Source organism: Thunnus albacares, chromosome 2 (genome assembly GCF_914725855.1).
Source record: "Thunnus albacares chromosome 2, fThuAlb1.1, whole genome shotgun sequence".
Classification (NCBI taxonomy): Eukaryota; Metazoa; Chordata; class Actinopteri; order Scombriformes; family Scombridae; genus Thunnus; species Thunnus albacares.
The window spans coordinates 10,842,396-11,051,499 of NC_058107.1; the positions used below are offsets into that span (position 1 = coordinate 10,842,396).

General features: G+C 40.7%; 11 protein-coding genes across 19 annotated transcripts; 6 read left to right on the forward strand and 5 right to left on the reverse strand.

The window, feature by feature from the left end:
* The first annotated feature begins 762 nt into the window (after positions 1-762).
* On the forward strand, positions 763-4,173 carry lrrtm4l2 (leucine rich repeat transmembrane neuronal 4 like 2). Its single transcript, XM_044335692.1, has 2 exons — positions 763-818; positions 1,572-4,173. Exons 1-2 carry the CDS (start codon positions 763-765, stop codon positions 3,217-3,219), a joined length of 1,704 nt encoding a protein of 567 aa, XP_044191627.1. The 3' UTR covers positions 3,220-4,173.
* Positions 4,174-18,736: 14,563 nt separating this feature from the next.
* On the forward strand, positions 18,737-23,422 carry vsig8b (V-set and immunoglobulin domain containing 8b). The gene is made up of 8 exons (XM_044336350.1): positions 18,737-18,847; positions 19,240-19,319; positions 21,045-21,214; positions 21,414-21,615; positions 21,893-22,045; positions 22,146-22,268; positions 22,465-22,603; positions 22,694-23,422. The coding sequence occupies exons 2-8, from the start codon at positions 19,247-19,249 to the stop codon at positions 22,935-22,937; spliced, it is 1,104 nt and encodes a 367-aa protein (XP_044192285.1). The 5' UTR covers positions 18,737-18,847; positions 19,240-19,246; the 3' UTR covers positions 22,938-23,422.
* A 2,355-nt stretch (positions 23,423-25,777) lies between these two features.
* On the forward strand, positions 25,778-26,758 carry LOC122969741. The gene has a single exon (XM_044335703.1). The coding sequence runs from the start codon at positions 25,778-25,780 to the stop codon at positions 26,756-26,758; it is 981 nt and encodes a 326-aa protein (XP_044191638.1).
* Positions 26,759-28,785: 2,027 nt separating this feature from the next.
* On the reverse strand, positions 28,786-58,428 carry dock5 (dedicator of cytokinesis 5). 3 transcript variants are annotated; one of them, XM_044365891.1, is made up of 51 exons: positions 58,214-58,428; positions 52,605-52,688; positions 52,318-52,358; positions 52,134-52,189; positions 51,763-51,859; positions 51,433-51,581; positions 51,156-51,291; positions 50,897-51,054; positions 48,170-48,251; positions 47,450-47,579; positions 46,670-46,742; positions 44,319-44,461; positions 44,036-44,161; positions 43,775-43,899; positions 42,838-42,936; positions 42,539-42,611; positions 42,339-42,442; positions 41,912-42,092; positions 41,472-41,569; positions 40,831-40,920; positions 40,584-40,684; positions 40,306-40,440; positions 40,108-40,219; positions 39,689-39,759; positions 39,348-39,454; positions 39,042-39,178; positions 38,039-38,134; positions 37,683-37,781; positions 37,224-37,394; positions 37,000-37,100; positions 36,850-36,908; positions 36,443-36,597; positions 36,224-36,309; positions 35,683-35,839; positions 35,532-35,572; positions 35,360-35,450; positions 35,121-35,240; positions 34,714-34,803; positions 34,128-34,232; positions 33,680-33,821; positions 33,463-33,544; positions 33,268-33,352; positions 32,985-33,071; positions 32,718-32,894; positions 32,246-32,329; positions 32,021-32,158; positions 31,617-31,789; positions 31,235-31,358; positions 30,847-31,006; positions 30,484-30,602; positions 28,786-30,373 (listed from the first exon to the last, which is right to left on the reverse strand). In XM_044365891.1, exons 1-51 carry the CDS (start codon positions 58,254-58,256, stop codon positions 30,272-30,274), a joined length of 5,595 nt encoding a protein of 1,864 aa, XP_044221826.1. In that variant the 5' UTR covers positions 58,257-58,428; the 3' UTR covers positions 28,786-30,271. The 3 variants fall into 3 exon arrangements, with proteins under 3 accessions (XP_044221826.1, XP_044221817.1, XP_044221835.1); XM_044365882.1 differs by having other exon boundaries at positions 31,235-31,379; XM_044365900.1 differs by lacking the exons at positions 52,318-52,358; positions 52,605-52,688; positions 58,214-58,428 and having other exon boundaries at positions 31,235-31,379; positions 51,763-51,855.
* A 6,076-nt stretch (positions 58,429-64,504) lies between these two features.
* Positions 64,505-67,229, reverse strand: neflb (neurofilament light chain b). Its single transcript, XM_044336361.1, has 4 exons — positions 66,141-67,229; positions 65,784-65,908; positions 65,215-65,666; positions 64,505-65,108 (listed from the first exon to the last, which is right to left on the reverse strand). Exons 1-4 carry the CDS (start codon positions 67,212-67,214, stop codon positions 64,936-64,938), a joined length of 1,824 nt encoding a protein of 607 aa, XP_044192296.1. The 5' UTR covers positions 67,215-67,229; the 3' UTR covers positions 64,505-64,935.
* A 1,218-nt stretch (positions 67,230-68,447) lies between these two features.
* cabin1 (calcineurin binding protein 1) lies at positions 68,448-107,578 on the forward strand. Of its 4 annotated transcripts, none has more exons than XM_044365912.1 (39): positions 68,448-68,642; positions 69,212-69,270; positions 69,448-69,540; positions 69,648-69,761; positions 70,290-70,424; positions 70,568-70,748; positions 70,858-70,987; positions 71,116-71,265; positions 71,509-71,816; positions 71,941-72,118; positions 72,207-72,340; positions 72,430-72,647; positions 73,077-73,149; positions 73,395-73,582; positions 73,802-73,939; positions 74,182-74,370; positions 74,501-74,743; positions 74,865-75,018; positions 75,116-75,231; positions 75,490-75,651; positions 76,548-76,754; positions 76,960-77,105; positions 77,312-77,573; positions 77,833-78,003; positions 78,697-78,786; positions 78,938-79,098; positions 79,182-79,393; positions 81,789-81,854; positions 82,615-82,794; positions 82,975-83,369; positions 84,712-84,825; positions 93,787-93,950; positions 94,062-94,158; positions 94,273-94,956; positions 97,857-97,931; positions 101,903-102,161; positions 105,277-105,435; positions 105,551-105,753; positions 105,862-107,578. In XM_044365912.1, the coding sequence occupies exons 2-39, from the start codon at positions 69,268-69,270 to the stop codon at positions 106,003-106,005; spliced, it is 6,696 nt and encodes a 2,231-aa protein (XP_044221847.1). In that variant the 5' UTR covers positions 68,448-68,642; positions 69,212-69,267; the 3' UTR covers positions 106,006-107,578. The 4 variants fall into 4 exon arrangements, with proteins under 4 accessions (XP_044221847.1, XP_044221867.1, XP_044221858.1 ...); XM_044365932.1 differs by having other exon boundaries at positions 79,182-79,279; XM_044365923.1 differs by lacking the exon at positions 81,789-81,854.
* A 3,615-nt stretch (positions 107,579-111,193) lies between these two features.
* tbx16 (T-box transcription factor 16) lies at positions 111,194-115,771 on the forward strand. Its single transcript, XM_044336373.1, has 10 exons — positions 111,194-111,752; positions 112,187-112,689; positions 112,844-113,000; positions 113,113-113,215; positions 113,627-113,791; positions 113,995-114,141; positions 114,231-114,301; positions 114,439-114,527; positions 114,615-114,828; positions 114,925-115,771. The coding sequence occupies exons 2-10, from the start codon at positions 112,674-112,676 to the stop codon at positions 115,361-115,363; spliced, it is 1,401 nt and encodes a 466-aa protein (XP_044192308.1). The 5' UTR covers positions 111,194-111,752; positions 112,187-112,673; the 3' UTR covers positions 115,364-115,771.
* Positions 115,772-118,440: 2,669 nt separating this feature from the next.
* On the reverse strand, positions 118,441-124,952 carry klhl22 (kelch-like family member 22). 2 transcript variants are annotated; one of them, XM_044365963.1, is made up of 7 exons: positions 124,156-124,952; positions 122,966-123,131; positions 122,568-122,879; positions 122,011-122,414; positions 121,017-121,209; positions 120,616-120,849; positions 118,441-120,078 (listed from the first exon to the last, which is right to left on the reverse strand). In XM_044365963.1, the coding sequence occupies exons 1-7, from the start codon at positions 124,389-124,391 to the stop codon at positions 119,737-119,739; spliced, it is 1,887 nt and encodes a 628-aa protein (XP_044221898.1). In that variant the 5' UTR covers positions 124,392-124,952; the 3' UTR covers positions 118,441-119,736. The 2 variants fall into 2 exon arrangements, with proteins under 2 accessions (XP_044221898.1, XP_044221889.1); XM_044365954.1 differs by having other exon boundaries at positions 122,556-122,879.
* A 12,490-nt stretch (positions 124,953-137,442) lies between these two features.
* On the forward strand, positions 137,443-144,426 carry npy8br (neuropeptide Y receptor Y8b). The gene is made up of 3 exons (XM_044365974.1): positions 137,443-137,640; positions 138,041-138,193; positions 139,867-144,426. The coding sequence occupies exon 3, from the start codon at positions 140,027-140,029 to the stop codon at positions 141,128-141,130; it is 1,104 nt and encodes a 367-aa protein (XP_044221909.1). The 5' UTR covers positions 137,443-137,640; positions 138,041-138,193; positions 139,867-140,026; the 3' UTR covers positions 141,131-144,426.
* Positions 144,427-167,539: 23,113 nt separating this feature from the next.
* Positions 167,540-171,310, reverse strand: LOC122992243. Of its 3 annotated transcripts, none has more exons than XM_044365989.1 (5): positions 171,158-171,310; positions 170,269-170,379; positions 169,126-169,275; positions 168,903-168,995; positions 167,540-168,612 (listed from the first exon to the last, which is right to left on the reverse strand). In XM_044365989.1, exons 2-5 carry the CDS (start codon positions 170,359-170,361, stop codon positions 168,307-168,309), a joined length of 642 nt encoding a protein of 213 aa, XP_044221924.1. In that variant the 5' UTR covers positions 170,362-170,379; positions 171,158-171,310; the 3' UTR covers positions 167,540-168,306. The 3 variants fall into 3 exon arrangements, with proteins under 3 accessions (XP_044221924.1, XP_044221935.1, XP_044221914.1); XM_044366000.1 differs by lacking the exon at positions 170,269-170,379 and adding an exon at positions 169,596-169,649 and having other exon boundaries at positions 171,158-171,308; XM_044365979.1 differs by lacking the exons at positions 170,269-170,379; positions 171,158-171,310 and adding an exon at positions 169,596-169,788.
* Positions 171,311-176,802: 5,492 nt separating this feature from the next.
* On the reverse strand, positions 176,803-180,345 carry LOC122992255. The gene is made up of 2 exons (XM_044366011.1): positions 177,048-180,345; positions 176,803-176,882 (listed from the first exon to the last, which is right to left on the reverse strand). The coding sequence occupies exon 1, from the start codon at positions 180,312-180,314 to the stop codon at positions 177,423-177,425; it is 2,892 nt and encodes a 963-aa protein (XP_044221946.1). The 5' UTR covers positions 180,315-180,345; the 3' UTR covers positions 176,803-176,882; positions 177,048-177,422.
* Between the last annotated feature and the right edge of the window lie 28,759 nt (positions 180,346-209,104).

Consider the following 209,104-nt stretch of genomic DNA (forward strand, 5'->3'; position numbering starts at 1 on the left):
AGTTTCTCCCTCTTGAGGCTTTTGAGTCGAAACGACAGCTATGATCATTTTTTACTGACATATGTTCATTATTTTATTGTATTTCTTACACCTACATAACTGATATTTATAATAATAATAATAATAATAATAATAATAATAATAATAATAATAATAATAACCACAACTTAATTTGTATAGCACTTTTCAAAACAATAGTTACAAACAGCAAACACAGATCATTGGAACACTTAAAGCTTATATAAAATGTAGAATTTAAAAAAAGCAAAACAAACAAATAAACAAAACCACTCAAAATGCAAGCACAATCAATATAAGCAATAAGCTAACAGCAGACTATGGATTGAGAACAGGAAAAAGTCTGTACAAATGTGTTTTAAGAAGGAACCTGAAGGGTTGAAACTGAGGTGGTGAGTCTTAGGTCCTCTGGTCAGACGTTCCTTGACAGCCAAGGCTCTGTCACCTGTAGTCACCAACCTTGATCAAGGAACAGCCAAGAGATCCTTGTCAGTAGGACCTCAGACTGTGATTCAGTTCATAAGGGATGAAGAGTTCAGAGATGTTTTTTAGAGCAAGACCCTGTTTAGCCTTGAACGTGATTAGTAAACATTTTCAAAATTATTCTAAAATTAACAGGTAGCCAGTGAAGAGAGGCCAGGGTAGGGGTCATGTGATCACATTTCCTTGAATTAGTTAAAATACTCGCTGCTGCATTCACCAGCTGCGGACAGGAAAGAGAACTATGGCTCAAGCAAGAGTAACATGGAATTACAGTGGTCCAACTGTGACAAGATAAACACGTGGATGACTTTCTCCAGGTCAGAAAAGGATGAAAAAGATAGTATTTTTCTGATATTTCTTAAATGAAGAAAGCAGGACTGTAGGCCTACTGTTTTCTTGGCTTGGGCATGAAAGCTAGGGTCAGAGTTAAAAAGCACACCAAGGTTTCCAGTAATAGTTTAACATGTATTGACAGACTGCCAAGTTTATGTGAATCAACTGAATAGTTTGGTGAGCCAAATACAAATCTCCGATTTGCTCTTTTTTTGGCATCTAGCAGAACGGACTTGGCAGAAATGGAATATAATATTCATAAATATGTTTTAATTACTGTATAATCACCTGAAAATAAGAATTGTTATGTCTTCATTATGAATGAGCCCTTTATATCTACATAGGGAGCATGGAGCCTGTCATGTTGCACCGCCATGTTTCTACAGTAGCCCAGAATAGACAAACCAAACACTGAGAGGGCACAGACACTAGAGAGGGCCTTTCATGTTTAACAAGTTTTGCAGCCACCGTAGATTCTCCTACACACTTGGAAGGGGAGGGTGAGGAGTATTCAGTTGGTTGCAATCTGCAACCTCACCGCTAGATGCCACTAAATCTTACAAACTGCACCTTTAAAAGTAGCTTCCATCAGACTCTGTTATCAATTCTTCATGAGGCAGGTCTGGTGTCTCACTCATCAGATAAGCTGCTCCTCACTACATGATCTAGTGTTTGAAAAATGAAGTTCTCACCTTTACTTATTTAAACTATCTTTGAACACACATCTCTACAACCAGTCATCCTTTTGATTGCCTCTGCCCCACTCTACCCCCAACAGGTTCTGTGATGTTGGACTGGAGGTTATCATGTCTTCTTCTGCAGGCAGCTGTTTTGCTGCTGCTCAGCAAGGGGGAGAGGATGTGCCCTGCAAGTTGTCGCTGTGAAGGAAAGATTGTTTATTGCGAATCTGGCATCTTCCATGACATCCCAGAAAACATCACCACAGGATGCCAAGGTCTGTCTCTGCGTTATAATAACCTATTGGTTTTGTTGCCATACCAGTTTGCTCATCTCAATCAGCTTATCTGGCTTTATTTGGACCACAACTCCATCACTGCTATAGATGCTCTAGCCTTCCATGGTGTGCGCAGGCTCAAAGAACTGATCCTCAGCTCCAACAAAATAACCCATCTGCACAATAACACATTCAGCGCCATCCCAAACCTGCGAAATCTGGACTTATCCTATAATCAGCTGCAGTCTCTGCAGCCGGGACATTTTTATGGTCTGCGTAAGCTACAAAACCTCCACCTTCGATCTAATGGACTCAAACAGATCCTTGTTCGTACCTTTCTGGAATGCCGCAGCCTGGAGTTTCTAGACTTGGGTTATAATCGCTTGCGGAGCCTCACCCGCACAACATTCTTAGGGCTGTTCAAGTTGAAAGAGCTTCATTTAGAGCACAATCAATTTTCAAGGATTAATTTCTTCATTTTCCCACGCCTTACCAACCTCCAGGCTCTTTATTTGCAATGGAACCGCATACGATCCATCAATCAAGGGGTGCCCTGGACCTGGCACAAACTACAGAGATTGGACCTTTCAGGGAATGAAATCCAAATGTTGGACCCAGCTGTTTTCCAGTGTATGCCAAATTTACAAATACTCAACCTTGAATCGAACAAACTCAGTAGTGTGCCTGTGGAAGCTGTGGCAGCCTGGACATCACTGACAACCATCAGCCTGGCTGGTAACGCCTGGGACTGCAGCCCCAGCATCTGCCCACTCATGGGATGGCTCCAAACCATCAGAGACTCCAAAGACATCAGCATGATATGCAGCAGTCCCAAGTCTGTGCAGGGCGAAAGGGTTGTGGACATAGTGAGGAACCAATCAACGTGTGTGTTCTCAACCATTGCTCCCATTATTCTGACTACAACCCCAGTTGTGAACATCACAACTCACCCCTCTCCCCCTGGTGTTACAGAGCTGGCTCGCACTGAGTCACCTGTACAGAGATTAACTGCCTCACCTGTTCGCCCCAGTGGGATGGACAGAAAGACAACAGAGTTCACAACCCCAAGCTCCACATCACCCATCTCCCTTGAACCCCCTACATCGTTTATCCCCGAGCTACCGTTTGAACATATGGCTTTCCATAAAATCATTGCAGGCAGTGTAGCCCTGTTTCTGTCAGTGTCATTGATCCTCCTCGTTATTTATGTCTCCTGGAGACGTTACCCCAACACCATGAGGCAGCTGCAGCAGCACTCAGTCAACCATAAGCGCAGGAAAAAAGCCCGGAAGCAGGAGCAGGACTTAAACTCTCAATTGCAAGAATACTATCTGAGCTACCACTCGAACTCAGAGACAATGGACTCTCTGGTGAATGAGACAAGGCCGTGCACATGCACCATATCAGGGTCCATAGAATGTGAGGTCTGAGTTGCCCACTCCACCTTAAGAGTAAAGTGTTATTGCTAAGCAGAAGTAAACGTTTTTTCCACGAGATTAAATGGTTTTATCTCTAATATGAGATGATAGATTCTGCAGCACTGCAGGAAATACTTGGGGGCATAGTACAATATAATTATGTGCACAGAAAAGAAGACTGGAATGGAGAGATATATTTGGAGAGACCTAATTATCACACTGACTGACATGAGAACGGTGGCAGGGTCAGCCAGGTTAGTTGTGTATGATCCAACGAAATGAGTGGACCTCTGCTACAGTAGTGCTCTTCAGAGAGAGAGTGACCTTATTCTTAGTTAAACTATATTGATCTGATAAGACATATGAACCAACCAAGCCACTTTTTATTTGCTAGTTTTGATTTTTTTTTTTTTATTATGTAGCTTGTAAAGCATTTAGGGTGTATGTGAGCATTGTTGAGCATATGCTTGTGTACATATATGTATGAATGTGTGTGTGTGTCATATGTGTGAGTTGATCATTTCATTTACTGGCTTCTGGTTGGAAGAGTTACAGTGTTGCACCTTATTCCCACAGATGCTATTTGTGCAGTTATACTACTAGTGCAGCAATTAGAGGTAGCACTTCCACAGAAAATGGGGGGAATAATCATATAGAGAGCATCCTGTTCTGAGATATTTTGCATGATTTCATTTTCCTTACTTATGATGCTTCTCTCTTTTATCAAATTATCAGTTCTAATTGACGATTAAGTTGCATTTCAGTTCGCTGTGGCTCAAGCTGCACCAGCTAACGATATTTAAAACTCACAGTTCCAATCTCAGGACTGATATTTTTTGAGCTGTAAAAAACGGTCAGGTCCGATGGAGGCTTTGATGTGTCGAAGTAACCATGTTGATTTTCATAACGAATTTTGTATTGATTATTCCTATCATTATGATTATGCGTTGTTTGTGTAAAGACATAACAATATGGGTACTAGGCATTCTATGTGATAATGACTGTATAATTAAAAGAAACACTGACAGTTGATGAAAAATTGTGTGCTGATCAGAGTTTCGATGTGTTATCTGGCACAACGTGGAGAAACAAAATCTCCTCTCAAAATCCATGCATTCAGTGTGCAGTCTTATACATTTCAATAGATCTGCTGCTGTACGCGAAGGGAACTGACATACTTTCCATCATGTGTCTTATTTTCTGGCTGTCTTCTATCCTCTCATGACGCTATGGTATTAACAACTGTATTAATTGTATCTGGGTTACATACCTCAAACTCAGGGTGGGGTCTATGTCAGTCCCTGGGACATTACTGAGCCAGAAATGAACTGTTCTGTACTCTCAGTTTATCTCATAAACAGGTTTGCTTTTAGTCTAAGTGGAGCCCAAGTAGGCAATTCCATTCTTTGCTCGTCTGTGAGACAAAAAGACATTCCAATCCCTCAAACCAAAAACAGATTAAGAATCTTTGGTTTATGTAACCACCTTTGTCAGTTTGGAAATATTGCTGCTGCTGTGTGCTGCGAAAGGAAAGCAAGAATAGAGGCAGGCTACTGAGGGACAGTGGGTGTTACGGGTCAAGGCAGTTATTCTATTAAGACGATATCACCCATCTTGGTCTGTCTTCTTCACATCCTCTCGTTCCTCCCCTCCCTTCCTCCATCATTTTTTTTCTCTTTTTTTTCCATCTGCTTGCTCACTCTTAGGAGAGAAAATTAACCTGCACCAGAGGACATACAGTATGTGCATGTGTTAACCCAGGCAGGATTAGGTAGCGCTGGTGCTAGCATGTAAGAGGTGTCTTTTCCTGTGTGAGACTCGACTGAAAACAATAATCCGCTGCTTACTACAATACAGTCCCTCCCCCACCAGACCTTTATATCACAGCTGTTAGTTGTTTTATCAGGCCTGTTGTAAATAGACATTTGATTCCTTTTCCAGTTAACAGTCATTAGCATGTTCACACATCGCATATGTAAAGTATGTATAAAGTTTCTGACTGGTCAAAGGTTGTTTTGATAAGGATTTATGATTCTCCATAATTCACTTTCTAAACATGACTCAGGGTTTCTTTAGCCTCCAGGCAGGCATGGAAGCACGCTGCCATCAGAATTTATATCCATGTATTTAGTTTCCAGCACTTGCATACATGATGAATTTCTTTCAAGGGCCGATGGGAAAATCAGCGAGGCCATACAAAAAAAATGTAATATGAACAGGAGAAATGATTTGTTGATCTAATTTTGGCAGATATTGTAATTAGTGTTTGATTTGTCATATTGTGACTGATGAAAAGCTATTCCCCGTGTTTTCAAATCTTTTGGTGTTGTGTAGCTAATAAAAATACTGATTAGAGAGCTGTGGTCTGCATCTTGCAGATCATTATCGGGGATATTTGTTTGGATGAAAAATTGTGGGCGAGCATAGTATTGACTTATAACAATGCACACACAAATAGAAGCATATTCCACCAGAAAAATATGAAGGAAAAAAAACATACACAGCCTATACACTCAAAGACTGCTGAAATGAAAACTATCTTATTGAGTTAATCGAGGTACCTTGCACCAGAAGGTTCTCCAAGCAGATGAGCGAGGTCAAAAATAGAATTGCTAAAATCATGCCTGGAAATATCCAGAAATATGGTATTTTTCTCTGTGCTTCCTGTAAACACTGACTGTGAAGGGTAACTTGCTCAACCCTCACTGGCAGGCATGAAATTTTGAATTACAACTCTCATTGGGGATCTTTTCAAATTTAACATGTGTGCAACATTCTGCTCATCCTTGCCAAAGGTTATACCAGTGATTTTTAAAGGTAAGCACATTAAACCCAAACAGCAGTCTTCATATTTCATCACTACTGCTTTGGGTTTTATTGTCAATACATCAAATGTGTGTTTTCTTTTTATCTGGCGGCCTGATTTCCACTTATGAGCTAAAAAAAACAGTAGTTTGACATTTAGGGAAGTACACTTATCTGCTTTCTTGCTGAGCGTTAGATGACGAGATCGATGCCGCTTCAATGTTTGTATGGTAAATATAAGGCCACAGCCAGTAGCTAGTTAGCTTAGCTTAGCATAAAGACTGGACAACAAGGCAAACAGCTAGCCTGACTCTGTCCTAAGGTAACATCCACCCACCACCTCTAAAGCTCACTAATTAAAACATTATATGATTTGTTTAATCTGTACAGAAATATGTTCAATAGTGTAAAAAGATAAGTTGCAGTTTTGTGGGAGGTTATGTGTCAAACTATTTCTCAGTAAATGCTCACTGCTTTCTTGAGCATACTTCATCATTGCACCCCCTATTGCTCTTGTACTTACCAGCCTACCATCCACTGGAAGGGATTTCTTCAAGGATGATTGAGCCAGAGAAGTCCTAAATTGGACAAAATGAGCTCACTAGACAGAAAAGAGTCCCCATTTCTTACTCTCTTTCTCTCTTTCTTTCTTTCTTTCTTTCGTTCTTTCTTTTTTTTGTCCTTTCTTTCATTTGTTCTTTCTTTCTTTCTTTCTTTCTTTCTTTCTTTCTTTCTTTCATCTAGTGGCACCACATTGACTCTTATGTGAATTTAAGGATTCGAACATGTACTACCTTTAAGCTACCTAGTCAAAATAATGAGTTCCAGAGTGCTAAATTCAAATGATTAATGTCAGCTGAAAATAGAGTCAGTGAAGTATGAAAGTATTCAAAGACAGTGTTGTCACAGTTTGGGAGAAAAAGTTTTCCTGTCTCCTGTGCTCCAAAACAGTTTTTCTTTGTTACTCCATCTTTTGTGCACCGTATGTCACCTGTAAAATTCATTTGAATACTAATGCTTTACAGCTTTTGTTGTATGTCCCAGTTGACCCTCAGAGGAGGAAAGGTTTTGCTAATTTCTTCCTTATTGTTCGTGTCAAAGTGGTGTCGGTCAGAGAGACTTTTCAGCAAATGCCATTGTTCTAAGAGGATGACATTAGAGTGTCACCACAAAGAATGTTGAAAGAAGATGATTTTGTGCCATAAAATATTCTCTCACTTTCATCTTTCCAATTCATTACTCACTTGAAACTAAAACAGTATGCTTAATGAGAAAGCAAGAATTGACATTTTCTCTGCAAGAAGTGGGAGGTAGACATTGCTGTCAGCAAACAAATATATTCATTGTGTCTGGTCAGTCTGTGTATCATCTTTATGTCAGTGATTTGAGTTCCTGTAATGATTCCAGTATTTGTTAAGTTTGTCACAATAAAATATCCGTCTGTTAAGACCCTTTCTGTAATGCTGTATGACATTATAAGAACCAGAGCTGGAAGGCTGTTTCAAACATCCAGTATAACACACTGTATTCCATTTTATGAGTTACTTCCTCATCCATGATAAGTGATCCCGGAGCAGCTTGGGTTTACTTAACATCAGGAAATCATTGGCAGCAAAAACCCAGTTAACAGCTTGACCTTTAGAGCTGACATTGTATTTCCTTGTGACAAAGTGTCTGTTGTGCATTTAGAGCTTTAAGTAACATTTCATATCTTGTAGCCACAGTTCGATTTAGTTTACTTGTATCAAACACATGCTGTACATGCAGACTACATGATGTAATCGTAATACAGTGCTTTCTTTTGAGAGGTTACCTCATTGTTTCATTCTTTCTTTGATTTATTTCCCCTGATTCTTCAACGGCTCTGCTTCCTACACCTGGGAAATCAACCAAAAGCCAACAACAATTAAATGTATAAGATTTATAAGCAGTGCACCTAGTCATATTGTTGTTTCCCAAGTAATAAAACATCACTATGGTACCTATAATAAAGACAACGTGGCAGTGTCCACAGAGGATCCACTTTAGAGGTAAAAAAGGAAAATCATTCAGTTGTGCGAAAAAGAAATTTCCTCTCTGCGGTAACCTCGCACACATACACAGTACCCAGAACCCAAACTCTGCTTCAAAAGACAATCTTGAGGTTTGACAGCTGTCTGTGTGACCGGCAGATAAGCTGACTTGACAAAACTGGAGCAAAAACATAACAATCATAAATAAAATATGTCGAAAAGGTACACATCCTGTCCAGATCCTTTCCTATTGCCATTGCTGTAAAACACGCAATCCAAATGTTTTTATTCCGACATACTGCATGTAACAACAGAACCACAGACACTGCCATTGTAAATGACTGTAAAATATTGCTCTTATTAAGTTTTTTTCTGCGTAGGGACTCCTTTTGACAGAAGTCCCTCAGGCTCATTGCTGTGAGTGTCTCTTCTACTGCATGAATGATGGCGGCATTAGAGCAGCAGAGGACTACAGGGCCATGGTGCTACGAAACATCCTAATAAAGATAAAAGTACCAAACCCATGGTTATTACTACAGAGACTCCGCAGTGAAGGTTGTTAAAGGGCAGGAAAAAAAACAAATTACACAGGAATGAATGGGTGGGGGATTGCTGTTGGATTACTCAGGTTTGACTGCCTTTAACAACTTGAACCTTATGGCAGCTGGGATTTCCCCTACAGGCCTCCCTCTGATTCCTGTGCAGCAGATTCTTCTTCAGTTGTTTATTAAGTGGTGTTAAGTAATCTGTGACAGCCATCGACTTCTGTTGGCAACCACAGAACTGTGACAATATGAGCATCAGTCAGGCACAGCCGGCATTGTGGCATAAGTAATAAAACCACATTTTCAGCAGAGCTTGTTTGCTAATTAGAGCAAATATCCATCACAATGAAAGGTAAAGTCATTGTAATGCTGTCTTATCATTTGACATATTGTTGGCTTGAGAATGAAACCTGTTTTTTTAAGTATACAAAATTGCACCTAATTTAAGTATACTTAGTATACTTTCATGTGTATTACTGCACTCAAAGTGTGCTGCTGTCTACTAACAATATACTTAATGCATTCATGATGTATAATTAGTGCAATTAAAAATATACTGAAATAACCTAATGTGCACTTGACTGTTATGTTGAGACAAGTTGTTATGAAGTATGCTTACATCTTTTTGTTCTGATGCTGCCTGTACTGTGTATAGACTTAGAATACATTTTCTTCCACTTTTAGGATGACTACAAATACACATTTAATATATAATAAATATATAATAAATATATTTGTACTGTACTATAATTCAGTTATGTAGAAAATACATAGAAATGTAACCTGAGCAACTTAAAAAAATAGATTGAAATGGATTTCAAGTGCATCTACATTAAGTACCAAAAGGTGTATTTAAATATACTTAATTATGATTTAATGCTGTCTCAAAATAGCACTTAAGTGTAGTGCAGTATATTAAATTGCACTGATCACATTTTGTTAATACATTAAGTACAATGTTATAGTCAAAAATAGCACAAAGTAAGTACAGAAATCGTACTACTCTTTTTGATAACAATCTTTTATACATACTTAGGATATTTTAATAGCACAACTGAAAATGTTTTTTGAGTAGATTTAAGTTTTATTTCCAGTATGTGTAAAGTAAGTACGACAAATTTAAAAACAAAACCTTAAGTAGTTTTAAATACATAGCATTAATAAACTAAGCAATGGCACATTTTAAGTATAAAAATCACAACATATTTTTGAATACAAACAGTTCAATTGGCCACTTCTCACAGACTTCACTCAAAGAAGATACTGGAGCACGTGATTCACTTAAGCAATTTATTAAGGTGCAAACGACAAGTGACGCAGTGTGCTTCGAAATGTTAGTTGTTAATCCATTGAACTGTTTGTTACAATTTGTCTCTTTCTGTGAGCACTGTCCACTGCCTGTGGAGTGGCTGAAGCACAAGAGATTCCTTCAACTTTATTTTTCAATACAATCTGGTTGTATTGTATGTAATCTCTTTTGGTATGATTAGACTATGTCAATAAAATATTTGAAAATGTAATTTATGTTAATTCAAAGTATATTTCAAGTATGTCTAAAGTGAAACAAAGTGTTTTTTCATACATTTACATAACTTTGTTTCAATTATTAAATCATAGGACGAAACAAAATACTTCTATCGACATGAAATAACATTCACAGTTGTATTATTCTTAAGTCTAACATGTGTGATTGAATGTGGAGCAGTGTCAGTGTGTCTGTCTAATAAACTACATACACTCATTATCCTTCCACTTCACTTGCAATCAAAGTAATTCTCTAACAGTCTATGAGCTTTAACCAAACAAGTGACCCTATTAATGTCCATGAGAACTTTCTGACTCCTTGAATACTTTATTCCACTGAGATAGTCTATGCAAGCTTTTTGGTGCATCTCTAATCTCATGAAGAGCAAAGTGCTCCTTCTGTAAGTACCACAGAAACACCAGGGACAAACTCCTGGGGCAGCACCTCTCAGTCTCTTCCTATCAGTGATAATGTGTAAGCCAACATCTGCTATATTAAGAACTTCCTCCTCAGCTCAACTCAGTAAAGTATTCAGTTAATGTGTACACTAATCATTGAACAGACTTTAATCACTCCACAACAAACTGATAAATACTGTAACATGCCATTGGCTGAGTTCTAGTACAACTTAGTAATGTGCTTTTGGTGTTTCTTTCTTTCTTTCTTCCTCTCTTTGTGTATCGCACCAATGAATAAATCAATCTGCAATAAGCATTCCTATAAAGCTGGATTGCTTTAGCAGTCAGAACTCCATCCTCGACTGCTGAAGAGATGAAATAAGAATTACAGGGTGATGGAAGCTTTTGCTCCAGTACAGACAACAGATGCCTTTAGTGGTACTGATCAAATGTATTGCACATTTTAGGCTATGGGATAGTAAAAATCTCACTTGTTGACAAATCATTTGAGTTGACAAACAGTGCAATCTCATATTTATACGATTGAAGTCCTTTAGGTGTGACGGTCCACAGACTTCCAATCATCATTAATCACAACAATTGTTGTTACAGACCCGCCTCCCCACAGCTGAAATAAATTGCCAGTTCTTGTTGTTTTTAGGCTTTCTCTGTAGGAGTGGGACGTGCTTCAAATATCTATCTTTTTAAAAGCTACATATGAAGATGGGCATTTTATTGAGAGTGTCTGCTGTGGTTTGATAACAGTGATTATTTTCTGTATGTTTCAAAACATCAAGCCACAAAGAAGAATGCTGCTCATACTATATGTCATCCACAGATTATTTTCCCCACAATTCAAGGCTTTATTCTCATCCGATTCAGTAACACACTAATCAGTTGGAGTAACGATTGCTCTGTATTTCCACAGTCTAATCTATAACTCACATTCATTTATGAATAAGGGCTTGACTATAAAATGCGTTTGGTATTGTGCTTCCCCAACACAGAAGTAAGCTTCTGCAGATCATCATGAGTGCAGTGATTACTGCGGCTAGAAATAGTGAATTAATTAATTAGCGGCTAGCTGATGAGAATTTCTTTTTGTTGGCTTCAGTGCTCTGATTGCTCTTGAAATAATACCATTCATTACAGTTAGATATCTATTTAATAATTTTATTTGGGTACAATTAGCATGACTTCTATTTTAATATCTTATGCAACATGTAAATATTTCTATTAAAATACACAGTAATATTCATGCACTCTATCCTTAATGTGGTCATCTCTATAATATGATAATTCATGAAGTCATGTGCAATGAATGTTGTCATAGCATATTGCTTTTCCTGTTTGGACAAAATGAAAAAGACATTTTAATATTTTAAACAGATTTTATTTATTTATTGGTGCTTCTCTCTGTTTGTAAGTTTTAATCTATGAATGCGTGCATCAAAAATGCAAGCGTGCATGCCAGCCTGAAACACTAATGCAACACCAGTAAAAGATTTTTATTTGGGCCTTGTGGTCCTGGATGAAATGTGCATGTTTGACATGTCTGTGGCAGTAAAGTCTGTAGGACAATTTTGTTGTTGCCGGGAGTTGTAGAAAATTTCACAGTAACTTGTTAACATGCTGTTATCTGCACGTGACATCTAGGATGTGCGTTTGAATTGCAAAACCAGCATACAAGAAAATAAAACATGCTCAAGTGATACATTCATATATTAGCAACTGCACTGATTTACATATTTATAGCAGTATAAAATCCCCGTTGGTTATAAGGCATAAGCAATTCCCACAAAAAGACCAAATCCACAAATGCATTAGGCCGTCTCTTAATTTTTTCGACTTCCCTACCGAGATGTATATTTAATAAAAAAGTCACAAATACTTTCCTTTTTAATAAAAGCAAAATCATTTTCTAAAACAGCACTACAGTTTTCATGAAACATTTCTTTAACAAGAGTACAGAGTGCTGGGAACTATTTTCCACTGCAGATTTGTTGCTCTAGTGAGTATTTCTGGCTGCTAGACGGTCTTATTGACTCAAAATAATCAAAGTAAATGAAGGAACCCATTGCAACAGTATGACTCATTGATATGTTTTTGGACTATGAACAATAGAGGTCAATGGCACACAGGAATAATCTGTATCAAGATTTGATTACACAGACAATACTTATAAGTAGGATGTTGACAATAAAAAACAGAGAACATCAACACTTTTCCTTTAAACCTTTTTATACCTTGAATTTATGCAAAGCTCAATATTTATATAAAAAATAAAGCTTGACTGAAACATCAGTTTTCATACTTAATGATTTAAATATGGAAAATGGCACAAAATGAATTATTTCCACAAATTCTGAAATTGTGCTTAACAGACTGTTTACTGCATCATAATATATCCATATTAGTAGAGCCCAAGCAAAGATTTATCATTAAGATAGTCCATGTAATACTATGCACATTCAAACAATTCAACTAGACAACTCTGTACATCTATAACCTTATCAAATCCTCTCTGCTTGTTTGCACGGTGAGTCATTAAAACACTCATTAAACATCTTGATGAAGACTGACCTGTGGAACTGCTCAAGCATACAATACCTTATCACACTTCCACCCTCTGGATATTGAACTTCTTTACAGCAACATTTCACCTGGAACATAACAAATGAGACCATATGTTCTCCTCTATTCATCTTGACTCATGACCAAATCTAAGATACACAAAGCATTTTAAAATAACATGTCTGGCCACGAGAGTATTAGTCTGAAGTGGCCTGATGGTGACAACTGAGATATGGAGCAGTAAAAAATCTATGAGAAGTGGACTTCCTGAAATATATTTTCTATTTTCAGGTTTTCATGTAACAAGAAGACGTAGATGTATAAATGCATGCGCTATTTTGGGAAAGACGGCTGTTTTCCCTTTGCTGTGTTTCATGAGAGTTTTTCTGCGACTGCAGTTCATCTTTAGATATCATGGTGCTATTTTGTTGATGGTATGAGGAGTTTAGAGAACACACATTGAGCATTCATTTGCAAACTAACACACAGTTATGTTGTTTGTGTCATCTATTTTCAAAGCCTGCACTGTTGTTCCTGACAATTTTTCTGAAAAATGGAGAAAAACTGCACAGACTGTCTGGTCTTGCCCACCTAATCCTTATTGAACTGTGTGATTTCCGGACATCTGTGTGTCTTAAGTGGAGTAAAGGATGAGCCTCTGTAGCTAGAGTTCACAGTTCAGTAAAATCACAAATGAAAAGCATAGAGTATTTCTGTCAAAACTCTTTTTTCTTTCAAGTTCAAATGGGCAGCTCAATTCAGAGCGAGCAATCTGCCCACACCACACATTCATCTGAATAGATGTGTGGGTGTGTGTGAGGGGTGGGGGAAGACGACAACAGGGAGAGAGAGAGAGAGAGAGAGGGAGAGAGAGAGTTTTAGTCCTTCAGAGTATTATGTGAGGTCATTCTCTAATGTCTTCTGGCCTGTCCTTGCTTCCTAATGGGCTAGTTTATGGTTTGTACTTTGATTTAAAGTTAAAGTCAAAATTAGGTTTAGTTTAAGGTTTAGGTTAATAACAAGTTAAAGCTGCTCTAATCAAAATGTTAATATCAACAATGGATCAAATGACTGTGTGTAATGTGAAAGGTGTTGCTCATAATGAGAAACCCACAGAGAGTTATTATCTAACACTGCAGTCTTTCTGCTGTCAATGTTTTGGTTTTACAGCCGGCAATTTTACAGTTCTGTTTCACCGCTCACTGCTCTCATCATGCTACGCCACCTGCCCAGCATCAAACAGCTTACAGACAAAGTTATGGGGACTGCCCATTGGTCTGAAGGCCCATTATTCCAAAACCCCAATAGTTTGAAAAATGTCCCGTTGGACCAAAAGCCCATTAGTCCGACGGCCCGTTATCCTGGAAACAAACGCCCATTGCTCTGAAGGCCCATTGCTCTGAAAATACACACTCTGGAGTTGTTGGAGTTCAGTGACTGCCGGCCCTGTCCATGCATTATTTATGGTTAGGCGTTCTGATTAGGCTACCTCATTCGTCTTTTGTGTTAGGGTTAGGGTTAGTATGCACTAAATGCAGTAAAAAGCAAGCATTTTGTAAACAATATCTTCATCTTTGCACATCAGAATACACTAAGATATTAAATGTAAAAAAAACTCCAGTGTGTATTTTGGCCTTCAAAACAGTGGGCTTTTGTTTTTGGGATAACGGGCCATCAGACTAATGGGCTTTCATTCTGACGACAAATTTTTCAAACTATTGGGATTTTGAAATAATAGGCCATTGGACCAATTGCATGTCACCAAAGTTAGCGGCTAGCTGGTGAACCAAGCAAAGGATTTAGCCAGTAAAGAGCCAGATATCTTCCAAGAGTTGGTGGTGACCAAAACAGGGCTAAAGGGAGAGGGGATGTTGGACTTAGATTTGCCAGGAGGACACAAACATAACTTCAGGTGAATGATAATGTTGTTCCGTGTCTGCAGATTTAAGCTTATGTTGGAAGGAATATTTTAACATTTTGGGAAGTATATTTATGAGAGTTAGATGAAAAGGTCAATGCCACTCTCATGTCTGTATAATTTGCTAGACTAAAGCCAGCGGCCAGTTAGTCTAGCTTAGCATAAAGGCTAGAAACAGAGTGAAATAGCTAGCCTGGCTCTGACTAAAGGAAACAAAATCCACCTACCAGCACTGCTGAAGCTCACTAATTAACACATTATATCTTGTTTGTGTAATCCATACAAAAAAACTAAATGTAAAAATGACAAGTTGTGGTTTTACGAGAAGTTGTGTGTCAGACTATTTATTGGTTGGGCACAGTAACTTCCTGGAGTCACATTATCACCATGAGGTTTCCATCTGAGACTCTAGCAGGCCAGTGCACCTGGTCAAGAAAAAATCCCACACATAACCCTCCATAAAACCACAAATGATCATTTTTATACTTTGAAAGAGAATAAGCATCTCTCCCAAAATGTAGAACTATTTCTTTAGGGCCCAGGTTTACATTTTAAAGTTATAGCTATGATTAGTTTTACCTCAGGGCTAAGTTTCAACACGTGTTAAAGATGGTTAAGTTGGAGATCAGCAGTCAGGGAATGACAAAAGTGGATGGCGTGTTCTCACAAAGTGCCTGTGTAATTGCTTTTTGAGAGTGTCATGCTTTTTATTACTGCTCTGCATTGACCAAGCTCACCAATTTGCAGTTCTGACAGAGACAAATAGCATCAAAAGAATGCAAATTCTTCTCTACAAACTGTTGGTGTCTTGATGAAAATTGCCGTTACTCTGTGAATTATTATGTTGCTTTCAAGCATAGCCAAGCATGTATGAGAACCCATTCAACTGAGTATCAATTCTGCAGAAATAATTTCCTTTCCAAATGAATATTTGCTTCTTTTCATTGACTGAGGATACAACAGACAATAAAGCATAACATCATGCTCATTTTCATCACCAGTCTTTTGCCATAACACATCAGGCTGTTTTTCCAAGAATATTTCTATTAATTTGTAATTCTAAAAAAAAGAGAAGTCGGAATTAAATTACATCATTATATCACAATTCCCCAATGAGTGTGGGAAATATCAGCTATCGTAGCAGAGAGGGGGAGAGAGATCTGAAGTTCTTTATCAGAGAATACAGTTTCCATCCCACTCCTGCAAGCGAGGCTTAGGGGACCGTACTGCATGGACTCTCTGTGTGTGCCAGACTTCACTGGGTTTAGCACAAGAAGCACAACTTATTGGATTATGGGGTCCAGCGTCTATGCTCATATTGCTGGAGGCTGTGTGTGTGTGTATGAGTAGGGATATGTGTGGGTTTTGTCCTGCTGTGTCCAGCATCATTCAAGCATACTTTCATGGTAGATGGGCCCTTTCCTTAGTGGGTTACTTACTGAGATAAAGAATCGCAGAGGCTGGTAGGAATCCCTGCACTTGCCTCTTTATTATTTATTCTGCAGCACGGCACATGGAAAGCGTGCAGGGCAGGAGCTGCTCAAAATGTGCTCTGCTTGGAGACAGGGAATAATCCTACCGGTTTCACAAGACAAGACAACAGAATTCAAAGACGACTGGCAACACTTACAATGATGCTATTTCTGTACTCATTATTGCACGCTCTAACTAACACCACCCAGGCAGTAGAGTACATCATTATGATGGGCAGGACATCTGTGAATAATGACTGATTGTTGTAAAGGAGACAAAAAAATCAATTTCACTGTCAGAGTGGGCATTTAATTGCAGAGATCCAGGGGTTCATGAATAAACTGTGTGGTCCAGAGTGTGCTGCCTGTATTCCACTCACGTTGCTCTTTGAGGGTCTGAGTGACTGCCTCCCTCCGCCAGAAGCGTCATCCTTGTCCCAGTGGCGTTCCACCTTAAAAAGACGAATATATGTGCCTAACTGGCTGCCTGACATTGACACACCGTGACTCACGCTGTTGTGCTATTTCAGTATGGCTTCTGGCAAGCCCAGCCATGCTGTAGCCTCTCCCCTCCTTGCTTTGGTCATTTGTTTGCCTCCCCTGCTAGGCTGTTTACTTGTAATTTGGACATCTGTCAAGGTGGTTTGTTTGCTACCCTGTGGTGTGATTAGGCTACCTTTGCCAAATCTGGGAGGATAGATGGGGGATAGCACAAGTCTACAGCCAAGACAAAACAAAGCTGGAGTTTGGCCACCTCTCATCTACAAAGTTTAGTGAGATAATTAGGGAATCATTGGGTGAAATAAAGGGCGTGTGCAACAAGTTCAGCATATTCAGTTCAGTGATTACAAATGTGTTCATCATGCTTGTTCACACTCTCTTTCCTGCAGCGGTGGTCTTGTGCAGTGTCCCAGTACTGTCTGTTTGATCCCGCCTTGTCCTGTCACACAGTCTGTTCGGCACAGCGCTCTGGTGCCAGAACCTCCTCTTACACCAGGGGGAGGGAGCCGGGCAATTAACCACCTGCTGGTAAGGCAGCCGTACCCACAGCCTGACATACGCCCTGACATTTGCAGGATCACTCCTGAACACACTCACATACAGATTTATTGATGCGGTGTCACTCATGCACCCTGCATAAAGCTCAGGTACACGGCTTGCAAACCCACAGCATGAAACAAAAGAGAAGGGGGTTGTTCTGGTTCCAAATTTGCTTTCTGATCATGTTTCATACTGAGCGTTACTAATTTGCTCATCTCCTTAATGAACATTAATGGCAGGATCGCATTAACCCAGCACTTAAGTTTCCTAATGGCTAACTTCATGCTCTGCGCTCACATCACATTCTGTACGTTCTTACACAATCAATACTGAATAATTTCACCACCCCATCCAACTACATTGAAAATGTCTTTCTTTTCATTTTTGAATCATCAGCCACAGTGAGCTTTGGTACTTTAAAACAGATTATAGAAACCACAACAACCACTCATCTGGAGCTGTTGATCTGCAAATCAAAATTCTCCATTTTTGGTATATCATTCATAGCTGACAGGGATTTATGACATTGTAGGCCGGTTCAAATGATTCAAACAATTAGAGATTCCAGTGATAAGTTTAATCATCTTATGAAAGCTTTATTTATAGCCTGAGCAGCTTTGTCATTCTTGGCACTGAGGCACAAATCAACATATTTCTGACTGTGCGCTGTCTGTCTGTGACCAACAACAACATTGATGGGTGTGTCAGTAGGGTGTGTCAGGGAAGGATTGGGTGAAATTTAACAGACCAAAGTTACAGCATTGTTTAAGTGCCCTGAAGAAGTACTACATATAAAATGTTCAGTATTTTGAAAAAGTAATTTATCTACAACTACGGTCCAGCAAACAGAAAAACATTATTTTAGCACAGTTCAACACAGGAGGTAATAATTTACATTACTATGAAATAAATAAACCTGGCTGCTGATAGATATGTTGACCAGCATATGAACCAGTGCAGCAACATTGTTGTTGAACTCCTCAACATTGGCAGGTAATCATTAATCTCTAACCCCTGTCATCAGCCACTGTACACAAGCCTGTGATTAGACAACAAATACTGAGAGTAAGACTGACAAATCTTCTTTTTCTGATTTCCGATTCTTACAATGAAACACATGTCCAACCTCCAAAAATGTTTTTCCAAAAATCAAACTTTTTATCTGATATTTAACGTTCCCAAGTTTACAGTAGGAGTGGCCAACAGATGTACTATGAACAGAGAGGGTGTGGCCACAGTTACTGCAGCTGAGTTTCACCTGAGAACAAAATAAGCAAGCTTGACCAGTACTGACACATTGCCAGGCCTTAAAGGACATACTTTTACTTTGGATTATTTCTTCACTTTCAGGTATGTTAGAGCTTTTATTTTTTCCCTTTATGCCTTTCAGTAGAACTCCATTGGATTTTCTTAGTGGTGTGTACTTAAGAAAGAAACAGTTTGTCTTGCTTCTGGTTGTTTTCCATTGATATTCACATTCAGTCTAGGCCTTAGCTGTTGTTAACAGAGGTAAAAACTTAAGAACAGACCAGGTAGTAAGAATAATTCTTCCAATACAAGGCACATGTTTTGTTGATTTAAGACAGCTTTATCATTAACGAGGCAGCTGACAGCCATAAAGCAGAGATGTTTTCACTTCCGTGAAATTAAATAAGTGAGACAAAATACAAGCTTTCAAATATGCAAGAATGTCAGTGAAAACACATCCTCAGAGTAATTTCTTCACTTTCTGTTGCTTTCAGGGTTATAATGGAGCCTGTATTCATGAGCGTGAGGCTAAAGGTGGTTGTGCTGTTTCTGGTAACATTTCAGCTGAAGACAGGTGAGTCTCATGGTCTCTCTTTTAAACTCCAGACAGTATTTAAGTTTTCTTTTATACAACACTTCCAGTTAGGCATTAATATTATGAGCATGGATGGAAAGTACAGAGTATATATCCACAAACATAACAGGTGTTGATTTTTACCAGTATAAAGGAGTTGTTGATTCTATTTTCTGAGTTGTACCTGTCTGATCTTTGATTCATGTATAAATACTGGCCAGTCTGACATGCACTTAGCAGATGATCTGACAGACACCACTGGGTGAATTGCATTGCAGATGTTCAATGAACCATGTGCCTCCTGCATAATGTGGGTGTCTTATAGGTACCCTGCATTCATACCTCTTTTAATACCTACTGCTGGTGCTAAGGGTCAAACTGTTGTTTGCATTTGTAAAGTAAGACTCTAAGAGACTTTATAGTCCCAGTGGAGAAATTAGTCTCAGGCCTCCATCCAAGTTGTCTATTTTAATATATGAACAACATAAAAACAGGGGTGAAATTAAATTAAATCAAATGCGCGCAGGCAGCCAAGCGGAAGTAAACAGCATACATACAGAACACGTGCAAAACTCTTATCACGTTCCACAAAAACCCCTGAGACTTTAAATCTTCATGTTGTACCACCTCATTAGACCGGTAGTTTATTGCTTGGTGTTAAGATGTTTGATTCTTTAAGTTCCAGATCCCCAGTGGTAAACTGAGAGGAAAGTGTTATCTGAGCATATGGTCTAGCCAATGAGTAGGTGCACAGGATTGGAATATTTGCAGCTTTTTGTAACAAGCTTAGTGACTGTGCTCACTGGCAAGTTAGCCGCCTCTCCACATGGAAAACACGACTTCCTTAGATCACAGCATTTTGCCCAAGGGAGCTTTCACAGTGTAAACATTTGACTGACTAATTTGAGCTTTTTTCAGACTCCCTTTATCACATCTGCCATTAACACGCTTTTATAAATACCTCTGACATACTTCATTTGGTTGCGGCAGCACTGAAGTGCTTTCAGAGTGATATAGTGAATTTAATGGTGAGTGGTATCAAAAATGAGGCTGATTTGATTTATCAACATGGTCCATTAAGATATTTAGTGAAGGTTAACTATCTAGATGGGAAAACTGTGAAAAGAAACTTGCCCTGAGAAGCGGAATGAAGATGATGATAAATAACTTGGACCTGTTGAAATGCACTGCCACACAATGATGATCAACATCGAGTTCCTTCTATAAACGTCAAGCTATCAGCAATAATTAAAATACATGGCCATAAACAGTGAGTCAGCAGGGTTTAATTGTGAGTGTGAACACAACTCAGACGCAGCTTTTAAATGCCACTTGTCAAGTTCACTCATTCATTGCGCATTCAGTTTTGATCATTTACCAAAATGTTTCTGACAGTTAATGAGCTGAGAGAGTTTTAAATTAATATGTTATTCATTTTCACCAAAAATACTGTTTTTAATTTTATTACAGCTCCAAACCCTCAAATCCTCAGTTAGACTTAAGAGGCCAGTTAGTTTCAGATCAGCACTCTTACTCCTCTCTGTTCAGGAGCACAGGCCCAGAGCTTGAATACCATTAAGTGGGGAAAATATTAATGCATTTGAGAGAGAAATTCATCTTTTTCTGTCTTTTTTTTGTTTGTCCTTTGGCAACGGTAGATGATTATGAAAACTGGGGGGAGGAAGAACTGTATTTTATGAGACTAAAATTTCTCTGACCAATCAGATGTGACAGAGGCGATGCAGGTGACATCCTCGGGGCCACAGACCATTCAGAAGGCCCAGGGCGAAACAGTCACTCTGGGATGCACCTACAGCCCCGGCCTCCAAGACACTGGAGAACTGGACATTGAATGGTCCAACGTCAGCCCGGACATGACACAGAAAGACAAACTGGTGGGTTTACGTTTACATCTACAGAGGGGGATGTAGTAGAAATAAACACTCTGGGAGGCTGGAGAAAAGACTTAAACATGCATTAATGAGCATTTGAGACATGCTACACAGTCTTGGTTATCTTTTACCTTTAGGCTCAGTCAGTGGAAAAACCTGCTTTGAAGAGGTGTCATCACTCAATGCAATGTTTGCATCTCAGATCTTATCTTATACAGGGGGCCAGACAATCCACTACGGTGACCCCAGCCTCTCCAAAAGGCTTAACTTCATAGCAGACCCCAAGCAGGGAGACGCTTCCATCTCTCTCTCTGATGTGAGGCTCTCAGACACAGCCACCTACCAGTGCAAAGTCAAGAAGGCGCCGGGTGTCGATATGCGAAAAGTCACGCTGGTGGTGATGGGTGAGGATGAATTCCTTTTAACCGGTTTTACCTGTTCATTTCCTTCTCTGTCTTATTCTTCTTTTAAATGTTGTTCTCACTCACTTGGAATGTTTAAGGCCCTTTTCTGGTTTCTCTCCCTCTCAGTCGGTGATCACGCCTTTCTGTTTATCCATACCTCAGATTGTTCTCCTCTTTCACACCTTTAACCCTCCCATGATAAACCATAGCACTGATGCATTACTCTGAAAAAATTTTTCATGCTATGTGTTTATTTATGTTTATATTCTTTTATCAGTTCCCCCATCAGTGCCAAAGTGTTGGGTTGAAGGCGGAGAGGAGAGAGGGGGCACAGTCTCACTCCGCTGCAAATCCTCTCAGGGATCCACTCCTCTCAGTTATATGTGGAGTAGAGAAAGCGGAGGTTCAATGCCATCCACTGCAACCCAAGGTAAGGCAGACAAAAGGGCCTTTCTATAAGCAGACATAGACAGTGAGGATGCTGTATTATCACAATGTACTCATTCTGAATGTTCTCTTCTTTCTTTAAGACCCACAGACTGGGGAGCTTTTGATCAGGAACCATACAGATAGCAATGTTGGAAGTTACGCGTGTGTGGTGAAAAATGCTGTCGGCAACGCGCAGTGTAAATATGCACTGTATGCATATAACCGTAAGTCCATGATATCATTATTTCTAATTTTACTCTTAAGTACTTAACACTTCTCCTGTGTATCCTGAAGGAGCATTTTTCTGCTACAATCTGTAATGCAAAAATCATGTGTAAGCCTCTTGTTACAGCTATTCAGATCTGTAAAGAAGAAGAGCTGTACTTGTTTGATCTCTAAGCACCATGTCCTCTCTTCCAGCTACCAATAAAGTGGGTGTCATAGTTGGGGCGGTGATAGGTGCTCTGCTGCTGCTGCTCCTCCTCCTGCTCCTCATCTGGCTCTTGATCTGCTGCTGCCATAAGCGCCGCTATGAGAAGGAGGTTGCAAATGAAATAAGGTACTGTATCAGAACTGGGAAGCATTCCAAACATCCATGAAATAATCTAAGGATTAACTGACTTGAGACCTGTGTGACCTGTTTCCTCAGGGAGGATGCCCAGGCCCCAGAGAGCCAACCCTCCAGCAGAAACACCAGCTTCCGCTCGGTGATGGGCTACCGCACTCACCCCGGGGTGAACTACAGCTCAGTTAGGAACCAACTGCCTAGCATCAGTGAATCTGGCCGCAGAGTCATCTACACAGGCGGGAATAATGGGACAACACAGCCAACCACTGCAGAGGAAAAACCTCCTCCACTCCAATATGACCATCGATACGGATACCCTGTGTAACTATGACTCATACTCCTGATAGACTTTTTACTTCAAGCACGAAACTCTAAAGAAAAGACTTTTTACTTTCAGTATAAAACATCTTATAAAGAATATTCTACACAATATCTATGTGACAAATTGTGCAATATAGTGCAATGTAATATTTTTAACTGGAGAATAATGGCTTGTTAATAGCAGACTGCTGGTATACAACTACTGGGGACTCATAAAATCTTACCTCAGCCCTTCAACAAACATAAAATGTACAGCTGGCTGATTTTCATGATGCACTGTAACATAGTGTTCATCACTATGTATTGAAAAACAATGGTTCTCATAATCCAAGTCATCAGTGCACCAATTTAACTAATACTGTATGTAAATAGCAGATGGCTTGTATTTTTATTTTTGGTGCTTTCTTTTCTATGATGCATAAGTAGCTCAATCAGTTTATCACTTTTTTAAAACATGTACAATAAAATGTTTTTTAACTGGGAAGTCAATTTATGGTTTATAATCATTCACATTTTCGTGTCAGGGCTCCATATTTTATTGCATGACAATATCTGGTTTGATAAAACTAAAGAGGATAACATTTGAAACAGAGGATGCAGAATGTAACAACTGTTATCTTTACTGGAAAAGATCAAATTTAGTTTAATTTTTGAATCATCATAATGAACTCAGACATTGCGTTTTGACATGCCGAATCAGCTACAATAAAAACCCAGATAGACGGAGTAAAACTACTGTATCTTTACAGTCAGATATTCAAATGCAATTAATTTAGAGAGGCTGATTATGTTTAAGGGTTTGGAGTGTGCATTAAAAATGAAGATGGTGCAAAACAAGTCACTCTGCTGTAGCTTAATCAAAATCTAAAATTCTGATGGAAGTGCATAAACATGGTCAGACAAACTGTCTCTGATCCTCTTCTGTGCATTTGCCTTCTGGCAAATTTCATTTGCAAAACAAAGCGGTGCAAAATTGTCTTGTCTGTTTCTCCAGTTTTTGCAGAGCAACCAGTAAACTAGTTATTAGTGTAATGGCTAATAGTTGAGGCACTAACCCACAGCTGCCACTTTCAGTAGGCAGTCAGCACTGTGCCTGCGGCCCCACCTCTCTTCAAAAGGTCCTTTATTAGCCTGAACCCGTATTTGAGCAGTATATGTTGAATTAATAAGAGCTGTAGGAAGTAGTGAGCGTTGGTGGGCCCTCAGCAATAAATTCTGCCCAGGACCCCCTCAAGGCAAGATGCCGTGCTGCACTAATTTGTAAAGGCTTGGCATTTCTAGAAACAGTGTTTCAAATAATCAAAAAAAAAAAAAAGCCTCCAAATTAGACTTTCAATTTTTGACATGCTTCCCTTTTAGCTTTTCTTGAAAATGTAGCCAGCAGATCCCCTCCCCCCACCCTCCTTACACACACATCACAAAAACATGTTTACTATTTGCCTCTGCTGTGTTTGATTTTGTGACTTTGTGACTCCCACTGCAGGGTGTGCTTTCACGTCAAGATTCAACAAGATTTTGCATAAAAAGAGCATTTTTATTTTACTGTGCAAAACGGCAGAATCTGCCAATTTTTGGATTGTTTGGTATGAGATTAGCCATTCAATTATGTAATAGTTTTAACTAAGCTAAAAATTCATGTGGAAAAAATGTGGATGAGGATAATAATTGCATATGTATTAGGATCTAGCTTCTTTTGACTCAGTGTAAAACAAGCAAACAATACATCTAAATAAAATATAGACTGAAATATAATTTCACTCAACATCTTGTTAAAAGTCACTCTACAAAGTCAGTGCCCCCCCCCCCCCCCCCCCCCACAGCAGAAACTTCAGTGATAAGATATTGCATTAACAAGGCTGCTCCTGAAGGTGACTCAAAGGTTATTTGCTTTTCTTATCAGGTAAATAGGTGTGTGTGTATGTGTGTGTGTGTGTGTGTGTGTGCGTGTGTGTGTATGGTTTGGTGTTTGTAAATATGTGGCTAAGCTGCAGGAATAACCATTTGCATGCAGGGTCCGGTAAAGTGTGGTCTACGGATTTGGCTGATCTGCCATGGTGCACTGATTAACACACAGTAAAGTCAATGGCTATTCATAATGAGCGCATATCCTGCCCCACCCCCATATGTCAATGCAAATACACCGCCACCACCACCTGTGGTCATAACTGATGCAAATCATATCTAATGCCTATATATTATCCCAGACATGGAACACTTAAATCCAAGGACTTCACCTTGCTGTGTGCATCCTGCAGACAACTCCAGGCAAGGATTAATGCTTGAATAAACAAAACAAAACAAAGAATTCTTCAGCTGCAGACAAAAGTATTGAGCCAGACAACGTATTGTGACTACCTGCAAGCGGGATTCAGAGTGATACAAATTCTCATTCAACCCAAGGAACCTTTGTCTGAGGTAAAAATAGGGATTTTTTTTTTTTTTTTACCCTAATTGCTCTAACACTCTTATCTCAGCTGCACTTTACTTCTTTGCACATATGACCAACTTAAATGCAGATTTCACATATATTTTTAACCATTATAGAAGATTTTAATTGAGCTTATTTGAATCCATTTTATGTATTTCAAAAGCTAAATGTGTGAGTCTTTTCCCCAGGCCCAGCGACAAACTGTGACTGATTCCATTCTGTGGAAGAAATGAAGTTTCGTCTGGCTTGGAGTGTGTGTGCATAATTCTTGCCAACTTGTCATCTCTTTGAACACAGCAAAAACAAAACACTTAAGAACCGCACACAGACTGCTGAGTGGTACACAGAGGTATAAAGATTAAGTTATTCTCATAAAGGTTTACACTGCAGATGTGTTCGGGCTAAAGATTATCATTATGTTAGGGGCAAATAAAGTGGCCATCTGGGTAGTGACAGGTCTGTTGTCTGTCACGGCTGTCTTCTTCAACCTCTACATCTTCTTGATGAGTCTGCGGAACTACAGGCAGAAAAAGCAGTGGAACCCCTGTGAAATCATCATCGTGGCTCTGTCGGTGGTAACCTTGGTTCACCATCTGATCTGTTACTTCTGGATGACCATGGATGAGGTGGACAATAGCTGTCGCATTGACCAGATGCCATACACTGTCATGCTACTGTTGGTCTTCAGCCTCAAGTTCACCATCGTGTGGGACACCAGTTTTCTCACATTCTACTACAGCACCAAGCTGGTGAGCACACCCAATCATTGCTACACAGAGATCCAAGCCGCCATCCTCAGACATGTGACCTTAGCTGTTTTTGTCATCCCTCTGTGTGGCCTGAGCACCTGTATGCCAATGCTTGTGGTGTTTAAACCAGACAACTACACCCAAGTGAACAAAGACTGTGGGATTATAACACCCAACACTCAATCTGGCCAGATTTATGAAGTCATCTATCTACTCCTCGCTGATGTACTGCCGGGGGTGCTCATGATAAAATGCTGCATCTCCATCTCAATCCACCTGGCCATCCATCTCCGCCACATGAAAGCCAGTACCAACGGCGCCCACGGCCCAAAGCTGGGCACTCAGATGAGGGTGATCCGGATGGCTCTGTCTCTGGTGGTCATCTTCCTGCTCTTCCTCATAGTCGACCTGTACGTTAATTATCAGATAATAGTGAACCACGACAACGTTATTGTGCTCACATTCTTGTTCACAGCCATCTACACGACTGTGACCGCCATAGTGCTGATCTATGGGAAAAAGAGCCTCTGGAAAACTCTGCTCCATGACTTTAATGTCTGCCTGGATGAATATCCGTGTTTGTCTTATCTGAAGGTGCCTGAACAAAAGTCCAAACACAGCAGTGCTCCTGCAAAATTTAAAAACTGAAAAGCCAATTTGCTTTGCGCTGTGGGTCTTTGTGCTAAAATCAATTGGTGATTGTCTGAACTCATTAAATAAACTTTGAATTAGCTCAATCTTTTATCTTTTGCACTGGCAGTTTCAGTAATGACTATTGTCCCGCTGTATCACAATGTCATTACATTTTCTTGCATCAATAAGGTATTTCAAATGTATAAGCCGGTCAAACCAGGGAGGGTAGAGTTGCACAGTGCTGCACAGATCAGAGGGGCTAGGTAACAAGCTCACCTTCTGAATCAAAACCTCATCAGACTCTACCTATGAATATTAATATTTCATTAGCGCAAATAATAGTTGGGCCTGTAAAATAGATCCACAAGTATCATGATGTAAGTCCGTACCCATCTAAAATGCTGAATGCTGAAATGCTGAAATACATGTGACTGTGGTGAGAGTACAGAGCTTATTAATAAAACAAGAAAGTACACACAACCTGAATTCTGTTTTTTTTTTTCTTTCTTTTTTTTATCACAGAGGTTTTAAGAGTTTTTCCTTACTCAGGTTGCAGATGGTATCAGTAACTGGAAGACTGCCAGTTCAAACTCCCTGCACCATTTGGGGAACAAGAAATAAACTTGATGGGGCCGGGGGGGTGGTGGGGAGTGAGGAAGCACACCTAATCGCCACCTTCTCTTGTGCAGCTGTTTGTTGGTCCTCAGCAGGAGTGTCTGCCTGCACTTGACTGCTCCCAGGTGTGACTGTGTGTAACTGTGTGTGGGCGTGAAACTGGGCGTTCCTGAAAAGTGCACTCATGCCCTGCAAACCTACCCTGAGTAAATAGAGGGGAAAAAAAAGGTTTAAAAAAATGTAGCAGACCTCTTTGCAATGCTCCATTAGATCACACCCTCTGGCACCACCTAGTGAGGTTCAAAGCAGAGATACAATAGTGCAGCTAATCCCACTCCACACAGACACCCGGGATCCCTCCAGCAGCTAAATGGACAAAGTAAAAAAGGGCATACTTGCCTTTGATGCAGGGGAGTTAAGTCATACCAAGGCCCTGGCAGCCATCCCTCCTGTCTTTCTGACTCTCTCTATTAGAGGGAGTTGAGTTTAGCGTGACAGAGGAAAAACAGCTCAATATGATCAAACATTGGCCAGTATGGAGGCAATACTCAGAAAATGGAAGATTATTCTCTATTTTTCCAAAGGTCTTTGATTAGGATTTAAATTTAAGAGTTTGAGACCATCTGTGTAGTTTTCTTCCAGCTGTTTTCCATCGATGTCTCAAAGGTAATGTGTGTGTGTGTGTGTTCCCTCAGACTCTGTATAACGACTAAGAGTTCGGCAAAAATGTATCATTGGCTCATTGTCGGCTGAGAGGAAGCTGGAAAGACATTTGCAATGTAAATAAAAGGAAAGAGACTCTTGATGTCCTCGGATTCTTTACAGCAAAACTTGTAAACATGTCTATAGTATGGAGATTGTTTCCATGGCAACGCTCCTGAGCATCCAGCTAAACCTGGCGGTTGCAACGCTGCTCTCCTTGCATGGGTGAACATCACTTCAGATAGTTATTACTCAGGAGACTTGCAGGGAGAGTGATATCCTGTACTCTACTATCTGACAGGAAGGAACAGGCCATTAGCAATCCAGATTAGCAAGACCAGCACCCATCACACAACCCCTATAAACATCTCATAAACTCCTCCCTGCAGACGGCCCCCCCACATAATGTCGCTTTAACTCATGCCACAGAGATAGGTCTGGCTAAGTGAGACTAGCGTGAGCTAACGAAGCTGTTTTCCTACACTCACCCTAATTGTATTTGAACTACATAAATCACCAGTTTCATGCGAGTTTGTTAGATGCTTTAAGCTTGAACTGGTGATTTTTCACGCTATTGGCAGCATCCAAATGACTGTGTGTGCCAGTGCAAAGTTTCCAGTGAGGGCACAGAGATCTGTGGCTATCCAGCATGTTGACAGGATCACAGTAAAGAGATAGAGAAGATGCCTTTCTAAATGAATCAATGTCACCAAAAAAACTGGGAGTTTGTTGGTGTTTCGAGAAGTCTTTATTTTTGTTCAGTCAACAGTTTGTTCATAAAAAAATCATATATCTCTCAAGGCAATGTTTGTATAAAATTTCTTTGATACTTGTTAGGAAATGTGTAAAGTAGAAAAAGTTCATCCCTTGTAAAACAATCTAAAAATAAAACTAAAATACTGACAATTTAATTCAATTTGATCATTGTAAAAAGAGCTATAGAGCTTGCATGCATAGATTTCGCACTCTGAAGGCACACACTTTTAAACAGTGCACAATAATAAGGCACAATGCTGAAATTAGACTCCATTTATGCTGCATAAAAATAAACCATCTCTGTACACACTGGGTGTGCAAAACAGTGGAAATATTAAAATTCAATGAATAGCAATAATTTAAATTTCAATCATGAACTGATGAAAAGAAAATCTACCAACACCTGAAATATAAAACTTATGTGAACTTCAAAGGCATTTATGCTTGTACCATACAGCGTTTAGGGTTCTTTAAAGGAATAGTTTGACATGTTTGAATACACTTAGATGACTTAGATTGATACCACTCTGAAACGTCAGAAGTCATCGATCTTGTCATCGAACTCTTGCCTACGAAGAAAATAAGCATATGTCGAACTATTCCTTTCAGCAAAAACTTCCACTAAACACCAACATCAACATGATGCTGTTTGGAAGCATCACTTACAGTATTCAGATCATCATAAACATCAAAACAAATGCAAAATCTGCATCACATTCATTTATGCCATCCAGTGTTTCGGAAACATTGTGGTTTAGAAAAATTGGGTTTGATCATAGTGTTAATGAACACCACCATCGGACACAAAATAACTACATATAAAAAAAATATATCAGTTACAGTACATTCTGTACATTGTATTCCCTGCTCTTGATCAATGTGAAGTTTGACAAGTATCTAATGCAGCTTTTTCCTGTTCAAATATGGAATGCCGATGAACAGCTTAGGGGGAAAATCAGTCATCCAGTGTCACTCCAACACATAAAAACAAAATATTACATTGCAGCATTGGTCATTCCTTTTCCCTGCGAGTGATAAAGAAATTTCACTGTACACCATAGTGACTTTTCTTCAAGAAAAAAAGCATCTAATCACTATTTCATTAAAAAAAAAAAACACACACACATAGCATCTGAATCAAAGGCTGTGGTGACTTTATGTACCCCAAATCATATTTCCATTTTTGTACCATAATATCCTCTTATAACAGTAACATCACACATATCCTTCCTCGAGGCTTAAAAACAAAACAACAGCCGCAACTGTACAACAAAGGACTGCTTGGAATTATTTGTGACTTGCATCAGACAGACATTTTTAACCGCTTAATATCCTGCATACATCCCACGTAGATGGTCCTGCATCTGTTCCACAATGCCACAAATGATACTGCGCTTTCATCACAGCCAAATCAGAGAATTAGTGAAACTTTAAGGCCCGCATGTGGGTGTAGCCTTACTGGGGGCCGTGCTCGTACGAGGGGAACATCGACTTCCGTGTTTTCGGAGGCGGCGGAGGAGGCTTGCTCTCAATTTTCATTGGTAGCGGGGGAGTGAACTGTGGGGGAAAGAGAGAGAGGGGCTTCAACTGGAAATAAAAACAGAATATTTTAACATTTACATGCCATTAAATATGCAGGGGCTGCTATTTTCTCTGAACAGCTGTACCTCTGAAGAGAACCCCAGATTGTCAGTCTCGTGCGGGTGTTTCTTCGGAGGCATGGGTGGGGGTGTCCCTGGGGTGTCAATGGTACTGGCATCATTGTCACTGAGAAGCGATGAATAACCTACCACAGAAAAGAAAGAAAAGCTTTTTTAGACCGCATGCATCTGTGAATATGTGTGGTGTGTGTGTGTGTGTGTGTGTGTGTGTGTGTGTGTGTTTGTGTGTGTGAGAGAGACCTGATTTGGGCTTTAGACCACAATGTGCTTACACAAGGTTAGTAGGCATGATATTCCCCCTTTTCTGTGTGCAGGGCATATTTTTAAGAGGAAATAAATTGATGACATGCAGTTGGTTTTGCTACATACTGGAGCTGCGTGGTGTGTGAGGTGTGTGCGGAGAGGCAGGTAGCGGGCTAAGAGGGTTAGACTGGCTGAGCTGGGATGAAACACCCTGGTACAGGGAGAGGGTAAGCCGTCGATCTCCTAATTGTAAACTCTTGGGCCTCTGCTGCTTCTCTGGAGGAGTCTAGAATGAAACCAGAAAACAAAAGATATGGGCATCCATGTAAAAGAGAGAAGCAAAATGGAGCTATTCCCAATTCACAACTGAATAACAAAAATTTAATATCAGGATGATATGGTCTCCAAGACCTGTAAACAGCTTATACAATCACCCGAGTCGAAGTATGTTGGGCATGGAAATGAAAATAGCAGACCATATATATAAAAATAGCTCCTGAAGATAAAGCCTCACCTCATCTGCATCTGACTGCCTCTCCAGTAGGACCTGGGATTTGCTAACACTCCACTCCTTCCTGTTCTTTCTAGCAATCCTGTTGTCCTCCTCAGAGCGGGACAAAACCGAGGCCCTGCGATCACTGGGACGGGACAACAAGGAACTGCTTGTGAATATGGGGGGATGGTAGAGAAAGAGATGCAGAAAGATGTACAATCAGACCAAAAAAAACAAAAACAAAAACAACCCAACAAACAGTGCTTTTGATTTAAGCTAAAACAAAATCTGTGTTTGAAGAAAGCAGTTATTGTAGTGATGGCAATGCAGGAACACAAACTCAAAACCAGAGAGGGGGGTGTAAGGTAGACAAAGAAAGCAGGGAGAGGATGCGGGGACTGACTCTTGGGAGGAAATGCAGGAGGGTCCATCTGAGGACGCGGAGCCACTGGAGAGGCCTGAGGAGGCGTTGGAGAGGGTTGAGACAGTGGACATGCGACGCAGGGTGGAGGACAGGATGTAGGGCATCACCACCGAGCCCACGCGACTCTTCTTCCTCTCAGTGAGAGAGCAGGGCTGGGACACACAAATGGGATTAAGCATCATCAGGGAATCTTGGCAGGGGAGGAGCACAATGACAGGCAAAACACAGGTCGCAATGGACTGGCTAAAGGAAGATTTATGGTCCCGCACTAATATAATGTACACTCTGCTTTGAATGAGAAGCGTTTGATAGGAAGGCAAGTGGGCCAATAGCTTAAGTTGGCACCCTCTTACATTAAATTGAGTTTGTGGTTGGCAACGCACCAAGGTTATGACGCCATAATGCTTCTCCACTTTCTCCCGAAGGTCTTGGAAGCAAGTAACCAGACGGTTGTGTAAGGGCTTCAGCTGCTCCGTCGTCTTCTCCCCGTGGATACGTATCCCATCTGCCAAGAGAGGGATCTGGAGGGGAAGACAGTCACTCGAGCGTTACAAAACATATTCTGCTTTGAGGCCAGAGTCAATGACAATGATGGTAGAAGGATTTACCTGCAGGGCGATGAGGTGTTTAAGAACCTCAATGCGCTCGTGGTCCTCCGGGTGCTCTTGGCTGTAGGTGTCTGTAAAGAAGGCCTGCAGAGGATGAAAACAGGATGAAAATTGGGCAACATTTTAAAATATAGCTTCAAGCCACAAGGAACAGGCTTCCACAGCATGACAAAGAGGCCACAGTGGCTCCCTTATGAATAGAACCTTGTAGCTCATAACAGGCTTCAGGCCAGCCAGAACTCATGTTAATGAAAAAAGTATTTCCAAATTTATATGAATGTTTGAAGTTGTGTGATTTCTTATTACTGTAGATTGGCAATTTGTCATACTAGAAATTATTTTCCAAATCAATTATTTTACAGCCAACAGTGCACAAACCCTCAACCTGATTTAGCAAATAGCGAACATCTAACAAACACGATAAGTAGAGGGACAATGACACAAATTCTCATATTAAAGGAAAGAGTCAAACCTTCTCATAGTTGGAGAAGCCGCCCATGACAGCAGGGTCAACAATGCCGCTTAGCATCATGGACAACGGGTTGATGGACAGTGAGCGATCACAGGCTTGCTGCTGCACAAGGTTACTCAGCTTTTCATTGGCCATCTCCATGGTTTCTATGGCGTTCTCCAAAGGACTGATCTCCTCCTGCACATCAGGAGCATTACATGAAAAGTAACATGAATTAGAGGAATATTTAAAGTGGAGGAAATTATGTCTGTCAAAACTGCTTCTTACCACTGAGACAGATTTGACTTCAAACCATTTCAGAATCCCCGGGAAGCGATAGGCAGTAATGTACGTTGTTCTCTCGATCCACATGGTCTGCAGGGCGGCATTCATAGTGATTAAATATTAAAACATATTTGAAATATTTAAATGTGACATTTTAACGTCTATTAGTCTTCAGAGTGATGTATATGCAAACACAGGCTTGTTTATACATTTTTGGAGAGTATGTGTGTGCGTGTGATCACACATATGAGCTCAGTGCTTTAAAGTAAAATGAAAAAGTGCTCACTGCAAATTCATTGTCTGGGTCCTTTGCACCCTTCCTGAAGGGCCTGGAATACTGGAACTGGTCCACTTCATTGGTTCTGTAATAGCTGCAAGAGAACAGGGAAGGACAGTGGTGAGTTAGTGATATGACCAGATAATTATAAATCCAGGTCATTCAAGACCAAATAAATCAGCCATTAAGTATTCTGTTACTCACTTTAATATCTGTTCTGGAACCCCCTTGTCTTTAAACTGGTGCGGTACAGTGAGAACTGGCTTGACAGTAAAGCATTGGATGTCTATGAAGTTCAGCTAAGGATAAGACTAAGAAGAGGAAGAGCAGACAAAGACAAGCTGTATTCAGTCAGAATTTCTTTTTATCTATAATTATCATCAAAAAAAAAAAAAATCAACAAGCTATCATGTAAGGATACACTGTCCAGGGGAGTTACTGATGTTGTCTCCAGGGGGGGCTGTGCTGGTCATCCGGACTGCATTTGGGAACTGAGAAAGCAGCTTTAAGCTGAAGTCTTCAAGCCATTCGTACTCTTTGCCTCGGTAGATGAACATCTTGTTCTGCGGCAGAAAATTTCAGTGAGTAACAGAACAAATGAAACCCAATTAAAAAAAAAAAGCTGATGTTTGAATTACAATCAAGCTTATTTTCCATAATACATGAAAGGTGTTCTTGTGCAACACCCTGACAGGACTGCCTTCATTCTGACATTCTCTTGTGTTATCAAAAAGCCAATAACCTTTATTGGTACTATTGCATGTTGCCCCGAGAAATGTCTCAAAAAGCCAGCTCATTGCATAAGCACGGACGCATGTGGGTTTCTCTAAGTCTCTAAGATATATTGAAATAGGTAATCATTTTCTTACCCTGAGGAAAGAAGGGAATCCAAGGCCATAATATCCTACAGCAAAGTACTCCGGCTGTGGCCGCATCGCATGCATTATATTTTCATAGAACTCGGCTTGTTTTTTCTGAAACGGAGGACAGTGGAAGATGGTGAGGATGCAGCAGATACTGTACTGTACAGTGTGTCAGCTGTTAGTTGTTGCAAAATAAAAATAATTCATAATGAATTAACACCATTAACATTTTCAAAATGGAGAATGTGCTTACTCTCGCTTTCTTTTATGTAACTATGAGAAATGATTACTGGAGTACAAACTTACTAAACTACTAACACTATAAAGTCATAATACATTCAAACTGCTCAGCATCATCAGACAATACCTGGTAAACACACACTTATTTCTTTCAGTTTTTTCAATTAGTTGCATTCAGCCTTGGAGAAACAAGCAGACTGTTCATAATACACATGTGAAGAGTATCAATGAGGCACTAACAATGAAACATTCTACATTTAAGTTGTTTTCATCAGTTCATAAAGTTGCCTTTTTCAGAGGTATTTAAATCTGTTCTAGGCCTGACTGAATCACAATGTACACAACCTCTTACCAGCAGCTGGCTTAGCTCCATGAAGTCAAACATGTGGCTCTCGTGCATCTTGGCCAGCTGCTTGCCCAGCTCGATGGCCTTCTCCCACATCTGAGAAGACGTGCATCACTCAGTTAAAAGGGGGACATAAAACATCAAGATAAAAACACAGGAGCACAAGCTAGACTTTGCCATCTGGCTCCCACGGCTGTCCTTGCTGAAACTCCACCTCACAGTAGCAGCCAGTGAGAGATCTGAATACTGACACAACAAAAGAAACCTGCGGCTAGAGTGCGAGCTTAAGTAACTTCCTCAGTTTTGAAATGATTACTCAGATGGCAGGTTTCAAACATACTTCTGCGTAATTAATGCATAATGCAAAAACAAAACAAGTATATCAGCTCACATGCAGAGCAGTTAGAACTCACCTTGCCCTTATCCAAATAACATATGATCTCCTGGATGAGCCTCTCTTTCAGCTCCTGTTGGGTCCACACATGCACTCCATCTCGAGGAATAAGATGAGGTGCACAGGGTTTGTCAGACCACTGGGGAAGCAAAGTATCATATATCAACATTTAGAGGCATGGTGATATTAGCAAAGCTCAAAAATATCTTTTTAAAATCTTGTTTAAACTGCAAAAAAAAGGATTTGTGTGTCTGAGACCTCCAGTAATTCAGCATGTAGCAGCAGTGTGTAGGACGCCTCTGTGTAGTTCTCACAGTCCAGGTGCAAATCTCGCAGCTTGTACAAGTACCTGGTTATAAAAGCACATCAGTTAGATGCAATAAACACTCTGGTCCGTGGTTCAGATGCTCTATGTCTTAATGTGTCTCACCGGATGTAAATGTCTTCCCTCTTCTTTTCTTTGTAGAAATTCTACAATAAAAAAAGTCTTAAATGTTTAATCCTGAAAACATTGTGTCTCAAGCCTTATGTACACTCACAAACAGTGTTAACCCTTTAGTAAACAAAAGCACAGGGCGTACCAGCACGTTGACGGTGCAGCTCATGCGGTGCTCGGGACTTTCGTCATGTGTGATGGTGCGGTACGCCAGTAGATTCTCCAGCAGGCTGCTCAGCAGCAGAGCCAGCTCCTCTCCTGACTGAGACAGGTATCTGTGGCGTCTGCAGTGCTCCAGTAACCTGCATATACAAGCAAATAATCTTTCACAGACGACTCTTCAGCTGTAAATCTCTACTTCTGGTCTCTTTGCCAAAATCTGCCTTTCCTTTTGACAACACATTCAAATGAGTTTTTGAAACTGTTTGGGATTGTACATTATGGCCCTGAAGGGTTTCTATTGATTAGAGGTTGCTTATAATTCTAACAGACCGTCTTGTCCTTCTGGCTCATTGAGGATTTTTTCAAAAACACAATATGAAAGGCCTTTGTTTATCTTAGAACCAATCCTGTGTGAATTCACTATTACACAGAATTGAAGGATTTTTGATTGGTGTGTTAGTCTACTAAAACAATTCTCAGAATAAAAAAAAATAGTTTCAATTTGATCTGCTCCTCTCCCTTACGTTTTCTCCAGCAGGACTTTGTACTGCTCATCCCCACGGCCGCCTTCTACCTCTTGATCCAATTTTGTTATCAGTTCATTCTCAAACTGCAAAGATAAGAAGGGAATTAAAAAACACACCATCATACACATCACAAATGTCATATTTAGCCAGAAGGGACTTCAGACAAATTTAAACAAAGAACACAAAAAGTGCTGAACTTCTGAGATAGCTTTTTACTGTTTGAAACGTGCGTCCGGGGCTGAAGTTGTGTTCACACTGCATCATATCAAAGAAGATAGGGATAGTAGCTTTCCTCAGCTCGGGCTCTGGCACCAGCGTGACCTCCAGAATGGGCCCCACCATGGCCGGGATGAACTTCATTTTGTGGGGGCCTGAGGGACAACAAAACATTATCACACAGAAATATTACAGTGATTTGAGAAGGCAATAAGCTGCATCTTCATCTCTCAACAAACAGAGGACAAATCTAATAATGTGGCAAACAAAACAACAACACACTGTGAAACTGGACAATAAAAAATATTGTCTTGTTATTCCCCTTGCATTACTGGCAGGCACTGAATAAACAATTCTACAAAACTCTATGATAATAGCAGCATTATCAGATCGTGCAAAATACTCACCAAGATTGTACCACATATCTCTGATCTTAAAGCCAATAGACTTCCTCATATCCCCATATCTGTGGCAAATTTAAATCAAAGTTAAGTTAAATTAAGTTTTCATTATTAAGTAATCGTTTTGATGAATGCAAACACTTGTTTCATACTTACTTGTTCAGTATCTTATTTCGTTTCTCTTGAGAGAAGGATTCCAGCTGCAGTGTCTTGTGTGTGAGGAACGCCACGGTCAAATGAAAGTAGTTATTCCACAGCTGCGAGGGGAACAGGGTTTTCAAATATTAATACCATAATTACCTTCTCATAACACTCGCTTTTGATTTTCTGTTGAATAAAAAATGTAACTTCTACCAAGGCAGGGGGAGGACAAGACGCACCTGTAGTTCAAAATGTGTCTGGTCTAAGAAAAACTTGTTGAGGACGTCTGAGTACTGGTTGATGGCCCTCAGGAAGACCTGCATCTGTACCAGGTTCATGATCATCCAGTCGGCAGGGAAAACATTCCCCATAAGGTCCTTAAACATGATGAACGTCTCCATGAGGAAGTCCTGAGTCGGTTTAGAAAAACACAATAAGTCGCATCCAAAAGACACACGCTTAAACCAAGCTACGCGATTCTACAGCAGTGCTGCTACATGTCAGGCACACATTATTCTCTCACTGCTTAATGGATGCCTGCTGACATCCTCATCATGTCAGTCCAATCCATTGCATGAAATGTCTATAATCAATATTCTCTTAAGGAGCAGTAAGTGGCCTGGGTAGTTTAATGCCTGTTATTGATGAGATGTTTCAGGACAAGATGTAGCCAACAGGGGAGGAACCGGGACACTTACAATGATATCCTGTCTCGTCTTGAAGGTGTTGATGTAGTGGGTGTAATGCATGTCATCCATTTGCTTCAGGATGGCTGTCATGCAGGCTAGATAGTGGCCCTGCCGCAGAGAAGTCCACTATTACTTACATGATTTCACAGTTAAGTATCTCTCCACAAAAAACTGTAGTCACAGCACATATTGTTTGTTGAATGTTGGAAAATGTAGAGATACAGTAGGCGTTCTGTTTATATTGTTCCCTTGCAGCTCTTAAAAGATTGCTATACTACTATATTTAGCTATAGTTGATGTCAGTGAATGCTGAGCGTGTAGTTGTCAAGGACATATTTCAGCTGTAACATCATGCTGTGTCTTACAATGAGAGGGGAGGATCTGTCCATGCTGATGACAGTGCGATTAACCCTGCGAAGCAGCCGTTCCATTATCAGCTGAACGTGCCCTCTGGTTGGACCCTGCACAGACAGAACAGCCTCAGGTACAAGTACCAGCTGAAACACAGACATGCTACAGACTAGAGTGCGGTCAGTATTAAAGGTTTGGTTCACCCAAATTACATAAGCCCTATTTTCTCACTTTTTTAGCGGTATTTAGCCATGCAGGAGCTTTATTTCCTCAGGTTTTGAAATATTTATTTATCTCTCCTAATACATAATCCACTTTGTCAAAGGTTTTCTTTGGGACTATTTCTTTGGTAGAAAGTACTATAATTCAAATTAAAACAGCTCACAGTGAGTTCTGTGTATTATCCAGAGTAACTAGGAGACTGTTTCAGGTTATTTTTCAATTCGGTGAGCACCACAAACAAAGTTTCCAGTACACCTCCATTATATTAAGAATCCCAAAGGAAATATTGGTGTGGTGACAGAAATCTCAGATACATATATCTCAAAACCAGGGCAAATAAAACCTGAACTATATGCATGACTAGATGTTCCATCCATCCATCAATTTGAAATTCAGCTCATCCAAGTCCAGGTTGCTGTGACAGCAGGCTGTGGCGCAGACGTTTCTATCCCTAGCTACATACTACAGCTCCTCCAGGAAAAAAAGAGATGCGCCCACACCAGATGGGACATGTACAGTAATCCCTCCAGCATGCTCTGGGTCCGCCCCAGGGCTTCCTCCCAGTTGGAGGCGCCTGTTAAACCTCCAAAGAGAGGCGTCCTTATCAGATACCCTAACCACCTCAACTGGCTCTTTTCAGTATGAAGGAGCAGTGGTTCCACTCTTTAGGGGCGAGTCCAACCACCCTGTAACAGAAACTCATTTTGTCCTTTTGTATCTGCAATCTCATTCTGACCGACCCTTTAAACTTCTAATCTCAGTCTGTGTGTCTAAAGATGAATTCTGACTCCTCACCACGTCCTTGCGGTCCAGGTTGTCCAACACAGTGCTGAGTAGTTGGACACAGGCCTCATGGTCAGGTTTACTGGAGTGGTCATCCAGCTGCCCACTCAGCTGGTCGGTGACAAGTGGCAGAAGCACATCTCGACAATCTGTAGCAACAGAGCAGAGAAAAACTGTGCTCATTGGATCACACATTACATTTCCTGTTAGTGGTGCTGACCTGACAAAGTTGTATGTAGGTGTAAGGCAGAGTTTTTTTTTTTCGTTTCATCTTGTGTGAAATGTCATTACGTGGTTTTGAGCCTCAAGGACTCCTACCTGGCTGTCTGAAAAGGTCACTCTCCACCATTTTACACATGCAGCCGAGCTTCTGACGCACAAGCTGAGAGTCAGGAATGCTCTCAATGAACTTCGTTAGGAGAACGCTAGAAAACAAAAGAAAAAGAGCCAAAGGAGCAGCTGTGACAATTTTAATGCTATTCTCATTTCACACCTAGTAATTATTGGCACGGAGGACTAATGAGCAGCGAACATGACAGGTTGATTTTACAGCAGCAAGAATTGAGAATAACACCTCCTTTACCCAGAAGTAAATATGATCATTTGCACTGAGACAGGCAATTATCATTTCCTGCTGTGCAAACCCCCTGGAGAGTTACCTGAGCTCCACGGGATCAAACACAGTCTGGATGTCATTAATGATGCTGGGGAGGTATTTCAATATTGCCCCCTGAAAAAGCAAAGAGTGAAGTGTCATCAAGCTGAAGCATGGGGATGTTGTTTGTTAAGCATATTATGTAGTAAAACAAGCTGTTTACTGGAGCTTTTCCTCACCTGACTGCCAACAGAGAATCAACACTGATTTTGCAGTTTATTTTCTAAAATTTTCATTTAATTCATATGCAACATTAAAAAAAAGCTAAGACCAAAAATGAAAGCAACATCTTTATAGTCTGACTGGCTGCATTATTATTATTATACTATGAGTCAAAACTGAATGTATTTTCTTATGGTCACAGAAATTTTCAAGACTGTAGGAACACTGTCCCAGGCTCCTGTGAACCAGCATCCACCATACCTTTATCTTCACTCCCTCATCCAGCGGTCTGTCCATCAGAGTGTTGAAAGAGAGGAAAAGGGTGCGAATGGAGTTGAAGAAGGAATCTCCATCTTCGCTGTTTCCATAGAACCTGAGAATAAAGGCCAAGTGCTGCTTTACAACAAGCTTTCCTTATAATATGACAAGTGGATTCTTGTGTGGCATTGCCTTCAATACCTTAGATAGAGGACCCGGGACTGTACAATAAATCTGAACAGGTACTTGAGAGCTTTGAGTGCTGCGTACAGCTTCTCGGCCGGCTTGGGCTCCTCTGCCTTGCCCACGTAGGTGTTCAGCACCTTGGTTAACTTCCTGAGAAAGTGAATGAGTCAGGCATCAAGGTTTGCTGGTAATTGGGGTGAAGGTGGAGACGAGGAACAGAAGAAGCGCTAAGAATAAACAGGGTGAAGGAGTGTAAGCAATAAAAGGTGGGAAATAAAGAAAGAGAGACTCACATGTAAGCCAAAGTGGCGCTGAAGTGCTTGTTGATGTAGGTTTCCAGGACTGGGTTAAAGTGCTGGAATTTGATGTCACCAATAAGCGTGATTATAAATACCTGGTTATAAATGAGAGGAGGAAACAAAATCAGAGCCTTGTGAAAGCTGAAATTCTTCAAATATACTGTGTGAAATGAAATCCTGACATAGACACTGTATGGTAAAAGTTATCGCCCGTTGACACTATGACTTCACAAAAACTAACCAAGGCATCGAACACCAGGGAGTCATAGGTGTCCTCTTCTGAGGTCTCCATCATGATGTTGAACAGGGCATCAAGAGTGTCCTGGAGAAACTGTGCATGAAACAGAAACCTATTATAAAAGTGTCATTAAAGGACCAGTGTGTAAGATTTAGTCGCATCTAGCGGTGAGGTTGCAGACTGTAACTAACTGAACATTCCTCCTTGTCCCCTTCCAAGTGTGTAGGAGAACCTACGGTGGCTGCAAAACTCGCAAAAAACGTAAAAACCGCAAAAACCGCAAAAACCACAAAAACCACAAAAACCACAAAAACCACAAAAGGCCCTCTCTAGAGCCAGTGTTTGGTTTGTCTGTTCTAGGCTACTGTAGGAACATGGCGGTGCAACATGGTGGCCTGCATGGAAGAGGACCTACTCCATAGATATAAAGGGCTCATTCTAAGGTAGCGAAAACACAACAATTCTGATTTTTGGTGACTATACAGTAATTAAAACATACTTATGAATATTATATTTCATTTCTGCAAACCTAGAGGCCACTAAATTCACCACACTGGACCTTTAAAATGGAAATTATACATCATCTGTAAAATACAGCAGCACATAGCATATTGAGTCCAGCATTTGTGACACAGAGGACTCACTTTGACAATCTCCCCTCCTTCGACCTCCATCAGCCTCTGCAGGATCTGGTGCAGATCCTCAGGGTTAGACCTCCAGTTCAACAGGCCAAGTAGATCGACTGGAAAAAACATCAACACGTCAGAATACATGCCGTAGTAGCAACACCTCCTCCGTTACAACTTCAGTTAAGGTAATTGTGTTAAAAGCATGAAATTTCAATATAAACTTAATTAGATCTGCATCAATCAACATCAACACATCAGCGAAATATTAGCGACACAGATCAGCTTAATTAATTTCAAGGCAATCTGGGAGAGGAGAGGATGATGGCACTGCACCACCAGAGTGGATTGGACCCTGTTTAATTTCGTAAAGATGACTTATGACAAGACATCTTTTAATTATCATGGAGTAGGAGATTGGAAGATTGGGGAAAACATAAAATAGTGCCCTGCGGTACCGTTCTGAGTGAGCTTAGTGGAGCAGGTGAGTGTGGCGATCTGGAAGCTGTCTTTAGTCACAGGAATCACTCCTGAGTGGTGGAACGGCTTCCCTATTTGCTTCTCCTTCTCCTCCACTTCAGCCCAGGTTGCTGGCAAGGTGAGATAAACCTTTGCATCCTCAGCCTTCTTCACGTCAACCTAAGAAATTCATAAGATGGGGAATGAATCATGAAGCATATTGATCGATGGAGATCTAATTTCATATTTATTGATTGGGGAGAGATTCATGCATAATCCATCTACCCACCGTCAGCTATTCAAGACACCGATTTTTGTGTAATTAGATAAAAGCAATAAATAATCTCGTCCTTATTTTAAGGATAAACTCAGTGAATTACATTTCATACAAAATAAAAATAGAAAAACATAATTCTATAAGATTACCTTATAGACGATAAGTTCATGCCTGCCATCTTTCAGTGTGGTCCCATCTCCTCTCATGAGCCGGACGAAAGCCATGCCGAAGGGCTTCTCCGATTTGTCCCTGGCTGAAAGATACACAGAAGCGTAAGACTCTTGCTGCATTTACTATGGTGGCAGAATAATGTGGGTGTTTGTCATAAAAATAAGGCACAGTTACTCACAGTCCTGGGAGGATCTGTGTCGAAACATCACCCTCAGGTGACAGCGGCACACGTCTTCAATGGGAATTGTCACCTTGAAAGGAGGAGAGAAAACTCAGGGGAATTAAGGACAGTGTGAATACGGGATTATACATATGGAGGAGATGTTATGCGGTGGGAGATTTGTATGAGCAGCACATTCTGAGCTGATATCTTCCCCAGAAGATTATTTAATTATATTGAGCTACAGTAAAACCAACTAATTAGAGAACACAAGATATCATGTTCGAGGCACATGTGGGTCCTTGACATGAGCTTACCTTCACTGTTTCATTCCAACAAGGCTGCTTCACCTGGTAGTAAATGACAGACTTGTACTCTGTGATGCCATCATAACCAGCCCCAGGAAAGACTGCTTTCTATAAGACATAGAAGAAAGAGTATTAGTCGACAAGATAGGAAAAATATAAATCTTCTTTGATGCATTTAATCAGCTTTGACCAAACAAGACTAAGAGCAAACAAGACGAAGGGCATTAAGTGTTCAACATCTTAGTTTAGCATATTAGCATGCACACATCCAATATTAGCTAGAAAAGTAAAGAAGTTAAAGCTAGTTTGAAGTCACTAGATGACGCAATTACATAATTATATACATTTTAAAAATTAAAAGCAGACAAAATGAAGTCAAACTAAATTGACTCCAACTAGTTATATCATTTGCTTTTTTTCAACCCATCTCATCTATATGTATCTAAATCTAACTCTGCGGTATGTGAGTACTGAGAAATATTGGCAACTCTCTTAAAGGGAGAGGAGTACTAAAGGTCTGCCCAAAAAGTCTCTTATAAAAGTCGCCAAATCTAGCAAGACAGTCGCTAAGTTGGCAACACTGGTTGAGATATTTCACTTAAAACTACAAATGTCAACCTAATGGTGGCGCTAGAGGAAATGTCAGAGAACCGCCAAAGTCAATAGGATTCATCCTCTTGGGACCATGACTGTCTGTACAAAAGTCCATGGATCTCCATCCACTGTTGTTGGTTATTTCAGTCTGGGTCTGTGAGTGGTGGACCAAAGTGGTGGACCGACCAATATTACGATCCATAGAGCCATGCAGCTAGCATGGCTAAAAAGTATTAAATATTTACAGCAGAACTACAAGAATTATTACAAGAAGATGCTAATACAGTCATGTAAAGCTTAATTAGAAATATTAAAAAGTAAAGAATTTGTTAAATTCACTGGTCTGTTTTACCTCCATAGGATTGCCTTCATCGTCGTGCACACTCAGTATGACCTCTACATTTTTGGGGGTCTTCTTTTTACCACGATCAAATTCTCCCTGCAGCAAGGTTACGTAAATATCATTCCTCACGTTTCCTAGAGAACAGAGAACAGATGATCAGGTGCATATGCCAAGAATTTATGTACCCTGTTCACAGTTTTGTAGGCAATTAAAACGAACATGACCATGGAGTATGTAGAGCAGTGCCCAGCAACAAAGTCTTTTAGTCACCTGGGAGGATGATTTCTGGAAAGCCCATTTTCCTGACGATGGCTGTGCTGCGGTCCACAAAGTGGGAGTAGTCCTTCCTGACCTGGGCAAGATCCCCTGGGAGGAGCTTCAGGGTCACAAACAGCCCTGCCAGCAAACATATAGAGAAATTCAATGAGGCAGACACTGAAAGGATACACCCTGTAGACTCCTCACACATCATTTATTTCCCTCAAAACAAAAAGGTCAATTTAGAACAACCCTCTGAAATCACAAGGGACACACTGTGAGCACTTCATTTTACCCTGGCCTTTGTGATTGACCTCCCGTGTGGCAATGACTTTGTTGAAGACAGCAGTGAGCGGCTCATTCTCTCCTATGACTCGAGATGGGATGAGTGGAGACATGATGAGCTGCCTCTGACGAATGTAGGTTTCCATAGCTATCCTGGGAGAGACGCATTGGGATGAGAATAAGAAAAAAAAAAATCAGAGGCCAAGATCTTTGACAGGTGACAAAGAAATTAACAGAAGTGCTGCAAAGGCAAAGTGAGGCTCTTGAAAAGATGCACCATTATCTCGTCCCACACCCCACTTACCTTAAGTGACTACTGTGGAGCAATGCAACAGACTGCTAGCACTGAACTGCTCTTTATAAAATATAAGACTATGTATGTGTGTATTTTAAAATATATAAAATACTAAAATAATTTAGTCTGCAGCTAAAACCGATCAAAAAGTCATGTTATTACTGTTTTTCTAAGTTGATTTGGCTAAAAAGTTGAAGAAAATCATGATTCTCAAAACAATTTGTGAAATTCCCAAATCCATATTTCATGTCCTCATTTCTCAACCGTATATGCATGTATTTTTGCTTTCATACAGATTCATATGTCCAAGTACAACAAATCTTAACTTCATGTTTCCAGTAAATTAGTATTGGCATAAAAATTATTAAAAGATGAATCTTTAAGTTCAATTGGTGACATGTTCATTCTCAAATTTCTTGTGCAACTTATTACATGCTGTCAAATTTAGTTTACAGGTGCAACTCATGTATTATTTCAAAACACATTTACACTACCAAGGGGTGAAACTGAGTTTCCTGCATCACAGTTATTGAATATGGACAAGACAAACATCAGAAAGGCACAAAAGGCTGTTCGTACAAAAGGGAAAAGGTCTGAGCATGTGCTGTGGTTTGGTCAGAAGGAGAAGTGAACACAGAGGAAGAGACAGAGTTCATGTAGAGGAGGGAAGAATTTTGTGTATTGCATGAGAAAATATCAGATATGAGGTAGATGAAATGCTGTGGCCAGACAAAAGCATTTCTACAATAGCTCCTCATTTGCATGAATCTGTTTTATTGAAATATTTTTCTTTGTTGTACTTTTTTTGTATTTTACGTTAATGTTACACTAAGGCAGTTTCTGTCTCTAGGGGTACTAGGTGAAGACTTACTGCGAGAAACCTATGAGTGCAGACCATTTGTTGAAACTGGCATTTGATTTGAGTCTTGATGGATACAAACCAGCAGGCTGTACAGGATATTTGTCTTCACTATTGGCTTCCTGTTTGTGACTCTAAATGAAAAATAAATTGACTTTTGACTCAGGAGTTTTGAGTGAATGACAGCCTTTTGCAGGACAAATGAAGTGTTGTGCTGCTCAGCGTACAGTAAATTGACATGGTGATTGCACTTCATGTTTTGAGCACCGCAACATTGTTTTGGAAGATGTGTTTAACTATAAAAGAAAATATTGGCATTCCGTTGTTATTTCAATCTTACAAATATCTTTTCTTTCTCTATTTTTCATTGGAAAATTCATTTTCTATGACCTTATTTGCAATTATCCAGTTCATGATTACCAGTGGAACATAAGTCACTCAGTGTTAGTGCTCAAATATAAATGCATTTGGCAAGACATGGAAGCTTATCAAATTAATCTGTGTTACAGCCCGTCTGTTTAAAGACACTCTGACCACTGGTATTTGAGAAGAGCAGAAAACTGCATGTCCAGGAAACCTTTACTCATGTTACTTGGGAGACACATTTGTGCAAACAGAAACAATGCTTAAGTCTGGATAAGAATATATCCCTGCAGATTGCAGATACATTTCATGATGGAAAAATGTTATAAAAATCTACATTTCATAATTAAAACAATCATTCAGACATTCTAAGAATGCATCAAAATATTCTTTCCTACAGAAATATGTTTTTTTTGTCTGTAATTCCTCAGTGAACTGTTACACTGTGAGAGGAAACAAATAGAGGTTAAATCTTGCTAAAAAAAAAATTTGATTTGGATGTCAAGAATCAGTCAAGATATTTTTGGGGCTCTTGCATCTAGGATCCCTGTGAATGTATTATCATCCATATCCACCCACTGCGTAGGAACTGTGAAGACACGGCCTTGAAGTCTGTCTTTGAGAGGAGGTAACACTCAGGATTGTGAAGTTTGTTATATTTGTCCTTGAAATGCAACAGGAAAAGTTGAATTGCATTCCTTGAAAAAAAAGAAACACAGTAAGCAAATATAGCTCGAAACCTATTCCAATTCTTTTCCATTATTCATACTCGATTGTATTACACTGCAAAACAAGGTTGAGCCTGTTACCAATATAAGAGGTGTGACAACATCAAAAGACTCACTGCTGAAAAGGAATGAAATGCTGTTTGTCTTCATCATCTGTTTTGCCATGGGCGATGTCTGTTATGTCCATCACTGCAATGACAAAGATATTGAGAGCATCACAGTAAGAAAGCAGACTGTCAAGAATGAGCTAATTCCCCAGATGCAATGCAGTTTTTAAGTTACTGCCAAAACAACAACAAAATAGGAATTTCCTTGATTTAATAGCACAGATTCAATTTACTCACTATAACTCTGGAAACTGTATTTTCTACTTCTGAAAACAGAAGTTGGGCCAGATGTTGTTGGATCTCATTCACCTGTTGCCTGGTACTGCAGACAGTCAGGGGAGTAAGACAGATTGAGGGTTCTTGCTCTTCTGCTTGCAAATGGGTGATGTTTCTGAATTGTGAATTCCATCCAGCTCTTTTCCTAAAGTGTGTTTTTTTTTTCCTGGCTAAGAATAATGTGACTTCTGAGTTAAACGTTCTTTCTGACTCTGGTTTCAGTCCATTTGCTGGAACACTATTTCTCATCAAATCCACCAATCATCTGGCCAAAAAAAAAAAAAAAAAAAACGACGGTTGCTAAACCAATTTCCACCGACTCCTTTGCCAAGGCAGAGCGGAGGCATTTTCTAGGTCAGGAAGCAGGTGTTCCCATTTCATTCAGCACATGGATCCTTCATTTTTACACCTCAGCCGAACTATTCATGCAACTACAGCATCAGAGAGGAGTGCCATTTTTCGTTGACTTTGTGTTATGTAAACAAATATTGGAACATTTGAAAAGGTGCTCACCGGCCACACCAAACGGTCTCCTCAGTCCGCCTGTGTGTTTCTTGCCCTCTTTGAGCTCCATGCTGCCAACTCTGATGATCTGACAAACCAGGAAGAGTCGCTGCCTCATCAAATCACTGCTGCTCAGGTCCTGGATGCAAAGGACGATCAAGATGATTTATTATGGCATTTTAAGTGATGAAGTGCGATGCATACAAAAGGCAGAGGGCTGTACGTGTCATTGCCTGTCATTATGTGCATTTTGATAGTCGGAGCTACAGACAAATATTACAGGATGAATGCATGCAGTAAAAACCTCGAACATATCACCTTTCCGATATCTGTATGTGTTTATTTTTCTGGATGCTTTTTAAGTCAAAGGAGTCTTGACTTGTGTGCTTTGAGCAAGTACGTTTGACTACAGTTTCTCAGTGCTTTACCTTGATGAATGTGGTTTTATCACATTCTGAACTACCACTTCCTAGTGGCACATACGCAGGTTGACACAATGGCTTGTTTGCGGGGAAGTGCTGACTGTATCATTAACATAAACAGCAGCGATATAATAATGTATTCAAATTCTCAAAGATGTGCCATGAAAGTGGCCCATTCAGTGAAACTTTCAGTAAATTAGAAGCTATCCAGGAGCAAATTGTCTTCTTTGTCACAGATTTCAGGCAGAGCTGGATTGTTTAAATCCGAAGCAGAGGGAATACATTCATTGGGTTGGGATTCAGTTACCGTGAATAGCGCTGGCAGGTTGTTGAGTTTTTCAATTTCTTTAGGCATCCCCATACTGTTCCATCGCACCAAGAAGTTCTCGCTGCATGAATTTCAATAAGAATCACAGTTAGGTATCACATAATCTAAGGCACCGGGAGAAATGCAAAAATATAAAAACAACTAATGCAAAAACTCTTCATTATTTCATCTGGCCAATTGGATTAGATCTGAAGTGTCATGGAAATGTTAATATGCTTTCATATTTTCATACTAATGATGTGACAATAAGTTTATTGATCCCTACAGACCTCTATTACAGCAGACATTTTGACTTGCCAAACACAGGTGATGGTTACATTGCATTTAGATGTGCAGTGCCAGAAAGGGCTGACTGGCACACCTTAATGGAACATGACCTGCTATAAAAGATGTTTCAATATCAAAGTGAGAAGTGTGTTTCCCCCAAAGAGACACCAAAGGTCTGATCAGCTGAAGAACAGCCAGTGTTATCACATAGTTTTTTTTTACATTAATCACATTGATAATAATGTACTTGATTCGACTCTATTAGATTTTCTTATATTTTAGAGGTTGTTTCAATCACTTTTATTATTTATGCTGGCCCCATTTTTGCCAAGCTCAGAATAGAGACATTACTTTTCTACTCCAGCAGGCAGAAGCAGCAACCGCATAATGCTTGAAAGGAGTAGCCTTCCAGCTTTGAGTTTTAATTTAAGACAGTGTTGAAGCTGCTACATCAGAGCTGTGCAGAGTTATGTGACAATAATGCACAACCTCCAGCCATAATTATTATTCTCAATGGCTATGGTATAACTTGTTATGATTAATTCTTCACTTTACAACTTTTGTTATAAGTGGTTTTTACATATTATTACTAGTAGTAGTGGTTACGGAAGCCGAGAACAGCCATGTTTGCATTTTTTTTTTTTTTATGCCATTTTCTCGAGATAATGAGATAATTTATCACAAGATTTATCTGGGTGGAGTTCATTCTCATTTGTTCATTCCTGTCTTCTCCTCTCCATGTCTTCCTCACATGGATAACTCAGCTACTTAGATCAAGCACAAGACGCCTTCAGGTGGTTCTTAAGGACGTGGGTTCACATCTGTCATATATTGGTTCTTATTCCTTCTCTCCACCCCACTTTCCTTTCTCTCATTAAGTCTAATAGAAAGAAAATTCTTGAAAGATATTGTTTGGTACTTCTCCTACATGAAACATCCCATCATTTTACGACCATGTTAATCAACCTGCCATTTGGCCGTGACACAGATGTCACTTATAAAAAGGTACTGTTAATGATAACGGGTACTCCTTGATCTGACATTTTCGGCTTATATCAGTTGCTACAGTTGTCAAGGTGCCATCTATGTATGCCAGCATGGCACTCCCGATCTCTGATAAACATTATAAGTAATAAGATGAAACAAACTTTTCATGATAACAGGTTGATTATCTTGTTATCTTGAGATAACATAGTTCACTTTCTTGAGATAACGAAATAACTAAAGCTGTAATATGTAAATATTCCACATTAAAATGTCTAAAAATGACTAGACCTATGTTTTTATATATTATTTATATATATCTTATATTTTGTTGAGTTGTGTACTTACATTATCCCAAATGTTTCCAACAATTTTCAAACCCAGAGAAATCCACAATTTTAATCAAGGTTACAGTCCGTTTCATTTGGTCACCTGTCAATGGCGTTATACCCCCTCTACCAAAGAGTATTCGCGCATGCCTCTGATTGTGGTTGTCCACCACAACGGCATCTACCAAAGAGTATACGCATACAAGATAATACGTTGGCATTGTGGTTGTCTGCCAGAAACTGTCGTTATACATTTTATTCAGTTTTAAGGCTCAGTTTTATGATAAACTTTTGAAATCTTGGTCATTTTTAAGTATATTGTTAAATCAGATTTTAGTCATTGGACATCTGGATCTTAAGCTGTCAGAGAAACAAGCTGAGCAAACGTTAGCGGCAGCTCGGCTCGCAGCCCCTCCAGACGTCATGTGTCCACCAAACAGCATCAGAGAAACACTGATTTTTAACATGAAACTGCTTTATTCACTGTTTTTACTGGTTTTAATCATCGGGTCTGTTTGTTTTGGAGAGGAGGAGACCTCTGTGGATAATTCGTCTCCCGGTAAAAACCTCCTGAACAATGAACACTGAAGGAATCCTAACCGGGAGAAGCTGGTTGTTTAATAATGAAAACAACTCCCATGATCCCACGCTACTTCACACTGTCAACAAACTCTGTCTTTTGTTATTGTTTTAAATGGAAGAAATTACATATTGTGCGTTTAACCAATTGTAATATCTAATAATCTTCCTTATTAACAGCATTAAAAAAAAATGCAAGCACAGCCATCCTTGGCTTCCGTAAGTAGCAGTAATGGTAGTAGTAGTTCTAAATAAGTCATCTTTGGGCCTATTTATGAGCTGTGATCAATGTCATATTAAGATGGATTTTGATGTGGGGAATAATTTTTTTCATCTATCATGGTGACACAAATGCTTCTCTGTGCCACATAACAGAATGTAAAGACTCAAACCAAAACACACCAACAGAACAATGCTACAAAACCTACAATGACAATGACTTACACTACCTGCTGGACGAGAATAATCCAACAAAACTTAATGAATCAGAATGACCAATTAACTTTGGCTTGTTGCTTAGTCAAGAGGTAAAAAGTGAGGAGCAAACCTGATGAATTCTGACTGGTCAGGGTCATAGAGAGACATTAGCAGCTCAGCATCTTCTCCAATGTTGCATACAAAGTTTTTCAGGTTCATGAGTAGACTGTAGGTGTGCACTGTGCTGAACAGGGTCTGACGCCTCATTTCCAGGTTTTGTAGTCGTGTCTACAAAAAACCAAGGCCGCAGGCAGTGCACAGACACAGATTAATTAAGACAAATATTATGGAGTAAAGCTACTGACAGTGCCAACAAATCAGAAACATGCCTTCTCCTCTTGTATCCTGTCATCAACACTGCGTGACGCGGTCTCGTGTGCCCGGAACAGACTGACCGTGCTGGTCCGATCAGGATCCAGTGTGTTTCCTGCTTCATCACGTACCACCAGGTCCAACCCCAGAATCCTGAGCAGCACAGAGGATCAAACAGCATCAGATGGGTTTACACAGACAATCCTAGGGCCATGACTCAAGCATATAAAACTTTACAGTGGCGTATATGTCAAGGCGTTTCATTGCAGTACAATAAGGAAGCAGGATTCATACCGGTTTCCATAATCAATCTTCGCTGTGACTTTCTTTTTGAGCTCTACAAGGTCATCCTTAGGCAGCGTTCCTGACACTATCTGAGATCGATATTCGATGAGGCTGTAGGCCATCTGCTGAACACTCCTGAACTGGGTAGTCTTGTTCGCCTGTCAAATAAACAGGTATACACTTATACTTACACTTGTAAGAAGATAGTCTTCAGAGGAATGAAAAGTAACACTATGTTTTTAACAGAAAAAAGTAGTGAGAAGCTGAGTGGTATACAGGACTGTGTGTGTGTGTACTAGAAACAGAGAGGTTGATAAGAGAGAGGCAATCTACACTTACCACAAAGAGCTTGTGCCATATCTGTGCCCATTCCCTCAGAGTAGCCCCGAGCTCCTGCACCAGCGGTAGATCTGCTGGAATAATTATTTCCTGCTGGCTACCAGCCACAAGAAGAGAATAATAAGATATTGGAAAAGTGGCTCATCACTCACAGATCACGTCATATAATTTGGACAGACACAAGTGCATTTCTATACATGATAAATAGTTGGATGGTTTTCCTACACCGCCAGGAAAAGCATTACTGAATCCTCACTTATGATAATTACAAGTGCACTGCTATGTTATTGGCAAATGACAAGGCGGGGCGGCAAAGCAAAAGCAAAGTGGATTATCATCAAGATGATATGTTTACTGATATGTGATCTCACCCTATTCCCTCAACCGTAGCCTCCTTTAAGTGGATGTAGGAAGATGGGAAAATGCCCTGGGGAAACAACGAGTTAATATCAGTATATATATATATATATAAATATATATAAATATATATATATGTATATACCCACAGATCACAGAATTGGATATAGGATAAAGAAGTGCTAATGATGCCCATACCTTGTGTGATTTCTCGCGCAGCGTGTAGCCCCTATACCAGCCTGAGGAGATATAAATTAATAGAGAAACATGTTACACTGAGGGAGAGGCAGTGGATGAGATAGCAGCGATGACAGTCCAGGCTGTCGAGAGAACAATGTGGTGGTGGACTGCAAACTCATTTACATTATTAAGCATAGCATATTGAGAGCCAGTTAGTTCAGCGTCTCTTAAATTCTTGTGTCAGCTTGTTCAGGGAAGGAAAAGAGGGATGTGTCAGGGCCTGTCGTGTGTTCAGGCTTACTCACCTTCCAATTTCTCAAGTATGTGCACCGTGTCCCCCACCTGTAGACACAGCTCCTGCTCACCACGGGGATCATAATTGTAGATTGCTGAAGGACAGAAAAGGACTGTCTCATTATGTGAAACACACAAAACATTCAGTAACTGCTGTTAACAAAGAAGGTTTTGATCGACAGTTTGACTGACGAGTTTTGTTCCTCCTCAAGGTCCAGTGGATTAAGAAAACCCCCAAATCCCTTTTCAATAACTCACTTCACAGAGGAGCAAAGACTTTTTAAAAAAGTTTTGGATCAGAGGTTTGTAGTTTCTCCCTGGAAAAGGAAACCAATTCAGCCTCCTTGTCACAGAGCTAGGACTTGCAGGCATTAAGGATCCTAATCTTTGATTTATTCTTCATCTCATTGCTCTTTCTAACAGCAGGCTGTTTGTGCAGCAGGCTTGTGTGACTCAAATCTCCAAAGCATTTTGACGATTCTTAATTGAAATGAATGCCCTGAAGCTGTGTTTAACGTTCCAGTACCGTAAATGGACTGTGCTGAAGCAGGTGGCTTCCAGGTCTGATGCAGTGTCAACAGTGAGGCGCAGAGCTCAAACGGCGATAGCATCACATCCCCTATATTTCTGATATCATCATAACATTCTGGCCTTTGGTCATTAGTTACACTCTGCAGGTTCTGTTTCAGCCAAGAGGCTCACCTGTGAGCCCCGCCCTTCTCTACATTCAGTTCATAAACCACAGCTTTCCTGGAGGCGAGTCCTGTCTTTCCTTTTTAACTCTCTATCCCGGGCACATATGGGAGGGATCACACAAGAATATGACTGCAAACACTAAAACACACTCACACACATACACACACACATGCGCACACACACACACACACACACATAAAAACCAGACAGACATTGCAAAAGAGAAACCTTGGCAAACAATACTGTAGCAAAGGTCTTTGTCATGACTTGAGGGAGCTCTAATAGTGCGCAGCCACTCATTCTCATAGTGAGATAGAGAAACTATGAGCAGAGCTCTGTCCTGACTTGCATGGTGATAATGCTTGTTACTGGAGGCTAGATTTCACTGCACGCTTCAACTGGCTCGGCTTATCACACCTCAGTCTGAATACCAAAACTTGACAAAACACTGAATGTGACTACCCTTCTTCCTCCATGACTTCCTCGTCAGTGATAGATTTTTCTGGCTTCCCTTAACACACATTTGCACAGACAGAGATCTCCAAGCATAATCAGTTTTTAGTCTAAGACTGTGTTTGTGTAGGCAGCCCATGGGCTCTTAAAATATTGGGTTAGACCCATGCCTGCTGCGTTGTTAGGATATCACTTGCACAGGTTCACGCCTCACTGCGAGATCCCTCATCCGGTCATCAGAAAGGAGAACAAACACTGAAACCTTGAAGGGATCAGAAGCACTGCAATACCAATGACGTTGGTACGGTTTTGTTTTTCCTAAATCAAAATTTGAATTTCTTCACATGAGCGTGGTGGTATCTACCAAACCAAACCACAATACCATGAACAGAAAGTTCTGGCCTTTAGAACTAACATACTGACACATTGTTTTCATTTTAAGAGAAGTTACTGACATACTCTGACTCCTCTTTCAAAAGAGGAGTGTTTGTTTTCACCAGGAAACTATTTGTGCAGTCAGAACAATACCGAATGAAACGTGCACTGAAGAAATTACATTTGCCTCTGGCCATGCCGAGAGTGACAATGGTCCATTCACCAACTTGACACAGTGTCCAGGCCTGGCAACAGCATGGCAGCACGCCAATGGCAGGAACCCAGTTGAGCGTGTTGTGATGCCACAGTGTCTAAACTAAAGGCAACAGTCTGGGCCTTGGCAGCACAGCTCATCTGTACAACTCTGAGACACACTGTCTTCCTCTTCAACTTGAAATACTGAGCCTGCGGACGCTGCTGTAAAATCCAGTAAAGCCACTATCTGCGCAGATTCAAGTTAACGTGCATACTACTGTTAAATCAAAGTCAGCCTGATTTACTCTAAATGATTTATCATAGAAATGGATTAGCCAACAATTAAAGAACACCACGGCCGAACAGTTTGAGCAGCTGCTGGCTGCTTGTCAAAGTTAACACAATTCAATGAGATTCTATTGTTTTCATCACTGACTGGATGCCAAACAAAACAAAATTCGTATTCCAAGTTATGGCAAAAACAAAACAAAAAAAAAAGAAAAAAGACTGGCAAAAGAAACCAACACACAAAATAATGTGAGATACAAGAATCTAGCAACCAATCCTTGAACATCAAAACCCATGCTAAAAACATAAAAATTCTCACAATGAAAAAGGGTAGTATTTTATTTCAAACCAAATGAACACAGATATTACATAAAAACTGATTTATGTTATGAATTAGAAAAGGTTTCAATAAGCTACCATTCAGTGATGTACCACGTATGCCCTGAACTTCAAGCAGAACCATTTCTACCAAAATAGGGAGAGGTGCAGTATCTCTACAAAAAGTCATTAGGTAAAAAGCAAGTCTATTAAAGTTTGTTTTTGAGCCAGTTCTCCTCAGACAGGATGTTTCAAAACATAATAAGGCCTCGGTAGGAAAAAGCCTTTTGCCTCCCATCTAATGTCTAGACAGCCAGGAACGATCTCTAGCTCTTAAAACTGTGCTCCAGCTAATAATTCCTGATAGGTTATCCGTAAATCAGAGATTTAATTCTGAAGTTCAAAACTAATAGTGCAAAAAGGAAAAGAACGAGATCAGTGTGGGCTCACCTCTTTATGCTGGTTGAAAACCCAATTGCAACAATTCACAGAAAGAAAATTACAATTGGCTTATCTAAATGCCTTTCTCCAAGTTGCTAAAGAATTAAAAGAATCACTGTGAAACAATGTGCAAGTTGTAAAAGTCATTACTGACCAAGCATCTGGTCAGTCCATCAAAACTGACATGAAGGTCAACACTTATCTCTAAATCACTGGCTGCAATCAAGTTTGACATTGCAAGATGACAAACAGGGATGTAATGATAGTGATCTTTTTAGCCTGCAAATCTCAACATCTTTAGATTTGTTTTGCTAATAAGACGCCCGCGCAGCATGGAACGTCTGCAGAGGAAACTACTTTAAGCTGTTCATCATTTAAACAAAACTTATTTGCTATCAATTGCATAATGTCACAAAAGAAACTTTTGGCTGAGTACTACAGCAGAAACACTGGTCACACGACTGAAGCGAGTACAAGCATGCGCAAGTCTTTGTGACTTCAATAGCTTGAGTGGTAGTTCCCTGAAGAGAACTCAAGGTAATTATAGAAGGTGCTTGCTAGTGCTGCTTGTAAGCAACCGAGGGGTATTATAATCATTATGAGAACATTATTATACAGTATATATCAGGCCACGCAATATGTTAACTCCAGGGGTTTGCTGCTAGGTATCAAATGTATTAATCATAACAATTTTACAGTACATTAAAGTCCTTGTCCACTCAAAAAGGTGTTTTGCTTATTTTTACTTCACTTGGATGTTTGGCCTTGGCTGTGCAGGGTTTGACTCTAGACGGCTGTTTTCACATTCATCTGCTGAAGGAGGAAAGTTTCTCTCTGCTCTCTTTAAATCTTAGTTTAAGCTGTTTACATATACGCATGATTTGTGAAATCACAACTTGGTTTGGAAGCATATAATAGTGGAAGAAAATGTTTCAGACACAAATCACTCAAAAAAAAAAAGTGTTTTTATATATCTCCAAACATTTTTAGATGTTTAAACTTAACTTTAACTTTCTTCACCCTCTCTGTCAATACTTCACTTCACTGGGCCATAACTGTGTAATTTTGTTCACATAAGCTCATAATAAAAATGGCCAGCTTTATCTTGGTTTTGTTCAAATTCATGTAAGCATTTATATGACCACTTGCCAAGGAGACCTTGCCCTGAAATCTAATAGAGCCATGGGATGCCATTACGGATACGAATAATGTAAACAGAGATGCAGTAAATTAAACTAACCAGGGCGTGTCTGTGTTCTTCACCTGCTGATTCAGTTTTTACTGCAGTGCTTGTTTTTACGATGTGAAAATTAGGAAGCTGTCCTATTATGACGGTGTTACAAATTCACCATTAAAGATTGTGATATCTTAATCCCCATATTATCCACATTTCCCTGTTAGCTAGCACGATATAACTGATATTATCAGAAACCTTGCAGTCTCTTCTTTCATCCAAAATGTAGTTGCCTGTATTTGGGCACCGCCTGGGGTTGACTAATCGGATTAAAAACATAAAACCTTGTAAAGGGTCCGATGGCATTTTTAGGATTAAGTACAGTGTTGGTGACTTCTGCCCTGTTTCTGAGGTGAATGGCAGGAGAATGGCGCAGTCTACAGCAACAGTTTTGAATGTCATACTGGGATCTAAAAGGATTAACACAAAAAAAATTCCTCAACATCAGCTGCTAAAACAAGGTCATACATGACCAAGTGGGGGAGTGTTTGTACTGCAGAGCACTCTAAATCCACATTAATTTGAGGTTTAAAATGTTTTTTAGCTACAACAGCTGCAAAGCACATAACACTTTCTTTAAAACCTAAGATAAAGTCAGTGAGAGGATCCAGGTTAGAGGAGTCAAGCTATTTCAGTGCTGGGCTCTGATTCACTCTTACTCCTGAAGGACTATGGACTCTGGCATATTCTCTACATGCAGGGTTTTCTTCAAGTGTAAGACATCTGCTGCATACCCGGAAACACTGTCTGTAAAAGAGTCTGTAGCTTTAAGCACAGATTTAGCGGTGAGTCAGTACAGTAACCAATGACCAGCCAACCTGTGCTGACTGTCATTACAGGAAACCAGAAAGGGATTTTTCAGAGAGACAACAGTTGTGCACATTTGCCTTGAGGGTGTGGAGGACTACCTGATAGCATGGACACACACACACACACACACACACACACACGCACACAGGTGACTAGGCCACACCTTTTTTCTTTTTTTTAACGATTGCAGACCATATACAAAAATGCAAAACTATAAAGTGGTAAGCACCACACCAATAGTAATGAAAGCTACAATTATTACATTGCTACAGTAAAGCAATATGTTATATTTACACTGACAAACTAATACTTATGCAAATTGTATTCTCTTATCTCTCACATGCATACAGTATTCACAGTGGCTCCCATGTGGGGCCCTGCAGGAGTCCTTGAGGGGGCTTCAAGGGATCTTCCAGCAAATTGAGGATTAATTTAAGTTCAACAACAAGTCAGCTCGGTGAGATTAAGCACAAGAAGAATGACTGGTATGCTCATTGAACTCTTGGCTCCTTTCCCTTATTCCTCGCCATATAAAACGGACAGTTATAAAAGTTATTTCTTTCTACGACCTACGCTCCCTTAGACAACAAGGGAAAGTAACAGCTCAGCTGTGTCCTTGGAATAAAAAAATAAATAAAAAAAAGTTTATGAAACTCAGCCGGGCTACTATTCGCCGTGTATCAACAACAACAGAGTCGCCGATAACTTCTGTTTCCCAGTTTCTCAGAGACCACTTTCCTCTGAAGTTAGTTGAGTTGGGAGTTTACTCGGCAGTTGCAAAACACACGCAGCTGATTTTTGAAAACTTACCGACTCCGTACTTCTCTTTTTTCGTGGGTATCCAACGGGTCATGGCGGGGGGGCGGGAAATGTAAAGTTGTCTGAATAAATAAATAACTATATACAACAGCCAAAAGAGGACGGGCGGTGCACTCCTGCTCGTCCCGAAGTCTACAGTTCCGCCATCATGACTTGTAAACGGGGAGGGGAGAGGAGAGCAGGGGATAGGCGTGAACCAAGAGCCTTCCCAAACTACCCCCACAATAACAACACAGATCCACATTACACCACTGACCCTCCCCGACAACCCTGTGCGAGAGGCTAAACGTCATTCAATAAATAAATAAATAAATCCTCACGTGAGCTAAAATTGAATTCGATGACTGAACTTTTCCTAGTTTTGCTTCAAGGTCTCCTGATGGTGTCGGTAGTTTCAGAAGTACAGGCGCACTATTTGACAATCTAGAGGAGAATAATTAATTGAAACCCGAGATATAAATCACTGATCTGTCATAAATAAATTATCACCAGGTTATTGTTTTTAATTTAGAATGAAATTGACTTGCACACCCCATGCTGCTCACATTGACTGATTTAATGCTGATCTATTCTGAGTGAGCCTGAATATGTCCTAGACCTACTTGGACATATTTATACACTCACATAACCTAAGATGAGCTTATATTTTAAGTGACATGGCAGACTGTTTCATTGCAACACAATTGATTGTTCAAAATAGGGAATTATGGCCAAAACAATGTTAAACTTGTCCATCAATGAGGCTATTGGCTGTAATTTTAATGTCATTTCAACATGGTCAGTATATCAGAAATAACACTCAGCCTCCTTCCCTGAGCAGTGAAGTAATTTACAGCTGTTGGCTGAGATCTGGTGGCCCACTTAGCCTTTTGTTTGCCTATCATGTGTGTGTGTGTTTTTTTTTCTGCTGCCATTGGCCAGCCAAATGGTGCTGTCAATAATGTTCAGCCATCCAATGCTTTTGTTGTTCCCTTTGACAGGGCCATATCATTTTCCCCCCCTATCTATTGTGATGTGGCTGCTGTAGAACACAGCTAGTGGAGGAATTAGTCAACACACAAAGCACATACTGATTGAAAGCTATTATTGAATCTTTTTTTCTTTTCTTTTTTTAACAAAGAACAGAGCTATTAAATATACGGAAGTTACGAAATAGCATGGGAGGAGGGTGTTTACTGGCTATGGCTATAATCAAGAAAACAGACACTTTTAAAAATGAAAAATTAAAAAATTATACCTTTAGATAATAACATTTTTGAATTGTTGCCTTTTCTGCATAATACTAAAGTGAAGTTACCCTGAAGCATAAATATGTGAATTTAGTTCCAGTCCATGAAGTACTTTCTGCTTCATGTTTAATAACTCTACCAACCTTCTTAAATATCATCCTGAAAATCAGGTCCCACAGATATATTTTGCTGCTACATGTTTAATTTCAAAGGTTATGACTTGAGCTGTTCCAAATGTTTATTGTGACCTATTTTTGGTTGCAGCTGTAGGTGCTTGCTGAGTGTGTGAATTCATTGTAAGGGGGCTTTAAATCTGCTCATGCACTTTTCCCGCTCTGAGTCTCCCCAGTCCTTTGGTGATGTTCCTTACACTACATATCAAATGTGAAAAGTTGCTATTGGGCCATCAAAAGTTCAAAACAATCAAATCTACAAAAAGGAATACAATATTGCCATCACCTGACTGCTTTGTGCTATTGCATACAGTAGACCGTTAGTCCCTGACAAAACCTTAACATTGCGACACATTGTGTTTGTTGTGATATGGTGTTCTAAATATCTGCTATGTAACTCTTGCTTAACTCTTCTGCCTGCAGAATTGTTGGAGAGAGATGATAACATACAGGCGGTGGTGTGGGGTTACGCATGCATGTCTTGCATTAGTGTGTGTGACAGTTTTACAAGTAGAGTTCAACTCCAGAGTTCATCTGGAGTTGAATTTTCCATAAGCAATAGGAGTAGACAGGCTGGGTCTTAAGAGGAAATCCCCACTCCCTTGATCTTATCATTTACATCATGTTATGTTATGTCACAGACAGCACTCTAATAAAATACTCTGACTAGGTGCAGGGTTTTAGTAATTATGGTTTGAAGAAAAGAAAAGAAAAATCCACTGTGTAACCATGAGCAGACGCGTGACGTAAATGGAAACAGGTGTAACATAAACTGATTTGTCTCACTTTTGCTGAGAGTGTGCTGTATTATTGTAGATAAAAACAGATGAAGGTTTGTCCTGAAACAAGGGTATCCTGTCAGTTTATTTTGCCTAAGGGCTTCTCCGTGTGTTGCCAGGCACACTACAAATAAACATTTAGCATGACAGACAGTTCAAATAACAATAAATATGCTCCCTATCTACCATCCACCTCCCTATACTCTAGAGCATTTGATTAGTGTTTGTGTGTGTACATGCTTGAGTGCATGTACACACACGCGTGTGTGTGTGTGTGTTTGTTTTTATGGGATGCACAAAGATGAAGCACATTGAGCATCCATATGTATGAAATGTACCATATAAATAAAGCTTGACCTGACCTGACTCCACCGTTATTCAATGGCTGACATTACTAAACTCGGTGAACTGTGGTTCCCATGATGCGATACAATGCTTCAGAGACTTCTGAATGGTGGGGCTCTAAACACTGGTCATAGCCCCCACTGAGGTGTTCAATTCCTGAGACAAAAGCAGACAAAGGGCCTAATGGATTTATGGGTCCACTGCCAGGACCATGTGATGCCAGAAGCAAATTGGACCTCAGCACCTGGCTGTCTGGCAGCAGAATCAGGTAATAGCCTGGTCCTGCAATGCTGTGCAGATAGGTCAATGCACTATCTGTGACCAGGGACTCAACAACCTGGGGCAGAAGTTGATTGCAGTTGACATTTGGTGGAGGTATACCTAAACTTTTAAACTAAAATATATCGGTCTTGCTTTTTTGTGCATGCATGAAATTGTGCGTGCATTTCACCATGGTCACTGTGCAATGATGCAAGCTGTCAATGTTTTTATGCAATAATAATGGCAGACTTGCCAAATACAGACAGTGTTTCACATTTTCTGAAGAAATACAGACAGGACAGTATGGACTGTCAATGCATGTGATCACAGAATTTTCTGCAGGTAAGTTAAGGTTAGCACATGTATATCCACAAGTCTAACATCTCATTTCCAGGTTGTTATGCATGAGAAAGGATATGCCCTGCAGGCTTCCCCATTTGTCTCCATCAGACTCAGTGAAGCATCCTTTGTGCCCTGGTGGGTACACAAGGCCATCTGAAAACTGCTATGTGTATGCCAGAAAAAGTACGGGTTTATTTATTTATTTATTTTTTAGAGAAAGTGCCACATCTTTAAATGAAATACTCTCTGTCTGCTGTCCTGCAGGCCAATGCAAAGGCTCGTTTGTCAGAGCCTTTTAATTAGGTGACACTCTGAGATCAGCAGAGGGAGCCACAACTCTTATCTAAAACTTCCTTTTCTTTGTGGAAGCAAAGCATGGCTGTGTGAAAACCAAAAAGGCAGACTGCTGCGTGACCACCCTCGCTGTCTGGACTCAGGCTGGAGCAGTGTGTCTCTGTGCTGATTGGATCCACCCACCAACAATTCAAAAAATACAATCAAGAGGGTGTTTCTCTCAAGGTGAAAACATATTTTTTTGGAAGACATGGGAGGATTAACTCTGTTTTTCTAATTCTATTCTCACAATATTAATTAAAAGATTGAATGTAATTGTATTTTTCCTATCCCATGTACAGTACTTTTGGGTGCACTGGAGTGCAATGCTTTGATCACACTTGGCATTTCACCTCAGTATCAACCTGGTTAAAAATTCAAAGGTTATCATGAGGGACCAAGAACAAAACCAAATAACAGCCGCTGTAGATGGTACACGTGTTTCAGATTCAGTTCCAATCATCGAGTCCAAAGCAATGTATTACTGTATTCTGCATCCTCTTGAAATGTAATATCCATTTGTTGCAATGGAAAGCTGATATTATTTTCCTTGTGTAGACAATGTTTCATAGTTCTGGGATCAAGCCAGACCTTACACAAAGTGCTTAAAAAATCTAGGGATAGCTGAAAGTCAAGTTTTTTAAAAAATCTGACAATATTACAAACAGATGTAAAATCATTGTCATATTCAGGTGTGGTCATTTATTTTATGGAGCCATGAAATACAATGATACAATTTGTTATGCTCACCCTAAATGTAACATTCAAACACAAACTTTTCAGCTGAACACAATCACATTCGTTGTATCTAATTTAGAGATAACTGTGCTACACTGATGTTTGTTTGTTTTACCTTTTTACAGGAAATTACAATGTCTCCTGCAGCACCTTTAGCCCTTTTTGTTTTTCATCAAAGATTTATACGTTTGTGAGGTCTCTGTGCCTCGGTGTTGGGCCTCCCTCTGACATAGCATATGCCCGCAAGAGGGAGAGAGACTTATAAGATTTATATACCAGTCTGTTCACAGCCCAAATGTGACAGATGAAATAGGGGATGAAACTCAATATCTGAAAGATGAAATGTGATAAAAATAATACAACCTTTGATATGCTATGTTTATAGGGAATCTGTGTCCCACAGTGCCCCGAGACACACCAACACACGTATACACCTACACATACACACAGCCCTGCAAGCCTATACAACACAAGTGATACATATGAGCACCTGAGGGAGTATCTGTATATTCTACTGCTGGTTTACTGTATTTATTGCGAAGAGCTCCATAATTACCTCAGCATTTTGTCTCCAGGGTGGTTTCTGTATTAAAACCCTGCCAATAATATGTCATCAGTGTATTTTAGCATTTTAATCAATAAGACAACATTTACCATATTGCTGTCACTTTGAGTGGTGGAAGGTGTGTGTAAGCGGAGCCAAATTAATTGCAAAGTAGTATTTCTAATAATTAAATTGAGTGCTCTGTTGGACTGGCTCAAGCCTTACTGTAGCAACTGAGAGCAACAGAAGGAGGGGGATAATGTAGTCTAGCTCAAGGCGGGGTAAACCGAGGACAAGGAGGATGGAGAGGAGCGGCATGTAGTTCGAGGCATTGCCTTGATACCTGCAGGATGCAGTTATATGCTGTATGTGCACATGTTACAGTTATAAGATGATGCAATATTTCAAAGTGTACAGCAAACACATCAAACAGAAGCTCCCACTTCACATCCGCCCATCTGTCTGAATCTGTGTGCAAGAAGAGAAGATGGAGAGAGAGAGAGTGTGTGTGTGTGTGGGGGGGGGGGGTTATTTGTCTGATAGGGATTGCATCTCTGCAGATGCGTAAAGGAAGCCCCTGGTCCCTCCACCTCTTTGCTGGGTAAAAAACAGTCTGTCCTCTGTCAAGGTTTAGTGCAGTGAGGTAATTCTCCGCGTCTCCCCTTCTCTCTCCCCAATTACTTCTCAATCTTTCTCTCTCCCTCTTCCTAATGAAATAATGAAATTGCTCTCCCTCTCTTGCTGTCCAGCGAGAGTTGACACTTGGCCAGATTCTTTGGTGCAGCAGACTAGCTGAGTCATAAAGGTTTCAATGCGCCCCGATTTATGGACAGTGATGTGGATGAGGGTGAGGCAGCAGGAAAAACACTGGTGTCAGCTCACTGATCACACAGAGACTGTAGGCATATCAGGGCAGAGGCGACCTGCTGACTCCAGATAAAGACAAAAACGCAGCTGTAACTCATCTCTTTTACAGGAGAATTTGGTTTAGCCACATTAAGAGAAATCCAAAAAAGCTTTACTGGCAGTTCATGTTGAAAAAGTGATCTGATTTACTCATTTTAATAACAAGTTGTTCTTGCAGACTACTAATAAGAATAAAATGATGCATTTTCATCTCAAAGACTGGCTTGGTATCATTTTCTTAAAGAACATAAAACAATCCAAACTTGCTGACTTGGCTGGTCTGCTGCAGCTCTCCCTTCCAGGCCATTGTGGCATGATTTGTCAAAATGGAGAGAACCAATGGCTCTTCGGCTGTCATCTGTGTACTTTTTTCCTTTAACCTTCATTAACATTGTGGTGAGAAAGGAACGTTTTGTTTTAAACCCTGAATGAAAAAGAGCCCCAGCCTAATTAGCAAGTAAAATGTTTATCCTTGCTTGTGAACATGAGTCACAGAGCTTAGACATTGAATATCATTTTCTGCTAACATTTTTGCAAAATGTTATTTGATATGACGCTTTTGCAATTGCAACTGTTTGTGTTTATGAGTAGAAATGAAAATCCTTGAGCTAGTTCTAGATTTACAAGGCTTCAAGGCTTTATTTGAGTTCAATGCAGCATATCATGGAAAGCACTCAGTGAGAACTCGAGGTAAGGCATTTCAGACTGGATATTGCACATTCAGACAGTCTTACAGGCATGTTTTGGTGACAGTAAAGCACACAGGTGTTTGCAGACAAATCTCCACAAAGCAGAATATCTACTCCTGATACTCGTCACAATCTGTCTCGATCAATTACATGATTAGCTTTGATATTGTTTAGTTTCTTTGCTGGTACAGCGTGCGTACATGCTGTGAGTCGCTCAAGTTAATCATACAGAGGATTTTTGTTTACCATATTGTCTTCTGATTTCAAGAGATTTTCCTTTAGTTTGAATTAGAGTAGTATCTGTATATATAGAGCACCACAGGAATTTACATCCTTCAGCTACAGGCTAGCAGGTATTTTTAAAGCATGTACATTTAAACAGTTGTTTTTCCATTTTTCTCATCAGCATCTGCTTCTGCTTCCTTTTCAGTTTCTTCTTTCTCCTTCTCACCATCTGCATCAGCCTCTTCCTCTTTCTGCTCAGCATCGTCCTCCTCTTGAGGTTGGCTCTCCTCTCCTCCTTCCTCCTCATCTTCCTTTGCTCCATCTGCTGCTTCACCTTCTTCATTTCCATAGTCATGAGAGAAAAGTTAGAATTCATTTACTAATACACATGTGCACATACCAATTAAAGAAACATTAAACACACAAACCTTCTCCATCTGCTTCTTCCACTCCCTCTTGTTTTTCCTCCTCCTCCTCCACCTTTTCTTCCGCCTCCTCCTCCTCGGCCTCTTCTCCCTGCTCTTCCTCTGCTTCCTCCTCCTCTTTCTCGTCTCCCTGCTCCTCTTCTACTTCCTCCTTCTCTTCCTCTTCCGCCTGCTCCTCCTTCTCTTCCTCTTCCACCTGCTCCTCCTTCTCTTCCTCTTCCGCCTGCTCTTCCTCCTCTTCTTGAGGAGGGCTAGCCTCTGCCTGCTGTGCTTGGCTTGCGGATATCGTCTCCTCTGTGGAGAGTGATGAACTATACAAGCGAGAGCTCAGTAGGTACGGAGCTGCAGAGCTCAGCTGAGGCTGCATGGAGACAAATGATCTTCCATAAGATGGAACAGCGTACATGGCTGCTCCAGCCACATTTAGACGGTTCTCCTCTCCTTCAAGCAGCTTCCTAAGATATACAACAGGAAAATGAGATGTTTAATTATCGGTTTTAAAAGCATTCATTTAAATCACAAAATTATGACTCAAAATACAGAAAAGACAAAACTGTGTGTAAGACACCGACCTGTAGGCTGCAATTTCAATATCCAAGGCCATCTTCACATTCAGGAGATCCTGATAATCTTTCAAATAGCGAGCCATGTCATTCTTGTTTGCCCTCAACTCATCCTCCAGTTGACCTATTGTATCCTGCAGAGAAAAGATAAAGTGACATGTTAGTGTCATTATGGTACTGGATGCAGAATGTATCATTAGAATGATAATAAACTGCTACATTAGTAATTTGACTCATCTCAGTTGCTAAAAGGTGTAGAATTCATTTTCATAACATTTTATAGTGATTTTTAAATTAGTTTTTATCATAGAAATGACACAAAGATATTTGCAGCCGTGTTCCTTTATTTCAGTGTCAGTTCCTCACCTGCAGTGCAGAGATCTCAGCACTCTGTTTCTCCTCCACGTCCTGTAGTTGGTTTTCCAGAGCTTGGTTCATCTGACGACAGGCATCAATCTCCAGGGTCCTTTCTTTGAGCAGTCGGCGATATTCTCCAGCCTCGTCTTTGGCATGACGTGCACTCTCTGTGTTGCGAGCAGTGCCTACTGTCATCACATTCATCTTGTTGCAGAACCATTCTTCAGCTGATTGAAGGTTGCGTTGTGCCAGCTTCTCATACTGGACTCGAATGTCGCGGAGAGCAGCGGATAGGTCAGGTTTAGCTACCTCCATCTCCACTGACACATCTACGCTGTACTGGATTTGGGCCTGTAGTTCTGTAATCTCACTCTCACAGAGGCGCTTCAGGAAGGCCAGCTCATCCAACAGGGTACCAACTCTTTTCTCAAGCTCAGCCTGAGCCAGTGCAGCCTCATCTGCCCCCTTCCTGGTATCCATGAGCCTGCCCTCTGCTTCTGCCCTGCAAAGCACTTCATCCTCGAAGCGCTTTTGTAGGTTTCTAAGCACGTCTTCCATCTCATCCCTGTGGTCCTGGGCAGCTTGTTTCTCATGGCGGGCCTCCTCTATAGCAGCATGAAGTTGGCGGATCTCATGCTCATACAGGGCCCGAAGGTTGGATGGCTCCGTCTGCCTCTGCCTGAGCAGCAGGAGTTCAGTCTCCAGCAACTTGTTCTGCTGCTCCAGTTCATGGACCCTCTCAATGAAGCTCGCAAAGCGGTCATTCAGGTCTTGCAGCTCGGCCTTCTCCTGGGTCCGCACCGCTTTGAACTCAGCACTGACCTGGGCTGCTTGGTCAAGGCGTAGCTCAGTGGCAGCTGCAGACACTGGAGCAGAAAAAAACACGGAGGTGAAGCTGGAAGTAGCTCGGCTCTGTGTTGGATAACTTCTGCGTGAAGATGCATAGGAAGTTATTGGGGCAGAGTGGCTGGAGTAGGCAGACCTAGATCCTATTCCTCCACCAGCACCATATCCTGCACTGCGCACAACCACTCTCCTCTTGTAAATGGGAGGGAAATAAGGGTCAAAGCCGGTGGAAGCCATGACTCAAGTGGAGCCTGCTCTATGTCTAGGAATGTAGCTGGCTTGACTGCACAGTGAATCTGCATTACCCTGGCTTTTATAGAGCCTGTAATGACTGTGACGTAAGCTATTTTTTGCAGGCATGCTGACAGAAGGAATTGATAATGGTGCCAGCCAGCCAGTCTCAGCCAAGGGGAGAGATGGGGTGTGGTGAGGATGAGTGTGGGGGGTGGAGGAGGCAGGCATAAGCAGTAGAGCAACAAGGGACTGCAACAGAGGGTCACTGAGGACAAAACAGTATACTGTTACTCCTAAAAACTGCATAAGTTGTTGCAATTTGCCAACATAAATCCTGACAGAGACATAATGTGTCATGCAACTGTACAAACTCTTGAAATGCTGTGTCATAGAGGAGAAGAAAAACACCTTTAGTTAAAGAAGACACTGCTTTGCACCATTTTGCATCATCTGTCTCCTGCATCATTAAAACTATTAGAAATTATATTAATGACAATACTGTCATGATCTAAGTGTCTTAATTCAGTGTCACAGTAAGCCAATGTAAAGCAAATCCACAGAAGATCAAACACTTGAATTCTAGTGATAGAATAAAGACCACCTTAAGCTCAAAGAAATCATTTTAAATTTTAATAAAAGTTTGCCCTCTAGTGGTTGTCTATTTACCATGCAGGTTGGTTACCCTGCATAAAAGTGCACACAAATACACATTACACATGCTGATCACAAATGAATCAAACAGATTTCACTGGTGTAGAAAAAAACATTTACTTGTAGTCACCTGTTTGCATATTTAGCAAAACCATGAGATTGGTTAGGGTTGCAGAAAATAGCAGTTTTGAACACTGAATAATAATTCTTCTTCTCCTTATTTCCTATATTGGCTACAAGTTGCTAATTTTATCATCTTTGTACTCTTATAACCTTAGCATGAGGTGGTGTTTTGGATAATTTAAATGTATATACTCAAGGCTTAGGCAATAACAGCTTCTATTAAAACTGTTTTAATACAATGCTGACAGGTTTGAAAACTTCAGAGTGTACATTTTTGCCTACATAATTCCATGAATTAGTTTGGTGTATTTTTATTGCAATTAATGAATGAGGAGCGCCTACCTATGTGTTAAATGACATATCAGTACGTAGTGCGTGGATAGTATGGTTTTACCAACATCCTAATATGTGATTGGTCACATGAATACACCCACAGTGAATTGGCCAATGAGAGACGACTTTACTAATTGGCGGGTAGCAACTGTCATGCGGTGACGCAAACACTCCTAACGTTATTAACAACAAAGGATGATGAATATTTGAAGTTTCAAACTTACTTTGCGCTTCATTTTCACACACTACTGCAGTGTTTTCCGATTTTCCTGCCTTGGTATCGTCATAGCAACGTTACAAATGCAGTTAAAACGGGAATGAACGGTGAGTCGTTCAGCTTTGTGTCTGCTAATATGAGCTAACTTAGCTTGGGGTGATAATTTGAGCTGTTAGCCAGTTGAATTTGCTGGCCCGTCATGAAAATGTATTACTGTACCGGAGTTCAGGTTGTGTTATTCACCAGTGAAGCGTTTCATTTGCTTTGGAGAACTGCCCGCAGCACAACACCGCAGAGCTAAGCTAACAAGGCTGAGTTTTGAATGACATTTAGAGTAAGGTTAGCTAGTCGGTTCTAAGCCCTGTGGAAGGTGATAATAGTTAACCACAGCCGGTTGTTTTGCTCTTCCCATCGTCTTTTTTATATGATTGTCTAGTTAATTTAGCCAGAGAAGCTCTCACATACTCCTGTCATCACACGAACTGAAAGAGTAGAAGAGAGGCAGTTGACCTGCATTAGTAAATAAGATACTCTGCAGCCACCATGTCTAGTCGTAGGTGATTGTTTAGTTATGGGACATACAACACGGTGTACTATGTGTAACATTACAGTTCTCTCGTTGAATTGTTATCTTTACTGCTTTCTCTCTCTCTCTCTTTACTCCATCCATCAATAGAGCCAGTCAAAAGCTGCTAAACGCGAAGGTGGAAGGTCTGCCTTCTTGGTATTAAAATGGTGAGGATTTCCATATTATTATAACTGTTGCATCCTCTATATCTGTTTTATCAGTGTATCCGGGGACATTGCAGACCATTCTGTTGTAGGTAATTTCCATTATTAGCTCCATGATCCTGAGTTATACATCAGTTTATCAATAGATGTTGTCCTCTTTTTGTGTTTGTTCTCTTTTAGATTCGCATTGCAGCATTGAATGCTGCTTCAACAGCTGCAGATGAGTCTCAAGATCCCTTGAGAAGTAACAAAAGTCAGACGAAAGAGGCTCAGGTACAGACTGTCTGCAGATAAATTAGCAATATTAGGCATGTCTTCTGTTGCTGACATTTTCCTTTGTGAATTTAAATACATTTTCTGTTTTTCTCTTCTCTCTGTAGGAAGCAGAGGCGTTCGCTTTATATCACAAAGCCTTAGATCTGCAAAAACATGACAAGTTTGAGGAGTCTGCCAAGGCTTATCATGAGCTTCTCAAAACTCCTCTGCTCAAGGAGGTAAAATATCACACAGCATACTGTATGGTCCTGTCAAGGTTGTCAAAAAATCTTTGCTGATATGATTGCACAGGACATTCTAAATACTGTGTATCTGGGACGTCATTTAGACCAATTTAATACTCTCACAAAATCACAGCAATACATTTAGTCAGCGAAGAGAATCGATTGTTTAGGTGCAGACCTACTTCTGTGTGAAAGCCAGACATGGGCTGGGTTACTGATATGAGATAAGTGAATTTACATTCACAAAATTGTTTTCTGTTTCAGGCCATAAAGGATTTTAAGTTGCAAATTGATAAAGAGCTGACTAGCTGTAGAAAAAATACTTACTGTCATGTCTGTTTTTAGAATTTACAATTAAGATATTAGAAACACATTGCAACAAAGCTTTGGTTTGAAGATCTTCATGTATAAATTCGGGCACTGATGCTGCAATAGTCTTCATGTGTGAAGTTGCTGGTTTGATTCTTGTTGAGACTGTCAGAGGTTTTCATTCATCAACTTGTTGTATCTCTATTATTTTAGGCCCTGCCCTCAGAGGATCAGAGAGTGGGTCTCAAGCATCCCGGGCTGATGTTGAAGTATTCTACTTTCAAAAACTTGGCCAGTATGGCTGCATCACGAGATGACCTGGAGATGGCTATGGAGTTTTACTTGGAGGTAAAACAATAAATCTGTGCCAATAGTTTAGTATAATTCTTAGCATTGGACTATTTTATGCAGCTAAATTAGTCTTTTTAATGCACATGAATAACACTATGGTAAGTGTTCATATACTATTTTCCTCTCCGTTCTTTTCTTAGGCAGTCATGTTGGATTCCACTGATGTGAACATGTGGTACAAAATTGGTCAGGTGGCTGTGCGACTTGTGCGCATTCCTCTGGCTCGACATGCCTTTGAGGAGGGATTGCACTGTAACCCGGACCACTGGCCCTGCCTGGACAACCTCATAACCATTCTCTACACACTCAGTGACTACTCCTGTATGTCTTACATCATCATGAGCTCTTTGCTCTGAATTCTCTCACATTACTAGTTTGAAAGTTTAAGTATGGAAAGGAAAGTAATTGTCATCTGTGTAAATGTCTCCAGGCTGTTTGTACTTCATCAGCAAAGCCCTAGAGAAGGATCATTGTTACACTAAAGGCCTGGTGTTGAAGGAGAAAATCTTTGAGGAGCAGCCCTGTCTGAAGAGGGACACAATGCAGATGTTCATGAAATGGTGACACCAACTTTCTGTGCATTCCTAATCTGTATCTGTTCAGAATGAGCTCTAGCTACAGCCCTACGTTTTTATATTACTTACAAATCTCGTCACTCACAAACCTTTGTGCTGTGGTTTATTTGCAGCGATATGTCTATTCACTATGTGGAAGTGGAAGAAGAGGAACGCAAATGCATTGTGGAAGAGGCACTGGATTTACGGAAACGCAGACAGGCTCTCTCTTACCGTGAACCAAAACCTGACCTTGTCCTGACTCAGCCCATTCGCTGCCTCTCGTAAGTGCCTTGCTGCTCTGTTTCTATGAATTTTTGTTTTTCCTGTCTGGGTGTTATTTTAGTTGTCTTTTGGAGGATAAGACCAATGAATACAATTAATAATTGCAAATGCAGAAACATGATATACTGTACTGAAATTCATGGTTCAGCTCCTCTGGCTAAACAATTGTTTCCTGGACTTTTCTGGGTTTTGTGGACATTTGTTTTACCTTTTTAACGTTTTGCGATTGTTTTTAATCTCAGGTGGAAGCATGTGGGCGAAAGTCTTATTGCGATGTACAAACATCAGACCACATGTGAGCCACCACGGCCAAGCCTTGGCCACAGGATTGACTTGTCAGAGTACTCCGACCCCAACTTCCCTCAAAACTTGCCCCAACCCAGCAGCCCCGTCAGTACAGTCCAGACTACTGTGCTGAGCAGCAGCCCCAGCTCATCCCTGCCACCAACTGCCCTTACTGAGCCAACAGTGCTGCCCCAACCCAGCACACAACCTCAGATTACCACCAGCCAGGCCACTGTGGAGGTCACCACCTCTGCTCACCCTGTTGGTTAGTGTTATAAAAAGAAATTTCTCCTTTGCCTACTTTTTTTATATGATTGTAAATGATCACCTACTTTTTGAACAACTACTATGCCGTAAGATTTTATGTCTTTATACCTATCTATTCACAGCTACAGCTATGGAAGTTTCACTGACAGACAAAGTGAAGAAAGCTCCAAAAAGGAAACGTGCAATTGAAGATAGTGGGGAGACAGCCAAGCGACGCTCGGCTCGTGTTCGAAACACTAAGTGCAAGAAGGAGGAGAAGATTGATTTTCAGGAACTGCTTTTTAAATATCTACCTTCCAGGTAGCTACCATCACTGTCACCAAACCTCCAATGAAAAACAGCTCGTTATAGTTCTGTTTGTAACAAGTATTTTTCTGGTTTGTCATAGGCTAAAGAAGTTTGATCCTGATAATGATGATGAGAGTCTGAGTAATCTTGAATCGCAGTGTAATGGGAAGGAGGACATTCAGCCTCTACATGGGAGTTGTTTACCTGTTGACGCGGTTGAATACATGGAATCTGGTATGTAGTACGCCATAGATGTGTATGTATAATTAACTGTTGTGCTATGTTGACACTTATCTTAACAGATTATGTATTCCCTTCTGTAGAACAACAGGATGTTCACAACTTCCTGCTCAATAATATGAGCAATGGTGGTATACTGGACCTGATGATGCGCTATCTGAAGGCAGTGGGTCAGAAGTTCATGGAGGACTGGCCTCGTGGGCTCACAGCTGTGGTACTGGAGCTCTATCAGCACTGGAGGAAGCACAGCAGTGGTCTTCCTAACCCTTTGCTTCGGGACTGCAGCAACCAACACATACGGGTAAATGGCAAGAAAACTGCAATAATATTCAAGTTATGAAGAAAAAAAACAAATAATCGTCGTTAAAGCTAAGCCTCCAATGGACAGGAAATATGTGCCACAACAGAAAATTTGGGGGCTCTAGTGTACAGTCCAAATCAAAAGCTAAACTTATTGGTATACCGTTTTTTTGCTTATAGTTTGGTACATGTGCCCCTCAACATGTAGACTGCAACATGTAGTTAACTACACTACTACTTTGATATGTTCACTTGTCATATAAAACGGTATTCTTTGTTGTGCATGCATCTTATATGTTTGTAGTGAAATTATAATTAAAACATTGGTGTAGTGCCAAATACTCTAGACTCCATTATTCTCCACTATTGGGCCACATATTTTGCATCTACAACGACTTCTAATAAGGAGTTATATCTGCCATATGTACAGGACATGTTGGCAATGAGCTTGGCGTGTATGGAGTTGCAGTTGGAGCAGTGGTTGCACAACAAAGGGAAGACCGGTGAGTACTAACTCTGACTTGAGCTTGCAAAATTTTGAATTAAATAAGGGCCTTATTACTATAGATTTGGATATCGCTGTTGCATTTTATTGTTTTCAGAATTGCACTGTTTGGTCCAAATGGACCTCTGCAATTACAGTTCCAAACATGATGACATACAGGATTTTTGAAATTATGGAAAGTCATTTGTGGGGAACAACATGTTTACAACTGGTGTGTTTCAGATATTTTTTTCCATTTTCTAGTGTCTCCACGAAGAAGCAGCATTTGTCCTGCCAGTGACACAGCTGAGTCAGAATTCCCCGGGCAGTATTTTCAGAGTGATTTGTTACTCCTGGCCTTAGGCTCATCCCAAAAAGACCTGTTTGAGGATGACTGGCTGGATGTTATGGTGCGTGTCTACTGGCTCAAGGCACGATTCTTGGCCCTGCAGGTATGGTTAATATTTTATTTTTTGTTTATGCTTGACCTAATTCGAGTCCTTACTACTCAGCTCAGCCAGATGTGACATGTCTTGTCACATCTGACGGAGACTCTCTCCTTCAGGGACAGAAGGAGAGAAATGATTACAGAAAGTAGTAACTCTTGAAATTTACATGTGAGTAATGTTTTGACTTGAAAACATGTAAATCTATCCTTTGTATCTTGACAGGGAGACATGGAGTTGGCCCTGGAGAGCTATGATGTCTGTACAGGCCTGTTGCAGAGCAGGCCAAAGTCACCCGAAGGGAAACATTACACCATTAATCTGCCTAACCTGCGTGTAGATTCAGCAATCTCTTTAGAGGAGGTCAGTTTTTCCTCTATCAACCTCACTCTCATTTCCAACATATCATTATAACTACTGTAATTTCACAAAATGTCATTTCACTTAACATTTTTATTAGTTATGCAAAGAAAATACTGCCATTTCTTACTTTTTAGAGCATAATGGTTAATGGTTTAAAAAACAACAATTAGCTAATCCCTCAAAAAGCGTCTAGCCATTTTGGTTGTTGGTTTCATTTTGGTTTTCTCTATCCCCGTGAACAGGTTGACAAAAGGCTGAAGTCTCTGGAGCGTTGTCAGTCTTTGGAAGAGATCCAGCGTCTCTTTGAGTCAGCAGACTTTGAGTCTGTTGTGCGCTTGTTGCAGCCCACTCTTAATTACGGCAGCAGGAGTAAACCTCTGGAGTTCGTGAGCTCAGCACCAGAGCGGCCTGCTCAGCTGATGCTACTGCAGGTTAGATACAGTACACTATAAGTCGTTGATCAGTATCATCGATTTAATGTCTTACCTCAGGAAATAGGTGATAATGAAATGTTTGATGGTTGACACGTCTCATTCTCTGTCTTTTCACACTGTGGCAAAGAATTCACTGTTGAAGCTACAGGACTACCAGCAGTGTCTGGAGTACAGCGAGCTGGCTCTAAATGAAGCCTTGCAGCAGCTCAACTCTGCTCCAACCAGCTCTCCCCCTGCTAAGGAAGAGTGGGTCAGTACCATTGGAAAACTGCTGGATGGCATCGAGGTCTGCTTCACCAAAGACTTAGAGCTTCTAAGCAATGTCCCCCACTTCTCTAGTATGGCTCGACTGGCTAACAACCTAATTCAGGTCAGTGAAGAGCTAAAGGCAGCACTATTTTTCCTAAATAAACAGTAAACAGATACTATATTTAGAAGAATTAGTCTGTCTGGGATGTAAATTTATGGTCTGGTTGCTGTTTTGTTTTCAGCTGATTGATCTTAGTATGACCGTTTCCGACGATCCCAAGGAGCCTTATTTCTTCTCAGTGCTGCCTTGGATTATCCTGTATCGCATTATCAAGCACGAAGAGGCTGCTTTTAACTGCATGCTTCGACAGCATATCTCCGTAGGGGATGATGAAGGTTTGTTGAATCATTGTTTTCATGCCTTCAGTTTTCTGTTGGTGTTCATGCTATGGTAGTTGTTACACTGAGGGACCTTGTCAATTCCCATTTTCAGATGACTCAGAAACTCCTATGCTGCCCTCCTCCCTGATGCTTCTCAACACAGCCCACGAGTATCTTGGCCGTCGCTCCTTGTGCTGCAATTCAGACGGCGCACTCCTGAAGTTCTATGTAAATTTGTTTATAGACTTCTGTCTGCAAATGAGATATTTTGACCTAAGTGATATGTGAATGTACAGCTTACATATATGCATTTAATTTTAAAACAAAATGGAAAGATTTTACGACTTACTGTATCTGATATGCATTCATGCACTTAAATATTTACATACAGTAAATGTAGATTTAACATGCATTATGTTTATTTGTATTAATGTGATTAATTTAGTTTGTATGGCTTTACTCGGAGCTTTACTCTTATGTTTGTAGGTTCGAGTTTTGGAAAAAGAGCTTGCAGCCTCTTCCAACACTGAGTCTCACCCCTACAAAGAGGAGTTGGAGATGGCCTTGGAACAGTGCCTTTTCTGCTTATATGCCTACCCCAGTAAGAAGAGCAAGGCCCGCTTCCTTGAGGACCACTCATCTCCACAGGTCAAACACTCACATTCTAATAAAAGTCACTGTAGTTGTGCTTTCAATTTAGTTTATTATATTTTTTTTGAAACTTTTTAAGGGAAAACTATTTAATGGAAGCTGTAAAAGTGAAGAGGTGGTGCAAATGGCTCAATGCTTTGACTAATTGGTATGATTTCTCACCTGTATTTGCAAACTTGCATAAATAGGGTGTTTGAACAAGAGCAGCCTGCTGCTGATGCAAACATATGTGACCTTATTGACTCTCACAACACAGACAAAGTCTGTTTTATCCATTAATGTTGTTTTCTTGGCTTGCAAGGTACACACATTTGGTGTTAATGAAATAAATTGAGGCCTTTAAATGGCATTAATGGCATAATGTCCTTAATTCACTGAATGAGAAATGTGAACATATTTAGATCTGACCTGCAGCATTTTATTCACTTGCTGTGTTTTAGCAGTTGGTGCACTTATCTTTCTCACTTTTTTGAGACATTTTTTCTCCTCTGCTAACTTTTTTTTTGTTCACCTTAGGAGCTATCTTGAGTGAGTTTTTGGTGGATAGCTACATTTGATCTAAATTTTAGAAATATAACTCTTATCAATAACAATGACATTACTTAACAATATTGTGAAAATGTAACCACTAGGGTGACTCATAGTACCTGGAAGCTATTTTGGCCTGTAGTCTTTTGTATTTTTGTAATGCATGTGTCTAGCCACCAGGTGGGTATCATTCCCACAGTCAGTGCACCTAGATGACTGGCATTCTGACTAAAATTATGCAGTGCCATCATGCAAGAGAGGAGTCCCCAGGAGACCCTGTTACCACCGATTTTGCTCCGGCGTTGTGTGTTACTCTCTAATGCAATAGACACTAATGCTGCTACGGATTAATCTATGTTTTGCAGGTGGCACTGCTGTGGAGTGATGCCCTTTTCATGTTTCAGTATTTCAAACCAAAGTCGTTGCCTGAGTTTGACAGTTATAAGACAAGCACAGTTTCTGCGGACTTGGCCAATCTGCTGAGGAGGTTTGCTGGCATCGCCCCCTCGAGTGACACTCCCACTCTCACCATGGATGAAGTGGCAGCCTACATCGAGGGCATGACAGAAAAGGTCAGTCAGTGGGCCCACACTGAATGTGAAGAGCGCCAATGAGTCAGAAATGCTAAACAGTATCATTGTATTTCCATGGTTTTATTTTTTTTATAGTTTTGCCCTGCTTATATATCCACTTTTAACATCTTTTGCAGTGCAGTTTAAACCTCTATTTGTCACACAGAATCATAATCATTGAAGATATCTTGAATTTCTCCTTAAGGCCCCGTGCCTTCCTGAAGGTAGTGCTCCTGCACCTCCAATCATTAATGAGATCTACTACCTGCTGGCTGATTACCATTTCAAGAACAAGGAGCAGTCCAAAGCCATCAAGTTTTATATGCATGACATCTGTGTGTGTCCCAACAGGTAGTTCATTCCTCTACTCTAGTGTCAATGCTTATGCAGATTAATTAACAAAATGTAATTTTCTAGAATTTTTGAAGGAATTAATTCTATTTATGTAGTGAATATAGGTAAATAAATGTGCTTGTGTGGGGTTGTTTTTTTATTGTAAATGTACTGGAAATATTTTTGTCGGCATCGATACAGAGACGATATGTGTCTTTCCTCAGGTTTGACTCCTGGGCGGGAATGGCTTTAGCTAGGGCCAGCCGTATCCAGGAGAAGCTCAACTCCAACGAGCTGAAAAGTGATGTACCCATATGGAAGCACTCCCAGGCAGTGCTTAACTGCTTCAAGAGGGCCCTGGAGATAGATAGCTCTAACCTGTCTCTGTGGATCGAGTACGGTACCATATCATATGCACTCCACTCGTTTGCTTCACGGCAGCTAAAGCAGTGGCGCCATGAACTCCCCCCAGAGGTGGTTAAACAGGTGAGGCACATGTTAACATGTTGACATCAGTGGAGTTCTCTTGTTGCTCATCTGTATCTCCTGTCGTTTTAAGTGTCCTATTTTATGTCACATTTTCCGTGTCTGAGCTAAACAGATGTCACATCCTGTCACTTTTGTTTGTTCCACATGTGAAATCCTTGCAGAGTAAATTGATCTGGCGCCTCAAGGTAAATTACTCATGAAGGCCCTGCTGTGTGTGTGTGTGTGTGTGTGTGACTGTGTGTATGTGTTGTTTCAGATGGAAGAAAGGAGAGACTCCATGTTGGAGACAGCATCCCAGTGTTTCCAGGGTGCTTCCCGTTGTGAGGGTGACAGTGATGAAGAAGAGTGGCTCATTCACTATATGTTGGGGAAAATAGCAGAGAAACGCAAACAGTCTCCAGCGGAATATCTGCAGCTTTACAAAAAGGTAAACAACTGTAGAGACTTCAGGCTACACATCTGAGTACACTCACCTGAGCCCTTGGTGAGTGTGCTGCACACACAGGAGAGACAGTGAAGCAGGTGAAGTACTTGAGTTGACGACAACTACACTTGTTATGTTACTGTAAGTGTAATAAAAGCCTCAGGAGTAAAAAGCCAATTATATATTCATTGAGTTAAAATGTGTTATATCAGGATAGGTATAGTATAGGACAGGATATGAAATGACCTATATTGGGATATGAGATTTTGGTCACCCAGCCCTAATTGTCATAATGACAATATCGTATAATCCTCCGATACAAAGTTGATTGCAGCTGATTTTCTTGTTCTCCCTGAGAGTTGTTTCATAATCCTCCTACAGACACAAAGATCACTGTCCTTCCACCCTCGCAAGATATTTTTTTTTCCCAAGGGAGAACGATGTTTGGAGTTAGTCATAGCTCTCTTCTTCTGATTAGATCAGTGGAAGCAGATGAACCTGTATGAGATACAGTGTGATGGAGGTCAGCACAGGATGAGAGGGGTAGTGTGAACGCAGTGAACCCTGATGTCACCAAACATAACTGTTTTCTATTCCTCACTGTACTTCTTCCCTCCATTTTACCTGTTTAAGAGTTTGTTTATGTTGCCGGACGAGTGTGCAGACTTGTTGACTCTCTTCTCTTTGTGTTTATAGGCAGCACACTATCTGCATGAAGAAGCTGCCAGGTATCCCCGGAAAATCCATTATCATAATCCCCCTGACCTGGCTATGGAAGCCCTGGAGGTAAACTGTCTGTGGGTGGTAGCTCAAATAGTTGCTAGTTGTGTCACAATGATGCCATGTTATGTAAGATAACTATCTGAAAGCATTCACATTTAAAATATTATTTATATTCCTGCAAACCGTCTGACTTCCCTTAACTTCTCTCTTCTAGTTGCATTTCCGTCTCAGTGCCACCATCCTAAAACTGCTAGAGGCTAATGTGCCTGATCTGGAGCATGAGCTCTTGTTCAATTTGCTAGTTGAGGCTGCTACAGGGCCATTTGCCAGAGGGGAAGAGAAGAGTATGCCAAGCATTCCCAGGTCTCATGAAAAGTAAGCTACATGTGACATCAGGAAAAAGCATTTGACCTTTTGGTCAAACTTTCATTCTCAACCTTGTTCTTGATTCATTGCAGGGAGAAACCCACCTCCATGATGGATGAAGACTTTAATTGCTCGTCAGTTTGCATAGGGAACGTCCACAGCTCCTCCCTTCCATCAGTTGCCACCCCAGGTCTGGCATCACCTCCTTATGTGGCCACGCCGTTTGACCACGATTACGCCAAACGCAAAACACTCCGACGGCAGCAGTGGCAGCAGCAGCGGCATGAGGAGCAGCAGGCTGATGGTACAGTCCCAGTCCTAGACACTGTCTCTGGGGTTGGGCCCTTTGCCCTTTCTGCACTGGGACAGGAAGCCCACTGGGGAGTGCTCAGATTGCTAATCACCATGCTTAATGGCTTTGGTTTCAGTTACAATGATCCCCGTGCACTGGGTGATTGGGATGTGGTGAAATGGGCAATATGGCTACTGATTATTTGACTAATTTGCTATGCCTGAGCAGCAGTGCTGAATTGAATGGATATGAAGATTGAGTTTTGCAGAGAGCATTAAGGCCTGTGTGTGCATGTGTGTGCGTATGTGTATGTGTGTGTGCTGGTGTATTAGTCGCTTTATTGCTGGTCCTATTTTCTTTCTTTACCAATCATCTTTCCTCTCCTAATGTTTTACAGTTGTTGTTTTGTTGTAACTTCCTTAAGCCTTCAAGATCACAGATCAAGTGCATCATTCTAGAAAAGCATTGCCATGCAGTATTGCAGGCAGGTGTGATGGGTTTTTTTTCCTGTTGTTTGTTCGGGGTTTTTTTTAGCTTCAATCTGCAGCTGCCGATTAGTGCCACACCTTGAGTTTAGCTCACTGGGTTAAAACAAGTGTCTTTGTGACATTGGTTACACATCATCAACCAATACCTCAATTATAGACAGAGGAGTTTGTCATAGAGTAACAACATTTGTTGGGGGTTTTATTTCACAGATAAGGATACTAGTTTCATGTGTTCAGAGCAGTTGAGGTACTCTACATGACAGTTCTGATAAGCAGGAATGTTTCCAGTGTTATACAACCCTCAAAGAAATGTTTTATATTTCTTATAAAGCTGGATGTGAAAATAGAAAATGAATGCTTCAGACTTGACAGTTGCACGCAATAATGTACTAGATGTACATAGCTGATTCCAATAATGTACATCCAGTACAGTGTGTGCATTGAATATCCACTTGCAGTGTTGCAATCATAACTGTCTTTGTTTGAATTACATACAAGACATTTTAAGTATGTCTGTGAAAGTGGTATTTCATTGTGTCACCAAGACATCAGAATTTACAGAACACAGTTTCTTCATACTTGTACATTAAGTAAATGTCAGAATTAAAGCAGCCTGGATTTCAATTTCAGGGGTTGGAGTCAACATTTGCATTACTTTTAAGTCTGTGCAAGGATATTATGAAACAGAGCCTGAAATGCTGTTTGGAGGAAAACAGCCCCGGCCATGTTTCCCATGTAACAAAAACGGTGACATCCTTCCACCCACTCCATGTGTCGTGTTAAGCTTGAATGTGCAAATAATGCAGCCATATTGCCCATGTTGCCAGTTTTGTCTCCCTTTCCAGATTCCTTCCTACCTACCTACCTACCTGCCTGCTACCTCTTTTGCCTGCTTGCTTTTACCACCTGCTTTGCCATTTATATGCATGTAGTTCTAATGGGGTGAATGTCTTCACTACTGGACAGTCCTTTTATCACAATTCACTAAAATGTCTGGTGTTTCATGTGGTCACATTTTATTTGAGTTTGGTGTGGGCTTAATTTGACAGAAAGTCCAACTCCCTGGAGATATTTCAAAATCTTGCGTGAATCATGTGTTGGCATTTTCACACTAATTGGACATAATTAGAAATTATGTCCAATTATTGGAAAATAGCAAAGCCAGAAAGACTGTGGCTTGCCTATTAACGGCACACAACTGAGACTGAAGTCAGAAAAGATGCCACTATACACATGTTTGCCTGTAGGTGTCCAATCTGTTTGGCTTGATTCCTGCTTAAAGCATATCAGGGTGACAAGAGTGTAGGACCTGATTCAGACACGCATTTCTTATATCGTTATCAGGCTAAATGCTCTTTTGCGATCTCCTGTTCATTTTTTACAATTTTGATTTTGTTCTTTCTGGATTTCTACCCTGATCTAGGACTCTCTAGACAAAACAGAGCCAGGATTTGATTTATCCTGCTGCTCTATTGACAGTAAACTAGGAGATCATTTGTAGGGCACAGTAACAGTAGCCTGGGTGACTTTGCAGGGGTATGACACAGCTTTAAAGTGTCTTTGTCATATTGCTGAATAAGCAGCTCTTGCTTTTATCCATTGATTCTACTGATCCACATCTTACATTATGGCCTTACTGTTTCAGGCTTCAAAGGGATAAGGTGGTCTTCAGAAATACTGTGCTAATGCTGTGCTGGAGCATCAGGATAATATCATAATGCACATTTTGTGTGTTCTCAGAAAGAAATTTGTGTCTGAATCGGGTTCTACATTTCTAAGGGGAGTGGCATTTAAACTGTACTCAGTTGTGATATATGATTTTATGAAGGAAAATGTGCTAATTGCATTTTTAAAAGTAAATTCAGCAGTACAGTTTTTCTTGATTATATTGTAAAACCAGCTCCCCGTATCTTCAACAGCCTCACCAGAGTTTGACCATGATTACTGCCTGCCCAGGTCTCCAATGTGGCTGGCTTCCCTGAATGGTACTGCTCTCCAAACCCACCAAACTCTTTAAGAGGCTATGTTTTCAGTCAGAAAACAGTTCTTTAAGACTAATGCAGTTCATTCTTGCAGGAAGCACTCATTACACAGTTGTCAGTTTACACAAATTTACAGTGCCATAGTAACTTTGCTGTTAACTAATGATTGTGAATCTTTTTGAAATGTCCCTTGTGTGCATTATTCTCTGAAATAGCAAGCTTGTTGATTCTGTTATTTACAGTTCCCTGCCAAGATTTTTTTTTTTTTTTTTCGCTGAGGCTGCATAACATGGCAATTAAGAGGAATGCTGGCATTTTGGTTTTGAACCACTTACAAAAACAAACCATCCCTCTTTATAACAACTGAGTGTGTCATTATTGATGCACTAATAAGGATTTGTAGCACATGACCTATTTTTGTTTCATAATTATATTTTTTCTAGGAATGTTTGGCATGTAAAAACAAGTCACGAACAGCTCGAAAAAAGGCTTACACAGCATGCTGCCAAAGTATGCAATTGCACATCTTGGATAATTTGAAATACACACGATACAGTAATTTTTATTCAACACCACTATATATATATATATATATATACTGAAAGATCAAGTCTCCTAACTGAAATAAAAGTAAAATAAATTTTAAAAAGAACAGACAGAAGCAACTTCACATGTATGTACATTTTCATAATATCCCGAAGACTGATTTGTCTTGATCTGCAGCCATTCAACTACCGTGTTGTTGTTTTTTTTGTTTTGGCAGAGCGCAGTCAGGACAGTGAGGTGGTGATGCTCTCTGACTCCAACTCCACCCAGGATGCCTTCACAGATCCCGCCAGCTCACAAGACAGCAGCCACAAACCTGCCTCTGGGAAAGCCAGTTCATCGTCATCAGAAAGCACAACACCTGTGAAGGAAGGGCAGCCCGCATCTGAGGACACAGGTATACCAAGACTGCAATAATAGAAATTTCCTGAAGTTATTTGTACCATTTTTTTTTTTTTTTTTTTTTTTTTTTTTTTTGTAGTTGCCTCTACCCCCTTGATTATTTTGATAGGTAATATTTGCATCAGTTTTTGTCCTTTTCCAAGTCCTGAAGTCTTTGGTTTGAATCCTATTTTAGCATCACACGGAGAACATACTGGCATCCAGACAGAAGAGAAAGTTGTCCAGGAAGTAGTAGACACTGTGGTGGTGACACTCCCTGAGGCCTCAGCCCCCAAAGTCTCTGCAGATCCCTGTCCTCATCCTCTGCCTGTTCCAGCCACCCCTCCGAAGCAAGCCTCCTCTCAACACGCCACTCCTCAAACCCCAGTCACTGAGGGTAAGAGGAAGCCAGAGCCCCCCCCTGAGGTGATTGAGGTGCCCAAAGCCCTGCCTGCAGAACACGCTGACCAGAGGCGAATGCTGGTGGAAATGTGTGTCAGCGCTCTCTTCCTCTGCCTCGGCCGTTTCCCTCAGCACTACAAGAGTCTTTACCGCCTGGCCTTCTTCTACACTAACAGCAAGACTCATCAGGTCAGTCCACACCTGGTAACTGATGTCACCGGTCCATTCTCATCGTGTTTCACAGGCTAAGTCATCCATTAAACCTAAGCCATACACCTATAATCAGTGTCCCCTACCATTAACGGTGGCATTTACAGGAAATGAGTCTTAAGAATTCCTATAATTTGCTCAAATGTCACATGGACCTTTTGCATTGATTGTTTCAGAGACAGTATATTAGAGCTGCAAGGGCTATTTGATTTATTTTTTGTCTTGGTTTTCCCTGTGGGCCTGTGAGTTCTGCAGTGATACACGAGTTGCTGAAACAGTCTGTGTTGGCTATAAGGCTCTGTAGGCAGAGGTGTGTGTGGGTGGTAGCGCAGTGCTCTCTCAGCCAGTTTGGCACAGGGAAGTTGTGTTGAGCCTTACTGTGGTGGCATCCTTCTGTCAGTGCACGGTTTGTCAAACCATTTTAATCTAATCCTTGTCCCTACTCAATAAGGCTGAATTATGAAGGGAAAGGTTCTAGTTCTTTTATATTTTATATTTTGTAATATGTTTATCTGACCTCTGAGTACTCTGTGTGCAGTGTCATAGGCTTCATGGCTCCAAGCTGTAGTGTCTTCCTAATTTGCGAAAAGACAAATAAATCTTTTTTTCTCTGTTCTTGTAGTGACAGTCAGGAGCACAAAAAATAATAAGTTAAATAAAGATAATTTCCTTGTGGCTCCATTAAATATAGAATAACATTTGATTGAGGCTTACACAGCTGGTGAGGTTTCCCTCGATTTTTGCCTCCAGTAGAGTTTTTGGCAGCCTGGATGAAAGCAGATGCACTCTGGCCGTGACTTGATGACACAGCCGCTTGATGTGAAGCTGTTGACACAGGTTGCTTAGCCCCCCTCACAAGCTGACACTTCCAGTGTTGAAAGCCTCTGTGACCCTTTTGTTCTGAGGAAAACTGCCCCACTCTCATTGATTGGCCAGCTTTATCCTGACTCCAAAGATGGAAGGAGAGGGAGCCTGTAATTTCATGCGATAGGCTACTGGGTTTGTGAAAGATAACATAAAGTTGCACTAGCTTGCTATCTTCTCAAACAGGGCACTGGTATAGACACTGATTTGTGAGTCACTATGCTGTGAAAAGAGGTGCGCATTTTCCTGATTGCAAATTAGCATAATTTCCTTCCTTTTTTAGCAGATTTTGAATTTTTAAATACAGCACGCTAAGATACATCTGTTTATCACTTGTGTCAATCTATTCTCATGAAGGAGGGCTATCCTCACGGTTTTCTTATGTGTTATATATGTTCAAATGTACATAGAAATGTATGCGGGTTTTTCCATTTTATTTATTTATTTCCCACCACAGAACCTACAGTGGGCCCGAGATGTGTTGCTAGGAAGCAGTGTCCCATGGCAACAGCTGAAGCACATGCCAGCACAAGGACTTTTCTGCGAAAGAAACAAGACAAACCTGTTCAATGTAAGTCAGAGTTCACCATGCCTGCATGTTTTTCTTTCTCCTCTCCATGTGTCATTATGTCACCATACATTGCTTATTATATTTTAGAGACACCTGTCATCACCGGGTGTATTGGCATTCCATTATCGTAACACTTGCAATTGTTAAAATCTCAATAACCATTAAAAAAAAAAAAGGCAGAAGTAATAGAAAACATTTCATTTTATTGACTTGTGGCATAAACAAAGTTGATGTTTCTCAAAGTGACTTCCAAGGCCAGCGTTGTGTGAAAGAGGTGGCATGGTGGTGATGCAGGCATTCCTGAATGATTGTAGTGGATATCTTACAAAGTCCTACTTGTTATCAAAGACACAAGTAGGAAAGCCTTTTATGTTTTTTACACTTCAGATTGTAATGATGATCTCCGGGTCAATGTTATTTCAGACTTTGCGTTGGTATTTCTGTACTGCAGTTTGTTGTGTAGTATCAGCTGAGATATACATCCATACCAATATATCTGCAATAAGCCAATAAGTTCTTTTCTTTTTGCTGCCTATGAATGCACAGATGTGAAATCCTTTTTCGCAAAGAGGATTTGGTAGTAATGTAACATCAATGTAACTTTTTCCTTTTGCAAACATACAAAATATCACTTTCACATGCACACAGGAAGCACTGTTGTCAAAATAATGTCCCTGACTATAAAATACTGATATATGTGTGTTGTCTTGAACCGGTTAAATTCCACAACTCCTCTCAGCTAGAGGCTGTAGAGGCTCAGTTTTAAAGCTAGAGTGAAGATTCTGGTATCGTATGAAACTAAATGACGTAAGGCATCCATTGGTACAATGTAATGCGCTTTCTGTTCAAGGCTAAATAATGCTCCAAAGTTAGGCTAAATTTTGGCATGGGAGAAACTTGTATTTTCAAAGGGACCTCCGTTGACCTCTCACCTCAAGATATCTGAATTAAAATAGGTTCAATGGGTGCCCATGAGGCTCCCCTTTACAGACATGCCCACTTTATTCTAATCCCATGCAGTTTCTTGCATGCAGTATAAATGTGTTATTTTGGCCTATTCTAAAAATGGTGTATTTGAATATTTCTGCATACTGTGGTCCATAAACAGTCTTGGAATTGCATAAATTTACTGCAAAGCCGAGACTCTTGTGGTTTCATTGAGCCCAGTTGTATTCATGTGTGATGATGTTAGTCCCCTTAGTAGCCATTTCACTGTAATGAGACCATTTTTTTGAAACTTGACCTCATTGTATAAAATGACCTATTGTGACCCTTTCCTTACAACCACAAACTAGAGGCAGAGGACATTCATAGGATGTGTGGCTTTTCGAGGTATATGGACAATAAGGGGGTTTCTGAGCAATTGCCAGAGTGCTTGCCACACAATCACTGAAAAATGCAATTCTTACAAAAATTTCCAAATGTCAAAAGTTTTTGATACCAAATCACAGCATGAATTTTTCTATGGTGCCCCGCAAGGTCTTGTTGTCTTAATGTGGTATTTTGGAGGAATTTTTGACCATTATTATCAATTCTTGAGAGGTCAAAAATGGTTCAATTTTGCACCCAATCTGTGTAACAAATGGTATCAACTCAAAAATTGCGTTAACAACTCATGACAACAGCAACATTATTGAGCATGGGAATGGCCATCATATACTTCCATCATAATGTTGGAAGCCCTTATACACTCTAAACTTTCAAAATTTGAATAAGCACCTAACCAAAACAGTGTTTATTACAGATTTATGACTAGAAAAACTTGACACACAGTGCTGAGCTGTGTCTCAAACTGTGTCCCAGCTTTCAGATGATGTATACCACTTTTATGTGACCCGCTATCTCCACCTAAAGATCCCCTGCCCCCCCCCCCCCCACCCACCCACCCCCCTAAAAAAGACAAAAATGGGTCTATGGTAGGGAGGAGGGGAGTTATATATCATCATCATTATACATAAGTGCGTGGTTGCAGTACCTGTAGAACACTGAGGTGTGTCATCACATTTGTGACTAATGATCTGCCTGCGTGTTTGCTGTGAGTGAATGACTGGCATACTACAGTTAGGTTTACCCTTTTCACATGTATTACTCACATAATTCAATTCGATGCACAAAAAGCAGCCCTAAATATGGATCACTAGATACAAGTGCTGCTATGAATGGAATCATATAGTGGTAGATTGTTGAATTATCTCCCTCTTGAAATTACTCTGTTGAGTTCCTGTGGAGGAGATTACTGTCTTGATGTGACATCTGTTCTGCATGTCAGTTTATTTACCTCTTTTTACTCAAGGTGGTTATTACTGTATGTCTTTTCGGTGTGTGGAGAAATTGGCTTCCTTTTTGATTGGTTTCTTGTGTGATTCGTCAAAGCCTAAATGTTCTCACTTTTCTCACAGAGCAGATAATACAAGCAGAATATCACTTTAAGTCAGCATGTCATTTCATTCAGTGGTCAGGGCATGTTTTGGCAGTGCACATTATTTTGGACATAGTTGTGTAGGCTGACTCCAGAAGGCTTCTGGTAACAGACTGTAGAAGCGATGTGGGCCAGGTCTGAGCTGAGGGAGAGCTCTGCCGCGCTCTGGCTCCCACTGGGTTCTCACTGAGCCCCTTCTGGAAGCAAACCTGCCACTCTGGCATACCAACTGTTGGAGCTTTACTGTTCCCTTCAAACCAAACCCCTTTTCTCTAGTGGAGGACAATGCAAACCTTTCTAAATATTAATCAAACACGCCTGTTTGCCTTGAGTCTATGAGTTCATGGCAGTTATTACATTAACAATTAAGTTGCTCTAACACTTTGTATAGTCTACATTTTCAACCTTTCATTTTGTCAACTTCTTGAGACCAACAGGGGATACCATCTTTTTAAAAGTAGTTGTTGATGGATTAAAAAAGCATTAATTGTTCAGAACAGTTTTTGCCAGGCAGAAGTGGCTTTGAACCAAAACTCTGGAGAAACTAGCTTATCTAACCTTTATTCTTTAGGTAAGTCAATCTCAACTGACAGCCGACCTCTGCATTTGAACCTGATTAATCACTCACTGCCAGTGTTTGATAAATATATTGTATGTGTTCGAGTCATCTATTCAGTGACACAAAGACCAAGTGAGTGCATGAGAACTGTCTCAAATTCACACACTGTGATCATATCAAACATATGATCTCCTTGATCTCAAGGAGACTTGACTGTCCACTGAGCACGCACCACATTGAGCCCGTGGGTGCATACGGAGTTCCCTAATGTAGGTCATGATGCCCCACTTTCTCCTTGCCTTGGCTGGGTTACATTAACTGAGCCTGCATAAAGTAACCCATATACTGCCATTTAGAAATGATCCAGATAAGGTTGTTGCATAATTTATCGTTGTAGTTGTCAACACTAGTGACTTTAGGAAGGCCAGTACACTCTTAAACCAGTAATAAAGTAATCGTAAAATCATAATGACTGAGTAAGTCTAGGTTCATATTTCCTGAGTCACAAGGGTGGGGTGAATCATTTATACCACATTACATCATGGTACAATCTATGATACATTATTGATACACTGGCATCAATATTGTGATATTGAGGGAGTTTCCTTCTTTTACTGCAGACATTTGAACTCTGAACTCTTCTGCTTTGCCACTTTATGACCATTTGTTTTAATTATGGTGTGTGTGTGTTCATGTTCCGGTGTGCATGTTAAGATGGCTCAGACTCTCCCTACTCTACTTACTGCTTCATCTCAGCTGCTTGTATTGAAGCTCTCCATGATGCCTTTGATAAATCTGGTATATATCTGTTTTTTCAGGGGTATATCTTCCTCTTAAAGGTGTAATATGTAGCTTTCCCACATTAAAATGGCTAAAAACAACTAACACATATGTTATATATTTTGTTGAGTTGTGTACTTACATTATCCCAATTGTTTCCAACAATTTTCAAACCCAGAGAAATCCGTAATTTTAATTAAGGTAACAGTCCGTTTCATTTGGTCACCTCTCAGTGGTGTCGTATCCTCTTTACTCCCTCTACCAAAGAGTTTAGGCACACAAGATGATGGTGATCTTGTGCACATGTGTTGGTGTTGTGGTTGACCACCAGAATTGACTTTTTATCCAGTTTTAAGTGACATTTTTACAATAAACTTTTTAGATGTTGGTTGTTTCTGATCTTTTAACCAGATGTATATACACAGAAACTAATAATAAGGAACTTTGAAGGCAGTGTTGATTAGCTGAGCATCTGTTCTGAGGTTTAGAGGTTCCTGGTGGCTGTAGGAGATTTTAGCATCACCTAAACTTGTAAATAAAAACTAGCATAATAAAAACAAAATAATAAAGAAAACATAGCATTGTGCTGGGAGCTGCAAGAGAAGCTGCGGAGGCTGACTGAGAGAAACTGTACAGCAATGATGGATTGTTTAACAATTCCCATGATCCCACGCTACTTCACGACATCATCCTTGAATGAGAGATCCCTAGTGGCAGAAAATTACACATTGCGAGTCTAAGTTACACAGATATTGCGATGTGTCATAGTCTTGTAAACTCTTGCAAATTCCAGAATCATCTTGTGTTGTTATCATTGTGTCATCGTCGCAGGCAAATTTTTGTAACGGCGTTAGTGTCATACAGTTATTCCCAGCCCTTGTAACAGAATATAAAGGCTGAATCTCTAATGATATTGGTCATAATGCTGCTGTAATGCCAGGCCCTCTCTCTGCTCAGTAATCGTGAGGAGTCCCGGTGTGTTCTCTCAGGCACGGTGTTACCTCTACCCTCCTCCTCCCCGCCCAACACACCACACACTTGCTTACATATTCTTCCACCCACTCACACACTCACTCTCTACAAAGCTCCAGAGAAAATGAATGTCCTCGTTGCTACATTTCAGACAAACGTAAATCCATCCTTGTTTTGAACTGATATAGTCTCTTTAGAACGAGCTGTCCTGTTAGATTTGACTGCTTGAATGGAACTTTGCTCATAGGTAGGCCTTGGTGTCTCGTTATATTAGGTTAGGACAGTCTTCTAGGGAGGAGTTACACTTGTATTACGTGCCTCGGTTTGATGTATGACTCAAACATTTGTGTGTTCAGCTGTGCAATGTGCTGTAGGTGGAGCTCCACTCAGGAGAACCTTTTTTTTTTTGTTGTGTTTTTTTTTTTTTTTTTTCTGAGGGGAGGAGTGTTGGCCCAATGAATACATTTGTAGAAGTTGATATTTTGATTTGCATGTTGGAGGGTTAACTCTGGCTGCCAGTATGTTTTCCATTGCCTTCCTCAGCCCTGTGGTCGGTTGAGCTTTCCTTTTTTCAACATTTTTTTTTTTTTCCCTCACTCACACAACAGGAATCAGGAAAAGCAAGGTGTGTTTGCTTAGTATGTTTATGGTGACCAGCAGGAGAGACACGACCAGAGTTGAAAGAGAGGAAAGGAAGAAGGTGAGGGCTGTTGCGCTCAGTGTGCACGCAGCACAATCTTGCCTTTTCAGGCAACACTGTTCTTCAGCCTGTGTTTTCTGTGGTTGATGGGGGCTTTACTTAATACAAGCCTGTTCTTTTTTTCTTCAAGTTTTTTTGTGTTATTCTTCTCTGTTGGTGTGCCATCGTCTTGATGCAACCCACTACATTGATGTGGTAGCACTCAGTTCATTTTTTCAGCCAGTTTATGTTCTCTTGTTCTTTTCCTGTTGCTCTGTCTTCAGGGTGATCACACTCTACCCCTCCCCCTGGCTCTTATTCGCTCTACTCATCTCCTCTCTCTGTTGCACTCGTTCTGTTTCCTCATTACTCTCTCTCTCTCTCTCACTCCTCTGTTTGTGTGTTTATTGTGTGGGTGTGCATTAATGGGCGGGAGTTTCTCTGCTTGCCTGTGATTGGCTGGTAAAGACCTACAAGGATTGGCTGTACGCTGTGTATAGTGCGAGTGAAAGGAAGGGAGGGGGTTTGGGGGTTGGGGGGGGGAACTCTAGCGGGCTGAGGTCAGGGGAGAGCGGAGATAGAGTGCGTGGGTGTTTTTGTTTTGAGATGGCAGGGTTTGAAAGCAGGAGAGGAACGAGTCAGCTTGTCTGTCAGTGGCATACTGAGCTTATAGGCCCTGACTCCAGCGCTGTTTCTCCTCTTACCAAGGCAGCTGCCATTCTCTCTTTCTTCTTCTATTCCTGTTCTGCTGTGTGCAGCTGTGCTTCCCTCTGTTCCTCTTCTGCAGCTCACGCTGCCCTAGCACCCAAATGCAGCCCACCCCTTGCTCTCTGAGCGTGAGCCTCTTTCAGGGTGGAGGCGCTGCCAGGGCTGCTGGTGCTGCTACCGCCAGCAGGAAACTGTCCAAAAGAATACTAACACAGGCACCGTGGAGTAGCTTTCTTTGGTGATGGTGAGTCGCTTCTCTCTTTCCCTCCAGACTTTTATAAAATCGAGCACAAGTTCTTCTTACTGTTTATAGAAGCAGAGTTCTCGTGTCATTTTGTGATAGTTGGTGCTATACTTAGAGTGAAGTCTGTTTTAATCAGGGGTACTCCTCTGGATTGGTACAGAACTGCAAGAGAAACTGCTTTTTAAATAGTCATCCTAAGGGTTCTTTAGTTCTGATTTCTGCATATCACATAGACTAATGTAGAAAGATATTAAATGACACCACCCACCTGCCAAATGCTCGTAGCAGTGGCAGGTAACCAGCCATCTTGGATTTTTTAAAAAGCTTTCATTCTAAAGTTGCACTTTGTCATAAATGTGATATTGTAGTTACTGGTAAACTGCAATAATGACTGCCGGTTGCTACAAGACACGTTAATGCTCACTTTGTTCAACTTTCCTGCACTTAGTAAGTTTTACCATGGATGATATTTTGGGCCTGAGCCCTTCCTGTCATTGATGGCATGTAGAGACATGTAGATGAAGTAGATAAGACAACAGGTATGGGGCTTCCCGCTAAAATGTTGTAATGTAACAGTCAGCATTTTGTTTTAGCTCAGGCTTTTACACAAGGATGTAGAGGCGCAATCATGTTGTAGTCACTGCTCTTCATCCTCTATTTTTGTCACGCTGCAACAATTAACCCTTTAAGTTGCTGTTTTGTAATACTTTTATGATGTTACGTCCACCGTCTAATTGCCCTCTTCATCCTCAAACAAAACAATCCATTTGAACCTGAAAACGGAAGAAAGGGGCAGATTCCATTTGTACCAAAGAAGCCTCTTGTCACATATTTATCCCTCGTTCATCCCTCGTTTGCTGTGCATCGTAATCTCTGTCAGATTCTCGCGTGATGTATTGGCCACATCTGTGCCAAAGCTGTTGCTCCAGATATCAAGCAGCGGTCATATTTTCTCTCAGAAAAAAAAAAAAAAGATGTTTAAATCATTTCAGTTAAAGTCTTACCAATCTGCTTTAGCTGTTGTGCTACAGCATAATCTGTGTAAAGCCATGGCTCTGCTTTCCCTAAACAGATTTGCCGTGGTTGGATGGGTCTCTGATGAAGAACAACTCTCTTCCATTAGAGATGTTTTTCTAAGTGAACGGAGCCCACCCCCTCATCATACTTGTCCCACTCCTGTTGGAGGCTTTTGGTAATCTGTGCATCGAAAGGTTAAAACCTTCCCAAGCCCTTGATTGCGTCATATAATAATAAATCTTCTCATTTTCACACAGGCGTCGGAGCCATATGCTTGTTCTTTAAAATGTTTTATTGACCACTGCCTCTAAATTTGGGTTATTACACCCATTGGAGTTAGACTCTGTAACATCATCATTAAATTGTTTAATAAATATTGTGAGCATCAGAGATTTAGTCCTAAATTATTGTCAAGAAATGTGATGAGGAACATGGGATGAATAAATTAAAGACATACTTGATGGAGGGGGGGGGCTATGAGTTACAGATGAGGTGTGGGTTTTCTGGGTTGAGTGCATGTCTTATTTTTGTTGGCACTTTATCAGTAGGCTGGAAGTCCGTCTTCAGGGATGTAATATATTTGATGGGTTTACTTTGCCTTTCTTTCCCCCTGCTTTGTTCCTCTCCAGAGGCTTGGAAAATGTCATCTGACAGTCTGTAGCAGTCTATTAGGAGCATCAGTCTCCCCAGTGCCTTCAGTAGCTGATAAAGCCATCTCATTTGTTTTGTTCCATCATGATATTGTCATCTTTGTTTTGTCTCACACACATTTTCGGGGGGCCAGAAGCAGCGCTCTGTGCCATGTGCTTTCTGACTGTACACAGCCTAGGCCACCATCTGCACTCGCATTGATAGCTTCAGAGTGCAGAACCTCGCGTGCTTCACCTGCGGAGAGGACATGTGCTCACTGAAAAGGTGGACTCGTCCATCAAAAAACACCTCATCACGACTTCTGCAAAGGAAGCCTGGGTTTGTTGGCAGCCAGTCTGCTGGTCTGTTGCATTGCGTGGACAAAACTGAGCACTAATGAGGCTTCCTATCATGTGTGCCCAGAGAGAAAGCTCCCCATCCCTCCCTCCCCTGCTCCTACATGGCCAGCCAGTCTGCAAAAAACTCTCCTGCAGCCTTTCCATCCCCTCATTAGGGCTTTCTTCTTTGAATGCCATGTTTTTAACTCACATTAATTTCCCTTGCTTTCTCCTCTGCTTTCTTTCCTGTTGAGTTTTTCCATGTCTCCTTGTTAATTGTTTCTGTGTGCCATACGCTCCACAAGCGTTTGAAAACCGGGAGTCGCAGCTGAGAGCAGCTTATAAAAATATAAACTTTCAGAAATCGAAAAATTAGTTGGTTTGTTGATGTCCATTAACACAACCAGTGACATGTAGGCATTTCCTCATAGACACCATTCAGCCTCCTTGCTGAGTTTTGAATAATGTTTTGAAATCCTGCTAAACTAAAAGTCCAGGCCACACCAACAGTGTCCATGCTATTTTGAAAACAATAATATTTTGTTTATTATTTGTAGCACAGTCATGCTTAACTGCTGATTCTGCTTCTTTTTTTATTCTCCTCTCCACCTCCAGGGCATCTGGCGTATTCCAGTAGATGAGATTGATCGCCCAGGAAGTTTTGCATCTCATATGAACCGATCCATTGTCCTCTTGCTGGAGGTGCTGTCTCAGCTTAAGGATCACGATACTCTGCTGAAAGTCTCTTTCATGCTGCAGAGAACCCCTGACCAGGGAAAGTAAGGACCAACTTCCTGTTGAACTGCTGTTTTTGTTATGGTTTATGTATTTGCTCCTTGACATCTCTCCTCCCTCTCTTTCTCCTTCTCTCTCTCTCTTCCTCCATCTAGGAAGTATTTACGGGATGTTGATCGCCAGGTTTTGGCCAAGAGAGCATTTTTCCTAAATGTAAAAGTCCTGGAGGACAATCTGAACAGTCTCACAGGGGTAAGGAAGCACAACTCACTGTACACACACACACTGAGAGCTGAGAGCCACTCAGAGTTTTAGACGTCTGGCATGCACCCACTTCATGTTTTGACAGGTTCTGTTCTCTTTCAGGTGTCTGAGCAGCTTCCCAAAGCGCCTGCGCCCTCCATGGGGGAGATGACCACAACAGACGCATCCAACAGGCCCGATTCAGAGGACAGCAAACATGCGCTTCCTAAGAAACCTGAGCTCACAGAGGGAGCGTGTGCAACTGACTCAGGGCCCAGGGAGGCCTCACAGGCTCAACTCACCCAGACCCCACCATCTACAGATAAAGGAAGTAAAGTTCTAGAGAGCTACCCTGGGAAGGTGGAGGCTGCTGGGAGCGAGGGGCACAGAACAGGGCCAGAGGAACCCATGGAGCTGGACACTAGCCACTGGAGGAGGCCCTCTACGACCACAGATTCTCAGGGCAACCAAACAGAAACTGAGACCTCCCTGAGTGTTGGGGAGCCCCAGCAGAAAGTGACTGACAGTTGCCGGACACCAGAGCTGTCTCTGGAAGAGCTAAGTATTAGTTCCAGGCAGCAGCAACTCCAAGCCTCAGCAACCAAGGTAGCTGTGGCAACCAGTGGGACTGATCAGGGGTTACTACGAAGGCCCAACAGAAAAAGAAAGCTTCTAGAGGATGTGGAGTCTGGAAAAACCCTTCTGCTTGATGCATACAGAGTGTGGCAGCAAGGCCAGAAAGTCATGACCTATGACCTGGGTCGCATTGAGAAGATCATGTCAGAGACGTATATGCTCATAAAACAGGTAAACCTCTTCACAATGTACCAAGCAAGATGTCTCTGCTGTGTACACACAGGCTCTGTTTGAATTTTTCATATTCTGCAAAGTCATACACGCTTTATATGAGCCCTCCCAAAATAAATTAGGCTTGGGAAACCCCTCGTCTAACTGAATTAGTAACAAAAACACCCACTGTAGAATAGGGACTTTCCCCTTTTTCTGTTTTCAAACAACGACAAATCCGGCTCATAAAGTGCGGTGTGCTTACCCAAATTCAACCCCTGTGACTTTGGTCTTGTTGCTGTTATTCTTCCTGAAACAGGTTGCTGATTCTAAATGTAGCCCTGTTGGGTATTTTTAAGAAGAAATTTGGATTTTTTTTTTTTAACATTACGTCAAGAGGATGAGGGGAACTGCTGTAGCTCACTCTTTGCAGCTAGTTTTTTAATTTGTTAAAATGCTGCATCTCATCACTGCATTCCTGCAATTTTAAAAGTGGCTAAAAGTGGCTCAGAGGTTGCATTTTTCAGGCGAGTGCTAAATCTAGTGTCCAAGTCAGCCAGCATACAAATCCTATTGAATGGTGAAACACTAATGTAATGGCTGTGGAACTGATGCCAAAAAAAATGAAAATTCACTGTGGCATAGTGCTGTCACTGAAGTAAAAGTCCAACTGAATCCTATTAAGATTATTGAAAAAATTTCAGGACTTTGGTCTGTTAAGTGTGTATATTTTGAGAATATGTAGTAATTTATGACTACTCATATTTCATATTAGAAGCTGGTAAGGTCCTGCTATCATATTATGTTAAATTCTTCAATGATTTTTAAGATTCTCTTCTAAGGATGTGTAAAAGTAGAAAGATGTGTCTCTCTTTCTCCACAGCAAAAGTGTTTGAGAGTTAGTCTAACTTAGTGCTTTCTCAGGCTTTAATGGTGTCATCGCAGAGCAGCCCACATCAGCTTATATAGCCATATTGAGCTGCAGATCAATGTTGGCACCAAAAGAAGTTGCCATGTCATTGGCTGTGTAATGCCAGAGAGCAGTAGCTGGAGTGGGAGGGCAGTAGAGGAGGAGAAAGAAGAAATCTGAGGCGATAAGCCAACTTCAGCAGCTTTTGTTCTTTTTTTAGGCACTAGGTTACAGCTAAGATTTTTTGCCTGTGTTCTTTAAGAGATGGCAAAGAGAGGGTTTTCTCAGACACACCCATAAGAGAGAGTAGCCAGAACCAGCAGTGACATGTTTCCTGTCACCAAATGAGTTATGTAATTAATATGTTTGGACGTTTTCCAGAAGCATCTTCTGATTGTGCACCTACTTGCACAAACTGCAGATGCTTTGTGGTTTTATGGTCTGCTGCATTGCACGGCTGCACATCGTCGTACATTAAACCTCTACCTTTTTCATTCGGCTTTATATTTTGTCAGTACGTCTGCATATTTCAGTCATTTATTTTGGCTCTCCTAAGGCGGTAAAAGTCAAAGACCCACTAAATTGTGTGTTCTAAACAGAAGGAGCATTTCCTATCATCAAAATATTTTCAACTTGACAAGTAATGCATAAAGGCTGCTCAGTTTTGCCAATAAAGAGCCTCAGCTATGCATTATCATGCTAGCAGCCCTTTCACATTTCACAGCCCTGAGCATCGCCTCAGAATGTGTTCAAATGACAGCTCTCGAACGCTATCAAACACTGTCTGGTAATGACAGTGTAGCTTTTCCTCCATCTCTGAAAAGCCATGTTGGTCCTCCAAACCCTCCCCAAGGCTTTTCCATCTGAGGCCTGATACAGCCAGCACCACTTATTCTCATGATAGAGAAAATCAAATGACGTTAAAAGGTTATTTAAATCCAAAATACAAAGATACAATTCAATATGCAGTGTCACATTGAGTAAATTGTTTCATTATAGAGAAATGTCAAATAGTAATCATGATGTGATACTCTTATGGCTGCATATCGGTACTCGATATCTTTTAAGGGATCAACGGAAATAACCCAATACAAAGTAGTATTGAAACTTCTCCAGTCAAATGATACCCGCATTTGATCCTTTTTGTACCCAGATCTAGAAGAAAATGAACATTTATATGGTTTTGCTCACAGCTATTGGTATCAGTATCATTTTTAGGGTACTGGTATTTGTACTGGTATTATTTTTATAATTATTTAAATACTTTATAATATAATTTTTTAAATGATACCCAGCCTTAGATACTGTGATACTCATCACTGACAGGCGTTTATGGTTTGACAAGGAAGGTTTGCAGCCAAGCTAGACGTGTTAGACAATTGAAAGTGGAGGGCTGTCCTCTGTGATACACCGGAGCTTGACTCAGTCCATTTTAAAAGTTGACACAAATTGAAAACTAGAATGAGGCTGCTATAAAAATCCCTCCCTCTGGGGGTCTCTGAACCACTGCGTACAACAGGCTGCTGGAGGGAACATAACAGCTGTGTGAACAAGATTACCGCTAAGTGTACGATGTTGTGCTGTAGCTAAGCTTGCCAACTCCCACACACCACACACACACCACACATCCACTAGCAGTTCTGGGCCTTAATGTGAGCCTCTCTTTACTGGCGCTATGATCAGTCAGCCATTTAGAGGATCTCGCAAGAAACCCTACTGGCTCTAATACAGAATCCGAAATTCTAATAATTTGTTTATTTTTTTTGTTTGTGCTATGTGCACACCTGGAGCACTCAAACTGTGCAAATGAATATTACAGACCTCAGAAATACTGTATATGTAAAACACTGAGCATCTATTTGCATTCAAGGATGAATTTACAGTAGTGCAAGTTGTAATAAATAGAAGAGAAAGAGAAAGTTACAACACTGTGGAATATGAACTGCAGCATGTGTAGATACAACGCGTTGCTCTGCCCTAATGTCCTTGTTCTCCTTGTTCTCTTGCTCAGGTTGATGAGGATGTAGCTCTGGACCAAGCTGTGAAGTTCTGCCAGATACAGTTGGCCACTTCTGCCCAAAGACAGGTAAAACAACTCTGCATGCTCATCTGCCATCTGACTGCTGCCTCTACAATTCTCCTCCCCTGTGTAGTCAAGCTCATAGTGAATTCATACAGACAGCTAAATGCACATCATGTCTATTCCAGTTTTGCTCACGTTCATGCCAAAAACTTCTTATCTACCCTGAAATGACTGCAGTGGTTTTGGATAGTAATGCTTCCATAATTTAAGGCTTTACTCAAAGGATGTTAATCACAGAGCAACCTTTTTTTTCCCACTAAACACTTCTCTTAAACAAATATGCAAAAAATATAGACATGTATTCAGTCATGAAATTAGCATACCAACATTATGTTTTTGATTGCCGTAGGTAAAGGTTTAACCAGACAATTTCTGATCATCTGCAACCATCTCAGCACTAAATTGACCCCCTCAGGATTAAAGTCTGGTCTCTTACATGGCAATTTACTAGCCAAGCTAAAATTATCCATCTGAAAGGTCCTGATGTAGTACACCCCACCCATCTGCCAATCCAAGTAGGTTAAATGCACATTCATTTGTCAGATATTAAGCTCAAAATATCCTTAAACAACAGATATTCTGTTATTGTATATGTGGAGAATTATCATACAGCATCTGTAGTCAAATATGCTAAACTATTGAGTAACTTGGTAATTCCCAGACTTATTCAAGTCTATCCTGCTCCAGCCTGCCAGTACTAAATATAGCCCAGAGTGTGGTGTGAACGCTTCATGTCGTCCCTTCAGCCTCACTTAGCAGTTGCCAAACTTGTCACCGGTTTCATTTGAGCGTCGGTATGCGTGTTGCTTATTTGCACATGCATGCTGTAAATGTGTGTGTGATTTTAACGGGAAATTACAGATACTGAATTCATTAAACAAGTATGTATAGTTGCATGAATAAAAAACTAAATGTTCTAAACTAAATGTTCATTTATAGTTTATTGAAGGAGCTAGTGCTCAACCAGCGATCACCACAGAGATCAGCAGCTTTGTCTTTACTACTCATATTCCTCATCCAATCATTAGTCGCTCTGCCTCATCCTGTGCCTGTGACTCCCCTTTCCTCTCATCCCTCCTCCTGCCCACACAGTCATCAAGGGTCTCTCTGCCCACATCCTGTTGTCACGGTGATATTCTCCGAACCTCAGGCTCATGAAAAGTAGCTGTGGGCAAAATGAATCTGTTTTTCTAGTTCAGTCATCATATCATGTTATTCTAATGCACGAGTCTTTTGTTATCTTTGTTCGTTTTGTGCGTTTATTCGTTTGTCTAATTTTCACACATAAACACACGACATAGAGATGAAGCACAAGAATGCATTTATACAGAGCTACAAGCCACTTTTCTCAAATGTGTGAAATCCTGGATTGAAACATGGAAGGAACTGGAACATTATTTTACTGAGCCAGCTATGTGGGCACTGTTGCTCATTTTCCAATCCCTGTGTACTTATATGTACATAGGTAAATATTTAAATGCACTTTCTAACTGTACTGTGATTTTACCCGCTGGTTTTTAAATTGGTGTATGATATATTAAATTGCATTTAATTTACATGCAATTATAATTTACCTTAAAATTAAATAAGCTTCAAGCAGATTTTCTTATGCTTCAGGAACTCCATACCAAAACAGATTCAAGAAGAAACTGCTTTACTGTTGACAAAACAATCCAAACAAATAATCTGCAGTGAAATTACATTTTTTTTAAAAAGTCTTGAGGGTGAAAATTGTCCACAAAAAGAAATTAAAATCAAATAAGCTGCAGTTGCAAAATGGCAACTTCAAACTCCTCAAAATAAAAACCTATTTAGATTTGAATAATTAAGATCATTTGTTTAATTTGTTTCTTAATTGGTGGCTAATAGATCTTTAAACATCACATATTTGGAGCTGACTAGTGTATATATTCACAGGGTATACACGGCATAATTGCTGACTCGTGAGATATTATGATAATTAGCTTGCATGCGGTGACTCTGTGTGTTCCCGTAAGCTCATGATACTAATAAGATAGTGTACTACTGCACACAGGCTTGTTCTGCAGTCTAACCTAACAGCTGGTCATGTGTAATTATTGTGCCACTTGCTCATGTCGTGGTTTGCGTTTGGTTGCACTCGTATGTAGTGTGAGTCAGAAATGTGAGTGGGCACCTCGGAGTTCTCAGCTCAGAGATATGAGAAATTCTTGCCTGTTTCTTATAGACTCGCATTCTTTCAAGCCCCCACAAGTGCAGTGTGAGATCTGCCCCTTTAGTGCTCAGCCGGAAAATCGGTTGTGTTGAGCTCTGGGTGTTGTTTCTTCCCTCAGTTTTATGCCTTATCAGGAAAGCATGTCACGGTTGGATGACATTTTCTCCTTATTGCTGTCACGTAATCAATGTCTGATATATGTAAATAATTTTCCTGGTTTTTGCTTCTCTCCTTGGGTAGATGGTGTAGCTTTTCAATGAGACTTTATGTTATCACTCCAGTGCCACTCCTTGTTTATCAGCAGGCTTTGAAGAATATTGAGGCTTCACTTATCAAAGAATATGGACATCTGCTTCATAAAGGAGCTCCAGTGACTGTCGGTCCCATTTGGGCAGGCAATTAAATTAAAATGTTTGGTTTGCCGGCCTTTCAATTGTGTTGGAAAGATGACCAAACCTGTACGCAACATCTAATCTGATTTAAAGCCCAATCTCGATAATTGCAAAGAACCATCTTTCAGTTCAGACTGTCAGACCTCAGTTTGGCTGCCAGCAGCCCACTTGCATCCCACACCGAACACCCGAGGAATCTGCGGGCTGGCTGCATGTTGTGTGCTGCAATTTTTTTCTCAGGTACTGTGTTTCTCTAATGCGCAGGGTTCAGCTGACTCGTTGGTGTCATTGTTGGCGATGTTTAATTCATGAGATATGAATCATCAGAGCTAGCCTCGGAGCTGGTGCGTGCTTGAGGCTGCTCTGTTGCTCTGTGTTGGGCTGAAGGATCTGTTGCTGTCTAAGGTTTTTGGAAGGCTACTCTGTTTGTTTGATTTTCCTGCACTCTGCAGTGTGAATCCCGTAGGGAGCTTGATCATACACAGCTCTGATTCAGAGCACAATTTGACTTCGACTCCCAGCAGAGAGCCTGAGAAAATAGTATGAGAGCTCTGTCATAGCCAAATTATCTTGTGCTAACATAATGTATCTGTCAGAGCCCTCTTGTCATGACAGTAGAGGCTCTCAATATTTCCTCAAGGCTTTGAAAGCTTAAAAAAGAAAAAATTACATTTAATAATCAAATGTGCCTCTGACATAGAAGCGCTCTGTGTGGCAAATATGAAGCCAAATCTACTTTTTTTGTGTATATAATGAATGCAGTACAATTCTGTGCAGACTTTCACCGGATATTAAATTCATTATTTCTTTGTACATATAACTGAAGAAGTGCACATCCAGGCTTAGAAAGGCTGTTTTTCTTCCAACTTTCCATCCATTTTAAAATGAAAACTAGAGAAGGTGTATTCATTTCTTTTAACTGCTCCTCTGTGTTGCCATGACAGCGGCTGTGGGAGCAGGGCGGCTGTTGTAACAGGTTGTTTGTGCAGCTCTTGTGTTTGTAAGTGGTCCTCTAAAGGACAACCAGGAAAGTGGCACAGAGGGATGGAGTGTGGTGTAGAGCTGTGCTCCTCGCCCGGCACTCAACACAGAGTCCAGCACACAAGTAAGTCTCTAAACCTGAGGGGACGCCATCGCAACTCTGTAAAGGATATTACTTCTTATGTGGAAGAGCCGAGACTAATAATGCAGATGTGTGTTGTTTTTAAAAGTGCAGTGGTATCGTCCGAGGCTCGTTCTGTTTGTTCAGCACAGAGTTTTTTCTCCAGGGAAGAGGAGGTACGGGGTCTCAGCAGTCCCCTTGAGCAAAGGAGTGTTAGCGCTGCAGATGGATCTCCAAGGTCAGTGACCCCTCCTCACCACTTCTGCTCTCCCTTTGTCTCCTACAGTCTGCCGGTGATGCTCCGACCACACCTAAGTACACCAAGGATCACCGAGACATCTTCTTCCCCGCCTCCCTGCCAACTCCGGTCTTGCTCAGCCACACCGCCTGCCACCCGCTGTCCACCCAGGACAGCCAAGCCAAAGTGGTGTACGAGCCCCTGAGCAAGTTGTCCAGACCTCAAACCTCAAGCTTCCACGATCAGCCACAGCACAGAAGAGCAGCTAACCACCCTGCTGCAGTTATGCCCTTCCTACCACACACAGGTACAGTGGCCTCCACCCAAACACATCTGACCACTAGATGGCTGTTTAGTGTTTTCCACAATGTAACGAACTTACATGTAAATAACAGTTATTGCACGCTCTGATGCCGGAAAGATTTTAGAAGTAAGATGTTCTGTTTGTTGAAATCGAGTTGTAAAAACTTTAGTCCACTTGACCAGCAGGGGTCGCCTGTGGGCTTCCACAGATCTGTTACATAACAGCAGACACTGGCCTGGTTATATTTTTGCCTTTTGGGTTTTGTCAGTCCCCCAAACAAGAGTTTTAGGAATCAGTGTCCTCCAGAATGTGACTTTATTTTCTGCCTGCATGAGCTTCTGGAGGGGTTTGGCATAATTATTGCTGATCCTCATAATGAATATTCCAGTGGATAAATTAGCTGTTTATCCCATGTTGCAAATTGAAAGCTGAAATTCCTCCAGTGTTTTCACCCTGATATTCTAGCTGGCCTGAAACATTTACACAGCGGGGGATAAAATACCAACTCTACTCATGAGCTTGAATCTATTTGCAATGCTTAATATTTTAACCCTTTTAACAGTTTTCTTACTACATTTCTTGTTATTTGAGTTTATCACTCCTAGAATGTTTCTGTAATCACATCATCATATTTCTGTTTGAGGCCGTTAGAGGGCAGTAAACAGCATCTGGAGACTGTAGCCCCTTTCATTTCAGGCAGAAATATTGGCAGAAATGGAATAAAATATTCATAAGTATGTTTTCATTAGTGTATAATCCCATGAAAATAAGAATTGTCATGTTTTCGTCCCCTTAGAATGAACCCTTTATATCTACATAGGGAGCGGGTCCTCCTCCACAGAGCCCGCCACTAAATCTTACACACTGGTTCTTTAAAAGCGGCTACTGAGTAAGGCCATCCTATTCTTTTTGAATCAGCTTTCAGATGAGCATTGAGTAACTGGAACTGTTAGATTTGGCTCTCACACAGACAGCTCAACTGTTATATCAGGTCATCGTCATTTTACTGTTATCTCTGGAAAGCTCAGTTTTACATCTGATATCTGCACAGTTGTTGCTTTTGAGATCTATGACCCCAAGGAAGATTATAGAGATATTAGCATGAAAAGAAAAGCCATTTATGATAAGTGGTGCGACACAATGCAGTACTAAAATGGTCAAATGAAGGGTACACACACACATTTAAGAGTTAATATGAAGCATATATATATTAACAGTTTTTCATGGTTCCCATCCACTCACAGTAAATAATATAAAAGTATATTTGTTGTTGTTGTATACTGTTTGTCCCTGTATTTAAAGACCTATCCATCAATTTGCGAATGACCACAGGTAACAAACTTGTGTCTGGAATTCTGGTCGTGGATTGGACTTTTTTTTTTCAACTCTTAATTAATTATGTCTTTGACAAAATCAGTTCATATTCAGCTCCCTGCAAACATCATTCAAAATACAAAAGTAATTATGATTCTTATTATTAGAATATAACAAGTAATTCTTTAGTTTCACACATTTGGTCCTTGGTTTAATTTTATTGTGACATATTGAGCAAAATCTATATTAATGAGTTTGTGAGTGAAAAATCCCCCCCAAAACAAAAGCACAAGCCTGTAATTAATTAGCTGTCAGGCCGGGCTCTCTGAAACACAGCAGTGCTCATTTTGTTTTTGCCTTAATTTGAAAGCAACAATGCTGCCTCACAGCAGACCTGAGGAAGCTTTATTTCACTCCATCCTATCGCCTTTTACATCAACACAGCAGCGAGTTAAGCAGGACTCATTAAAGGTCATGTGACGAGCTAAAACCTGTCGGCCTTGTCATCAACAAACCAGAAAAGAAATTGCGAGCATTTTTTCATCTGTAGGCACTGATTACATCTATGAATTGACTTCAGTAAAAGATGATATTGACTCTTCATTTGGATATATTAAGACATCTTCAACTTATTAAAACTTGGATGACCTTTAAAAGCTGTGCAGCAGCTACATGCAAAAGCATGTTTGCATACACATACATTTGCATGCACACACACACACACACACACACACACACACACACACACACACACACACACACACACACACACACACACACACACACACACACACACACAGGTTTGCATCAGGCAGCACTGCACCAATGTGTATTATGTAATGGTTTCCTAGGAAACATTACAGGAGAAGCCTGAAAGATTAGATCATTTTTGTTTTCATTTCAGTCTGTCTGAGTTGCAGGGGAAATGTTTTGTTAGTTCACATGCAATCATTACAAATAATCATCTAATGAAAGGATCTTATAAGGTCCCATCCAATGGAAAATTGTAAGTCAACTTTCCAGTTAATTGTCCAACAATACAACACAGAATGTGTTTTATTGTATTTGTAACATCAAAATACTCTCATTTTTACTCTGTCAATAGTTATTTATGTCACAGTGCATTAGTTGATCAGGTAATTCTTGTTTTTTAGTGGGCCTGACATTAAAGAAGTCAGATGTGTTAATACTGCTTAGTTGGGCCAACAATACTGGGAATCAAACTCAGATTTCTTGTTATTTCTGGTGTTTTTCTGCCTCCGTGGTGACAGTCATGGCCGAAGGCATTATGTTCTTGGGTGTTCTGTCCATCCGTCCCATTCTCATGAACATGATATCTCAGGAACGCCTTGAGGGGATTTCTACAAATTTGGCACAAACATCCACTTGGAGTCAAGGACGACCTGATTAGATTTTGGTGGTCAAAGGTCAAACTTGAAACCTTTTTATTAAATTCCTTCAAAGTCTTCACTACAAATATTATGAGTCTGGACAGACATGAATGTAAACTACAACTTGACTGGGTGGCGGAGGCGGTATTTGGTATTTAGTTCATTAAGTAATAATACAAAGAGGTAACATTGAACTACCAATTTGGTCATTTTATTTCATTTAAAAGCTAAAGAAGACTAAATTGTCATTTTGAAAAGATGTAATTGCTACAGTTGTCTTTGATGGCAAGGAATCTGATCATATTGTTCATTCAGGTAATTGTAAAGAATTACAAACAATGCCAAATATTAAGAGGGTCAGTTGGTTGTGTGGTGTAACATGTATTTTGTTGGTGTGTTGTTTTTACCCACAGAGGAGCGGGAAGAGCCCTCAGAGGGACTTTTGTATCGACAGCAGGAGTCACACCTTTGTCAGCAGATGAAACTCGCCACAGTATCCCAAGGCCAAGAATCCACAGCAGGCTGGTTCCAGGAGGAAACTGCCACATGTAGCACCGCACAACCTTGCTCAGGTCAGAACCTGTGAATCAGAGGTGTGACAGGAAAAGGTCACAGATTCAAGTAATGATATTCCAGCAGAACTTTTGTTTAAATATTTAGTAACAGGTTCTTATTTTTCTCTCTCAGACCAGCAGCAGTATGCCAGCAATGAGCAGTCAAAGCTTCCAGACCCCAGCCGAATCCGCTCCCGTGTCCCCGCCAACATGCCAAAGCTTTTCATCCCTTCCACCGTTACTAAGTTCCCACCAGAAATCACAGTAACACCTCCAACACCCACACTCCTCTCCCCCAAAGGCAGCATCTCAGAGGAAACCAAACAAAGACTGAAGGTATGAATTTACCTCTCAGCAGGAACCCATGTGGTTCTGTGAATACAGCACATAACTGTAGTCTAGTCAAACACTCAACAGTGACCCCTTCTGTCTGCTCCTGTACAGAACGTCATCCTGTCGTCTCAGTCTGCAGCCACAGTCAAAAAGGACACTCTGAGCCAGCCGGCCCTCGAGGTCCAGGAGACGTCCAGCCAGGAGTCGTCTCTGGAGAGCGAGTCGGACGAGGAGGACGATTACATGGACATCTGAGCCTCTGAAGGCCTTGTGTGCACGCTGAAACTGAACAAGACCAGATCTTTTGTTATAACTTGGCTCGACTCTGCCAAATCCTGTACCCCTGTCTTAAAAAAAAGGAATGGTCCATGTTACTGCAGCTGTCTTCGTTGATGCTATTGTTTCCTTTTGTGCAGTGCATTACAAATTGTCTTTTTTTTTTTTTTTTTTTAAAGCACTCCCAAACTGAAAAAAATGCAGTATTCTCGTCAGCTGTCATGTCACTGTGTTGCTCTGGTTGTCAGCAGTGATGGGTGTATATGACAGACGATGGCTTTGATGTCACAACGTGTCTGTAATGTGCCATTTATGCATATCACACATCAGCTTATGGTGCTCTCTTGCACCAAACTGTACACTGGATCTGGCAAGAAAGGCTTGTAGCCTTTAAAGCCAACCAGTCTTGTGTTTATGCATCTTTTTTTAATGTTCTGTGCTAATTGTATCAACAAGATGCAGCTTAATCCTTGTTTTGAGAACTTGCTAATCTGAGGTGCTTCAGTCTGATGCTCATCAGCATGTACCTGCTGTCCTCCACTTTGACCATGAACTTTTGCATGAGAATTTCATCTCCAGTACACGTGCATAGGTACAAGATATATTTTAATGAACACAAAGGTGAAATAAGGACAATCGGCTGCATCCGAGGCTGTGGAGATAACAGCCTCATAACCTGTAGCAGATTGGAAATGTTTACACTTAATATTTGGGATGTTATTCAGTTAGCACTTTGTGCTATTTTTGTACTCAATGTATTTCTTGTAAAAAAAAAAATTTTGTTCTATATATTTTTTCTTTTGTGTGCATTTGTAGCTATGAGGAACAGTTCTTACAGGAAAACGCCCTGTCACCAGCACTGATCTGAATGATGTGGAAAGGGGTTTTGGTTATTAGAAATTAGATTTTGTACATATCATAATCCAAATATCTTTCCGATATGTTTGGCTTTAATGGTTTGAGTATTAAGCTGGAGAGGTGTGTGCATGTGTGAGAGTGTAAAGGTGAGGGTCACTTCAATTCCAAGCAACTCAGGAAACGATAGACGATCCCCAGACGCGATCTTTCCTGAATTCAAATGGAATTGAAATGCACACAGAGGAAATCTTTCTAATATAGATGCCTTTCCATCAGAACCACTTTGGTAAATTTGTCACAATTCTAGCTTAACTCAGAGGAAGACAACAGAATGTTTTTTTACAGATTGTTTTCTATAAACAGAAAGATATTTACTGATTATGTTTCTTGAAAGCTGTCTGAAAATAATTTTTAAAAAGGAAACAGATGAATAATTGTAAATTATCACCCTTGATTAAAAAAAAACGGTTTTGTATTTTATTTCATTAAGTTTGTTTATTTTTTTGGTGTAAGATAGTTTTTTATTGTTCTACTGAGCTTCTGGGAATGTACCGAGGCTGAGAGGTGAGCAGGTTGAAGGCTTTTGCTCGACCCGGCCTCCCCCTGGCTCAGGCTGCTGGAGGGGAACTGTTCTCTATATGTGAACTAAATGCATTATAGATGTCAAACCAAAAATATAATTGAGAAACACATACAGTATCTGTTCTGTGTTTTACTTAAAATATCCAAATGTGCATAAAACTTCCCCCCACAGGGGTCTTTGCATCAGATAAGATGGTGGTTTTGTTTGTACTCTGTGTGAGCTCCTCCTGGGATTTCTGTGGAAAATGTGATGGTATCTGAGGGGCCGGTTTGGTAACACCATCTGTAACTGCTAATATTTTAGTAAATTATAAGTTCTATGGAAATACAATGCATGCTTATGCATGAAATCAAACTTCACAACAATTGTCTGTAGATATCAAACACAAGCAACATTACAAGCATCCAACAACATGTCTAAGTTTTACTGTATACTCAGTTTGCCAACATCTGATTCTAGTGTTTCATGTTTTCTGGTTTTTACCACTTATTATATACATGATCACTTCCCTGTATGAATACAGTAATAATCATCATTCTTCATTAATTTAACTCATAATCATCCATGTTAGACAATATGACCAGTTGCTACATTTCATTCATAGGAATGTACAGTTGTTAAATATATGTTTTAGGAAAGTAGATCTAATGAATTAAGCAGACACCAACTATTTTTCTAAGGTACCGTTAATGCATTAAAAACATAAAGCATCACCTAATGACAATGACGGTTGAAGAGTTACTGCCAGTTTGACCCCCAATTTATTCCCAAGACAAAAACTAATAGTAACAGAAAAATTATACCTTTATCCACACAACTTGATGAAGTTTATTATGTCTGGGCATATTATGGACCAGGAAAAATAAATGTTTTCTCTACAAAGAAGTTTTTTTCCTCTCATAATTTGCCAGCAGCATTTCCTTTTCATTTCATTGCTTTAAGTGTGACAATACTCGTGTATCAACAAAATCAATATATATTTTAAATGAATTTAATTTTCAGTTTAAACAAGTCTCAATGAAAAGATGGAAAATCTCTTTTTCAAAAGACACCTGGTGAAGAGTGCAGCATAAAAACGTTACATACTACAACAGGCTAGAACAATTGTCACACACTATAAAAGACAGTATCCAGATGCATAAAAACTTCACCTTTCTTAGTTGTAAATTTACAGGGGTAAAATTTCGGCTAATGAATAAGATTGGCTGGAACATTCACTTGTCTAGTGTTTTATATTATTTTTTAAGAAATGAATATACACGTACATTTTCAACAAGTGGGACATCCATGTGCTTCAAGTGTTCTGCATAGAAGAAGGTGATAGTTACTCAGTAAAACACACTACAGTAGTTTCTGTCACCACAGTCATGGCCACACACGGGCACAAAACATGTGAACATTGACAATCAAGTTTATGTTCAGTGTTTGTGTGTGTGGCCTATAAGACTCATTTTCACCAGTAACACGCCACTCACTAAATGGTTAATATTTAATTCTAACTTCTTATTGGCTGCAAATAAAACAAACAAAAAATAAACTATTTCCTGTCATGGTTGAAGAATGATAAAATCCCACTGGCTCACTTAATAAACAACCCAAAAACATTTGATTACAGGGCGGACACTTGTGTAATCAACCTCTCTTTTCAATAACTGTGAAATCTAGAGTAAACATGAGGAAAAGCATATTACTCTGGTCACCATGCTTCCTCAGGAACAGTGGAGTTTCTAACTCCTGTAGTCAGCAGACCACCCCGCTGACCACATTGACTTTGTGGTCAAAGAGCTTGTACACGCTGGTGTGAAGTCTCCGACACGAGGGAAGTCATTAGTCTTCATTAGCAACTTCCAGGAGTTTCTTATGAAGTGCTGTGAAGTTGTCATTTGCCCCTTTGCCAGGCAAGCTAGATTTGAGGTTTGTTTTCTTATGTGGTGGACCAAATGTGAGCTCACCCGGCCCCTAGTTGGTGCATGTGACATCATGGTCACTACTGATTTAGGATAGTGACATTTCATTTAAACTCTCCTTTTTCAAATATTTTTACCACAATATAGAAGTTTGTTTTTCATAAGTGCTGCAAATGCTAAAGAAAATTGAAAAATTGGCCTATAACTGATAAAATCTTACTCATGTGTTATATCTTCCTCTTGAGAAAAATGCAATATACACTATGCCTGAGTGATGTATGCAGACCTTTATATTCAAATTCTCGACTGTGCCATCAATTAGACTTAGTGTTTTGAATCTTTTCTAATCACGTCACAAAGCATATGAAATAAACTTCATGATGACAAACCTGTTGTCAGGTAAAGGCATTTCTCCTTCCATGTAAAAAAAGATTGTTCAGTCTCCTGTGACATCATGTTGTTTCCAGCCACAAGGCTGCTATCTCTACAAACCCCTCAAAGTGGCCAATTAAGCATCAAAAGGGCATGCTGCATGGCTAATGTGAGCGAAAGGTGTGAGATTTCTCGTCAGTCCACTCCAGGGGCTCTTTATTGGGCTGCTAGAGAGCCGTCTGATCCTCAGGCCTTGGCTGTATATTGGCAGCTGTTAACTGTTGAGCACAAGGGGGATCTGTGCAGTTAAAGCAAATGGCCAAAGACTGACACCTGGGAGGTGGAACATCACTGGTGAAGGTGATCTGTGAGGAGACGCAGTCGCTCTGGGCATTAGATGTAGGGATTCAATGTGAACAGCAGGTATCAGCTGTAGGACAGAACTGAGGATATCTCTGCTCAGTCCTGTTCTACGATTGGATTGCTGCCATCATTTACTCTTGGAAAACATCTGTCAGTGGGTGTATGTTTGTATAAATAAGGCCTTAAACAGAATCAACCATGTTTTTGTTTTGCAGTCCCTATCAGTCTTCTCCAGGTGACCACCCTGATGTGTCATCCAGTCCAAATCGCCCCCAGGCTGCCAGAGCTCCCTGTCATTAGCTTTTGTCCCCAGGCCATGTACTGAGGCCTTACCAGTCACACCTGTCACCTCCAGACCTCGTAATGGGATTGACACTGCCGCTGCTGAAATATACACCTCAGCTCTGACATAGACACATTCGCTGCTATCAGAGCTAGACAAGGGGTCCGCCAAGGATTTATCATGAAAATCTCTTGATTTCTTTCTTATTCTTATCTTTCTTATTCCTAAACACTCAAAAGATCTGTGTGACCTCTTTGCTCCTGAAGCAGTTTCAGGGGATTCCCATGCAGGCCCCCGAGGAGCTGGCTAAATGCTAAGTGAGGAGAGCCACACTGAACCTGTGATTAATAACTCCTTGACAACACTTGGTTTCACATAAGGGAGATAAAACACATTGCACTTCCTCAAGGCCAATGTTGTGCCACAGAGGGGGCGAGGGAGTGCTTGGAGAGCCCTGCATCAGGGCATTTAACATAAAATAGTTGTAAAATAATTGTACAGAGTTCTCTGCATCTTTAAGTGCATCATTACAAGCTGAATTACTATCCTTTTTATTCTGCATCGACTCAGCGTAGGACACTGAAACAAGCCGGTCAATATTTTCACAGGGAAGACCTTCTAGCAGTAAACATCTCTTATGTGCCCTTAATTGCCGATTCCACAGAGTGCTATGCTGTCCCATAAACCGTGGGACCTTCTCTAGGCTGCACACACTGGTTTTAAAATTCTACCTCATATATTATATGTGGTTCTGGTAGCTGGGATGTTATCCATGCAGTCACAAAAGCAGCTTGGAGCTCCTTTGTGGACGGATGTTGAGCTGGGCTTACAGAAGGCATTGTATGCACCACACAGACATGAGAATACAATGAGAAATGTAAGTGGAAGTGGTGTGCCTATGCTAGAAAAGAGGTTGAATGAGACGTGAAAATCACCTCAATTCAAATTTTGATGCTAGTGGAAACAAGAAGGGGAACTGTGCTTACACTATGCTAATGCCCGCAGTGTTTAGCATTTGTTTTGCCTTTGGTAACATGGTATGATACAGGCGGAGACAGGCCTATGAATGACACCCGTGGATTTGCCTGGATGTGGATGGTGGGAGGACGGCCGGGTTGTTGTGGCAGGCCTTTATTCTCCGTCCCTCCTGTCCCATTCAAGGCTGACTTGGGCTTGTGGTGCTAACTGGCTGTTAATTGCTAGCCTATACACAGGCATCCTCCACATGCAGAAACTGTCCCCTTCAAGGGAAACTTGCCTAATGAGATTATCTATCAGAGCATGGGCCTGTCTAGACACCCCAATACACAACCCCCTGCTGCTGCTGGCAGTCCTGCAGGCATCAGAGGATGCCCCCCAGGTAAAAGTTACCTGCAGAAAGAGAGTGCATGTTATCATCACACCATTATGGGTTTACACAGAGTTTCCCACCCACTGTGTCATTTCTCTGATGGAGAAAGCTGAGAATGTAGAAAAGTGTAGAGATCATATTTTTGACATTTGAAATGTTTTATTTCATACAATTTAAAATCAATACTGTGTATATGTGCAATGATAAGTGTGGGAATATTGATTCTACTTTATGAAAACCCTAGAAAATACTGCTATTTTTGAGAAAAGGAGCCCTCCATTGTAGACACAAAACACACTGGATTATCTCATTTAAAAGTACCTTTCACTGCTTTTCCATCAGTTTTGTTAAACTGATTTTAACTGGTCATTTACCACATTGCACAAACACACTAAATGGTATTTTTGTGTGTGTTTAAATCTGTGTGAATGATATTTACACAGGTTCTGGTGCCACTGCGAGCCCTGATCTGCAGCAGGGAAGTCTGTCCATATTTGTTTTAGAGTCTCTTAGCAGTTAATAAAGATGCATTTCCTCCATCCCCCTTCCTGTGGGGACGGTATCAAGGCTCTGTTAAGTCTCTTTGATTTCCAGCACCCTCCAATCACAGTGGGACACTGACTCATCATTGTGCCACTTCAAAGCCTGGGAATGGCTCTCTTGACCCCACCCACTCCAGGGATCCCCTTAAAAGTCACGGTCACCCCGTCCAGCAAGTCTAAAGATCTCTGAAATATCTGGTGCAACAAGGCTGAATGACCCTCTGACTCCCTGAGCGACTGGATTTCTTTTTACTCAAGAGGAAGGAGAGCAAGGAGGGAGAGCAGAGCTGAAGAAACACTTTGGATATCACTGATACTTGGATTGCTTATTGGCCTTCTGTGCATGAATCTTCTCAAGCTCTTTCTGTGCTGCCACTGAATCTGAAGAATGCAGTCCATCAGAGGTAAGTGTTTTTTGACTCTCATTGGATTTACCCTGAGCATTTCTATCTACTATTTAAATTTTTGCACAGATTGGTCTATTAGTTGTTTTGTCTTTACTGCAGAATATATAATTTTCAGCTCAGCACAGGTATGATGAAACTTATTTTCTTCCAGACTTGAAGGCCAACTTTAGTGGCCCTCCTCCCTCCTCCATGGCTGCCGGCTCTGATGCCTATCTCCAGGGCAACATCAGGATGACTCTGGAGGACCCTGAGCTCTGGAAGACCTTTCATGAAATTGGAACAGAGATGATCATCACTAAACCGGGCAGGTAAGACAACAGAAAAGTCATATTTAAAGCAAAACATAGGGAAACAAGTGTCTGTTCTTTGTGTTTGCTTGTGTTTCTCACACTGTCATATGTTCAACTTTGTGTTTTTCAGGAGAATGTTTCCACACTGTAAAGTGAATCTGTCCAGTCTTATTCCATGTGCCAAGTACATCTTACTGGTTGATATGGTCCCAGAGGATGGTTTCAGGTATAAGGTAAGACAGCAACAGTGATTTCTGAGTGTTATCTTGATCTTAGTGATTTTTAGCAAAGATATATTTCCTTTTACTTTCCAACAAAGTAGCCTTGACTTTCCTTTGGCTTTGGCCGTAGATCTCCTTCAGTGGTTACCAGAGACACCCCCTGTTTATCACCCCCCCTCCCCACCCCCCCATCCTTACATGGTACATCAAAGGGTGCTATCTCTTCCTGTTTTTCTATCCCCTGCTGGGAGCCCACTGTACTACCCCCTATCTCTGTGGGTGGTACCAGCCAGCCGTCACTCTCCACTCTGTCGTCCTGCTCTCACTGTGGGAAGGAGAAGATGAAGCCCCTTCTGTAAATCACCTCTCTGTATGACAGATTAGCCTTTAATGATGCCCTGACTATCTGTCTCCTTCCCACAGTGGAATAAAGAGAAATGGGAGGTGGCGGGAAAAGCAGAGCCTCAGCCTCCCTGCAGGACCTACCTCCACCCAGACTCTCCGGCCCCAGGGAGCCACTGGATGAAGCAGTCCGTCTCTTTCCTCAAGCTCAAGCTCACCAACAACACGCTCGACCAACACGGCCATGTGAGTAACAACACTTAGTGATGTTTGAATGAGAAGCTACTTTTTGAAGGATATTAGATAATTGACTAAAGAAACTGGTAACACTTAAAAAATTGATGCTTTAGCAGCAATAAACTGCATACTTGTGAAGGTTGCACTGTCAAAGACTACTTAAAAACAGAAATAAAAGTACTCAGCAATAACCCGTCTCTTTTTATCTGCAGATCATTTTGCACTCAATGCATCGCTACCACCCGCGCTTCCACATCGTCCAGGCAGATGACCTGTTCAGTGTCCGCTGGAGTGTTTTCCAGACCTTTACCTTCCCTGAGACTTCCTTCACAGCAGTCACCGCTTACCAGAACACCAAGGTCAGTTTCTGTCTCTGCAAACCAATGAAAACTGCAGGTAGGGCATCACACATTGCTGAGATTTTAACTGAATTTTTGTCCCCCTCCAGATAACAAAGCTGAAGATCGATCACAACCCATTTGCAAAAGGTTTCCGGGATGAAGGGACAACTAAAAAAAGGTGGGTATTGATGATTAGGATAAACAACAATTCCAGTTTGGCTGTTTAATTAGAGAAATGGAGGCTCATCTACAAATTTCTTTGCTACACCCCTGCAATAGATTGAACTGAAAGTAATATGTGTCGTATTGTTTTAGGCGTGCAAACAAGAACCCAGCCTGCCTTGAGAAGCGAGCCAAGATCTCAGACATGCTGAACAGGGACTCTGAGGAGGACAGTCCACCAGGTACTGGCTGAAAAAAATCTCTTTGTCCTGATGAAAAAATTCCTGTCCTGGAATTTTAAGTTGATTTAATGATTTGTGTATTCGCAGATTTCTGCCGGTCATCCTACGAGGGTTACGACGGAGATGAAGGAGACTTGCCGAAAAGGAAGGAGGTTGACACAGTCAAAGAGGAGCGTTACTCCCCCTGGGCTGCTGAGAGGGAGCACAGTGTGAGGACTGACTCACCTGCTGGGACAGACACCAGGGACATGTACAACGCAGAGCAGCTGGTTCCTGCTCCAGCATCCTACCAGCCTTACAGGTGAATACTGGCAAAGTTATGTAACATGTAAAAACACCATCTTGTCATGATAAACAGAAACTGAACAGAACTGATCATCTTTATTTTACTCTTCAGGTTCCATGAGTATGGAAAGTCGCCCTCTCCCTCCTCCAGCATCGGCAGCAGCAACAGTGGATCAGGACGCAGCAGCTTTGAGTCCAGGGTCCCTGACGTCGCCACTGTCCCTGATCATGACTCATCAAAGCACCGCACCCATGATATTGGCCCTTCCCCATGTGGGCCCCAGCACCTCCCCGGCCCGCAGGACTATACTGGGGTGCTCAACATGACCATGGCCCAGGCCGGGAAGCCTGGGGTGATTGGCCACCACATCTACAGCCCCTACAGCGCCGAGCAGCCCCTGGGTCAGTGGAGCGGCCCTGGTCCTGCCCAGTATCCCCCTCCCCACCACCTGACCACTGACTACACTACACAAGCTGTGCACCACGGCTATCACCATGGCAACGTGGCTGAGTGGAGCCAGTACCCACTGTTCTCTTATTCCTGCTGGTGAGGGGATCTTCAGTGTTAACTGACTGAGAGTGACTTTACCAATGCTGCTGCACCATCTTGCCAGAACGTAGATCCAGTACTAACTGCTATGAGAATGCATGCCCACACAAGGCTGAGGGCCAGAGGCCTGCGACAAGAATAGAAAAACTGAAAGATGAAAAGAAATACGGAAATACTGAATCCGCCTGTCGCTGTCTTCTGTTGAGACTGGCAGGATTCATGCTCCAGTTATACTGAGTGCAACTAAAGTGCTACTCCATGCTGATGAGTTGTGTTATTGTTGAATTGTCTATTTATTTTGAATTTCATCCAATCTTCAAGTGTATATATTATTTTTGTAAAAAAAAAAAGAAAAGAAAGAAAGCATAAAACATAAGTGTGCAATTTATTTCTGTCCTCCAATTGTAATGTGATCGGAAAATAAAAACCTAAAAGTTACTTTTAATTGGTTTCTCTTTTCTCAGTATACATTCAGCATTCAGCAAGTTTACTGAGTATTTTGTAGAGGTGTCTTTGTCTGTGGGTGCACATCTGCATGCTGTGTACCTGGCCAGCTCTGATAAGCAGCACATCCTTTGCTCATGTTTGTTTGTACTTCCCCTTTGTTGATCTAATGAGCACTACTCTGTAGTTTCGACAGGCCCAGCATGCATTAAAGACGTTGTATTACCGTGACTCCGGCTCACCTGCTGAGGTTTACCCACTGGCATCATAAAGCACTGCACGACTCTCGTTCTCCATCTCAATGAGCCTTAAAAAGCATGAAAATGGGGGGCTGTTGGCCCCTTTTCACAACTGAAAAACACAGACTGAGCCCATCACCTCCACCCTGGGTGGATATGAGCTGCTAATGACTGTTGTAAAGTCCAGGGGGGAGGAGGAGGGGGATGGGGGAAGTCTTCCTTCAGGAACAATCCTGGTGTTGATTCTATTCAGTGCGATTCATTATTTTCTTGAACCAATATGTCCAACCTCCTTTTCCTTTGCCTCAGACTTCTACAGCTGTATGATTCACACAGTTCATTAACTCATTTTAATAATGGTGAAGCGAGGGGAGATCTAGCAGGGTGAGCGGGTCAGTGTGATGAAGATCAAATCATAGATAGATTCAAATTCAAATTATAGAGATATCACTCAGAAGCCAGCATTTTAATTAGACCTACTAAGATAAGATAATATTGTAAGAAACAGGAAAATTAAATCTTGGTTATGATATTAAATTGATATAACCTTCATATACAGACATACTTGAAACAGACTGCAACATTTATCAGTGCACAGATTTAAGTGATTAGGACGGTGGTAGCATTTTTAACAACATATTTGTACTGAATCCAATGTAATGTCGTGCTGGGATAGTATCGCTGCAAATATATACTATCTAAGATCTATGGATCTTGCCCTTTAAATAACTGTAAACAAATGAGACATAAATACAAACCAGCAACAGTCTTTCTTTTTAAATTCAATGTCAAAATTCAATGTTCTTGACTTTATTTAAATATAAAGGTTCAGGATATTCTCTGTTTCTTGAATAAATGTTACCTTCAGATCATGTTATGGTGATACAGTCTATGGTGATACTACACAATAAAATGTTGGATAGTGTATTTTACTGCGGACACGCTGATACCAAATATGTTACTCACTGTATGTAATGTTGGTTATGGCCATTAGTAGATGCCTAAAATGGGGTGATGTCAGAGGGTCACCTGGTGCAGCAGCCAACCAGCTCTTCAGATGGTCAAATATGTCACACAGTGAAAAGAAGCCCTTTTGAGTCCAGATCTCCATCCACTGGTGACTTCCTTTGTTTTCTATTGATTTGTTTCCTGACAAACTGACTGTGGACCTCTCCCACACAGCAGGAGAAACAAGAATGAAAGAAAGCACTTAGTAAAATCCCCCTGACACAAACATGGACAACTCCACTGGGTTTAATCTGCATAGCTCCACATCAATGGGCAATTTGGGCTTTTTAATTGCTCTGATAATGGTCCAGCAAAGAGCACCAGATCGACCTGCACTCAAACGACTGTAAAGGCCGCTGACGAGGTTAAGTGCATGACATACGTCTTAAGTATCCCCCAGGTGGCACTAGCTTTAGAATGAAAAGACTGGCACATAAACGCCACAGATTGTGAATCCTGGATGTCCACTGTTGGTGTCAGCTGATCCCAGCAGACATCGTGCTGGGGGCTGGCACAATAGTGTGAAACAGAGAGAAGAGGGGGGGGGGCACTCACTTAGGTCTGGTGGGAGGTAACAGATGTAGATGAAACGGCCCAAGAGAGGAAAGCAGCAGTCAACCTTCATAAAGCTGATGGAGTGAAGGGCCAAATGGAGAGGAACTAGTAGAGACTGGGAGGAATAAAGGGAATGAGGCAGTAACCACCGCAGTCAGTGTAGTGGCAGTTCAAATGAGAGATTTACTGTTAGATTTGTGAAATTGTGTTGAATTAAACAAAAAAATCAACAAAGTAAACTTTCAACAGTGAAGTTACACTCTCGAAACCCAAACTAAGGCTGTAGCCAGGATTTTAGAAATGAGTCAAAGCCCCCACCCTCAGATCCAAATAAAATATAAATAATTTGACTTTATTTGGTTGATAAAGGTTGATTAGTTTTGTCTAAACTGAGCAGTTATTTTTAAGGATAACAACTGGTTATGAACTCAACACAACTAACTTAAGTCTAATCAGAATATTTTCCCTATAACTAGATTACATATTTATTTTCAAGAAATGTTTTGGGAAATTACAGGCCTGTAAAACTAAAATTTACCCTTTTCTTCCCCAATATGAAGTCTAAATGGTAATTAAAACATGCTGCCAGGAATAAAATTCTGATGGAAAAATACTGAATCCCTTGATTATTTTGTTGGTCTACAAGTAGTCAGAGTTAAATATACTAAGTAAGTCTCAACATACTGGAATCAGCCTAAATGAAACCACTATGTGTTAGTTTTTAATTTTAGAGTATAACTCCTCCTAGGTAGCCAAAACCTCCACTTTCCCTGAAAAAATTCCAATGGAGGATTTCCATGATGGCAACTAACGTGCACACATGACAAAAGCATGTATTACCAATTTTATTAAATTTGAAAACTTACCTCATGAATAGGATACTAAATTTGCATATCTTGTGTGACAGTGTGTTGTGATACTTTTTTTTTTTTATGACATAACTCATACGGAAAAAAGAAGCACATTCAAAAACAGACTTGTTCCTGGAATTTTTCTACAACAGAGAAACAAAGGGTGCATAGTGAAGCGGGAGTCATTAAACTTCTTCTCTGCCAATATTGAACAGCGTAACCATGAGCGGGGCAACAAACAGAAGAGCAGAGCAAAACAGAACAGAAATACTCTAAAACTAATCTTCATTGTGCTCTTTGGATCCTGTCATGGAATAGCTTACACAGTATGAGTCATAGATGAACGAAAGGATACAACAACAACAACAAAAAAAATACCATATGGGTTTGCTTTTCATCACACAAACATCAAGACATGGTGCTAATTCATTTAAAGAAATGGCAACATATTGTGATTTGAGGTCTACAACCTTTAGCACCAGTGCCTCATCATTCACGCACGAATATAAATCAGTTCAACAATGTTTTTTTTTTTTTTAAAACAAATTGTGATATCTGAGGCACAAAACCAAAGGCTAATCTCCACCCAAAAAAAGACATTTATAAACATAAAAAGCACAATTCACAATATAAGTTCAGGATTTTAACCAGAAAAATGAGGCACAATGTTAAAATTTCATGATGACCCAGTAGTGCGGATGTGATGATACATCTGATGTACTTCCTGGCATTAGCCAGGAACTGCCAGGTTGGAGAAGTAGTAATTCACAAAAACTGACCTTTAGCTGACTGACCTATTAGGGTGAATGCTCCCCCTAACCCTAGCTGCCGGTAATACAGTAGTAACCAAATCTAAAACAAAGATCTATTTTAAAAATGTTCAAAAAAACAACTATGGGCAGCTGAGATATTCTCCATATTGCATAGCCAGTAGTCTTCACTGCTTTATTTCACTTGAAGATATAAAGGTTCTCTCTGCAGGAAATAATGAGGGATCAGCAACAAACAGTAACATTAACGTTTGAGCAGATAAATAATTTATGGACGGAGTGTGATTATCTGAAGAGATATCTGAGTAACAAAAAGTGCACAAAGGTCTTAAATGACACTTTGGTTCAGAGGCACTCAAAGTGGTCAACATGCATGAAGGACACAATGCTGCCGTAACCACTGCCACAAAAGTATCCTTAAGGTACTTCAGATTCAACATGCTGAATAAGAAAAGTGCATGACAGTCTCCAGTGCTCATACTATAGATTCAGTTCATTCTCTGCAGGTCAGTCCTCACTCGAGTCCTCTGAGTTGTCGTTGTCCACCTCTTCCCATGAAGCCTTGGTGCGTTGCTCCCAGCTCCTGGCCTGTGCAATCACAGCGGGGGGCATGAGCACCACGCAGGCTGCCAGGCCGGAGACACGCTCTTTAAACTCTGTCTCATTCTCCCACTCATCTGTGTCGGTGTTGAACACGTGGACATATTTCATCCTGTCGCCTTTGTCGTGAGAGCGTCCGCCCAGTATGTAGATACGATTGTCCAGTACAGCCACACCAGGTTCCCCATGTCCACTGGGGAGAGGGCTCAGTAAAGACCAAGAGTTGGCTGTGGGGTTAAAGCATGCCACCTGAAAGAAAGAAAAGAAAAAAAATAGAGAAAATGAATTATTCTCTAGCTCATAAAAATCGCTATCCAGACAGTAATAACCTCTGTAAAAAGGTGCCGCTCTGTCTTGAACAAAAGTCAATTAAATTAATTAAAACCACTGGCTTTTACCACACAAAAGCCTTCATCAGCATGTAAAATGAGGTTTGAGTCAACAGACTGTGGAATATTTTCCAATTGACATTCATAAGACGGCTGAGAGTGTGGGGAGGTCAAGAGGAAGGAGAACTTTGGGACATAAAAGTTTGACCACATTTGAAAAGCAAATGGAAAAAACACACAAAAAGAAATATGTTATGTAATGTCATCTTCAAGAATAAAAACTGAAAGAAAAGCAAATAGATCTGATTTGAATATAAAAAAAAATGAGGGTAGAAAAACAGGAGTGCACAAGACATCATTTTATAGTCCATGAAAGACGTTGAGAGCGCTGTTTACCAGTGTAAACAAAGCCTTCAGTGTGCAGCATAAACGCCACTCATGACTTGTGACATTGTACCTTAAGGACATCACGCCGGTATCCATGCTCATCATTGCTTCCCCCAATGACATAAGCACGTCCGTTAACAGCGGCCATGCCGTGCCACGCCCGTTCCACCGGCCCCTCTGCACATCCTGTCCAGTGGTTGGCCGCAGGGTCAAAACAGTAGGTCTCTCTAAGGTACGCCATTCCTCTGCGCCCACATGTTATATAGATTTTCCCATCCACCACTGCTCCAGCATGGGCGTAAACCTAGAGAGAAGGTTAGACAAGTATTCAGGGAAACTCAAGCAAAGAGGGAATACCTGGTATGGACCAGGAAAGCACTATAAACAGTGGTGAGTATGTAGCACCATCATGTGGATTAAGACAGTATTACATGAAATCTTTTTCCATCTTTCAGCTCTCTATTCTCATACCTCTCTCTTGAGGGATGACACAAATTCCCACATGTTGGTGTGTGGGTCGTAGCGCTCCACAGTGTCCAGCTCATTGCTGTAGTCTCGCCCTCCAATGGCGTATATATGGCCACCCACCACGCAAACACAATGGTCAGCATGCTGCTGCTGGAGAGGCTGGATAGTGTTCCAGCTGTTGTGACGAGGATCGTATCTGCAAAGAACGGACAAGTCTCATAGCAGCAGAAGAAATATGTCTTCAGAATATCGGTCAGCTGTGTGTAAATGTGTGCGCAAAGTACAGATCGAATCAAATGGAACATGAACTCGATCGGAAGGAGCAACAGAGAGCACGCTATCACAACAGAACTCTCAGTTCATTTTTTATATTAGTGTTTTTCACCACAAGGTCCATTTCGTATCTGTTCTGTTTATCCAGGTGTCATAGAATGTAGATGTTCACATTCCCAATTTTTTTTCTGAGCACTTTTAAATCTGCTGATGAAGATCATGTGACATAATAGAAAGCTGCAGAACAGCTGTTTAAGAAAGGAACTGAATTAACTGAAGGTTAAAATGAACTCTGAAAGTCCATAAAGTGCTCTGGGAAAACAGGAACTGCAATATCTACAATTCCATGACAAATGGGAAAACACAATCTGCTGATGAAGATCATGTGATATTTGAAAGCTCCAGAACAGCTAATAAAAAGTCCTTGTGGTGAGACTGTTTGCTCAAATTTAATTTTAGTTTGTCTGCAAAATACAAACAATCCATTAATCAAATATCTAGTTGTCAGAAAATGGGAAGACAACTATTTTGATAGATTACACAATGTATTTGAAGACATTTATCACTATTTTATGACATTTCATAGACTGAACACTTAATTTATTAATAAAAAAATATCAAACAATAGTGAAAATAATTGGTAGTTGCAGCCCTAGACTAAACATGAACCAGTCAACAGATCTGTGTCCATTTGAAAAGAATAAACATTATGATGGGATCTCACCTCCAGCAGCGGGTCTCTGCAAGAAACCCACTGGTGTTCTTGTCTCCCCCGATAAGATAGACAAAGTTGTTCAGCACAGCGATGCCCTGGTTGGACATTCGGGGTGCGTGAGCTGCAGTGAGAGTCCTCCACTCCCTCCAGCTTGGGTGGAACACCTGAAACAAGCGGTCGTTGTCTGTGTGTGAGGTGAACATCCCCCCAAAGCCCAAGATACAGTGGAAGGTGGACCTCGGCTGGGTGAGAGGACTCTGCAGGATGGGCTGCCAGATCTCCTGCTCATGGTAACGCAGGGCAGCTGAAACAAAATCCTTTAATGGACACTGGTTCAGTTTCCCGTACAACCTCTGCAATACTTGTTTCTCAATCAGGCAGAAACGTACAGCTTCAAGCATCTTGAGACTGTCCTGTGGGTCAGAAAGATTAAAAGAAAATTAGTTCAAGGCAAATAAATCTTTGACAAAATGTGAGTAAAACTAAGCAGGTACATCTGCTTCTTGCCCAGTAGTGTGTATCTGGAGAGATGAGTAAAAAAAATGCAGACGCACCTTCAGACTGACCTGCAAGTACACCTGGTCAGTTTCCACCTGCTCAGGACTGTAGTGGTAGTAAAGCGCCGCCTCGTACACTTCGTTCTCACTGTTCACCTGAAGCTCGTTACTGCACAGAGCTCTGAATACTTCGTCTTGAGGGAGCTGTCGGTACACGTCGGCTCGAGACAAAGTCTGGATGTTCCTTAGCATGTAGGAGTGCATCCTGGCATTCAGCTGCTGAAGACCGTAGAGATCAGCGAGATGATGCACCTCTAAAATGTTGCTCTCGTCCAGCCAGGAGAAGAGGAAATCACAGCAGAAGCCGATGACGTTCTCAATCTTGAAAACACAGAAGGGCAAAGATTAGCTCAAATAAATAAATACTGAAAAAATGTAATTCTGCAGAAGAACAACAAGTATCCTACCTGCACCAGTGTGGCAGCTATCAGGACTTCCTGCACACACTCTGGGTCTAAATCAATCTCTGAAGTGTAAATGTAGTCAAGTATTTTTTTCATGGCCATGTGGGATACTCCGTGAATTGGGATCTCCTTTTGCTGTGTCTCCCGGAGGCCTCCAGCAAACATCCCCCTGGTGGAGAACAGAAACACATTGTTAGATGGTTTATGTTTACTTTAAATCATTTTAAACTAAATATTTCATATTTAGGGACAAGCTGGTGTTCTAAGATGCATACTACATAAGAATGCCAAGAAAGGATTGTGAAAAGGTGAGGTGAGCAATTTAAATGCTCCCCTCCTGAGATTTTTAGCACCAATCAGAAAACCTTCCTATGCTTTCAACCAAAATTTTGTTGAATACACTGGGCTTCAGTTGTTATACCTATCACCTGCAGGTGCAATTCACATTCTTTAGCACAAAAGCATATCTGTAAAAGGATGTTAATGTCTTATCTTTACCTACTTTTAGCATTATTACCAGGCATCAGAAACACCCATCAGAAGCATCTTCTTCTACCCCTGTACACCCCTATTCTTTGACTTCATATTTAATATATCCATCTGTGTCACTCCTCTACATTAAGTATGCTTCTGGACATCAGTGATTGTATCTGTGACCTACTTTATATTGTTCACAGAAGCTGGAGGTTCATTTACGTCATGATGGAAGTAAACACAAACCACAAAGTAAGCCAGAAATGTGCACACCAGTACTGATCATATGACACTATTGATAAGCTGCAGGCGAACAGGAAAAACTGTGTTCAAAAATGGACTGCACCAAGCCGCGGCTGTGTCTTGTGACACAGGACTGCACACACCTGCACTCACTGAGTATACTGTGCAAATGTGTATGTGTAAATGGAGACAGGAATAAAATAAATCAGCTTGTGTCAGTGGGGATATATTTAGTTGCCTGGAGGCCTCTGCTCATTTGGTCATGGTCAGAGCTACAAATACGAGTGCTGCTATATACAGTATGTACTCCCTGATTTTCCTGGTTTCATGTTGAGTGGCATCTGTAGATGAGTGAAAAAGTGAGGCCTCTATGGTTGTAACTATTATTGTTGTTATTTTATTTTTGCCTGCGACACACCTGACATACAAACGAAAGTGAAAGCACACACAACAAGCAGACCTGCTGTGAGTTTTACCTAAAGTAGTCGCAGGAGGCTGCCAGAAGTATACGGTGAGCTTGGATGGGTCGACCCTCCACCAGCAGCACCACATCAAACAGGATGCCACTTTGTCTGAGAGCCAGCAGGCCCTCCAGCAGGCTGCGGGAATGGGCTGAACTTCTGTAGGTCTGTCGGCCCGGGCGGCCTGGGGAGCCAGCTCGTCCTACCTCTCCATCCTCAGCCATGGCACGACACTGATGTTCAGGCTTCATTACTCTTATCTGTCTAGTACTAACATCATACGACGTATTTCTTACATAGTTTTTAAAAGACTCATGTAACAACTGTTGTCGACATGCAGAGCAATAACACAAACAGGAAGGGGAGGAGGAGCAGCTTGTCAAAGAAGGGTGGTTACGGTTGCTTGAAAATGTCACTGCATAGGTGCAAGTTATAAACACGGTTAACGCTTTCGCTTTGTACACATAGCTATTGGAAAGACGCGAAACTATACAGTTACAAACACGTCCTACTGTCGACCTACTATTAGCTGCTACTGCGCAGCTAAACCGTCAGCTAATGTTAATGTAGTTTAATCGGTTAGATCAACTAGCAGCAGGCTAGCAGCCAAATGAAACGCAATACAAAGACATTTAGCTAGACAGTAACAAGGGAAACTAAACCACTACGCGAAAACGTCTCAGTCTTCGTCAAAAACAATCCGTTCTACTGTTTGGTCAAAATAACACCAAACCCACTTTTTTGGAGAGACTAACAGTGATCGTCTGATTTTTGACATATCAAAACAACGTCTGTTTACTTTTTGGTGTCAGGCGGTGAGCTCAAACACTATTGGTCATTGTTGTCGTGATGTCCCGCCTACTTTCCAAGAAAGAGCCAATCAGAAATGTCTGTCACACTGCGCAGGGACATTACAACAGGTTCAGCTTGTCTTTTAAAATAATAATTAGTGTTTATTGTTTGTACAATTTACCATTGTGGTGATGTTATGTTTTATTTAGTTTCTGATGATTTGCATACCATAAACCTTTAGTTAAAGAAATGTTATGATACTGTTACTCTCTTTGCCAAACACAAGAGGACACTGTTCTCTGCTCAAATGTTGGTAAGCCAATTTCTACTGGGTTTCTGTGTGTGCTGTCACTGCATCAGTACACCTGCTTCAGAGGTGGAAAGCAAGTCACTGTACGATTACTTTACTCTATGGTCTACTGGTTTTTTACTTAAGTTGGCTCTTTGCATTCAGTATAACTTTCCTATCCCACTACCTTTGAGGGAGGAATGTTGTTCTTTTTACCCCTCTACATCATATGTAGTTACAAGTTACTCCATAGATAGATGAGACAGTTCAACAGTATATGATACTGCTTACATTTTATTACATAAATGACTTTCTACAAGAGACCAGAAATTTTAATGATTACAACTCTAGATACTTAAATACATTTTCAATAAATACATACCTTAAGTCTTAAATGTGGGTCTTTTACTGAATGGAGTACAATGTTGCTACTTTTTCTACCATATACTGGCACCAAAAAATAACATTTTTCTTTATCTTTGAATAATACGGTTACATAACATCATCATTATCACATAATAATATAATAAGAAGAAGATTTTTCATGTGCCAAATTTCTGAAATTATTTTTTATCATTCCCGCCAACTGTTTGTTGTATTTATCATTTTTATGCCTCAAATATTTGGTCTCCATCTGATCAAACACTTTCCAGATTGATCTTCCACTGTTTGATAACTGCATGAGCTGCCAGATAGATTTCCTAAGGCAGCCAGTCATGATGCTCTTTTTATAAAATTGAGGCTTCCATATTGCTTAGGTTTTACAATCTCATTCATCTTCTGCCGCGGTTTCAATTTGCATATGTCATTTCCTGACACGAAGAGTAGAGATTTTTCCACTCGCAAAAACACAGTTGGAATAATCCATCACTTGATTTATTTTCCAGTCTAATATACATTGCCTGTAGAGTGCCTAGGCAGAGTTGAAAGAGGGGATGGCTCCCCTGGCTTTTTGTCTTGGATGTAAGAATGCCCTTTTCAAATGGAAAATCATAAGTTTTTTCCCCCTGACACATTGACTGTATTTGTCATCTGCATGAAGAAATGGTCCACTATTTCTGCCATTGCAGCTCCCTGAACAGCAAACATGCACACCACTGATACACTGCATACATACTGTAACTCCACCAAGGGTAGTTTCTTCTAGATCAGGTCTTTGTTGCGGATTTGATCAGTGTCACAATAGACCTGCAACAAGTGACTGGATGATTAATTAATTAATTGAAAGAAAATTAATCTGCCAGCTATTTAGACATTCCGTTTGTGTGAATGATTTTTAAAGTAAAAATTCCAGACATTCTCTATTTTCAGTTTTTCAAATGTGAATATTTGTTGTTTTTCTTTATCTTATGTGATAGTAGGCTGAGTATCTTTAGGTTTTGGAGAGTTGGTTGGACAAATCAAGCCATTTGATGACATCACCTTGGGCTTTACGAAATTGTGATGGGGATTTTTCACCATTTTCTGGATCAAATGATTACTCGATTAATTGAGAAAATCATCTGCAGATGAATCAATAATGAAAATAATTGTTAGTTGTAGCACTAGCCACAACCTTTTTTGGCTATTAAACATATACTGAGAGAAATACTATGGTACAGTGTTACAATGGCAACAGACATAACCTGGAAAAATACAGAATATCACTCATCAGTCACTGACATGAAGTAATGCTAAAAAAGATATTATATCTTTTAGTTTGTCCTTTGTTTGATTTCAAGTTGCTACTAATGGTGCCCATATGTATGACTGGTTTACCAGAAAGATACATCTTGATTACTTATTTTTATTGTGATATTCACTAATTATTCTGCTAATGTGCTTTGATGTCAAATCGTCTAAGCAGTGAAAATCACGCACAGATCCACACTTCCCTTTTTAATTGTTAAGCATGAATTTTAAATCATTTTCACATATTACATATTATTGTCGATTAGGCTGACATAATCACAGGGATACAATAAGTAATTAAGTTTATAAGATTGTGTTGGTGCTCTTGTTGTTGTGACGTCAGTCAAGGTGAAACTCTTAAATCATGCTGTCTGATTTTGTTTCTGGAGGTCACAGAGAGCCTGGTTTGCTATTACTGAGAGTAGAAAATTCCAGCACATTAGCAGTGAACTGTCTCCTCTCATCAGGAAAAGGCTGTGCAGCAGGCGCACCACGAGACGGAAGAAGAAATGACAAACGAATTAAAACAAAATGGGCTGCATTTACAGAATTAACTGTCAAGCTATGCAGTACTACAAACAGACTTTAAAAATGTTGGCAACGGCAGTTAACAAGACTTGAATGACCTTGAGCTTTTATGAGCATCCTGTTACACAGATCTGGCAATTGTTGACCTTTACTCAAATTATTACAGAAGGAAACCATCTGTAGTGCCATTGTTGCCATCCTGTGATCCGGAGAGTTTGTGAGTAGCAAGGAAGGTTATCTGTGTTATGGGCACAATGGGCTCTAAAATGGAATAGACTGGTGTGGCAGGTTGTTGGAAATCGTGGGTGTACCAGTTATGCTCTACAGCATGGCTGTATGCTGCATCTGATAAGGGAAGAAACTGGCAGACCAGAGGACAATACGACTGATTAGTTTGGGAGAGCAGAGCTCCAGTGGTGCCATTCATTCTGTCCGCATCACATCCAACATGGTCTCCATGCCAACTACTCACCATCATTCATGAAGCACAGGAGGACTTGAGTGGCAACTTATGGCACAAAAAAAAGACTTTACTATCAAAGTCGCATGCACACTTGACGTGAACGAACAGCCTCTCCATTTACAATATTTTCTTCAACTAATTGTAATTTTTTAAAGTAGTCAGGAGTAGAGTGAATCTGTTGCTAAGAGTAAATATTGCAATTAAAATGTCAAAACTGGACATTCCATTAAGGAAAAGGAGCAGTGTGAAATGTACTGTGTCCACTGTATTATACACACTTCAGGGTCTTTGATTCGTAAGTTGAATGGACGATTGTAAAGTGACTGAGGTGCGGTCCTGGCAGGTGCAATTTTGCCATGGCTGCTCAGTGATTGTGAAGCGAGCAATCAATTTTCCTCTGCACCAAAATCCTGTAACACAACAACTTCCAGCACTGCTGTTTGATGAAGCCTGCCAAGCGTCTGTACTGTTTACTGTAAGATGGCAGCCACTGGGTGATACATAATTCTCCTCAAATGATTAACAGCAGGGGGTCATTTACACTGCCACAGGATTTGGACAGAATGTCTCAGTATATTTCATTGTGGTTATGAATCATTTTCTGACAAATTGCAAATGCACTCCATTGGGACATTCTCAGAAAAAATGCAATATTTAGTCTGTATTCAGTCAGGAATCAGGATAATTAAAATTACATGAAAAAATATTGACAATTATTGTTTAACTAATAGAAAGTCTCAAGTCCGCTGAAGTCTCTCTCTTCCTCGGGTATGTCTTTCACTGAGTCATTTTTGGAAAAGGCTAGGACATTTCCACGTCCCACTGGGGAATTAGAGAAAACAAACCAATGGTGCTGAAATATTTAAGCCTTCCTACAGTATGTGCTGTTCTACAGGATACAAGGATTGTTTATTAGGCAAATAACAAAGCATAAGCTTAAGTAAAATCATCTATTTTATTCTGGTCACTTGCTTGTCCCTTATCTAAAGATTGTAAATGGCTGGACAGCAGCTTTATGGCTTCATGAGGAAGGCAGAGGGCAAACCATCTTTTTCTTTTTCACACATGGCAGGAAAATGCCATTTCCCAGTGGAAAGTATTATACAAGACAGCAAGCAGGGACCTGATAGCACCAGATAGCTCGTCTGGACTGTGCTTTGACAGCCGCTCTCAAAGGGAAGGTTTGGTCTGTGTCACATACAGTTTGCCTACACTGCTAATGGAATATCAGAGGCAATGGAAATAGCTTTATGTCTTTGCATGGCTTCATACTGACATGAAATGATTAATTTACATTCATGCTCATCAAAGCATATTCAGTGTGCATTTTCTGTGTGATTTCATAAGTGTTTCAGAATCACAGCCAAGTACAGTAACCCTGGAAACTGCCGTCTTCTCCAACACTTACAATTAAGCCAAGTAGAAAGGGACTGATGGTGGAACAAATTTTAACTGGGATATAGCTTAACTGTGGCCATTAACCTGAGTGGGCGGTTGGACATATCTGCCATGTGTCAGTGGATCTGGACTCATATTGAACAGTGCTTCTGGGAATCAGTAGCAACTTGCTGTCCTCCCTCTATCACGTTATGCTGCCTCTGAATTCAGTTTCCACCTCTTGCTATTGGGATGTGGGCTATTCTGGGGTGTGACATCCACCGACTTATTCACTGTGACAACGTTAGTGTAAATTCTGAATCATATGCCGACGCCAAGGAACACTGAGGGAAAAGCGAGACAGTAAAAAGAATCGTCTGTGCCTCACACAGATGTGGCTGGAGCTGAGTAGAATACTTATGTGGTTTTAGAAAGCAGGAAGGACATGCAGAACATTTATATGAATTAAAGGAGGAAGGTCAGCAGGTCTAATGCACACTGGATTGAATCTACCTTTCGTTCTGCTAATGCAATTGTGTTTTAATAAACCCCCATCTCAGGCCCCTCTCTGTCTATTTCTCTCTCTCCATAGTTCTTTTTTCTTTTCACTTCTTCAAATCAGTTCATACCACTATAAAAAATGTTATTCTTAAGGTGCTGTGTACCAAAAATGAAATCAATGTATTTTCTTAGCTTTGTTTTCACCTCATACTTGGCTGGACTTAATGGTCCATTACTAGAACAGTCGTGACTTGGAAACGTATTGGGATTGAAATTGGAGAAATGATGTGTCAATACTGGGTTTAACTTTATAGTTTGACATTTAGAAGCTTGGCATGAATACTGGAAACAAGGAGAAACACTTAGCCTGGCTCATTCATTAACCCATTATATTTAGTTTGTTTAACATGTACAAATATGTTGTGGTTTTGCTGGATTATTTCTTAGCCAGTAATGTCCTGTCAGGTAAACAGTGGAGACTCCAGGAAGTTACTGCCCCTGGCCAAGATGTCTGGCACATAACCTTTCTTACCTACAATGTGGTGTGTTTACTCTTTGGTTTTTGTACAGGTTAAACAAATGAGATGGAATTTGTCAATCAGTGAGCTTTAGAGTTGCTGGATGGCAGACTTTGTTACCTTTGGATAGAGCAAGACTAGCTGTTTCCCCCTGTTGCTAGTTTTATGTTAGGCTAAGCTATTTGGCTCCTGGCTGTAGCTTCATAATTAGCAGATAGATATAAGAGTGGTATCTATATTATTCTCATCTAACTCTTAGTGTCAGTAAGAAAGAAAATAGGATTTCCCAAACAGTTGAACTACTTTATTACTACTGTAATCATACTACATGTATAGACCACTATGTTTATACTATTTTTAATCATAATTATCAGGCTTCTCTCCTGTGGAACTATCTTCCAGACTCGGTCCGGGAGGCAGACACCCTCTCTACAGTTTAAGAGAAGGCTTAAAACTTTCCTTTTTGATAAAGCTTATAGTTAGGGCCGGCCAGGCTTGCCTTGGACCAGCCCTTAGTTATGTTGCTATAGGCCTAGACTGCCGGGGGACTTCCCATGATGCACTGAGCTCCTCTCTTCTCCTCCTCCTCTCCATCTGTATGCATTCATGTACCATTAATGCATATTAATAACTTGGCTTCTTTCCCGGAGTTTTTGTGCTTTCTCGTCTCACAAGAAAATCCAGAGTCTGAGGGGATGGTGGCGTGGTCTGGTGGGTGTCCTGCCTCGACACCTTGTCCTGCTATTATTGCTCTTATGATTAGTCATATCTCTATTATTATTATCATTGTTATTGTTATAATTGTTATTATGCTTCTCTGTGTCTCTCAACCCCCTCTCAACCTCCCTCCTTCTTTCTTTCTCAATCCAACCAGTCAAGGCAGATGGCCGCCCACCTAGAGCCTGGTTCTGCTTGTTTCTTCCCGTTAAAGGGGAGTTTTTCCTTCCTCATGGGGGAATTGTTGGGTCTCAAATTCAGTTTGATCAATTGTTATAATTTGGCACTATATAAATAAAATTGAATTGAATTGAATTGAACAATTGTGAGGTATATAAGCTATAAAGCTGCAATAATTTTTTTTTTTTTTTTTTTGGAGTTGTGTTTGTGGCCACCTGATGAATGTCCAGTCCAAAGTCCAGTATTCCCTCTCCTTTCAGCTCTGTTTTGCCTCCACCACCCTACTGAGGGAAATATATGGCCTTCTCAGCTGCTAAATGCTCCGCTATGTTTACCATCTAGTCACTAACTATATCTGTCTGGTGTCTGGTGCTGGGCAGGTAGCGTGTCTGAGCTTTTTCATGGAAAACAGCTGCCTGCTGTGGGTGAAAACAAGGTTGATGAGAGCAGTGAAACTGAACCAACACAATATAGTTGTGGGTCGTAAAACCAAAATGAGCTGAAAGAAGCCAAAATGTAACAGAGCGGACAGTAACTGCAGAGTGAAGTAATTCTCTGTGGGTTCTTCACTATGAGCAACCTCTTTCACATTACATGTCATTTGATCTACTTTAATTATAACAATTGAGTACTTACAAATGACTTACAGTAGATTAAAGTCCAAGTAAAGATATGAACTACTGAAAGTACAATGCAGTTGCCTATGTTGGAAAACCTTTACATTTTACAGTATACAAGCTGTGTTTATCTTCAGTACTCACCCATGTATGCTTCTCCCAAAAGTCACATTTAAACACAGGAGCATCAGGGTGAGCTCTGTGTCAGATATGATCTGTGCAACTGATGGGGGCTGTTTGTCATGTGCAAGTACCTGAGGCATTGTGGCATTTGTTCTTGGCTGGGGTTATTTAAAGCCTCGGGGGATTTATAGGACTGTGTTGCAGTGATGGTGTCAAGGATCACTTCAACTTGGTTCATGTAAGAGGCTATAATTCTGCAGCGGAGATTGTCCTTCGCTCAATGAGTTGCTTCATGAACCCAACGCGTATGGATTTAGGGTTGCAATGAGGGAAGAGCTGAAAAAAGAGCCACATGATCAATATGCTTTCACTGTGTCAGTTTTTGATTTTAATTGACTTGAAAAGTTGAAAAGATGGATTAGACTCCAGCTGTATTCAGATTTTGTATTGTTAGCTGTCAGCTTCTCAGGCCAATCAAAATCCAGGGGTAATTTTGCTGCTTGTATGAGGTAATCTATAGAGAGACAAAGGACAGATCAAAATAATGTTGCCCATTGATTTTCCCATTCTTGTATTGCATTGTTTGGGTTCTTTTTTGTTCTTTTGTTCTTTCTCTTGTTCTCAATAAAGAAAAACAACCATCCTATATCACATCATAAATATCACACAGTAATCATGTCACATACAAAACACATCACATAAAATTACACATAAATTCAGATACACATCGCTGGTCAGCACCATTTTCAACAGAGCTGCCACATCTCTGAAGGACAATATGTGCAGCATTGATTTATTAGTGTATCAATGAATAAATGTAAATATTATCAATGATGCTGTTCTCTACCTTATATAACCTGCACATACATGTATGCATAAGGTATCACTGCCTGACATGTGGTGATACAGTATTTATGCTATAAAGAATATGTGACTAGCAGTATAAAATGTCAGGACAGAATAATATCCTCATGGTCATCATTGTGAGTGACTGTAAATCCTTTCATATTGATCTTTTAATACACCATAGGTGAGCAGTATACAAGGGTATGCAGTAATCCCTGAACAGATAGACCCTAGTAACATGTGGAATTTACATACAAATGTGTTATCGTGAGTGTGTAATTTGCTGCATTGTCAATAAACAGCAGGCTATATAGCTATTATTCATAAAGCCACCTTTAAAATGACGACCAAGATATTTCAACTCTGCACACTGTAAGAACGTCCCAACCTAAAGATCCCTCCAGACATGTTTTAAGACCTCTGCTTGGAGTAAGAAATTTTATCTGATATGTTTTTTTTCCCCACAAAACAAGTTCAGTTACCTTAAAAATCCTTAAACTCTACTCCTTCTCCCTCGTTGGAAAATCCAGAAGCTATGGATATGCACACTTAAGATGTCTCCTACTTCACTGTGAAGTCCGTTCTCGGTGTATGTGCACAGGAGTCTTCAAGTTTCCACATCACAATTATGTATGTTGCGTTACTGGACCATGAATGGCTCCAAACCAGTTGTGATGTCACACATCATGCTAGTAGGTGCATCCCTTAATCTCAGGTTTCCAGAGAGCACAGAGAAGCTTTCCACTTGCAGCAAATGAATGTGAAAACAGTCTTCTAGTGTCAAACTCTGCACATACGTCATTCTGCACAGTGAAGCTCAAACATCCATCTGAATAACAAGAAGCAAAACACATTGTTGAGTGGAGGCTTTAATGATAATTCAGGTAATACTAACTATTATTACATGACTCTTTGGGGCATTATATTAATACTATTATTTTGATAATAATAAAATAATTTATCTTATTATTTTATCTTTTATGTCAGGAGCTAATATCACTGAGTTCATAGTCAGGCAGAATATCTAGAGGTAAAAAGGTAGTAAAACATGTAAGGGAGAGAAATATATTTTTGACTGGCATATTATAGATATTTATTTTACTTTTTAAAATCTCACTATCATCTTTACATCACTGTATGATGCCCTCAATGAACATTAAACCTTTTTCTATATATGCAAAAGAATGCTTCCTATTGCCATATCTTAAAGGAACAGTTTGACATTTTGTGCACGTATTTGCTTTCTTGCTGAGAATTAGAGAAGATACCACTCTCATACTGTAGCCTATATGAAGCTACTGCCGGCAGCAAGCTAGCTTAGTTTAGTATAAAGACTGGAAACAAACAGCTATCTCTGCCCAAAGGTAACATAACAAACAGTTTTTTGCCTGACTTTTTCATGGCCAAACACAGTAACTTCCTGTGCCTGCTTTGTCTGGATGCCTCATGGTGATGACAGAGCCAGGCAGTCTTCGTGTTAAGCTAAGCTAACTGATTATGTTTTAAGCACTAACTTTTTCAGCTTGGATGTACAATATAAAAGCCTTTATCACAGCAGCAGTGTTGTATAGTGTTGTATAATATCACAAAAGTATACGACTTGTTGTTTCTTGCCAACATAAGATATTTCACAATGGGCAAAATATACTTGTATATATCTTGTATGTTGTATTTTTTGCAGTATACATCCTCCTTACATTCTTTCTTTAAAAAACAAGTGAACAGATGTGAACAATTGTGAAGTTACATTTCTTTCTTTGTTCTGGCTGGCTTTTAAAATCTACTTTGAAGGTCCACTGCACAGCAGAGGATACTAAAAGAGAGAGTTTTTGTTGAGACAAATAGATCACACAAAAATAGGCTGTGCACTTAAAATTTCGAGTAACGATCGCTACCCAAATACTATTAAACATGGATATGGGGAGCTGCAGCAGGGGAACAATTCATTGTTTGGGGCAGAGTACTTTATTGATTTACACTGGCAGTGACGCATAAAACTATTAACAATTTTCCCACAAGAACCACTTCTACAACTGCTGCCTTATGTAATGTGAGTCTCTCTCTGAATCCAAATATGGCCATATATTTGAATCAATTTGAATCTTAACTTGACACAGGATGGGAGTCTAAACAATTGATAGGGTGTATCGAATAAAAGACATGATCAAAGAGCAATCAAACATTGCTGTGACAGCAAGATAATGTTTCCAGAAAATATTTTCAACATGGTATCTATTCTTGTTCTTCCTCATCACCTAAAATGGAACACAACTCATCTCCTTGTTTATGCACATGGCCTCTCTGACAGAAATGTTAGTTTTAGAAACCACATTCCCATGAGAGGTATTTGTTCTTTCTGGATTGTACAAGTTTCTCTGCTCAGCACCAGTGTGCTGAATGACTCTCAGCCCTCAACTTGTCATTTATCAATCACATTAAACTAGTGGACATGCTGTCAAAAAAAACAAATTCATATCACCATAGAGCTCAGTTGTCCAGACATTTAAGACTTACTCAAAAAAATGTTTTCTTCTCTCCTTCCATCAGAACAACATGTTGAGAGAAAAATCAAAATGTGAGTGACAGTAGTGAAGATTGCACAAGAGGAGAAGTACAACAAATCATTCCATGTCTCAATATATTGAATAGTTGCTCATTAGGGGGTAAAAAAATCCAATCCAACACTACTCTTATCTGGCTTTTTTTCAGCATTCCTGCTATTCTCTGAAAAAATATGAGCATAGATTAATAATCTTGAGAGACTCGACACCTATGTCTGTGTCAAGTAAACACCCACAGAGCTGTTGTTGTTGGTGGCGGCAAGTCATTTCACCGTTCTGCCTTTCAGACAAACAGCTATTACTGTTCTCTCAAACAGCCTCCACTTGAAACAAGAATGTGTGGGGATCATGTGAAGAAGCAGTTAACAATCTGTTGCACAAGCGAGAGAGGTGCAAAAAAATGGGTTTAAAATAGTTCTAGGTGTCGGAGGGATCTGGACATGGATTTTAATCGTGATCGTGTCTTGGAAAAAGTGCGTGTTGCAAATGCAGAGAACATAGCAGCAGTGTTATTAGTTTGCATATGAACTGCAGTATGAGTAATCAATCTGACACATTTGACACATAATGACAAAGTTTAATGATCTTTACATGAGACATAGAAGTCAGTTTATGGCCTTTCATGCACATATCAATCAATGTACATCAGTAAGACTATTCATCAGTATTCATCGTTAAATGCTGGCAGCAGAAAATGATTTTGCTTTTTAAAATATATATTCTTCATGCATCATGTTTCATTGTAGTGTACTGGGTGACAAAAATATTCAACAGTACAAGATGATGTCTTTATATCATCTGTTAGTGACACTTGGATTCTCCTTCAGCAATCACGCTTGTCACAAGCGTTTTGCCCTCTCAGACTCTCAGGGTGTAGAAACTTAAAATCTGTGTCTTCTTTGAATAGTAGGGGAGAACAGGGTTGGTTGTCACATTCATTAGATGTTGCTCCCAAGGGTGCTGTAAAAAATGTTAGTAATGTTAGTATTCAGAATTGGGGTCAGAGGTCACCTACAAGGTTATTTCAGGAGTAAAACACTTGACATTGAGGTGAGATGATGTTTAGTGTTTTTCATGTACATGTTCAATGTAAATATCCAGCTCTTCAGTGTTTCTCTCTTCTTTATACAATGGGTTTATAATAAAACAATTACCACCATTAAAAAGTATGAGGGGAGCGCTATAGTTTACATATTTTTTTTCTACAACTATATATGGTTGTTAGCTTTGATGGTAGCAAAAATTCCAGTTGTGGATGCTTGTCACATTCTCTTCGGGTGTGGTTGTTATAGTCATGAACATTCAACATGAAATTAAACTTTTTTTAATTCATTTTTAAGATTGCCTCCATTGTTAAAAACATTTCTCCCCATTAAAATAACATAGGGACAAACAACCCCACAGTGTCTGACCACCAACCCCACGATGGGACTGGTTGTCACAAGTGCACAAGACGTATTTGACAATCCATATCTCGTGAACAGAGTAAGTTTCAGGAGAGTAAAGTCGTTGCATTCCTACCTGACACTTTAGGCTTGCATTACACACTGAAAGGGAACCTATTAAAGATGCAGTTTTTGAGGGATTCAAATGAAAGTAAAAAGAGTGACAACCAAGCCTGTTCTCCCCTATTGTTTCTGTTTATACTCCACAGCTAACTACACCGCCTGCCTGGATTAAAAATGTTGTGATGTCAGGCATTTTAAAAAGTCACCCCATATGGAAAACATAACACAGTACTATAATATACTTAACATGAATGATTTATAGGCAATGTACAGCAGTGTAATGAAGAATTCAAGTATAGAAAGGAAATGTAGCCTCCTATAGGAAATTTAAACATTACGGTACAATAATATCAGATATCTCTATATCAATATTATATTACAGTGATATTACAACGATTTCTCATTTGGGATATATGAAACTCAGCATGTGCACCTCTACAAGAGACTAAATGAATCCATCTAATGTTTTCTCACTAATGATTCTCACTAACACATTGCTTCAGGTGGGTGAAGCAGTCCATGTGTACAAATTTCGAATAACTCAATTTCCCCATTGGCCCCTGTGTGGGCGCGTGCCTGCGCGCGCGCGTGTACATGAGTGCGTGCATGCGGGCAGAGAATTTATTATGTAACATGTTCCCAATCACATCCCTGTCTGAGTCTGAGGCATAAGGTCGCTTTAAGAGATATCTGAGCTCCTATCAGTGATCCTAGCAGGACACCTCCTACCTTCTCCTCGACCAAAAACTCTGTTTGTGTCTCACCTGATGCAAAACGTCGCCCCAAGTCCAAGAAGAAAGAACATTTCGGTAAGAAACAATGGCTAATTTGACAGCTAATTAAAATACGGCATTTCAAGCTAGTCTATAACTCTTTTTTTGGGAGGGTGGAGGATTATCTGAAAGTAAGAAATTGTGTTTTCCTATGGGGTCGGTTAATTTATTTTTCATGACATATTGCGGCAAATCTTTAATGAGAAAAAAATCGTCCTGATATTCCTTCATTGGGGTTTAAGGTGCGTTAATGAGTTTTAATAACCTTATCGCTCCTCCTGTGCTGTCAGTCTATAGCAGCTATTCTATTGGGGTTTATAGTTTCCTTCTTACTTGCTACTGGACACACTGCTCTCCTTATGAGATGCTTAAAGTGCAAGTGGTGTTGTTCAGTGGGCGTTCAGGTGAATGTTTGTGATGGGTCTCCCCCGGACAGGAGAGCAGAGAGCACACACGGCGGCACACAGAAGGACAGAGGAGGCTCCACTACCTGTCCGGAGCTGAGAAAGTCCGACTCATTGCGAGAAGAAACACAGCTGCAGACAGAGAGGCAGACAGACCGTGCATCCAGGACAGCTGCAGTGATCGGGTAGGATACACACACACACACACCACTTTAACACTGTCTCAAAGCATTTTTGGGGGGCAGATTTATAGGATTTGTTTTGGTGTCAATTGGTGTAGTGAGGTGATTGAAGTGAGTTGATGTTCAGTAATTGTAAAAAAATATATATATATACAATTTACCATGAGCTATGATTAATTTTTCTGATCTTCAATGTCTTTACATCCGATTTCTTTTTTGTAGGTCTTTAACTTTTATAATCTGCAAATAATCTGTATAATTTGCAGATCAAGGCTGTAATCTCATGTTTGAATAATTACATTGATACATTTCGTTATTCCCTTGCTTTGGACTGTGCTTTACAGCAGCAGATAAGACAGCTTCTCAACACAAAGCAATGCATCACTTTAAGTGTCTAAATTCTGCCATAAATAATAATCATCAAAGCTGTGGGATGGGTATGATACCCAAGCAACATATCTAGAAATTCAGCCACGTTTAGTCAGGTTGAGATCTTGGATTAGTTGAATTATCCAGAAGTCGTCTGAACAGAGAAGACTATGCTCCACCAAGGAATTCAAGTGGTTATATCATATTTAGCCTCAGGTTTAAGTGTTTATCTCTGTAATGAACACTCTGGCTTTGTTTGTAATTGCCACAGATGAAACAGCACATTATAATAAGACATTACTGCTCATAATAGAGACGGACAAAAGCAATTAATGTCCTACCTGTCAGCATTTATCATCATGAAGGAGTCCTCAATTAAAAATGATAAATCTTTTTTCTTTCCTTCTGTTTACATAGCTGTGTTGCAAAACTAATTTCTGGGGGAATTAAGCTTTGGGCAAAACATCTTGTTACATGCATAAATATGCACATATGCATGCACACATCCACACACACTATACTCTGTTCTGTTCTTGGTCTTGTAATGAAATTGTGCTGCGGCTCTGTTTTCCAGTACATTAATTTGTTGGAGATTGTAGGGACCACATGTGCTTTAGAATCCGGGAAGCTATTGTGAACGTTCAGTAACAATGAGAGGTGTCTGCTCCTTTATGGGCAGAAGCAGAATAAATTCCCACTATTAAAAGGGGAGAAAACATTGAGAAGGGATGATTGTCTCTGAAGGAACAGTCATTATCATCATTATTGTGATGGAAATTTAAATCAGCATGCCATTATAGCGATGCAACAAAATCTGGATCTGTGCCGTTTTCTTGATGATATGCCATCAGTACATCATTTATTCTTATAGCCGGTACTGGAGGAATAGAAATAGCCTCCTGATATATGCATACCCACATTAATTATTCCCTTCATAAATCTTTGTTTTTGTAATGTTGCATCCATCTGCCAGTGCTTAGAAAAGCAAAACTGGACCAGTTAATGCATGTCGGCACAGGAAAGACACTTGTGGATTACATCCAGTAAGGCTGTAAATTTAAAAAGCTGTCCTGAAGCAAGACAATCAATTTCTGCCACATTTAAAAGGACTAATGATGAAATGAGTTTTTTCAAAAAGGGAGGGTCAATTTCTTTCTATGCTACAGTTTTCATGTGTGATACATTTCAATTTGAGTGATAAACCAACTTTGGTTATATCTCAAGAATTCATAACTTTAAAAATAAACTTTTCATAACTTGGATTTTTTTTAAGGTCACTTATTTCTTTTCTTTTTTTTTTCCTCCAGGAGGCAAACGAAGACCACTGTAAAGACTGCCAAAGATTAAGTAAAAGGGAAAGCTCTTAAAAAATGCAAATATTATTCATGAAGTAATTACAGCAGGTGTGACACAGCAAATTAGTTCAATTAGACACTTGCCTTTGAAGTGAACCCAGGAAAAACCAGAATGGAGCTGCAGCACAACACCAATCACAACCAAGCCTTGTGGAAAGAGATCCCGTGGGATTTCACAGAGGACTGCTCACTCTCAGTGAGTGGCACCACTTTTCTCATTGTAGCTTATAGCACAGTCATGGCAGTGGGTCTCATTGGGAACTCTTGTCTGGTGTTTGTCATCACACGGCACAAGGAGATGCGCAACGTCACCAACGTCCTCATCGCCAACCTGTCCTTCTCTGACATCCTCATGTGCATTGTCTGCCTGCCAGTCACTATTATCTACACACTGATGGACCGCTGGATCCTAGGAGAGGCCCTCTGTAAGCTCACACCCTTCATCCAGTGTATATCGGTTACAGTTTCCATCTTTTCCCTCGTCCTCATCGCCATGGAACGCTACCAGCTCATTGTCCACCCCACCGGATGGAAGCCAATGGTGAGCCAGTCCTACTTGGCTGTGGCCGTCACTTGGATCCTGGCCTGCTTAATCTCGGTGCCTTTCCTCTCGTACAGCGTACTTACCGTGCCTTTCCAGAACCTGAGCGTCCCCTTCCCAGTCAATGACCACCTCGTCTGTATGGAGCGGTGGCCAACGGTTCCAGAGCGGCAAGCTTACACCACCTCTCTGCTCATCTTCCAGTACTTCCTTCCCCTCTTCCTCATCATGGTCTGTTACCTGCACATCTACCTGCGCCTCAGGAGGAGGAAGGACATGGTGGAGCGTGGCAGGAACACCACGCAAAAGAAAAACAAGGGCTCCACAAGGATCAACATCATGTTAATTGCCATTGTGGTGGCGTTCGCCCTCTCCTGGCTCCCGCTCAATGTCTTCAACACAGTGTTTGACTGGAACCATGAGGCCATCCCATCCTGTAGCCATGACGTCATCTTCTCATTCTGTCACCTCACAGCTATGGCCTCCACCTGTGTCAACCCCATCATCTACGGTTTCCTTAACAGCAATTTCCAGAAACAACTCAAGTCCACCCTGTTGCGCTGTCGCTGCTGGGGGGTGGCAGAGAGGTACGAGAGTGTCCCGCTCTCCACTGTCAGCACAGAGGTCACCAAGGGGTCAATCTTGAGTAATGGATCTATCAGCATCAATACTTAAAACCAAGTCATTTGGTGAAGACTAAGAAACTACTGGGGCCTCTCCAGCCCTCATTGTGTCATCCTTTGGAGCTTTTCTTGCTTCATTGCGTGCAAAAGCGAGGTTGACATTTAAAGTTATAAACCTCACAATAGCCGTCCAGAGGGAACTGACTGAAGACACTTAACCAGCATGACGCAGTGCCCTCGATTTGCTTCGAGTTCACATGTAAGAGGAAGTAGATAACAAAAAGATGGTGCAAAGGTTGGACAAGTTTACGTATTGTAGAGCAACTGAAGACACTTTACATGAGCACTTTTTGCAACTGTAGTATGTATAGTCCATTCCCTGTGTGCTGTGGGCACATATGAAATCTAGTTCTTCTGAGTATACATATGTCATGTTTTTATTTCACCCGGAAGTCATGTTTAAATGAATATCAGCTGTTTACTTTTCAAACTTTTACCTGCATCAAAACCACCAGACACAGATAAAGGGAGGGGGGGCACTGCACATGTCGGTTTCAGTTTTGCTGTTTTATGGTAATAGTATTGATCACAATGACATGGCTTGTGAACTGTAATGTGTTAATGATTATCGACAGCGTAGCTTATTGCACAACTGAAGGAGAGAACATTAGTGCATTAAATGTGGCTCCAGGCATTCATTCAAACAATTTACTTGCATCTCTTAATGTGTTTCTTATTACCTAAAATCGTCACAAACGATGTAATGGTATTTTACAGAGAACCTTGGCAAGAGCTATATACATTTCATGCTGCTCGCCAAGGTCTGTGCTCCAGTATATCTTGTGGTTTTTCTCATAAAGTGCGCCATGCAACAACCATACATCAAGTGCCATAAAACAAAATAAAAGTGGCAGTAAAGGACTGTCAAAGTGGGGTTCTTCTGCTGTAAATAACCTTAGTAAATACATATATGGCCTGTAAGAGATGTGACACAGTTATAGTTTATTGTGTGTGTGGCAATAAAGAGCACTGTGTAGCATAGCTGATATCTCCTAGGAAACTTGTTGTTAGTTACTTCTATTTGTTGTATTGGATTGAATTAAAACATTTACTATTATCTTTAATGATACAGTTCTATGTTGTAATATATTGATTTTGATTATTCACAATCTTGTCTTTGTTTTACACTCATTGAGGCCTTTCAGGAAGGTATTGCATTATTTTGTGCTTTTTTTTGTTTGTTTGTTTGGCAAACTTTATGTCCGCCTTGCTTTCTGAGTGTGTGTTAAACACAGAATTGATTTTTTTGTTGTCACCTTGTAGGTCAGTTCGTCCACATCATTCTCAGCTTTTAACAGTGATTGATTGCTCCTAAGTCTCCCATTAAAGACAAAATGGTGCACTGAGACCAGACTCCACCATTTCCACTTTAGGAAACAGTGTGGAGTGTGGGATCCTTACTCCCCAGAGATTAAAGGCACTGATCTGTCTCAACATGAGCCAATCAACACTTGGCTTGACATGCCAGTGTTGTAGTGTGTGGTTTGCATTGAAAAAAACATCCACGTTTTCAAAATCTTTGTCCTTTTCTATGGTAAAATGCAGGTCGCTGCCTCTGTGTGCATTATTCAGGGGGAAGTCTGAGATCACAGCACATTTTAGATGTGCTTGTTGTGTTGAATAAATCAGTGTTGTGTTTGGTGCCTGAGATGTTAAACAGCATGGAGAGAAAAAAAAAATCTGTATGAGAGATCAATGGGAATTGTGCTAAATATTCATGCTGAGGGAATGCATGTTAACAGTTATACTTTTATCTAAAAACAAGAAGTATATCAACTAAAGAGCGTAAAGAGAAGGTAAGATTTCTGCTGTCAGGTTCCTTTAGATTTGATGATAATGTCATGAGGTCAGGTGTAGGATGTTTTCACACCTTAGAGAAAGTCAAACCTGTTTTTGACTCTGACAGCGTCTCACACAACCTGCCAAAATTGTTCCCCAAGTGCAGTTTAGCTCTTAAGAGAGCACTCAGAAGTCCTTGTCGGCATAATTGACAGTGTGCTTCTGCTGTCTTGACCTGAGCTGACCTTCACAGAGTGTAAATCCCCTCCGTTCCCTCTATATTTCCTTCCTCTCTCACCTGGCTCTCCTTTTAAAAACACCACTGAATGAAGCAGCAGTGTTCATTCTGTGTGAAATAAAGGACCCGAGATGCCACAGGTGCTGACGTACTCCAGCAACACTTGATTTTGAGTGGGACTTAAATGAAGCCATTATACATTGTTACCAAAGTAACTGTTAGGGGGCAATGGGCACATTACTGCATTATGAAATGAAGCTCAGCTGGAGACGAACACTTGATGAGTCCACAGGGCCAGACTTTCCTTGTCAGTGGAGCAGTTCCAGGAAGATTAACATCTTGGCTCTCTGCATTTTAATTTAGAAAGATTCTCCTATAAGCAATCTCTCCAGATCACAGGAACAACATGAATTACAAAGTTGGCCAGAAATTTCCTCAAGCTGTTGTTTTGAAAATGAAATTCTCTCCAGTAAGATATTTTGCCTGCCGTACCACTGTAAGAGCATTCATCCTGTTTTGCCTTTTTTCCATTATTAGTAGTAATAATAATTCCTTTTCATGCTTTCTGTTGCTTTGTAAAAGAAAGTCCCTTCCCTGATGTGGGAATCATTCTCCCTAGCGAATGCTTGTGAAGATGTAAAAGGTGTATACAATATTCAGTGTGTCTCAACCACCACATTCAGCATCTATCTGAATCTGCAGTGACCACAATAAGCCTGAGGCATTGTTAAAAGTTATGTAAGATGTAACAATGTATGTAGAGAATTTCGATGACAAGAAAGTAATTTTTAAACATGTTGCGCCCCTACGAATATGCAACAAAATTATTATCCATTTGAAAATGTTGTATAGAATAATGTTAGACAGTCATTGGCATTGTGCACCTTTGATCCCTTGTGAGGGGGAACTAATCGTTTTGTTTTGGCAGATGAAAAGGTCACAGGGAGTCAGGCCGTTGCCTCTGGAATCCTAATCATGGTGTTATACATACTAACATCTGTAGGACACATTAAAACAGGCAGGTAGCTCATCTAAGGGTCAAACACATAGATCAACTCAGTCAATATCTCCTTGTCCCTCTTATCTTTCTATTGAATTGTCCTAATGTTTCCGTGTTGTATCAGAGGCTTCCTGATTCATCAGATCTGTGAGGGAGGGTTGTTTCTGGGAGCAGCTCCTGCCCAGTTTTACCAATTTATCTGTTTGGATATCGTAACAGCATGAATGTTCCCAGCCTGTTTATGTGCCAGACCTGGGTCCAAAATAAATTAATGGAAAACAGTTGTGTGTGTCTCTGCTTTTGAAATAAAGCTAGAAATCTAGAAATATCCATTGTATACTGAAGATATTTTTGGGCCTCAATTTCCTCTGTGTCTTGTGTAGTATTAATAACGCACGCACACACACACACACGCACGCACACACAATGTTGTCTTGCATAACACAAGCAGACTTGACAGCCAGGAATAGCAACCCCCTGATTGGTGTTGGACAGTTTTTCCTCAGGATTGGTTTTGTCTTTGCATGCATGTGCTGTCTTCATGAGAAGACAATAAGGATAGAGAGATAGAGATAGATAGGTTTTTACAATAGCTACACAACAAATTCTTTCATCTCTATAATCTTGCCCTGACAATTTAGGACCTGGCCTCTGCATCTGACCTTCCATTTTCTATGATCAGAAGAAAAGAGGTAGACCACAGCCTGCTTTAGTTGCCTGGTTACAGCTTCCTCAGGGGGTTTCAATGGGTTTCCTTCAAGCTGACACAGAGCACCAAGCTATTAAAGGCACTTTATTAAACACTGACAGAGGAGCTATGCCAGGCTGAAGCACTTTTCGTGGAACCAGCTCAGCCAGATGGTTCTCCCTCTCGAAAAGAAGGCGAAGTTAAAAAAAAAAAAAGAAAAAAAAAAAGTGAATCATAAAATGTATTGCTGATGGACACCTGATGACAACTTCTCTTCTGACTTGTTTGATAGTTCAACATTTGGGGAAGTGTACTTATTTACTTTCTTGGCAAGAGTTAGATGATCAACATCAACTTCACTCTCATGTCTTTGTAGCTGGAGCCAGTAGACCATTAGCTTAGCTTAGCGTAAAGACTAAAAACAGGGGGAACGGTTAGCCTGGCTCTGTCTGAAGGTAACAAAATCCTTTTATCAGCACTTGTAAAACTCACTGATTAATATGTTATATCTAGTTTGTTTAAACTGTATAAAACCCGAGGAGTAAAAGCAATAATCTATCACTTTATGGGGGGGTTATGTGACCAGTTGCCAGGCAACTAGCAGAGATTCTAGGAAGATACTTCTCCCAGCCGAAGAAAGAGACACTTATAGATTAAACAAACAAGGTACAACATGTTAATTACTGAGTTTCAGAGGTGTTGATAGGTGGATTTTGTTACCTTTGGACAGAGACAGGCTAGCTGTTTCCCTAATCCCATTATTTTATGCTTAGCTAAGCTAGCACAATGCCAAATGTCTGCTGTTAGAAAGGCCCGCTGTTGTTTTGACCTCACAAGTTTAAGATCCTAAGTCCTCAAGCACTAACTTACATACTGTTCTTATTTTGACCCACAGTCACACTATATTATGGCCCTATGTTATCTAAAACAGGAGAACATAACAGCCATAATGATTTCAATTAATCTTATTTAATATGAAGAATGCAACAACATTTTTGAAATGTGATTCTTGTGTAAATACGGGTCAGATTTAACCCGGAACATCCTCTATGTACAAAAATATGTATCAGCTGCACAAACATTTTAAAAAAGGTTGAAATCAGTTTAGGAAAGTCACTTCAGGAAAAGTAACATTTCAGGCTAAAAGAAAAGTGTTTAGATGGTGTTTAGGGTGTTTTTACTGCTCTCAAATGTAAAAATTGGTCAAATTTGACCTGGACAGTATGTAAGGGTTAAACAAAACTTTTACTGTATTTAGACTCTGCTGCTGGCCTGCATCAGCACAGCTCAGATTATGTCCTGATGTTCACTTCAGTCAGTTTCAGACTGGTCTCAGTGGGACTAATTAGAAGTGACCTGGTGGACCTTGCAGGTGTGGGAGTACAGGCTCAGCAAGTTTTGTGTCTCCAACAAGTATTTTATTGATTACGGTGCTGTTTGAAATCTTCAAATACTCCACTACTCTTTTCTAAACGTATTCTTTAAATCATCCAAGTTAGTGCTGCTTTGATGTTTGCACTTTCAAAAAAAGTAAGTAATGTCTCTGATATGATGTCTTTGGTTTCAAACTGGAGGGTAGATGGGTGCTGAGAGACAGCCTATTTATGACGATATTGATCTTGAGTAAATATTTTGTGTCCTGCTGTGCAACTGTCTCTCATGTAGTTATTATCCCTTATCAAATCACTTTCAATAAAGGACAATACTTGACCCATATGGTGCTGGCAGTATGTTCAATGAAAGTAGCTGCAATCTCATCAACAAGATGAAACCTGCAGAACTGTCTCGTGTGTTTGCCGAGTAACAGCAGAGTGACAGACAGATTGAACTACTTTGAAAAACACACTTTCCATTGGAGATAAGACTATGGCCACCTCATGTACTCGTCAGCAGGATATTACATGCTGTTGTATCACTGTCTAATCTCCATGATGAATGCACTTCGATTTGTTATTGAATTTGTTTAAATTCCATACACAAACGGCAAACACATGTGTCGCTTGGTCAAATAATTTTCATGTTGCTCATTCATCCATGAATGAGCGCTTTTATAATCCAGAAGAGATTGTGGAGTGTGGGTGAAACAAGTCAAGCAAGCAATGAGCTACGACAATACAATAAATTGCCCTCGGACATGTCCTCATAGTGAACAAACACAATAAAGTTTAGTAAATTACAATAAATTACTCTACCGACAGGATCTGATCTAGCCTTATTGAAACACTGTAGAAAACATCTCAGCAGCAGTTAGGGTGGTTGTAAAAAAATATATATACAAAGTTTAGATTTTCTGGCAGATTATTTTATCAGACATGCACTAAAACATTACAGCAATGAAAGAGTAGAAGCTTCAATGATGGAGGTTTATGTTGTTCTCTAGTGCCATCTGGTGGTCAAGCACTGAGCTCCTGATCTGCTGGGGTTTATACTTTTAAATAGTTTTTATTTTTGTAAAAATGTTTTCCTCACAATAAAACTCAATGTCCTTTGCTTCCTGTAAAGAACAGGTAACATATTTTCTCTCACTCTACATATATACAGTACCCCTCTACAAATGTATGACCTTTGTATGGTGTTGACTGGATCAATTTGACCCAAGAAGTTTAGGTTCAAATGATTTACAACCTGAACAGAACGTAAGAGTTAAACACACCACATATATTGTATTTAGACTCCGCTGCTGGCCTGCATCAGTGCAGCTCAGATTATGTCCTTATGTTCACTTTTATTATTTCAATCTGTTTCAGACTGTTCTCAGTGAAACTAGCTAGAAGTAATTACTACCAGGTTATAACCTGGTGGACTTTGCATATGTGGGGGACAACCCCACATGTGGGGTCCTACATGTCTTCATAACACAGACTCACCTGTTGGGTGTGAGAGGGTGAATTTTTAATGAGGTAGAATTTAAAGTTTTAAAGAAAAAGTATGTGAAGTGTTGTTGCTTCTTTATTATTATTATTATTATTATTCAAAATGACAATTATGTCTTGGGTGAACACCAATAATGGGTTCAAAAAGTGAATACCACACATGTCTTAAATGGATGGACATATAACATCTTAAAAATTGTGTTAATCTGTCAAAACCACAAAGGCATTTAAAAAAAGTTGTTTTTTAAATATATATCAAACAGTACAACTATAGGCCTACCTGGTGGTTGTTTTTCTAACATGATTGTTGAACTGATTCTTTGAATTGAGTCTTTTATTTAGTGATATTTGCTGTTGATATGGAGCCCATACAATCATTAAATGTTTGACTACTTCACACTGATCACTCGTATTAAATTCACTCAAGTTTTACATTCAGCTTTGTATCAACCAGTCAAGCAATTCATATACGCTGTTAGTTTGGGTGGAAAAAAGGACAGTACTATAAATATATATATAAAATCATTAGTGTGTGTATATCTAGGGTATACAGACAACAGACATTTCAAAATGTTATTTAACTTTATTTTATTTGAAATGTAAAGTAACATTGACACAATTTAAAAGAATCAAGGGACAATATAGTGTCCAGTTCATCTGAGCTGCATGTTTTTGAAGTGTGGGAGGAAACCAGAGCACCCGGAGTAAACCCACGCAGGCAGGAGGAGAACATGCAAACTCCACACGGAGAGAAGGCCCTGATCATGCAGAGAAGACATCAGCACTTTCCTCCTGTGAGCCACAATGCCGCCCATGAAAATGAGGAAACAGGGAAATGTGCTAGTAAAAGTAGATAGGTAGAGGAAGGGAGATAAGGTGAGACATGGTAGATGGGTAAAGGAAGGTAAATAAAGAAGAGGTAGGGTAGGTAAAAAGGATGGGGAGGTAAAAGGAGGAAGGAGAGGAAGGGTGGGGATGTAAAGGATATGAAATAAAGGAAAGGAAGGGTTGAGAGAAAAAGGAAGTGGAGAAAAATAGAAGGAAAATGAAAGAGATGTAAAGAATACGAGGAGGAGAGGAAGGGAGATGAAGATTAGACAGATGAGGATGACTGACAGGAAGGGTGGAGGGGTAAAGAAAGGAAGATGAAGGACAGAAGGGTGGATGGTTAAAGAGAAAAAGATTAAAAGCAAAAGGATAGGTAATGTCAGGAAGAGGCAGAAAGGTGGAGATGTGAAGGGTAGAAAATTAAGTATGGAGAAGTAAAGGAAAGAAGAGGAAGGATATTGTCAGTGGGGTAGAGGGGTAAATGAAGGATGAAGAGGAAGGTAGAGAGCAAATTTATAATAAAAATTAACAAGAGGAGAAGAGGAGATGTAAAGGTGGAAGTGAAAAGAAGGGTGGGTGGATGAGAGAGGGAGTGAGTGTGAGCTGGAGGAAGTCTGGAGAAGAACAGGAAGGAGGGCACAGAGGAAAGGAGGTAGAATGAAGGAGAGGAGGATGGATGAGAGGAATGGAGATGAAAGAGCAATGGTGGAGAGAAAACTGATATAAAAGCTGGAGAGATACAAGAAGAACAATGAAGGATAGGAAGAGTTGAGGGGAGAAGAAGGAAGATGAAAGACAGGAATTATAAAAATGATGTGTTTGAGAAATAGAGAAACTAATGTGAAGAAGGAAAAGGGAGGGAAATGAATAAGAGGACAGAATGAAATGTAAAGGATAAAAGATGATGGAGAAGAGAGGTGGATGGGAGAGTGAGTGGGTGAAGAAATGAGAGAGAAGGATGATGTTCAAAGGAAGAAAGTGGAAGAGTAAGAAAGATGCAGGAGAGGAACAGATGAGGGGAGTGAGAGAGAGAAGGAAGTGAAGGGGGAGAGAGGTGAAGGAAAGGGAGGAAAATTACAGATACAGTTGAAAGAAGGTAAAGGAGAGAAAGGATGGAGAGGAAGAAAAGATGAAGGAGCTGGATGATAGAAGGTAGAGTGGTATAGGAAACAAGATTAAAGTAGAGATGTAAAAGAAGAAAAATAGGCTGGAGAGGTAAAAGGAAAATGGAAGGAAAAGAAAGGAGAGGCTGGGTGGAAGAAAGGAAGATGAAGGAGTAGGATAGGTAAGAGAAAAGACTGAAAGGTTGAAGAGGAAAAGGAAAGAATGTGGAGGATGGAAGGAGTATGAAAGGGAAAGTAAGAAGAATGAAGGACAGGAAGAGAGGAGATGTTAAGGGTGGAGGATGAAGGAGAGAAAGATGGAAAGGCTTGAGAATCTAAGGATAAGAGATGAAGGATAGAAAAAGTGGAGGAAAATGAAGGAAGATGAAGAGAAAGGGTGGATGTTAAAGAATAGCATAAAAGTAAAGTTAGGAGATGAAGGAGGAGAAGGGTGGATGAGCAAAACCAGAAAGATGAAGGACAGGAGGAATGGAAAACAAAGAATATGAGTTGGAGGAGATGGAGGGTGGAGAGGTGAAAGAGAAAACATTAATGAGAGGAAGAGTAGATGAATTAAGGAGCGAGATGGAGAGTGAATCAGTAAAGAAATGAGAGAAAGGCCAGAAAGATACAGGAAGAATGATGAAGGACAGGAAGGGTTGAGGGGAGAAGGAGGAAGATGAAAGACAGGAACATAAAGAATGAATTATATAAATCATGTGTTTAAGAAATAGAGAAAGGAATATGAAGAATGAAAAGGAAGGAAATGAATAAGAGGACAGGGAGAAATGTAAAAGATAGAAAAGGTAGATTAAAGAAGTGGATTAAAGAAAGGGTGGATGGGTAAAATAAAAATGAAGGAGAGGAAGAATGAGAATAAAAGAGTTGAAAGAGATGAAAGTCAGATGGATAAATGAAGGAAAATAAAAAGGTAAGAAAAGTTTGATAGTAAAAGGTTGGGAAATGAAGGAGATGAAGAGTGGAGATTTAAAGTAAGGAAGATGGAGCAAGAGATCACTGAAGGAATGGAAGGGAGGAGATGTGAAGGACAGCAGATGACAGAGGAAGAGTGGTTAAAAGAAGGTAAAGGAGTGAAGGTGGAGAGGTAGATAAAGGAAGATAGGAGAGGGAAGAAGAGGATGGATAAGGAGTTATTAGAAAGAAGAGAGATGGGAGAAGTGGAAAGATGAAGGAGAGGAGGGTAGATGGAAGAGGGAGATGTAGAAGGATGGAAAGGTAAAGGAGAGAAGTAATGGGGGAGGAAGAGTTGATTGATAAATGAAAGAAGATGGTGAGAGATGAAGGTACATAAAAGAAGATGAATGATAGAAGGGAGAAGAGGAAGGGTGGAGAGCTAGAAGAGAAAGATCATGGAGAGAAATGAAAACCAAAAAGAAGGGTGGATGGTAGAAGGAGGACACAACAGATGGAGAAAAGAACAAAGTTGAAATAGACAAAAGGTGGATTGAGAGAAAAATGGAGAGGAAGAGTGAAGGAGATGAAAGATGAAAAGGGTTGAGAATCTAAGGATAAGAGATGAAGGATAGAATAAGTGGAGAGGAAAATTAAGATGATGAAGAGAAAGAGTGGATGGTGGAAAGAATAGAAGAAGAAAAAGAAAAGAATAGTGTAAAGGTAGGAGATGAAGGATGAGAAGGGTGGATGGGTAAAGTGAGAAAGATAAAGGACAGGAGGAATGGAGAACAAAGAATTTGAGTTGAGGGAGATGGAGGGTGAATAGGTAAAGAAACGAGAGAAAGGCCAGAAAGATACAGGAAGAATAATGAAGGACAGGAAGGGTTGAGGGGAGAAGGAGGAAGATGAAAGACAGGAATTATAAAAATGGTGTGTTTGAGAAATAGAGAAATATGAAGAAGGGAAAGGAAGGAAATGAATAAGAGGACAGGAGGAAATGTAAAGGATTTCAGAAGAGAGGTGGATGGGAGAGGGAGGAAGATGTAGGAGAGGAAAAGTTGATGAGACAGGGAGATGAAGAAATGAAGGAAAAAAGGACAGGAAGGTGGAGATGTAAATAATGAGATAAAAATAGGAAGGGTAGATGGTTACATAGAAGATAAAAAAAATCCCTTCCATCCATGAAGCACTGAAAGGATGAAGAGGTAAAGGAAAGGTATGAAAATGGACAGGAAGGATTGCAGAGCAAGGTAGAGAAAAAAATAGAAAGGGTGAAGAGGTAAAAAAGGAAGGAATAGAAAGGAGAGGCTGAGTAGATGGAAAGCAGAGGAAGGAAGAAGAAAGGAAAATCAAGTGAAGGAGGATGGGAGAGAGCCCTACCTCCCATCCATGAAGGAAAAATGATGGAGATGAAGATGGAAAGGAAAAGTAGTGGAAGAAGAGATGAGGGATAGAAAGGTACAGAGTTAGACAAAAGGAGGATGGAAGGATCATTTAAGAGAAAGAAAGAAAAAAGACAGGAAGAGTAGAGGAGTAAAGGAGAGAGGGTGAGAGAAAAACTAAGTTTAAAGATAAAACGGTGGAAGATGATAGAATATAAAGGAAAGGAAAAGTGGATGGATGAAACAGGGGGATTAAGGAGAGAAAGAATAGAGAGGAAGATGAAGGAGCAGGATAGGTAGAGGGTGGAAAGGTATAGGAAATAAGATTAAAGGTAGGAAGCATGGAGATAAGATAGGAAATAAAAGAGAAAGGGTGAAGAGGGAAAGAACGAGGATGGAAGGAGTATGAAAGGGAAAATAAGAATAAAGGACAGGAAGAGTGGAGATGTTAAGGGTGGAGGATGAAGGAGAGAAAGATGGAAAGGCTTCAGAATCTTAGGATAAGAGATGAAGGATAGAAAAAGTGGAGAGGAAATGTTAAAGAATAACGTAAAAGTAAAGTTAGGAGATGAAGGAGGGGAAGGGTGGATGAGCAAAACCAGAGAGATGAAGGACAGGAGGAATGGAAAACAAAGAATATGAGTTGGAGGAGATGGAGGGTGGAGAGGTGAAAGAGAAAACATGAATGAGAGGAAGAGTAGATGAATTAAGGAGCGAGATGGAGAGTGAAAAGGTGAAGAAATGAGAGAAAGGCCAGAGAGATACAGGAAGAATAATGAAGGACAGGAAGGGTTGAGGGGAGAAGAAGGAAGATGAAAGACAGGAATTATGGAAATGGTGTGTTTAAGAAATAGAGAAAGGAATATGAAGAAGGAAAAGGAAGGAAATGAATAAGAGGACAGAGGGAAATATAAAGGATAGAAGATGATGGAGAAGAGAGGTGGATGGGAGAGGGAGGTGTTCAAAGAGATGAAATGTACATAGATAAATGAAGGAAGATAAAGATTTTGCAGTAAAAGGATAGAAGATGAAGATAAATAAAAGATAGAAAAGAGAAGAGGGAAGGATGGAGAGGTACAAAAATGCAAAAAACATGACATCAAGCTTTCACATTCAGATACATATACAGAGACCCTCCTCCCCCTCACTACAAACAGCCCCGTCTATACACCAACAATATCATTTAGCAGACTGTAATAAACATATTCAGCCCTGAGATAGAAAGGATAGAAAGATGAAGGAAGCTGAAAGAGAAAACTTGGATGGAGGAAGATGTAGGAGAGGAACAGTTGAGGGGAGAGAGAGAAGGAAGGGAAAGGTGGAGACGTAAAGGAAAAAGGAGGAAAATTACAGAAATGGCTGAAAGTAGGTAAAGGAGAGAAAGGATGGAGAGGAATAAAAGAAGAGGAAGTAGCTGGATGATAGAAGGTAGAGTGATATAGGAAACAAGATTAAAGTTAGGAAGTGTGGAGATGTAAAAGAGGAAAAAGGATAAAAAGGGTGGAGAGGTAAATGGAAAATGGAAGGAAAAGAAAGGAGAGGCTGGGTGGAAGAAAGGAAGATGAAGGAGTAGGATAGGTAAGAGAAAAGAGTGAAAGGTTGAAGAGGAAAAGGAAACAATGTGGAGGATGGAAGGAGTATGAAGGGGAAAATAAGAAGAATGAAGGACAGGAAGAGAGGAGATGTTAAGGGTGGAGGATGAAGGAGAGAAAGATGGAAAGGGTTGAGAATCTAAGGATAAGAGATGAAGAACATAAAGAATGAATTAAAGAGATAGTGTTGAGAAATAGAGAAAGGAATATGAAGAAGAAGGAAAAGGGAGGGAAAGAAAAATGGAGAGAGAATGGAGATGTTAAGGGTGGAGGATGAAGGAGAGAAAGGGTGGATTGGAGAAGGAGATGAAAGATGGAAAGGGTTGAAAATCAAAGAATAAGAGATGAAGGATAGAAAAGTGGAGAGGAAAATGAAGGAAGATGACGAAGAGAAAGGGTGGATGGTTAAAGAATCAAGAAAAAGAATAGTGTAAAAGTAGGAGATAAAGGACGGGAAGGATGGATAGATAAAATGAGAAAGATGAAGGACAGGAGGAATGGAAAACAAAGAATAAGAGTTGGAGGAGATGGAGGGTGGAGAGGTGAAAGAGTAGATGAGTTAGGGAGTGAGATGTAGAGAGTGAGTGGGTGAAGAAATGAGAGAAAGACCAGAGGGATGGATAGGAAGGGTTGAGGAGAAAAGAAGAAAGACAGGAACATAAAGAAAGAATTATAGAAATGATGTAGTTGAGAAACAGAGGAAGGAATATGAAGAAGGAAATGGGAGGGAAATGAATAAGAGGACAGGAAATGTAAAGATAGACGGAGAAGAGAGGTGGATGAGAGAGGGAGGAAGAAAGGGTGAAGGTAGAGGAATAAAGAACAGACAGGTTGGAAGAAGGAGAGAGACAAAAGATTAAAGAGGAAGAGTAGATCAGTTAGGGAGCAACATAAAGTTTAATGAATGAAAGATGGAAAGTGACTGGGAACAGAAACAAGAGGAAAGGTAGATGTGAAAGACTGAGAAAGATGCAGCTGAGGAAAAGTAAAGAAAGGAGTACAGGAAAGGTGAAGAGAGAAAAGAACAAAGTTGAAAAAGAAAAGGTGGATTGAGAGAGAAAGATAGAGTGGAAGAGAGGAATTTTAAAGAAAATAAGATAGAGATGGGAGAGGGTCCTACATCTCCATGATAGAAATGAAGGGTATGAAGGAAAATGAAGGAAGTTGAAAGAGACAAAAGTTGGATGGAGGAAGATGAAAGGAAGGGAAAGGTGGAGACATAAAGGAAAAAGGAGGAAAATTACAGAAATGGCTGAAAGTAGGTAAAGGAGAGAAAGGATGGAGAGGAAGAAAAGAAGAGGAAGTAGCTGGATGATGGAAGGTGGAGTGGTATAGGAAACAAGATTAAAGTTAGGAAGAGTGGAGATGTAAAAGAGGAAAAAGGATAGAAAGGCTGGAGAGGTAAATGTAGGATTGAAGGAGGAGGATGAAAGGAACATGGAAGAGGAAAACAAACATGAAGGAGAGAAAAAGTGGAGGGGAGATGAAGGGATGGATGGATGGGAGAGGAAGGAAGAAGGACAAGAACATGAAGGATTTAATGGATAGAGAGGAAAGAAGAAAGATGAAGCTTGGATGGGAGGGAGAGGAAGATTTCGGAAAGAAAAAGTTGACAGGAGAAAGAGAGATGAGAGGAAGGGTGGACAGGAGAATTAGGGACAGAAAGGAGGGATGGTTAAAGGAAGATAGAAATTGTTCTTATCCATGAATGATAGAAAGGTTAGAGGGGGCAAAGAAAAACAATGGATGGATAAGCAGAGGAAGGAAGAAGAAAGAATGGAAAATCAAGTGAAGAAGGATGGGAGAGAACCCTACTTCCCATCCATGAAGGATAGAAAGGCTGAGAGAAAAACTAAAGAAGTTTAAAGAAACAAACAGGGGGATTAAGGAGAGAAAGGATAGAGAGGAAGATGAAGGAGCAAGATAGGTAGAGGGTGGAATGCTATAGGAAACAAGATTAAAGATAGGAAGCATGGAGATGTACAAGATAGGAAATAAAAGAGAGAAAAGGTGAAGAGGGAAAGAATGAGGATGGAAGGAGTATGAGGGAAAGTAAGAAGAATGAAGGACAGGAAGAGTAGAGTTGATGAAGGATAGAAAGATGGAAAGGCTTGAGAATCTAAGGATAAGAGATGAAGGATAGAAAAAGTGGAGAGGAAATGTTAAAGAATAGCATAAAAGTAAAGTTAGGAGATGAAGGAGGCCAGAAAGATACAAGAAGAATGATGAAGGATAGGAAGGGTTGAGGGGAGAAGTAGTAAGATGAAAGACAGGAACATAAAGAATGAATTAAAGAGATGATGTGCTTGAGAAATAGAGAAAGGAATATGAAGAAGAAAAAGGAAGGAAACAAATAAGAGGACAGAGGGAAATGTAAAGCATAGAAGATGATGGAGAAGAGAGGTGGATGATAGAGGGAGGAAGAAGGAAGAGAGGAAAAGTTGATGAGAGACAGAGAGATGAAGAAATGAAGGAAAAAAGGACAGGAAGGTGGAGATGTAAGTAATGATGAAAAGAAGGGTGGATGGTTAAATGAAAGAAGATTAAAAAAATCCCTTCCATTCATGAAGAACTGAAAGGCTGAGAGAAAATTAAGGAAGATTAAAAGATACAAACAGTAGAAGATGATAGAATATAAAGTAAAGGGAAAATAGATGGATGAAACAGGGGGATTAAGGAGAGAAAGAATAGAGGAAAATTAAGGAGCAGGATAGGTAGAGGGTGGAAAGGTATAGGAAACAAGATTAAAAGAAGCATGGAGATATAAAGGACAAGAAATAAAAGAAAGGGTGAAGAGTGAAAGGAAATAATGTGGAGGATGAAAGGGAAAATGAGAAGAATGAAGGACAGGAAGAGTGGAGATGTTAAGGGTGGAGGATGAAGGAGATGAAAGATGGAAAGGCTTGAGAATCTAAGGTTAAGAGATGAGGGATACAAAGAAATGAGAGAAAGACCAGAGAGATACAAGAAGAAAGATGAAGGATAGGAAGGGTTGAGGCGAGAAGAAGGAAGATGAAAGAAAGAAAGAAAGAAATAGAGAAAGGAATATGAAGAAGAAAGAAAAGGGAGGGAAATGAATAAGAGGACAGAGGGAAATGTAAAGGATAGAAGATGATGGAGAAGAGAGGTGGATGGGAGAGGGAGGAAGAAGGAAGAGAAGAAAAGTTGATGAGAGACAAGGAGATGAAGAAATGAAGGAAAATTAAAGACATGAAGGTGGAGATGTAAATAATGATAAAAAAAGAAGGGTGGATGGTTAAATAAAAGATTATTATAGATTACTTCCATTCATGAAGAATTGAAAGGATGAAGAGGTAAAGGAAAGAAAGATGTAAGGAAAGGAAGGAAAATGGACAGGAAGGATGGTAAAGCAAGGAAGAGAAAAGATAGAAAGGGTGAAGAGGTAAAAAGGGAAGGAAAAGAAAGGAGAAGATGGTTGGATGGATAGCAGAGGAAGGAAGAAGAAATGAAAAATCAAGTGAAGAAGGATGGGAGAGAGCCCTACCTCCCATCCATGAAGGACAGAAAAGTCAATTATAGTGGAGGAGAAAGAGGAAAGGTCATTAGGTAAAGGAAGCAAGGTGGAAGAAAAGAAAAGAAAGTGATGATGAGAGGGTGGATGGTAGAAGTAGGAAGGTGAAGGCTAGAAATTTTGGAGATGTGAAGGGAGGAAGATGGAAGATGAAGGATGACTAAAAAGGATGCAATACAAAGGAGAAGGAAGTAAAGGGAAGGTGGAGAGGCAAAGGAAGGAGAGGAGAGACAGTAAGATCAAAAGGATGAGAGAGGAAGAAGAAATGAGGAAGATGGACAGAAAACAAAGTAGAGGGAGGGTAAATAAGAAAGATAAAGCAGGTGGAGCAGTAAAGGAAAAAGATGAGGGATAGAAAGGTGGAGAGGTAGAGGAAGGAAGTTGGAAAGAGCATTTAAGGGAAAGAAAGAAAAAGACAGGAAGAGTGGAGGTGTAAAGGAGATAGGGTGAGAGAAAAACTAAGTTTAAAGATAAAACGGTGGAAGATGATAGAAGATAAAGGAAAGGAAAAGTGGATGGGTGAAACAGAGGGATTAAGGAGAGAAAGATAGAGAGGAAGATGAAGGAGCAGGATGGGTAGAGGGTGGAATGCTATAGGAAACAAGATTAAAGATAAGAAGCATGGAGATGTACAAGATAGGGAATAAAAGAGAGAAAGGGTGAAGAGGGAAAAGAAATAATGAGGATGGAAGGAGTATGAGGGAAAGTGGAGAGGAAGAGTGGAGATGTTAAGGATGGAGGATGAAGGAGAGAAAGGGTGGACCGGAGAAGGAGATGAAAGATGGAAAGGGTTGAAAATCAAAGAATAAGAGATGAAGGATAGAAAAAGTGGAGAGGAAAATGAAGGAAGATGGGATGAGAGAGGTAGGAAGAAGACAGACAGGAACATGAAGGATTTAAAGGGTAGAGAGGAAAGAAGAAAGATGAAGCTTGGGTGGGAGGGAGAGGAAGATTTAGGAAAGAAAAAGTTGATAGGAGAAAGGGAGATGAGAGGAAGTGTGGAAATGAAGGAGAATTAGGGACAGAAAGGAGGGATGGTTAAGGGAAGATAAAAAATCCTCTTATCCACAAATGATAGAAAGGTTAGAGAGGGAGAAGAAAAAAACAAAACAATGGATGGATAGCAGAGGAAGGAAGAAGAAAGAAAGAAAAATCAAGTGAAGAAAGATGGGAGAGAACCCTACTTCCCATCCATGAAGGATAGAAAGGCTGAGAGAAAAACTGAGGAAGTTTAAAGATACAACAGTAGAAGATGACAGAATATAAATGAAAGGAAAAGTGGATGGATGAAACAGGGGGATTAAGGAAAGAAAGAATAGAGAGGAAGAAAGGAGGATGGAAGAGCAGGATAGGTAGAGGGTGGAGTGGTATAGGAAACAAAAATAAGGATAGGAAGCATGGAGATGTAAAGGATAGAAAATAAAAGAAAAGGTGAAGAGGAAAAGGAAGGAATGTGGAGGATGGAAGGAGTATGAAAAGGAAAATAAGAAGAATGAAGGAGAGAAAGAGTGGAGATGTTAAGGGTGGAGGATGAAGGAGAGAAAGGGTGGATTGGAGAAGGATATGAAAGATGGAAAGGGTTGAAAATCGAAGAATAAGAGATGAAGGATAGAAAAAGTGGAGGAAAATGAAGGAAGATGATGAAGAGAAAGAGTGGATGTTAAAGAATCAAGAAAAAGAATAGTGTAAAGGTAGGAGACAAAGGACTGGAGGAATGGAAAACAAAGAATGAGTTGAAGGAGATGGAGGGTGGAGAGGTGAAAGAGGAAACAAAAGAGAGGAAGAGTAGATGAGTTAGGGAGCAAGGTGGAGATTGAGAGAGTGAATGGATAAAGAAACGAGAGAGGGGCCAGAAAGATACAGGAAGAATAATGAAGGATAGGAAGAGTTGAGGGGAGAACTAGGCAGATGAAAGACAGGAACATAAAGAATGAATTAAAGAGATGTTGAGAAATAGAGAGAAGAATATGAAGAAGCAAAAGGAAGGAAATGAATAAGAGGACAGGGGGAAATGTAAAAGATAGAAGATGACAGAAGAGAGGTGGATGGGAGAGGGAGGAAGATGTAGGAGAGGAAAAGTTGAGAGACAGGGAGATGAAGAAATGAAGGGAAAAATGGACAGGAAAGTAGATCAATAAACAGAAAAACAGTAAAGACAGAAGATGAAGGAGGGGAAGGATGGACGGGTAAAATAAGAAAGATGAAATAGAGGAGGAATGGAGAATAAAGGTTAGGAGTTAAAGGAGATGGAAGGTGGAGAGGTGAAAGAAAACATGAAAGACGAAGAGTAGATGAGTTAGGGAGTGAGATGAGATGAGAGTGAATGAATAAAGAAAAGAGAGAAAAGGATGATGTCTAAAGGAAAAAAGTGGAAAAGTGAGAAAGATGCAGGAGAGGAACAGTTGAGGGGAGTGAGAGGGAGAAGGAAGTGAAGGGTAGAGAGGTAAAGGAAAGGGAGGAAAATTACAGATACAGTTGAAAGAAGGTAAAGGAAAGAAAGGATGGAGAGGAAGAAAAGATGAAGTAGCTGGGTGATAGAAGGTAGAGTGATATAGGAAACAAGATTAAAGTTAGGAAGTGTGGAGATGTAAAAGAGGAAAAAGGATAGAAAGGGTAGAGAGATAAATGTAGAAAAATGGAAAGACACAGGAGAGGTTGGGTGGAAGAAAGGAAGATGAAGGAGTAGGATAGGTAAGAGAAAAGAGTGAAAGGTTGAAGAGGAAAAGGAAACAATGTGGAGGATGGAAGGAGTATGAAAGGGGAAGTAAGAAGAATGAAGAACAGGAAGAAAGGAGATGTTAAGGGTGGAGGATGAAGGAGAGAAAGATGGAAAGGCTTGAGAATCTAAGAATAAGAGATGAAGGATAGAAAAAGTGGAGGAAAATGAAGGAAGATGAAGAGAAAGGGTGGATGGTTCAAGAATCAAGAAAAAGAATAGTGTAAAGGTAGGAGATGAAGGACAGGAGGAATGGAAAACAAAGAATGAGTTGAAGGAGATGGAGGGTGGAGAGGTGAAAGAGAAAACAAAAGAGAGGAAGAGTAGATGAGTTAGGGAGCAAGGTGGAGATGGAGAGAGTGAATGAGTAAAGACATGAGAGAAAGACCAGAGAGATACAGGAAGAATAATGAAGGATAGGAAGAGTTGAGGGGAGAAGTAGGCAGATGAAAGACAGGAACATAAAGAATGAATTAAAGAGATGATGTTGAGAAATAGAGAAAGGAATATGAAGAAGCAAAAGAAAGGGAAATGAATAAGAGGAAAGGGGGAAATGTAAAGGATAGAAGATGACAGAAGAGAGGTGGATGGGAGAGGGAGGAAGATGTAGGAGAGGAAAAGTTGATGAGATACAGGGAGATGAAGAAATGAAGGAAAAAAGGACAAGAAAGTAGATCAATAAACAGTTAAGACAGAAGATTAAGGAGGGAAGGGATGGATGGGTAAAACAAGAAAGATGAAGGAGAGGAGGAATGTAGAATAAAAGGATAGGAGTTGGAGATGGAGATGGAGGGTGGAGAGGTGAAAGAAAACATGAAAGACGAAGAGTAGATGAGTTAGGGAGCGAGATGTTGATGGAGAGAGTGACTGAATAAAGAAATGAGAGAAAAGGATGATGTCTGAAGGAAGAAAGTGGAAGAGTGAGAAAGATGTAGGAGAGGAACAGTTGAGGGGAGTGAGGGAGAGAAGGAAGTGAAGGATGGAGAGGAAAAGGGATGAGAGAAAGTTGGTGGGAAAGAAAGGAAGACGGAGAGGTAAAAGAATATCAAGGATAGGAAGTGGAGAGTAAATAATGAGATGAGAAAGAAGAAGGACAGAGAGGAAGGAAGTTGATGATAGAACAAATGGAAATGAAAATGAAACAACAGGTAGAGTGGAGAGGAGTGAGGAGGATTAAGAAGATGAAGAACAGAGAGGAAAGGAGGGAGAATGAAGGAGAGGAAGGGTGGATGAGAGGAATGGAGATAGAAGAGCAATGGTGGAGAAACAACTGATGTAAAGGCTGGAGAGATACAAGAGGAATGATGAAGGATTGGAAGGGTTGAGGGGAGAAGAAGGAAGATGAAAGACAGGAACATAAAGAATGAATTAAAGAGATGGTGTGTTGGAGAAATAGAGAAAGGAATATGAAGAAGAAAGAAAAGGGAGAGAAAAGAATAAGAGGACAGGGGGGAATGTAAAGGATAGAAGATGACAGAAGAGAGATGGGTGGGAGAGAGGAAGATGTAGGAGAGGAAAAGTTGATGAGAGGCAAGGAGATGTAGAAATTAAGGAAAAAAGTACAGGAAGAGTGGAGATGTTACGGGTGGAGGATGAAGGAGAGAAAGATGGAAAGGCTTGAGAATCTAAGGATAAGAAATGAAGGATAGAAAAAGTGGAGAGGAAATGAAGGAAGATGATAAAGAGAAAGGGTGGATGGTTAAAGAATCAAGAAAAAGAAAAGTGTAAAAGTAGGAGATAAAGGACAGGAAGGTTGGAAGGGTTTAAAGAGAAAGATGAAGGACAGGAGGAACGGAAAACAAAGAATGAGTTGGAGGAGATGGAGGGTGGAGAGGTGAAAGAGAAAACATGAATGAGAGGAAGAGTAGATGAATTAAGGAACAAGATAGAGAGTGAATAGGTAGAGAAATGAGAGAAAGGCCAGAAAGATATAGGAAGAACGATGAAGGACAGGAAGGGTTGAGGGGAGAAGGAGGGAGATGAAAGACAGGAACATAAAGAATGAATTAAAGAAATGGTGTGTTTAAGAAATAGAGAAAGGAATATGAAGAAGTAAAAGGAAGGAAACGAATAAGAGGACAGGGGGAAATGTAAAGGATAGGAGAAGAGGTGGATGGGAGAGGGAGGTGTTCAAAGACATGAAATGTACATGAAGAAAGATAAAGATTATGCAGTAGAAGGATAGAAGATGAAACTAAATAAAATATAGAAGAGAAGAGGGAAGGGTGGAGAGGCATTTCAACAAAAATGCAAAAACATGACATCAAGCCTTCACATTCAGATACATATACAGAGACCCTCCTCCCCCTCACTACAAACAGCCCCGTCTATACACCAACAATATCATTCAGCAGACTGTAATAAACATATTCAGCCCCAAGATAGAAAGGATAGAAAGATGAAGGAAGCTGAAAGAGAAAACTTGGATGGAGTAAGATGAAAGAAAGTGATGGTGAGAGGGTGGAGGGTAGAAGTAGGAAGGTGAAGGATGGAAATTTTGGAGATGTGAAGGGAGGAAGATGGAAGATGAAGGATGCAATACAAAGGAGAAGGAAGGAAAGGGAAGGTGGAGAGGCAAAGGAAGGAGAGGAGAAACAGTAAGATCAAAAGGATGAGAGAGGAAGAACAGAAATGAGGAAGATGGACAGAAAACAAAGTAGCGGGAGGGTGGGTAGGGGAGGGAGGGTAAATAAGAATGTTAAAGCAGGTGGAGCAGTAAAGGAAGAAGATGAGGGATAGAAAAGTGGAGAGGTAGAGGAAGGAAGTTGGAAAAAGCATTTAAGGGAAAGAAAGAAAAGGACAGGAAGAGTGGAGGTGAAAAAGGTGGAGGATGAATGAGAGAAAGGGTGGATTGGACAAGGAGATGAAAGATGGAAAGGGTTGAAAAAAGGATAAGAGATGAAGGATACGAAGAAAGACCGGAGAGATACAGGAAGAATGATGAAGGATAGGAAGGGTTGAGGGGAGAAGAAGGAAGATGAAAGACAAGAACATAAAGAATGAATTAAAGAGATGATGTTGAGAAATAGAGAAGAGAATATGAAGAAGAAGGAAAAGGAAGGGAAATGAATAAGAAGACAGGGGGAAATGTAAAGGATAGAAAATGACAGAAGAGAGGTGGATGGGAGAGGGAGGAAGATGTAGTGGAAAGGAAGAGAGGAAAGTAAGAAAAATGAAAGAGGAAGAGTGGAGGTGTTAAGGGGTGGAGGATGAAGGAGAGAAAGGGTGGATGGTTAAAGAATAAAGAAAAAGAATAGTGTAAAGGTAGGAGATAAAGGACGGGAAGGTCGGATGGGTAAAACGAGAAAGGTGAAGGACAGGAGGAATGGAAAATAAAGAATGAGGTGAAGATGAATGATGAAAGATGGAAAAAGGTTGAGAAGGAAAGGATATGAGATGAAGGAAAGAAACAGTGGAGAGAAAAATGAGGGAGGATGAAGAAAAGGAAGAGTGGATGTTAAAGACAGTAGATCAAGCAACAGAATAGCGTAAAGATAGGAGATCAAAGAGAGGAAGAGTGGATGGGTAAAACAAGTGAAAAAAAATGGAGGAAGGAGGAATGTAGAATAAAGGATAGGAGTTAAAGGAGATGAAAGGTGGAAAGAATGAACAGGTAAAGAAACAAGAGGAAAGGTAGATGTTTAAAGGGAGGAAGTTGAAGACTGAGGAGAGATAGGTCACAGAGAGAAGAAGAAGGACAGCAAGGGTAGATGAGTGAAGGAGGGAAATGAAGGAGAAGAACAGTATAAGGTAAGCGAACGATGCTTCCCTGCCTGTTGGAGCCAGTCAGACGGTAGCGTTGTTGTCTTTGCCGTCACCGTCTGCCTTCGTCTTCTTTGTGAGGCTTTTTTTCTCCAAGGCAAGCTTCTGAAAAGGTTGTGTCCACCTTTCTGATGCAAGCCCTCTATCTCATCTCTCCTCCTTCTGCAGCTGACAGAAAGTTTGAAGGTGCCTCCACTTCCATTTCTGCAAGCAGCATCACCACCCTGGACTCTCCTATAAATGCCAAAAAGACAGAAATATATGGAAGTGTTAAAAAAAAAAACAAAAAAAAAACAGAGAGACACAGCCAGGAATCAATATTAGATTTCGACTCTGCACCTCCACACAGGTGTTTTCACTTATTCTTGAAATGATTAGGTGTAGAGGGAGATTTCGGTCAAACAAGCTCTATACACAGCCAGAGTCCAGAAAAAAAAAAATGACATCGCAGTAGGAAAAGCACAGGTGTAATGTGGCTGAATTAAATTTATCTGATTTGGTTTCAGGGTCCCAGTATTGTGTGTGCTGGCTCACTGTCACACTGTTGGCACACTTAGCAGGAACAGAGCCATCGTTAATGTTATATATATATATATATAAAATAATTAAAATCTCCTGCCAACATTTTACTAAGGCACAGGCATCTCTTAACTTCACTGATTATTATCTTAATTCACATAACTTTTGAATTTTGTGTGAATATGAAGAAACAAACATTGTATTGTCATGTTTGAGTAACATCTGTTTCAGTCCATTCACTTGTGGAGGAAGTATTTCCTGATCATTTACTCAAGTAAAAGTAGCAATACTGCAATAAAATAATACTGTACACCAGTACAAGTAAAAGTCCTGTATTAATTAGTAATTCATATTACCAGTAAAATATAGGCTACTTTAAGTATGAAAAGTAAAAGTACTCATACATGTAACATGCAGCATTTTAATGTTGCTGGTCAAGATGGATCTAATTTTAACTATTTTATATACTGTTGGGTGGTTTAATGTATTGTACAATGAATAATATTTTATATGGTGGAGTAAGAATATAACATTTTCCTTTGAATTATAGTGGAGTGGAAGTATAAAGTAGCATAAAATAGAGATGCTGAAGTACAGTACTTCACTACAGTACTTCAGTGTGTGATCTCCACCACTGAACTCATCTAGCAAACTAAAGCATATGTTTAGTCCACTGCATTTCATAAATAACCTACTAAAATCCTCCATAGATTTATAGTTTATGTAACATTATTGCATTTTGTGTGTGTGTGTGTTTTTATTTAAATACTGCAAACAGAAACACCACACCACCAATACTATTCCTGTCAGTGGTAAATGAGTTTGTTGGAAAATCTAGATCAATGACAGTGTAGTTTTTATACGGTTGAGATGAAAGAATATATAAGATAATATGATGTAATGTGAAATAAGGTAATAGAAAATAAGTAGGAATAGAAATAAGATGAGTAAATTACATGATTTAAACTAATATGAATTAGGCTTTTCACACAAACATTGGTGGTTACACAGTATACTTTCAGTCAATGGGTCAACAGCAGCAGAAAAAAAAATCTGCTTTAGGATCTTGAGATTTAATTTAATGTCACAGTACACACAATAAACATATGTCACAAGCTGGAGAGAAACCCTGTTTCAATCATGAAATCAAACCTGTATTTATTGCATATCAATTAAAATATGCAATAAAGTGTATTTTGGGGGTTGGTTGGGAGCAGATTCTTACACAGACTGACATTATTTTTTTTAAGTGAGGCATTAACTTTAGTTATCAAACTGTATGAAAATCCATATGCTTTCCAGAAAAAGACAACATTTAATTAATTTGTTGAAACCTGAGGCAAATACAAAGACATGAGAGAAAAAGTAAGCTGTCCCAGATAAGTGCAATCCTAAATTACAGTCAATGTTTGCCCAAAGGTTTGCCATCTTCAAATGAGAAAATCTTACCATGCTTCTCCCGCTGTGTCTACTCTCCATGTGTATCAACCGAACAAAGATCCCATCGAATATGAGGAAACAGATGACTGAAGATTTGAAGATATATTCCCACTGAAAAAAAACTGCCTTTCCTGTTCAAGATCTGAGTGAGACTGAGTGGACAGTGTAGAATTTTTACATTATGATAATGTGCTGGTAGTTCTAGAATTCGCATATATTAGAATGCTCATTATGATATTCTTTATGCATTCCGTCTCACAGCACAGAAAATGCTGCTTTTAAAACATTTTACTGTCAGAAAACAAATAAAACTCTTGTGCTGCTGTTTGAAGCAGAAGTGGGAACATGACACTGTTGAGCAAGTCACAAGTAGTCAAGTCTTGACTCTAAAGTCAAGACAGACATGTTCAAGCCCCAGAAAACAAAAGCCACATAATGAGCTCATGTGTTTGTGTGACATTTTAAGCACATTTCTGTCCAGTCTGTTTGACTGCAACATGCATAAAAATGCTTCTTTTTTTACAAAAAATCATTTAAAAATCATTTGACATTTTTCTCTGTTGCTGGTTTAAAAAACGCTACACACCTGTCATTTTTGGTTTGTGTACACAAAAAAAAAGAAAATTAAGACTATGCACAGTAAACTATTTTTAGTTGAAACACCAAACTATTGCTGACACACTGCATAACTTTCAAATGCACTATAATACACTCTAGTCTTCTTGCTTATGGGCAGTAAGTGGTTGACAAAACCATGCTGTACATAAGAATATTATGAACTATCCTGAATAAAAGACTCAGGCTGTTTGTTCTACAGTTCATCATTTTACACTCATGCAGTCCACGTTGTTATGTTTGCATAAAGCATCACCTGAAAGCCACTGTATTATGTTTATATTTGACATTTCAGATGCTGTAGACTTGATTCTTGGCCAAACCTAAGTATTGTTTGTGTAAGCGACGTGGGTGTGAGTGAGGGAATAAATCAGTCCAATACGTTCTGGGTTCTCCTCATAACTTTAGTCACCTTCAACAAACACAGCTCAGTCCAGTCATCACACACTTCTCATTCTCTTTCTCCCCTTCTCTCCCCTCAAAACTCTACCCACTGTCTGAACAGCGCCGCCAAGCGGCTGACACTACAATATCACCCAAACACTGCATCACTAAACATATGCAAACAGGCAATGTTCAACAAAACACAGTAAACTGATGTTTAACCTTACGTTTACACAACTTTTGCCCATAAGACACAACTTCACTCTTACACATCGTCCCCCCCTTACACAAGAAGCGTCCTCGCTTCCAAATAGGTGTAATGAAATTGTCACTACTTTGCTTAACAACAATATAAACAGATGACATTGGCAAAACAACAACAAAGAACAGTGGAACAGAATACATTTTTTTTTCCTTGTGTTTGCCTATAACATCTCTGTTTTTTTTTTTTTTTAACTTGTACTTCTCAATCAAGCATATGACACAGACCACAGTTCATTCAACAGTCCTGTAACGCACTGGGGGACGTACACAACGACCTGACTTAGTCCTTACTCCCGTGAAAGGCTGAACTGCCGGAGACAGTTCACTGGAATGTCCTGTGGCAACATTGTCTCCCACCTGTGTTGTGGTGCTAGTAGCACTCTGGGGCAGAGGGCAAACATTTGTCTGATCCCTACACTGTAAAATGTAATTAGTTGGCGTTACTCAAAAAAAATATGCAAACTCATTGCCTTAAACTAACTGAGTTAAGTAAACTTGATTAAGTTAAGTATATGTAACTTACTAAATATAAGTGTGCAGTACTTGTGAGAACTTGTTTATAATAAGTTTACTAAACTAAACTAAACATGATTATTTTGAGTTCACAGCTCTTGAATTAACTTGCTGGTTATGACTGCATTGGACTTAAAATAAGTAATTTATTGTAACTTTATTGTATTGAAATTAACTCGTCAATTCTGAGTCTTCAGTACTTAAAATAACTTTGTTATCATCTCTTAATTTGAAAGAAAAAAATACTGCGAAAAAGAATGTCATCTGCATTCAATTTATTTAAAACGTGTACAGAATTAACAGTATGCAGATTTTGTGCTCACAATTTTTGATGGATTATGTGCTGGTCACAGTATCCAAATATCCAACATATCACATTTCTTTTAACACGTTAATACCTGAATTCACAAGGCACTATTGTAAAAAAAATTGAAATGAAATGAAAATGTTTTCACGTCACTCTTGAACATTTCAAAATGCTAAAAGCAAACCTCTCTTCCTGTCATAAAAACATTAACAGTATGCAGACTTACTGTGAATCTTAACACGCACAATTTATGCTGGATTACAGGTATTTGCTGGCTAGATCATCCAACATATCACATTTCTTTTTAATCAACATTTTAACATCAGAATTCACAAGAAGGCATTATTGTAAAAGCACTCAACAGGTCTGAGTATCAATTGAACAATGAAATGATGATTATATTTTCACTTGACTCTTAAACAGTTCAAAATGCTGTTTATAAAAGCATCAAACGCCTCTTCTCTGTCATAAGAACATTAACGGTATGCCACATTATCCAACATATATTTCTTTTTACACAACATTTTAACACCTGAATTCACAAGAGGGCACTATATATACCACCAGCATAAAAGCACTGAACAGATTTGAAAATCAACTCAACAAATAAACTGCATCTAGGCAGCTCTTAAAATGTTCAAAATACTGTTTAGTTAAGGCATCTCTTCTCATGTCTCTGTCATAAGCAGTTCTTGAGTGCTACCTCACATCTGACTCCTCATTCGTCAAACAACATGTTTTTAACTGTTAACAGTTTTGGGGGGAGGGCTTTGTTTCCCAAACCAAGCATTACACTTTGAATGAATTTGAATGTGTTTCCAACACATTTTGGGTAATCGAGGTTCAAGGCATATGTGAGGCCAAATATGAGGCAAAATGCCTGTGGCAAGTCCCGAATTTTGTCCATCACAATACCTCCCTCAAGGACGATGGCTGTGGACACGGGCTGCTCAGGATCGTCTTCACTTAGGATGGTCAATACACCGACTGTGACATTGTCTATGGCCTCATCTTTCGTTGTCTCCTGCAAAGAAACAAACAATCAGCAAAACAATGTGTAGTCAGGAAGTATTTGGATAGTTAGACACTATGATCATTATAAACTATACACTAAGATCTGCGATGGAGAGACAAAAAATGAACAATAGAATAACAATCAATAGCTACAATAACACCCTCTAAATTTGAAATGAAGTGAAAGATAAGACAGTAAAGGAAGGCCTACATTAATGAATACAGGCAGAAATGTGAGGGACATATATCTTTGATGTCGGTATTACAAGTGAATATACTGCATTTTGTGCAAGTACTTACAAAACATGTCTTATAGAACTTGTTTGGGTCATCACCAAAGACGATGGGAAGGCCTTTGAGGACCACGGAGCGTCTTGCAGTTACATCCGATGACTTATAAGACAGAGACAGAAAACATCAATTAGAATAAAAAAAGTCAGACAAAGAATGAAAATGTTGGTCTGTAAGTGTATGTAGATGAGAGTAAGAACTTAAAACTTAAATTATTAAATTAATTTCTTACCAAGTTGGCCATTAACTCTTGAATCTTCAGTCCAGCAGCTCCCTTTTTTGACTGCAGGAGTTCAATGATCCGTGGAGTGTGCTTGTCAAGAGACTCAAAGAAACTGCTTTCAAGATGTTTGGTGGCAATTCTGCTAAACTCTGCAAAGACCTAAGAAAAAAAAAGTAGGGCAATGGGGTAGTGGGGGGGCAGTGAGAATACCAGTTAAGTATGGTAAAATCACACACCATACTATTTCATATAAAACTGAATGACATCAATAAATTCTCACTGTAAGAGCAAGAGTTCTTTACTTGAAAAGAACATGTTAACGCATAAACATTTACAAAGACTTATATCTTTGTGAATCTGCAGTGAATTTATTCTTTCTCAAGTTCAATTTTTATTTTGTTTATCTCATCAAACCTGCTTTCAAATATGCAGTCAAGAGTAAAAACTCCCAGTGACCATTCATGACAAAAATAACTTACCTCTCCCTCTGTAAACAGGGCTGGCCACCGTTCCACTATGTCCTGTACAGCAGGCTCCTTTTTCACGATCTCTTGCCGGCGTAGTGAGAATGTCTGGTCCATCAAGTTTGCCATGAGCAAGCCATTGTGTTGTTTTTTCTTCATTTCTTCCACGAGAACGAGTCTGGCACTTTCAAGGCCTTCTTCATTCTGTCTGTCGGGTAAATTGGGGAGATAGTTTGCTTTACAATGCTGTTGGTCAAATACAAGTGAAAACTATGACAAACACATTAGTCACAAAGACAGTTCTAAGGCTGACAGATATGTAGCTTATGAGTCTAACAGTGATCCTATTATCCTTAAAACATTACTGTTTGTCAGTCTTGATGTTAACTAGGTACTAATGGATTTAATTTCAGTTTCAATCTAAACACACACACACACACCTGGATTATTATTTTTTTGAAAGGTTATGTATTACGCGCCATACGAATTAATCACAAACTACATCAACCTCATGTAGGTGTTCCTGTCAGCTGCCAAAGTCACATATGAACAACTAAATCTACATTTTTTTGTGAATATGCTGGAAACTGTCTTAGCCGAGAGGGCTCTCTTCCTGCCTGTGTGTAACGTTACAAAGTCGGATAGACAGAGTTGAGACCGTGATGCTTGCGGACCTGGGCGCAAGCGCCTCGGTCCCGACCGCATCACTGTCGTGCTCAAATGGCGCTAAAGAACACCCACTCGAGTAATATTGCTTAAGTGAACATGACCCACCAGGCATGCACCCTCATGGTTTCACCTAAAAAAAAGCCTACGTTAGCGACAACAACAAAAGCACCTAATTTCACTGACGTTTTGGGATTTTACAACTTTATTCTACGTTTGACAGTTGTGTTTTGCGAGTAACGTGTCCTTGCATCTCCAAGCTAACTTAACTTCTAAGAAAATAACCCCCCTTCCCCCCACCCCCAGCCCTAGACTTGTACTGTGTCTCAAATCACATACTTCTGTACTTACACTTAACATTTTGAGAAAGTAAGTGCGTTCACACTGAGAAGTATGTAAAAATACACTGTGAGTACCCAGATGTTTCACTCGAAACAGTCAAAAAGTTGAGTGTGGAACTATGGACACTTCTCACCCTTAATGGCCGCCATCTTGGCTACGTGGGGGGGGGGGACGGACTACTTTTCAAACTGAAAATCACCACATCACACAAATGTAAGTTATAAATGTGTTTTGAGCACTAAGCACCACTATACTGTTGTTGGATATAAGCCATCAATATATTTTTTGGGTTGATTTAGAGGTCTGTAATTATTTGGTAGCACAAACTATAAAGGCTAACGCTAGCGATTGCTAACGCTAGCTAATGCTAACCCCAAATGACGGATAAGACTATACAGAGACACACGTCCTAACATCGTACATGATAGATAATGTTATCCATCGCTCTATCGATTGTTTTCTGGTCGGTTTCATCGAAAACAAATGCATTGGCCGGGAGAACTGTTAGCGAAACAGCAGAAAATCGAACACACTTGCATAGTTCCCCTTTTAGTCAAGCATGGACTCACCATATCAATGTTCCAAGCAGCAGCAGAACGATAAATCCCAAAATTGAAATAATGGCCGTTGCAGCCGTGTCCAAGTCCAACGACATAGGCATACCGCGCCAAGAGGCAGGTGGTTGATGATCTGTGCAGTGCGCATGTGCAGCCGTTGAACCGTTAGAGGGGGGGGGGGGGGGGGGGGGGGGGGGGGGGGCTGTAGCACTTTGTGGCACTGCCAGCCCTGGTCGTTCAATAAAGTTGTACCAATAATGTTATGTAAAAGCAAGAAAAGAAATTAAGTAAAAAAAAAAATAAAATAAAAAAAATAGAGGAGCATTTTCCTGTGTAAGTGTAAGGAGGTAGAAATAGGAAGTAACTTAACAAGAAAAAATACTTTAAGTGCCAACACTTCTAATATGTAGGGTGTTTAAGTATAAGAGTAAATGCACATAGTTACATGTAACTAAGTACATTAACTCATGACATGAAAAGGCCTAAGTTGCCAGGACTTGTTTTTTCTAAATCAATACAACTCGAGCATACTGAGTTTGGAAGGTTTTTCAACTACAAAGTACAGGTAACTTATTCAAAATGAGTGTTAGCAACATGTTAATAAAAACTGAGTTTAGTACACTCAATACCTTTTATTAAAGCCAATGTTTAGATTTACAGTGTAGGCGCAGTCACAGAGCACCCGGGCTTATTTGGGTGCCTGTATACATAAGGTCTGGAGCCTGAGAGTGCAGTGAGCAGTGGGGGACCTGGGCCGTTTGCTGGTACAGTCAGTTCTGAAGGTGAGGGTGGAACTGGATGTCTGTCAGCTGACCAGGCTGAACGATAAGGTTTCAGGCGATTGTAGTGAATGACCTTAGGTTTAGCTCTAGGGTCCCGTTGATCCAGAAGTTCATAGTCTACTCCAATGTCACCTGTGCCTGAGTCAAGCCGTCGTAGAACTTTAAAAGGGCCGGTCCACTTAGGTGACAGTTTTTGTCTAGCAAGGGCAGTTGAGGGGAGTGAGGGAGAGAAGGAAGTGAAGGGTGGAGAGGTAAAGGAAAAAGAAAATTACAGATACAGTTGAAAGAAGGTAAAGGAAAGAAAGGATGGAGAGGAAAAGGGAGGAGAGAAAGATTTGGTGGGAAAGAAAGGGAGACAGAGAGGTAAAAGAATATCAAGGATAGGAAGTGGAGAGTAAATAATGAGATGAGAAAGAAGAAGGACAGAGAGGAAGGAAGTTGATGATAGAACAAATGGAAAGGAAAATGAATCAAGAACAAGTAGAGTGGAGAGGTGTGAGGAGGATTAAGAAGATGAAGAACAGAGAGGAAAGGAGGGAGAATGAAGGAGAGGAAGGGTGGATGGAGAGGGATGGAGAAGAAAGAGCAATGGTGGAGAGACAACTGATATAAAGGCTGGAGAGATACAAGAAGAAGGATGAAGGATTGGAAGGGTTGAGGGGAGAAGAAGGAAGATGAAAGACAGGAACATAAAGAATGAATTAAAGAAATGGTGTGTTTGAGAAATAGAGAAACTTATATGAAGAAGGAAAAGGAAGAAAACGAATAAGAGGACAGGGGGAAATGTAAAGGATAGAAGATGATGGAGAAGAGAGGTGGATGGGAGAGGGAGGAAGATGTAGTGGGAAGGAAGATCATCCTCCACCCTTAACATCTCCTTTCTTCCTGTCCTTCATTCTTCTTACTTTCCCTTTCATACTCCTTTCATCCTCCACATTCCTTCCTTTTTCTCTTCACCCTTTCTTTTATTTTCTATCCTTTACATCTCCATGCTTCTTATCTTTAATCTTGTTTCCTATATCATTCCACCCTCTACCTACCCAGCTCCTCCATCTTCCCCTCTATCCTTTCTTTCCTTAATCCCTCTGTTTGTTCTATCATCCTCCACTGTTGTATCTTTAAACTTAGTTTTTCTCTCTCCTATCCAACTTTTGTTTCTTTCAACTTCTCTCCATCCTTTCTATCCTTCATGGATGGGAAGTAGGGTTCTCTCCCATCCTTCTTCACTTGATTTTTCTTTCTTTCTTCTTCCTTATTCTGCTATCCATCCATTGTTTTTTTCTTGTCACTCTCTAACCTTACTATCATTCATGGATAAGAGCATTTCTATCTTCCTTTAACCATCCCTCCTTTCTGTCTCTAATTCTCCTTCATTTCCACCCTTCCTCTCATCTCTCTTTCTCCTGTCAACTTTTTTTTTTTTTACTTAAATCTTCCTCCCTCTCCCATCCAAGCTTCATCTTCTTTCCTCTCTACCCTTTAATGTCACATCTTGCCTGGACTTTGGCTGTTTTTTTGGTCTTATGTTGTGTTCTGTGGGGTCTCCTGGTTTTGCACGTCTGTTTAGTCCCTCAGTTCATAGGGTTTTCTTGTATGATTTGGGTGGTGGGTTTTAGAGGATTGAATCATTAGTTTGTTGGGTTGTGTGCTTGGGTTTGTGTTTGTGCTTGGTTTTGGATGGGTTAGTATAGATGGCATTGAGTTTGTTTTCTGGGTTTTTCTTCTGTTTCCCTTGTGTGTTCATGTGCTCCTCCACACCTGCCCTGCATTTGGACTCGTTAGCCCTGCCCTGCTGTCTTCCCCACACCTGCCCTGTGTTAGCCTCGTCAGCCCTGTCCCGCTCCCTGTGTGTCCTCAGCCAATCAGCTCCCCGTATGTTCATTCCCCTCTCGAGTTCTCCACCCATCTCCCCACCTGCACCTCATCTTCCACCGTTTTATCTTTAAACTTAGTTTTTCTCTCTCTCTCTCCTTTACACCTCGACTCTTCCTGTCTTTTTTCTTTCTTTCTCTTAAATGTTACTTCCACTTCCTTCCTCTGCCTCTCCACCTTTCTATCCTTCATCTTATCTTCTATTCAACCATCTACCCTTCCTATTTTTTATCTCATTATTTACATCTCCACCTTCTTGTCCTTTTTTCCTTCATTTTTTCATCTCCCTGTCTCTCATCAACTTTTCCTCTCCTCCTTCTTCTTCCCTCTCCCATCCACCTCTTTTCTCCGTCTATCTCTATTTCTCAAACACACAATCTCTTTAATTCATTCTTTATGTTCCTGTCTTTCATCTTCCTCCTTCTCCCCTCAACCCTTCCTATCCTTCATTATTCCTCCTTTATCTTTCTGGCCTTTCTCTCGTTTCTTTACTCATTCACTCTCTCCATCTCGCTCCCTAACTCATTGACTCTTCCTCTCTTTTGTTTCCTCTTTTACCTCTCCATCTCATGTTCAACTCATATTCTTTGTTCTCCATTCCTCCTGTCCTTCATCTCTTTTAACCCTTCCATCCTTCCTGTCCTTTATCTCCTACCTTTACACTATTCTTTTTCTTGATTCTTTAACCATCCACCCTTTCTCTTCATCATCTTCCTTCATTTTCCTCTCCACTTGTTCTATCCTTCATCTCTTATCCTTAGATTCTCAACCCTTTTCGTCTTTCATCTCCTTCACTCTTCCTCTCCATTTTTCTCTCTCAATCCACCTTCTGTCTATTTCAACTTTGTTCTTTTCTCCATCTGTTGTGTCCTCCTTCTACCATCCACCCTTCCTTTTGGTTTTCATTTCTCTCCATGATCTTTCTCTTCTAGCTCTCCACCCTTCCTCTTCTCCCTTCTATCATTCATCTTCTTTTATGTACCTTCATCTCTCACCATCTTCTTTCATTTATCAATCAACTCTTCCTCCCCCATTACTTCTTTCCTTTACCTTTCCATCCTTGTACATCTACAACTCCCTCTTCCATCTACCCTCCTCTCCTTCATCTTTCCACTTCTCCCATCTCTCTTCTTTCTAATAACTCCTTATCCATCCTCTTCCTCCCTCTCCTATCTTCCTTTATCTACCTCTCCACCTTCATTCCTTTACCTTCTTTTAACCACTCTTCCTCTGTCATCTGCTGTCCTTCACATCTCCTCCCTTCCATTCCTTCAGTGATCTCTTGCTCCATCTTCCTTACTTTAAATCTCCACTCTTCATCTCCTTCATTTCCCAACCTTTTACTATCAAACTTTTCTTACTTTTATTTTCCTTCATTTATCCATCTGACTTTCATCTCTTTCAACTTTATTTTTCCTCCATACCCTTCATTTCTCTCTCTCATTCTTATTGATCTTGTTTCCTTTAACCAGTCACTCTCTCTCCTCTTCTCCTTCTCACTCTTCCTCCTGCTGACTTTTCCTCTCCTGCATCTTTCTCAGTCTTTCACATCTACCTTTCCTCTTGTGTCTTTACCAGTTCAGTCTCCATATTTCATCTTCCTTGATCACCGTTCCACCTTTATCTCATCTACTCTCCCTCTTTCATCTTTTCTCTTTTGCCCTCCATCTCCTTCAACTCCCATCTTTTATTCTCCATTCCTCTCCTTCATTTTTATTTTACCCCTTTCTTTAATCCACTTTCTACTTCTTTAATCTACCTTTTTTACTTTCATCCACCCTTCCTCTTCTTCTTCCTTCATTTTTCTCTCCTCTGTTGCTTCTCAACCCTTTCCATCCTCCTTTCCTTACATCTTTTTTCCTTTACCTCTTCATGGATGGAAGGGGTTTTTTTTGTTTGTTTTTTTAAATCTTCATTTAACCAGTTACCCTTCCTCTTTATCTAATTATTTACATCTTAACCTTCCTGTCCTTAATTTTCCTTCATTTCTTCACCTCCCTGTCTCTCATCAAATTTTCCTGTCTTCCTTCTTCCTCCCTCTCATATCCACCTCTCTTCTCCTTCTATCTATCCTTTACATCTTATTCATTTCCCTCCCTTTCTCCGTCATATTCCTTTCTCTATTTCTTAACACACACACTCACTCACTCTCTCTCTCTCTCTCTCTCTCTCTCTCTCTCTCTCTCTCTCTCCCTCTTGTCTATTTTTCTTTATTTTCTTTTTTCATTCGGTTGCTGACAGGTGTATCTGACTGTTGTTCAGGTGTAGTTTGTGGTAGCGTGGCTACCGGCTCGGTTGGGCAGCATGCCCGTGGTGGAGGGTGGTGCGGAGTTTGAGAAGCTGACACGCCGTCATGCAGTCAAACTTGTGCCGGCAGTGAACTGTTCAGTGGAGGAGGCCACCTTAGCGGTGGGAGAGGTGGTGGGTTGCGGCAGCGTGAAGTCTGCCTCCCGCATGAATGGAGCTATTGTTATCTTCCTTGATAGCACAGCCAAAGTTAGCGATGTGGTGGAAACAGGTGTAGTCATTCAAGACACCTTCACTCCTGTTCTCCCGCTGGTTAGTCCAGCTAGAAAGATAACCATCTCTAATGCTCCCCCGTTCATTAAAAATGAAATGTTAGCTAAAGAACTGGCACGGTACGGACAACTAGTCTCCCCGATAAAGATGGTTTCTCTGGGCTGCAGATCCCCGCTGCTCAAACATGTAGTGTGTCACCGTAGGCAGGTTTTCATTGTCCTGAAAGATAAAACTGACGATCTTAATCTGTCCTTTAACTTTAAAGTAGACGGGTTCAACTACATGGTTTTCGCCACGTCGGAGACCATGAAGTGTTTTGGTTGTGGTATGGAGGGGCATTTAGTCCGCTCCTGCCCGGAGAGAATGGGGGAGCAGCGGCGGGCTGCTGCCGGGGAGCCGGCTCCGGTCCCTGCCGGGGAGCCGCGGCCTCCGGGGCGGGTGCCGGCTCCGGTCCCTGCCGGGGACCTGGGCCTCGGTGGGTGTAGCATACCCCACCGAAAGATGGTCTGACACTTGAACTGATGATTTTAGGTTTAATGACAATCCCAAAACCAACGTAAGAGCTGGGTACAAATCACAAAACAAACAATATATTAGCCACCTTACATAGCTTAACATTAGCTCGTATTAAGCTAAAGCTAACTCAATTAGTTAAACAAACAGTAATATAACGTTACGTAAATTACTTTAAGAACTAACCACACATTAATATTACACTAAATGCTAACCTTGTGCCTCTTCGGGGGGTGCTAAAACATTGCATTTTTCCTTCTTAGTTCCTTCATCTTACTGTTTATCTTTACTGTTTATCTTTACTGTTGCGTGAAGCAGGAACTGGGCGAGTACCAGAATGCTGCCTTCAAAATAAAAGCCCTTCTAATCAAAATAGGAAATAAGGCACTGCGAACCTGAAACAGATAAAATATGTAATAAAAACATATTGTAACAAAATGATGTTCAACAGGGCTATCTTTTCCTTAGATCTAAGACATAAATTGGGTTATTTACACTCCCACCAAAATTATGAATATTTCATAATAAATGATATGAACTATGAATAATTTTCACATTAGGAATGATAATGTTTGCTTATAGTCATGGGCTTAAGAAGCCTCTAACAACAGAACTAACTTCTGCACTGGTCGCTCTAATATGGAACGTGTACCAAGGCGTTCACCCTTCTTGTTCAGTCTTTTATCTCCTACTGAGATTTTCACTCTCCTTACAAGTCCATCTTTACCACTGACAGTCTCTAAGACTCTTGCGAGTCTCCATTCACTTCTGGGCGACAGTTCATCAATGTCCATCACTACATCACCCACTTGTATATTTCTCATCGGCATGTGCCATCGTTGCCTTGTGATGATGTTGTGAAGATACTCCCGTTTCCAGCGACTCCAAAACTGCTCTGCTAGATATTGTACACGCCGCCATCTTTTCGCTCCGTACAAGTCCTCTCTGGGGAATGTGCCAGGGGGAGGCAGTGCTATGCTGGATTTCATATTGATCAGATGATTGGGGGTGAGTGGCTCCAGGCTGTCAGGGCTATTTAAGTTATCCACGGTGAGGGGTCGGCTGTTGACTATAGTCATGGCTTCATAAAGTAGAGTCCGTAATGAGGCATCGTTGAGTCTGCCATGAGAAAGTGATAGAGTGGAGTTCAGGACACTCCTAACAGTCTTTATCTGGCGCTCCCACACGCCGCCTGCATGACTGGAGTGGGGTGCGTTCATGACAAAGTCACACTGCTTTTGTGACAGAAATGTACAGAGCCTCTGTGTGTCGAGCTCCTGCAGAGCTGCCTTGAATTCATTTTTTGCGCCAACAAAGTTAGTGCCTTGGTCGCACTGGATTTGACGGACTGCACCTCGAATAGCAATGAAGCATCGCAGGCCGTTGATGAAAGCATCGGTGGACATATCGTCTAGCATCTCGATGTGGACGGCCCGTGAGCAAAAGCAGGTAAAGAGCAGGCCATATCGCTTATGCTGTTTTCTTCCCTCTGTAGTAACAAAAGGACCAAAACAGTCCATACCACAATATGTGAATGGTGGGGAGGGCTCTACACGTTCTGTAGGTAGGTCACTCATTCTTTGGCCCTCTGCAGGTCTCCTGAGCTTACGGCAAGTCACACACTGACGAATGTATGAAGCAACTGCTCGGCTCATACCAGGGATCCAATAGCCATTGGATCTGATTTCATTTGTGGTGAAGCCTTTTCCCTGATGTTTTGTCTTTTCGTGGTTGTGAGCTATTATTAGTTTTGTCACATGATGCTCTTTGGGGATGACAATCGGGTGTTTGAATGAGTCAGCAAGGGATGAGTGGCGGAGTCTTCCCCCAACCTTGAGGATACCGTCCGTGTCTAGAAAAACATCAAGGCGGTGCAGTTTGTTGCAATGTGGTAGTTGACTTCCTTTGTTTAACAGCTGGATTTCCTTCTCATATGCTTGACTTTGCAGGTCTTGGATTATGACACGTTCAGCACTTTCCTGTTCACTCACTGTAGAATGAACACATGATTTGATTTTCTTAGCCCGTCGCAGAAGGCGGGCCACAGCCTTGGTGGCTCGGGACCATGATGAGAACTTGGACAGACGGTCGGCAAGACTCACTGGTTCTGTGGTCTTTGTTTGCAGTGTTTGTGACCTTTTGATTTCTGGATCTCCTACGCTTAGGTCCGGTATTACATCCCTAGGTGCAGGTATTTCCTTTTCCCAGAGGAACATGGGACCAGTAAACCAGTTGGATGTGAGCAGTTCATTTACAGTTTTTCCCCGGGATGCGCCATCCGCTGGATTCTTATCTGTGGGGACATAAAGCCATTGCTGGGGACTTGTGCTATGGCGGATCTTCTGGACCCGGTTGGCGACAAAAGTGTGAAAGCGCCGTGCATCATTATTTATGTAGCCTAAGACTACCTTTGAGTCTGTCCAGAAGTACTCTTTCCCATCAGCATAACCAAGTTCCTCTCTGAGCATATTGCTGATGGTGACTGAAACCACTGCTGCAGTTAATTCAAGCCTTGGTATTGTAGTCAACTTTGTGGGAGAAACGCGGGCCTTTCCTATCACAAGAGAACAGTGAATCTCTCCTCTTTGGTTTCTGACTCTCAGATAAGAGCATTGTCCGTATCCACTGGCGCTCGCATCTGAAAAGTGATGCAACTCTGTATCTATGACCTCTCCAAAATTGGCAGGTACATAACATCGAGCTATGTTTACTTTCTGCAGGTTGGCAAAGTCGTGACGCCAGCTCTCCCACCGTGGCTTCAGCATCTCTGGTAGGGGGTCATCCCAACCAATACCTTGGTGACACATTTCCTGTAAGATCCTCTTTCCTTTGAGAACATAAGGCGCAAGGAAGCCGAGGGGGTCATATATGGAGGCAACAGTAGACAGTATGCCTCTACGTGTCGCTGGTTGGTCTTTCAAGGTGTTGTTGAATCTGAAACTATCCCCCTCTATGCTCCAGTGAATCCCTAGCGCTCGCTCCAGTGGTATAACGTTGAAGGTCAAATCCTTTGTCTTAGCGTCTATTGCACATTCTGACGAGGGTACACTCTGTAGAACAGCATGGTTGTTTGACACAAATTTATGAAGACGGAGACCACCTTTGGCACATATCTCTCTTGCCTCGTGTGCCAACTGAATGGCCTTTTCCACCGTGTCTGTACTTGTGACTCCATCATCCACATAAAAGTCTCTGGTGATGAACTGGGATCCTGTTGGATGTGAAAGACTGTTTTCCTTGGCTAGATATTTCAGGCCATAGTTCGCACAGCCAGGGGATGACACAGCACCGAAAAGATGTACCTTCATTCGGTATTCCTGAGGTTGTGTGTTTGTATCTCCATCTTTCCACCACAGGAAACGCAGGTAGTTGCGGTCATCCTCCTGGACATGGAACTGGTGAAACATTTTCTCTATGTCACACATGAGAGCTATGGGATGCTGTCTGAACCGTATGAGGACGCCCGTTAGGTTGTTTATCATGTCTGGCCCTGGAAGAAGGTGTTCGTTGAGGCTTGTGCTGGCGTGCTTTGCAGAACAGTCGAACACGACACGCAGTTTTTCAGGCTTTTTAGGGTGGTAGATGCCATGATGGGGAATGTACCATCGTTCACCGGGTGTTCCATCTTCGCTTACCTCCTCGACATCACCTCTCTCAATGATTTCTTTCATGTATGTTGTGTAGTCTCTTTTATATTTCTCATCCCTGTGGAACTTCCGTCGTAGATGACTGAGCCTGATTTCAGCGAGTTTCCTGTTGTCAGGTAAGTGTGGCCGTTGCTTAAAGGGCAGAGGCATCTCATAATGTCCCTGGTCATTTTTCCTTATGCCTTCATTTAGTTTGCTCAGGAAAAGAAGATCCTCTTGTGAGACAGTCTTGTCGTCTCTTTTAGTGTCCTTAAAGTCCGACTCCAGGACACTTATCACATCCATCGGTGTTACTGGAGGGAGTTCCTTTACTGTGACTCTGTGACACAGACTGGAGTCTGTTTCATCAACGCATGGTGTTGAGCAGCCAACAATGCTCCACCCCAAATCTGTAAGAATGGCATAGGGCTCGTTGTCTTTTCCTGTTAATACCTGTCTGGGGGTTAGTGCTCTGGGAAAGTTGTATCCAATTAGGAGTCCTACATCACAGCTAAGGAGAGGTGGCACCTTATCGGTGATTGCTGTTAAGTGAGGCCATCTCTTTGCTGTTTCATGAGTGGGTATATGGTCACGGTTCCCAGGAATGCAGTCTTTTGTATATGAAGGAGGAAGGTCAATGTGAAAGCATGAGTTGTAGCCTCTCACACGGAGTCCAGCCACCCTTTGACTCTTCATGATCATGCTCTCTCCGAGCATAGTGGTAAGTTTCAGTTTCACCGGGTGGGAATCTGTTTGTAATTCATTACTTATTCCATTGTCGATGAAGGTGCTGTCTAATAATGCATAGACAAGCTGTTCCTTAGATGGGTTTGTAGCAGAGGACACCCATACAGGGACGATCATGGAAGTGCTGCATGACTGACCCCCTCTAGTGACATTGAGTGCCATGGCTGCTGTGGTTTCGTTTACTATGTTTGAAGCTGTGTTCACATTAGCTACAAGCCCTTCTCTACCTTCACGTCCTCTGTAGTTCTCATCATGGAGACAGGTAGGATGTCTTCCCTTGCATATATCACAAGTGTGGCGGTGACGACATTCCTTGGCAGTGTGACCGGGTTTCACACATCCGTAACACAGCTTATTGTCCTTCACATGTTTTCGCCGCTCCTCCAGAGACTTTTCCATAAAGTCTGCGCACTTTGGGAGTTGATGCTTGTCATCTTTGCAACACATGCAGGGGATTCTTGATTTTCCATTGCTTGATACTGATTTAACACTGTTTATGGCAGTTTGAGTGTTGAAGACATTGGCTTTGCTTCCCTTTACTTCCTTTGTGTTTCTTTTGTCCTGGAATGAGTTAGAAGAGTGAAGAGCATGTAGGGAAGTGACTGGATTGCATGCTATCTCTGCTTCTACTGAGACAAAGTTAGCGAAATCCTCAAAGGTGGGAAACTCCTTACCTCCCATGAGGGCTGTTGTGACCTGACGATTCCAACGGGATGCTAACCAGTCAGGAACTTTCTGTATCAGCTTTTGGTTTTCTTCACAGTCACTTAATATTTCTAGACCCTTCACATGAGGCATGGCTTGCAGACAGGCATTTAGGAAGTCTGAGAATGTTCTTAATCCTTCTGCATCCTTTGACTGTATTTTTGGCCATTTTGCCAGCTTGTCCCTGAAAGCTCGTTGGATGACAAATGGCTGACCGTAGCGTTGGTTGAGCTTATTCCATGCATCTCTGTATGCCTCATCATCATTTCGATAAAAGGTGCCTTCAAGACATTTGTGAGCGGGGCCACTGACGTGCTTCTTCAGGTAATAAAGTTTATCAGCTGAAGAAATACCTTTTCTGTCTACAAGTGACTTGAATGAAGCCTTCCATTCAATGTAGTGGATTGGATCTCCACTAAACACTGTGGGCATTGGCATCGGGAGTCTGTTTATGGCTATGCTGTCTTGGATTGCTTGGGCCAGATAGGACACGTCTGTAGGGGGTGCTGGTGCGACAGTGTGAGGGTTTTGGTGGTATACAGGGGGGCTCTGTTTAATTTCTCTGTCATAGATATCCAGTCTGGCACGAGCTGCCTCCATGTCCCTTTCTGCTTGTAGACGCTCTAATTCAGACCTCTGCATGTCTAGTTCCTTCCTATGGTGCTCCTCCATTATTCTTATTTTTTCCTTTTGCTTTCTTTCTTCTTGCATTACTTTGTATTGAGCCTCCCTTGCAGCTAGCTCTGCGGCTGCATCAGCCCTTTTTGCAGCTATGCTTGTTGATTCAGAGTGGTGACTGGCACCTGACAGAGAGGCAGTACCATATATGGAGTAAGCATAGTCATGGGCTAGTAGTTGATGGAGCTGGTGTCTTTCACGCTCTGCATCAAAATAGCCATCTATTGCTGATAAGCGTTCATAGACTATTTTCATAATGTCTTTAGTTACAGCCTCACATGCATCTATTTTGCGTCTTAGTTCAGTAGATGGTGTGGCACGCTCTCTTATTTCATTGTAAGCTCTCATGAGTCCATCTTTTCCTTTTTCAATGGTGTCTGCCATTGCAGCCAATTCTGTTTCTGATATGTCTTTCTTTAAATTTTCTTTGGATTTTCTGATTTGAATTTTCCATTGTTCATACATGCTGAGCAGTCTTTTTTCCTTTTTACTCAATTCCTCCTTTTGGTAGGCTAGCATTTTCTCTGTGGGTACACTAGGACGTTCTGAACGACGTGGTAATGTTAACCCATCAGTGTCATCCATTTTGTGTTGAAGCTCAGCTAGTCGTTTTTCTCTGCTTTCAATTGTCTCCTTTAATTCCTGCCTTGATACGTCTTTATTTTCCTCTTGATGTAGTAAGCTCCTACTTTCCTGTATTTCCGTTTGTAGCTTTTGTATCTGTTCCTTTATGTCATCCATTTTGAGCGTAGTTGTATTCCTTAACGTCTCCTTTGACCATACCGTTCAGTGCTGCAACTTGCTGCTCTGTGTGCCGTGCCGTCGTATCGTGGATTACATAGGCAGCATGGTGTAGCAGGTACAGGCGAAGCTCTTACTGTAGCATACCCCACCGAAAGATGGTCTGACACTTGAACTGATGATTTTAGGTTTAATGACAATCCCAAAACCAACGTAAGAGCTGGGTACAAATCACAAAACAAACAATATATTAGCCACCTTACATAGCTTAACATTAGCTCGTATTAAGCTAAAGCTAACTCAATTAGTTAAACAAACAGTAATATAACGTTACGTAAATTACTTTAAGAACTAACCACACATTAATATTACACTAAATGCTAACCTTGTGCCTCTTCGGGGGGTGCTAAAACATTGCATTTTTCCTTCTTAGTTCCTTCATCTTACTGTTTATCTTTACTGTTTATCTTTACTGTTGCGTGAAGCAGGAACTGGGCGAGTACCAGAATGCTGCCTTCAAAATAAAAGCCCTTCTAATCAAAATAGGAAATAAGGCACTGCGAACCTGAAACAGATAAAATATGTAATAAAAACATATTGTAACAAAATGATGTTCAACAGGGCTATCTTTTCCTTAGATCTAAGACATAAATTGGGTTATTTACAGTGGGCCTCCTGCAGGCAGTGCCCCCCCTGCATCTTCTGGCGGTGAGGAGCCAGCTGAGAGCAGTGATCAGCGACAGGGAAAGGATGAGCATCAGAGCAGTTCAGAAAACACAACCATTGAAACTGATAACAAAGAGAGTGAAAAAGTAAATGATAATCTGTCAGTGTGTGAGGACCTCATTGAAGACGAAGACATGTCTGATGATGATTTGTTAAAACTGTCACAAAAGAGGAAAAGTTCAGAGCCTGTCCAGAGTAGTGCAAAAGCCATCAAAGTCACCAAAGGGACAAAAACTGGAAAATCCGCAGCAGAGTCAGAAAGTGATTTGTCACTGACCCAGGAGGACCAGCAGAGCCGCTACTCTCCTGCTGGTATAAAGAGCTTTCTGCAGGGAACGAAGGGATCCAGGCTTGTGAAAGTAGAGGATCACTTTGCAGACCTGAAGCTGTTTGTAGAGTCAGCGAAGCCTCTGACAAAAAGATCAGGAAACTTAGGAGATGATGTTCTGACAGATCAGGAAATTTATCGTCTGAAGAAAGTGCTGCTTAAAGTAAAAGCACAAATCACTGCTGATGATGATGTTTAGACGAAGGTTCTTGTGTTTTTCTCTTTTCCTGTTATGTTTTCCTACTGTTATGTTTCTTTTAAGCTTCTCTCTCTCCATGTGTGATTTCAAAATAGGCACTTTAAACTTGAATGGAGCCAGGGAAGATAGTAAAAGAGCTGCGTTCTTTAAGCTGATGGAGCTGAAGAACATAGATGTAATGCTGCTTCAGGAAACACACAGTAGTGCAGATAATGAAAGTGACTGGAGGAGAGGATGTAACGGGGAAGTCATTCTGAGCCATAAGTCCAGCTGTAGTGGAGGAGTGGGGATTGTCTTTTCCAGGAGCTTCTTGCCTTTTTCTTGTGAAGTTGAGGAAATTATTAAAGGCTGTTTATTGAAGGTCAAAGCTCAATTTGAAAATGTTACTGTAGTTTTCGTCAATGTTTATGCACCAACCAAGAGGGTGGATAGACTAGCGGTACTAGATGTTTTATGTGACACTATCAGGAACTGCAGTAGTGATGAGTATTTGTTTTTAGGAGGTGATTTTAACTGTACTGAAAATCCAAAGCTGGATAGAAACCACCAAGAGCCTCATCCTGCTTCATCACGCAGGTTCAGACAGTTGACTGAAGCTCATGAGTTGTCAGATGTGTGGAGGATGTTTTATAAAAGTCACAGGCAGTACACCTGGAGTCACTCTAAAGACAATGTGTTATCTCTGGCCAGGCTGGACCGTCTGTATTCTTTTAAACATCACATGAACCTTTTTAAAAGTTGTCACATTAACCCAGTGGGCTTCTCTGATCACTGTCTGGTTTTTTGCTGTGTTTTTATAAAAAATGTGCGCTTACAGAGTGCTTACTGGCATTTTAACACTGCCCTGCTTCATGACAAGGCTTTTAGAGCAGCTTTTGAATGTTTTTGGTTTACCCACAGAAAATGTAAGTCTGACTTTGCCTGTGTTCAACAGTGGTGGGATTTTGGGAAATCACAGATTAAACAGCTGTGTCAGCAGTTCACTCGTAATGTCACTAGAGACATAACCAGATCTATGAGGGACCTGGAGACTCAGGTGGTAGAACTGCAGAGTTTAGCAGGTTCTACAGGAGATCGAGGGCTTTTAGATTCCCTCAAGTCTAAAAAGTCGGCTTTGGCCAACCTGCTGGGCATCGCAGCACAGGGAGCTCTGGTCAGGTCACGGTTCCTCGACATCACTCAGATGGACGCCCCCTCTCACTTCTTCTTTGGTCTGGAGAGGAAAAATGGACAGAGAAAGATTGTTCACTCTCTGCGATCCAGCAGCGGCTCTGCAATCTCAGATTCTTCTGAGATTAGGAAATTTGCAGTCAGTTTTTATAAAGATCTGTATAAGAGTGAACTAACAGACAATCCAGATGTGTGCAGCAGCTTCTTCACCGGTCTTCCTCAGGTGGATGCTGGAGCCAATGCAAAGCTGGAGGCTCCGGTATCCATTAATGAACTGTATACTGCTCTGATGAGCTTACAGAGTGGAAGAGCTCCAGGTATAGACGGTCTTCCTGTTGACTTCTATAAATCCTTCTGGTCCGTGTTGGGCGAAGACCTGTTGGAGGTTGTCACAAGCAGCCTGGAGAGAGGACGGCTGCCTCTGAGCTGCAGGAGGGCGGTCATCACTTTGCTGCCCAAGAAGGGAGACCTGCAGGAGCTGAAGAACTGGAGACCTGTTTCTCTGCTCTGCACGGACTACAAGATACTGTCCAAGGTCCTGGCCAGCAGACTCAGAGAGGTGATGGCTTCTGTCATCCACACTGATCAGACATACTGCGTGCCCGGCAGGCTGATAAGTGACAATGTCACTTTAATTCGGGATGTTTTGGAGGTCTCCAGCTCATTGGCTGTAGACACTGGTCTGATTTCAATAGACCAGGAAAAGGCTTTTGACCGGGTTGAACACCAGTATCTTTGGCAAACTTTAGCTGCTTTCGGGTTCAACCCTGGTTTCATAGCCAAGATCCAGGTTCTGTATAGTGACATTGCGAGTGTTCTGAAAATCAACGGAGGTCTGAGTGCTCCTTTCAGTGTCCAGAGGGGGGTCAGGCAGGGCTGCTCTCTGTCCGGCATGCTCTACTCTCTGGCCATCGAGCCTCTGCTCCACAAACTGAGGAATGATCTGACTGGTGTTTGTTTTCCTGACTGTGATGCCTCTTTTAGACTGTCGGCGTACGCTGATGATGTCATTGTCCTGGTCAACACACAGAGAGATATTGATGTGCTAGTGAACACTGTTAATCTGTTTGGTTGCATATCCTCTGCTAAAGTAAACTGGGGGAAGAGTGAGGCTGTCATGGTGGGGGATCGGCTGGTGGATCAACTCAGGTTACCTGGAGGTCTGGTCTGGAAAAAAGGAGGGCTAAAATACCTGGGAGTTTTTCTGGGTAATGAAATGTTCTTACAGAAAAACTGGGACAATGTCTTAGAAAAGGTCAAAGGTCGGCTCATGAAATGGAAATGGCTTCTACCTAAAATGTCCTACAGAGGTCGTGTTCTCGTGATTAACAATCTGGTCTCTTCTGCTCTGTGGCACCGGTTGGCCTGCGTTGATCCTCCAGCTTCTCTTTTATCACAGATCCAAAGGGTTTTGGTTGATTTTTTTTGGGACAGGTTGCACTGGGTACCTCAGAGCGTGCTGTTTCTTCCTAAGGAGGAGGGTGGACAAGGTCTGGTCCATCTGGCCAGCAGGGGCGCTGCCTTCCGCCTTCAGTTCATTCAGAGACTGCTCACTGGGCCCACAGACCTGGTGTGGAGGACTTTATCCTGCTGCATCCTGCAGCGGTTTGGTGGTCTGGGACTGGGTTTGTCTCTGTTTCTAATGGACTCCAAGAGGTTGGACGCTTTGTCCCTGCCAGCCTTTTATAGAAGTGTCTTCTCAGTGTGGACTTTGCTGAGGAAGCAGAGGCAGGAGCAGGATGACTCTCTGTACTGGCTCCTACAGGAACCTGTACTGTTTGGAGGACTTTTGGATTGTCCCAGCTGGGGTGGACCTACTCTATCCAGACTCCTTCACACTGCAGGAGTTTCTACTCTGGGGCAGGTGGTGGAGCTGGCGGGACCTCGGTTGGATGATCCTGTTGGACTAGCTGCTCGGATGGGAGTGAGATCTACGCGAGTCATAAACCAGTTACTGAAACATTGGAAACAGAAGCTGACAGGACATCAATGCCTTCTGTTAACTGACTTTTGTGATGGCGCACTGCTGCCAAACTGTACGGACCCCTATCCCACCATTGGACTGTTTCCGGATTTCAAAAACTGTTCTGGTCCTTTACTTGAGCCTGTCGACCCTGTGGGAGCTTCTTTGGAGGACGCCTCAGGAAAGACTCTGTATAAGTTGATGGTTAAAACCTTGAACCAGAACAAACTGAATGGACGCAGTGACACCCCATGGAGGACTTATCTGGACTTAGACCCTGACGTCAAACCAGCATGGAGGTCTTTGTATAAACCTCCTTTAACAAAGAAACATGCGGACCTGCAGTGGAGGATCCTACATGGCATTGTAGCAGTGAACTCTTTTATCTCCGTTATTAATGCTGCTGTGGAGGAGAAATGCCCCTTCTGCAGCCAAAGAGAGACGGTGTTTCACTGTTTCTCAGAGTGCTTTCGTCTGACGGCTCTGTTTGTGTTGTTGGAAACCATTTTTAGCAGATATGGAGAAATTTTTATGAAGCAGGTTTTTATTTGTGGTTTTAAATACACTCGCCAACAGAAGAACAAGTGTCAGATATTGAACTTTGTTTTGGGACAGGCAAAGATGGCGGTGTATGTGAGCCGCAGGAGGAAGGTGGAGGAAGAGCTGAATGTTGATGTGGTTCCTGTTTTTGTCAGAATGGTGAAGTCCAGACTGCTGGTAGAGTTTAGTTTTTACAGGGCTGCTCATGACCTGGAGACTTTCCAGCTGATTTGGGGTTATGGGGGGGTGCTCTGCTCTGTAATAGATGGACAGTTGAGTTTTGGACATGTGCTGATGTAACTTTGATACCTGATATGTAATTATATTATGTATGTGTTAATGTAGTGTATTACGTTTTTTTACAGTGTACATAGTGGATAATAAATGTTGAGTTTAAAAATCAAAAATCTCTCTCTCTCTCTCTCTCTCTCTCTCTCTCTCTCTCTCTCTCTCTCTCTCTCTCTCTCTCTGAGTGCATGCTGGGAGTGAGAGAGGTGAGTACAGTGGTGAGTTTGCGTTGTGAGTGACTGAGTTTTTCTATCTTTTTATGTGTATTTTTTTGTGTATGTAAAGCCACTGTGAATCGTGTTGTTTTGTGAGTCTTTCACTGTGTCTGGGTGAGGTTTGGGTGGTGTAGGTGGCGTCAGCTGCCAGCTTTGCTGGTCAGCATGACAGCAGGTGGAGTCTCCGGCTTGGAGAAGCTAACTCGCCGGCACGCCATTAAGTTGGCTCCGGCGGTTAGATGCAGTGTGGAGGAGTGTAGTCTGGCTGTTGGGGAGGTTGTTGGGTATGGCAGCATTAAATCTGCCTCCCGGATGAACAACTCTGTGGTTGTATTTCTGGACAGCGTGGACAAAGTAAACCGTGTGGTTGAGAGCGGCGTGGTTATTCATGACACCTTCACTCCGGTGTTTTCGTTGGTGAACCCCGCTAAAAAAGTCATCATTTCAAATGTTCCACCTTTCATCAGAAACGAAGTGCTGGCGAAAGAGTTGTCCAGGCACGGGCAACTCGTATCGCCCATAAAACGGATTCCTCTGGGCTGTAAATCCCCTCATTTAAAACATGCCATGTTTTTCCGCAGACAGGTTTTCATGATTCTTAACAGAAATGAGGAAGACTTACACCTGACTTTCAAGTTCAAGGTAGATGACTTTGATTACACTTTACACGTAACAACGGATAATATGAAGTGCTTTGGTTGTGGTTTAGAGGGGCACCTCGTTCGCTCATGCCCGGGGAGGGGAGGGGGGGGAGGGGGTGGCCGGTCCCGGCTCCTGCTGCGGAGCCGCCTGGGTCGCCGGTCCGTGCTGCGTCGAGCGGGGCAGCGTCTCAGGATGAGAACATACAAGGTGGTACAAGCATAAAGGAGAAAGCTGACGGGGGGTCACCTGATTCACAAACCGATTTGGAAGCTGAGACAGGTGTCAAACAGGGAAATGATAGCAGGAATCAGGAGGAGGAAACTGTCAGGAAGGAAATGAGCAGGATGGGACAGACTGCTGCCAGGGTGGCAGAGTCTGTGCTAGAGGAGGAGGAGGAGGAAGAATGCATGGATGAGGATGTTGTGAAATCATCAGTGAAACGAAAGAATACAGAAACCAAACAAGGTGAAGGCAGAGAAAAAAAGGTGTCAAAGTCAATTATTTTCCAGACTTGCAACTTTTTCTGGACTCAGTAAAAGTTTACATGAAAAACACAGAAGAGTTTGGGCAGCCTGTTTTCTCTGATCAAGAGATCTACAGACTGAAAAAAATAGCTCTGAAGGTTAAGACTCAAATACGCACTGATGAATAATATGTTTGTAAGTTTTCTATTTTGTGTGCTTTTATCCCACGTTTGGCCCATTTTGCACATGTGCACTTGAAATATTGGCACTTTAAATCTGAATGGAGCGAGGGATATCACCAAGAGAGCCTCTCTGTTTAGTCTGATTGGTATGAAACATTTGAATGTTACTTTTGTTCAGGAAACTCACAGTACTGAAGAAATTGCTGCTGAATGGAGGAGAGAGTGGGCGGGGGAGGTTTTTCTCAGTCATAAGAGCAGCATGAGTGGTGGGGTTGGAATTTTATTTAACCAAAATTTTAATCCCATTAACATTGATGTTGAGGAAGTTGTGGCAGGAAGAATTTTAAAAGTAAGAGCTGATTTTGGAAAAGTTAAAATGGTATTTATCAACCTTTACGCATCAACTGTAGGGTCTGAAAGACTTGACTTTTATGATGTTTTAAGTGATGTAATTAAACAATGTCATCCTGATGAGTTTCTGTTCCTTAGAGGGGATTTTAACTGTATGGAAAACCCAAAAATGGACAGGAACCATCCAGAGCCACACGTGGCTTCTAAAAATTGCATTTTAAAGTTAAGTGAAGCTCATGAGCTGAGTGACGTGTGGAGAGCTTTTCATAAAAGCCACCATCAGTACACCTGGGTCCATACTAAGGACAACCTTTTGTCCATGGCCAGGCTCGATAGGTTTTATTGCTTTAAACATCACTTAAATGTTTTTAGAAGTTCTTTTATAAGTCCAGTTGGTTTTTCCGACCACTCTTTGGTTCAGTGTTCTGTTTTTATCAAGCAGATACAATCTGGCAGTGCTTATTGGCATTTTAACACATCGCTTTTATCAGATGGAAATTTTAAAGATGTTTTTAATTTCTTTTGGAAAAATTTTAGTGAAACAAAATCCCTCTACAGCTCCTTGCAACAATGGTGGGATATTGGGAAAAGTCAGATCCAGAAACTATGTCTACAGTACACTTTCAATGTCTCCAAAAACATGGCCAGGTCTATAAGAGCTCTGGAGAGAGAAGTGGTGGAGTTGCAGGCTTTTGCAGACTCCACAGGAGAAAGAGGACACATTGAGAACCTCAAGACTAAAAGGTCTGTCTTGGCTGACTTGCTGGGTACCTCTGCAAGGGGCGCTGTGGTGCGCAGTAGGTTTCAAAATGTGGCTTTGATGGACGCTCCCTCTCACTTTTTCTTTGGGTTGCAGCGGAAAAATGGGCAGAGGAGGCAGATGATGTCACTACGCTCACATACTGGGCAGCTGCTGCAGGAGTCGGCTGACATTCGCAGGTTTGCAGCGAGTTTTTATGGTGACTTGTTCAGGTCGGAGTACACCGAGAATCCGGAGGTGTCTCATTTCTTCTATGCAGATCTGCCAAAGGTCTCGAAGGACGCCAACGGGGAGGCTCACCTGGAAAAAAGGAGGCATCAAATACCTCGGGGTATACCTCGGAGATCCCACCACTGTCTCTAAGAACTGGGAAAATGTTTTAGAGAAAGCTGAAGGAAAACTGAAAAAATGGAAGTGGATTTTACCAAAGTTGTCTTTTAGAGGTCGTGTTCTGGTTATTAATAATCTGATTGCTTCTATGTTGTGGCACCGTTTGTACTGTGTTGATCCTCCAGCTAACCTTCTGTCAAACATCCAGAGGGTAATCGTGGACTTTTTCTGGGATCATCTCCACTGGATCCCACAGAGTGTCTTGTTCTTATCTAAAGACGATGGAGGACAAGGACTGATTCACCTGGCCAGTAGGGGCGCTGTTTTCCGCCTCCAGCACATTCAGAGACTGCTGACCGGCCCTGCTGATCTGGTGTGGAGGCCTGTGGCTCGGGCGATCCTGGGCCAAGGTGGAGGTCAAGGGTTGACTGAGAATTTGTTTTTAATGGATCTACAGAACCGCAGACTGAGTGGGCTTTCTGATTTTTATCAGGGGCTGTTCAGGGTGTGGGGCATGTTTAAGAAGCGCAGGCCGCTGAGTGAAAGCACATTGTACTGGATTTTAAAGGAACCTGTCGTTTATGGACTACGTTTTAAAACACTCTGTGGACTGGGAACTTCAATGATGGAGAGGTTTGTCTCCTCCAGAGTCGTCACACTGGGTCAGCTGGTGAGACTGTGTGGACCTAAGCTAGAGATGGTTTCTGCTCTGGCTTCTCAGCTGGGAGTATTTTCAGAGAGACTCCTAACCAACCAGCTCAGAGTGTGGAGAGACCAGCTCTCACAGACTGAACAGAACCTCCTGGTCTCATACTGCCAGGGCTCTGTTTTACCCACCGACTCTGATCCTTTTCCAGCAATTACACTGACTCCTGATTTTAAAGACTGTTCTGGTGTTTTGTTGAACTGTGCTGTACCTGGAGGTGTAAATTTGAATGGTTTAACTGGAAAAATGATGTACCAGCTGTTGGTAAAGATGGTGAACAAAGCCAAGTTGAGGGGGCGTGCTGACACACCATGGAGGTCTCACCTGGGTCTGAGTGCTGAGGTGAGGCCTCAATGGAGAGCACTTTATAACACCCGGTTAACCAGGAAGGTGGGAGACTTACAGTGGAGGGTTTTACATGGCGTCCTGCCTGTAAATGCTTTTATTTCTGTTTTAAATCCAAGTGTTTCTGATTGTTGTCCTTTCTGTCCTCAGAGAGAAACTGTTTTTCACTGTTTTTTGGAATGTGTGAGGTTAACTCCTCTGTTTCTGTTCTTGGAGAGGCTCTTTGGTGAGTTTGGGGAATTTTTCTCCAAACAGGTTTTCATCCTGGGGTATAAATACTCGAGGAGGACTCGTGATAAGTGCCAGTTGTTCAACTTTCTGTTGGGCCAAGCTAAGATGGCCATTTATATCAGCAGAAAGAACAAGATAAATGGTTCTTTGGACTTTGATGTTATCACCATACTGATCAGAATGACAACAAGCAGACTGAAAATTGATCACAACTATTACAGGTTGATGAATGATCTGGACTGTTTTGTCTCTGTGTGGTGTTATAAAAATGTTCTGTGCTCCATTGATAAGGAGGAGCTCTGCTTTGGACGCATGCTGGGCTGAATCTGGTGTTCTTGTTTTTTTTTTTTGGTTTTTTTTTAATGTTTTGTTGATCTGATGACTAGATAAATAAAGGTGTTTTTAAAAATTCAAAATTCAACTTTATTTTTCCTCCATACCCTTCATTTCTCTCATGGATGGGAGATGTAGGACCCTCTCATTCTTATTTATCTTGTTTCCTTTAACCAGTCACTCTCTCTCCTCTTCTCCTTCTCACTCTTCCTCCTGCTGACTTTTCCTCTCCTGCATCTTTCTCAGTCTTTCACATCTACCTTTCCTCTTGTGTCTTTACCAGTTCAGTCTCCATATTTCATCTTCCTTGATCACCGTTCCACCTTTATCTCACTCCCTAACTCATCTACTCTCCCTCTTTCATCTTTTCTCTTTTGCCCTCCATCTCCTTCAACTCCCATCTCTTATTCTCCATTCTTTCTCTCCTTCATTTTTATTTTACCCCTTTCTTTAATCCACTTTCTACTTCTTTAATCTACCTTTTTACTTTCATCCACCCTTCCTCTTCTTCTTCCTTCATTTTTCTCTCCTCTGTTGCTTCTCAACCCTTTCCATCCTCCTTTCCTTACATCTTTTTTCCTTTACCTGATGAGAGACAGGGAGATGAAGAAATGAAGGAAAATTAAGGACAGGAAGGTTAAGATGTAAATAATTAGATAAAGAGGAAGGGTGACTGGTTAAATGAAGATTTAAAAAAAAAAACGACCCTTCCATCCATGAAGGATGGAAAGGGAAGAGGTAAAGTTTTTTCCTTTACCTCCTTCATTTCTTCATCTCCCTGTCTCTCATCAACTTTTCCTCTCCTACATCTTCCTCCCTCTCCCATCCACCTCTCTTCTCCTCTATCTATCCTTTACATCTTCTTATTCATTTCCCTCCCTTTCTCCGTCATATTCCTTTCTCTATTTCTTAACACCATCTCTTTAATTCCTTCTTTATGTTCCTGTCTTTCATCTTTCTTCTTTTCTGCTCAACCCTTCCTATCCATCTCTCCGGTCTTTCTCTCATTTCTTCACCAACTCACTCTCATCTCGATCTCACTCCCTAACTTGTCTACTCTTCCTCACTTTCATATTTTCTCTTTCATCTTTCCATTCTTCACCTCCTTCAACTCATATTCTTTATTTTCCATTCCTCCTCTTTCTCATAGTCTTAATTTTCTCAAATTACAAAGTTTTTGTGTACACAAACCAAAAATGACAGGTGTGTAGGGTTTTTTAAACCAGCAACATAGAAAAATGTCAAATGATAATATAAAGATTTTTTTTTAATGATTTTATGCAAAAAGAAGCATTTTTATGCATGTTGCAGTCAAACAGACTGGACAGAAATGTGCTTAAAATGTCACACAAACACATGAGCTCATTATGTGGCTTTTGTTTTCTGGGGCTTGAACATGTCTGTCTCGACTTTAGAGTCAAGACTTGACTACTTGTGACTTGCTCAACAGTGTCATGTTCCCACTTCTGCTTCAAATAGCAGCACAATAAGAGTTTTATTTGTTTTCTGACAGTAAAATGTTTTAAAAGCAGCATTTTCTGTGCTGTGAGACGGAATGCGTGAAGAATATCATAATGAGCATTCTAATATATGCGAATTCTAGAACTACCAGCACATTATCATAATGTAAAAATTCTACACTGTCCACTCAGTCTCACTCAGATCTTGAACAGGAAAGGCAGTTTTTTTTCAGTGGGAATATATCTTCAAATCTTCAGTCATCTGTTTCTTCATATTCGATGGGATCTTTGTTGGGTTGATACACATGGAGAGTAGACACAGCGGGAGAAGCATGGTAAGATTTTCTCATTTGAAGATGGCAAACCTTTGGGCAAACATTGACTGTAATTTAGGATTGCACTTATCTGGGACAGCTTACTTTTTCTCTCATGTCTTTGTATTTGCCTCAGGTTTCAACAAATTAATTAAATGTTGTCTTTTTCTGGAAAGCAATTAGATTTTCATACAGTTTGATAACTAAAGTTAATGCCTCACTTAAAAAAATAATGTCAGTCTGTGTAAGAATCTGCTCCCAACCAACCCTAAAATACCCGAAAATACACTTTATTGCATATTTTAATTGATATGCAATAAATACAGGATTGATTTCATGATTGAAACAGGGTTTCTCTCCAGTTTGTGACATATGTTTATTGTGTGGTCTGTGACATTTAATTAAATCTCAGGATCCTAAAACAGATTCTCTTTTTCTGCTGCTGTTGACCCATTGACTGAAAGTATACTGCGTAACCACCAATGTTTGTGTGAAAAGCCTAATTCATATTAGTTTAAATCATGTAATTTACTCATCTTATTTCTATTCCTACTTATTTTCTATTATTATCTTATTTCACATGTATATTCTTTCATCTAAACCGTATAAAAATTGCACTGTAATTGATCTAGATTTCCCAACATTTACCACTGACAGGAAAAGGTGTGGTGGTGTGGTGTTACTGTTTGCAGTATTTAAATAAAAAACACACACACACAAAATGCAGTAATGTTACATAAACTATAAATCTATGGAAGATTTTAGTAGGTTATTCATGAAATGCAGTGGACTAAACATATGCTTTAGTTTGCTAGATGAGTTCAGTGGTGGAGATCACACACTGAAGTACTGTAGTGCAGTACTGTACTTCAGCATCTCTATTTTATCCTACTTTATACTTCCACTCCGCTATAATTCAAAAGAAAATGTTATATTCTTATTCCACCATATAAAATATTATTCATATTACAATACATTAAACCGCCCAACAGTATATAAAATAGTTAAAATTAGATCCATCTTGACCAGCAACATTAAAATGCTGCATGTTACATGTATGAGTACTTTTACTTTTCATACTTAAAGTAGCCTATATTTTTCTAATATGACTTACTAATTAATACAGGACTTGTGGTGGTCTGTGACTCTGGTGTACAGTATTCTTATTTTATTGCAGTATTGCTACTTTTACTTGAGTAAAGGATCAGGAAATACTTCCTCCACAAGTGAATGGACTGAAACACATGTTACTCAAACATGACAATACAATGTTTGTTTCTTCATATTCACACAAAATTCAAAAGTTATGTGAATTAAGATAATAATCAGTGAAGATAAAGATAAATCTAAAGTCTAAATCTAATATTGATTCCTGGCTCTGTATCTCTGTCTTTTTTTATTTTTTAACACTTCCTGTATATTTCTTTCTTTTTGGCATTTATAGGAGAGTCCAGGGTGGTGATGCTGCTTGCAGAAATGGAAGTGGAGGCACCTTCAAACTTTCTGTCAGCTGAAGAAGGAGGAGAAAGGAGGAGGAAAAAAGCAATTCTTGAGCCTCACAAAGAAGACGAAGGCAGACGGTGACGGCAAAGACAACAATGCTACTGTCTGACTGGCTCCAACTGGCAGGGAAGCATCGTTCGCTTACCTTATACTGTTCTTCTCCTTCATTTCCCTCCTTCACTCATCTACCCTTGCTGTCCTTCTTCTTCTCTCTGTGACCTATCTCTCCTCAGTCTTCAACTTCCTCCCTTTAAACATCTACCTTTCCTCTTGTTTCTTTACCTGTTCATTCTTTCCACCTTTCATCTCCTTTAACTCCTATCCTTTATTCTACATTCCTCCTTCCTCCATTTTTTTCACTTGTTTTACCCATCCACCCTTCCCCTCTTTTATCTCCTATCTTTACCTTACGTCTTTACGTCTTCCTTTTCTTCATCCTCCCTCATTTTTCTCTCCACTGTTTCTTTCCTTCATCTCATATCCTTTCCTTCTCAACCTTTTTCCATCTTTCATCATTCATCTTCACCTCATTCTTTATTTTTCATTCCTCCTGTCCTTCACCTTTCTCGTTTTACCCACCCGACCTTCCTGTCCTTTATCTCCTACCTTTACACTATTCTTTTTCTTTATTCTTTAACCATCCACCCTTTCTCTCCTTCATCCTCCACCCCTTAACACCTCCACTCTTCCTCTTTCATTTTTCTTACTTTCCTCTCTTCCTTTCCACTACATCTTCCTCCCTCTCCCATCCACCTCTCTTCTGTCATTTTCTATCCTTTACATTTCCCCCTGTCTTCTTATTCATTTCCCTTCCTTTTCCTTCTTCTTCATATTCTCTTCTCTATTTCTCATCATCTCTTTAATTCATTCTTTATGTTCTTGTCTTTCATCTTCCTTCTTCTCCCCTCAACCCTTCCCATCCTTCATCATTCTTCTTGTATCTCTCCGGTCTTTCTCTCGTTTCTTCGTATCCTTCATCTCTTATCCTTTTTTCAACCCTTTCCATCTTTCATCTCCTTGTCCAATCCACCCTTTCTCTCATTCATCCTCCACCTTTTTCACCTCCACTCTTCCTGTCCTTTTCTTTCTTTCCCTTGAATGCTACTTCCAACTTCTTTCCTCTACCTCTCCACCTTTCTATCCCTCATCTTTTTCCTTTACTGCTCCACATTCATCTTTTTTATCCTCCCTCTCCTACCCACCCTCCCTCTACTTTGTTTTCTGTCCATCTTCCTCATTTCTGTTCTTCCTCTCTCATCCTTTTGATCTTCCTGTTTCTCCTCTCCTTCCTTTGCCTCTCCACCTTCCCTTTCCTTCCTTGTCCTTTGTATTGCATCCTTCTTATCACCTTTTGTCTTCCATCTTCCTCCCTTCATCTTCCTACTTCTACCATCCACCCTCTCACCATCACTTTCTTTCCTTTTCTTCCACCTTGCTTCCTTTATCTAATGACCTTTGCTCTTCCTCCTCAACTAATTGACTTTTCTATCCTTCATCCTTCTTCCTTTCTTTCACCTTCCTTCCTTTCCCCTCCACTCTTCCTCTGCTTGATCTTACTTCTGTCCTCTCCATCGTCCTCTCTCGCTTATCCACCTTTTGTCTCTTTCAACTTCTCTCCATCCTTTCTATCCTTCATAGATGGGAGGTAGGGCTCTCTCCCATCCTTCATTCTTTCATCTTTCACCTCTCCACCTTCCATCTGCTTCAACTCATATGCTTTGTTCTCTATTCCTCCTGCCCTTCATCTCTCTCATTTTACCCATCCACTCTTCCCCTCCATCTCCTAACTTTACCTTTACACCACTCTTTTTCTTGATTCTTTAACCATCCCTCCTTTCTGTCCCCAATTCTTCCTTCCTTTCCACACTTCCTCTCATCTCCCTTTCTCCTGTCAACCTTTTATTTCCTCAATCTTCCTCCCTCCCATCCAAGCTTCATCTTTCTTCTTTCCTCTCTACCCTTTAAATCCTTCATGTTCCTGTCTGTCTGTCTTCTTTCCTCTCTTATCCATCCCTTCATCTCCCCTCCACTCTTCCTCTCCATTTTTTCCCTTCCATGCTCCTCTCAGCCTCCTCCTACATTCCTACATTTATCTCTCCACCCTTTCTATCCTTTTTCCTCTTTTACATCTCCACACTTTCTAACTTTAATCTTGTTTCCTATATCACTCTACCTTCTATCACCCAGCTACTTCATCTTTTCTTCCTCTCCATCCTTTCTTTCCTTTACCTTCTTTCAACTGTAATTTTCCTCCTTTTTCCTTTACCTCTCCACCCTTCACTTCCTTCTCCCTCTCACTCCCCTCAATTGTTCCTCCCCTGCATCTTTCTCACTCTTCCACTTTTTTCCTTTAGACATCATCCTTCTCTCTCATTTCTTTATTCAGTCACTCTCTCCATCTCATCTCACTCCCTAACTCATCTACTCTTCCTCTCTTTCATGTTTTCTTTCACCTCTCCACCCTCCATCTCCTTTAACTCCTAACCTTTATTCTACATTCCTCCTCTATTTCATCTTTCTTATTTTACCTGTCCATCCTTCCCCTCCTTAATCTTCTGTCTTTACTGTTTCTGTTTATTGATCTACTTTCCTGTCCTTCATTTTCCTTCATTTCTTCATCTCCCTGTCTCTCATCAACTCTTCCTGTCCTGCTTCTTCCTCCCTCTCTCATCCACCTCTCTTCTCCTTCTATCTATCCTTTACATGTCGTCCTCTTATTCATTGCCCTCCCTTTCCCTTCGTCATATTCCTTTCTCTATTTCTTAACACCATTTCTTTAATTCATTCTTTATGTTCCTGTCTTCCATCTTTCTTCTTTTCTGCTCAACCCTTCCTATCCATCTCTCCGGTCTTTCTCTCATTTCTTCACCCACTCACTCTCTCCATCTCATCTCACTCCCTAACTCATCTACTCTTTCACCTCTCCACCCTCCATCTCCTCCAACTCATATTCTTTGTTTTCATCTTCATCTCCATCTCCAGTCCACCCTTTCTCTCCTTCACCCTCTCTCCTTTACACCTCCACTCTTCCTGTCCTTTTCTTCCCTTTTCTTTCCAACTTCCTTCCTCTACCTCTCCACCTTTCTATCCCTCATCTTTTTCCTTTACTGCTCCACCTGCTTTATCTTTCTTATTTACCCTCCCTCTACTTTGTTTTCTGTCCATCTTCCTCATTTGTTCTTCCTCTCTCATCCTTTTGATCTTACTGTCTCTCCTCTCCTTCCTTTGCCTCTCCACCTTCCCTTTCCTTCCTTCTCCTTTGTATTGCATCCTTTTTAGTCATCCTTCATCTTCCATCTTCCTCCCTTCACATCTCCAAAATTTCTATCCTTCACCTTCCTACTTCTACCATCCATCCTCTCACCATCACTTTCTTTTCTTTTCTTCCACCTTGCTTCCTTTACCTAATGACCTTTCCTCTTTCTCCTCCACTATAATTGACTTTTCTGTCCTTCATGGATGGGAGGTAGGGCTCTCTCCTGTCCTCCTTCACTTGATTTTCCTTTCTTCTTCCTTTCTCTGCTATCCATCCACCCATCCTCTCCTTTCTTTTCCTTCCCTTTTCTTTTACCTCTTCACCCTTTCTATTTTTTCTCTTTCTTGCTCTGACATCCTTCCTGTCCATTTTCTTTCCTTTCCTTACATCTTTTTTTCCTTCACCTCTTCATCCTTTCAATTCTTCATGAATGGAAGGGATTTTTTTATAATCTTCTTCATTTAACCATCCACCCTTCTTTCCTTCTTTCTTCTTACTTTCCCTTTCACACTCCTTCTATCCTCCACATTCTTCCCTTTTCCTCTTCACCCTTTCTTTTATTTTCTATCCTTTACATCTCCATGCTTCCTATCCTTATTCTTGTTTCCTATAGCATTCCTCCCTCTACCTATCCTGCTCCTCCATCTTTCCTTTCTTTCTTCTTCCTTCCTCTGCTATCCATCCTTTGTTTTTTCTTTTCCCTCTCTAACCTCTCTATCATTCATGGATAAGAGCAATTTCTATCTTCCTTTAACCATCCCTCCTTTCTGTCACTAATTCTCCTTATTTCCTTTCCACCCTTCCTCTCATCTCTTTCTCCTGTCAACTTTTTCTTTCCTAAATCTTCCTCTTCCTCCCATCCAAGCTTCATCTCTCTACTTCATTGAATTCTTCATGTTCTTGTCCTTCTTCTTCCCTCTTCTCCCATCCATCCATCCCTTCACCTCTCCTCCACTTTTTCTCTCCTTCATGTTTGTTTTCCTCTTCCATGTTCCTTTCATCCTCCTCCTTCAATCCTACATTTACCTCTCCAGCCTTTCTATCCTTTTTCCTCTTTTATCTCCACACTTCCTAACTTTAATCTTGTTTCCTATATCACTCCACCTTCTATCATCCAGCTACTTTCTCTTCTCTTATTCCTCTCCATCCTTTCTCTCCTTTACCTTCTTTCAACTGTATCTGTAATTTTCCTCCTTTTTCCTTTACGTCTCCACCTTTCCCTTCCTTCTCTCTCTCCCCTCAACTGTTCCTCTCCTACATCTTCCTCCATCCAACTTTTGTCTTTTTGAACTTCCTTCATTTTTATTTGATTCTTTAACCATCCACCCTTTCTCTTCATCATCTTCCTTCATTTTCATCTCCACTTTTCTATCCTTCATCTCTTATTCTTAGATTCTCAACCCTTTCCATCTTTCTCTCCTTCATCCTCCACCCTTAACATCTCCTCTCTTCCTGTCCTTCATTCTTCTTATTTTCCCTTTCATACTCCTTCCATCCTCCACATTCCTTCCTTTTCCTCTTCACCCTTTCTTTTATTTTCTATCCTTTACATCTCCACGCTTCCTATCCTTATCCTTGTTTCCTATATCGCTCTACCTTCTATCATCCAGCTCCTTCTTTTCTTCCTCTCCATCCTTTCCTTTACCTTCTTTCAACTGTATCTGTAATTTTCCTCCCTCTCCTTTACCTCTCCACCCTTCACTTCCTTCTCCCTCTCACTCCCCGCAACTGTTCCTCTCCTACATCTTTCTCACTCTTCCACTTTTTTCCTTTAGACATCATCCTTTTCTCTCATTTCTTCACCCACTCCTTCTCCCATCCATCTCTCTTCTCCATCATCTTCTATGCTTTAAATTTCCCCTTGTCCTCTTATTCATTTCCTTCCTTTTTCTTTATGTTCCTGTCTTTCATCTTCCTTCTTCTCCCCTCAACTCTTCCTATCCTTCATCATTCTTCCTGTATCTCTCCGGCCTTTCTCTCATTCCTTCACCAACTCACTCTCTCCATCTCCATCTCACTCCCTAACTTGTCTGTCTTCACTTTCATGTTTTCTCTTTCATCTCTCCACTCCACAATCTCCTTCAAATCATTCTTTATTTTCCATTCCTCCTGTCCCTCATCTTTCTTGTTTTGCCCATCCAAACTTCCTGTCCTTCATCTCCTACCTTTACACTGTTCTTTTTCTTGATTCTTTTACCATCCACCCTTTCTCTCCTTCATCTTCCACCCTTAACATCTCCACTCTTCCTTTCCACTACATCTTCCTCCCTCTCCCATCCACCTCTCATCTTCTATCCTTTACATTCCCCTGTACTCTTATTCATTTCCCTTCCTTTTCCTTCTTCATATTCCTTTCTCTATTTCTCAAACACACCATTTCTATAATTCCTGTCTTTCATCTTCCTTCTTCTCCCCTCAACCCTTCCTATCCTTCATCATTCTTCTTGTATCTCTCCAGCCTTTATCAGTTATCCTTCCTCTCATTCATTCTCCCTCCTTTCCTCTCTGTTCATCTTAATCCTCCTCACTCCTCTCCACTCTACCTGTTCTTGTTTCATTTTCATTTCCATTTGTTCTATCATCAACTTCCTTCCTCTCTGTTCTTCTTCTTTCTCATCTCATTATTTACTCTCCACTTCCTATCCTTGATATTCTTTTACCTCTCAGTCTCCCTTTCTTTCCCACCAACTCTTTCTCTCCTCCCTTTTCCTCTCCATCCTTTCTCTCCTTTACCTTCTTTCAACTGTATCTGTAATTTTCTTTTTCCTTTACCTCTCCACCCTTCACTTCCTTCTCCTTCTCACTCCCCTCAACTGTTCCTCTCCTACATCTTTCTCACTCTTCTACTTTTTTCCTTTAGACATCATCCTTTTCTCTCATTTCTTTATTCAGTCACTCTCTCCATCAACATCTTGCTCCGTAACTCATCTACTCTTCCTCTCTTTCATGTTTTCTTTCACCTCTCCACCTTCCATCTCCTTTAACTCCCAACTTTATTCTACATTCCTCCTCTCCTTCATCTTTCTTGTTTTACCCATCCATCCCTTCCCTCCTTAATCTTCTGTCTTAACTGTTTATTGATCTACTTTCCTGTCCTTTTTTCCTTCATTTCTTCATCTCCCTGTCTCTCATCAACTTTTCCTCTCCTACATCTTCCTCCCTCTCCCATCCACCTCTCTTGTGTCATCTTCTATCCTTTACATTTCCCCCTGTCCTCTTATTCATTTCCCTTTCTTTTGCTTCTTCATATTCCTTTCTCTATTTCTCAACATCATCTCTTTAATTCATTCTTTATGTTCCAGTCTTTCATCTGCCTACTTCTCCCCTCAACTCTTCCTATCCTTCATTATTCTTCCTGTATCTTTCAGGCCTCTCCCTCGTTTCTTTACCCATTCACTCTCTCAATCTCCACCTTGCTCCCTAACTCATCTACTCTTCCTCTCTTTTGTTTTCTCTTTCACCTCTCCACCCTCCATCTCCTTCAACTCATTCTTTGTTTTCCATTCCTCCTGTCCTTCATCTCCTACCTTTACACTATTCTTTTTCTTGATTCTTGAACCATCCACCCTTTCTCTTCATCTTCCTTCATTTTCCTCCACTTTTTCTATCCTTCATCTCTTATTCTTAGATTCTCAAGCCTTTCCATCTTTCTCTCCTTCATCCTCCACCCTTAACATCTCCTTTCTTCCTGTCCTTCATTCTTCTTACTTTCCCTTTCATACTCCTTCCATCCTCCACATTGTTTCCTTTTCCTCTTCAACCTTTCACTCTTTTCTCTTACCTATCCTACTCCTTCATCTTCCTTTCTTCCACCCAACCTCTCCTGTGTCTTTCCATTTTCCTACATTTATCTCTCCACCCTTTCTATCCTTTTTCCTCTTTTACATCTCCACACTTCCTAACTTTAATCTTGTTTCCTATATCACTCCACCTTCTATCACCCAGCTACTTCATCTTTTCTTCCTCTCCATCCTTTCTTTCCTTTACCTTCTTTCAACTGTATCTGTAATTTTCCTCCCTTTCCTTTACCTCTCCACCCTTCACTTCCTTCTCCCTCTCACTCCCCTCAACTGTTCCTCTCCTGCATCTTTCTCACTTTTCCACTTTTTTCCTTTAGACATCATCCTTTTCTCTCTTTTCTTTATTCATTCACTCATCTCATCTCACTCCCTAACTCATCTACTCTTCGTCTTTCATGTTTTCTTTCACCTCTCCACCTTTCATCTCCTTTAACTCCTAACCTTTATTCTACATTCCTCCTCTATTTCATCTTTCTTATTTTACCCGTCCATCCTTCCCCTCCTTCATCTTCTGTCTTTACTGTTTTTCTGTTTATTGATCTACTTTCCTGTCCATTTTTCCCTTCATTTCTTCATCTCCCTGTCTCTCATCAACTTTTCCTCTCCTACATCTTCCTCCCTCTCCCATCCACCTCTTTTCTGTCATCCTCTATCTTTTACATTTCTCCCTGTCCTCTTATTCATTTCCTTCCTTTTGCTTCTTCATATTCTTCTCTCTATTTCTCAACATCTCTTTAATTCATTCTTTATGTTCCTGTCTTTCATCTGCCTACTTCTCCCCTCAACCCTTCCTATCCTTCATTATTCTTCCTGTATCTTTCTGGCCCCTCTCTCGTTTCTTTATCCATTCACTCTCTCAATCTCCACCTTGCTCCCTAACTCATCTACTCTTCCTCTCTTTTGTTTCCTCTTTCACCTCTCCACCCTCCATCTCCTTCAACTCATTCTTTGTTTTCCATTCCTCCAGTCCTTTGTCTCCTACCTTTACACTATTCTTTTTCTTGATTCTTTAACATCCACCCTTTCTCTTCATCATCTTCCTTCATTTTCCTCCACTTTTTCTATCCTTCATCTCTTATTCTTCGATTTTCAACCCTTTCCATCTTTCATATCCTTCTCCAATCCACCCTTTCTCTCCTTCATCCTCCACCCTTAACATCTCCTCTCTTTCTCTCCTTCATTCTTCTTATTTTCCTTTTCATACTCCTTCCGTCCTCCACATTCCTTCCTTTTCCTCTTCACCTTTTCTTTTATTTTCTATCCTTTACATCTCCATGCTTCCTATCCTTATTTTTGTTTCCTATACCACTCCACCCTCTACCTATCCTGCTCTTCCATCCTCCTTTCTTCCTCTCTATTCTTTCTTTCCTTAATCCCCCTGTTTCATCCATCCACTTTTCCTCATCTTCTACTGTTGTATCTTTAAACTTCCTCAGTTTTTCTCTCAGCCTTTCTATCCTTCATGGATGGGAAGTAGGGTTCTCTCCCATCCTTCTTCACTTGATTTTTCTTTCTTTCTTCTTCCTTCCTCTGCTATCCATCCATTGTTTTGTTTTTTTCTTCTCCCTCTCTAACCTTTCTATCATTTGTGGATAAGAGGATTTTTTATCTTCCCTTAACCATCCCTCCTTTCTGTCCCTAATTCTCCTTCATTTCCACACTTCCTCTCATCTCCCTTTCTCCTATCAACTTTTTTTCCTAAATCTTCCTCTCCCTCCCATCCAAGCTTCATCTTTCTTCTTTCCTCTCTACCCTTTAAATCCTTCATGTTCCTGTCTGTCTTCTTCCTACCTCTCTCATCCCATCTTCCTTCATTTTCCTCTCCACTTTTTCTATCCTTCATCTCTTATTCTTTGATTTTCAACCCTTTCCATCTTTCATCTCCTTCTCCGGTCCACCCTTTCTCTCCTTCATCCTCCATCCTTAACACCTTCACTCTTCTTCTCCACTTTCCCTCATACTCCTTCCATCCTCATTATTTCTTTTCCCTCTTCACCCTTTCTCTCTTTTATTCCCTATCTTGTACATCTCCATGCTTCTTATCTTTAATCTTGTTTCCTATAGCATTCCACCCTCTACCTATCCTGCTCCTTCATCTTCCTCTCTATCCTTCCTCTCCTTAATCCCTCTGTTTCACCCATCCACTTTTCCTTTCCTTTATATTCTATCATCTTCCACCGTTTTATCTTTAAACTTAGTTTTTCTCTCACCCTCTCTCCTTTACACCTCTACTCTTCCTGTCTTTTTCTTTCTTTCCCTTAAATGCTCTTTCCAACTTCCTTCCTCTACCTCTCCACCTTTCTATCCCTCATCTTTTTCCTTTACTGCTCCACCTGCTTTATCTTTCTTATTTACCCTCCCTCTACTTTGTTTTCTGTCCATCTTCCTCATTTCTTCTTCCTCTCTCATCCTTTTGATCTTACTGTCTCTCCTCTCCTTCCTTTGCCTCTCCACCTTCCCTTTCCTTCCTTTTCCTTTGTATTGCATCCTTCTTAGTCATCCTTCATCTTCCATCTTCCTCCCTTCACATCTCCAAAATTTCTATCCTTCACCTTCCTACTTCTACCATCCACCCTCTCACCATCACTTTCTTTTCTTTTCTTCCACCTTGCTTCCTTTACCTAATGACCTTTCCTCTTTCTCCTCCACTATAATTGACTGTTCTGTCCTTCATGGATGGGAGGTAGGGCTCTCTCCCGTCCTTCTTCACTTGATTTTTCATTTCTTCTTCCTTCCTCTGCTATCCATCCAACCATCTTCTCCTTTCTTTTCCTTCCCTTTTTTACCTCTTCACCCTTTCTATCTTTTCTCTTCCTTGCTTTACCATCCTTCCTGTCCATTTTCCTTCCTTTCCTTACATCTTTCTTTCCTTTACCTCTTCATCCTTTCAATTCTTCATGAATGGAAGTAATCTATAATAATCTTTTATTTAACCATCCACCCTTCTTTTTTTATCATTATTTACATCTCCACCTTCATGTCTTTAATTTTCCTTCATTTCTTCATCTCCTTGTCTCTCATCAACTTTTCTTCTCTTCCTTCTTCCTCCCTCTCCCATCCACCTCTCTTCTCCATCATCTTCTATCCTTTACATTTCCCTCTGTCCTCTTATTCATTTCCCTCCCTTTTCTTTCTTCTTCATATTCCTTTCTCTATTTCTTTCTTTCTTTCTTTCATCTTCCTTCTTCTCGCCTCAACCCTTCCTATCCTTCATCTTTCTTCTTGTATCTCTCTGGTCTTTCTCTCATTTCTTTGTATCCCTCATCTCTTAACCTTAGATTCTCAAGCCTTTCCATCTTTCATCTCCTTCATCCTCCACCCTTAACATCTCCTCTCTTCCTGTCCTTCATTCTTCTCATTTTCCCTTTCATCCTCCACATTATTTCCTTTCACTCTTCACCCTTTCTTTTATTTCTTGTCCTTTACATCTCCATGCTTCTTTTAATCTTGTTTCCTATACCTTTCCACCCTCTACCTATCCTGCTCCTTAATTTTCCTCTATTCTTTCTCTCCTTAATCCCCCTGTTTCATCCATCTATTTTTCCTTTACTTTATATTCTATCATCTTCTACTGTTTGTATCTTTTAATCTTCCTTAATTTTCTCTCAGCCTTTCAGTTCTTCATGAATGGAAGGGATTTTTTATCTCCTTTTCATTTAACCATCCACCCTTCTTTTCATCATTATTTACATCTCCACCTTCTTGTCCTTTTTTCCTTCATTTCTTCATCTCTCTGTCTCTCATCAACTTTTCCTCTCTTCCTTCTTCCTCCCTCTATCATCCACCTCTCTTCTCCATCATCTTCTATGCTTTACATTTCCCTCTGTCCTCTTATTTGTTTCCTTCCTTTTTCTTCTTCATATTCCTTTCTCTATTTCTCAAACACACCATCTCTTTAATTCATTCTTTATGTTCCTGTCTTTCATCGTACTACTTCTTCCCTCAACCCTTCCTATCCTTCATCATTCTTCTTGTATCTTTCTGGCCTCCTTCATCTCCTAACTTTACTTTTATGCTATTCTTTAACATTTCCTCTCCACTTTTTCTATCCTTCATCTCTTATCCTTAGATTCTCAAGCCTTTCCATCTTTCTATCCTTCATCAACTCTACTCTTCCTGTCCTTCATTCTTCTTACTTTCCCTCATACTCCTTCCATCCTCATTCTTTCCCTCTTCACCTTTTCTCTCTTTTATTTCCTATCTTGTACATCTCCATGCTTCCTATCTTTAATCTTGTTTCCTATAGCATTCCACCCTCTACCTATCTTGCTCCTTCATCTTCCTCTCTATCCTTTCTCTCCTTAATCCCCCTGTTTGTTTCTGAGTTTTTCTCTCAGCCTTTCTATCCTTCATGGATGGGAAGTAGGGTTCTCTCCCATCCTTCTTCACTTGATTTTCCATTCTTTCTTCTTCCTTCCTCTGCTTATCCATCCATTGTTTTTCTTTGCCCCCTCTAACCTTTCTATCATTCATGGATAAGAACAATTTCTATCTTCCTTTAACCATCCCTCCTTTCTGTCCCTAATTCTCCTGTCCACCCTTCCTCTCATCTCTCTTTCTCCTGTCAACTTTTTCTTTCCGAAATCTTCCTCTCCCTCCCATCCAAGCTTCATCTTTCTTCTTTCCTCTCTATCCATTAAATCCTTCATGTTCTTGTCCTTCTTCTTCCTTCCTCTCCCATCCATCCATCCCTTCATCTCCCCTCCACTTTTTCTCTCCTTCATGTTTGTTTTCCTCTTCCATGTTCCTTTCATCCTCCTCCTTCAATCCTCTCCAGCCTTTCTATCCTTTTTCCTCTTTTACATCTCCACACTTCCTAACTTTAATCTTGTTTCCTATACCACTCTACCTTCTATCACCCAGCTACTTCCTCTTCTCTTATTCCTCTCCATCCTTTCTCTCCTTTACCTACTTTCAGCCATTTCTGTAATTTTCCTCCTTTTTCCTTTATGTCTCCACCTTTCCCTTCCTTCTCTCTCTCCCCTCAACTGTTCCTCTCCTACATCTTCCTCCATCCAACTTTTGTCTCCTTCAACTTCCTTCATTTTCCTTCATACCCTTCATTTCTATCATGGAGATGTAGGACCCTCTCCCATCTTTATCTTATTTTCTTTAAAATTCCTCTCTTCCACTCCTTTATCTTTCTCTCTCAATCCACCTTTTCTTTTTCAACTTTGTTCTTTTCTCTCTTCACCTTTCCTGTACTCCTTTCTTTACTTTTCCTCAGCTGCATCTTTCTCAGTCTTTCACATCTACCTTTCCTCTTGTTTCTGTTCCCAGTCACTTTCCATCTTTCATTCATTAAACTTTATGTTGCTCCCTAACTGATCTACTCTTCCTCTTTAATCTTTTGTCTCTCTCCTTCTTCCAACCTGTCTCCTGTCTTTCATTCTTATTTTTGCTTTCATACTCCTTCCATCCTCCATGTTCTTCCCTTTTCCTCTTCACCCTTTCTCTCATTTTCTATCCTTCACATCTCCATGCTTCCTATCCTTATTCTTGTTTCCGATAGCATTCCACCCTCTGCCTCTCCATCTTCCTTTCTTCCTCTCTATTCTTTCTTTCCTTAATCCCCCTGTTTCATCCCTCCACTTTTCCTCCCTCCACTTTTCCTTTCATTTATATTCTATCATCTTCCACTGTTGTATCTTTAAACTTAGTTTTTCTTT

What these genes read in the sequence shown, in the direction of transcription:
- lrrtm4l2 (XM_044335692.1), top strand. Translation starts at nt 763, where the DNA reads ATGGAATTACAGTGGTCCAACTGTGACAAGATAAACACGTGGATGACT. An exon ending in ACGTGGATGACTTTCTCCAG is followed by an intron (nt 819 to 1,571) that starts GTCAGAAAAGGA and finishes CTCTACAACCAG; the next exon opens with TCATCCTTTTGATTGCCTCT.
- vsig8b (XM_044336350.1), top strand. Translation starts at nt 19,247, where the DNA reads ATGGAGCCTGTATTCATGAGCGTGAGGCTAAAGGTGGTTGTGCTGTTT. An exon ending in AACATTTCAGCTGAAGACAG is followed by an intron (nt 19,320 to 21,044) that starts GTGAGTCTCATG and finishes CTGACCAATCAG; the next exon opens with ATGTGACAGAGGCGATGCAG. An exon ending in AGTCACGCTGGTGGTGATGG is followed by an intron (nt 21,616 to 21,892) that starts GTGAGGATGAAT and finishes TTCTTTTATCAG; the next exon opens with TTCCCCCATCAGTGCCAAAG.
- LOC122969741 (XM_044335703.1), top strand. Translation starts at nt 25,778, where the DNA reads ATGTTAGGGGCAAATAAAGTGGCCATCTGGGTAGTGACAGGTCTGTTG.
- dock5 (XM_044365882.1), bottom strand. Translation starts at nt 58,256, where the DNA reads ATGACCCGTTGGATACCCACGAAAAAAGAGAAGTACGGAGTCG. An exon ending in GTTGGAATGAAACAGTGAAG is followed by an intron (nt 42,612 to 42,837) that starts GTAAGCTCATGT and finishes CCTCCTTTCAAG; the next exon opens with GTGACAATTCCCATTGAAGA. An exon ending in AGATATGTGGTACAATCTTG is followed by an intron (nt 36,598 to 36,849) that starts GTGAGTATTTTG and finishes GTTGTCCCTCAG; the next exon opens with GCCCCCACAAAATGAAGTTC.
- neflb (XM_044336361.1), bottom strand. Translation starts at nt 67,214, where the DNA reads ATGGCTTCCACCGGCTTTGACCCTTATTTCCCTCCCATTTACAAGAGG. An exon ending in ATTGAAATTGCAGCCTACAG is followed by an intron (nt 65,667 to 65,783) that starts GTCGGTGTCTTA and finishes TGTATATCTTAG; the next exon opens with GAAGCTGCTTGAAGGAGAGG. An exon ending in GGAAGAAGCAGATGGAGAAG is followed by an intron (nt 65,109 to 65,214) that starts GTTTGTGTGTTT and finishes GTGAAGCAGCAG; the next exon opens with ATGGAGCAAAGGAAGATGAG.
- cabin1 (XM_044365912.1), top strand. An exon ending in AAACTCCTCTGCTCAAGGAG is followed by an intron (nt 69,762 to 70,289) that starts GTAAAATATCAC and finishes CTATTATTTTAG; the next exon opens with GCCCTGCCCTCAGAGGATCA. An exon ending in ATCTGTGTGTGTCCCAACAG is followed by an intron (nt 77,106 to 77,311) that starts GTAGTTCATTCC and finishes GTCTTTCCTCAG; the next exon opens with GTTTGACTCCTGGGCGGGAA.
- tbx16 (XM_044336373.1), top strand. An exon ending in GAAGGGACAACTAAAAAAAG is followed by an intron (nt 114,302 to 114,438) that starts GTGGGTATTGAT and finishes GTATTGTTTTAG; the next exon opens with GCGTGCAAACAAGAACCCAG. An exon ending in GCATCCTACCAGCCTTACAG is followed by an intron (nt 114,829 to 114,924) that starts GTGAATACTGGC and finishes TTTACTCTTCAG; the next exon opens with GTTCCATGAGTATGGAAAGT.
- klhl22 (XM_044365954.1), bottom strand. Translation starts at nt 124,391, where the DNA reads ATGAAGCCTGAACATCAGTGTCGTGCCATGGCTGAGGATGGAGAGGTA. An exon ending in TGTCATCCCTCAAGAGAGAG is followed by an intron (nt 120,850 to 121,016) that starts GTATGAGAATAG and finishes CCTTCTCTCTAG; the next exon opens with GTTTACGCCCATGCTGGAGC. An exon ending in ACCGGCGTGATGTCCTTAAG is followed by an intron (nt 120,079 to 120,615) that starts GTACAATGTCAC and finishes TCTTTCTTTCAG; the next exon opens with GTGGCATGCTTTAACCCCAC.
- npy8br (XM_044365974.1), top strand. Translation starts at nt 140,027, where the DNA reads ATGGAGCTGCAGCACAACACCAATCACAACCAAGCCTTGTGGAAAGAG.
- LOC122992243 (XM_044365979.1), bottom strand. Translation starts at nt 169,739, where the DNA reads ATGAAGAAAAAACAACACAATGGCTTGCTCATGGCAAACTTGATGGAC. An exon ending in CCCTGTTTACAGAGGGAGAG is followed by an intron (nt 169,276 to 169,595) that starts GTAAGTTATTTT and finishes TTTTTTTCTTAG; the next exon opens with GTCTTTGCAGAGTTTAGCAG. An exon ending in AGTTCTATAAGACATGTTTT is followed by an intron (nt 168,613 to 168,902) that starts GTAAGTACTTGC and finishes GTTTCTTTGCAG; the next exon opens with GAGACAACGAAAGATGAGGC.
- LOC122992255 (XM_044366011.1), bottom strand. Translation starts at nt 180,314, where the DNA reads ATGATAAACAACCTAACGGGCGTCCTCATACGGTTCAGACAGCATCCC.